The 279,017-nt window shown below is 48.3% G+C and overlaps 1 protein-coding gene across 2 annotated transcripts; it reads left to right on the plus strand.

The window, feature by feature from the left end:
- The first annotated feature begins 76,243 nt into the window (after positions 1–76,243).
- Positions 76,244–240,273, plus strand: LOC137347884 (aquaporin-2-like). Of its 2 annotated transcripts, none has more exons than XM_068012923.1 (4): positions 76,244–76,649; positions 79,353–79,514; positions 100,597–100,677; positions 237,269–237,456. In XM_068012923.1, exons 1-4 carry the CDS (start codon positions 76,278–76,280, stop codon positions 237,284–237,286), a joined length of 633 nt encoding a protein of 210 aa, XP_067869024.1. In that variant the 5' UTR covers positions 76,244–76,277; the 3' UTR covers positions 237,287–237,456. The 2 variants fall into 2 exon arrangements, with proteins under 2 accessions (XP_067869024.1, XP_067869023.1); XM_068012922.1 differs by lacking the exon at positions 237,269–237,456 and adding an exon at positions 239,662–240,273 and having other exon boundaries at positions 76,245–76,649.
- Positions 240,274–279,017: the final 38,744 nt, after the last annotated feature.

Here is a 279,017-nt window from a genome sequence, read left to right on the forward strand (position 1 = left end):
CATATCTGCTCTTCTATCTCCCTCTGATTGTTTGGCAGTTTGAATGCCCCTTTTTTGTTCCTTAGTTCAATCCATATGGCCTCATTTGATGAACCTTCCAACATCATCCCTCCTCACAGCTGTAATAGTTTTCTTGACCAAAATTGCCACTCCCCCTCCTTTCTTATCCCCCTCCCTATCGTGTCTGAAAACCCTGTAACCAGGAACATTGAGCTGCCATTCCTGTCCCTCCTTAAGCCATGCTTCTGTAAGAGCTTTGATATCATACTGCCACGTGTCTATCTGTACCCTCAGCTCATCTGCTTTATTTTCTATACTCCTTGCATTGAAATAGATACCCTTGAGCACTGCCAAACTCTTTTTTTTTTAATTTTCTAGCCTTTGTTTCCTCTGTCTTCCAGACTCATCCATTAATTTTCTGTCTTCCATTTTCATTTCTTATTTTGTCCTAACTGAGTATACCTTCAGGTCCCCATCCTCCTGCCAAACTAGTTTAAACCCTCCCCAACAGCACTTGCAAAACATCCCACAAGGAACTCAGTCCCCGCTCTGTCCGGCCTGTACAGGTCCCATCTCACACAGAGCCGGTCCCAATGTCCCAAGAATCTAAAGCCCTCCCTCCTGCACCATCTTTCCAGCCACACATTTATCTGTCTTATCCTTCTATTTCTATATTCACTTGCGCGTGGCACTGGGAATAATCCGGAGATGACTACTTTTGAGGTCCTGCTTACTAATTTCTTACCTAGCTCCCGACTGCAGGATCACAACCCTCTTTCTCCTATGTCGTTAGTTCCGATGTGGACCATAACTGCTGGCTGTTCACCTTCCCTCTTCAGGATGCTCTGCAGCCACACAGTGACATCCTTGACACTGGCACCAGAGAGGCAACACACCATCCTGGATTCACGTCTGCGGCCTCAGAAACACCTGTCTGTTACCCTGACCATTGAATTACCTATCAGTATGAATCTTCCAGTCTTCCCTGTATCCCCCCTGTGCAGCTGAGCCACACATGGTGCCATGGACTTGGCTCTGGCTGCACTCCCCAGGTGAAGCATCATTTTTTTTCAGTATTCAGAACTGAATACTTGTTGGAGAGTGAGATGCACTCAGGGGTCTCCTGCACTACCTTCCTGATTCTTTTTGACTGCCTGGTGGTCCCCCATTCCCTCTCTCTCTGCATTCTCTTAAGTTGTGGGGTGATCACATCTATAAACGTGCTATCCATGTAGCTCTCATCCTCATGAATGCACCGCAGTGTCGCCAACTGCCTCTCAAGTTCCAAATCCCCGAGCTCAAGCTGCCGCAGTTGACAACACCTAATATAGATACATAGAAAATAGGAGCAGGAGTAGGCCATTCGGCCCTTCGAGCCTGCTCTGCCATTCATTATTGTCATGGCTGATTATCCAACTCAGTAACCTTTTCCCGCTTTCCCCCCATATCCTTTGATCCCTTTCACCCCAAGAGCTATATCTAACTCCTCCTTGAAAACATAGTGTTTTGGCCTCAACCGCTTTCTGTGGGAGCGAATGCCACAGGCTCACCACTCTCTGGATGAAGAAATTTCTCCTCATCTCAGTCCTGAAAGGCTTACCCCGTATCCTTAGACTATGACCCCTGGTTCTGGACCCCTGATTCCTCTGGAATCAATTTTATGCCCTCCACCACCATTCCCATCCTGAGGGGGACCATAAAATTCAGCTCCCAGTTTCCATCTGAGTGCAGCCTTTGGAAGATGTTGGTCTTCAGCAGTCTGTTTTGAACAATAGTTCCTGTTACAAGGCTGAACTTCTCTCTCAGCAACAAACAGCCTATCTCTCAATGTCCTTAGTAATTGAGTTCAAGCTGAAGCCTGTCTTTATTTTATTCTTAAAGTAATATTCCCTTGCTGAGTGATTGAGCCTGTCAGTGCTGCTAAATCTGATATCTCATTAAATTTTCCTCAGGTACAGTCAGTGCTCAGACGAGCAGTTTGTTGGACTCTGCTGCGATAAGGAATGTGATGATTCAGTCCTTCACTCACCTGTGCCTTCAACACCTGTCTCCACCTTGGTACAAATTCACATTAGACTCTGCACTGGTGCCACTGTGTTACTTAAATGTCAGTTGTGACTCAATGAGTAGCATTCTTGTCTCTAAACTAGTAGGTCAAGGGCTCAAGTCCCAGTCCAGGGATTTATGCACATAATCTCAGTTGACAGTGCAGTGCAGCATTGAGGGAGTGCTGTATTGTTAGGAGTGGCTGTCCTTTCTAAAAGGCATTAAAAGTTTGTTTGGAGGATGTAAAAGATCCCATGTATGTTTTGGAAATAAAGCAAGAGAATTGAGGATTCTGAAGGTCTTGGCTGTCCTCAGAACCTGTGTCAGCAGTGTGGGTAAAAATGAGTGTGCATAAAGGTATGATAGAGGTCAGTTTCCTGGAACCAACTGTAAATTGCTGACTTCCGTCTGGCTTCTTTATCTGCAAATTGGTGAATTCACCGTGAATGTCACTGATGCATTTTGCAGTAGCAAACAGTCAATTGCAGCCCATTCAACTGGATGGTTCTCAGTAGGCATCGAAAATCATTTACATTTACCATAGAGTGGACCTTTAACCCTCATCTAACCTACCACAATCAGTTTTATGTTTAACCATCCCCCCATCCATCTGGTCAAAATTGCTTGAACACCTGGGTCAGAATGAGTGAAGGGAGGGTATCGTTCAGCTTACTTAATTGCCTGCATGACAACAACATCAGATATCATTACAGAAAACACATTAGATCATTGTCCCATCACATCTTTTATCCACAAATATTGGTTAGGATAATCAATCAGAATCCCATACGGATTAATGCATCAGATCGGGCGGCACAGTGGCGCAGTGGTTAGCACCGCAGCCTCACATCTCCAGGGACCCAGGTTCGATTCCGGGTACTGCCTGTGTGGAGTTTGCAAGTTCTCCCTGTGTCTGCGTGGGTTTTCTCCGGGTGCTCCGGTTTCCTCCCACAAGCCAAAAAGACTTGCAGGTTGATAGGTAAATTGGCCATTATAAATTGTCACTAGTATAGGTAGGTGGTAGGGAAATATAGGGACAGGTGGGGATGTTTGGTAGGAATATGGGATTAGTATAAATGGGTGGTTGATGTTCGGCACAGACTCGGTGGGCCGAAGGGCCTGTTTCAGTGCTGTATCTCTAATCTAATCTAATCTAATCGCAAAAGTCTCCTACCCATTGATATAGTCATCACAATTACATCAGATATTTGCATCTGAATACCATCCATATTCAGATCAACATGGGTTAAGAGCATAAATTCTTGTACATTAAAACCTTGCAGTGAATGACTGATCCCTATGACTCCTGCAGAGTCAGAGATGTGTAAGGCTTGTAGGACAGTGACATTGGAACCAGTGTCAACTAATAATGCCTGTTGTGATCACAGCAGTAATAAAGGCTGATTGTCACGTGTCCTCTCAAACCATACTATTGGATAGTTGTTGGGGTCAGCCCCGGTCATTGTGGGTCCGGACATGTCGATTCATCCTTGACCAGTATCATTGAAGGCGGGACTGATTGGTCCAGGGAGGTCACCTCCCCACCCCCCACCAACCGCCCCCTAGTTAATTGCTGAGCAGCCAATATTGCAATTAGTTTGTCCAATTTTTGATCTGTGAGGGATGGCCAAGGAGTTGGTGGGGAGGTGGGTGGTTGAACCTTGGGTCCTGGATTTCTGTTGCCCCTGGATAGAACAGATGCATTTCAGCAATCCCTCGCCCAGTGTCCCAGTTAAAATACCCTTCCTCAGCAAAGTGATTTCTGTTCCCTGGTCTGGCACCAGAGCCCTATTGTCTATCCTGATCCCTGCTCTGCCCACCAGCCCCCTTCGGATACAGACCCTTGTCCACTCCCCTCTGAGCCCAGAGGCTTGAATCACACTCCTGTCTTGTGCCTTCTAGATGGTGGATAGGCTTTTGTGGAGTCAGGAGGTGGGGGTACTCGCCTCAGGATTTCCGGCCTCTGACCTGCTCTTGTAGCCACAGTATTTATATGACTGATCCAGTTAAGTTTCTGGTCAATTGTAACCCCCAGGATGTTGCTGGTGGGGGAATTCAGCGATGGTAATGCTGCTGAATGTCAAGAGGAGATGGTTAGATTTGCTGTTGTTGGAGACAACATTGCCTGGCACTTATGTGATGTGAATGTTACTTACCAATTTTTAACCACAAGCCTTAATGTTGTCCAGGTCTTCCTGCATGCGGGCATGGACTGCTTCATTATCAGAGGAGTTGTGAATGGAACTCAACACTATGTAATCGTTGCGAACAGCCCTACTTCTGACCTTATGATGTAGGGAAGGTCATTGTTGAAGCAGCTGAAAATGGTTGGGCCGAGGGGACACTACCCTGAGGAACTCCTGCGGTGATGTACTGGGATTGTGATGTTTGGCCTCCAACCACCACAAGAATGTTCTTTTATGCTAGGTATAACTACAGCCAGTGGAGAATTTCCCAGATTCCCACCCACTTCAATTTTACTAAAACTCCTTGGTGCCACACTCATGCTGCTTTAATTCCAAGGGCAGTCACCATCAGCTCACCACTGAATTCAGACCATGTTTGGATCAAGGCTATAAAGAGGTCTGGAGCAGAGTTGTACTGACGGAAACCAAACTGAGCATTGGTGAGCAGGTTATTGGTAGGTGCCACTTGATAGCACTGTTCATGACCCCTTCCATCACTTTGCTGGTAATTGAGAGTAAACTGATGGGGAGGTAATTGGCTGAATTAGATTTTTGTCCTGCTTTTTTGTGGACATGACATACCTGTGCAATATTCCACATTGTCAGGTAGATGCCAGTGTTGTAACTGTACTGAAACAGCTTGGCTAGGGGTGTGGCTAGTTCTGGAAGGCATGTCTTCAACACAACAGCCGGAATGTTGTCAGGGCCCATTGACTTTGCTGTATCCAGAGTGCTCAGCCATTTTTTGATATCATGTGGAGTGAATCAAATTGGCTGAACTCTAGCGTTTAATTTACTGAGGACCTCAAGAGGAGGCTGAGATGCCTCAGGAAATGAGGGAGAGTACTCACAGGTTCACGTTTGCAGCAGTGGAGGTCCTGGTGGAGGAGGTCCAGAGGAGGAAGCTTGTCCTGAACCCGCAAGATATCACCTCGTCCTCCTGTCCCTCTCACCTGCGGCAGCTGCTGTTGCTCTGCCTGGCTTCATCTTGTTCTCCCATTCCTGCTGCAGACTTAGGGGGACACCCTAAGATGTCTATGACCATGAACTCCTTTTCTCCTGGTGGCTTATAAGGTAGAGCAACTCAGCACTTACTCTTTTAGATGAAGTCCTCAGAGAATTTCCAGAATAAATGTTGCTCAAGTGTTGGTCTTTCAGAGGTCCCCTTCACAGCTCCAACAGCAAGCGAACAAGAAGTGTTGGGTATCCCTTTAAGTCACGCCTGAAATCGATTAGAATGCCATGTTTACTCCTATTCAGCTGGTCGCTGTTCGGAGAGGGTGTCAGTTGAAGCACTAGCCACCAAAATGCTGTGCAGCCTCTTTGATCAACACTAAAAGACAACATACCTGGCAATCAGCAGGTTAATGAGCTTCCCAACGGCTGTTCAGCTCAAGACCCCATCTTGCCATCTAAGAAGCTCTTCAGCACCTAATTTGTTCAGTGTAAGTCGCCCCCCCCCCCCCCCCCCCCCCACCAAGTGTCCTTGTTTGCCTGGAATTAGATCTTTGAGTCATAGAGCTGGATTTTGTATGTGGGCCCGTGAGGCGGGGGTCAGAGGTGAGGGGGGCATGGTGTATCATGATGGGTGGCAGAGGAGCAGTGGGGCGGAGGGCCCGTTGCCTCCCCATCGCCAAGCCGATGATGGCCTTCCCACCCTGAGGCCAATTGGACTGCAAGACCACCCACCGCCGCCCCCCCCCCCCCCAGCCGCCCTCACCAGGGCCTTCCAGAGTGGCTCTGGCGATCCCACATCACTTACCAGAGGTCTGGAGTTCCACCACTGGGCCTGGTCCGAGGCTTCTGCAGTACTGGCAGTGGTCACCATTAATAAATTGCCCCCCTCCAAAAAAAACTGTTTTTCCGATCTCAGACTTTCCGCCCCGAACTTTACAAACTTTGACACTCAACCCCTTCCCACCATCCCTGCAACCAATAGGAAAAGTTTTCCCTGCTCCCTTCACGCTCTGAAAACTTCAATCTTCCCCCGTCCCCACCAGTGTTCAGCGTCGGAGATCCGAAGGTGCGGGAGTCCCTGCAACCGACCGGAATATCGGCATGGGATGGCTGTCAGGACGAGGTAAGTGATTATGCAATAATTAACATTTATTTACATATTTTAATTAAGGTTCCATCGCCAAGTAGCAGGGGCGGGGGGGTGCATCACGAGGCCTCTCCACCGCCGGTAATATGGGACTGGGCCTTCTTGGCATCGAGGCCAGTGGCGGGCCTCTCTCGGAGATATTTTCCGGGTCCCCCATGACCCCCGATGCTGGGGGGGCTGGAAGAATCCAGCCCCGTGTCTCAAATCCCCTACTCCTGGTACATGCTAAGATTATAGCACAGCGTAAATTCTTCAGAAGCTTTTCACTTCCTCTGAAGTCTTGAATACTCAAAACACAAAGCGAAGAAAAGATGCATTAATGAGAGTCAGCAACTGATGCAACAAATGTAAGAGTTAAATCAATCACCCCTAGTGCCTGAATTGCAGCGATCAACAAAATATCCAAGGTGATCCAGACTTGTTAAGGTTGCTAATCCTCCAGGATTGGTCTGGAGCAGAGTTGTCCTTCAAACAGCCCAGGGGCCAGGATCCAGCTCACCAAAGGTTTCCATCTGGCCCACGGATGTATTTCAGAGACGAGAACTTTTCCATTGTCTTCTTTTTCCAGGCTGACTTTTAAAAAAATGTCGCAAGTCAGTTTCACAGTTGACAGGTGCTGACACCGGGAACAGCAATTTCCCAACTTCAGACAGATTCAGGTTTTTCCGACTTTTCTTTTAAAAGACTGCCGGAAAATCTTGAGCCTGTTTGAAGTTGGGAAACCACTGTTCCCAATGTCAGCACAATTTTTTAAAAAAGCTGACCAATCACAAAGCTGCTGTGCTGAGCACTCCTGCTCCCTGCAACTGTCAGAGAGGGGGGGGGGAGGAGAGGGACAGAGGGACAGAGAGAGAGGGACAAAGAGTGAGAGGGGGATAGTGAGTGAGGGGGTGAAGAGAGAGAGAAAGTGGAGCAGAGAGAGAGAGAGGGGGGAGGGACAGAGAGAAAGGGGGACACAGAGAACGGGGATGACACCAGGGGGGGGATCAGAGACAGAGAGTCAGAGAGTGAGGGGGAGAGAGAGAAAGAGGGAGAAAGAGTGATCAAGATCACTCCTGACAGATGGGCAATAATCTGGAATACGCTGCATCATTACATGAAGTGTGCGGGCAAATATTGACTACTTTTCCACCCAAAAAATGCCAGGTATCTCACTAAATCACTGTCCAACAAGGTGAGAAGAAAGTAAGTTAATAAATTAATCTTCTCATTTAAAGCTTCTTCACAAAAATGCATATTTATTGTTATTTTGTTTAATAGTAAGATAAATGTTTAATGCTTTTATCTTTCTGAACTTATCTCACTGGCCCCCGATGTAAGACAAAAATTGTAATGTGGCCCCTGTCATGAGTTTCTTTGTGTTATCTTAAGCAACACAATGAGGTACGTGGATTCCAGTTCCTTGAAGATCTTTAGAAGGTTTATTGACAGCTCAACTCGTATATACAATACAGAGCAAGCTATATACAGAACCTCTGTCCAGGGAGTTACAGTGCAGAGTGACTATGGCTTCTTGTCATATGACTACATCCTGGTATAAAAACAAGAAATGCTGGAAATACTCAGCAGGTCTGGCAGCATCTGTGGAGAGAGAAGCAGAGTTAACGTTTCAGGTCAGTGACCCTTCTTCAGAACTGGTACTTAGAACTACATCCTGGTACTTAGCTCATTAGCATACTGAGTTCTGAAGGGGAGATCACTCTTAAGGCGATCATACAACAGCCCCTCATGTGGAAAGGTTGGGCAACCCCCGTCCGGAGTCTCCAGGAATTAAAGAGTTATCACTGCTGTGAGGAAACCAGAAGAAAATTCATCAGGGCAATAAAAAAAATATCATGTTTTTATTTTAATTTTCTTTCATCACTTCTTTACTAGTTACAATCAAGAACAAAGAACAGTACAGCACAGGAACAGGCCATTCGGCCCTCCAAGCCTGCGCCGATCTTGATGCCTGCCTAAACGAACACCTTCTGCACTTCCGGGGCCCATATCCCTCTATTCCCTTCCTATTCATGTATTTGTCAAGATGTCTCTTAAACGTCGCTATCGTATCTGCTTCCACCACATCCCCTGGCAGCAAGTTCCAGGCACTCACCACCCTCTGTGTAAAAAACTTGCCTCGCACTTCCCCTCTAAACTTTTCCCTTCGCACCTTAAACCTATGTCTCCTAGTAACTTTCCACACTGGGAAAAAGCTTCTGACTATCCACTCTGTCCATGCCACTCATAACTTTGTAAACCTCTATCATGTCGCCCCCCCACCTCCGTCATTCCAGTGAAAACAATCCGAGTTTATCCAACCTCCCCTCATAGCTAATGCCCTCCAGACCAGGCAACATCCTGGTAAACCTCCTCTGTACCCTCTCCAAAGCCTCCACGTCCTTCTGGTAGTGTGGCGACCAGAATTGCATGCAATATTCTAAGTGTGGCCAAGATTCATACAATCAGGTAATAAACAGTCCAGTCACTTTTCAATTGATGTGGCATTAGATAACCTTGTTAACATTTAGATGGTTCAAGGTAGACAATGTGTACAATTGTTAAATGTTAGATGGCTTTGATGGACTTCATTAACTGTTAACAACTTATCAATTATATTCTTTGTCATTTGCTTAGATGGAAGTCACAAGATGTAAAAGGCAGATCATGCTTGACCAACCTAATTAATTTTTTTTGATGAGTAACAGAGAAGGTTGATGAAGGGAATGCAGTGGATGTTGTCGATATGGATTTTAAGGAAGCCTTTGACCGAGTACCACATAAAAGTCTAGTTAACAAAATTGAGGCTTATGAAATAGGAGGGTCAATGTCAGCTTGGATAAAATATTGGCATAAGGATAGAAAAGAGTGAATCACGGTAAATGGTTGCTTTTCAGACTGAAGGATGGTAGCCAGTGGTGTTCCCCAAGGTTCAGTTCAGGTTTAGGACCATTGATTTTTAAAGGCTTTCGAAATTGGAATATAGAGTAAAATTTAAAAATTTGCCGGTGATACCAAACTTGGAGGTGTGGCAGACAGCAAGGAAGATGCCAATCGACTACAACAGGACTCAGACAGGCTAGCAAAATGAGCAGACAAGTGGCAGATGCAATTTAATACAGAGAAATGTGAGGTGATCCATTTTGGCAAAAGGGATAGGGAGAAGTAATATAGACTAAATGGCACAGTTGTAATGAGTGTGCAGGGACAGAGGGACCTAGGGATTCATGTGCATAGATCTTAAAGGTGGCTGGACATATTGAGAGAGTAGTTAACAAAACATACGGAATCTTGGACTTCATAAATCGAGGTATTGAGTACAAAAGCAATGAGGTTATGCTAAACCTTTATGCAGCTCTGGTTAGGCCACAACTAGAGTATTGTGGCCAGGTCTGGCCACCACACTTCAGGAAGGGTGTGAGGGTCCTTGAGAGGGTGCAGAGGAGATTTACCAGAATGGTTCCAGCGATGGAGGATTTTAGTTACAAGGTTAGGTTGGAGAAGCTGGGGTTGTTCTCCCTGGAGCAAAGGAGATTGAGGAAAGGAAAGTGGTGGGCACTTGAGGGAAATAAACTTACAGGGGTAGGGAGATAGCGAGCGGGAATCAGACTGATTCATTGCTCTGTGGAAAGCCCGCATGGGCTTGATGGGCCGAATGGCCTCCTGTGCTGTTATGACTCTATGGGCTGGATTTTGAGTAGAAGGCAGGGCTCCCAGCGCCAGGCCGAAAAGGCTGGGGGAACCCAATCTCTGCCTTTTAGCACTCCTCCACCCCCAGCCCAGAGAAATCCTTCCGTCTTTTTACATCAAAGAATCATGAACCGGGATCTTTGTCCCTTTAAATACGGGGATCCCACCTTCATGAGCTGCTGGCCAATTAGATGGTTGGCAGTTCAGCAGTGTCAGCAATGCCATCATTTATTAATTGATTCCTCATTGAGAGGTGTGGGAGAGGGGATTCAAAGTGCTATTATAAGCTAAATTCTATTTTTTGGAGACGGGGACCTTCAAAAATTTAAATCCAACTGAAGGGCTTGAAGCGCTTTAAAAATGGCAACACGCCTACGTTTAGTTTAGAGATACAGCACTGAAACAGGCCCTTCGGCCCACCGAGTCTGTGCCGACCATCAACCACCCATTTATACTAATACTACACTAATTCCATATTCCTACCACATCACCACCTGTCCCTATATTTCCCTACCACCTACCTATACTAGGGGCAATTTATAATGGCCAATTTACCTATCAACCTGCAAGTCTTTGGCATGTGGGAGGAAACCGGAGCACCCGGAGGAAACCCACGCAGACACAGGGAGAACTTGCAAACTCCACACAGGCAGTACCCAGAATTGAACCCGGGTCGCTGGAGCTGTGAGGCTGCGGTGCTAACCACTGCGCCACTGTGCCGCAACGGACCCATTGTCGAGGATGGAGAACCCGCCCCATCTATGTCATCAGGGGTAGGTGTTCCATGCACATTTCACACATGTGCTGCGCCGTTTTTGAAGCTTGCCGCCGAGATCAGTGGCAAGCTGAGAAAATCCAGAACACTGAGTCTATTCCCAATGGAGCAGTGAAGACTCAGAGAATATCAATGGAGGTTATGGAATTATTGAATGGTTTTACGGAAAGACTACTTGCTCAGATTCTGGAGCACGGGGAGTCTCCAGTAAAACTAGCCCTTGGAGACTCTACGGTGAAACTGTCCCAAGGAGAGTCTCCAGTAAAACTATCACTCGGAGACTCTCCAGTGAAACAGTCCCTCAGAGAATCTCCAGTGAAATTGTCCCTCGGAAAGTCTCCAGTGAAACTGTCCCTCGGTGGGTCTCCAGTGAAACTGTCCCTCGGAATGTCTACAGTGAAACAGTCCCTCGGAGGGTCTCCAGTGAAGCCGTCCCTCGGACGGTCTCCAGTGAAACTGTCCCTCGGAAAGTCTACAGTGAAACTGTCCCTCGGAAATTCTCCAGTGAAACTGTCCCTTGGAGGGTCTCCAATGAAACTGTCCCTTGGAGAGTCTCCAGTGAAACAGTACCACGGAGGGTCTCCAGTGAAGCTGTCCCTCGGAGGGTCTCCAGTGAAGCTGTCTCTCGGAGGGTCTCCAGTGAAACTGTCCCTCGGAAAGTCTACAGTGAAACTGTCCCTCGGAAAGTCTCCAGTGAAACTGTCCCTCGGAGGGTCTCCAGTGAAACTGTCCCTCGGAGGGTCTCCAGTGAAACTGTCCCTTGAGAGTCTCCAGTGAAACTGTCCCTCGAGAGTCTCCAGTGAAACCGCCCTCGGAGGGTCTCCAATGAAACAGTCCCTCGGAAAGTCGACAGTGAAACTGTCTCACGGAGATTCTCCACTGAAATTGTCCCTCGGAAAGTCTCCAGTGAAACTGTCCCTCGGAGGGTCTCCAGTGAAACTGTCCCTCGGAGAGTCTCCGGTGAAACTGTCCCTCGGAGGGTCTCCAGTGAAACTGTCCCTCGAGAGTCTCCAGTAAAACTGTCCCTCGAGAGTCTCCAGTGAGACTGTCTCTCGGAAAGTCTCCAGTGAAACTGTCCTTCGGAAGGTCTCCAGTGAAAATGTCCCTCGAAAAGACTCCAGTGAAACTATCTCTCGGAAAGTCTCCAGTGAAACTGTCCCTCAGATGGTCTCCAGTGAAACTGTCCCTTGTAAAGTCTCCAGCGAAACTGTCCCAAGGAAAGTCTCCAGTGAACTTGTCCCTCGGAGGGTCTCCAGTGAAACTGTTCCTCGGAAAGTCTGCAGTGAAACTGTAGCTCGGAGGGTCTGCAGTGAAACTCTCCCTCGGAGGGTCTCCAGTGAAACTGTCCCTCGGAAAGTCACCAGTGAAACTGTCCCTCGGAAAGTCGACAGTGAAACTGACTCTTGGAGAATCTCCAGTGAAATTGTTCGCCGGAGAGTCTCCAGTGAAACTGTCCCTCGGAAAGTCTCCAGTGAAACTGTCATTCAGAGAGTCTCCAGTGAAACTGTCTCTCGGAAACTCTTCAGTGAAACTGTCCCTCGGAGGGTCTCCAATGAAACTGTCCCTCGGAAAGTCTTCAGTGAAACTGTCCCTCGGAAAGTCTTCAGTGAAACTGTCCCTCAGAGGGTCTCCAGTGAAACTGACACTCGGAAAGTCTCCAGTGAAACTGTCCCTCGGAGGGTCTCCAGTGAAACAGTCCCTCAGAGGGTCCCCAGTGAAACTGTCCTTCGGAGGGTCTCCAGTGAAATTGTCCCTCGGAGGGTCTCCAGTGAAACTGTCCATCGGAGAATCTCCAGTGAAACTGTCCCTCGGAGGGTCTCCAATGAAACGGTCCCTCTGAGGGTCTCCAATCAAACTGTCGCTCGGAAACTCTCCAGTGGAACTGTCCCTTGGAAAGTCTAAAGTGAAACTGATGCTCGGAAAGTCTCCAGTGAAACTGTCTCTCGGAAAGTCTCGAATGAAACTGTCCCTCGGAAAGTCTCCAGTAAAACAGTCCCTCGGAGAATCACCAATGAAATTGTCCCTCGAAGGGTCTCCAGTGAAACTGTCGATTGAGAATGTCCAATGAAACTATCCCGCGAGAGTCTCCAGTAAAATGCCCTCGGAGGGTCTCCAATGAAACTGTCCCTCGGAAAGTCTACAGTGAAACTGTCTCTCGGAGATTCTCCAGTGAAATTGTCCCTCGGAGAGTCTCCAGTGAAACTGTCATTCGGAAAGTCTCCAGTGAAACTGTCCCTCGGAGAATCACCAATGAAATTGTCCCTCGAAGGATCTCCAGTGAAACTGTCCCTTGAGAATGTCCAGTGAAACTATCCCTCGAGAGTCTCCAGTAAAATGCCCTCGGAGGGTCTCCGGTGAAACTGTCGCTCGGAAAGTCTCCAGTGAAACTGTCAATCGGAGGGTCTCCAGTGAAACTGTCCCTCAGAGGGTCTCCAGTGAAACTGTCCCTTGGAAAGTCTCCTGTGAGACTGTCTCTCTGAAAGTCTCCAGTGAAACTGTCCCTTGGAAAGTCTCCTGTGAGACTGTCTCTCTGAAAGTCTCCAGTGAAAGTGTCCCTCAGAGGGTCTCCAGTGAAACTGTCCCTCAGAAAGTCTCCAGTGAAACAGTCTCTCGGAAAGTCTCTAGTGAAACTGTCCCTTGGAAAGTCTCCTGTGAGACTGTCTCTCTGAAAGTCTCCAGTGAAACTGTCCCTCGGAGGGTCTCCACTGAAACTGTCAATCGGAGGGTATCCACTGAAAATGTCCCTCGTAAAGTCTCCAGTGAAACTGTCATTCGGAGAGTCTCCAGTGAAAATGTCATTCGGAGACTCTCCAGTGAAACTGTCTCTCGGAAACTCTCCAGTGAAACTGTCCCTCGGTAAGGGTCCAGCAAAACTGTCCCAAGGAAAGTCTCCAATGAAACTGTCCCTCAGAAAGTCTCCAGTGAAACTGTCCCTCGGAGGGTCTCCAGTGAAACTGTCCCTCAGAACGTCTCGAGTGAAACTGTCCCTCGGAAAGTCTTCAGTGAAACTGTTCCTCGGAGGGTCTCCAGTGAAACTGTCCCTCGGAAAGTCTTCAGTGAAACTGTCCCTCGGAGGGTCTCCAGTGAAACTGTCCCTCAGACGGGCTCCAGTGAAACTGTCCCTCGTAAAGTCTCCAGTGAAACTGTCATTCGGAGAGTCTCCAGTGAAAATGTCCCTCGGAAAGACTCCAGTGAAACTGTCCCTCGGAGGGTCTCCAGTGAAACTGTCCCTCAAAAAGACTCCAGTGAAACTGTCTCTCGGAAAGTCTCCAGTGAAACTGTCCCTCAGAGGGTCTCTAATGAAACTGTCCCTCGGAAAGTCTCCAGTGAAACTGTCTCTCGGAGGGTCAACAGTGAAACTGTTCCTCGGAAAGTCTCCAGTGAAATTGTTCGCCGGAGAGTCTCCAGTGAAACTGTCCCTCGGAGGGTCTCCAATGAAACGGTCCCACTGAAAGTCTCCAGTGAAACTGTCCCCCTGAGGGTCTCCAGTGAAACTGTCCCTCGGAAAGTCTCCAGTGAAACTGTCCCTCGGAAAGTCTCCAGTGAAACTGTCCCTCGGAGAATCACCAATGAAATTGTCCCTCGAAGGGTCTCCAGTGAAACTGTCGATTGAGAATGTCCAATGAAACTATCCCTCGAGAGTCTCCAGTAAAATGCCCTCGGAGGGTCTCTAATGAAACTGTCCCTCGGAAAGTCTACAGTGAAACTGTCTCTCCGAGATTCTCCAGTGAAATTGTCCCTTGGAAAATCTCCAGTGAAACTGTCTCTCGGAGGGTCTCCAGTGAAACTGTCCCTTGGAAAGTCTCCAGTGAGACTGTCTCTCGGAAAGTCACCAGTGAAACTGTCCTTCGGAAGGTCTCCAGTGAAAATGTCCCTCGAAAAGTCTCCAGTGAAACTGTCCCTCAGATGGTCTCCAGTGAAACTGTCCCTTGTAAAGTCTCCAGCGAAACTGTCCCAAGGAAAGTCTCCAGTGAAACTGTCCCTCGGAGGGTCACCAGTGAAACTGTCCCTCGGAAAGACTCCAGAGAAACTGTCTCTCGGAAAGTCTCCAGTGAACCTGTCCCTCGGAGGGTCTCCAGTGAAACTGTTCCTCGGAAAGTCTACAGTGAAACTGTAGCTCGGAGGGTCTGCAGTGAAACTCTCCCTCGGAGGGTCTCCAGTGAAACTGTCCCTCGGAAAGTCTACAGTGAAACTGTCCCTCGGAGGGTCTCCAGTGAAACTGTCCCTCGGAAAGTCACCAGTGAAACTGTCATTCGGAGAGTCTCCAGTGAAACTGTCCCTCGGAAAGTCTCCAGTCAAACTGTCCCTCGGAGGGTCTTCAGTGAAACTGTCCCTCGGAGGGTCTCCAATGAAACTGTCCCTCGGAGAATCTCCAGTGAAACTGTCCCTCGGAGAGTCTCCAGTGAAAATGTCCCTCGGAGAATCTCCAGTGAAATTGTCCCAAGGAGAGTCTCCAGTACAACTATCCCTCGGAGACTCTCCAGTGAAACTGTCCCTCAGAGAGTCTCTAGTGAAACTGTGCCTCAACGGTGTCCAGTGAAATTGTCTCTCGTGGGTTTCCAATGAAACTGTCCCTCGGAAAGCCTCCAGTGAAACTGTCCATCGGAAAGTCCCCAGTGAAACTGTCCCTCGGAAAGTCTCCAGTTAAACTGTCATTCGGAGAGTCTCCAGTGAAACTGTCCCTCGGAAAGTCTCCAGTGAAACTGTCATTCAGAGAGTCTCCAGTGAAACTGTCCCTCGGAAAGTCTACAGTGAATCTGTCCCTCGGAGGTTCTCCAGTGAAACTGTCCCTTGGAAAGTCTCCAGTGAAACTGTCGCTCTGAAAGTCTCCAGTGAAACTGTCCCACGGAAAGTCTCCAGTGAAACTGTCCAACGGAAAGTCTCCAGTGAATCTGTCCCTTGGAGGGTCACCAGTGAAACTGTCCCTCGGAAAGTCTCCAGAGAAACTGTCACTCAGAAAGTCTCCAGTGAAACTGTCCCTCGGAGGATCTCCAGTGAAACTGTCCCACGGAAAGTCTCCAGTGAAACTGTCCCTCGGAGGGTCCGCAGTGAAACTGTCCCTCGGAGGGTCTCCAGTGAAACTGTCCCTCGGAAAGTCTACAGTGAAACTGTCCCTCGGAGGGTCTCCAGGGAAAGGTTCCCTCGGAAAGTCTCCAGTGAAACTGTCCCTTGGAGGGTCTCCAGTGAGACTGTCCCTCGGAGAATCTCCAGTGAAATTGTCCCAAGTAGAGTCTCCAGTAAAACTATCCCTCGGAGACTCTCCAGTGAAACTGTCCCTCAGAGAGTCTCCAGTGAAACTTTCCCTCAAGGCTGTCCAGTGAAATTGTCCCTCGTCGGTCTCCAATGAAACTGTCCCGAGGAAAGTCTCCAGTGAAACTGTCCATTGGAAAGTCTCCAATGAAACTGTCCCTCAGAAAGTCTCCAGTGAAACTGTCATTCGGAGAGTCTCCAGTGAAATTGTCCCTCGGAAAGTATCCAGTGAAACTGTCCCTCGGAGGGTCTCCAGTGAAACTGTCCCTCGGAAAGTCTACAGTGAAACTGTCCCTCGGAAAGTCGACAGTGAAACTGTCACTCGGAAAGTCTCCAGTGAAACTGTCCCTCGGAGGGTCTCCAGTGAAACTGTCCCTCGGAAAGTCGCCAGAGAAACTGTCTCTCGGAAAGTCTCCAGTGATACTGTCTCTCGGAAACTCTCCAGTGAAACTGTCCCTCAGAAAGTCTCCAGTGAAACTGTCATTCAGAGAGTCTCCAGTGAAACTGTCCCTCGGAAAGTCTCCAGTGAAACTGTCATTCGGAGAATCTCCAGTGGAACTGTCTCTCGGAAACTCTCCAGTGAAACTGTCCCTCGGAAGGTCTCCAGTGAAACTTTGCGTCGGAGGATCTCCAGTGAGACTGTCCCTCAAAAAGACTCCAGTGAAACTGTCTCTCGGAAAGTCGCCAGAGAAACTGTCTCTCGGAATGTCTCCAGTGATACTGTCTCTCGGAAACTCTCCAGTGAAACTGTCCCTCAGAAAGTCTCCAGTGAAACTGTCATTCAGAGAGTCTCCAGTGAAACTGTCCCTCGGAAAGCCTCCAGTGAAACTGTCATTCGGAGAATCTCCAGTGGAACTGTCTCTCGGAAACTCTCCAGTGAAACTGTCCCTCGGAAGGTCTCCAGTGAAACTGTCCCTCGGAAGGTCTCCAGTGAAACTTTGCGTCGGAGGATCTCCAGTGAAACTGTCCCTCAAAAAGACTCCAGTGAAACTGTCTCTCGGAAAGTCTCCAGTGAAACTGTCCCTCGGAGAGTCTGCAGTAAAATTGTCCCAAGGAGAGTCCCGAGTAAAACTATCCCTTGGAGACTCTCCAGTGAAACTGTTCCTTAGAGAGTCTCCAGTGAAACTGTGCCTCAAGCGTGTCCAGTGAAATTGTCTCTTGTGGCTCTCCAATGAAACTGTCCCTCGGAAAGTCTCCAGTGAAACTGTCCATTGGGAAGTCTCCAATGAAACTGTCCCTCGGAAAGTCTCCAGTGAAACTATCATTCGGAGAGTCTCCAGTGAAACTGTCCCTCGGAAAGTCTCCAGTCAAACTGTCCCTCGGAGGGTCTTCAGTGAAACTGTCCCTCGGAGGGTCTCCAATGAAACTGTCCCTCGGAGAATCTCCAGTGAAACTGTCCCTCGGAGAGTCTCCAGTGAAAATGTCCCTCGGAAAGTCTCCAGTGAAACTGTCATTCGGAGAATCTCCAGTGAAACTGTCTCTCGGAAACTCTCCAGTGAAACTGTCCCTCGGAGGGTCTCCAGTGAAACTGTCATTCAGAGAGTCTCCAGTGAAACTGTCCCTCGGAAAGACTCCAGTGAATCTGTCCCTTGGAGGGTCACTAGTGAAACTGTCTCTCGGAAAGTCTCCAGTGAAACTGTCCCTCGGAGGGTCTCCAGGGAAACGGTCCCTCGGAAATTCTCCAGTGAAACTGTCCCTCGGAGGGTCTCCAGTGAGACTGTCTCTCGGAGAATCTCCAGTGAAATTGTCCCAAGGAGAGTCTCCAGTAAAACTATCCCTCGGAGACTCTCCAGTGAAACTGTCCCTCAGAGAGTCTCCAGTGAAACTTTCCCTCAAGGCTGTCCAATGAAACCGTCCCGAGGAAAGTCTCCAGTGAAACTGTCCATTGGAAAGTCTCCAATGAAACTGTCCCTCGGAAAGTCTCCAGTGAATCAATCATTCGAAGAGTCTCCAGTGAAACTGTCCATCGGAAAGTCTCCAATGAAACTGTCCCTCAGAAAGTCTCCAGTGAAACTGTCATTCGGAGAGTCTCCAGTGAAATTGTCCCTCGGAGAGTCTCCAGTGAAACTGTCATTCAGAGAGCCTCCAGTGAAACTGTCATTCGGAGAGTCTCCAGTGAAACTGTCATTCGGAAAGTCTCCAGTGAAACTGTCCCTCGGAGAATCACCAATGAAATTGTCCCTCGAAGGGTCTCCAGTGAAACTGTCCCTTGAGAATGTCCAGTGAAACTATCCCTCGAGAGTCTCCAGTAAAATGCCCTCGGAGGGTCTCCGGTGAAACTGTCGCTCGGAAAGTCTCCAGTGAAACTGTCAATCGGAGGGTCTCCAGTGAAACTGTCCCTCGGAGGGTCTCCAGTGAAACTGTCCCTTGGAAAGTCTCCTGTGAGACTGTCTCTCTGAAAGTCTCCAGTGAAACTGTCCCTTGGAAAGTCTCCTGTGAGACTATCTCTCTGAAAGTCTCCAGTGAAAGTGTCCCTCAGAGGGTCTCCAGTGAAACTGCCCCTCAGAGAGTCTCCAGTGAAACAGTCTCTCGGAAAGTCTCTAGTGAAACTGTCCCTTGGAAAGTCTCCTGTGAGACTGTCTCTCTGAAAGTCTCCAGTGAAACTGTCCCTCGGAGGGTCTCCACTGAAACTGTCAATCGGAGGGTATCCACTGAAAATGTCCCTCGTAAAGTCTCCAGTGAAACTGTCATTCGGAGAGTCTCCAGTGAAAATGTCCCTCGGAAAGTCTCCAGTGAAACTGTCATTCGGAGAGTCTCCAGTGAAACTGTCTCTCGGAAACTCTCCAGTGAAACTGTCCCTCGGTAAGGGTCCAGCAAAACTGTCCCAAGGAAAGTCTCCAATGAAACTGTCCCTCAGAAAGTCTCCAGTGAAACTGTCCCTCGGAGGGTCTCCAGTGAACCTGTCCCTCAGAACGTCTCGAGTGAAACTGTCCCTCGGAAAGTCTTCAGTGAAACTGTTCCTCGGAGGGTCTCCAGTGAAACTGTCCCTCGGAAAGTCTTCAGTGAAACTGTCCCTCGGAGGGTCTCCAGTGAAACTGACACTCGGAAAGTCTCCAGTGAAACTGTCCCTCGGAGGGTCTCCAGTGAAACTGTCCCTCAGACGGGCTCCAGTGAAACTGTCCCTCGTAAAGTCTCCAGTGAAACTGTCATTCGGAGAGTCTCCAGTGAAAATGTCCCTCGGAAAGACTCCAGTGAAACTGTCCCTCGGAGGGTCTCCAGTGAAACCGTCCCTCGCAGGGTCTCCAGTGAAACTGTCCCTCAAAAAGACTCCAGTGAAACTGTCTCTCGGAAAGTCTCCAGTGAAACTGTCCCTCAGAGGGTCTCTAATGAAACTGTTCCTCGGAAAGTCTCCAGTAAAACAGTCCCTCGGAAAGTCTCCAGTGAAACTGTCTCTCGGAGGGTCAACAGTGAAACTGTTCCTCGGAAAGTCTCCAGTGAAATTGTTCGCCGGAGAGTCTCCAGTGAAACTGTCCCTCGGAGGGTCTCCAATGAATCGGTCCCACTGAAAGTCTCCAGTGAAACTGTCCCCCTGAGGGTCTCCAGTGAAACTGTCCCTCGGAAAGTCTCCAGTGAAACTGTCCCTCGGAAAGTCTCCAGTGAAACTGTCCCTCGGAGAATCACCAATGAAATTGTCCCTCGAAGGGTCTCCAGTGAAACTGTCGATTGAGAATGTCCAATGAAACTATCCTTCGAGAGTCTCCAGTAAAATGCCCTCGGAGGGTCTCTAATGAAACTATCCCTCGGAAAGTCTACAGTGAAACTGTCTCTCGGAGATTCTCCAGTGAAATTGTCCCTTGGAAAATCTCCAGTGAAACTGTCTCTCGGAGGGTCTCCAGTGAAACTGTCCCTTGGAAAGTCTCCAGTGAGACTGTCTCTCGGAAAGTCACCAGTGAAACTGTCCTTCGGAAGGTCTCCAGTGAAACTGTCCCTCGGAGAATCACCAATGAAATTGTCCTCGAAGGGTCTCCAGTGAAACTGTCCCTTGAGAATGTCCAGTGAAACTATCCCTCGAGAGTCTCCAGTAAAATGCCCTCGGAGGGTCTCCGGTGAAACTGTCGCTCGGAAAGTCTCCAGTGAAACTGTCAATCGGAGGGTCTCCAGTGAAACTGTCCCTCGGAGGGTCTCCAGTGAAACTGTCCCTTGGAAAGTCTCCTGTGAGACTGTCTCTCTGAAAGTCTCCAGTGAAACTGTCCCTTGGAAAGTCTCCTGTGAGACTATCTCTCTGAAAGTCTCCAGTGAAAGTGTCCCTCAGAGGGTCTCCAGTGAAACTGCCCCTCAGAGAGTCTCCAGTGAAACAGTCTCTCGGAAAGTCTCTAGTGAAACTGTCCCTTGGAAAGTCTCCTGTGAGACTGTCTCTCTGAAAGTCTCCAGTGAAACTGTCCCTCGGAGGGTCTCCACTGAAACTGTCAATCGGAGGGTATCCACTGAAAATGTCCCTCGTAAAGTCTCCAGTGAAACTGTCATTCGGAGAGTCTCCAGTGAAAATGTCCCTCGGAAAGTCTCCAGTGAAACTGTCATTCGGAGAGTCTCCAGTGAAACTGTCTCTCGGAAACTCTCCAGTGAAACTGTCCCTCGGTAAGGGTCCAGCAAAACTGTCCCAAGGAAAGTCTCCAATGAAACTGTCCCTCAGAAAGTCTCCAGTGAAACTGTCCCTCGGAGGGTCTCCAGTGAACCTGTCCCTCAGAACGTCTCGAGTGAAACTGTCCCTCGGAAAGTCTTCAGTGAAACTGTTCCTCGGAGGGTCTCCAGTGAAACTGTCCCTCGGAAAGTCTTCAGTGAAACTGTCCCTCGGAGGGTCTCCAGTGAAACTGACACTCGGAAAGTCTCCAGTGAAACTGTCCCTCGGAGGGTCTCCAGTGAAACTGTCCCTCAGACGGGCTCCAGTGAAACTGTCCCTCGTAAAGTCTCCAGTGAAACTGTCATTCGGAGAGTCTCCAGTGAAAATGTCCCTCGGAAAGACTCCAGTGAAACTGTCCCTCGGAGGGTCTCCAGTGAAACCGTCCCTCGCAGGGTCTCCAGTGAAACTGTCCCTCAAAAAGACTCCAGTGAAACTGTCTCTCGGAAAGTCTCCAGTGAAACTGTCCCTCAGAGGGTCTCTAATGAAACTGTTCCTCGGAAAGTCTCCAGTAAAACAGTCCCTCGGAAAGTCTCCAGTGAAACTGTCTCTCGGAGGGTCAACAGTGAAACTGTTCCTCGGAAAGTCTCCAGTGAAATTGTTCGCCGGAGAGTCTCCAGTGAAACTGTCCCTCGGAGGGTCTCCAATGAATCGGTCCCACTGAAAGTCTCCAGTGAAACTGTCCCCCTGAGGGTCTCCAGTGAAACTGTCCCTCGGAAAGTCTCCAGTGAAACTGTCCCTCGGAAAGTCTCCAGTGAAACTGTCCCTCGGAGAATCACCAATGAAATTGTCCCTCGAAGGGTCTCCAGTGAAACTGTCGATTGAGAATGTCCAATGAAACTATCCTTCGAGAGTCTCCAGTAAAATGCCCTCGGAGGGTCTCTAATGAAACTATCCCTCGGAAAGTCTACAGTGAAACTGTCTCTCGGAGATTCTCCAGTGAAATTGTCCCTTGGAAAATCTCCAGTGAAACTGTCTCTCGGAGGGTCTCCAGTGAAACTGTCCCTTGGAAAGTCTCCAGTGAGACTGTCTCTCGGAAAGTCACCAGTGAAACTGTCCTTCGGAAGGTCTCCAGTGAAAATGTCCCTCGAAAAGTCTCCAGTGAAACTGACCCTCAGATGGTCTCCAGTGAAACTGTCCCTTGTAAAGTCTCCAGCGAAACTGTCCCAAGGAAAGTCTCCAGTGAAACTGTCCCTCGGAGGGTCACCAGTGAAACCGTCCCTCGGAAAGACTCCAGAGAAACTGTCTCTCGGAAAGTCTCCAGTGAACCTGTCCCTCGGAGGATCTCCAGTGAAACTGTTCCTCGGAAAGTCTACAGTGAAACTGTAGCTCGGAGGGTCTGCAGTGAAACTCTCCCTCGGAGGGTCTCCAGTGAAACTGTCCCTCGGAAAGTCTACAGTGAAACTGTCCCTCGGAGGGTCTCCAGTGAAACTGTCCCTCGGAAAGTCACCAGTGAAACTGTCATTCGGAGAGTCTCCAGTGAAACTGTCCCTCGGAAAGTCTCCAGTCAAACTGTCCCTCGGAGGGTCTTCAGTGAAACTGTCCCTCGGAGGGTCTCCAATGAAACTGTCCCTCGGAGAATCTCCAGTGAAACTGTCCCTCGGAGAGTCTCCAGTGAAAATGTCCCTCGGAGAATCTCCAGTGAAATTGTCCCAAGGAGAGTCTCCAGTAAAACTATCCCTCGGAGACTCTCCAGTGAAACTGTCCCTCAGAGAGTCTCTAGTGAAACTGTGCCTCAACGGTGTCCAGTGAAATTGTCTCTCGTGGGTTTCCAATGAAACTGTCCCTCGGAAAGCCTCCAGTGAAACTGTCCATCGGAAAGTCCCCAGTGAAACTGTCCCTCGGAAAGTCTCCAGTTAAACTGTCATTCGGAGAGTCTCCAGTGAAACTGTCCATCGGAAAGTCTCCAGTGAAACTGTCATTCAGAGAGTCTCCAGTGAAACTGTCCCTCGGAAAGTCTACAGTGAATCTGTCCCTCGGAGGTTCTCCAGTGAAACTGTCCCTTGGAAAGTCTCCAGTGAAACTGTCGCTCTGAAAGTCTCCAGTGAAACTGTCCCACGGAAAGTCTCCAGTGAAACTGTCCCACGGAAAGTCTCCAGTGAATCTGTCCCTTGGAGGGTCACCAGTGAAACTGTCCCTCGGAAAGTCTCCAGAGAAACTGTCTCTCAGAAAGTCTCCAGTGAAACTGTCCCTCGGAGGATCTCCAGTGAAACTGTCCAACGGAAAGTCTCCAGTGAAACTGTCCCTCGGAGGGTCCGCAGTGAAACTGTCCCTCGGAGGGTCTCCAGTGAAACTGTCCCTCGGAAAGTCTACAGTGAAACTGTCCCTCGGAGGGTCTCCAGGGAAAGGTTCCCTCGGAAAGTCTCCAGTGAAACTGTCCCTTGGAGGGTCTCCAGTGAGACTGTCCCTCGGAGAATCTCCAGTGAAATTGTCCCAAGGAGAGTCTCCAGTAAAACTATCCCTCGGAGACTCTCCAGTGAAACTGTCCCTCAGAGAGTCTCCAGTGAAACTTTCCCTCAAGGCTGTCCAGTGAAATTGTCCCTCGTCGGTCTCCAATGAAACTGTCCCGAGGAAAATCTCCAGTGAAATTGTCCATTGCTAAGTCTCCAATGAAACTGTCCCTCGGAAAGTCTCCAGTGAATCTATCATTCGGAGAGTCTCCAGTGAAACTGTCCATTGGAAAGTCTCCTTTGAAACTGTCCCTCAGAAAGTCTCCAGTGAAACTGTCATTCGGAGAGTCTCCAGTGAAATTGTCCCTCGGAAAGTCTCCAGTGAAACTGTCCCTCGGAGGGTCTCCAGTGAAACTGTCCCTCGGAAAGTCTACAGTGAAACTATCCCTCGGAGAGTCGACAGTGAAACTGTCACTCGGAAAGTCTCCAGTGAAACTGTCCCTCGGAGGGTCTCCAGTGAAACTGTCCCTCGGAAAGTCGCCAGAGAAACTGTCTCTCGGAAAGTCTCCAGTGATACTGTCTCTCGGAAACTCTCCAGTGAAACTGTCCCTCAGAAAGTCTCCAGTGAAACTGTCCCTCAGAAAGTCTCCAGTGAAACTGTCATTCAGAGAGTCTCCAGTGAAACTGTCCCTTGGAAAGTCTCCAGTGAAACTGTCATTCAGAGAGTCTCCAGTGAAACTGTCATTCAGAGAGTCTCCAGTGAAACTGTCCCTCGGAAAGACTCCAGTGAATCTGTCCCTTGGAGGGTCACCAGTGAAACTGTCTCTCGGAAAGTCTCCAGTGAAACTGTCCCTCGGAGGGTCTCCAGGGAAACGGTCCCTCGGAAATTCTCCAGTGAAACTGTCCCTCGGAGGGTCTCCAGTGAGACTGTCTCTCGGAGAATCTCCAGTGAAATTGTCCCAAGGAGAGTCTCCAGTAAAACTATCCCTCGGAGACTCTCCAGTGAAACTGTCCCTCAGAGAGTCTCCAGTGAAACTTTCCCTCAAGGCTGTCCAATGAAACTGTCCCGAGGAAAGTCTCCAGTGAAACTGTCCATTGGAAAGTCTCCAATGAAACTGTCCCTCGGAAAGTCTCCAGTGAATCAATCATTCAGAGAGTCTCCAGTGAAACTGTCCATCGGAAGGTCTCCAATGAAACTGTCCCTCAGAAAGTCTCCAGTGAATCAATCATTCGGAGTGTCTCCAGTGAAATTGTCCCTCGGAAAGTCTCCAGTGAAACTGTCATTCAGAGAGCCTCCAGTGAAACTGTCATTCGGAGAGTCTCCAGTGAAACTGTCATTCGGAAAGTCTCCAGTGAAACTATCATTCGGAGAGTCTCCTGTAAAACTGCCCTCGGAGAATCACCAATGAAATTGTTCCTCGGAGGGTCTCCAGTGAAACTGTACCTTGAGAATCTCCAGTGAAACTGTCCCTCGAGAGTCTCCAGTAAAACTGCCCTCGGAAAGTCTACAGTGAAACTGTCCCTCACAGAATCTCCAGTGAAATTGTCCCTCGGAAAGTCTCCAGTGAAATTGTCCCTCGGTGGCTCTCCAGTGAAACTGTCCCTCGGAAAGTCTGCAGTGAAACTGTCCCTCGGAAAGTCTCCAGTGAAACTGTCCCTCGGAAAGTCTCCAGTGAAACTGTCCCTCGGAAACTCTCCAGTGAAACTGTCCCTCGGAAACTCTCCAGTGAAACTGTCCCTCGGAAGGTCTCCAGTGAAACTTTGCCTCGGAGGATCTCCAGTGAAATTGTCCCTCAGAAGGTCTCTAATGAAACTGTCCCTCGGAAAGTCTCCAGTAAAACAGTCCATCGGAAAGTCTCCAATGAAACATTCCTTCGGCGGGTCTCCAGTGAAATTGTCTCTCGGAGGGTCTCCAATGAAACTTTCATTCGGAGAATCTCCAGTGAAATTGTCCCAAGGAGAGTCCCGAGTAAAACTATCCCTCGGAGACTCTCCAGTGAAACTGTCCCTTGGAAAGTCTCCAGTGAAACTGTCCATTGGGAAGTCTCCAATGAAACTGTCCCTCGGAAAGTCTCCAGTGAAACTATCATTCGGAGAGTCTCCAGTGAAACTGTCCCTCGGAAAGTCTACAGTGAAACTGTCCCTCGGAAAGTCGACAGTGAAACTGTCACTCGGAAAGTCTCCAGTGAAACTGTCCCTCGGAGGGTCTCCAGTGAAACTGTCCCTCGGAAAGTCGCCAGAGAAACTGTCATTCAGAGAGTCTCCAGTGAAACTGTCCCTCGGAAAGTCTCCAGTGAAACTGTCATTCGGAGAGTCTCCAGTGAAACTGTCTCTCGGAAACTCTCCAGTGAAACTGTCCCTCGGAAGGTCTCCAGTGAAACTTTGCCTCGGAGGATCTCCAGTGAAACTGTCCCTCAAAAAGACTCCAGTGAAACTGTCTCTCGGAAAGTCTCCAGTGAAACTTTGCCTCGGCGGGTCTCCAGTGAAACTGTCCCTCGGAGAATCTCCAGTGAAACTGTCCCTCGGAGAGTCTGCAGTAAAACTGTCCCACGGAGAATCTCCAGTGAAATTGTCCCAAGGAGAGTCCCGAGTAAAACTATCCCTTGGAGACTCTCCAGTGAAACTGTCCCTTAGAGAGTCTCCAGTGAAACTGTGCCTCAAGCGTGTCCAGTGAAATTGTCTCTTGTGGCTCTCCAATGAAACTGTCCCTCGGAAAGTCTCTAGTCAAACTGTCCCTCGGAGGGTCTTCAGTGAAACTGTCCCTCGGAGGGTCTCCAATGAAACTGTCCCTCGGAGAATCTCCAGTGAAACTGTCCCTCGGAGAGTCTCCAGTGAAAATGTCCCTCGGAGAGTCTCCAGTGAAACTGTCCCTCGGAAAGTCTCCAGTGAATCTGTCCCTTGGAGGTTCACCAGTGAAACTGTCTCTCGGAAAGTCTCCAGTGAAACTGTCCCTCGGAGGGTCTCCAGGGAAACGGTCCCTCGGAAATTCTCCAGTGAAACTGTCCCTCGGAGGGTCTCCAGTGAGACTGTCCCTCGGAGAATCTCCAGTGAAATTGTCCCAAGGAGAGTCTCCAGTAAAACTATCCCTCGGAGACTCTCCAGTGAAACTGTCCCTCAGAGAGTCTCCAGTGAAACTTTCCCTCAAGGCTGTCCAATGAAACTGTCCCGAGGAAAGTCTCCAGTGAAACTGTCCATTGGAAAGTCTCCAATGAAACTGTCCCTCGGAAAGTCTCCAGTGAATCAATCATTCGGAGAGTCTCCAGTGAAACTGTCCATCGGAAAGTCTCCAATGAAACTGTCCCTCAGAAAGTCTCCAGTGAAACTGTCATTCCGAGAGTCTCCAGTGAAATTGTCCCTCGGAAGGTCTCCAGTGAAACTGTCATTCGGAGAGTCTCCAGTGAAACTGTCATTCGGAAAGTCTCCAGTGAAACTATCATTCGGAGAGTCTCCTGTAAAACTGCCCTCGGAGAATCACCAATGAAATTGTTCCTCGGAGGGTCTCCAGTGAAACTGTACCTTGAGAATCTCCAGTGAAACTGTCCCTCGAGAGTCTCCAGTAAAACTGCCCTCGGAAAGTCTACAGTGAAACTGTCTCTTGGAGATTCTCCAGTGAAATTGTCCCTCGGAAAGTCTCCAGTGAAACTGTCCCTCGGAAGGTCTCCAGTGAAACTTTGCCTCGGAGGATCTCCAGTGAAACTGTCCCTCAAAAAGACTCCAGTGAAACTGTCTCTCGGAAAGTCTCCAGTGAAATTGTCCCTCAGAGGGTCTCTAATGAAACTGTCCCTCGGAAAGTCTCCAGTAAAACAGTCCCTCGGAAAGTCTCCAATGAAACATTCCTTCGGCGGGTCTCCAGTGAAATTGTCTCTCGGAGGGTCTCCAATGAAACTTTCCTTCGGAGAATCTCCAGTGAAATTGTCCCAAGGAGAGTCCCGAGTAAAACTATCCCTCGGAGACTCTCCAGTGAAACTGTCCCTCAGAGAGTCTCCAGTGAAACTGTGCCTCAAGCGTGTCCAGTGAAATTGTCTCTTGTGGCTCTCCAGTGAAACTGTCCCTCGGAAAGTCTCCAGTGAAACTGTCCATTGGGAAGTCTCCAATGAAACTGTCCCTCGGAAAGTCTCCAATGAAACTGTCCCTCGGAAAGTCTCCAGTGAAACTGTCCCTCGGAAAGTCTCCAGTGAAACTATCATTCGGAGAGTCTCCAGTGAAACTGTCCTTCGGAAAGTCTCCAGTCAAACTGTCCCTCGGAGGGTCTTCAGTGAAACTGTCCCTCGGAGGGTCTTCAGTGAAACTGTCCCTCGAGGGTCTCCAATGAAACTGTCCCTCGGAGAATCTCCAGTGAAACTGTCCCTCGGAGAGTCTCCAGTGAAAATGTCCCTCGGAGAATCTCCAGTGAAATTGTCCCAAGGAGAGTCTCCAGTAAAACTATCCCTCGGAGACTCTCCAGTGAAACTGTCCCTCAGAGAGTCTCTAGTGAAACTGTGCCTCAACGGTGTCAAGTGAAATTGTCTCTCATGGGTTTTCAATGAAACTGTCCCTCGGAAAGCCTCCAGTGAAACTGTCCATCGGAAAGTCCCCAGTGAAACTGTCCCTCGGAAAGTCTCCAGTTAAACTGTCATTCGGAGAGTCTCCATGAAACTGTCCCTCGGAAGGTCTACAGTGAATCTGTCCCTCGGAGGTTCTCCAATGAAACTGTCCCTTGGAAAGTCTCCAGTGAAACTGTCCCTCTGAAAGTCTCCAGTGAAACTGTCACACGGAAAGTCTCCAGTGAAACTGTCCCACGGAAAGTCTCCAGTGAATCTGTCCCTTGGAGGGTCACCAGTGAAACTGTCCCTCGGAAAGTCTCCAGAGAAACTGTCTCTCGGAAAGTCTCCAGTGAAACTGTCCCTCCGAGGATCTCCAGTGAAACTGTCCCACGGAAAGTCTCCAGTGAAACTGTCCCTCGGAGGGTCCGCAGTGAAACTGTCCCTCGCAGGGTCTCCAGTGAAACTGTCCCTCGGAAAGTCTACAGTGAAACTGTCCCTCGGAGGGTCTCCATGGAAAAGTTCCCTCGGAAAGTCTCCAGTGAAACTGTCCCTCGGAGGGTCTCCAGTGAGACTGTCCCTCGGAGAATCTCCAGTGAAATTGTCCCAAGGAGAGTCTCCAGTAAAACTATCCCTCGTAGACTCTCCAGTGAAACTGTCCCTCAGAGAGTCTCCAGTGAAACCTTCCCTCAAGGCTGTCCAGTGAAATTGTCCCTCGTCGGTCTCCAATGAAACTGTCCCTCGGAAAGTCTCCAGTGAATCAATCATTCGGAGAGTCTCCAGTGAAACTGCCCATCGGAAAGTCTCCAATGAAACTGTCCCTCAGAAAGTCTCCAGTGAAACTGTCATTCCGAGAGTCTCCAGTGAAATTGTCCCTCGGAAAGTCTCCAGTGAAACTGTCATTCGGAGAGTCTCCAGTGAAACTGTCATTCGGAAAGTCTCCAGTGAAACTATCATTCGGAGAGTCTCCTGTAAAACTGCCCTCGGAGAATCACCAATGAAATTGTTCCTCGGAGGGTCTCCAGTGAAACTGTACCTTGAGAATCTCCAGTGAAACTGTCCATTGGAAAGTTTCCAATGAAACTGTCCCTCGGAAAGTCTCCAGTGAATCAATCATTCGGAGAGTCTCCAGTGAAACTGTCCATCGGAAAGTCTCCAATGAAACTGTCCCTCAGAAAGTCTCCAGTGAAACTGTCATTCCGAGAGTCTCCAGTGAAATTGTCCCTCGGAAGGTCTCCAGTGAAACTGTCATTCGGAGAGTCTCCAGTGAAACTGTCATTCGGAAAGTCTCCAGTGAAACTATCATTCGGAGAGTCTCCTGTAAAACTGCCCTCGGAGAATCACCAATGAAATTGTTCCTCGGAGGGTCTCCAGTGAAACTGTACCTTGAGAATCTCCAGTGAAACTGTCCCTCGAGAGTCTCCAGTAAAACTGCCCTCGGAAAGTCTACAGTGAAACTGTCTCTTGGAGATTCTCCAGTGAAATTGTCCCTCGGAAAGTCTCCAGTGAAACTGTCCCTCGGAAGGTCTCCAGTGAAACTTTGCCTCGGAGGATCTCCAGTGAAACTGTCCCTCAAAAAGACTCCAGTGAAACTGTCTCTCGGAAAGTCTCCAGTGAAATTGTCCCTCAGAGGGTCTCTAATGAAACTGTCCCTCGGAAAGTCTCCAGTAAAACAGTCCCTCGGAAAGTCTCCAATGAAACATTCCTTCGGCGGGTCTCCAGTGAAATTGTCTCTCGGAGGGTCTCCAATGAAACTTTCCTTCGGAGAATCTCCAGTGAAATTGTCCCAAGGAGAGTCCCGAGTAAAACTATCCCTCGGAGACTCTCCAGTGAAACTGTCCCTCAGAGAGTCTCCAGTGAAACTGTGCCTCAAGCGTGTCCAGTGAAATTGTCTCTTGTGGCTCTCCAGTGAAACTGTCCCTCGGAAAGTCTCCAATGAAACTGTCCATTGGGAAGTCTCCAGTGAAACTGTCCCTCGGAAAGTCTCCAGTGAAACTATCATTCGGAGAGTCTCCAGTGAAACTGTCCTTCGGAAAGTCTCCAGTCAAACTGTCCCTCGGAGGGTCTTCAGTGAAACTGTCCCTCGAGGGTCTCCAATGAAACTGTCCCTCGGAGAATCTCCAGTGAAACTGTCCCTCGGAGAGTCTCCAGTGAAAATGTCCCTCGGAGAATCTCCAGTGAAATTGTCCCAAGGAGAGTCTCCAGTAAAACTATCCCTCGGAGATTCTCCAGTGAAACTGTCTCTCAGAGAGTCTCTAGTGAAACTGTGCCTCAACGGTGTCAAGTGAAATTGTCTCTCATGGGTTTTCAATGAAACTGTCCCTCGGAAAGCCTCCAGTGAAACTGTCCATCGGAAAGTCCCCAGTGAAACTGTCCCTCGGAAAGTCTCCAGTTAAACTGTCATTCGGAGAGTCTCCATGAAACTGTCCCTCGGAAGGTCTACAGTGAATCTGTCCCTCGGAGGTTCTCCAATGAAACTGTCCCTTGGAAAGTCTCCAGTGAAACTGTCCCTCTGAAAGTCTCCAGTGAAACTGTCACACGGAAAGTCTCCAGTGAAACTGTCCCACGGAAAGTCTCCAGTGAATCTGTCCCTTGGAGGGTCACCAGTGAAACTGTCCCTCGGAAAGTCTCCAGAGAAACTGTCTCTCGGAAAGTCTCCAGTGAAACTGTCCCTCCGAGGATCTCCAGTGAAACTGTCCCACGGAAAGTCTCCAGTGAAACTGTCCCTCGGAGGGTCCGCAGTGAAACTGTCCCTCGCAGGGTCTCCAGTGAAACTGTCCCTCGGAAAGTCTACAGTGAAACTGTCCCTCGGAAAGTCTACAGTGAAACTGTCCCTCGGAGGGTCTCCATGGAAATGTTCCCTCGGAAAGTCTCCAGTGAAACTGTCCCTCGGAGGGTCCCCAGTGAGACTGTCCCTCGGAGAATCTCCAGTGAAATTGTCCCAAGGAGAGTCTCCAGTAAAACTATCCCTCGTAGACTCTCCAGTGAAACTGTCCCTCAGAGAGTCTCCAGTGAAACCTTCCCTCAAGGCTGTCCAGTGAAATTGTCCCTCGTCGGTCTCCAATGAAACTGTCCCTCGGAAAGTCTCCAGTGAATCAATCATTCGGAGAGTCTCCAGTGAAACTGCCCATCGGAAAGTCTCCAATGAAACTGTCCCTCAGAAAGTCTCCAGTGAAACTGTCATTCCGAGAGTCTCCAGTGAAATTGTCCCTCGGAAAGTCTCCAGTGAAACTGTCATTCGGAGAGTCTCCAGTGAAACTGTCATTCGGAAAGTCTCCAGTGAAACTATCATTCGGAGAGTCTCCTGTAAAACTGCCCTCGGAGAATCACCAATGAAATTGTTCCTCGGAGGGTCTCCAGTGAAACTGTACCTTGAGAATCTCCAGTGAAACTGTCCCTCGAGAGTCTCTAGTAAAACTGCCCTCGGAAAGTCTACAGTGAAACTGTCTCTTGGAGATTCTCCAGTGAAATTGTCCCTCGGAAAGTCTCCAGTGAAACTGTCCCTCGGAAGGTCTCCAGTGAAACTTTGCCTCGGAGGATCTCCAGTGAAACTGTCCCTCAAAAAGACTCCAGTGAAACTGTCTCTCGGAAAGTCTCCAGTGAAATTGTCCCTCAGAGGGTCTCTAATGAAACTGTCCCTCGGAAAGTCTCCAGTAAAACAGTCCCTCGGAAAGTCTCCAATGAAACATTCCTTCGGAGGGTCTCCAGTGAAATTGTCTCTCGGAGGGTCTCCAATGAAACTTTCCTTCGGAGAATCTCCAGTGAAATTGTCCCAAGGAGAGTCCCGAGTAAAACTATCCCTCGGAGACTCTCCAGTGAAACTGTCCCTCAGAGAGTCTCCAGTGAAACTGTGCCTCAAGCGTGTCCAGTGAAATTGTCTCTTGTGGCTCTCCAGTGAAACTGTCCCTCGGAAAGTCTCCAGTGAAACTGTCCATTGGGAAGTCTCCAATGAAACTGTCCCTCGGAAAGTCTCCAATGAAACTGTCCCTCGGAAAGTCTCCAGTGAAACTGTCCCTCGGAAAGTCTCCAGTGAAACTATCATTCGGAGAGTCTCCAGTGAAACTGTCCTTCGGAAAGTCTCCAGTCAAACTGTCCCTCGGAGGGTCTTCAGTGAAACTGTCCCTCGGAGGGTCTCCAATGAAACTGTCCCTCGGAGAATCTCCAGTGAAACTGTCCCTCGGAGAGTCTCCAGTGAAAATGTCCCTCGGAGAATCTCCAGTGAAATGGTCCCAAGGAGAGTCTCCAGTAAAACTATCCCTCGGAGACTCTCCAGTGAATCTGTCCCTCAGAGAGTCTCTAGTAAAACTGCCCTCGGAAAGTCTACAGTGAAACTGTCTCTTGGAGATTCTCCAGTGAAATTGTCCCTCGGAAAGTCTCCAGTGAAACTGTCCCTCGGAAGGTCTCCAGTGAAACTTTGCCTCGGAGGATCTCCAGTGAAACTGTCCCTCAAAAAGACTCCAGTGAAACTGTCTCTCGGAAAGTCTCCAGTGAAATTGTCCCTCAGAGGGTCTCTAATGAAACTGTCCCTCGGAAAGTCTCCAGTAAAACAGTCCCTCGGAAAGTCTCCAATGAAACATTCCTTCGGCGGGTCTCCAGTGAAATTGTCTCTCGGAGGGTCTCCAATGAAACTTTCCTTCGGAGAATCTCCAGTGAAATTGTCCCAAGGAGAGTCCCGAGTAAAACTATCCCTCGGAGACTCTCCAGTGAAACTGTCCCTCAGAGAGTCTCCAGTGAAACTGTGCCTCAAGCGTGTCCAGTGAAATTGTCTCTTGTGGCTCTCCAGTGAAACTGTCCCTCGGAAAGTCTCCAGTGAAACTGTCCATTGGGAAGTCTCCAATGAAACTGTCCCTCGGAAAGTCTCCAATGAAACTGTCCCTCGGAAAGTCTCCAGTGAAACTGTCCCTCGGAAAGTCTCCAGTGAAACTATCATTCGGAGAGTCTCCAGTGAAACTGTCCTTCGGAAAGTCTCCAGTCAAACTGTCCCTCGGAGGGTCTTCAGTGAAACTGTCCCTCGGAGGGTCTCCAATGAAACTGTCCCTCGGAGAATCTCCAGTGAAACTGTCCCTCGGAGAGTCTCCAGTGAAAATGTCCCTCGGAGAATCTCCAGTGAAATTGTCCCAAGGAGAGTCTCCAGTAAAACTATCCCTCGGAGACTCTCCAGTGAAACTGTCCCTCAGAGAGTCTCTAGTGAAACTGTGCCTCAACGGTGTCAAGTGAAATTGTCTCTCATGGGTTTTCAATGAAACTGTCCCTCGGAAAGCCTCCAGTGAAACTGTCCATCGGAAAGTCCCCAGTGAAACTGTCCCTCGGAAAGTCTCCAGTTAAACTGTCATTCGGAGAGTCTCCATGAAACTGTCCCTCGGAAGGTCTACAGTGAATCTGTCCCTCGGAGGTTCTCCAGTGAAACTGTCCCTTGGAAAGTCTCCAGTGAAACTGTCCCTCTGAAAGTCTCCAGTGAAACTGTCACACGGAAAGTCTCCAGTGAAACTGTCCCACGGAAAGTCTCCAGTGAATCTGTCCCTTGGAGGGTCACCAGTGAAACTGTCCCTCGGAAAGTCTCCAGAGAAACTGTCTCTCGGAAAGTCTCCAGTGAAACTGTCCCTCCGAGGATCTCCAGTGAAACTGTCCCACGGAAAGTCTCCAGTGAAACTGTCCCTCGGAGGGTCCGCAGTGAAACTGTCCCTCGCAGGGTCTCCAGTGAAACTGTCCCTCGGAAAGTCTACAGTGAAACTGTCCCTCGGAGGGTCTCCATGGAAAAGTTCCCTCGGAAAGTCTCCAGTGAAACTGTCCCTCGGAGGGTCTCCAGTGAGACTGTCCCTCGGAGAATCTCCAGTGAAATTGTCCCAAGGAGAGTCTCCAGTAAAACTATCCCTCGGAGACTCTCCAGTGAAACTGTCCCTCAGAGAGTCTCCAGTGAAACTTTCCCTCAAGGCTGTCCAGTGAAATTGTCCCTCGTCGGTCTCCAATGAAAATGTCCCGAGGAAAGTCTCCAGTGAAACTGTCCATTGGAAAGTCTCCAATGAAACTGTCCCTCGGAAAGTCTCCAGTGAATCTATCATTCGGAGAGTCTGCAGTGAAACTGTCATTCGGAGACGCTCCAGTGAAACTGTCCCTCAGAGAGTCTCAAGTGAAACTGTGCCTCAACGGTGTCCAGTGAAATTGTCTCTCATGGGTTTCCAATGAAACTGTCCCTCGGAAAGCCTCCAGTGAAACTGTCCATCGGAAAGTCCCCAGTGAAACTGTCCCTCGGAAAGTCTCCAGTGAAACTGTCATTCAGAGAGTCTCCAGTGAAACTGTCCCTCGGAAAGTCTACAGTGAATCTGTCCCTCGGAGGTTCTCCAGTGAAACTGTCCCTTGGAAAGTCTCCAGTGAAACTGTCCCTCTGAAAGTCTCCAGTGAAACTGTCCCACGGAAAGTCTCCAGTGAAACTGTCCCACGGAAAGTCTCCAGTGAATCTGTCCCTTGGAGGGTCACCAGTGAAACTGTCCCTCGGAAAGTCTCCAGAGAAACTGTCTCTCGGAAAGTCTCCAGTGAAACTGTCCCTCCGAGGATCTCCAGTGAAACTGTCCCACGGAAAATCTCCAGTGAAACTGTCCCTCGGAGGGTCCGCAGTGAAACTGTCCCTCGCAGGTTCTCCAGTGAAACTGTCCCTCGGAAAGTCTACAGTGAAACTGTCCCTCGGAGGGTCTCCATGGAAAAGTTCCCTCGGAAAGTCTCCAGTGAAACTGTCCCTCGGAGGGTCTCCAGTGAGACTGTCCCTCGGAGAATCTCCAGTGAAATTGTCCCAAGGAGAGTCTCCAGTAAAACTATCCCTCGGAGAGTCTCCAGTGAAACTTTCCCTCAAGGCTGTCCAGTGAAATTGTCCCTCGTCGGTCTCCAATGAAACTGTCCCGATTGAAGTCTCCAGTGAAACTGTCCATTGGAAAGTCTCCAATGAAACTGTCCCTCGCAAAGTCTCCAGTGAATCTATCATTCGGAGAGTCTCCAGTGAAACTGTCCATTGGAAAATCTCCAATGAAACTGTCCCTCAGAAAGTCTCCAGTGAAACTGTCATTCGGAGAGTCTCCAGTGAAACTGTCCCTCGGAAAATCTCCAGTGAAATTGTCCCTCGGTGGCTCTCCAGTGAAACTGTCCCTCGGAGGGTCTCCAGTGAAACTGTCCCTCGGAAAGTCTACAGTGAAACTGTCCCTCGGAAAGTCGACAGTGAAACTGTCACTCGGAAAGTCTCCAGTGAAACTGTCCCTCGGAGGGTCTCCAGTGAAACTGTCCCTCGGAAAGTCGCAAGAGAAACTGTCTCTCGGAAAGTCTCCAGTGATACTGTCATTCAGAGAGTCTCCAGTGAAACTGTCCCTCGGAAAGTCTCCAGTGAAACTGTTATTCGGAGAGTCTCCAGTGAAACTGTCTCTCGGAAACTCTCCAGTGAAACTGTCCCTCGGAAGGTCTCCAGTGAAACTTTGCCTCGGAGGATCTCCAGTGAAACTGTCCCTCAAAATGACTCCAGTGAAACTGTCTCTCGGAAAGTCTCCAGTGAAACTTTGCCTCGGCGGGTCTCCAGTGAAACTGTCCCTCGGAGAATCTCCAGTGAAACAGTCCCTCGGAGAGTCTGCAGTAAAACTGTCCCACGGAGAATCTCCAGTGAAATTGTCCCAAGGAGAGTCCCGAGTAAAACTATCCCTTGGAGACTCTCCAGTGAAACTGTCCCTTAGAGAGTCTCCAGTGAAACTGTGCCTCAAGCGTTTCCAGTGAAATTGTCTCTTGTGGCTCTCCAATGAAACTGTCCCTCGGAAAGTCTCCAGTGAAACTGTCCATTGGGAAGTCTCCAATGAAACTGTCCCTCGGAAAGTCTCCAGTGAAACTATCATTCGGAGAGTCTCCAGTGAAACTGTCCCTCGGAAAGTCTCCAGTCAAACTGTCCCTCGGAGGGTCTTCAGTGAAACTGTCCCTCGGAGGGTCTCCAATGAAACTGTCCCTCGGAGAATCTCCAGTGAAACGGTCCCTCGGAGAGTCTCCAGTGAAAATGTCCCTCGGAGAGTCTCCAGTGAAACTGTCCCTCGGAAAGTCTCCAGTGAAACTGTCATTCGGAGAATCTCCAGTGAAACTGTCTCTCGGAAACTCTCCAGTGAAACTGTCCCTCGGAGGGTCTCCAGTGAAACTGTCATTCAGAGAGTCTCCAGTGAAACTGTCCCTCGGAAAGTCTCCAGTGAATCTGTCCCTTGGAGGGTCACCAGTGAAACTGTCTCTCGGAAAGTCTCCAGTGAAACTGTCCCTCGGAGGGTCTCCAGGGAAACGGTCCCTCGGAAATTCTCCAGTGAAACTGTCCCTCGGAGGGTCTCCAGTGAGACTGTCTCTCGGAGAATCTCCAGTGAAATTGTCCCAAGGAGAGTCTCCAGTAAAACTATCCCTCGGAGACTCTCCAGTGAAACTGTCCCTCAGAGAGTCTCCAGTGAAACTTTCCCTCAAGGCTGTCCAATGAAACTGTCCCGAGGAATGTCTCCAGTGAAACTGTCCATTGGAAAGTCTCCAATGAAACTGTCCCTCGGAAAGTCTCCAGTGAATCAATCATTCGGAGAGTCTCCAGTGAAACTGTCCATCGGAAAGTCTCCAATGAAACTGTCCCTCAGAAAGTCTCCAATGAAACTGTCCCTCAGAAAGTCTCCAGTGAAACTGTCATTCAGAGAGCCTCCAGTGAAACTGTCATTCGGAGAGTCTCCAGTGAAATTGTCCCTCGGAAAGTCTCCAGTGAAACTGTCATTCAGAGAGCCTCCAGGGAAACTGTCATTCGGAGAGTCTCCAGTGAAACTGTCATTCGGAAAGTCTCCAGTGAAACTATCATTCGGAGAGTCTCCTGTAAAACTGCCCTCGGAGAATCACCAATGAAATTGTTCCTCGGAGGGTCTCCAGTGAAACTGTACCTTGAGAATCTCCAGTGAAACTGTCCCTCGAGAGTCTCCAGTAAAACTGCCCTCGGAAAGTCTACAGTGAAACTGTCTCTTGGAGATTCTCCAGTGAAATTGTCCCTCGGAAAGTCTCCAGTGAAACTGTCCCTCACAGAATCTCCAGTGAAATTGTCCCTCGGAAAGTCTCCAGTGAAATTGTCCCTCGGTGGCTCTCCAGTGAAACTGTCCCTCGGAAAGTCGAAAGTGAAACTGTCCCTCGGAGGGTCTCCAGTGAAACTGTCCCTCGGAAAGTCTACAGTGAAACTGTCCCTCGGAAAGTCGACAGTGAAACTGTCTCTCGGAGAGTCTCCAGTGAAACTGTCCCTCGGAGGGTCTCAAGTGAAACTGTCCCTCGGAAATTCTCCAGTGAAACTGTCCCTCGGAGGGTCTCCAGTGAAACTGTCCCTCGGAAAGTCGCCAGAGAAACTGTCATTCGGAGAGTCTCCAGTGAAACTGTCTCTCGGAAACTCTCCAGTGAAACTGTCCCTCGGAAGGTCTCCAGTGAAACTTTGCCTCGGAGGATCTCCAGTGAAACTGTCCCTCAAAAAGACTCCAGTGAAACTGTCTCTCGGAAAGTCTCCAGTGAAATTGTCCCTCAGAGGGTCTCTAATGAAACTGTCCCTCGGAAAGTCTCCAGTAAAACAGTCCCTCGGAAAGTCTCCAATGAAACATTCCTTCGGCGGGTCTCCAGTGAAATTGTCTCTCGGAGGGTCTCCAATGAAACCTTCCTTCGGAGAATCTCCAGTGAAATTGTCCCAAGGAGAGTCCCGAGTAAAACTATCACTCGGAGACTCTCCAGTGAAACTGTCCCTTAGAGAGTCTCCAGTGAAACTGTGCCTCAAGCGTGTCCAGTGAAATTGTCTCTTGTGGCTCTCCAGTGAAACTGTCTCTCGGAAACTCTCCAGTGAAACTGTCCCTCGGAGGGTCTCCAGTGAAACTGTCATTCAGAGAGTCTCCAGTGAAACTGTCCCTCGGAAAGTCTCCAGTGAATCTGTCCCTTGGAGGGTCACCAGTGAAACTGTCTCTCGGAAAGTCTCCAGTGAAACTGTCCCTCGGAGGGTCTCCAGGGAAACGGTCCCTCGGAAATTCTCCAGTGAAACTGTCCCTCGGAGGGTCTCCAGTGAGACTGTCTCTCGGAGAATCTCCAGTGAAATTGTCCCAAGGAGAGTCTCCAGTAAAACTATCCCTCGGAGACTCTCCAGTGAAACTGTCCCTCAGAGAGTCTCCAGTGAAACTTTCCCTCAAGGCTGTCCAATGAAACTGTCCCGAGGAATGTCTCCAGTGAAACTGTCCATTGGAAAGTCTCCAATGAAACTGTCCCTCGGAAAGTCTCCAGTGAATCAATCATTCGGAGAGTCTCCAGTGAAACTGTCCATCGGAAAGTCTCCAATGAAACTGTCCCTCAGAAAGTCTCCAATGAAACTGTCCCTCAGAAAGTCTCCAGTGAAACTGTCATTCAGAGAGCCTCCAGTGAAACTGTCATTCGGAGAGTCTCCAGTGAAATTGTCCCTCGGAAAGTCTCCAGTGAAACTGTCATTCAGAGAGCCTCCAGGGAAACTGTCATTCGGAGAGTCTCCAGTGAAACTGTCATTCGGAAAGTCTCCAGTGAAACTATCATTCGGAGAGTCTCCTGTAAAACTGCCCTCGGAGAATCACCAATGAAATTGTTCCTCGGAGGGTCTCCAGTGAAACTGTACCTTGAGAATCTCCAGTGAAACTGTCCCTCGAGAGTCTCCAGTAAAACTGCCCTCGGAAAGTCTACAGTGAAACTGTCTCTTGGAGATTCTCCAGTGAAATTGTCCCTCGGAAAGTCTCCAGTGAAACTGTCCCTCACAGAATCTCCAGTGAAATTGTCCCTCGGAAAGTCTCCAGTGAAATTGTCCCTCGGTGGCTCTCCAGTGAAACTGTCCCTCGGAAAGTCGAAAGTGAAACTGTCCCTCGGAGGGTCTCCAGTGAAACTGTCCCTCGGAAAGTCTACAGTGAAACTGTCCCTCGGAAAGTCGACAGTGAAACTGTCTCTCGGAGAGTCTCCAGTGAAACTGTCCCTCGGAGGGTCTCAAGTGAAACTGTCCCTCGGAAATTCTCCAGTGAAACTGTCCCTCGGAGGGTCTCCAGTGAAACTGTCCCTCGGAAAGTCGCCAGAGAAACTGTCATTCGGAGAGTCTCCAGTGAAACTGTCTCTCGGAAACTCTCCAGTGAAACTGTCCCTCGGAAGGTCTCCAGTGAAACTTTGCCTCGGAGGATCTCCAGTGAAACTGTCCCTCAAAAAGACTCCAGTGAAACTGTCTCTCGGAAAGTCTCCAGTGAAATTGTCCCTCAGAGGGTCTCTAATGAAACTGTCCCTCGGAAAGTCTCCAGTAAAACAGTCCCTCGGAAAGTCTCCAATGAAACATTCCTTCGGCGGGTCTCCAGTGAAATTGTCTCTCGGAGGGTCTCCAATGAAACTTTCCTTCGGAGAATCTCCAGTGAAATTGTCCCAAGGAGAGTCCCGAGTAAAACTATCACTCGGAGACTCTCCAGTGAAACTGTCCCTTAGAGAGTCTCCAGTGAAACTGTGCCTCAAGCGTGTCCAGTGAAATTGTCTCTTGTGGCTCTCCAGTGAAACTGTCCCTCGGAAAGTCTCCAGTGAAACTGTCCATTGGGAAGTCTCCAGTGAAACTGTCCCTCGGAAAGTCTCCAGTGAAACTATCATTCGGAGAGTCTCCAGTGAAACTGTCCCTCGGAAAGTCTCCAGTCAAACTGTCCCTCGGAGGGTCTTCAGTGAAACTGTCCCTCGGAGGGTCTCCAATGAAACTGTCCCTCGGAGAATCTCCAGTGAAACTGTCCCTCGGAGAGTCTCCAGTGAAAATGTCCCTCGGAGAATCTCCAGTGAAATTGTCCCAAGGAGAGTCTCCAGTAAAACTATCCCTCGGAGACTCTCCAGTGAAACTGTCCCTCAGAGAGTCTCTAGTGAAACTGTGCCTCAACGGTGTCCAGTGAAATTGTCTCTCATGGGTTTCCAATGAAACTGTCCCTCGGAAAGCCTCCAGTGAAACTGTCCATCGGAAAGTCCCCAGTGAAACTGTCCCTCGGAAAGTCTCCAGTTAAACTGTCATTCGGAGAGTCTCCAGTGAAACTGTCCCTCGGAAAGTCTCCAGTGAAACTGTCATTCAGAGAGTCTCCAGTGAAACTGTCCCTCGGAAAGTCTACAGTGAAACTGTCCCTCGGAGGTTCTCCAGTGAAACTGTCCCTTGGAAAGTCTCCAGTGAAACTGTCCCTCTGAAAGACTCCAGTGAAACTGTCCCACGGAAAGTCTCCAGTGAAACTGTCCCACGGAAAGTCTCCAGTGAATCTGTCCCTTGGAGGGTCACCAGTGAAACTGTCCCTCGGAAAGTCTCCAGAGAAACTGTCTCTCGGAAAGTCTCCAGTGAAACTGTCCCTCGGAGGATCTCCAGTGAAACTGTCCCACGGAAAGTCTCCAGTGAAACTGTCCCTCGGAGGGTCCGCAGTGAAACTGTCCCTCGGAGGGTCTCCAGTGAAACTGTCCCTCGGAAAGTCTACAGTGAATCTGTCCCTCGGAGGGTCTCCATGGAAAAGTTCCCTCGGAAAGTCTCCAGTGAAACTGTCCCTCGGAGGGTCTCCAGTGAGACTGTCCCTCGGAGAATCTCCAGTGAAATTGTCCCAAGGAGAGTCTCCAGGAAAACTATCCCTCGGAGACTCTCCAGTGAAACTGTCCCTCAGAGAGTCTCCAGTGAAACTTTCCCTCAAGGCTGTCCAGTGAAATTGCCCCTCGTCGGTCTCCAATGAAACTGTCCCGAGGAAAGTCTCCAGTGAAACTGTCCATTGGAAAGTCTCCAATGAAACTGTCCCTCGGAAAGTCTCCAGTGAATCTATCATTCGGAGAGTCTCTAGTGAAACTGTCATTCGGAGAGTCTCCAGTGAAATTGTCCCTCGGAAAGTCTCCAGTGAAATTGTCCCTCGGTGGCTCTCCAGTGAAACTGTCCCTCGGAGGGTCTCCAGTGAAACTGTCCCTCGGAAAGTCTACAGTGAAACTGTCCCTCAGAAAGTCGACAGTGAAACTGTCACTCGGAAAGTCTCCAGTGAAACTGTCCCTCGGAGGGTCTCCAGTGAAACTGTCACTCGGAAAGTCGCCAGAGAAACTGTCTCTCGGAAAGTCTCCAGTGATACTGTCATTCGGAGAGTCTCCAGTGAAACTGTCTCTCGGAAACTCTCCAGTGAAACTGTCCCTCGGAAGGTCTCCAGTGAAACTTTGCCTCGGAGGATCTCCAGTGAAACTGTCCCTCAAAAAGACTCCAGTGAAACTGTCTCTCGGAAAGTCTCCAGTGAAACTTTGCCTCGGCGGGTCTCCAGTGAAACTGTCCCTCGGAGAATCTCCAGTGAAACTGTCCCTCGGAGAGTCTGCAGTAAAACTGTCCCACGGAGAATCTCCAGTGAAATTGTCCCAAGGAGAGTCCCGAGTAAAACTATCCCTTGGAGACTCTCCAGTGAAACTGTCCCTTCGAGAGTCTCCAGTGAAACTGTGCCTCAAGCGTGTCCAGTGAAATTGTCTCTTGTGGCTCTCCAATGAAACTGTTCCTCGGAAAGTCTCTAGTGAAACTGTCCATTGGGAAGTCTCCAATGAAACTGGCCCTCGGAAAGTCTCCAGTGAAACTATCATTCGGAGAGTCTCCAGTGAAACTGTCCCTCGGAAAGTCTCCAGTCAAACTGTCCCTCGGAGGGTCTTCAGTGAAACTGACCCTCGGAGGGTCTCCAATGAAACTGTCCCTCGGAGAATCTCCAGTGAAACTGTCCCTCGGAGAGTCTCCAGTGAAAATGTCCCTCGGAGAGTCTCCAGTGAAACTGTCCCTCGGAAAGTCTCCAGTGAAACTGTCATTCGGAGAATCTCCAGTGAAACTGTCTCTCGGAAACTCTCCAGTGAAACTGTCCCTCGGAGGGTCTCCAGGGAAACGGTCCCTCGGAAATTCTCCAGTGAAACTGTCCCTCAGAGGGTCTCCAGTGAGACTGTCTCTCGGAGAATCTCCAGTGAAATTGTCCCAAGGAGAGTCTCCAGTAAAACTATCCCTCGGAGACTCTCCAGTGAAACTGTCCCTCAGAGAGTCTCCAGTGAAACTTTCCCTCAAGGCTGTCCAATGAAACTGTCCCGAGGAAAGTCTCCAGTGAAACTGTCCATTGGAAAGTCTCCAATGAAACTGTCCCTCGGAAAGTCTCCAGTGAATCAATCATTCGGAGAGTCTCCAGTGAAACTGTCCATCGGAAAGTCTCCAATGAAACTGTCCCTCAGAAAGTCTCCAGTGAAACTGTCATTCGGAGAGTCTCCAGTGAAATTGTCCCTCGGAAAGTCTCCAGTGAAACTGTCATTCAGAGAGCCTCCAGTGAAACTGTCATTCGGAGAGTCTCCAGTGAAACTGTCATTCGGAGAGTCTCCAGTGAAACTGTCATTCGGAAAGTCTCCAGTGAAACTGTCATTCGGAGAGTCTCCTGTAAAACTGCCCTCGGAGAATCACCAATGAAATTGTTCCTCGGAGGGTCTCCAGTGAAACTGTACCTTGAGAATCTCCAGTGAAACTGTCCCTCGAGAGCCTCCAGTAAAACTGCCCTCGGAAAGTCTACAGTGAAACTGTCTCTCGGAGATTCTCCAGTGAAATTGTCCCTCGGAAAGTCTCCAGTCAAACTGTCCCTCGGAGGGTCTTCAGTGAAACTGACCCTCGGAGGGTCTCCAATGAAACTGTCCCTCGGAGAATCTCCAGTGAAACTGTCCCTCGGAGAGTCTCCAGTGAAAATGTCCCTCGGAGAGTCTCCAGTGAAAATGTCCCTCGGAGAGTCTCCAGTGAAACTGTCCCTCGGAAAGTCTCCAGTGAAACTGTCATTCGGAGAATCTCCAGTGAAACTGTCTCTCGGAAACTCTCCAGTGAAACTGTCCCTCGGAGGGTCTCCAGGGAAACGGTCCCTCGGAAATTCTCCAGTGAAACTGTCCCTCAGAGGGTCTCCAGTGAGACTGTCTCTCGGAGAATCTCCAGTGAAATTGTCCCAAGGAGAGTCTCCAGTAAAACTATCCCTCGGAGACTCTCCAGTGAAACTGTCCCTCAGAGAGTCTCCAGTGAAACTTTCCCTCAAGGCTGTCCAATGAAATTGTCCCGAGGAAAGTCTCCAGTGAAACTGTCCATTGGAAAGTCTCCAATGAAACTGTCCCTCGGAAAGTCTCCAGTGAATCAATCATTCGGAGAGTCTCCAGTGAAACTGTCCATCGGAAAGTCTCCAATGAAACTGTCCCTCAGAAAGTCTCCAGTGAAACTGTCATTCGGAGAGTCTCCAGTGAAATTGTCCCTCGGAAAGTCTCCAGTGAAACTGTCATTCAGAGAGCCTCCAGTGAAACTGTCATTCGGAGAGTCTCCAGTGAAACTGTCATTCGGAAAGTCTCCAGTGAAACTGTCATTCGGAGAGTCTCCTGTAAAACTGCCCTCGGAGAATCACCAATGAAATTGTTCCTCGGAGGGTCTCCAGTGAAACTGTACCTTGAGAATCTCCAGTGAAACTGTCCCTCGAGAGCCTCCAGTAAAACTGCCCTCGGAAAGTCTACAGTGAAACTGTCTCTCGGAGATTCTCCAGTGAAATTGTCCCTCGGAAAGTCTCCAGTGAAACTGTCCCTCACAGAATCTCCAGTGAAATTGTCCCTCGGAAAGTCTCCAGTGAAATTGTCCCTCGGTGGCTCTCCAGTGAAACTGTCCCTCGGAAAGTCTACAGTGAAACTGTCCCTCGGAAAGTCGAAAGTGAAACTGTCCCTCGGAGGGTCTCCAGTGAAACTGTCCCTCGGAAAGTCTACAGTGAAACTGTCCCTCGGAAAGTCGACAGTGAAACTGTCTCTCGGAAAGTCTCCAGTGAAACTGTCCCTCGGAGGGTCTCAAGTGAAACTGTCCCTCGGAAATTCTCCAGTGAAACTGTCCCTCGGAGGGTCTCCAGTGAAACTGTCCCTCGGAAAGTCGCCAGAGAAACTGTCTCTCGGAAAGTCTCCAGTGATACTGTCATTCGGAGAGTCTCCAGTGAAAGTGTCTCTCGGAAACTCTCCAGTGAAACTGTCCCTCGGAAAGTCTACAGTGAAACTGTCCCTCGGAGGTTCTCCAGTGAAACTGTCCCTTGGAAAGTCTCCAGTGAAACTGTCCCTCTGAAAGTCTCCAGTGAAACTGTCCCACGGAAAGTCTCCAGTGAAACTGTCCCACGGAAAGTCTCCAGTGAAACTGTCCCACGGAAAGTCTCTAGTGAATCTGTCCCTTGGAGGGTCACCAGTGAAACTGTCCCTCGGAAAGTCTCCAGAGAAACTGTCTCTCGGAAAGTCTCCAGTGAAACTGTCCATCGGAGGATCTCCAGTGAAACTGTCCCACGGAAAGTCTCCAGTGAAACTGTCCCTCGGAGGGTCCGCAGTGAAACTGTCCCTCGGAGTGTCTCCAGTGAAACTGTCCCTCGGAAAGTCTACAGTGAAACTGTCCCTCGGAAAGTCTACAGTGAAACTGTCCCTCGGAGGCTCTCCATGGAAAAGTTCCCTCGGAAAGCCTCCAGTGAAACAGTCCCTAGGAGGGTCTCCAGTGAGACTGTCCCTCGGAGAATCTCCAGTGAAATTGTCCCAAGGAGAGTCTCCAGTAAAACTATCCCTCGGAGACTCTCCAGTGAAACTGTCCCTCAGAGAGTCTCCAGTGAAACTTTCCCTCAGGGCTGTCCAGTGAAATTGTCCCTCGTCGGTCTCCAATGAAACTGTCCCGAGGAAAGTCTCCAGTGAAACTGTCCATTGGAAAGTCTCCAGTGAAACTGTCCCTCGGAAAGTCTCCAGTGAATATATCATTCGGAGAGTCTCCAGTGAAACTGTCCATTGGAAAGTCTCCAATGAAACTGTCCCTCAGAAAGTCTCCAGTGAAACTGTCATTCGGAGAGTCTCCAGTGAAATTGTCCCTCGGTGGCTCTCCAGTGAAACTGTCCCTCGGAGGGTCTTCAGTGAAACTGTCCCTCGGAAAGTCTACAGTGAAACTGTCCCTCGGAAAGTCGACAGTGAAACTGTCACTCGGAAAGTCTCCAGTGAAACTGTCCCTCGGAGGGTCTCCAGTGAAACTGTCCCTCGGAAAGTCGCCAGAGAAACTGTCACTCGGAAAGTCTCCAGTGAAATTGTCCCTCGGTGGCTCTCCAGTGAAACTGTCCCTCGGAGGGTCTCCAGTGAAACTGTCCCTCGGAAAGTCTACAGTGAAACTGTCCCTCGGAAAGTCGACAGTGAAACTGTCACTCGGAAAGTCTCCAGTGAAACTGTCCCTCGGAGGGTCTCCAGTGAAACTGTCCCTCGGAGGGTCTCCAGTGAAACTGTCCCTCGGAGAGTCTCCAGTGAAAATGTCCCTCGGAGAATCTCCAGTGAAATTGTCCCACGGATAGTCTCCGAGGGATAGTTTTACTGGAGACTCTCCTTGGGACAATTTCACTGGAGACTCTCCGAGGGACAGTTTCACTGGAGACTCTCCGAGGGACAGTTTCACTGGAGATTCTCCGAGGGTCAGTTTCATTGGAGACCCTCCGAGGGACAGTTTCACTGAAGACCCTCCGAGGGACAGTTTGACTGGAGACTTTCCGAGGGACAGTTTCACTGGAGACTCTCCGAATGATAGTTTCACTGGAGACTTTCCGAGGGACAGTTTCATTGGAGACTTCCCAATGGACAGTTTCACTGGAGACTTTCCGAGGGACAGTTTCACTGGAGAGCCACAAGAGACAATCCAGTAAAACTATCCCTCGGAGACTCTCCAGTGAAACTGTCCCTCAGAGAGTCTCTAGTGAAACTGTGCCTCAATGGTGTCCAGTGAAATTGTCTCTCGTGGGTTTCCAATGAAACTGTCCCTCGGAAAGCCTCCAGTGAAACTGTCCATCGGAAAGTCCCCAGTGAAACTGTCCCTCGGAAAGTCTCAAGTTAAACTGTCATTCGGAGAGTCTCCAGTGAGACTGTCCCTCGGAAAGTCTACAGTGAAACTGTCCCTCGGAGGTTCTCCAGTGAAACTGTCCCTTGGAAAGTCTCCAGTGAAACTGTCCCTCTGAAAGTCTCCAGTGAAATTGTCCCTCGGAAAGTCTCCAGTGAAACTGTCCCTCGGAGGGTCTCCAGTGAAACTGTCCCTCGGAGAGTCTCCGGTGATACTGTCCCTCGGAAAGTCTCCAGTGAAACTGTCCCTCAGAGAGTCTCCAGTGAAACTGTCCCTCGGAGGGTCTCCAGTGAAACTGTCCCTCGGAGGGTCTCCATTGAAACTGTCCCTCGGAAAGTCTACAGTGAAACTGTCCCTCGGAATGTCTCCAGTGAAACTGTCCCTCGGAAAGTCTACAGTGAAACTGACGCTCGGAAAGTCTCCAGTGAAACTGTCTCTCGGAAAGTCTCCAGTGAAACTGTCATTCAGAGAATCTCCAGTGAAATTGTCCCTCGGGAAGTCTCCAGTGAAACTGTCCCTCGGAGGGTCACCAGTGAAACTGTCCCTCGGAGAGTCTCCAGTGAAACTGTCCCTCGGAGGTTCTCCATTGAAACTGTCCCTCGGAGAGTCTCCGATGATACTGTCCCTCGGAAAGTCTCCAGTGAAACTGTCCCTCGGAGAGTCTCCAGTGAAACTGTCCCTCGGAGGGTCTCCAGTGAAACTGTGCCTCGGAAAGTCTACAGTGAAACTGTCCCTCGGAAAGTCTACAGTGAAACTGTCCCTCGGAAAGTCTACAGTGAAACTTTCGCTCGGAGGGTCTCCAGTGAAACTGTCCCTTTGAAAGTCTCCAGTGAAACTGTCTCTCGGAAAGTCTCCAGAGAAACTGTTCCTCGGAGGGTCTCCAGTGAAACCGTCCCTCTGAAAGTCTCCAGTGAAACTGTCCCTCAGAAAGTCTACAGTGAAACTGTCCCTCGGAAAGTCTCCAGTGAAACTGTCCCTCGGAAAGTCTCCAGTGAAACTGTCCCTTGGAAAGTCTCCAGTGAAACTGTCTCTCTGAAAGTCTCCAGAGAAACTGTCTTTCGGAAAGTCTCCAGTGAAACTGTCCCAACGAAAGTCTCCAGTGAAACTGTCCCTCAGAAGGTCACCAGTGAAACTGTCCATCGGAAAGTCTCCAGAGAAACTGTCTTTCGGAAAGTCTCCAGTGAAACTGTCCCTCGGAAAGTCTCCAGTGAAACTGTCCCTCGGAAAGTCTCCAGTGAAACTGTCCCTCGGAGGGTCTCCAGTGACACTGTCCCTCGGAGGGTCTCCAGTGAAACTGTCCCTCGGAAAGTCTACAGTGAAACTGTCCCTCGGAAAGTCTACAGTGAAACTGTCCCTCGGAGGGTCTCCAGTGAAACTGTCCCTCGGAAAGTCTCCAGTGAAACTGTCCCTCGGAATGTCTACAGTGAAACTGACTCTTGGAGAATCTCCAGTGAAATTGTTCACCGGAGAGTCTCCAGTGAAACTGTCCCTCGAAGGGTCTCTAATGAATCTGTCCCTCAGAAAGTCTCCAGTGAAACTGTCCCTCGGAGGGTCTCCAGTGAAACTGTCCCTCGGAAAGTCTCCAGTGAAACTGTCCCTCGGAGGGTCTCCAGTGAAACTGAAGCTCGGAAAGTCTCCTGTGAAACTGTCTCTTGGAAAGTCTCCAGTGAAACTGTCCCTCAGAGGGTCTCCATTGAAACTGTCCCTCGGAGCGTCCCCAATGAAACTGCCCCTCGGAGCATCTCCAGTGAAATTGTCCCTCGGAGGGTCTCCAGTGAAACTGTCCTCAAGGAATCTTCTCTGAATCTGTCTTCGTAGAGAATCTGTTGTGGACTGGGTCTTGCATGAAACTGCAAAAGAAACACAAGAGGTAAGTTTGCTTTCGGCTGCACTGCACTGTTCACTCTGAATTCCTGGGTTGGCGAGCAATGGGACAGAGTATCACTGGGCTGACAGCAGATTCCAGATACCTCTCATCCACCAGTAACAAACTCAGCGACATTGGTTCATCACTCACCCACTGCAACAACTGGGACCCCAAAATTGAATTAGCTTTCTTTTATTTACCAAATCATCATGGAGCAATTCTTTGAGCAATGATTAATTCAACCCCAGATTAATTTAGGTAGTGGTTGTATTTCCTCAGGTGAAAAGTTAATAGTTAATCTGAAAACGTTTAAAGTCAGCTCATGAATATTTAATTTGGTTTGTCGTTTTGCCATGTGAGCTCATTATTGAAGTCATTTGGCTATTTATTAAACTTCAATTTTTCTCTGATTACTTCCCTGATTAAATTCGATCACAACTTATTTACTAATGTCTTAACTCCAACATATGTGCAATTCTGATAGCTTACATCATATTGAAACTAAATCATGCATTACTAGTCCTTCCAATGGCTTAAATAAGAGCCATGAGCAAAGATCTTTTGATAAGTCTGCCTTTTGCGTGATAGGAATATATTTATTTTGTACTTTATCCACTGCTGCTCTGTTAACCTATCACTAACCTTTCTGCCCAGTTAATTTCTATCAGGTGCCTTATCTCACTGTCCAGCATCCTCATCTTTGGCTTTGCATTATCCATTTCTATCCGCACATTGATCTTTTATCATAGTTGTTATTTTCCAAGCATTCTCCCACTTTGACACCAGTTATTTGCCTCATTTCATTTCTCAGAACTAAATCAAGCAAAGCTATTTCCTAAAATGAGAAGCAACCAGAAGCTCAGGGTCCTGCTTTTGGATTGAGCGGAGGTGTTCCGCAAAGCGGTCACCCAATCTGCGTTTGGTCTCCCCAATGTAGAGACGGCCGCATTGTGAGCAGTGAATACTAAATTGAAAGTGCAAGTAAATCGCTGCTTCACCTAAGAGGAGGATTTGGGGCCTTTGCTTCCAATTTCCACCCTTCTCTCACCTTTACATGGTCCCTCTCTGACACTTCCCTTCCCTTCCTCGATTTCTCTGAGTCCATTTCAGGGGATCAGCTGTCTACCAATATTCATTATAAGCCCACTGATTCCCATAGCTACCTTGTCTATGCTTCTTCACACCCTGCTTCCTGTAAGGACTCCATTCCATTCTCCCAATTTCTCCCTCTCCGACACATCTCCTCTGATGATACAACCTTCCATGACAATGCTTCTGATATGTCTTCCTTTTTCCTCAACCAAGGATTCCCCCCCACTGTGGTTGACAGGGCCCTTGACCATGTACGACCTATTTCCCACATTACTGCCCTCAACCCTTCCCCTCCCTCACCAAACCGGGAGAGGATTCCCCTTGTCCTCATGTTCCAGCCCACCAGCCTCCACATCCAAAGGATCATCCTCCGCCATTTCTGCCATGTCCAGTGTGATGCCACTATCAAACACATCTTCCCCTCCCCTCCCCTGTCAGCATTCCGAAGGGATTGTTCCTTCCACAACAGCCTGGTCCACTCCTCCATCACCCCACACCTGTTCCCCTTCCCATGGCACCTTCCCATGCAATCGCAGGGGGTGTAATACCTGCCCTTTTACCTCCTCTCTCCTCACTATCCAAGGCGCCAAGCACTCCTTCCAACTGAAGCAGTGATTTGCTTGTACTTCTTTCAATGTAGTATACTGTATTCGCTGCTCACAATGTGGTCTCCTCGACACTGGGGAGACCAAACACAGATTGGGTGACCACCTTGCAGAACACCTCCACTCAATCTGCAAGAATGACGCCGAGCTTCCGGTTGCTGGCCATTTTAATCACCACCCTGCTCTCACGCCGACAGTTCTGTCCTCAGCATGCTGCAGTGTTCCAGTGAAGCTCAATGCAAACTTGAGGAACAGCACCTCATCTTCTGCGCCTTCTGGACTCACCAATTCAACAATTTCAGAACATGACCTGGTCTCAAACTTGTTTTTCATGCTTTTGGTTTCGGACAGAGCAGTTCATTATACTACCATTAACACTGTCTCTGGGCAAATACTTTGTCTTTTACTACAACTATTACCACTCTCTTTTCCTTATGTTCCTTCACATCTTTGTCATTTAATCTCTCCCACCATCTGCCCTATGACAAACCTTCCCTTTTGTTCCTCTTCCCCCCTCCCACACCCCCATCTACCCCTTTTACTTGCTCAAAAGCTCTTTTCATGCTCGACAAGAGCTATCAGGTTCAGGTTCCCCTGCAAGTCCCATACCATCTGGACCTGGACATACATTGCTCATTGTTCCTTCATCGTCGCTGGATAGGGAAAGGGCTCACTGCATTATCTTGAAGTCTCTTTAGCTTTTGCATGTTAAGTGAGTTTCAATGTTCAGTTTGGTCAGTGGGAATTAAAGTTTCAGAAGGCTATGACAATCTTCAGCTGATGAGAAATTCAGCAGTGGACAAAGCAGATCTTTGTTACTCCAGCCTGGAAGAGGTGCTTGCCCAAGAAATACCACAGATGTGAAATAGCAGTGAAGGTTACCATGTAGCTTAGTCTGATTTTTGTGTTGCAATGACAGGACCAGCAAATCAGTGAAGAATAAATGTGGATTAGGGAATGTAGCAATATATCGCTTCTCACTGAGCAGCATGGGGAAAGGTTTTGAAAAGTGGATATTAGAATAGATACTTTGGAATTCGTTTAAGATTTGCTCATTAGAAACCTGGAGTTGGAGAAATGTAGGCCGGGATTTTATTTTGGGGTGGAGGCCCCGCCTACTGGCTTGAAAGTCGGGGCGGGTCCGCCTCCGCTGGGCCTGGGAGCCGCGCAGAGATTTTACATGGTCCAGGCCCTTAATTGGCCACGGGCGGGAATCACACCGCTCTGAGACAGGAAGTCCCACCTCCAGGAATTGCCGGCCAATCAGGGGTCCGACAGCTCCTCAATCCCAGCAGCACCACCGGCAGCAGTGGCCATTGCTAAGGCTGTACCCAGCTTCAGGAGCATCATGGATGCTGGCGCTGAAAAAGGTAAGTGGGGACAATTGGCTGGGCCCCGGCGAGAGGGTCGATCAGCAGGGCGGTGGAAGGTGCAGTCATGGGGGCAGCAGGAGCTGCTGACAGGGACCCTCTGTGGGCCTGATCAGGGCGCCACCCCACCTCGGGCCCAAAAGGAAGCTGCCTGGTATTGCTGGGCAGCCTCCACAGCTGGCAAAGTGCCCACCCACCGCTGGTAATATACCAGCAGCGGCGGGAGGCGGCCTTTAAGTGGCAATTAATTGTGTACTTATGGGCCTCAATTGGCCTGGGGCGGGTGGGCCGTTTGTCACCCCTCCCGCCTCTCATAAAATTTCAGCGGGGACAGGAAGGCGACGGGAATGGCACCCCCCCTCCACCTTCCACAAAGTTTTACACCCCCCCCCACCACCCACCGCCTCCAGCCCACTCCTGTGGGGGGTGTAAAATTCCAGCTGTAATGTGTTTGAATTTCCCAGTAGTATCATAAGGCGTCCCCACAAGTTACACAAGTCTTAGTGTCATAATTGTCAATAATGGTTATCACTGTATGCTTAATTTCTATGACGTTCTATAAATGGTCTTGAACCCTATTATTTAAAAGACTTCACACATAAACAAAATCCTGCAGGAATGTTCATGCAACTTCAAAAACCATCAGATACATTTACAACCCATCACACACTATCAACAACCTACACACAACTTCACAGACCTTAACAAACCTTCACAAATGTTAGCACATCATTCAAAGATTCACATAGCTTCAAAATCCTGCACACGCCTTCATAAATCTTCAAAAGCCTGAGGTGAAGTGAGGTGAGAATGAGTGCCCTTTACATCAGCACAGCATTTGACTGAGAGTGGCATCAAAGAGCCCTAGCAAAATCGAAATTAATGGGAATCCGGGGAAGATACTCCACTTGTTAGAGTCATACATAGCACAAAGGAAGATGGTTGTGGTTGTTGGAGGCCTATCACCTCAGCCCAAGGACATCACTGCAGGAGTTCCTCAGGTAGTGTCCTAGGCCCAACCATCTTCAGCTGCTTCGTCAAAGACCTTCCCTCCATCATAAGGTTAGAAGTGGAGATGTTCGCTGATGACTGCACAATGTTCAGCACTGTTAGGAAAATGTAGCTGGTCTGATTAGTAAGTTTGCGGACGACACAAAGGTTGGTGCAGTTGCGGATAGTGATGAGGATTGTCTGAGGATACAGCAGGATATAGATCGGTTGGAGACTTGGGCGGAGAAATGGCAGATGGAGTTTAATCCGGACAAATGTGAGGTAATGCATTTTGGAAGGTCTAATACAGGTGGGAAGTATACAGTAAATGGCAGAACCCTTAGGAGTATTGACAGGCAGAGAGATCTGGGCATACAGGTCCACAGATCACTGAAAGTAGCAACGCAGCTGGATAAGGTAGTCAAGAAGGCATACGGCATGCTTGCCTTCATCGGTCGGGACATTGAATATAAAAATTGGCAAGTCATGCTGCAGCTGTACAGAACCTTAGTTAGGCTGCACTTGGAATATTGCGTACAATTCTAGTCACCACACTACCAGAAGGATGTGGAGGCTTTGGAGAGTGTACAGAAGAGGTTTACCAGGATGTTGCCTGGTCTGGAGGGCATTAACTATGAGGAGAGGTTGGATAAACTCGGATTGTTTTCACTGGAACGACGGAGGTGGAGGGGCGACCTGATAAAGGTTTACAATGTTATGAGTGACATGGACAGAGTGGATAGTCAGAAGCTTTTTCCCAGGGTGGAAGAGTCAGTTACTAGGGGACATAGGTTCAAGGTGCAAGAGGCAAAGTTTAGAGGGGATGTGTGAGACAAGTTTTTTACACAGAGGGTGGTGAGTGCCTGGAACTTGCTGCCGGGGGAGGTGGTGGAAGCAGGTACGATAGTGACGTTTAAGAGGCATCTTGACAAATACATGAATAGGATGGGAATAGAGGGATACGGAACCCGGAAGTGCAGAACGTTTTAGTTTGGACAGATATCATGATTGGCGCAGGCTTGGAGGGCCGAATGGCCTGTTCCTGTGCTGTACTGTTCTTTGCTCTTTGTTCTTTTTTTATTCATGATTCCTCAGATACTGAAGCAGTCTGTGCCTACATGCAGCAAGAACTGGACAACATTCAGGCTTGGTCTGTTAAGTGGCAAGTAACATTCATGCCACACAAATGTGAGGCAATGACCATCTCAAACAAGAGAGAATCTAACCATCTCTCTGTGACATTCAATGGCATTACTATCACTGCATCACCCACCATCAAAAATTTGAGAATCACCACTGATCAGAAACTTAACTGAAGCAGCCACATAAATACTGTGGCTACAAGAGCAGGTCAGAGGCTGGGAATTCTGCAGTGTGTAATCACCTCTTGACTCCCCAAAGTCTGTCCACCATCAACAAGACCTAAGAGGAGTGTAATGTAATATTCTCCACTTGCTGGATGAGTGCAGCTCCAACAACACTTGAGAGGCTCAACACCATTCAGGACAAAGCAACCCGCCTGATCAGCACCCGATCCAACACCTTAAACATTCACTCGCTCCACTGCTGGTGTACAGTGGCAGCAGTGTGTACCATCTGCAAGATGAACTGCAGAAATTCACCAAGCCCCCTTAGACAGCACCGTCCAAACCCGCGACCTCTACCAGCTAGAAGGACAAGAGCAGCAGATGCATGGGAACACCACCACCTGCAAATTCCCTACTAAGTTATAGTCAAGGTTCAACAGTCAAAAAAAAGATAAAAAAGAAAAAATAACTAAAAATAAAAGTAAAATGGGGTGCCCGTCATGCTCTGAAATTATTGAATTTTTGTTAAATCCTTTGAATTGTTTCATCCAGCCCTGGTGATTTATTAACTTTCAAGGATGCTACTCCCATTAATACTTCCACTCTCCCTTTGTTTATCACATCCAATATTTCGCATCCCTCTTCCTTAACTACAATATCTGTACCATCTCCCCTCTTTTGTGAAGACAGAAGCCAAGTATTCATTAAGAACCATAACAACATCTTCCGCCACTACACAGAGGTTACCTTTTTGGTCTTTTATGGGCCCTACTTTTTCCTTAGTTATCCTCTTACTCTTAATGTATTGATTGTTGTGTGATTGCCTTTAAGAGTAATGTAACTTTGAAATCTTTGTATGCTAATGAGTACCAGGATGCAGTCATGTGACTACTCTCTCTGTAACTACTCTGTAACTGTAACACCAAGAGGCAAGTCCTGTAAGTGGTTAGCTCTACACTGTATATACTTGCTAGCTGTTAATAAACCTGTTTGAGATCTTCAATCAACTGAACTCCACGCATCTCATTTATGTTGCATCAGACAACATAAAAAGTTTCTCATTACATGGTGGCAGCTGTGGTGAGAAGACAGAATCCAAGATTGATGATCACGGGAAAACAGATTTAAAAACTACCTACAGCTAAAAGAGAGAAAGTTAAAAGAAACACTGTCCCAAACAGTGTAAAAAGCTCACCCTAGCCCTAGAAGACAGAGCTGAACGACAGGCTGAAGGTCAATCACTGTGAGTGGGTGAGTCAGTGTGCCGTAGGTACAGGAACCCCAGTTTAGAAAAAAGCTTTAAGGTGCTTGCCAAGTTGATTTTTTTTTTGAAAAGGCTCAGTAAAAGAAAAAAACAGGAAAACCCAATCCGTATCCCAGGCTGATCGATTGTTTTCAAAGGCTCCCCCATGCTGATCAGGTCTACACCATTACAGGAGGCACCTCACATCAGAAAGTGCGGAAATCCTCCATTCATGCAGCTCGCAGCTACAGCTATAAAAAGAAACACATTAAATTATTCGAACGCTGCAGAGCCTCCAGTCACTCAGCCAGAGTTTTTTAAAAGACTTATAAAACCACTCAAGCATGAAGAATTGCCTATTGAACAGCTGCATAAACAAAACCTAAAAAAGCTGCCTAGCACAGCTGTATAAACAAACAGACTAGAGTGCTGGAAACTATATAAACAGACAAGCTGCCCCTGTCAATTAAACCAGCCAGTCTAAAGAAGAGATATTTTTTAAAGGGAAGCAGTCCAGAGTCATAGAAACAGATACTTAAAGCAAAGTTAAAGCAAAGGAACAGCAGGAACATGGATATCAATGTCACAGCATGAACTGGAAAGTCTTGGCTATCCTATCCAAGTGAAAACTGTTCCAACAGAGAATGCAATTGTGCTTTACACACCAAGTAATTGTAGAACCAGAAAAGCAGGCCCAAAAAATAATGATAGCGATTGGAAATGAGGGATTGCACAGAATCAATACCTTAGGCTTACCTGACGAGAGACCCTGCAAAGATATGGAAAGTGCCAGAAGAGTGAATTCACTTCCTGATATTGACGTCCTACAGGCAACAACCACAGGAATCAATAGACCAGTTCATCAGTAGATGCCATAGTAAGGGCAACGAAAGTTGAGCTGTTGGACCGAATAATGGAGCTGGTAATTGTATTAACACCCATTGAAGCATTTCAGAAAGACCTCTTGGGGAAAAAGAAAGGTCACAGCATTGATGCACTGCTGGAAGGTGACAGGAAATACAAAGCCATTGCAGCTGGACAACAGCACCTGCAAGCACTTGGTGCAGCCAACAGTATCGGCACCATAACCAGGTCAAAAAAAGAGCAAGCAAGCTGTGTGGTAAGTGTGATTGGTCCCACTCTTGGTGAAGTTGTCCTGCATTTTGTGACCTGTGCAAGAGATGCAGTGCAAAAGGACACTGGGCTCACCTTTGCAGGAAATCTGGCTCCAAGGACGCGGCCAGAAGTCACGGCAGGACACAGGCAAACAGAAAACAGGGCAACAGCAGCAAAGATAGTGCCAGAGACCTGCATAAATGCAAGCCGATACATGAGGTCCATAGTGAAACAGACATGAGACAAGACCCAGAGAGAAGTAGTTCTTAGAAAGAAGATTAACAGGTGTTCCACATTGTGAACCTGACACATCACATTGATGATGTGCAACAACTGGAAGCTTTCACCACTATTAACATCATATGCTAAAGAAATCTGGCAAACATACATTCAAGGTCAATTATATAGAAACTTGGTTGGACCACGCCTGAAGTACTGTTAGCAGTTTTGGTCCCCTTAGGAAGGATATTATTGCCATAGAGAGAGTGCAACAAAGGTTTCCCAGGATGGCGGGACTGTCCTATGAAGAGAGAGTGGGGAAACTGGCTTGTATTCTCTAGAGTAAAGGTGATGGAGCAAAGATATGTTAATGGTGTGTTGAAAGACAAAGCATTAGAACAGAAAGGGTGTTAACGGACTGAAAATTGAACAGCCGCAAGTACAAACATGAAAAAAACAGTGAGTAAGCAGGTTATAAGCAAGTAAAGTGGGGGTGGGGGTGGGGTTATAAGCAAGTAAAGTGGGGGTCCGCTATTCTGTGACCTTGTCCTATCTACACCTTCTCCTTTGTTATCTCTTCCCCAACCCCTACTTTACTTGCTTATAACCTTTTACATTTCTAATACTTGCCAGTTCTGAAGAAGGGTCACTGGCCTGAAACGTTAACTCTGCTTCTCTCTCCACAGATGCTGCCAGACCTGCTGAGTATTTCCAGCATTTTTTGTTTTTATCCCCTACAAGAGGTCCTATCCCATTCTGGACTGCTACTACTCGACCTGTCCCTCCTACAACCAGACTTCTTTTCACAAGTTTGTGACCTTTTCCTTGGACTAATACCATCATCAGGCCCACTGTCTGAACTTACACTACATTTCTGGCCTTCCACATTTTCACTTCTGCCAATCTACAGGTCTGATATCCTGTCCCTTGTCTTGCACATTCAGCCAATGTTTGTATTTCCCTATGGCCTTTCCTGCCCTTCCTATAATTGTGGCCTCCCTCCATTCACTAGTTCCTTCTGGCATATATATCACTCTAGTCCCAACTTTCTGTAGTTGACCTTTGGGATAAATGGCCTTACTGGATCTTCACTATCACTTGGTCCACTCTCAGTTAGCCTGTTATCTGCCACAATCTGTTGCTCACAAAGATCTGACACATGTGCGTGCGAAGTACATGGTGCATCATCAGTGTTCATCATTTGTTCAGATTCTGTCAATATATAATCAATGCCAATAAACCACGGGGAATGTACTCGAACAGTTTGGTTGCCATGCTGTAAAATCACCATTTTACCATCAGTGCCTATAACTTTTTCCTGGGCCTTTCCATTCTTTCTGCCCTTCTCTTTTGTAATACACCATATTCCCAGTATCAGAATTCTTTTCTGATGGCCTGATCCGATAACTCAAAGCTCTCGTGATTTTTTCTGAAACCTCCACCTTAATAAATGTTCTTCTCCCTGCATGCATGGCATTTAAATGTTCCGCAAACATTGAACTAATTGTAGTTCCCTCTAAAGCCAGGGGATGATCCCACATTTCCAAAAGTATTTTTGGATTCCTGCCATAAACTAATTAATCTGGGCTGTAGCTCCCAACCATTTGAAGTGTGTTTTTCACATGTACTGCCCACACCAGAGCAGTAGTCAATTTACAACTTGAGTGGACGGCTAAAATTTTTCGAAGCATTTCGTCAATCACGGCACGATTTCTCTCACAAATCCCATTACTAAAAGGACTTTATGCTGCCGTGTGCATTGCTACAATATTTATATTTTCACACATACTCCGAAACTCACCATTGGCAAATTCTCCTCCATTGTCAGTTAGAAACCTAGCCAGTGTTCCTAGTCCTGTTTCTATCCACCTTTCCATTATCTTGTCCACTATTACTTTTTTTGTCTTTAGTATAAATTACCGTTGCCAGACTGAATCTAGTGGCCACGTCTATAAGGTGTAGATAATGGGAGACTCACTATAGGTCATGATGGCATCATCCTGTATATTTTACAGATACCGCATTTTCCACTGATATCTTCGATAAGTTTAGTGTAGTCATCATCTATTACTGCTGCACCTTTTAACAGAATCTTCAACCTATGACAAGATGGATGTGCAAACTGTCGATGTAGTTTTGAAATAATTTGCCTTTTCTCCTTTAAATCCCTACCCCTGGATGCCATGAATTCCTCTTTAACATCCTGCTTAGAGATTTAGGTCCCGCTAAAGGAATACAATAATGTCCTGACTGTGTAAACTGTAAAGCTACAGATTTCCCAAAGCTTACCATGTTGCATTTCCAATTTCAGCCGAGCCTTTTTCATAGACGGTTTACTTAACAGCAAAGGTATATCACTGGATATTACATCTGTACAAATAAAATGATTTACCCCTGCTATTTTACACGGAATTACCACTCTTTTTAGTGATTTCAATGTGTTGTCATCCCCAAACCTGAAACAGGTAGAACTGTCATATTCTTTGACTTTATTTCAGTCTTCCTTACTTCAAGAATCCATGTAACACCTTAACCAGTCCACTCAACATACTGTGCAGTTGAACGAATCAGCGACTAGGACACTCATTACTGGACTGAAGCTTCTCGTGACCAGTACAATTCCTTCTGATTGATCAGTAGCATCATCCTCGCCTTCCAAACCTTCCACGTCATGTGTCATCTCAAAAACCCTGTTATTCCTTTTTGAACAATGCAACGCATCGTGATACTTTGAGTCACATCGGAAACACTTGTTGACCACCCCTTGGTTATTTCTATGGATTATCCTTCTGCCATAATTGCCCAATTCCTGTCGTCTGTTATAGCTGGTAGTGTAGATGAACAGAGAGATCTTGGTGTCCAGGTACATAAATCCCTGAAAGTTGCTACCCAGGTTAATAGGGCTGTTAAGAAGGCATATGGTGTGTTAGCTTTTATTAGTAGGGGGATCGAATTTCGGAGCCACGAGGTCATGCTGCAGCTGTACAAAACTCTGGTGAGACCGCACCTGGAGTATTGCGTGCAGTTCTGGTCACCGCATTATAGGAAGGATGTGGAAGCTTTGGAAAGGGTGCAGAGGAGATTTACTAGGATGTTGCCTGGTATGGAGGGAAGGTCTTACGAGGAAAGGCTGAGGGACTTGAGGTTGTTTTCGTTGGAGAGAAGGAGGAGGAGAGGTGACTTAATAGAGACATATAAGATAATCAGAGGGTTAGATAGGGTGGATAGTGAGAGTCTTTTTCCTCGGATGGTGATGGCAAACACGAGGGGACATAGCTTTAAGTTGAGGGGTGATAGATATAGGACAGATGTTAGAGGTAGTTTCTTTACTCAGAGAGTAGTAGGGGCGTGGAACGCCCTGCCTGCAACAGTAGTAGACTCGCCAACTTTAAGGGCATTTAAGTGGTCATTGGATAGACATAGGGATGAAAATGGAATAGTGTAGGTCAGATGGTTTCACAGGTCGGCGCAACATCGAGGGCCGAAGGGCCTGTACTGCGCTGTAATGTTCTAATTTTAATTCTAAAAAGAATTGGCCTTTATAGCCACTCCAGGCGCTGCTCCACACAGCACTGACCACCTCCAGGCACTTACCCATTGTCTCTCGAGATAAGGAGGCCAAAGGGAGTTAGGACCCATGTGGGTACCCATAGCAGCACCTTTTATTTGGAGGAAATAAGTTGAGTCAGAGGAGAAGTTGTTCAATGTTCAAGTTCAGCCAGGCAGAGGAGGGTGGTGGTGGATGGGGACTGGTTGGGCCTCTGTTCAAAGAAGAAGCAGAGAGCCCTCAGACCATCCTGGTCAGGGATGGAGGTGTAGAGGGATTAGACATCCAAGGTGAATAGGAGATGGTTAGGGCTGGGACACTGGAAACTGTTAAAGTTGCAGAGGTCTTCGGAAGAGTTGCAGATGTAGGTGTGAAGACACTGAACAAGGGAGAACAGGCTGAAATGGCAGGTCTGCCAGGGAAGTCCTGTTTGTGAATTTTTGGGAAGGAGGTAGTGCGGGCTGTTCAGGGTTGGGGAACTATGAGGTTGGAAGCGGTGGAGGGAAGATCTCGGGAGGCGATGAGACCAGTGACATTCCTGGAAACAATGGCTTGATGTTCGGTGGTGGGGGTCATGATCCACGGGAGGGTAGGAGGAAGTATCTGAGAGTTGGCATTAGGCCTCTGTGAGGTAGATGTTGGTTCACCAGACAACAACAGCACCATCCTTGTCAGCAGTTTTGGTAACAATGTTAGGGTGGGACCTGAGAGAATGGAGTGCAGCAAATTCAGAGGGAGGTGAGTTAGAGTGAGTGAGGGGAGCAGAGAAACTGAAATGGCTGATGTCACACTGGCAATTCTCAATGGACAGATCTCAAGAGGATAAGAGGCCAGAGGGAGGGGTCCAGGTGGAGGGAAAATACTGAAGATGGGTAAAAGGGTCCACTGAGAGGGGGAAAGATTCCTGGCCAAAGAAGTGGGCATGGAGACGAAGGCAACTGAAGAAGAGCTCAGCTTCATGCCAAATTCAAAATTCATTCACGTGGGGACGCATGGTAATGAAGCTGAGTCCTTGCTGAGGACAGGTCGTTCAGATTCAGAGAGGAGAAGGTCAGAGAGTATCGTGAATACCTGGCAAGGGGTGAGATTGGAGAAATGATGCGGTTAGAGGGAAGTGAAAGGGAAAAGGGATCCAGAAGGGTATTGGTATCCATAAGGTGAGGAAGTTTGTGATCCTTGACACCCGAAAGGAAGGAAATAAATCTTTCGTTAAAGTGCTGGATAAGGTGAAGGATGAAGTGGAATTGTTTGAAAGAGAGTGAGTTAGTGCTGCTGAAGAGAGAAGTCAAGAGCATGCATGGGGCAGCAAATGGCATTGAAAGTGGATCTCGAGATGTGTCGACAGCAATGGTTTAAGGATTGCTGAATATCTTGGAAATATCTGTGATCATGGGTGGATCCAAAACATAATTGGCGGAATTTCAGTTGGGATCCATGTGGAATAAATCAGAGCCAGAGACAGTTGCTGAGGAAGGAGATGCGGCTGTGAAAGTGAATTTTGGGAGATACCTGACCAAACATGAGAAGGGAAACAGAAAGCGATGAAGAGGAACAAAGTAAAAGAGATAAGTGGACATCCCATCAGAGAGAAGAGCAGAAAGTGTTCAAGGTGGGCATTCCTGGAAGAGAAGTGGCAGTGAATTAAACACTAATGAGAGTGTTCACACACAGTGATTGTGAACGGTACACAGCACAAACAGAGTGCAAAGGTCAAATTCAGTGCAGAGGGGCTGTTTTTTTGCCTCCGATACTTGTAGTGGTTTGTATAAGCTTGAAGCAATAAGTATTTAAACTTATTGTCTAGTGTTTAGTGCTTAGTACAAGTTAGCGTGTTGAAAAATAAAAAAACTTACAACCAAGTAAAAAGTAAATATATGAATAATCTGGAGTAAGATATGGTGGAGCAGGTTATATATCCGGACTGCAGTATGTGGGAGTCTGTGGATAGCGAGACTGTCCCAAGTGAACACATCTACTTTCGATGTCTCTGTCTCGAATCTCTCCGGCTCAGAGTCATTGAGCTGGTGTGTGAGTTGGAGACACTCCGACACATAATGGAGGGGAACAATATCTGGAGACTTCGGTCACACCTCATAAAGAGGTGCACATTCAGAATGGAGCTGATGTGACCGATAGTGTAGTGAATAAGGGGAAGTAAACAACAAGGAGCTACAGAAACTGATTCTATCCAATAGGTACAATATACTTTCTACCTGTGAGGATAAGGATAAAGACTGTCAGAAGGACAGTCAGAATGCAGACCATGGCTCCTTGGAGCAGGAGAGTGTCTAAAGTGGGCAGCAGGAGGAGAAGTATAAATTGTAGTTGTAGGGGATTCAGTAATTAGGGAGACAGATAGAAACCTTTGTAAACAGGATCGAGGGACCTACATGGTATGTTGCCTACCTGGTGCCAGGGTGAGGGACCATCTTCACCCAGCTTGGATGGATATTGGAGAGGGAGGGGGAGGATCCAGTTGTTGTGAATTTTATTGGGACCAACAACATGGGGAAGAGTATAGGCAAGAGGTCCTGTTTGGAGAGTAAAAGGAACTAGGACCTGAATTAAAGAACAGGATCTCTAGGGTTACAATCGCAGGATTGTTACTCAAGCCATGTGCAGGTTGGTGTAGGGATAAGCAGATTAGGGAGGTGAACATGTGACTGAAAGAGTGAATTGGGAAAGAAAGGTTCCATTTCATTGGACACTGACTTCAGTGTTGGGACAGGAAGGAACTGTACCGCTGGGTGCCACCTGAACTGGGCAGGGACCAGGTCCTCACAGAATGGAAAAATAAGGCGGTCACAGGACTTTAAACAAGTGAGTGGGGGGAGAAGGCTAAGTAAAAAAGGTAAATCAATAATTGTTCAAAAGCAGATGAAAGGAAAGAGAGTAACAGTCAGAAATTGTGTTTTAGACCCTACAGATAGAGGGAAAACCAGAAGATGTAAATTGATTAAAACCAGGAGAGAAAAATAAGAAACATGTGAGTAAAATATTAGTGCTGAAGGACAGGTTAGCGTGTGTGTTCCAAATAAACATTCTTTATACAGACATATGCAACAAACTGAATGAATTGCAGGCGCAAATTCAACTTGGAGTCTGTGACAGGATAGACATTATGGAGACATTGCTGTAAGAAGTTCAGGGCTGGTAACTAAATGACCAGATGATAAGGTCTAGAGGAAAGATCGGGAAAATGAGAGAGGGAGGAGCAGCGTCAGTGATTAAAGATAAAATCACTTCAATGATAATAGAGGATATAATGAGAGGTAAACAGACAGTGGACACATCATGGGTAGAATTAAGAAATAGAAAAGGATTTTAAGACTGTAGTGGGAGTTGTGTACAGGCCCCCTGCTAGCAGCTGTGAAATCATGGATTATATAAATGCTGAGATTAGATAAGCATGTAACAAAAACAGATTGGATTTAATGGATGATTTTAATTTCCGTGTAGATTGGGATAAGCAGACTAGCACATGTCAGAAATGTGGTGAATTTCTTGAGTGTGTCTGGGATAGTTTTCTGCAGCAACGTGGCCTTCAGGCAACAAGGGAACAGGTCATATTAGATTTAATCATGGGTAATGAGCCAGATTTAATTAACAGCCTAACAGTGCATGAACATTTATCTCATTGTGATCATGACATGACCAAGTTCAACTTCGTGTTCGAAAGGAAGAAACGCAAAACAGTAACTAAGACTGTGAGTTTAGGTAAGGCTGACTTCAACGGGATGAGACAGAGACTGTCCACAAGAAACTGGGCAAATCTGTTAATGGGTAAAATGACAGAAGATCAGTGGGAGGTGCTCAAAAAAGAATTTAATGTGATGCAGAACCAGTTTAAACCACAAAGGGAGAAGAGCCAAAAAAAATCTATGCATGACTAAAGAGGTAAGAGACAGTGTAAAACTAAAAGAAAAATCATACAAAAATGCAAAAAATGGCACAAATCCTGGTGAATGGGAAAGATACAAAGAACAGCAAAGAGTGACAAAACAGATAGTGAGAGAGACAAAATGAGTGTGAAAAGAAACTTGTAAAAGATATTAAAATTAATGCAAAAATGATGCAATTATATTAGGAAAAAGATGGTGATCAGGAGTATTGTGGACCTCTTGAAAACCAATAATGGTAATATTGTCAATGAAAATATGGAAATGTTGAATAATTACTTTGTGTCAGTATTTACAATAGAGGAAGAGGTCAGCATGCTGAATATCCCACTGAAATTAATACTGAATCAGGGACTATGACTCACTAAAATTAACATAAACTAAAATAACAGTAATGAAGAAAGTAATGACAATAAAGAGGGGCAAATCCCCAGGACCAGATGGTTTCCATCCCAGGCTTTTAAAGGAAATCAGTGATGGCATTTCAGATACCCAAACTAAAATGCTTCAAAGTTCTCTTGATTCAGGAACAGTTCCTTTACATTGGAAAAATGCATATGACACTCCACTACTTCGGAAAGATGAGAGAGGACACCCAGGGAATTATACACTAATTAGCCTAACACATTGTTACAATCAAGTGAAGAAGGGGTCTAGGGCTCCCTCTCAGCATTTTCCTGGTTTGGCCGTAACAGGGTTTAACTTTTAAAAGAGTGTTTTTTTGCTTCCCCTCAGTGAGTCCTTGCTCACTGCTCTCTAATTGTAATTGCAAAGAAATCAACCAGACAGGTTTTCTCAGATTTAACCAAGAAAGGTGTAACTTTATTAATCTTAAAACTCTAATCCAGTTAAAACCACTAAAAATACATGACGTGACCACGACCACGACACAACCATCACCACGTGCATACGCGATAAACATACACAAACAGAGACAGAGGAGGAGAAAGAATTAAAGGGGAAAGATTTGAAGTAATAGATGGAGTTCAATTACTGGTTTTGGGTTGGATGTAAAGTCTTTGATTAAAGTTACATCTTGCAGTTCTCGTTAGGGCCCAGTGAACATTTTCAAACTTGTTTTGCTGGTATTCTGTCTTGAGGCTCAAGTTACTTCCGTGGGTCCCTGGAACTTCATGTGAGAGAGAGAGAGAGACAGAGAGAGGGAATGCTTCCTCCTTGAAGTTCAATTGCAGTCTCTCCCAAAAAACTGTTCTGTGAGCACAATTCAAAAAGCCCCAGGTTGGCCAGCAAGTTCGTCAAGTGACTAGCTCCCTGTTTGAAACAGCCTCTACTGCAAGGTTTGTGGATTCCTCCAAGCTTACCAGACACTCTCAGTGGGGGGGGGGGGGCGGGTGCGGGGGGGTGCGGTGGAATGCTGGCTCTTACACATTCAATAACTCTCAATGTCTTGCAGGTTGATAGGTAAATTGGCCATTGTAAATTGCCCCTAGTGTAGGTGGGTAGTAGGAGAATGGTGGGGATGTGGTAGGGAATATGAGATTAATGTAGGATTAGTATAAATGGGTGGTTGTTGGTCGGCACAGACTCGGTGGGCCGAAGGGCCTGTTTCAGTGCTCTACCTCTCTATGACAAAATTAATATATTTCCATCTGGCAGGTGTGGTTTCCATCACCACTTATTAATGTCTATAATTAAGAATAGGAATATAAATAAGAAAATTTTCAGCTCATCAGAGAGCCAGCATGGATTTGTAAAGGTTAGGTCATAGCTGACGAACCTGATTTAATTTTTTACAGAGGTGACTAAAGTAGTGGACAGGAGAATGTCTATGGATGTTATTTATATGGACTTCTAGAAGGCATTATATAAAGTCCCTTACAAGAGACTGTTAGCTAAGTTTGAAGCTCTTGCAATTGATGGCAAATTATTGACCTGGTTGGGAAATTGGGTGAGTGGCAGGAGGCAGAGAGGAGGGATAATGGGCTGGTACTCTCATTGGCAGGATGTAACAAGTGGTGTCCCACACAGGTCAGTGTCGGGGCCTCAACTTTTCACCGTATATATTAATGACTGAGATGATGGGATAGCCACAGATCCAAGTTTGCTGATGACACAAGAATAGGCAGCATTGTAAATAGAGTAAACTGAAGCATAAAATTACAAAGAGATACTGATAGATTAAGTGAATGGACAAAACTGAGGCAAAAGGACTTCAGTGTAGGCAAATATGAGGTCATCTACTTTGGAACGAAAAAGAATAGAACAGGGTGCATTCTAAATGGTGATAAGCTGGAAAATGGAGGGCCAAAGAGACTTGGGGTCCAGATAGATAGAGCATTAAAGTGTCAAGAACAGATATGGAAAATAATCAAAAAAGCTAATGGAATGCTGGCCTTTATATCCAGAGGACTAGAATACAAGGGGAGAGAAGTCATGCTTCAGCAAATCAAAGCCCTGTTAGACCACAGCTGGAGACTGAGCAGTTCTTGGCACCACACCTTAGGAAGGATATATTGGCCGTGGAGGGAGTGCAGTGTAAATTTACAAAGTGAGATTACACAAACTAGGGTTGTTATCCCTGAAATTTGGAAGGTTGTGGGGTGACTTAATCAAAATTTTCAAGATATTAAGGGGAACAGAAGGTAAATAGAGAGAAACTATTTCCACTATTTTGGGAGTCTAGGACTTGGAGGCATAGTTTAAAGATGAGAGGCAGAGCTTGCGGGAGTGAAACTAGGAAACACTTCTACACACGCAGGGTTGGAACTTGTGCTGGAGACAGGGCTCCCAGCACTGGGCCAAAAAGGTGGGGGAGTTCCACCCCTGCTTTTTCGTGCCTCCTCTGAAGCGATCCTCCAGTCGTTTCGATTAAATTAGAATTAGAATTAGAATGTTACAGCGCAGTACAGGCCCTTCGGCCCTCGATGTTGCGCCGACCTGTGAAACCATCTGACCTACACTATTCCATTTTCATCCATATGTCTATCCAATGACCACTTAAATGCCCTTAAAGTTGGCGAGTGTACTCCTGTTGCAGGCAGGGCGTTCCACGCCCCTACTACTCTCTGAGTAAAGAAACTACCTCTGACATCTGTCCTATATCTATCACCCCTCAACTTAAAGCTATGTCCCCTCGTGTTTGCCATCACCATCCGAGGAAAAAGACTCTCACTATCCACCCTATCTAACCCTCTGATTATCTTATATGTCTCTATTAAGTCACCTCTCCTCCTCCTTCTCTCCAACGAAAACAACCTCAAGTCAAAAAAAAAAACTGACCGAGTGCGAGCCGGTGGCGCGGGGACGGGGCCAGGGGTAGGAGAGCGGGGAGCCGAGAGCCTAGACAGGCCGAGCGGCGGGGCCTGGCGGCAAAGAATAAATTCTTTGAGGAAGTGACAAAGTTGATTGATGAGGGAAGGGCTGTCGATGTCATATACATGGACTTCAGTAAGGCGTTTGATAAGGTTCCCCATGGCAGGCTGATGGAGAAAGTGAAGGCGCATGGGGTCCAAGGTGTACTAGCTAGATGGATAAAGAACTGGCTGGGCAACAGGAGATAGAGAGTAGCAGTAGAAGGGAGTTTCTCAAAATGGAGACGTGTGACCAGTGGTGTTCCACAGAGATCCGTGCTGGGACCACTGTTGTTTGTGATATACATTAATGATTTGGAGGAAAGTATAGGTGGACTGATTAGCAAGTTTGCAGACGACACTAAGATTGGTGGAGTAGCAGATAGTGAAGGGGACAGTCAGAGAATACAGCAGAATATAGATAGATTGGAGAGTTGGGCAGAGAAATGGCAGATGGAGTTCAATCAGGGCAACTGCGAGGTGATGCATTTTGGAAGATCCAATTCAAGAGTGAACTATACAGTAAATGGAAAAGTCCTGGGGAAAATTGATGTCCAGAGAGATTTGGGTGTTCAGGTCCACTGTTCCCTGAAGGTGGCAACGCAGGTAAATAGAGTGGTCAAGAAGGCATACGGCATGCTTTCCTTCATCGGACGGGGTGTTGAGTATAAGAGTTGGCAGGTCATGTTACAGTTGTATAGGACTTTGGTTCGGCCACATTTGGAATACTGCGTGCAGTTCTGGTCGCCACATTACCAAAAGGATGTGGATGCTTTGGAGAGGGTGCAGAGGAGGTTCACCAGGATGTTGCCTGGTATGGAGGGCGCTAGCTATGAAGAGAGGTTGAGTAGATTAGGATTATTTTCATTAGAAAGACGGAGGTTGAGGGGGGACCTGATTGAGGTGTACAAAATCATGAGAGGTATAGACAGGGTGGATAGCAAGCGGCTTTTTCCCAGAGTGGGGGATTCAATTACTAGAGGACACGAGTTCAAAGTGAAAGGGGAAACGTTTAGGGGGGATATGCGTGGAAAGTTCTTTACGCAGAGGGTGCCTGGAACGCGTTGCCAGCCGAGGTGGTAGATGCGGGCACGATGGCGTCTTTTAAGATGTATCTAGACAGATACATGAATGGGCAGGAAGAAAAGAGATACAGACCCTTAGAAAATAGGCGACATGTTTAGATAGAGGATCTGGATCGGCGCAGGCTTGGAGGGCCGAAGGGCCTGTTCCTGTGCTGTAATTTTCTTTGTTCTTTGTTCCCTCAGCCTTTTCTCGTAAGACCTTCCCTCCATACCAGGCAACATCCTAGTAAATCTCCTCTGCACCTTTTCCAAAGCTTCCACATCCTTCCTATAATGCGGTGACCAGAACTGCACGCAATACTCCAAGTGCGGTCTCACCAGAGTTTTGTACAGCTGCAGCATGACCTCGTGGCTCCGAAACTCGATCCCCCTACTAATAAAAGCTAACACACCATATGCCTTCTTAACAGCCCTATTAACCTGGGTAGCAACCTTCAGGGATTTATGTACCTGGACACCAAGATCTCTCTGTTCATCTACACTACCAAGAATCTTCCCATTAGCCCAGTACTCTGCATTCCTGTTACTCCTTCCAAAGTGAATCACCTCACACTTTTCCGCATTAAACTCCATTTGCCATCTCTCAGCCCAGCTCTACAGCCTATCTATGTCCCTCTGTACCCTACAGCATCCTTCGGCACTATCCACAACTCCACCGACCTTAGTGTCATCAGCAAATTTACTAACCCACCCTTCTACACCCTCTTCCAGGTCATTTATAAAAATGACAAACAGCAGTGGCCCCAAAACAGATCCTTGCGGTACACCACTAGTAACTAAACTCCAGGATGAACATTTGCCATCAACCACCACCCTCTGTCTTCTTTCAGCTAGCCAATTTCTGATCCAAAGCTCTAAATCACCTTCAACCCCATACTTCCGTATTTTCTGCAATAGCCTACCGTGGGGAAGCTTATCAAACACCTTACTGAAATCCATATACACCACATCCACTGCTTTACCCTCATCCACCTGTTTGGTCACCTTCTCGAAAAACTCAATAAGGTTTGTGAGGCACGACCTCCCCTTCACAAAACCGTGCTGACTATCGCTAATGAATTTATTCTTTTCAAGATGATTATAAATCCTGTCTCTTATAACCTTTTCCAACATTTTACCCACAACCGAAGTAAGGCTCACAGGTCTATAATTACCAGGGCTGTCTCTACCCCCTTCTTGAACAAGGGGACAACATTTGCTATCCTCCAGTCTTCCGGCACTATTCCTGTCGACAATGACGACATAAAGATCAAGGACAAAGGCTCTGCAATCTCCTCCCTAGCTTCCCAGAGAATCCTGGGATAAATCCCATCTGGCCCAGGGGAATTATCTATTTTCACACTTTCCAAAATTGCTAACACCTCCTCCTTGTGAACTTCAATTCCATTTAGCCTTGTAGCCTGAATCTCAGTATTCTCCTCGACAACATTTTCTTTCTCTACTGTAAATACTAACGCAAAATATTAATTTAACGCTTCCCCTATCTCCTCTGATTCCACACACAACTTCCCACTACTATCCTTGATTGGCCCTAATCTAACTCTAGTCATTCTTTTATTCCTGATATACCTATAGAAAGCCTTAGGGTTTTCCCTGATCCTATCCTAAACGTTTTAGGAGGCGGGATTCCTGTCTCTTTAAAGACTGCAAAGGGATGGGGTCCCACCTCCAAGAGCTGCCAGCCAATCAGAGGGCTGGCAGCTCAGCAGTACCACTGGGAGAGGTGGCCAGTACCGGTACTGCAGAGGCCTCAGACCCAGGCACAGCAGTGGAACCCCGGAACAGAGGACAGTGACATGGGGTCATCGAGGTCAGTTGGGAAGGCCCTGGTGAGGAGTGGGTTTGGGGGGGGTGGTCGTTCAGTCCAGGGGATAGGGGCTCCCGAGGGGTAAAGTTGTTCCCGGTGGGGGTATTCCATGGACCACAAATTGCCCACAGAGGTGGGAACCACCCCCACCGAAGCCCATAGGGAGGGCGCCTCATTTTACAAGGCCCCCCACACCCGCCACTGGTAAAATCCCAGCAGCGGCGGGACCAGCCCCTTAATTGGCCATTAAAAGGCCACTTAAGGGTCTCAATTGGCCTTTGGGCGGAAAGACCATTGCCGGCCTATCCCGCCACCAGGAGGATCGTTGGGCAACAGGAAGGTGATGGGCTGTCCCCTCCCACTGCCGCAACCCCCCCCCCACCCCCGCCACCTGTCACGATACTCCATATCCCTCTGCCTCCAATCCCGCATCAGGGGGGCGAGGCCGTAAAATCGAAGCCAAAGAATGGTAGAAGATTGGAAATATCTTCTGCAATCAGCAGTTAAATGCAAGATCAATTGTTCATTTTAAATCTGATATTGGTAGATTTTTATTATCCAACGGTATTAAGGGATATGAGGCAAAGGCGAGTTTATGGAGTTACGTCGCAGATCAGCCATGATCTCATTGAATTGCAGACCAGGCTCGAGGGGCTGAATGGCCTTTTCCTGTTCCAATGTTCTGCTTTGGAGCAGCCTGTTCTGTCACTAATTACACTCCAAATGGTTTATAATTTTGAAACTTCTCTGTTCATGTAAGAAAACTGCAATTTTTCAGCTGACCTTCCACAACAATAAGCTTTCATTCCTACAATTGGGTTTCGAGAATCCTCACTGCCCTTTTCCATGGTTCCATTATCCTTCCTGTAATCAGGTGTTCACAACAGCTTCAATACTGGAATAGTTTTACATAAATCAACACAAACTCTTTGCTTTTAGATTCAAGATCTGCTGCATCAACTTAGAATGTAATTTCCTTTTTTGAAGCCTTTACTTCCTGCACTCCCACTTTTACTGATCCCTGTATTTCTACCTGGTTTGCTGTGTTCCTTTGCTGTTAAGAAGCTGACCATGTCGGCTGTACCTCCTTTCAATTATCTTTTCCACAAAATGCACAACTTCACATTTACCTGCATTGCATTTAATCTGCCACTTCTCACCCCATCATGATGCACATGATGATATATCAGGAATAAAAGAATGACTAGAGATAGGTTAGGGCCAATCAAGGATAGTAGTGTGAAGTTGTGTGTGGAATTGGAGGAGATAGGGGAAGTGTTAAATGAATATTTTTCATCAGTATTTACAGTAGAGAAAGAAAATGTTGTCGAGGAGAATACTGAGATACAGACTACTAGGCTAGATGGGATTGAGGTTCACAAGGAGGAGGTGTTAGCAATTTTGGAAAGTGTGAAAATAGATAAGTCCCCTGGGCCAGATGGGATTTATCCTAGGATTCTCTGGAAAGCTAGGGAGGAGATTGCAGAGCCTTTGTCCTTGATTTTTATGTCGTCATTGTCGACAAGAATAGACTGGAGGATAGCAAATGTTGTCCCCTTGTTCAAGAAGGGGAGTAGAGACAGCTCTGGTAATTATAGACCTGTGAGCCTTACTTCGGTTGTGGGTAAAATGTTGGAAAAGGTTATAAGAGACAGGATTTATAATCATCTTGAAAAGAATAAGTTCATTAGAGATAGTCAGCACGGTTTTGTGAAGGGTAGGTCGTGCCTCACAAACCTTATTGAGTTTTTTGACAAGGTGACCAAACAGGTGGATGAGGGTAAAGCCGTGGATGTGGTCTATATGGATTTCAGTAAGGCGTTTGATAAGGTTCCCCACGGTAGGCTATTGCAGAAAATACAGAAGTATGGGATTGAAGGTGAATTAGTGCTTTGGATCAGAAATTGGCTAGCTGAAAGAAGACAGAGGGTGATGGTTGATGGTAAATGTTCATCCTGGAGTCTCGTTTCTAGTGGTGTACCGCAAGGATCTGTTTTGGGGCCACTGCTGTTTGTCATTTTTATAAATGACCTGGATGAGGGTGTAGAAGGGTGGGTTAGTAAATTTGCGGATGACATGAAGGTTGGTGGAGTTGTGGATAGTGCCGAAGGATGTTGTAGGTTGCAGAGGGACATAGATAGGTTGCAGAGCTGGGCTGAGAGATGGCAAATGGAGTTTAATGTGGAAAAGTGTGAGGTGATTCACTTCGGAAGGAGTAACAGGAATGCAGAATACTGGGCTAATGGGAAGATTCTTGGTAGTGTAGATGAGCAGAGAGATCTTGGTGTCCAGGTACATAAATCCCTGAAAGTTGCCACCCAGGTTAATAGAGCTGTTAAGAAGGCATATGGTGTGTTAGCTTTTATTAGTAGGGGGATCGAGTTTAGGAGTCACGAGGTCATGCTGCAGCTGTACAAAACTCTGGTGCGGCCGCACCTGGAGTATTGCGTGCAGTTCTGGTCACCGCATTATAGGAAGGATGTGGAAGCTTTGGAAAAGGTGCAGAGGAGATTTACTAGGATGTTGCCTGGTATGGAGGGAAGGTCTTACGAGGAAAGGTTGAGGGACTTGAGGTTGTTTTCGTTGGAGAGAAGGAGGAGGAGAGGTGACTTAATAGAGACATATAAGATAATCAGAGGGTTGGACAGGGTGGATAGTGAGAGCCTTTTTCCTCGGATGGTGATGGCAAACACGAGGGGACATAGCTTTAAGTTGAGGGGTGATAGATATAGGACAGATGTCAGAGGTAGTTTCTTTACACAGAGAGTAGTAGGGGCGTGGAACGCCCTGCCTGCAACAGTAGTAGACTCGCCAACTTTAAGGGCATTTAAGTGGTCATTGGATAGACATATGGATGAAAATGGAATAGTGTAGGTCAGATGGTTTCACAGGTCGGCGCAACATCGAGGGCTGAAGGGCCTGTACTGCGCTGTAACGTTCTATAAATCTATTCTACATTGCAACAACCTTCTCACTCTCCGGTAACCCACTCACTCTGTTAACACACTCACTCCTTTAACACACTCACTACGTTACAGTCATAGAGTTATAGAGTCACACAGCACAGGCCCTTCGGCCCATGGTGTCTGTCCCGGCCATCAAGCACCTACCTATTCTAATCCCATTTGCCAGCACTTGGCCCATAGCCTTGTATGCTATGGTGTTTCGAGTGCTCATCTAAATACCTCTTAAATGTTGTGAGGGTTCCTGCCTCTACCACCTCTTCAGACAGTGTGTTCCAGATTCCAACCACCCTCTGGGCAAAAACATTTTTCCTCAAATTCCCTCTAAACTTCCTGCCCCTGACCTTAAATCAATGCCCCTTGGTTATTGACCCCTCCACTAAGGGAAAAAGTTTCTTCCTATCTAGCTTAATCACATCTTTCCTGTAGTGCGGCGACCAAAACTGCACACAGTACTCCAAATGCGGCCTAACCAACATTATTTACAATTGTAACATGACGTCCCAACTCTTGTACTCAATGCCTCGGCCGATGAAGGCAAGCATACCATACGCCTTCTTCACCACCCTGTCTACCTGTGTTGCCACTTTCAGGGAACTATGTACTTGCACCCCAAGGTCTCTCTGCTCAACAACACTCCCAGGGCCCTGCCATTCACTGTATATGTCCTGCCCTGGTTTAACTTCCCAAAATGCATTACTTCACACTTGTCTGCGTTAAATTCCATTTGCCGCTCCCTTGCTCACATTCCCAGTTGATCTATATCCTGTTGTAACCTTAGACAACCTTCATCACTGTCCACTATACCACCAATTTTGATGTCATCTGCAAACTTACTATCATGCCCCTTACATTCGGCCATTTAGTACTGAGATGAGGAGAAATTTCTTTACTCAGAGGGCAGTAAATCTTTGGAATTCTCTGCCCCAAAGGGCTGCGAAAGCTCAGTCATTGAGTATGTTCAAGACAAAGATCAAAAGATCTTTGGATACTAAAGGAATCAAGCGATATGGGGATAGTGCAGGAAGGTGGAGTTGAGGTAGAAGATCAACATCATCTTAGAGAATGATTTTATGTTCACTTGCCCAGTCTGCTAATCTTCCCCCTCCATCAACCTGCCCCTCCATTAACCTGCCCCCTCCATTAACCAGCCCCTCTATTGACCTGCCCCCTCCATTAACCTGCCCCCTCTATTAACCAGCCCCTCCATTAACCTGCTCCTTCCAGTAACCTGCCCCCTCTATTAATCAGCCCCCTCTATTAATCAGCCCCTCCATTAACCTGCCCCTCATTAATCAGCCCCTCCATTAACCAGCCCCATTAACCTGCCCCTCATTGACCAGCCCCTCCATTAACCAGCCCCTCCATTAACCTGCCCCTCCATTAACCTGCCCCTCATTGACCAGCCCTTCCATTAACCAGCCCCTCTATTAACCTGCCCCTCTATTAACCTGCCCCTCCATTAACCTGCCCCACATTAACCTGTCTCTCCATTAACCAGCCCCTCCATTAACCTGCCTCTCCATTAACCAGCCCCTCCATCGACCTGCCCCTCCATCGACCAGCCCCTCCATTAAACTGCCCCTCCATTAACCAGCCCCTCCATTCACCAGCCGCTCCATTAACCTACTCATTCCACTTGCTCACTTTGTTAACCTGCTGCGATTTCTTTATTCTTCCCCAGTTTCCATGCCCCTAATTTTGTTTGATAAGAAAATGTCATCTTGTGTCAATAACGAAATCAGTTATATAAACAAAAGAAGCCCCTAAATGGGCATTGTGGTTTTTGAACCCACATCCACCAATTGAAAAGCGCCCATAACCTGTTCTCTTCTATCTGTCCCTAATATTTCTGTCGGTATGTTGCCTTGAATTGCATAGCATCGATCCCCTGCCTGTGCTGAACAGACTGATCTCCACAGGCTACTGTCTGGGACAATAACATTAGCCTCAGCTTTGTTGGGAAGATTCGGACAGGGTTTCTGCTCCCAAAGATTATATCTTTGTCATCTTGAGAAATACATGAATAGGAAGGGAATAGAGGGATATGGGCCCCGGAAGTGCAGAAGGTGTTAGTTTAGGCAGGCATCAAGATCGGCGCAGGCTTGGAGGGCCGAATGGCCTGTTCCTGTGCTGGACTGTTCTTTGTTCTTTGCTCTTTGATGCCTCTGGTATTGAATGTCCAGCTGATGCTTGTTCTCTGCACTCAGACATGGAGAAGCAGCTCTTTGATAAGCTCTGTACCCCAGCTAGTGACAGTTCCTTATCCCAACTAGTGACAGCTCCTTACCCAAGCTAGTAGCAGCTCCTTACCCCCAGCTAGTGACAGCACTGCACCCCAGTTAGTGACAGCTCCTTACCCCAGCTAGTGACAGCTCCTTACCCCAGTTAGTGACAGCTCTGTACCACAGCTAGTGACAGCTCTGCACCCCAGATAGTAGCAGCTCCTTACCCCCAGCTAGTGACAGTTCTGCACCCCAGCTAGTGACAGCTCCTTACCCCAGTTAGTCACAGCTCCTTACCCCAGCTAGTGACAGCTCTGCACCCCGGCTAGTGACAGCTCTGCACCCCGGCGAGTGACAGCTCCTTACCCCCAGCTAGTGAGAGCTCCTTACTCCCAGCTAGTGTCAGCTCTGCACCCCAGCTCGTGACAGCTCTGCACCCCAGCTCGTGACAGCTCTGCACCCCAGCTAGTGTCAGCTCTGCACACCAGCTAGTAGCAGCTCCTTACCCCCAGCTAGTGACAGCTCTGCACCCCAGCTAGTGACTGCTCTGCACCCCAGCTAGTGACAGCACCGTACCCCAGCTAGTGACAGCTCCTTACCCCAGCTAGTGACTGCTCTGCACCCCAGCTAGTAGCAGCTCCTTACCCCCAGCTCGTGACAGCTCCGCACCCCAGCTAGTGACAGCTCTGCACACCAGCTAGTAGCAGCTCCTTACCCCCATCTAGTAGCAGCTCCTTACCCCCAGCTAGTGACAGCTCCGCACCCCAGCTAGTGACAGCACTGTACCCCAGCTAGTGACAGCACTGCACCCCAGCTAGTGACAGCACTGCACCCCAGCTAGTGACAGGTCCTTTCCCCAGCTAGTGACAGCTCTGCACACTAGCTAGTGACAGTTCCTTACCCCAGCTAGTGACAGCACTCCACCCCAGCTAGTGGCAGCTCTCCACCCCAGCTAGTGACAGCTCCGCACCCCAGTTAGTGACAGCTCCTTACCCCAGCTCGTGACAGCTCACCACCCCAGCTAGTGACAGCTCTGCACACCAGCTAGTGACAGCTCTGCACTCCAGCTAGTGACAGCTCTGTACCCCAGCTAGTGACAGCTCCTTTCCCCAGCTAGTGACAGCTCTGCACATCAGCTAGTGACAGCTCTGCACTTCAGCTAGTGACAGCTCTGCACACCAGCTAGTGACAGCTCTGCACTCCAGCTAGTGACAGCTCCTTTCCCCAGCTAGTGACAGCTCTGTACACCAGCTAGTGACAGCTCCTTACCCCAGCTAGTGACAGCTCTTTTCCCCAGCTAGTGACAGCTCTGTACCCCAGCTAGTGACAGCTCTGTACCCCAGCTAGTGACAGCTCCTTTCCCCAGCTAGTGACAGCTCCTTTCCCCAGTTAGTGACAGCTCCTTTCCCCAGCTAGTGACAGCTCTGTACCCCAGCTAGTGACAGCTCCTTTCCCCAGTTAGTGACAGCTCTGTACCCCAGCTAGTGACAGCTCCTTTCCCCAGCTAGTGACAGCTCCTTTCCCCAGCTAGTGACAGCTCTGTACACCAGCTAGTGACAGCTCCTTACCCCAGCTAGTGACAGCTCCTTTCCCCAGCTAGTGACAGCTCTGTACCCCAGCTAGTGACAGCTCCTTTCCCCAGCTAGTGACAGCTCCTTTCCCCAGCTAGTGACAGTTCCTTACCCCAGCTAGTGACAGCACCTGTCCCCAGCTCGTGACAGCTCCTTTCCCCAGCTAGTGACAGTTCCTTACCCCAGCTAGTGATAGCTCCTTTCCCCAGCTAGTGACAGTTCCTTACCCCAGCTAGTGACAGCACCTGTCCCCAGCTAGTGACACTCTGTACCCCAGATAGTTGCAGGGTCTGTTCCCCAGCTAGTGACAGGGTCTGTACCTTAGATAATGACTGGTTCTGCAAGGGAACAGACAGAAAACTTTCAAATGAAATGTGGAAAATCCAGTATCTGCAGGTTCACCGTATTGAATGTGTTATCAGAAATTGTACAAAATAGAGTAGAAAATGAAAGAAATAGGACAGTGAGTACCATTGCAATCCAATGGAAAAATACCAAAAAGTGTTTGTTGGAGTCCTTGAAACACTGACCTTTAGATTGCCCTCCTGGAGGTTGGTCTCCGGCTGCCAGCTACAAGTAGCCGACACTGCTGCTCCTTCCTAATCTCTGCCCATTCCCAGCTCCGAGATGAAGCAGCTAAAGGAGGAACTGCAGAGCGAGTCATTCTGGAGAGCTCTGACTGCTGAATTCCTGGGCACTGCAGTCTTTGTATTCTCCAGTCTGAGTTGTGCCCTGTGCTGGGCTGGGGAGAGCCCAGGCACGGTGCAGGTGGCTCTGGGCTTTGGTCTGGGACTGACTGCCGTCTCTGTGTTCACACAAGGAGTGAGTGGGGGTCAGCTCAACCCTGCTGTCAGCCTAGCCCTGCTCCTCAGTCTGCGCCTCAGCCCGCTCCGGGCGCTGCTCTACATGGCCATGCAAAGCCTGGGGGCGATCGCAGCCTGTGCCCTGCTGTACGTGGTCGCACCGCAGGACATCCGCGGAGATCTGGGACTCAACAAGGTAAGTGAGCAGCGGGAGAGGGAGAAGTTTCTTCCCAACTAGTGACAGCTCTCAATCCCAACCAGAGACAAGCTCTGCAAAAGAGGAGGCAGAAACTGGTGATAACAATAGCATTTCTGACCAGGCTCCGGGAGATGATTTGACTGCTGAACAAGGTGCTGAGTTCTTTCAACAAATTGGGGTGATTAGTATTCAGAATCAGAGAGCAGGGAAGGGAGGAAAAGAAGGGAGGAGGGAGGGAGAGTAGGAGGGAGGTCGAGGGGACAGAGGGAGGGAGAGCAGGGGATGGTGCGAGAGAGAGGGACCTGTTTTAACTACTAAATACCAAGTTCAGACTGTGGGATGTGTTGCAGTTAAAAAAATCATAGAATTATAAAATGATACAGTGCCCAATGAGGCCATTCACCCATTGAGCCTATGCTGGCTCTTTGCTCAAGCTATCTAATTAACAAAGTCCCTGTTCTTTCCCTATAGCCCTGTAAATGGTTCCCTTCATGTATTTATCCAATTCTCTTTTGAATCTGTTCCACTGCCCTTTCAGAACATGCATTCCTGATAACTCCTGTCACCTCTGGTTCTTTTGCCAATCACCTTAAATCTGTGTCCTCTGTTTACTGACTCTTCTGCCACTGGTAGAAATTCTCCCTATTTATTCTAATTTGTTCATGATTTTGAACATCTCACTAAATCTCCTTTTAACCTTCTCTAAGGAGAATAACCCTGGCTTCTCCAATCTCTCCACATCACTGAAATCCCTCATTCCAAACACCATTCTAATAAATCTCTCCTGGACCCTCTCCATGGCCTTGACATCCTTCCTAAAGTCTGGTGCCCAGAATTGAACACAATATTCCAGCTAAGAGTTAAGCATTGTTTCATAAAGATTATGCTTTTATTCCTCTATTAATAAAGCCAAGGATCCCATATGCTTTTTGAACTTGTCCTGCCAACTTCAAAGATTTGTGTACATACATCCCACATCTCTCTGTTCCTGCTCCTTCTTTCAGATATTATTAATATCCTGGAAAGGGGGAAGCCCCCTGCAGGAATGTTGTGAAAATTCATACAATTGCTTGTCATACAGTCATAGAGTCATCGAGTCATTATGGCACAGAAAGAGGCCATTCAGCCAATTGAGTCCAATTGGTCTGAATCACAGATGGAAAAACCCAAACACCAAACCTGTAGCCTGATCATCCCCATCCCCACCATCACACCCCCCCCCCACACCCAGCATCAGGATTGTCCCCCCCAGGTTTGTTCTCCCCAGGATTATTTCCCCCAGGATTGTTGCCCCCCAGGATTGCCCGCCCCAGGAATTTGCCCGCAAGAATTTCCCACTAGGATTGTTCCCCCCACCCCACCCCCAGGATTTCCCCCCTGCATTTTCCCAGCCACGATTTTCCTCTCCCAGGGTTGCTCCCTCCCAAGATTGTTTCCCCCAACCCAGATTGCTCCCTCAACTGGATTATTTCTCTCCAGGATTGTTTCCACACCAAGAATTGTTCCCCTGCTGGAATTTTCCTCTGCAGATTGTTTTCCCGCACTCTCCACTGGGTCGTTCACTGTTTCCCATGTTGATTCCCCCTCCCCGACCCCCCACCCCAAGATTGTAAAATTCCCCTGGATTATTTTACCCCCAGGATGTTTCCTGCAGGATTGTTCCCCATTGCAGCCGCCCTGGATTGTTTCCCCCTCCAGAATTATCCACTACCCTCCACTCCCAGAATCTTTCCCCTCCTAAGATTGCTTGCCCCATAATGCATTATTCCCGGCTTGGCTTTATACAGAAGCCACTTGATCTCCCAGCACACCTGATTGGAGAGCTGTGTGTGAGTGCTGCCCACCAATCAGATTTAGTGGATCCAGCCCTGCAGAGGTTCAGTTGTCAATTCAGGGAAATTGGGTCGACGGGGCAATCAGACATTCTATCTGATATCTGGCCACCAGTAAACTGAACACAATGGGCTCTGGTGGAAAATTCCATGAGAGGAAATGTGTCAGCGATATATATTGGACATGGGCTGTGGGAAGAGTTTAAATGGTGGGGAACAGTTCACAATAGGGAATATTGTGGAAGATTAAATAGGTATTTGCACTCACAATAACAGATAAATACCCCAATACCCAGCCACACTACCCCGTCTGCTCTGCCACTCTCTGCTTGGCATTTCTTGATGACAGTTTTTAAAAAGTTATTTACCCATGGGATGTGGGCATCACTGACAAGTTCAGCATTTATTGCCCATCTCACGTTGATGTTGAGGTAAGCTGCTTTCTTGAACCGCTGCAGTAATTGGGGCGTAGGTACACCCACAGTGCTGTTTGGAAGGGAGTTCCAGGATTCTGACCCAGCGACAGTAAAGGAATAGTGATATAGTTCCAAGTCAGGATGGTGTGTCACTTGGACGGGAACTTGCAGGTGGTGGTGTTCCCATGCATCTGCTGCTCTTGTCCTTCCAGGTGGTAGAGGTCGCGGGTTTGGAAGGTGCTGTCTAAGGAGCCTTGGTGAGAATCTGCAGTGCATGCCGGAGCTGGTACGGTGCAGGCATGATGCTAGAGGTTTGAGATTGTTCATCTGGAGCACCATGCAGCATAAAATCTACCATTGTTATTTACAAAAAATAGTTTGAAAGCTTCTGAAAGAATGAGAACTTTGTCTAATCTGTACACTTGTCTAATTCTGCCCAATTTACTTTACAGCCTTCACCAGGAGTTACAGAGACCCAGGCCCTGGGAGTAGAAATCATTGTCACCTTCCAGCTTGTCATGTGTGTATTCGCCATCTCAAACAAGGAAAGTAACTTTGAAGGGTCTGCACACATGGCCCTTGGAGCATCTGTGACCCTTGGACATTTAGTGGCAGTAAGAATAATACCATTTTATCCTTTTACTCTTGACACCAATTATTCAGTGTCACAGTAGATTTTTCTAAACCAGTTCTACAGTATTTACAATTCAAAAATCATGGCCCAGCAAAGCATGAGCAGAGAACGGTCCTAGGAAGAGTACGGCCCTGGGGAGAGTACGGTTTTGGGGACAGTACGGCCCTGGGGACAGTACGGCCCTGGGGAGAGTACGGCCTCGGGGAGAGTACGGCCCTGCGGAGAGTACGGCCTCGGGGAGAGTACGGCCCTGGAGACAGTACGGCCCTGGGGACAGTACGACCCTGGGGACAGTACGGCCTCGGGGAGAGTACGGCCCTGGGGAGAGTACGGCCCTGGAGACAGTACGGCCCTGGGGAGAGTACGGCCCTGGGGACAGTACGGCCCTGGGGACAGTACGGCCTCGGGGAGAGTACGGCCCTGGAGACAGTACGGCCCTGGGGAGAGTATGGCCTCGGGGAGAGTACGGCCCTGCGGAGAGTACGGCCTCGGGGAGAGTACGGCCCTGGAGACGGTACGGCCCTGGGGACAGTACGGCTCTGGGGACAGTACGACCCTGCGGAGAGTACGGCCCTGGGGACAGTACGGCCCTGGAGACAGTACGGCCCTGGAGACAGTACGGCCTCGGGGAGAGTACGGCCCTGGGGAGAGTACGGCCCTGCGGAGAGTACGGCCCTGCGGAGAGTACGGCCCTGGGGAGAGTACGGCCCTGGAGACAGTACGGCCCTGGAGACAGTACGGCCCTGGGGAAGAGTACAGCCCTGGGGAGAGTACGGCCTCGGGGGGAGTACGGCCTCGGGGAGACAGTACGGCCCTGGGGACAGTACGGCCTCGGGGAGAGTACGGCCTCGGGGAGAGTACGGCCTCAGCGGGAGTACGGCCCTGGAGACAGTACGGCCTCGGGGAGAGTACGGCCTCGGGGAGAGTACGGCCTCAGCGGGAGTACGGCCCTGGGGACAGTACGGCCTCGGGGAGAGTACGGCCTCGGGGAGAGTACGGCCTCAGCGGGAGTACGGCCCTGGAGACAGTACGGCACCTGGGGAGAGTACGGCCTTGGCGGGAGTACGGCCCTGGGGAGAGTACAGCCTCGGCGGGCGTACCGCCCTGGAGACAGTACGGCCCTGGAGAGAGTACGGCCTTGGCGGGAGTACGGCCTCGGCGGGAGCACGGCCTCAGGGAGAGTACAGCCCTGGGTGCAATGAGAAAGCTTTTTATATTGTCTGATGCAACATAAATGAGATGCAGGGAGTTCAGGTTGTTTGAAGATCTCAAACAGTTTTAAATAAACAACTAACAACTATATACAGTACAGAGCTAATTATTACAGGCCTTACCTCTTGGTGTTACAGTATCAGAGTGAGACTGGCATATAGTCACATGACTATGTCCAGGTACTTGGCTCATTAGCATACTAAGATCTTAAAGGTACATCACTCTAAAAGGCAATTACACAACATTCCCCTTCTTTCCAAAGATAAGTCCCATATGCTAAAAAGTAAAAAACACCCAAAATTAGGTAACATCAAAATTATTTACATATGGATGGAGACTATGAACTTTACAAAAATAGAGGCTCAAAATTCCATAGATCGTCTCTGTGGTTTGACAACTCTTGCTCGGGGAGTTTGCGTCTCATCTGTTGCTGTTCTTTCTGAAGTTTCTCCCTCTCTGCATTCAGTTTCTGTTGCTCTGCCTTCAGCCTGCTAACATACTCTGTTGCTTTTCTCAAGATGACCACTTTTGAGGCCTTGTCATTCTTGGAAAGTTCGAGCACCTCATCTCGAAGAGCCAGCAGACATTGCTTCAACTCATTCCTCCTCTGCCTCTTCAGGACATTGCGTGTCCATCACCTCTCCTCATCCTCCGTGTCTGAAGGCTTGCAGCTCAAAGTCGAGGGCTTGTTGGGGGAAGAGTACTTGGTCTCATGGCGGTACCTGTCCGTTCTGGCTCGTTATGGTGCTGGTGGTTCTCTAGAAGCAGAAGTGAAGGTGTAGCATAGTTGTGCTGTTGCTGGGCTTCCAGACAGCACCATTTGATGCTGCTCAGAGTCTGCGAGCGGATTCCAGTTCTTGGAGATTTACCCTTGGCAATGCTCTTCTGGTTAGTTATGAGGTTGAGGTCCTTACATGCTGGTAGTCCTGCCACTGCTGCTCCGCTCGTGTCTACTAGGTAAAACCTTTGTGGTTTCCATGCCCACTTGCCGTCTTTGCATTACATTGTTAATGTGCCACTGCAAGGGATGGGTGACCCATTGTATGCAAATAGTTTGGCAGTTGTCAGTTGTATCATTGATCTCCAATGACTCCGGTACATATCTTTGAGGATTCGGACTGGTAGGATATTTGCATTAGCGCCAGTGTCAATTTTGACCTTGAGTGTATGTTTGGCAGCTTTCTTTGCGCATGTGATGTTGATAGTGGCGAAAACTTCCAGTTGTTGGACTTCACCAAGTGATGTGTCAGGTTCACAATGTGGAATGCTTGCTTGTCTTCTGGCTGAAAATTACTTCTCTCTAGGTCTTGTCTCAGGTCTGTTTTGCTGTGGACCTCATGTATCCACTTACAATTATGCAGGTCTCTAGTGCTTTCTTTGCTGCTGTTGCCGTGTTGCTGTGCCTGTCTTCTGTTGGCTCGTGTCCTACCATGGCTTCTGGCTATGTCTTCGTAGCCAGAATTCTTGCATAGGTGGGCCCAGTGTCCCTCTGCACTGCACGCCTTGCACAAGTCACAAAATGCAGGGCAATTTGGCCGTGAGTGGGACCAAACACACTTATCACACAGCTTGCTTGCTCTTTTTGACCTGGTTATGGTGCCGATACTGTTGGCTGCGCCTAGTGCTGTTGTCCAGCTGCAATGGCTTTGTATTTCCTAACATCTTCCAGTGATGCATTGATGCAGTGACCTTTCGCTGTCCCCAAGAGATCTTTCTGAAATGCTTCAATCAGTTTTGATACAATCACCAGCTCCATTATTCAGTCTAACAGCTCAGCTTCTGAGAAGTCACATTTGTTGCCCTTACTATGGCATCTACTGACGAACTGGTTGATTGATTCCAGTGGCTATTGCCTGTAGGACATCAATTCCAGGCAGTGAATTTGAAAATTCACTCTTAACTGGAGCTGATATTCCAGCATTTTCCATATCTTAGTGGGATCATTTTGGTCCTCTTCATTTTGGTATTAATTCTGTGCAATCCCTCATTTCCAATTGCTATTATTTTTAGAGCTTGCTTTTCTGGTTCTACCATCACTTGGTTTGTGAAGCAGAACTGCATTCTCTATTTGAACAGTTGGAACTCAGATTGGATATCAATGGCTTTCCAGTTCATGTTGGGAAAATTGGAATCCATCTTTCTGCTGTTCTTTTGCTCTGAACTTGGTTTAAGACCTGGTTCTGTGATCTGTATTTGTTTCCCTTTTAAGAAACCCTCTTGGGTGATTTGATTGACAGCAGCAGCTTATCTGTTTGTCTAGCTTCCAGCACTGGAGTCTGTTTGTTTATACTGCTGTTCAAGAGGCAATTCTTAATGCTTGAGTGGTTTTATGAGTTTTTTTAAAACTCAGATTGAGTGACTGACGTTCTTCATAGTTGAATGATTTTGATGGGGTTTTGCTCTTTAGCTTCAGCTACGAGCTGCCTGAAAGAAGGAATCCCGTGCTTTTCACTGTCAGGCGCCTGCTATAATGGTGCAGACTTAATCAGCCTAAGAAAGGGATTGGGTCTTCCCAATATTTTTTACTCTCCCAGGGAGCCTTTGAGAGAAAAAGAACCTTCAGGAGGTATTTTTTGAAAGATGTTTTCCTGTGGTCTTCAAACTAAGATTTTTTTCTTCTCACCACAGCTGCCACCATGCAATGAGAAGCTTTTTATGTTGTCTGATGCAACATAAATGAGATGCGTGGAGTTCAGTTGCTGAATATCTAAAACAGGTTTATTAAACAGCTAACAACTATGTACAGTACAGAGCTACTTGTTACAGGACTTGCCTCTTGGTGTTACACTATCAGAGTGAGACTGGCAGGTAGTCACTTGACTACATCCTGGTACTTGGCTCATTAGCATACTAAGATCTTAAAGGGACACCATTCCTAAAGGCAATCACACAACACTGGATAGAGCACGGCCCTGGGCAGAGTATGGCCCTGGGTAGAGTAAGGCAGGGGAGGTGACATATCCAATCTCCATCAGTAGACCCTAGCTCTCACTGCCTGCTCAATGGCATTCAATTGTCCTTTTAATAGAGCCCATCCCATTTCCCTCCTTTACTCTCTGCAGCTTGCCTTTAACAATTAATCCCTGCCTGCAATTTAAGCTAAAGGATATAATTCTAAAGAGGGAGTACAAAAAGAGAAACTTCGGGGTATATGGGCACAAATCATTGAAGGTGGCAGGACAGATTGAGATAGCGGTTAATAAGGCATATAGGATCTGGACTTTATAAATAGAGGCATCGAGTACAAAAGCAAGGAAATTATGATAAACCTTTATAAAACTCTGGTTTGGCCTCAACTGGAATATTGTGTCCAATCAGGGCACCACACTTTAGGAAGGATGTGAAGGCTTTAGAGAAGGTGGAGAGGAAATTTACTAAAATGGTTCTGAGGTTGATAGACTTCAGTTACATGGATAAATTGGAGAAGCTGGGGTTGTTCCCTTTAGAGAAGAGAGTGTTGAGAAGAGATTTGATAGAGGTGTTTCAAATCATGAGGGGACTGGACAGAGTAGATAGAGAGAAACTGGCGGAAGGGTTGAGAACCAGAGGACACCAGTTTAAGGTGAATGACAAAAAAAACAAAGTGACTTGAGGAAGACCTTTTTTACCCAGAGAGTGGTTCGGATCTGAAATGCACTGCCCGAGAGTGTGGTGGAGGTAGATTCAATCGTGACATTCTAAAGGAAATTGAATAGGCATCTGAAAGGAAAGAAATTACAGGGCTGCTGGGAAAGGGCTGGGGAGTGGGTCTAACTAAATTGCTTTTGCAGAGAGGCGGCATAAACACGATGGGCTGAATGACCTCATAGAAACATAGAAAATAGGAGCAGGAGTAGGCCATTCGGCCCTTCGGGCCTGCTCTGCCATTCAAAAACGATCATGGCTGATAGTCTAATTCAGTACCCTGTTTCCACTTTCTCTCCATATCCCTTGATTCCTTTGGTATTAAGAAATATATCTATCTCCTTCTTGAATATATTTAATGGCTTGGCCTTCACTGTCATCTGCGATCGAGAATTCCACAGGTTCACCACCCTCTCAGTGAAGAAATTTCTCCTCATCTCGGTTCTAAATGGCATACCCTGTATCCTGAGACTGTGACCCCTGGTTCTGGACTCCCCAGCCATCGGGAACTTCCTCCCTGCATCTAGCCTGTCTAGTCCTGTTAGAATTTTGTAGGTTTCTATGAGATCCCCTCTCATTCTTCTAAACTCCAGTGGACATAGGCCTAGTCAACCCAACCTCTCCTCATACGTCAGTCCTGCCACCCCAGGAATCAGCCTAGTAAATCTTCTTTGCACTCCCTCCATGGCAAGAACAGCCTTCCTCAGATAAGGAAATCAAAACTGCACACAATACTTCAGATGTGGTCTCACCAAGGTGCTGTATAACTGCAGTAAGATATCCTTGCTCCTGTACTTAAATCCTCTTACAATGAAAGCCAACATACCATTCGCCTTCCTAACTGCTTGCTGCACCTGAATGCTTGCTTTCAGCGACTGGTGCACAAGGACACCCAGGTCTCATTGCAGCTCCCCCTTTCCCAATCTATCACCATTCATATAATAATCTGCCTTTCTGTTTTACAACCAAAGAGGATAACCTCACACTTATCCACGTTAAACTGCATCTGCCATGCATTTGCCCACTCACCCAACTTGTCCAAATCACATTGGAGCCTCTTTGCATCCTCCTCACAGCTCACATTCCCCCCCAGCTTTGTGTCATCTGCAAACTTGGAAATGTTACATTTAGTTCCCTCACCCAAGTCATTAATATATATTGTGAATAGCTGGGGCCCTGGCACTGATCCCTGCGATAACCCACTGGTCACTGCCTGCCACCCGAAAAAAGACCCGTTTATTCCTACTCTCTGTTTCCTGTCTGCCAACCAATTCTCAGTCAATGCCAGTATATTACCCCCAATCCCATGTGCTTTAATTTTGCATGTTAATCTCTAATGTGGAACCTTATCAAAAGCCTTCTGAGATTCCAAATACACCACATCCACTGGTTCTCACTTGTCTCTTCTACTAGTTACATCCTCAAAAAACTCCCGTAAATTTGTTAAGCATGATTTCCCTTTCGTAAACCCATGCTGACTTTGTCCAATCCCGTTTATGCTTTCCAGGTGTTCTGCTATCACATCCTTTATAATGACTCTAGCATTTTCCCCACTACTGATGTAAGGCTAACTGGTCTATAATTCCCTGCTTTTTTCACTCCCTCCTTTTTTAAATAATGGGGTTACATTTGACACCCTCCAATCTGTAGGAACTGCTCCAGAGTCTATAGAATTTTGGAAGATGACCACCAATGCATCCATTATTTCCAGGGCCACTTTCTTTAGTACTCTGGGATGTAGATTATCAGACCCTGGGGATTTGTCAGCCTTTAACCCCATTAATTTCCCTAGCACTATTTTTTTATTAATACGGATTTCTTTCAGTTGCTCCTCTCATTAGACCCTTGGTTCCCTAACATTTTTGGGAGGTTATTTGTTTCCTCCTTTGTGAAGACAGAACCAAAGTATGTGTTTAATTGTTCTGCCATTTCTTTGTTCCCCATTATAATTTCCCCCGTTTCTGACTGTAAGGGACCTACATTTGTCTTCACTAATCTTTTTCTCCACATATTTATAGAAGCTTTTACAGTCAGTTTACTCTCATACTTTATTTCCCCCGCTTAATCAACCTCTTTGCCCTCCTTTGCTGAATTCTAAACTGCTCCCAATCCTCAGACTTGCCACTTTTCTGGCTATTTTATACACCTCCTCTTTGAATCTAATACTGTCCCTAATTTCTTTTGTAAGCCACGGTTGAGCCACCTTTCCAGTTTTATTTTTCTGCCAGACATGAATGAATAATTGTTGTAATTCATGCACACGTTCTTTAAATATTATCCATTGCCTATCCACCATCAAGCCTTTTAGTAAAGTTCCCCAATCTACCATAGCCAACTCACGGTTCATACCTTCATAGTTTCCTTTATTTAGATTCAGGACCCTAGTTTTGAATTCAACTACTTCACTCTCCATCTTAATGAAGAATTCTATCATGTTATGGTCGCTCCTCCCCAAGGGACCGTGCACAACAAGATTGTTAATTAATCCTTTCTCATTGGACCATACTCAGTCTAGGATAGCCTGTTCTCTAGTTCGTTCCTCAATGTATTGGTCTAAAAAACCATCACATACACACTCCAGGAAATCCTCCTCCACAGTATTATTGCTAATTTGGTTTGACCAATCAAGATCTTCTTCTTCTTCTTTGGCCTCCTTGTCTCGAGAGACAAATGGGTAAGCGCCTGGAGGTGGTCAGTGGTTTGTGAAGCAGCGCCTGGAGAGGTTATAAAGGCCAATTCTAGAGTGACAGAGTCTTCCACAGGTGCTGCAGATAAAATTGGCTGTCGGGGCTGTTACACAGTTGGCTCTCCCCTTGCGCTTCTGTCTTTTTTCCTGCCAACTGCTAAGTCTCTTCGACTCGCTACACTTTAGCCCTGCCTTTATGGCTGCCCGCCAGCTCTGGCGATCGCTGGCAACTGACTCCCACAACTTATGATCAATGTCACAGGACTTCATGTCGCGTTTACAGACGTCTTTAAAGTGGAGACATGGACGGCCGGTGGGTCTGATACCAGTGATGAGTTCACTGTACAATGTGTCCTTGGGGATCCTGCCATCTTCCATGTGGCTCACATGGCCAAGCCATCTTAAGCACCGCTGGCTCAGTAGGGTGTATATGCTGGGGATGTTGGCTGCCTCGAGGACTTCTGTGTTGGAGATACGGTCCTGCCACCCGATGCCAAGGATTCTCCGGAGGCAGCGAAGATGGAATGAATTGAGACATCGCTCTTGGCTGACATACATTGTCCAGGCCTCGCTGCCGTAGAGCAAGGTACTGAGGACACAGGCTTGATACACTCGGACTTTTGTGTTCCGTTTCAGTGCGCCATTTTCCTACACCCTCTTGGCCAGTCTGGACATAGCAGTGGAAGCCTTTCCCATGCACATGTTGATTTCTGCATCCAGAAACAGGTTATTGGTGATAGTTGAGCCTAGGTAGGTGAACTCTTGAACCACTTCCAGAGCGTGGTCGCTGATATTGATGGATGGAGCATTTCTGACGTCCTGTCCCATGATGTTCGTTTTCTTGAGGCTGATGGTTAGGCCAAATTCGGTGCAGGCAGCCACAGTCCTGTCGATGAGTCTTTGCAGACACTGTTCAGTGTGAGATGTTAAAGCAGCATCGTCAGCAAAGAGGAGTTCCCTGATGAGGACATTCTGTACTTTGGTCTTCGCTCTTAGACGGGCAAGATTGAACAACCTGCCACCTGATCTTGTGTGGAGGAAAATTCCTTCTTCTGAAGTCTTGAACGCATGTGAGAGCAGCAGGGAGAAGAAGATCCCAAACAGTGTAGGTGCGAGAACACAGCCCTGTTTCACGCCACTCAGGATAGGAAAGGGGTCTGATGAGGCGCCGCTATGCTGAATTGTGCCTTTCATATTGTCATGGAATGAGGTGATGATACTTAGTAGCTTTGGTGGACATCCGATCTTTTCTAGTAGTCTGAAGAGACCACGTCTGCTGACGAGGTCAAAGGCTGTGGTGAGATCTGTTGTTCGCAGCATTTCTCCTGTAGCTGGCGAAGGGAGAACAGCATGTCAATGGTGGATCTCTCTGCTCGAAAGCCACACTGTGCCTCAGGGTAGACACGCTCAGCCAGCTTCTGGAGTCTGTTTAAATTGACTCGAGTGAAGACTTTCCCCACTATGCTGAGCAGGGAGGTTCCACGGTAGTTGTTGCAGTCACCGCGGTCACCCTTGTTCTTATAGAGGGTGATAATATTGGCATTGCACATGTCCTGTGGTACTGCTCCCTCATCCCAGTAAAGGCAAAGCATTTCATAGAGTGCTGAGAGTATAGCAGGCTTGGCACTCTTGATTATTTCAGGGGTAATGCCATCCTTCCCAGGGGCTTTTCCGCTGACTAGAGAATCAATGGCATCACTGAGTTCCGATTTTGTTGGCTGTACGTCCAGCTCATCCATGACTGGCAGAGACTGGGCTGCATTGAGGGCGGTCTCGGTGACAACATTTTCCCTGGAGTACAGTTCTAGGTAGTGCTCCACCCAGCGGTCCATTTGCTTGCGTTGGTCAGTGATTGTGTCCCCTGATTTAGATTTGAGGGGGACAATCTTCTTGATGGTTGGCCCGAAAGCTCTCTTAATGTCATCATACATTCCTCTGATATTTCCAGTGTCGGAGGCCAGCTGAATACGACTGCATATGTGTTGCCAATAGTCATTTGCGCAGTGCCTGGCTGTTCTTTGTGCAACGCTTCTGGCTGCTTTAAGTGCTACGGATGTTAACTCACTGGGGGCTTTCTTGTAGTTCAGCAGCTTAGCGGCTATGACAGGTTCCAGCTCTTCAAAATGAGATTGAAACCAGTCTGCATTCCGCTTCACACGTTTGCCATAGGTGATCATTGCTGAGTCATAGATGGCGTCTCTGATGTGGGCCCACTTGGTCTCTGCATCCCCTGTAGGAGTGTTTTGAAGGGCTTTTTCAAGTGAATTTAGAAATTTATGTAACAGCTGTGAATAAGAAATTCTGCGAGTGTTGATGCGCGGTCCGCCCTGCTGCTTGGAGTGTTGCAGCTTTTTTGGTTTGAGTCCAACCTTGCTGCACACCAGGGAGTGGTCTGTGTCGCAGTCCGCACTGTGGAAGCTGCGTGTGATTTGAACGCTGTTTATAGAGGCTCGCCTTGTGACGAGGAGGTCCAGCTCGTGCCAACGACATGATCTTGGGTGTCTCCAAGAAACCTGGTGACAGGGTTTAGTGTGAAAGAACGAGTTGGTGATGCAGAGGTTATAATAGGTACACAACTCAAGCAGTCTCTGTCCATTCTCATTCATCCTTCCAATGCCAGAGCGCCCAAGGCAGGAGGGCCATGAGTCATGGTCGGCCCCAACCCTGGCGTTAAAGTCCCCCAGCAGGAACAGATGTTCGGTATTGGGGATGCTACTAATGATATTATGGAGTTCCTCGTAGAACTGGTCTTTAACTTAAGGTGGGGAGCAGAGTGTTGGAGCGTAGATGCTGAGTAGGTGTACTGGACCAGAGGTGGTGAGCAGTCGGATGCTGAGCAAAGAGTTTCTGATGGCGAAGCCCACTCCATGCTGTCTTGGTTCTTCAGGATCCCTACCCTGCCAGAAGAAGGTGTAGTCTTGCTCTGCTAGAGATCCACTCGCGGAGAGGCGTGTCTCCTGAAGTGCTGCAATGTCCACATTGAGTCTACTGAGCTCGTTGTTAATGATGGCGGTCTTCCGAGAATCGTTGATTTGTGTAAGGTCTTCCGACAGGCCAGGGCACGTAGTTCTGACGTTCCAGCTTGCAAAGCGAAGGGCTGGTAACTTCTTTCCTTTTTTTGTCGTGCTGTTTGGTGCGGTGTTGCAGTCCACTTTTCGGGCAATGACCCTGAGCTCCAAGCACCCATTGAAGCAGGTGGACTGTGGCGGGACAGAACCTTACTGACCAGTTTGAGGCGGGCGGTAGCTGTCCAATGAGATGCGATGACCTCTCCCACCAACAAAGGCAATCTCTACGCCAATTGAGCTGGACTTATAACCCGTAACTGCTGCCTTCTGTGTTGTTTTGATCGCTGTGAGGCGACTATGGAGTGACCTCTCCATGGCGCATGCCTGGGTGGATGTATGGAGGTTGTGAGTTGCCTAAGCATCAAAACGCCCCTCTCGGCCTTTCTGGTGCGGTCCAAAGGAGTGCAGAGGATGACGTTTGGCACTGGTATGGCTGCAGGAACTGCCGGAAACATGCCAAAGGTGACACATGACCGCCTTCGGGGTTCCGCTCCGGATTTTCTGTTAGGATTTACTCCCTTAGCCTTGGTCTCTCCCAAGACGCCCACAAGGCAATGGGGTTGTTAGGGCCCCTGATCAGGGATAGGTGGATGCCGGTGGAGGAGGTGGGGGGGAAGGGAGTGCGGGGGGGGAGGGGTTGCGAGGGGGAGGGATGCGGTGGGAAGGGGTTGAGGAAAGGGGGTGCGAGGGGGAGCTGGGAAGGGTGCTGCAGTGGGGTAGGGGAGTGGGTGCAGGGGAAGGGGGTGCGAGGGGAAGATGGTGTGAGGGGGTGGGGGGAAGGGGGTGCAAGGGGGGTGAGCTGGGAGCGGGAGCGCGAGGGGAGAGCTGGGAAGGGGGAGCTGGGGGGGTGAAGGGGTGGAGGAAGGGGGTGCAGATAATAAAACATTTCAACAGCTCCCACCATTGTCCTCTAGCGATCTGAATGCTGGTGGGGTACCTTCATTAATTGGTTAGTAGTAATGCACTTAAGAAAGGACCTCATCAGGGTAATCGGGCTCTCGATGAACCTGGTCACTTCCGTCTGCATCGTCTTCGTCAACAACTGGATCGCGACCATGGCAAGCAGGCCAGCCCACAGCCTGCACGGCCTCCTCGTTATTGTTTGAATTTGTTCTTTCTTTCTGCATCTTGACGTTGGGGCTCAAGCGTAGCCTCCCTGTCGCAAGGAACAGAACTTCCCAATACACAGTGGCGCAGTGGTTAGCACCGCAGCCTCACAGCTCCAGGGACCCGGGTTCGATTCCGGGTACTGCCTGTGTGGAGTTTGCAAGTTCTCCCTGTGTCTGCGTGGGTTTTCTCCGGGTGCTCCGGTTTCCTCCCACAAGCCAAAAGACTTGCAGGTTAATAGGTAAATTGGCCATTATAAATTGTCACTAGTATAGGTAGGTGGTAGGGAAATATAGGGACAGGTGGGGATATTTGGTAGGAATATGGGATTAGTGTAGGATTAGTATAAATGGGTGTTTGATGTTCGGCACAGACTCGGTGGGCCGAAGGGCCTGTTTCAGTGCTGTATCTCTAATCTAAACTTTTTTCCAATGGACATTGTTCTCCCCGCAATGAGGAGAGTGGTGCTGCCGACGATGACACCGCTCCATGTTTATTTCGCAGACCAATCTATATGTAGGTTAAAATCACCCATGATTACAGTTGTACCCTTATTGCATGCCTCTCTAATTTCCTGCTTAATACCTCCTTCTCTGCTGTAACTATTCGATGATTCTAATCAGTGAAAAAGGCCTTGCTGGTTGCAAGTTGGTGACAAGCAGATCGTATTGAAGGAGCAATGTGTAAAGAAGTGACAGCTGGAATTCAGTGTCAGCATGTGTGAAGTCTTTTGGTAAATAAACAACAGCATTGATTATACTGTGAATGGAAGTTGGCTCGGGCTGATGGAAGAGCAGAGGGATTTTGTGGGGATAGGTTCACAAGGCATTAAAGACAGAATTTCATGTTGATCAGCCTTTACAAAAAGTTCCTTGGATTGTCGGTAATGAGTCTATTGAAAACTTTAACAAGTACTCAGTTCGAAACATAAGAAGATTTATGGCACAGAAGGAGACCATTCGGCACTCCGTGTCCATCGCGGCTGCAAAAGGGTTTTTAATGCAGTGAGAGTTTATGCCTCTATTACTCTCTCAGGCAGCGGTTTCCAGACCCTCACCATCCTCTGGGTGAAAATATTACTCCTCAACTACCCCCGATTCCTTCTACCAATTGTTTTAAATTCTGACAAAAGGTCACAGATCTGAAATGTTAACTCTGCTCCTCTCTCCACAGATGCTGCCTGACCTGCTGAGTATTTCCAGGACTTTTAATTTTTATTTCAGATTTCCAGCATCTGCAGTATTTTGCTTTTATTTTAGTGTTTTAAATCTATGTCCCTGGCTATTGTCCTTGCTGCTGAGGGAAATTGATCCTTCCTATCCACTCCATCTAGGCCCCTTATAAATTTATACACCTCAATCAACTCTCCCATCAGTCTCCTCTGTTCCAAAGAAAACAATCCCAGCCTGTCCACTCGTTCCTTATAACCAGAATTCTCAATTCCTGGCAACATCCTCGTAAATCTCTGTGCATGCTGTAGTTCAGTCACATCCCTCCTATAATGTGGCAACAAGAACTGTAAGCATACTCTAGCTGCAGGCTATTTTGTGTTTTATGCAGTTCTGGCATAACCTCCCTGTTCCTATACTCTGTGTCTTGGCCAATAAAGGAGATTGCCTTCTTAACCAACTTTTCTACCTGTACTGCTACCTCACGGATCTGTGGACATGCACTCCAAGGTCCCCCTGTTCCTCTACCCTTCTCAGAATCTGACCATTTATTGTATATTCCGTTGCCTTGTTTGTCACCCCCAAATGCATTACCTCACACTTCTCTGGATTGAATTCCATTTGCCATTTTTCTGCCCACCTGATAAGTCCATTGATATCTTCCTGCAGTCCACAGCTTTCTTCTTCAGTAATGATGATAATGGTAGAGTGAGGGGGCTCTGGGGGCTTGTGCCAAAATTGAGAGAGCTGTCCCACGGACTAGTCAAGCAACAGCCTGACGTATTCATACTCACCAAATCATGCCTTACAGTCAATGTCCCAGACACCACCATCACCATCCCTGGGTATGTCCTGTATAACCAGCAGGACAGACCCACCAGAGGTGGCGGCACAGTGATATACAGTTGGGAGGGAGTTGCCCTGGAATCCTCAACATTGACCCTGGACCCCATGAAGTCTCATGGCATCAGGTTAAACATGGGCAAGGAAACCTCCTGCTGATTACCACCTACCGCCATCCCTCAGCTGATGAATCAGTACTCCTCCATGTTGAAAACCACTTGGAAGTAGTACTGAGGGTGGCAAGGGCACAGAATGTACTCTGGGTAGGGGACTTCAATGTCCATCACCAAGAGTGACTCAGTAGCACCGCTACTGACTGAGTTGGCTGAGTCCTAAAGGACATAGTTGCTAGACTGGGTCTGCGGCAGATAGTGCGTGAACCAACAAGAGGGTAAATACCTACTTGACCTCATCCTTACCAATCTACCTGTCCATTATAGTATTGGTAAGAGTGATCACTGCAAAGTCCTCATGGAGACAAAGTCCTCTCTTCACAATGAGGATACCCTCCATCGTGTTATGTGGCACTACCACCGTGTTAAATGGAATAGACTGAAAACAGATTTAGCAGCTCAAAACTCGGCTGTGGGGCCATCAGCAGCAGAGTTGTATTCAACCACAATCTGTAACCTCATGGCCCGGCATATCCCTCACTCTACCATTACCATCAAGCCAGGGGATCAACCCTGGCTCGATGAGGAGTGTAGGACAGCATGACAGGAGCAGCATACTGAAAAAGGAGGTGCAAACCTGGTGAAGCTACACTGCAGGACTGCATAAATGCTAAACAGCAGAAGCAGCATGCTAGAGACAGAGCTAAGTAATCCCACGACCAACGGATCGGGTCAAAGCTCTGCAGTCCTGTCACATCCAGTTGTGAATGCTGGTGGGCAATTAAACAACTAACCGGAGGAGGAGGCTGCACAAACATCACCATCCTTTTTTTTATTCTTTCATGGGACATGAGCGTCATTGCAACGTCAGCATTTGTTGCCCATCCCTAATTGCCCTTGAGAAAGTGGTGGTGATCCACCTTCTTAAATCACTGCCGTCCATCACCACAGTGCTGTTAGGAAAGGAGTTCCAGGATTTTGACCCAGTGACAGTGAAGGAACAGTTATACAGTTCCAAATCAGGATGGTGTGTAACTTGGAGCGGAACTTGCAGGTAATGTAAATGTGTTGGAGGCAGTTCAAAGGAGGTTTACTAGATTGATATCTGGAATGAGCAGGTTGTCCAATGAGAAAAGGTTGGGCAGACAGGACTTGTTTTCACTAGAGTTTAGAAGAGTGAGGGGAGACTTGATTGAAGTTGATAAGATCCTGAACGGTCTTGACAAGGTGGATGTGGAGGGGATGTTTCCTCTTGTGGGTGAGTCCAGAACTAGGGGGCACTGTTTTAAAATTAGGGGTCACCCTTTTAGGACAGAGATGAAGAGAAATTTTTTCTCTCAGAGGGTTGTGCGACTTTGGAACTCTCTGCCTCAGGAGGTGATGGAGGCGGGGTCATTGAATATTTTTAAGGCGGAGGTAGATAGATTGTTAAATAAAAGCAAAATACTGCAGAGGCTGGAAATCTGAAACAAAAACAAGAAATGCTGGAAATACTCAGCAGGTCAGAAAGCATCTGTGGAGAGAGGAGCAGAGTTAATGTTTCAGGTCAGTGACCCTTCATCAGAACTCATCAGATAGATTCTTGTTAGGCAAAGGAATCAAAGGTTATCGGGGGTAGATGGGAGTGTGGAATTTGAAACACAAACAGATCAGCTATAATCTTATTGAATGGCAGAGCAGGCTCGAGGGGCTAATGGCCTACTTCTGCTCCTAATTCGTAAGTTCGCATGTTTGTATCATGGTGTTCCCATGTGCCTGCTGCCCTTGTCCTTCTAGGTGGTAGAGAACCCAGGTCTGGAAGCTGCTGTTAAAGGAGCCTTGGCAAGTTTCTCAATGATGGGGGCTCCAGCATGTCAGTGCAAAAAACAATGCTGAAGCGTTTGCAATAGCCTGCAACCAGAAGTGCCGAGTGGATGATACATGTTGGCCTCCTTCTGAGGTCCCCAGCATTACAGATGCCAGTCTTCAGCCATAAATAAAAACAGAATGTGTTAGAAATACTCAGCAGGTTTGGCAGCATCTGTGAAGAGAGAAACAGAGTTAACATTTTAGGTCCTTTCATCAGAACTGGCTGTAGTGCTAAAGACTTGCGCTCCATGACTAGACGTGCTGTTAGGCAAGCTGTTCCAGTATAGCTACAACACTGACATCTACCCAACAATGTGGAAAATTTCCCAGATATGTCCTGTGCACAAAAAGCAGGACAAATCTAATCCAACCAATTACTGCCCCATCAGTCTACTCTCAATCATCAGTAAAGTGCTGGAAAGTGTCGTCGACAGTGCTATCAAGAGCACTTACTCAGCAACAACCTGCTCACCGATACTCAGTTTGGGCTCCACCAGGGCCACTCAGCTCCAGACCTCATCAGAGCCTGGTGAGGTGAGGTGAGAGCGAGGGCCCTTGACATCAAGGCAGCATTTGACCGAGTATGGCATCAAGGAGCCCTAGCAAAACTGGAGTCAATGGGAATCAGGGGAAAATTCTCCAATGGATGGAGTCATACCTAGCACAAAGGAAGATGGTTGAAGAGGCCAATCATCTCAGCCTAAGGGCATCACTGCAGGAGTTCCTCAGGGTAGTGTCCTAGGTCTAAACAGCTTCAGCTGCTTCATCAATGACCTTCCCTCATAAAGGCAGAAGTGGGATGTTCCATGATGATTGCAAAGTGTTCAGTACCACGTACAACTCCTCAGATCATGAAGCAGTCCATGCCCCCATGCAGCAAGACCTGGACAACATTCAGGTTTGTGCATATGTGGCAAGTAACATTCCTGCCACACAAGTGCCAGGCAATGACCATCTCCAACAAGAGAGAATCTACCAACCTCTCCTTGACATTCAATGGCATTACTATTGCTGAATCCCCCACCATCAACATCCTGGGGGTTACCATTGACCAGAAACTGAACTGGACCAGCCACCTAAATACTGTGGCTACAAGAGCAGGGCAAAGGCTGGGAATTCTGTGGTGAGTAACTCAATTCCTGACCCCCCCCCCACCCACCCACCATCTACAAGGCACAAGTCAGGAGTGTGATGGAATAATCTCCACTTGCCTGGAAGAGCGCAGCTCCAACAACACTCAAGAAGCTCGACACCATCCAGGACAAAGCAGCCCACTTGATCAGCACCCCATCCGCCACCTTAAACATTCACTCTATCTACCACCAATGCACAGTGGCAGCTGTGTGTACCTTCTGCAAGATGCACTGCAGCAACTAACCAAGACCCCTTCGGCAGCACCTTCCAAACATGTGACCTCTACCACCTAGAAGGACAAGGGCAGCAGATGCATGGGAACACCACCACCTGCAAGTTCCCCTCCAAGTCATACACCATTCTGACTTGGAACTATATCACCGTTCCATCACTGTCGCTGGGTCAAAATCCTGGAACTCCCTTCCTAACAGCAATGTGGGTGTACCTACCCCACAAGGAGTGCAACGGTTCAAGAAAGCGGCTCACCACCGCCTTCTCAAGGGCAATTAGGGATGGGGAACAAATGCTGACTTGGCTAGTGATGCCCACATCCCATGAATGAAGAAAAAAGGAAATTTAGCCTTTGGAAAAGGTACAACACAGATTAACTAGGATGCTGCCTGATATAAGGAAATACAAACATAAAGAAAGACTTGAAAAAATGTGGCTTTTTCCAATAGAATAATACAGATTGTGGAGCAATGGGGTTTCGAGTTACGACAGGATGGGCCAGGGTAGATAGAAGTAGAATCTATTCCATAGTGTGGGTTAGGAATATGGAGATACAAGTAAATATACATTAACGTACATTTACATTAAATGTTAAAGATTTCGAGCAGATGGCATGTGAAACTTTTTCACATTTGAGACTTGTGAAAAGCATAGTCATAGAAATTTACAACACACAAGGAGGCCATTCGCTCTGCCATGCCTATGCTAGCTCTTTGAATAGCTTAACTACTTTCTAATCTCTTTTGAGCAAAATTATGCTGTGGTCAGCATTAGCTCAATGATCTCCTACTGTATCATTTAAATCACAGTCAGGATCATCTGGCTAACAGTGACCATAACACCATTCGGTTTAGAATAATTGGAAAGACACCAGAAAATATCACAGGTAAAAATGTTCAACTGGGGAAGCACTAATATCGATGATTTAAGAACGCCACTTGCCCTACTTCATTTCCCAGACTCAGATCCAACACTGCTTCCTTCGCTGTTGGACTGGAGACATATTGATCAAGAAGCTTTTCCTGTAGACAGATCAGAAATTGTTCTCTTTCCCTATTCCTTAGCCTTCTGTTTTTCTCAGTCTGTATTGGGTGAATTAAAGTCTCCTAATATTATGATTCTATGTTTGTTACAAGCCTTTAAAATCTTCCAATAAATTTGCTGATCCATCTCCTTCTTGATGTTTGGATTGCTATAAAACCGTGTGGGTTTTCGCCGGGTGCTCCAGTTTCCTCCCACAGCCAAAGTCTTGCAGGTGAGAGGTAAATTGGCCATTGCAAATTGCCCCTAGTGTAGGTAGGTGGTAGGGAATATGGGATTACTACAGGGTTAGTATAAATGAGTGGTTCTTGGTCGGCACAGACTCGGTGGGCCAATGGGCCTGTTTCAGTGCTGTATCTCTAAAAAAATAAAAATAAAAAATAAATAAATAAACACTCCCGACATGTAATGACTCCCCTTCTGTGCTTTAACTCAAGCCAAATAGATTTAGTTCTAGAATCACCTAATAAATCCTTTCTATTTAGAACCTTAACATTATCCTTAATCAATACTGACACACGCCCTCCTCTTTTTTCCTCTCTATTATTCCTAAATACTTGGTATCCAGAAATATAAAGAACCCATTCCTGGTCTTGTGAGAGTTTCAGGTTTTCTGTCTGTAACTTTATCAACATTCGATGTTAGATGGTGCAGTTGGATGAATGAAACATTGAAGGGATATTAGAAGACTGCAAGTGATTAGAATTATTTCCTCACATGCAGGGTGATTGCTAGTTGGACTAAATGTTCGGGTTTTTTTGGAATTGTTCCTCCCATGTATTTAGATGAACCCATTTCCTAGGATTAGTGTGATACAACTTTTGCCACAGAAAAGTCCATTTACTTGGTTGAGGTTTTGCCTTGTTACCAATTTTTGCCCTGCTCCTGGAACTATCGCCTTTTTAAATATACCTCCAAAGGAGACGGCAATTGTGATGTCTTTGGGACTTGAGTGAGGTTTAGCCACGTTTGGTATAAGATGAAACTTACAAAATTCTAACAGGAATGGACAGACTAGATACAGGAAGGATGTTCCCGATGGCGGGGGAGTCCAAGACCAGGGAGTCACAATCTAAGGATAAGGGGTAAGCCATTTAGGACTGAGATGAGTAGAGATGTCTTCTCCCAGAGAGTGGTGAACCTGTGGAATTCTCTACCACAGAAACCAGTTGAGGCCAAATCATTAAGTATATTCAAGAAAGAGATAGATATGGTTCTTAGGACTAAAGGGATCAAGGGATATGGGGAGAAAGCGGGAACAGGCCACTGAGTTTGGACGATCAGCCATGATCATATTAAATGGCAGTGCAGGCTCGAAGGGCTGAATGGCCTACTCCTGCTCCTATTTTCCATGTTTCTATGTTTCTATATGAGGCAAAAACAGAGAGATAAAGACTGCGGCAGTTGAACATAAAGGCTTTTTTTTCTGTCTGTTTTAATTTCACTTTGCTAGCATGTGTGTTCTACAGCAGCCTCTAGAGTATACAAAGCACAGAGCAATTGCAATTTCAAAACACTACAACACTACAGTACAGTGCCGGACTGAACATTGGGTTCAATAATTTCAGAGCATGACGGGCCTCCCATTTTACTTTTATTTTGTATTTTTTTCTTTTTTCTTTTTTCTTTTTTTTTGTGTGTTTATTTTATTTCATCTTGGTTTGTTCAGTTTGCTTACCCACTTTTTTTTTCATGTTTTCACTTGCTGCTGTTCAATTTTCAGTCCGTTAACACCCTATCTGTTCTAATGCTTTGTCTTTCAACACACCATTAACATATTGTTTGCCTTTGCTCCATGACCTTCTGGTCAGCTATTCTGTGGCCTTGTCCTATCTACACATCCTCCTTTGTTATCACTTGCCCCACCCCTGCTTTACTTGCTTAAGACCTTTCACATTTCTAATATTTGCCAGTTCTGATGAAAGGTCACTGACCTGAAACGTTAACTCTGCTTCTCTCTCCACAGATGCTGCCAGACCTGCTGAGTATTTCCAGCATTTCTTGTTTTTATCACAGTAATGGTATTCTGTGGATGTTACATTACCATGTTTATAATCAGAAAAACGAAGAGAGTGAGAGGGATCTCCTCAGACATGTCTGGCCCCCAGATTCCTCACAACACCACCTATCCCTTTGTATCTATGCACCCAGGTGGGTGTTTCTGAACTGCTCAACTCAGCAATGGATGAGAAAGTCAGTCACATCCATCTGCTGATTTAACCTGGAGCCCACCTCACCTAGAGCCCCACCCATCAACCACACCCAGACACAGCCCCACCCACACAGCCCTGCCCAATTTCCTGCCCCCTCACAGAGACAGCCCCACCCACACAGCCCCACCCAGAGACAGCCCCACCCAGAGACAGCCCCACCCACATCCCAGCCCAGACACAGCCCCACCCAGTTACACTCCCACCCAGTCACAGCCCCACCCACAACCCCGCCCAGTAACAGACCCACCCAGACCCAGACCCACCCACATCCCTGCCCAGACACAGCCCCACCCAGTTACAGTCCCACCCAGACACAGCCCCACCCACAACCCCACCCAGACACAGCCCCACCCAGACACAGCCCCACCCAGACAGCACTGCCCATATCTGCCCTGTCACAGACCCACACAGACACAGCCCCATCCACATCCCTGCCCAGACACAATCACGCCCAGTTCATTCCTGCCCAGCCACAGCCCCACCCAGTCAAATTTCTTCTTTACCTTCTCTGTTATAAAGAATTTACCTCTCTTTATTCTTTCCTCCCTCCAGAATTAAAACTCAATATTCTAATGACCGCCCAGTCAATGGTTTGTATGTTTTCTGCCTCTTTTGTGTCCCATGCTCCTAGTTATAAAAGCTTGGTTGGAAATGCCTGGATGTTTTCGGGCTTTGGTTCATTTGGAATAATAATGGAATATTATAGAATTTTACGGATTAGTGCTAAACCCCTTACACATTTCTTAGCTTGTACTGTTCCTCTCTGCTTGCAGATTGGATTTACTGGGTGCAGCATGAATCCTGCTCGATCCTTGGGACCAGCTGTTATTACAACGAATTTCAATCATCATTGGGTGAGTGAAGAATCCTCACCTCAGCTCATGGGCTTCATTTATCTCCTTTCTTTTTAAATGTGTGTCACTAAAACTGTCATTTGGCCATTAAACCAACACACCTGATGCGAAATATACTGTCCAGACTGTGGAGTGTGTCACAGGCTCCTCGCAAGGGGTTTGGGAGTTCTGATCGCTGGAGTTGGGAGGGTTCTGATCACTGGGGGTTTGGGGTTCTGATCACAGAGGGTTTGGGGGGTTTCTGATCACTGGGATTTGGGAGGGTTATGATCACTGGAGTTGGGAGGGTTCTGATCACTGAGGGTTTGGGGGGTTTCTGATCACTGGGGTTTGGGACGGTTATGATCACTGGAGTTGGGAGGGTTCTGATCAATGGGGGTTTGGGCGTTTCTGATCACTGGGGGTTTGGACGTTTCTGATCACTAGGGGTTTGGGCGTTTCTGATCACTGGGGGTTTGGACGTTTCTGATCACTGGGGGTTTGGACGTTTCTGATCACTAGGGGTTTGGACGTTTCTGATAACTAGGGGTTTGGGTGTTTCTGATCACTGGGGGTTTGGGTGTTTCTGATCACTGGGGGTTTGGGCGTTTCTGATCACTGGGGGTTTGGAGGTTTCTGATCACTGGGGTTTGGGCGTTTGTGATCACCGGGGGTTTGGGGGTTTCTGATCACTGGGGTTTGCGGGTTTCTGATCACTGGGGGTTTGGGGGTTTCTGAACACTGGGGGTTTAAGGTTTCTGATCACTGGGGTTTTGCGGGTTTCTGATTACTGGAGGTTTGGGTGTTTCTGATCACAAGGGGTTTGGGGGTTTCTGATCACTGCGATTTGGGCGTTTCTGATCACTGGGGGTTTGGGGGATTCTGATCACTGGAGTTTGGGGGTTTCTGATCACTGGAGGTTTGGGGGTTTCTGATGACTGGGGGTTTCTGATCACTGGGGTTTGGGGGTTTCTGATCACTGGGGGTTTGAGGGTTTCTGATCACTGGAGTTTGGGGGTTTATGATCACTGGGGATTTGAGGGTTTCTGATCACTGGAGTTTGGGGGTTTCTGATCACTGGGGCTTGAGGGTATCTGATCACTGGGGTTTTGGGGTGTCTGATCACTGGGGATTTGGTGGTTTCTGATCACTGGGAGCTTGGTGCTTTCTGATCACTGGGGTTTGAGGGTTTCTGATCACTGGGGTTTTGGGGTGTCTGATCACTGGGGGTTTGAGGGTTACTGCTCACTGGAAGTTTGCGGGTTTCTGATCACTGGGGGTTTGAGGGTTTCTGATCACTGGGGATTTGGGGGTTTCTGATCACTGGGGGTTTCGGGGTTTCTGATCACTGCAGTTTGGTGGTTTCTGATCACTGGGGTTTGGGGGTTTCTGATTACTGGGGAGTTGGAGGTTTTCGATCACTGGGGGTTTGGGGGATTCTTATCACTGGGGTTTGCGGGTTTCTGACGACTGGGGGTTTGGGGGTTTCTGATCACTGGGGTTTGAGTGTTTCTGTTCACTGGGGTTTGGGGGTTTCGGATCACTGGGGGTTTGGGGGTTTCTGATCACTGGTGGTTTGGGGGTTTCCGATCATTGGGGTTTGGGGGATTCTGATCACTGGGGGTTTGGTGGTTTATGATCACTGGGGTTTGATTGTTTCTGATCACTGCCGGTTTGGGGGTTTCTTATCACTGGGGTTTGGGGGTTTATGATCACTGGGGTTTGGGGGTTACTGATCACTGGGGGTTTGCAGGTTTCTGGTCACTGGAGGTTTGGGGGTTACTGATCACTGGTGTTTGTGGGTTTCTGATCAATGGTGTTTGTGGGTTTCTGATCACTATGGTTTGGGGGATTCTGATCACTGGGGGTTTCGTGGTTTCTGATCACTGGGGTTTGGGGGTTTCTGATCACTGGGGGTTTGAGGGTTACTGCTCACTGGGAGTTTGCGGGTTTCTGATCACTGGGGGTTTGAGGGTTTCTGATCACTGGGGATTTGGGGGTTTCTGATCACTGGGGGTTTCGGGGTTTCTGATCACTGCAGTTTGGTGGTTTCTGATCACTGGGGTTTGCGGGTTTCTGACGACTGGGGGTTTGGGGGTTTCTGATCACTGGGGTTTGAGTGTTTCTGTTCACTGGGGTTTGGGGGTTTCGGATCACTGGGGGTTTGGGGGTTTCTGATCACTGGGGGTTTGGAGGTTTTCGATCACTGGAGGTTTGGGGTTTTCTTATCACTGGGGTTTGCAGGTTTCTGATCACTGGAGGTTGGGGGGTTTCTGTTGACTGGGGGTTTGGGGTTTTCTGATCACTGGGTGTTTGGAGGTTTTCGATCACTGGGGGTTTGGGGGTTTCTGTTTACTGGGGGTTTGGGGGTTTCTGATCACTGGCGGTTTGGGGGTTTCTGATCACTGCGGGTTTGGGGGTTTCCGAACACTGGGGGTTTGGGGGTTTCTGATCACTGGGGTTTGGAGTTTTCCGATCACTGGGGTTTAGGGGTTTCTGATCACTGTGGTTTGGGGGTTTCCGATCATTGGGGTTTGGGGGATTCTGATCACTGGGGTTTGATTGTTTCTGATCACTGCCGGTTTGGGGGTTTCCTATCACTGGGGTTTGGGGGTTTATGATCACTGGGGTTTGGGGGTTACTGATCACTGGGGGTTTGCAGGTTTCTGGTCACTGGGGGTTTGGGGGTTACTGATCACTGGTGTTTGTGGGTTTCTGATCAATGGTGTTTGTGGGTTTCTGATCACTATGGTTTGGGGGTTTCTGATCACTGGGGGTTTCGTGGTTTCTGATCACTGGGGTTTGGGGGTTTCTGATCACTGGGGTTGGAGGGTTTCTGATCACTGGGTGTTTGGGTGTTTCTGATCACTGGTAGTTTGGGGGTTTCTGATCACTGGGGTTGGAGGGTTTCTGATCACTGGGTGTTTGAGTGTTTCTGATCACTGGTGGTTTGGGGGTTTCTGATCACTGGGAGTTTAGGGGTTTCTGATCACTGGGGGTTTGGGGGTTTCTGATCACTGGGGGTTTGGGGGTTTCTGATCAGTGGCGTTTGGGGTTTTCTGATCACTATGATTTGGGGGTTTCTGATCACTGGGGGTTTGGGGGTTTCCGATCACTGGGGGTTTGGGGGTCTTGATCAGTGGGGTTTGGGGGTTTCTGATCACTATGGTTTGGAGTTTTCTGATCACTGTGGGTTGGGGGTTTCTGATCACTGGGCGTTTGAGGGTTTCTGATCACTGGGGTTTGGGGGTTTCTGATCACTGGGGATCTGAGGGTTTCTGGTCACTGGGGTTTGGGGTTTTCTGATCACTGGAGTTTGCGGTTTTCAGATCACTAAGGTTTGGAGGTTTCTGATCACTGGGGTTTGGGGTTTTCTGATCACTGGAGGTTTGGGGTTTTCTGATCACTAAGGTTTGGAGGTTTCTGGTCACTGGGGTTTGGGGTTTTCTGATCACTGGGGATCTGAGGGTTTCTGGTCACTGGGGTTTGGGGTTTTCTGATCACTGGAGGTTTGGGGTTTTCTGATCACTAAGGTTTGGTGGTTTCTGATCACTGGGGTTTGGGGGTTTCTTATCAATGAGGTTTGGGGGTTTCTGATCAGTGGGGTTTGGAGGTTTCTGATCACTGGTTTTTGGGGTTTTTTTTGATCACTGGGGTTTGGAGGCTTCTGATCACTGGGGTTTGGGGGTTTCTTATCAATGAGGTTTGGGGGTTTCTGATCAGTGGGGTTTGGAGGTTTCTGATCACTGGTTTTTGGGGTTTTTTTTGATCACTGGGGTTTGGGGGTTTCTGTTCACTGGGATTTGGGGGATTCTGATCACAGGGGGTTTGGGAGTTTCTGATCACTGGTGGTTTGGGGGTTTCTGATCAATAAGGTTTGGGGGTCTCTGATCACTGGTGTTTGGAGGTTTCTGATCACTGGGGTTTGGGGGTTTTCTGATCAGTTGGGGTTTCGGAGTTTCGGATCACTGGGATTTGGGGCTTTCTGATTACTGGGTGTTTGGGAGTTTCTGATCACTGGGGGTTTGGAGGTTTTTGATCAGTGGGGGTTTGCAGGTTTATTATCACTGGGGGTTTGCGGGTTTCTGATGACTGGGGGTTTGGGGGTTTCTGATCACTGGGCGTTTGAGGGTTTCTGATCTCTGGGGTTTGGGGGTTTCTGATCACTGGTGCTTGTGGGTTTCTGATCACTGTGGTTTGGGGGTTTCTGATCACTGGTGTTTGGAGGTTTCTGATCACTGGGGGTTTGGTGGTTTCTGATCAGTGGGGTTTGGAGGTTTCTGATCACTGGGATTTGGGGGTTTCTGATCACAGGGGGTTTGGGGGTTTCTGATCACTGGGGTTTGGCGGTTTCTGATCACTGGTGGTTTGCGGGTTTCTGATCAATGCGTTTTGGGGGTCTCTGATCACTGGCGTTTGGATGTTTCTGATCACTGGTGTTTGGGGTTTTCTGATCACTGCAGGTTTGGGGGTTTCTGATCACTGGGGGTTTGGCGGTTACTGATCACTGGGGGCTTGCAGGTTTCTGATCACTGGGGGTTTGGGGGTTTCTGATCACGGGGGTTTGGAGGTTTCTGATAACTGAGGTTTGGGGGTTTCTGATCCCTGGGGTTTGCGGGTTTCTGATCACTGGGGGTTTGTGGGTTTCTGATCACTGGGGTTTGGGGGTTACTTATCACTGGGGTTTGGGGGTTACTTATCACGGGGGTTTGGGAGTTTCTGATCACTGGGGTTTGGGGGTTTCTGATCACTGGGGGTTTGGGGGTTTCTGATCACTGGGGTTTGGCGGTTTCTGATCACTGGGGTTTGGGGGTTTCTGATCACTGGGGCTGGAGGGTTTCTGATCACTGGGGGTTTGGGGGTTTCTGATCACTGGTGTTTGTGGGTTTCTGATCAATGGTGTTTGTGGGTTTCTGATCAATGGTGTTTGTGGGTTTCTGATCACTATGGTTTGGGGTTTCTGATCACTGGTGTTTGTGGGTTTCTGATCAATGGTGTTTGTGGGTTTCTGATCAATGGTGTTTGTGGGTTTCTGATCACTATGGTTTGATTGTTTCTGATCACTGCCGGTTTGGGGGTTTCTTATCACTGGGGTTTGGGGGTTTATGATCACTGGGGTTTGGGGGTTACTGATCACTGGGGGTTTGCAGGTTTCTGGTCACTGGGGGTTTGTGGGTTTCTGATCACTGGTGTGTGTGGGTTTCTGATCAATGGTGTTTGTGGGTTTCTGATCACTATGGTTTGGGGTTTCTGATCACTGTGGTTTGGGGGTCTCTGATCATCGTGGTTTGGGGGATTCTGATCACAGGGGGTTTCGTGGTTTCTGATGACTGGGGTTTGGGGGTTTCTGATCACTGGGGTTGGAGGGTTTCTGATCACTGGGGTTGGAGGGTTTCTGATCCTTGGGGGTTTGGGGGTTTCTGCTCACTGGTGGTTTGGGGGTTTCTGATCACTGGTGGTTTAGGAGTTTCTGATCACTGGGAGTTTGAGTGTTTCGGATCACTGGGGTTTGGGTGATTTCTGGTCACTTGGGTTTGGGGGTTTCTGATCACTGGCGGTTTGAGTGTTTCTGTTCACTGGTGTTTGGGGGTTTCGGATCCCTGGTGTTTGGGGGTTTCTGATCACTGGGTGTTTGAGGGTTTCTGATCACTGGGGTTTAGGGGTTTCTGATCACTGTGGTTTGGGGGTTTCCGATCATTGGGGTTTGGGGGATACTGATCACTGGGGGTTTGGTGGTTTATGATCACTGGGGTTTGATTGTTTCTGATCACTGCCGGTTTGGGGGTTTCTTATCACTGGGGTTTGGGGGTTTATGATCACTGGGGTTTGGGGGTTACTGATCACTGGGGGTTTGCAGGTTTCTGGTCACTGGGGGTTTGGGGGTTTCTGATCACTGGTGTTTGTGGGTTTCTGATCAATGGTGTTTGTGGGTTTCTGATCACTATGGTTTGGGGTTTCTGATCACTGGGGGTTTCGTGGTTTCTGATCACTGAGGTTTGGGGGTTTCTGATCACTGGGGTTGGAGGGTTTCTGATCACTGGGTGTTTAGGGGTTTCTGATCACTGGGGGTTTGGGGGTTTCTGATCACTGGGGGTTTGGGGGTTTCTGATCACTGGGAGTTTAGGGGTTTCTGATCACTGGGGGTTTGGGGGTTTCTGATCACTATGGTTTGGGGGATTCTGATCACTGGGGGTTTCGTGGTTTCTGATCACTGAGGTTTGGGGGTTTCTGATCACTGGGGTTGGAGGGTTTCTGATCACTGGGTGTTTAGGGGTTTCTGATCACTGGGGGTTTGGGGGTTTCTGATCACTGGGGGTTTGGGGGTTTCTGATCACTGGGAGTTTAGGGGTTTCTGATCACTGGGGGTTTGGGGGTTTCTGATCACTGGGGGTTTGGGGGTTTCTGATCAATGGCGTTTGGGGTTTTCTGATCACTGGGATTTGGGGGTTTCTGATCACTGGGGTTTGGGGGTTTCCGATCACTGGGGGTTTGGGGGTCTCTGATTAGTGGGGTTTGGGGGTTTCTAATCACTGGGATTTGGGGGTTTCTGATCACTGGGATTTGGGGGTTTCTGATCGCTGCGTGTTTGAGGGTTTCTGATCACTGGGGTTTGGGGGTTTCTGATCAGTGGGGTTTGGGGTTTTCTGATCACTGGGGTTTGGGGGTTTCTAATCGCTGGGTGTTTGGGGGTATCTGATCACTAAGGTTTGGAGGTTTCTGATCACTGGGGTTTGGGGTTTTCTGATCACTGGGGTTTGGGGGTTTCTGATCACTGGGGTTTGGAGGCTTCTGATCACTGGGGGTTTGGGGGTTTCTTATCAATGAGGTTTGGGGGTTTCTGATCAGTGGGGTTTGGAGGTTTCTGATCACTGGTTTTTGGGGGTTTTTTTGATCACTGGGGTTTGGGGGTTTCTGTTCACTGGGATTTGGGGGATTCTGATCAATGGGGTTTGGGGGTTTCTGATCAGTTGGGGTTTCGGAGTTTCGGATCACTGGGATTTGGGGCTTTCAGATTACTGGGTGTTTGGGAGTTTCTGATCACTGGGGGTTTGGAGGTTTTTGATCAGTGGGGGTTTGCAGGTTTATTATCACTGGGGGTTTGCGGGTTTCTGATCACTGGAGTTTGGGGGTTTCTGATCACTGGGGTTTGGGGGTTTCTGATCACTGGGTGTTTGAGGGTTTCTGATCACTGGAGTTTGGGGTTTTCTGATCACTGGGGTTTGGGGGTTTCTGATCACTGGGGTTTGGAGGCTTCTGATCACTGGGGGTTTGGGGGTTTCTTATCAATGAGGTTTGGGGTTTTCTGATCAGTGGGGTTTGGAGGTTTCTGATCACTGGTTTTTGGGGTTTTTTTTTATCACTGGGGTTTGGGGGTTTCAGTTCACTGGGATTTGGGGGATTCTGATCAATGGAGTTTGGGGGTTTCTGATCAGTTGGGGTTTCGGAGTTTCGGATCACTGGGATTTGGGGCTTTCAGATTACTGGGTGTTTGGGAGTTTCTGATCACTGGGGGTTTGGAGGTTTTTGATCAGTGGGGGTTTGCAGGTTTATTATCACTGGGGGTTTGCGGGTTTCTGATGACTGGGGGTTTGAGGGTTTCTGATCACTGGGCGTTTGAGGGTTTCTGTTCACTGGGATTTGGGGGTTTCTGATCACAGGGGGTTTGGGGGTTTCTGATCACTGGGGTTTGGAGGTTTCTGATCACTGGGGTTTGGGGTTTTCTGATCACTGTGTGTTTGAGGGTTTCTGTTCACTGGGATTTGGGGGTTTCTGATCACAGGGGGTTTGGGGGTTTCTGATCACTGGGGTTTGGCGGTTTCTGATCACTGGTGGTTTGCGGGTTTCTGATCAATGCGTTTTGGGGGTCTCTGATCACTGGCGTCTGGATGTTTCTGATCACTGGTGTTTGGGGTTTTCTGATCACTGCGGGTTTGGGGGTTTCTGATCACTGGGGGTTTGGCGATTACTGATCACTGGGGGCTTGCAGGTTTCTGATCACTGGGGGTTTGGAGGTTTCTGATAACTAAGGTTTGGGGGTTTCTGATCCCTGGGGTTTGCGGGTTTCTGATCACTGGGGGTTTGTGGGTTTCTGATCACTGGTGTTTGGGGGTTACTTATCACTGGGGTTTGGGGGTTACTTATCATGGGGGTTTGGAAGTTTCTGATCACTGGGGTTTGGGGGTTTCTGATCACTGGGGGTTTGCGGGTTTCTGATCACTGGGATTTGGGGGTTTCTTATCACAGGGGGTTTGGGAGTTTCTGATCACTGGGGTTTGGCGGTTTCTGATCACTGGGGTTTGGGGGTTTCTGATCACTGGGGTTGGAGGGTTTCTGATCCTTGGGGGTTTGGGGGTTTCTGCTCACTGGTGGTTTGGGGGTTTCTGATCACTGGGGGTTTAGGAGTTTCTGATCACTGGGAGTTTGGGGATTTCTGATCACTGGCGGTTTGAGTGTTTCGGATCACTGGGGTTTGGGGGTTTCTGATCACTTGGGTTTGGGGGTTTCTGATCACTGGAGGTTTGTGTGTTTCTGTTCACTGGGGTTTGGGGGTTTCGGATCCCTGGTGTTTGGGTGTTTCTGATCACTGGGGGTTTGAGGATTTCTGATCACTGAGGTTTGGGGGATTCTGAGCACTGGGTTTTGGGGGTTTATGATCACTGGGGGTTTGGGGGTTTCCGATCACTGGGGGTTTGGGGGTTTCTGATCACTGCGGGTTTGGGGGTTTCCGATCACTGGGGGTTTGGGGGTTTCTGATCACTGGGGTTTGGGGGTTTCTGATCACTGGGGATTTGAGGGTTTCTGATCACTGGGGTTTGGGGGTTTGTGATCACTGGGGTTTGGGGGTTACTGATCACTGGGGGTTTGCAGGTTTCTGATCACTGGGGGGTTGCGGGTTTCTGATCACTGAGGTTTGGGCGATTTTGATCACTGGGATTTGGAGGTTTCTAATCACTGAGCTTTGGGGGTTTCTGATCACTGGAGGTTTGGGGGTTTCTGATCACTAAGGTTTGGAGGTTTCTGATCACTGGGGTTTAGCGGTTTCTTATCACTGTGGTTTGGAGGTTTCTGATCAATGGGGGTTTGGGTGTTTCTGGTCAATGAGTTTTGGAGGTTTCTGATCACTGGTGTTTGGGGGTTTCTGATCACTGGGGGTTTGGGGTTTTCTGATTACTGGGGTTTGGGGGTTTCTGATCACTGGGATTTGGGGGTTTCTGGTCACTGGTGTTTGGGGGTTTCTGATTACTGGGGGTTTGGGGGTTTCTGATCACTGGTGTTTGGGGGTTTGTGATCACTGGGGGTTTGGGGGTTTCTGATCACTGGGGGTTTGCAGGTTTCTGATTACTGGGGTTTTGGGGGTTTCTGATCACTGAGGTTTGGGGCATTTCGATCACTGGGATTTGGAGGGTCTGATCACTGGGGTTTGGGGGTTTCTGATCACTGGAGGTTTGGGGGTTTCTGATCACTAAGGTTTGGAGGTTTCTGATCACTGGGGTTTAGCGGTTTCTTATCACTGTGGTTTGGAGGTTTCTGATCACTGGGGGTTTGGAGGTTTCCGATCACTGGGGTTTGGGGGTTTCTGATCACTGGGGTTTGGAGGCTTCTGATCACTGGGGGTTTGGGTGTTTCTGGTCAATGAGTTTTGGGGGTTTCTGATCAGTGGGGTTTTGAGGTTTCTGATCACTGGTGTTTGGGTTTTTTTTTGATCACTGGGGGTTTGGGGGTTTCAGATGTCTGTTGGTTTGGAGGTTTCTGATCACTGGGATTTGGGGGTTTCTGATCACTGGTGTTTGGGGGTTTCTGATCACTGGGGGTTTGGGGGTTTCTGATCACTGGGATTTGGGGGTTATCTGATTACTGGGTGTTTGGGAGTTTCTGATCACTGGGGTTTGGGGGTTTCTGATCACAGGGGGTTTGGAGGTTTCTGATCACTGTGGTTTGGAGGTTTCTGATCACTGTGGTTTGGGGATTTCTGATTACTGGGGATTTGGAGGTTTTCGTTCACTGGGGGTTTGGGAGTTTCTTATCACTGGGGTTTATGGGTTTCTGACGACTGGGGGTTTTGGGGTTTCTGATCACTGGGGTTTCGCGGTTTCTGATCACCGGCGGTTTGGGGGATTCTGATCACTTGGCTTTGTGGGTTTCTGTTCACTGGGGTTTGGGGGTTTCGGATCACTGGTGTTTGGGTGTTTCTGATCACTGGGAGTTTGGGGTTTCTGGTCAATGAGTTTTGGGGGTTTCTGATCAGTGGGGTTTTGAGGTTTCTGATCACTGGTGTTTCGGGGTTTCCGATCACTGGGGGTTTGGGGGTTTCTGATCAGTGGGGTTTGGGGGTTTGTGATCACTGGGGTTTGGGGGTTACTGATCACTGGGGGTTTGCAGGTTTCTGATCACTGGGGGGTTGCGGGTTTCTGATCACTGGGGTTTGGAGGTTTCTGATCACTGAGGTTTGGGCGATTTTGATCACTGGGATATGGAGGTTTCTATTCACTGAGCTTTGGGGGTTTCTGATCACTGGAGGTTTGGGGGTTTCTGATCACTAAGGTTTGGAGGTTTCTGATCACTGGGGTTTAGCGGTTTCTTATCACTGTGGTTTGGAGGTTTCTGATGACTGGGGGTTTAGAGGTTTCCAATCACTGGGGTTTGGGGGTTTCTGATCACTGGGGTTTGGAGGCTTCTGATCACTGGGGGTTTGGGTGTTTCTGGTCAATGAGTTTTGGGGGTTTCTGATCAGTGGGGTTTTGAGGTTTCTGATCACTGGTGTTTGGGGTTTTTTTTGATCACTGGGGTTTGGGGGTTTCTGATCAATGTGTGTTTGAGGGTTTCTGTTCACTGGGATTTGGGGGTTTCTGATCACAGGGGGTTTGGGAGTTTCTGATCACTGGGGTTTGGCGGTTTCTGATCACTGGGGTTTGGGGGTTTCTGATCACTGGGGTTGGAGGGTTTCTGATCCTTGGGGGTTTGGGTGTTTCTGCTCACTGGTGATTTGGGGGTTTCTGATCACTGGGGGTTTAGGAGTTTCTGATCACTGGGAGTTTGGGTATTTCTGATCACTGGGGGTTTGGTGATTTCTGAGCACTGGGTTTTGGGGGTTTATGATCACTGGGAGTTTGGAGGTTTCCGATCACTGGGGGTTTGGGGTTTTCTGATCACTGGGGTTTGGGGGTTTCTGATCACTGCGGGTTTGGGGGTTTCCGATCACTGGGGGTTTGGGGGTTTCTGCTCACTGGGGTTTGGGGGTTTCTGATCACTGGGGATTTGAGGGTTTCTGATCACTGGGGTTTGGGGGTTTGTGATCACTGGGGTTTGGGGGTTACTGATCACTGGGGGTTTGCAGGTTTCTGATCACTGGGGGGTTGCGGGTTTCTGATCACTGGGGTTTGGGCGATTTTGATCACTGGGATTTGGAGGTTTCTAATCACTGAGCTTTGGGGGTTTCTGATCACTGGGGTTTGGGGGTTTCTGATCACTGGAGGTTTGGGGGTTTCTGATCACTAAGGTTTGGAGGTTTCTGATCACTGAGGTTTGGGCGATTTTGATCACTGGGATTTGGAGGTTTCTAATCACTGAGCTTTGGGGGTTTCTGTTCACTGGGGTTTGGGGGTTTCTGATCACTGGAGGTTTGGGGGTTTCTGATAACTAAGGTTTGGAGGTTTCTGATCACTGGGGTTTAGCGGTTTCTTATCACTGTGGTTTGGAGGTTTCTGATCACTGGGGGTTTGGAGGTTTCCGATCACTGGGGTTTGGGGGTTTCTGATCACTGGGGTTTGGAGGCTTCTGATCACTGGGGGTTTGGGTGTTTCTGGTCAATGAGTTTTGGGGGTTTCTGATCAGTGGGGTTTTGAGGTTTCTGATCACTGGTGTTTGGGTTTTTTTTTGATCACTGGGGGTTTGGGGGTTTCAGATGTCTGTTGGTTTGGAGGTTTCTGATCACTGGGATTTGGGGGTTTCTGATCACTGGTGTTTGGGGGTTTCTGATCACTGTGGGTTTGGGGGTTTCTGATCACTGGGATTTGGGGGTTTCTGATTACTGGGTGTTTGGGAGTTTCTGATCACTGGGATTTGGGGGTTTCTGATCACTGGGGGTTTGGAGGTTTCTGATCACTGTGCTTTGGAGGTTTCTGATCACTGTGGTTTGGGGATTTCTGATTACTGGGGATTTCGAGGTTTTTGTTCACTGGGGGTTTGGGAATTTCTTATCACTGGGGTTTATGGGTTTCTGACGACTGGGGGTTTTGGGGTTTCTGATCACTGGGGTTTCGCGGTTTCTGATCACCGGCGGTTTGGGGGATTCTGATCACTTGGCTTTGTGGGTTTCTGTTCACTGGGGTTTGGGGGTTTCGGATCACTGGTGTTTGGGTGTTTCTGATCACTGGGAGTTTGGGGTTTCTGGTCAATGAGTCTTGGGGGTTTCTGATCAGTGGGGTTTTGAGGTTTCTGATCACTGGTGTTTGGGGGTTTCCGATCACTGGGGGTTTGGGGGTTTCTGATCAGTGGGGTTTGGGGGTTTGTGATCACTGGGGTTTGGGGGTTACTGATCACTGGGGGTTTGCAGGTTTCTGATCACTGGGGGGTTGCGGGTTTCTGATCACTGGGGTTTGGAGGTTTCTGATCACTGAGGTTTGGGCGATTTTGATCACTGGGATTTGGAGGTTTCTAATCACTGAGCTTTGGGGGTTTCTGATCACTGGAGGTTTGAGGGTTTCTGATCACTAAGGTTTGGAGGTTTCTGATCACTGGGGTTTAGCGGTTTGTTATCACTGTGGTTTGGAGGTTTCTGATGACTGGGGGTTTAGAGGTTTCCGATCACTGGGGTTTGGGGGTTTCTGATCACTGGGGTTTGGAGGCTTCTGATCACTGGGGGTTTGGGTGTTTCTGGTCAATGAGTTTTGGGGGTTTCTGATCAGTGGGGTTTTGAGGTTTCTGATCACTGGTGTTTGGGTTTTTTTTTGATCACTGGGGGTTTGAGGGTTTCTGATCAGTGGGGTTTGGAGGTTTCTGATCACTGGGGTTTGGGGGTTTCTGATCACTGTGTGTTTGAGGGTTTCTGTTCACTGGGATTTGGGGGTTTCTGATCACAGGGGGTTTGGGAGTTTCTGATCACTGGGGTTTGGCGGTTTCTGATCATTGGTGGTTTGGGGGTTTCTGATCAATGAGGTTTGGGGGTCTCTGATCACTGGGGTTTGGAGGTTTCTGATCACTGGTGTTTGGGGGTTTCTGATCACTGGGGGTTTGGGGGTTTCTGATCACTGGGATTTGGGGGTTTCTGATTACTGGGTGTTTGGGAGTTTCTGATCACTGGAGTTTGGGGGTTTCTGATCACTGGGGGTTTGGAGGTTTCGGATCACTGTGGATTTGAGGGTTTCTGATCACTGGTGCTTGAGGGTTTCTGATCACTGGGGGTTTGGGGGTTTCTGATCACTGGGGATTTGAGGGTTTCTGATCACTGGCGTTTGGGGTTTTCTGATTACTGAGGTTTGGGGGTTTCTGATCACTGGGGGTTTGGAGGTTTCTGATCACTGTGCTTTGGAGGTTTCTGATCACTGTGGTTTGGGGATTTCTGATTACTGGGGATTTGGAGGTTTTCATTCACTGGGGGTTTGGGAATTTCTTATCACTGGGGTTTATGGGTTTCTGACGACTGGGGGTTTTGGGGTTTCTGATCACTGGGGTTTCGCGATTTCTGATCACCGGCGGTTTGGGGGATTCTGATCACTTGGCTTTGTGGGTTTCTGTTCACTGGGGTTTGGGGGTTTCGGATCACTGGTGTTTGGGTGTTTCTGATCACTGGGAGTTTGGGGTTTCTGGTCAATGAGTCTTGGGGGTTTCTGATCAGTGGGGTTTTGAGGTTTCTGATCACTGGTGTTTGGGGGTTTCCGATCACTGGGGGTTTGGGGGTTTCTGATCAGTGGGGTTTGGGGGTTTGTGATCACTGGGGTTTGGGGGTTTCGGATCACTGGTGTTTGGGTGTTTTTGATCACTGGGAGTTTGGGGTTTCTGCTCACTGTGGGTTTGGGGGTTTCTGATCACTGGGGATTTGAGGGTTTCTGATCACCTGGGTTTGGGGTTTTCTGATTACTGGTGTTTGGGGGTTTCTGATCACTGGGCGTTTGAGGGTTTCTGATCACTGGGGTTTGGGGGTTTCTGATCACTGGGATTTGGGGGTTTCTGATCACTGGTGTTTATGAGTTTCTGATCACTGTGTTTTGGGGGTTTCTGATCACTGGTGTTTGGGGGTTTCATTTACTGGGGGTTTGGTGGTTTCTGATCACTTTCGTTTGAGGGTTTCTGATCACTGGGGGTTTGGGGGTTTCTGATCACTGGGGATTTGAGGGTTTCTGATCACTGGCGTTTGGGGTTTTCTGATTACTGAGGTTTGGGGGTTTCTGATCACTGGGGTTTGGAGGCTTCTGATCACTGGGGGTTTGGGTGTTTCTGGTCAATGAGTTTTGGGGGTTTCTGATCAGTGGGGTTTTGAGGTTTCTGATCACTGGTGTTTGGGGTTTTTTTTGATCACTGGGGGTTTGGGGGTTTCTGATCAGTGGGGTTTGGGGGTTTCTGATCACTGTGTGTTTGAGGGTTTCTGTTCACTGGGGTTTGGCGGTTTCTGATCACTGGTGGTTTGGGGGTTTCTGATCAATGAGGTTTGGGGGTCTCTGATCACTGGGGGTTTGGGGGTTTCTGATCACTGGGATTTGGGGGTTTCTGATTACTGGGTGTTTGGGAGTTTCTGATCACTGGAGTTTGGGGGTTTCTGATCACTGGGGGTTTGGAGGTTTCGGATCACTGTGATTTGGAGGTTTCTGATCACTGTGGATTGGGGATTTCTGATTACTGGGGATTTGGAGGTTTTCGTTCACTGGGGGTTTGGGAGTTTCTTATCACTGGGGTTTATGGGTTTCTGATGACTGGGGGTTTTGGGGTTTCTGATCACTGGGGTTTCACGGTTTCTGATCACCGGCGGTTTGGGGGATTCTGATCAGTGGGGTTTAGAGGTTTCTGATCACTGGGGTTTGGAGGTTTCTGATCACTGAGGTTTGGGCGATTTTGATCACTGGGATTTGGAGGTTTCTAATCACTGAGCTTTGGGGGTTTCTGATCACTGGAGGTTTGGGGGTTTCTGATCACTAAGGTTTGGAGGTTTCTGATCACTGGGGGTTTGGAGGTTTCTGATCACTGGGGTTTGGGGGTTTCTGATCACTGGGGTTTGGAGGCTTCTGATCACTGGTGTTTGGGTTTTTTTTTTGATCACTGGGGGTTTGGCGGTTTCTGATCAGTGGGGTTTGGAGGTTTCTGATCACTGGGGTTTGGGGGTTTCTGATCACTGTGTGTTTGAGGGTTTCTGTTCACTTGGATTTGGGGGTTTCTGATCACAGGGGGTTTGGGAGTTTCTGATCACTGGGGTTTGGTGGTTTCTGATCACTGGTGGTTTGGGGGTTTCTGATCAATGAGGTTTGAGGGTCTCTGATCACTGGGGTTTGGAGGTTTCTGATCACTGGTGTTTGGGGGTTTCTGATCACTGGGGGTTTGGGGGTTTCTGATCACTGGGATTTGGGGGTTTCTGATTACTGGGTGTTTGGGAGTTTCTGATCACTGGAGTTTGGAGGTTTCTGATCACTGGGGGTTTGGAGGTTTCGGATCACTGTGCTTTGGAGGTTTCTGATCACTGTGGATTGGGGATTTCTGATTACTGGGGATTTGAAGCTTTTCGTTCACTGGGGGTTTGGGAGTTTCTTATCACTGGGGTTTATGGGTTTCTGATGACTGGGGGTTTTGGGGTTTCTGATCACTGCGGTTTCGCGGCTTCTGATTACCAGCGGTTTGGGGGATTCTGATCACTTGGCTTTGTGGGTTTCTGTTCACTGGGGTTTGGGGGTTTCGGATCACTGGTGTTTGGGTGTTTTTGATCACTGGGGGTTTGGGGTTTCTGCTCACTGTGGGTTTGGGGGTTTCTGATCACTGGGGATTTGAGGGTTTCTGATCACTGGGGTTTGGGGTTTTCTGATTACTGGTGTTTCGGGGTTTCTGATCACTGGACATTTGAGGGTTTCTGATCACTGGGGTTTGGGGGTTTCTGATCACTGGGATTTGGGGGTTTCTGATCACTGGTGTTTATGAGTTTCTGATCACAGTGGTTTGGGGGTTTCTGATCACTGGTGTTTGGGGGTTTCTGATTACTGGGGGTTTGGTGGTTTCTGATCACTTTCGTTTGAGGGTTTCTGATCACTGGGGGTTTGGGGGTTTCTGATCACTGGGGATTTGAGGGTTTCTGATCACTGGGGTTTGGGGTTTTCTGATTACTGGGGTTTGGGGGTTTCTGATCACTGGGGTTTGGGGGTTTCTGATCACTGGGATTTGGGGGTTTCTGGTCACTGGTGTTTGGGGGTTTCTGATTACTGGGGTTTATGGGTTTCTGATGACTGGGGGTTTTGGGGTTTCTGATCACTGGGGTTTCGCGGTTTCTGATCACCAGCGGTTTGGGGGATTCTGATCACTTGGCTTTGTGGGTTTCTGTTCACTGGGGTTTGGGGGTTTCGGATCACTGGTGTTTGGGTGTTTTTGATCACTGGGAGTTTGGGGTTTCTGCTCACTGTGGGTTTGGGGGTTTCTGATCACTGGGGATTTGAGGGTTTCTGATCACTAAGGTTTGGAGGTTTCTGATCACTGGGGTTTAGCGGTTTGTTATCACTGTGGTTTGGAGGTTTCTGATGACTGGGGGTTTAGAGGTTTCCGATCACTGGGGTTTGGGGGTTTCTGATCACTGGGGTTTGGAGGCTTCTGATCACTGGGGGTTTGGGTGTTTCTGGTCAATGAGTTTTGGGGGTTTCTGATCAGTGGGGTTTTGAGGTTTCTGATCACTGGTGTTTGGGGTTTTTTTTGATCACTGGGGGTTTGGGGGTTTCTGATCAGTGGGGTTTGGAGGTTTCTGATCACTGGGGTTTGGGGGTTTCTGATCACTGGGGGTTTGAGGGTTTCTGTTCACTGGGATTTGGGGGTTTCTGATCACAGGGGGTTTGGGAGTTTCTGATCACTGGGGTTTGGTGGTTTCTGATAACTGGTGGTTTGGGGGTTTCTGATCAATGAGGTTTGGGGGTCTCTGATCACTGGGGTTTGGAGGTTTCTGATCACTGGTGTTTGGGGGTTTCTGATCACTGGGGGTTTGGGGGTTTCTGATCACTGGGATTTGGGGGTTTCTGATTACTGGGTGTTTGGGAGTTTCTGATCACTGGAGTTTGGGGGTTTCTGATCACTGGGGGTTTGGAGGTTTCGGATCACTGTGGTTTGGAGGTTTCTGATCACTGTGGATTGGGGATTTCTGATTACTGGGGATTTGGAGGTTTTCGTTCACTGGGGGTTTGGGTGTTTCTTATCACTGGGATTTATGGGTTTCTGATGACTGGGGGTTTTGGGGTTTCTGATTACTGAGGGTTTGGGGGTTTCTGATCACTGGTGTTTGGGGGTTTGTGATCACTGGGGGTTTGGGGGTTTCTGATCACTGGGGGTTTGCAGGTTTCTGATTATTGGGGTTTTGGTGGTTTCTGATCACTGGGGTTTGGAGGTTTCTGATCACTGAGGTTTGGGGCATTTTGATCACTGGGATTTGGAGGGTTCTGATCACTGAGGTTTGGGGACTTCTGATCACTGGGGTTTGGGGGTTTCTGATCACTGGAGGTTTGGGGGTATCTGATCACTAATGTTTGGAGATTTCTGATCACTGGGATTTGGAGGTTTCTGATCACTGGTGTTTGGGGGTTTGTGATCACTGTGGGTTTGGGGGTTTCTGATCACTGGGATTTGGGGGTTTCTGATTACTGGGTGTTTGGGAGTTTCTGATCACTGGGGTTTGGGGGTTTCTGATCACTGGGGGTTTGGAGGTTTCTGATCACTGTGCTTTGGAGGTTTCTGATCACTGTGGTTTGGGGATTTCTGATTACTGGGGATTTGGAGGTTTCTGATCACTGGTGTTTGGGGGTTTCTGATCACTGGGGGTTTGGGGGTTTCTGATCACTGGGATTTGGGGGTTTCTGATTACTGGGTGTTTGGGAGTTTCTGATCACTGGAGTTTGGGGGTTTCTGATCACTGGGGGTTTGGAGGTTTCGGATCACTGTGGTTTGGAGGTTTCTGATCACTGTGGATTGGGGATTTCTGATTACTGGGGATTTGGAGGTTTTCGTTCACTGGGGGTTTGGGTGTTTCTTATCACTGGGATTTATGGGTTTCTGATGACTGGGGGTTTTGGGGTTTCTGATTACTGAGGGTTTGGGGGTTTCTGATCACTGGTGTTTGGGGGTTTGTGATCACTGGGGGTTTGGGGGTTTCTGATCACTGGGGGTTTGCAGGTTTCTGATTATTGGGGTTTTGGTGGTTTCTGATCACTGGGGTTTGGAGGTTTCTGATCACTGAGGTTTGGGGCATTTTGATCACTGGGATTTGGAGGGTTCTGATCACTGAGGTTTGGGGACTTCTGATCACTGGGGTTTGGGGGTTTCTGATCACTGGAGGTTTGGGGGTATCTGATCACTAATGTTTGGAGATTTCTGATCACTGGGATTTGGAGGTTTCTGATCACTGGTGTTTGGGGGTTTGTGATCACTGTGGGTTTGGGGGTTTCTGATCACTGGGATTTGGGGGTTTCTGATTACTGGGTGTTTGGGAGTTTCTGATCACTGGGGTTTGGGGGTTTCTGATCACTGGGGGTTTGGAGGTTTCTGATCACTGTGCTTTGGAGGTTTCTGATCACTGTGGTTTGGGGATTTCTGATTACTGGGGATTTGGAGGTTTTCGTTCACTGGGGGTTTGGGAATTTCTTATCACTGGGGTTTATGGGTTTCTGACGACTGGGGGTTTTGGGGTTTCTGATCACTGGGGTTTCGCGGTTTCTGATCACCGGCGGTTTGGGGGATTCTGATCACTTGGCTTTGTGGGTTTCTGTTCACTGGGGTTTGGGGGTTTCGGATCACTGGTGTTTGGGTGTTTCTGATCACTGGGAGTTTGGGGTTTCTGGTCAATGAGTCTTGGGGGTTTCTGATCAGTGGGGTTTTGAGGTTTCTGATCACTGGTGTTTGGGGGTTTCCGATCACTGGGGGTTTGGGGGTTTCTGATCAGTGGGGTTTGGGGGTTTGTGATCACTGGGGTTTGGGGGTTACTGATCACTGGGGGTTTGCAGGTTTCTGATCACTGGGGGGTTGCGGGTTTCTGATCACTGGGGTTTGGAGGTTTCTGATCACTGAGGTTTGGGCGATTTTGATCACTGGGATTTGGAGGTTTCTAATCACTGAGCTTTGGGGGTTTCTGATCACTGGAGGTTTGAGGGTTTCTGATCACTAAGGTTTGGAGGTTTCTGATCACTGGGGTTTAGCGGTTTGTTATCACTGTGGTTTGGAGGTTTCTGATGACTGGGGGTTTAGAGGTTTCCGATCACTGGGGTTTGGGGGTTTCTGATCACTGGGGTTTGGAGGCTTCTGATCACTGGGGGTTTGGGTGTTTCTGGTCAATGAGTTTTGGGGGTTTCTGATCAGTGGGGTTTTGAGGTTTCTGATCACTGGTGTTTGGGGTTTTTTTTGATCACTGGGGGTTTGAGGATTTCTGATCAGTGGGGTTTGGAGGTTTCTGATCACTGGGGTTTGGGGGTTTCTGATCACTGTGTGTTTGAGGGTTTCTGTTCACTGGGATTTGGGGGTTTCTGATCACAGGGGGTTTGGGAGTTTCTGATCACTGGGGTTTGGCGGTTTCTGATCATTGGTGGTTTGGGGGTTTCTGATCAATGAGGTTTGGGGGTCTCTGATCACTGGGGTTTGGAGGTTTCTGATCACTGGTGTTTGGGGGTTTCTGATCACTGGGGGTTTGGGGGTTTCTGATCACTGGGATTTGGGGGTTTCTGATTACTGGGTGTTTGGGAGTTTCTGATCACTGGGGTTTGGGGGTTTCTGATCACTGGGGGTTTGGAGGTTTCGGATCACTGTGGATTTGAGGGTTTCTGATCACTGGTGCTTGAGGGTTTCTGATCACTGGGGGTTTGGGGGTTTCTGATCACTGGGGATTTGAGGGTTTCTGATCACTGGGGTTTGGAGGCTTCTGATCACTGGGGGTTTGGGTGTTTCTGGTCAATGAGTTTTGGGGGTTTCTGATCACTGGGGATTTGAGGGTTTCTGATCACTGGGGTTTGGGGTTTTCTGATTACTGGTGTTTGGGGGTTTCTGATCACTGGGCGTTTGAGGGTTTCTGATCACTGGGGTTTGGGGGTTTCTGATCACTGGGATTTGGGGGTTTCTGATCACTGGTGTTTATGAGTTTCTGATCACTGTGATTTGGGGGTTTCTGATCACTGGTGTTTGGGGGTTTCATTTACTGGGGGTTTGGTGGTTTCTGATCACTTTCGTTTGAGGGTTTCTGATCACTGGGGGTTTGGGGGTTTCTAATCACTGAGCTTTGGGGGTTTCTGATCACTAAGGTTTGGAGGTTTCTGATGACTGGGGGTTTAGAGGTTTCCGATCACTGGGGTTTGGGGGTTTCTGATCACTGGGGTTTGGAGGCTTCTGATCACTGGGGGTTTGGGGGTTTCTGGTCAATGAGTTTTGGGGGTTTCTGATCAGTGGGGTTTTGAGGTTTCTGATCACTGGTGTTTGGGGGTTTTTTTGATCACTGGGGGTTTGGGGGTTTCTGATCAGTGGTGTTTGGAGGTTTCTGATCACTGGGGTTTGGGGGTTTCTGATCAATGTGTGTTTGAGGGTTTCTGTTCACTGGGATTTGGGGGTTTCTGATCACAGGGGGTTTGGGAGTTTCTGATCACTGGGGTTTGGCGGTTTCTGATCACTGGGGTTTGGGGGTTTCTGATCACTGGGGTTGGAGGGTTTCTGATCCTTGGGGGTTTGGGTGTTTCTGCTCACTGGTGCTTTGGGGGTTTCTGATCACTGGGGGTTTAGGAGTTTCTGATCACTGGGAGTTTGGGTATTTCTGATCACTGGGGGTTTGGTGATTTCTGATCACTTGGGTTTGGGGGATTCTGATCACTGGCGGTTTGAGTGTTTCGGATCACTGGGGTTTGGGGGTTTCTGATCACTTGGGTTTGGGGGTTTCTGATCACTGGAGGTTTGAGTGTTTCTGTTCACTGGGGTTTGGGGGTTTCGGATCCCTGGTGTTTGGGTGTTTCTGATCACTGGGGGTTTGAGGATTTCTGATCACTGAGGTTTGGGGGATTCTGAGCACTGGGTTTTGGGGGCTTATGATCACTGGGGGTTTGGGGGTTTCCGATCACTGGGGGTTTGGGGTTTTCTGATCACTGGGGTTTGGGGTTTCTGATCACGGCGGGTTTGGGGGTTTCCGATCACTGGGGGTTTGGGGGTTTCTGCTCACTGGGGTTTGGGGGTTTCTGATCACTGGGGATTTGAGGGTTTCTGATCACTGGGGTTTGGGGGTTTGTGATCACTGGGGTTTGGGGGTTACTGATCACTGGGGGTTTGCAGGTTTCTGATCACTGGGGGGTTGCGGGTTTCTGATCACTGGGGTTTGGAGGTTTCTGATCACTGAGGTTTGGGTGATTTTGATCACTGGGATTTGGAGGTTTCTAATCACTGAGCTTTGGGGGTTTCTGATCACTGGGGTTTGGGGGTTTCTGATCACTGGAGGTTTGGGGGTTTCTGATCACTAAGGTTTGGAGGTTTCTGATCACTGGGGTTTAGCAGTTTCTTATCACTGTGGTTTGGAGGTTTCTGATCACTGGGGGTTTGGAGGTTTCCGATCACTGGGGTTTGGGGGTTTCTGATCACTGGGGTTTGGAGGCTTCTGATCACTGGGGGTTTGGGTGTTTCTGGTCAATGAGTTTTGGGGGTTTCTGATCAGTGGGGTTTTGAGGTTTCTGATCACTGGTGTTTGGGTTTTTTTTTGATCACTGGGGGTTTGGGGGTTTCAGATGTCTGTTGGTTTGGAGGTTTCTGATCACTGGGATTTGGGGGTTTCTGATCACTGGTGTTTGGGGGTTTCTGATCACTGTGGGTTTGGGGGTTTCTGATCACTGGGATTTGGGGGTCTCTGATTACTGGGTGTTTGGGAGTTTCTGATCACTGGGGTTTGGGGGTTTCTGATCACTGGGGGTTTGGAGGTTTCTGATCACTGGGGTTTGGGGGTTTCTGATTACTGGGGATTTGGAGGTTTTCGTTCACTGGGGGTTTGGGAATTTCTTATCACTGGGTTTTATGGGTTTCTGACGACTGGGGGTTTTGGGGTTTCTGATCACTGGGGTTTCGCGGTTTCTGATCACCGGCGGTTTGGGGGATTCTGATCACTTGGCTTTGTGGGTTTCTGTTCACTGGGGTTTGGGGGTTTCGGATCACTGGTGTTTGGGTGTTTCTGATCACTGGGAGTTTGGGGTTTCTGGTCAATGAGTCTTGGGGGTTTCTGATCAGTGGGGTTTTGAGGTTTCTGATCACTGGTGTTTGGGGGTTTCCGATCACTGGGGGTTTGGGGGTTTCTGATCAGTGGGGTTTGGGGGTTTGTGATCACTGGGGTTTGGGGGTTACTGATCACTGGGGGTTTGCAGGTTTCTGATCACTGGGGGGTTGCGGGTTTCTGATCACTGGGGTTTGGAGGTTTCTGATCACTGAGGTTTGGGCGATTTTGATCACTGGGATTTGGAGGTTTCTAATCACTGAGCTTTGGGGGTTTCTGATCACTGGAGGTTTGAGGGTTTCTGATCACTAAGGTTTGGAGGTTTCTGATCACTGGGGTTTAGTGGTTTGTTATCACTGTGGTTTGGAGGTTTCTGATGACTGGGGGTTTAGAGGTTTCCGATCACTGGGGTTTGGGGGTTTCTGATCACTGGGGTTTGGAGGCTTCTGATCACTGGGGGTTTGGGTGTTTCTGGTCAATGAGTTTTGGGGGTTTCTGATCAGTGGGGTTTTGAGGTTTCTGATCACTGGTGTTTGGGTTTTTTTTTGATCACTGGGGGTTTGGGGGTTTCTGATCAGTGGGGTTTGGAGGTTTCTGATCACTGGGGTTTGGGGGTTTCTGATCAATGTGTGTTTGAGGGTTTCTGTTCACTGGGATTTGGGGGTTTCTGATCACAGGGGGTTTGGGAGTTTCTGATCACTGGGGTTTGGCGGTTTCTGATCACTGGGGTTTGGGGGTTTCTGATCACTGGGGTTGGAGGGTTTCTGATCCTTGGGGGTTTGGGTGTTTCTGCTCACTGGTGCTTTGGGGGTTTCTGATCACTGGGGGTTTAGGAGTTTCTGATCACTGGGAGTTTGGGTATTTCTGATCACTGGGGGTTTGGTGATTTCTGATCACTTGGGTTTGGGGGATTCTGATCACTGGCGGTTTGAGTGTTTCGGATCACTGGGGTTTGGGGGTTTCTGATCACTTGGGTTTGGGGGTTTCTGATCACTGGAGGTTTGAGTGTTTCTGTTCACTGGGGTTTGGGGGTTTCGGATCCCTGGTGTTTGGGTGTTTCTGATCACTGGGGGTTTGAGGATTTCTGATCACTGAGGTTTGGGGGATTCTGAGCACTGGGTTTTGGGGGCTTATGATCACTGGGGGTTTGGGGGTTTCCGATCACTGGGGGTTTGGGGTTTTCTGATCACTGGGGTTTGGGGTTTCTGATCACGGCGGGTTTGGGGGTTTCCGATCAGTGGGGTTTGGGGGTTTCTGCTCACTGGGGTTTGGGGGTTTCTGATCACTGGGGATTTGAGGGTTTCTGATCACTGGGGTTTGGGGGTTTGTGATCACTGGGGTTTGGGGGTTACTGATCACTGGGGGTTTGCAGGTTTCTGATCACTGGGGGGTTGCGGGTTTCTGATCACTGGGGTTTGGAGGTTTCTGATCACTGAGGTTTGGGTGATTTTGATCACTGGGATTTGGAGGTTTCTAATCACTGAGCTTTGGGGGTTTCTGATCACTGGAGGTTTGAGGGTTTCTGATCACTAAGGTTTGGAGGTTTCTGATCACTGGGGTTTAGTGGTTTGTTATCACTGTGGTTTGGAGGTTTCTGATGACTGGGGGTTTAGAGGTTTCCGATCACTGGGGTTTGGGGGTTTCTGATCACTGGGGTTTGGAGGCTTCTGATCACTGGGGGTTTGGGTGTTTCTGGTCAATGAGTTTTGGGGGTTTCTGATCAGTGGGGTTTTGAGGTTTCTGATCACTGGTGTTTGGGTTTTTTTTTGATCACTGGGGGTTTGGGGGTTTCTGATCAGTGGGGTTTGGAGGTTTCTGATCACTGGGGTTTGGGGGTTTCTGATCAATGTGTGTTTGAGGGTTTCTGTTCACTGGGATTTGGGGGTTTCTGATCACAGGGGGTTTGGGAGTTTCTGATCACTGGGGTTTGGCGGTTTCTGATCACTGGGGTTTGGGGGTTTCTGATCACTGGGGTTGGAGGGTTTCTGATCCTTGGGGGTTTGGGTGTTTCTGCTCACTGGTGCTTTGGGGGTTTCTGATCACTGGGGGTTTAGGAGTTTCTGATCACTGGGAGTTTGGGTATTTCTGATCACTGGGGGTTTGGTGATTTCTGATCACTTGGGTTTGGGGGATTCTGATCACTGGCGGTTTGAGTGTTTCGGATCACTGGGGTTTGGGGGTTTCTGATCACTTGGGTTTGGGGGTTTCTGATCACTGGAGGTTTGAGTGTTTCTGTTCACTGGGGTTTGGGGGTTTCGGATCCCTGGTGTTTGGGTGTTTCTGATCACTGGGGGTTTGAGGATTTCTGATCACTGAGGTTTGGGGGATTCTGAGCACTGGGTTTTGGGGGCTTATGATCACTGGGGGTTTGGGGGTTTCCGATCACTGGGGGTTTGGGGTTTTCTGATCACTGGGGTTTGGGGTTTCTGATCACGGCGGGTTTGGGGGTTTCCGATCAGTGGGGTTTGGGGGTTTCTGCTCACTGGGGTTTGGGGGTTTCTGATCACTGGGGATTTGAGGGTTTCTGATCACTGGGGTTTGGGGGTTTGTGATCACTGGGGTTTGGGGGTTACTGATCACTGGGGGTTTGCAGGTTTCTGATCACTGGGGGGTTGCGGGTTTCTGATCACTGGGGTTTGGAGGTTTCTGATCACTGAGGTTTGGGTGATTTTGATCACTGGGATTTGGAGGTTTCTAATCACTGAGCTTTGGGGGTTTCTGATCACTGGGGTTTGGGGGTTTCTGATCACTGGAGGTTTGGGGGTTTCTGATCACTAAGGTTTGGAGGTTTCTGATCACTGGGGTTTAGCAGTTTCTTATCACTGTGGTTTGGAGGTTTCTGATCACTGGGGGTTTGGAGGTTTCCGATCACTGGGGTTTGGGGGTTTCTGATCACTGGGGTTTGGAGGCTTCTGATCACTGGGGGTTTGGGGGTTTCTGGTCAATGAGTTTTGGGGGTTTCTGATCAGTGGGGTTTTGAGGTTTCTGATCACTGGTGTTTGGGTTTTTTTTTGATCACTGGGGGTTTGGGGGTTTCTGATCAGTGGGGTTTGGGGGTTTCTGATCACTGTGTGTTTGAGGGTTTCTGTTCACTGGGGTTTGGCGGTTTCTGATCACTGGTGGTTTGGGGGTTTCTGATCAATGAGGTTTGGGGGTCTCTGATCACTGGGGGTTTGGGGGTTTCTGATCACTGGGATTTGGGGGTTTCTGATTACTGGGTGTTTGGGAGTTTCTGATCGCTGGAGGTTGGGGGTTTCTGATCACTGGGGGTTTGGAGGTTTCGGATCACTGTGATTTGGAGGTTTCTGATCACTGTGGATTGGGGATTTCTGATTACTGGGGATTTGGAGGTTTTCGTTCACTGGGGGTTTGGGAGTTTCTTATCGCTGGGGTTTATGGGTTTCTGATGACTGGGGGTTTTGGGGTTTCTGATCACTGGGGTTTCACGGTTTCTGATCACCGGCGGTTTGGGGGATTCTGATCAGTGGGGTTTAGAGGTTTCTGATCACTGGGGTTTGTGGGTTTCGGATCACTGGTGTTTGGGTGTTTTGATCACTGGGAGTTTGGGGTTTCTGCTCACTGTGGGTTTGGGGGTTTCTGATCACTGGGGATTTGAGGGTTTCTGATCACTGGGGTTTGGGGTTTTCTGATTAGTGGTGTTTGGGGGTTTCTGATCACTGGGCGTTTGAGGGTTTCTGATCACTGGGGTTTGGGGGTTTCTGATCACTGGGATTTGGGGGTTTCTGATCACTGGTGTTTATGAGTTTCTGATCACTGTGATTTGGGGGTTTCTGATCACTGGTGTTTGGGGGTTTCATTTACTGGGGGTTTGGTGGTTTCTGATCACTTTCGTTTGAGGGTTTCCGATCACTGGGGTTTGGGGGTTTCTGATCACTGGGGTTTGGAGGCTTCTGATCACTGGGGGTTTGGGGGTTTCTGGTCAATGAGTTTTGGGGGTTTCTGATCAGTGGGGTTTTGAGGTTTCTGATCACTGGTGTTTGGGTTTTTTTTTGATCACTGGGGGTTTGGGGGTTTCTGATCAGTGTGGTTTGGGGGTTTCTGATCACTGTGTGTTTGAGGGTTTCTGTTCACTGGGGTTTGGCGGTTTCTGATCACTGGTGGTTTGGGGGTTTCTGATCAATGAGGTTTGGGGGTCTCTGATCACTGGGGGTTTGGGGGTTTCTGATCACTGGGATTTGGGGGTTTCTGATTACTGGGTGTTTGGGAGTTTCTGATCGCTGGAGGTTGGGGGTTTCTGATCACTGGGGGTATGGAGGTTTCGGATCACTGTGATTTGGAGGTTTCTGATCACTGTGGATTGGGGATTTCTGATTACTGGGGATTTGGAGGTTTTCGTTCACTGGGGGTTTGGGAGTTTCTTATCGCTGGGGTTTATGGGTTTCTGATGACTGGGGGTTTTGGGGTTTCTGATCACTGGGGTTTCACGGTTTCTGATCACCGGCGGTTTGGGGGATTCTGATCAGTGGGGTTTAGAGGTTTCTGATCACTGGGGTTTGTGGGTTTCGGATCACTGGTGTTTGGGTGTTTTGATCACTGGGAGTTTGGGGTTTCTGCTCACTGTGGGTTTGGGGGTTTCTGATCACTGGGGATTTGAGGGTTTCTGATCACTGGGGTTTGGGGTTTTCTGATTACTGGTGTTTGGGGGTTTCTGATCACTGGGCGTTTGAGGGTTTCTGATCACTGGGGTTTGGGGGTTTCTGATCACTGGGATTTGGGGGTTTCTGATCACTGGTGTTTATGAGTTTCTGATCACTGTGATTTGGGGGTTTCTGATCACTGGTGTTTGGGGGTTTCATTTACTGGGGGTTTGGTGGTTTCTGATCACTTTCGTTTGAGGGTTTCTGATCACTGGGGGTTTGGGGGTTTCTAATCACTGAGCTTTGGGGGTTTCTGATCACTAAGGTTTGGAGGTTTCTGATGACTGGGGGTTTAGAGGTTTCCGATCACTGGGGTTTGGGGGTTTCTGATCACTGGGGTTTGGAGGCTTCTGATCACTGGGGGTTTGGGTGTTTCTGGTCAATGAGTTTTGGGGGTTTCTGATCAGTGGGGTTTTGAGGTTTCTGATCACTGGTGTTTGGGGTTTTTTTTGATCACTGGGGGTTTGGGGGTTTCTGATCAGTGGGGTTTGGAGGTTTCTGATCACTGGGGTTTGGGGGTTTCTGATCAATGTGTGTTTGAGGGTTTCTGTTCACTGGGATTTGGGGGTTTCTGATCACAGGGGGTTTGGGAGTTTCTGATCACTGGGGTTTGGCGGTTTCTGATCACTGGGGTTTGGGGGTTTCTGATCACTGGGGTTGGAGGGTTTCTGATCCTTGGGGGTTTGGGTGTTTCTGCTCACTGGTGCTTTGGGGGTTTCTGATCACTGGGGTTTCACGGTTTCTGATCACCGGCGGTTTGGGGGATTCTGATCACTTGGCTTTGTGGGTTTCTGTTCACTGGGGTTTGGGGGTTTCGGATCACTGGTGTTTGGGTGTTTTGATCACTGGGAGTTTGGGGTTTCTGCTCACTGTGGGTTTGGGGGTTTCTGATCACTGGGGATTTGAGGGTTTCTGATCACTGGGGTTTGGGGTTTTCTGATTACTGGTGTTTGGGGGTTTCTGATCACTGGGCGTTTGAGGGTTTCTGATCACTGGGGTTTGGGGGTTTCTGATCACTGGGATTTGGGGGTTTCTGATCACTGGTGTTTATGAGTTTCTGATCACTGTGATTTGGGGGTTTCTGATCACTGGTGTTTGGGGGTTTCATTTACTGGGGGTTTGGTGGTTTCTGATCACTTTCGTTTGAGGGTTTCTGATCACTGGGGGTTTGGGGGTTTCTAATCACTGAGCTTTGGGGGTTTCTGATCACTAAGGTTTGGAGGTTTCTGATGACTGGGGGTTTAGAGGTTTCCGATCACTGGGGTTTGGGGGTTTCTGATCACTGGGGTTTGGAGGCTTCTGATCACTGGGGGTTTGGGTGTTTCTGGTCAATGAGTTTTGGGGGTTTCTGATCAGTGGGGTTTTGAGGTTTCTGATCACTGGTGTTTGGGGTTTTTTTTGATCACTGGGGGTTTGGGGGTTTCTGATCAGTGGGGTTTGGAGGTTTCTGATCACTGGGGTTTGGGGGTTTCTGATCAATGTGTGTTTGAGGGTTTCTGTTCACTGGGATTTGGGGGTTTCTGATCACAGGGGGTTTGGGAGTTTCTGATCACTGGGGTTTGGCGGTTTCTGATCACTGGGGTTTGGGGGTTTCTGATCACTGGGGTTGGAGGGTTTCTGATCCTTGGGGGTTTGGGTGTTTCTGCTCACTGGTGCTTTGGGGGTTTCTGATCACTGGGGGTTTAGGAGTTTCTGATCACTGGGAGTTTGGGTATTTCTGATCACTGGGGGTTTGGTGATTTCTGATCACTTGGGTTTGGGGGATTCTGATCACTGGCGGTTTGAGTGTTTCGGATCACTGGGGTTTGGGGGTTTCTGATCACTTGGGTTTGGGGGTTTCTGATCACTGGAGGTTTGAGTGTTTCTGTTCACTGGGGTTTGGGGGTTTCGGATCCCTGGTGTTTGGGTGTTTCTGATCACTGGGGGTTTGAGGATTTCTGATCACTGAGGTTTGGGGGATTCTGAGCACTGGGTTTTGGGGGCTTATGATCACTGGGGGTTTGGGGGTTTCCGATCACTGGGGGTTTGGGGTTTTCTGATCACTGGGGTTTGGGGTTTCTGATCACGGCGGGTTTGGGGGTTTCCGATCAGTGGGGTTTGGGGGTTTCTGCTCACTGGGGTTTGGGGGTTTCTGATCACTGGGGATTTGAGGGTTTCTGATCACTGGGGTTTGGGGGTTTGTGATCACTGGGGTTTGGGGGTTACTGATCACTGGGGGTTTGCAGGTTTCTGATCACTGGGGGGTTGCGGGTTTCTGATCACTGGGGTTTGGAGGTTTCTGATCACTGAGGTTTGGGTGATTTTGATCACTGGGATTTGGAGGTTTCTAATCACTGAGCTTTGGGGGTTTCTGATCACTGGGGTTTGGGGGTTTCTGATCACTGGAGGTTTGGGGGTTTCTGATCACTAAGGTTTGGAGGTTTCTGATCACTGGGGTTTAGCAGTTTCTTATCACTGTGGTTTGGAGGTTTCTGATCACTGGGGGTTTGGAGGTTTCCGATCACTGGGGTTTGGGGGTTTCTGATCACTGGGGTTTGGAGGCTTCTGATCACTGGGGGTTTGGGTGTTTCTGGTCAATGAGTTTTGGGGGTTTCTGATCAGTGGGGTTTTGAGGTTTCTGATCACTGTTGTTTGGGTTTTTTTTGATCACTTGGGGTTTGGGGGTTTCTGATCAGTGGGGTTTGGGGGTTTCTGATCACTGTGTGTTTGAGGGTTTCTGTTCACTGGGGTTTGGCGGTTTCTGATCACTGGTGGTTTGGGGGTTTCTGATCAATGAGGTTTGGGGGTCTCTGATCACTGGGGGTTTGGGGGTTTCTGATCACTGGGATTTGGGGGTTTCTGATTACTGGGTGTTTGGGAGTTTCTGATCGCTGGAGGTCGGGGGTTTCTGATCACTGGGGGTTTGGAGGTTTCGGATCACTGTGATTTGGAGGTTTCTGATCACTGTGGATTGGGGATTTCTGATTACTGGGGATTTGGAGGTTTTCGTTCACTGGGGGTTTGGGAGTTTCTTATCGCTGGGGTTTATGGGTTTCTGATGACTGGGGGTTTTGGGGTTTCTGATCACTGGGGTTTCACGGTTTCTGATCACCGGCGGTTTGGGGGATTCTGATCACTTGGCTTTGTGGGTTTCTGTTCACTGGGGTTTGGGGGTTTCGGATCACTGGTGTTTGGGTGTTTTGATCACTGGGAGTTTGGGGTTTCTGCTCACTGTGGGTTTGGGGGTTTCTGATCACTGGGGATTTGAGGGTTTCTGATCACTGGGGTTTGGGGTTTTCTGATTACTGGTGTTTGGGGGTTTCTGATCACTGGGCGTTTGAGGGTTTCTGATCACTGGGGTTTGGGGGTTTCTGATCACTGGGATTTGGGGGTTTCTGATCACTGGTGTTTATGAGTTTCTGATCACTGTGATTTGGGGGTTTCTGATCACTGGTGTTTGGGGGTTTCATTTACTGGGGGTTTGGTGGTTTCTGATCACTTTCGTTTGAGGGTTTCTGATCACTGGGGGTTTGGGGGTTTCTAATCACTGAGCTTTGGGGGTTTCTGATCACTAAGGTTTGGAGGTTTCTGATGACTGGGGGTTTAGAGGTTTCCGATCACTGGGGTTTGGGGGTTTCTGATCACTGGGGTTTGGAGGCTTCTGATCACTGGGGGTTTGGGTGTTTCTGGTCAATGAGTTTTGGGGGTTTCTGATCAGTGGGGTTTTGAGGTTTCTGATCACTGGTGTTTGGGGTTTTTTTTGATCACTGGGGGTTTGGGGGTTTCTGATCAGTGGGGTTTGGAGGTTTCTGATCACTGGGGTTTGGGGGTTTCTGATCAATGTGTGTTTGAGGGTTTCTGTTCACTGGGATTTGGGGGTTTCTGATCACAGGGGGTTTGGGAGTTTCTGATCACTGGGGTTTGGCGGTTTCTGATCACTGGGGTTTGGGGGTTTCTGATCACTGGGGTTGGAGGGTTTCTGATCCTTGGGGGTTTGGGTGTTTCTGCTCACTGGTGCTTTGGGGGTTTCTGATCACTGGGGGTTTAGGAGTTTCTGATCACTGGGAGTTTGGGTATTTCTGATCACTGGGGGTTTGGTGATTTCTGATCACTTGGGTTTGGGGGATTCTGATCACTGGCGGTTTGAGTGTTTCGGATCACTGGGGTTTGGGGGTTTCTGTTCACTGGGGTTTGGGGGTTTCGGATCCCTGGTGTTTGGGTGTTTCTGATCACTGGGGGTTTGAGGATTTCTGATCACTGAGGTTTGGGGGATTCTGAGCACTGGGTTTTGGGGGCTTATGATCACTGGGGGTTTGGGGGTTTCCGATCACTGGGGGTTTGGGGTTTTCTGATCACTGGGGTTTGGGGTTTCTGATCACGGCGGGTTTGGGGGTTTCCGATCAGTGGGGTTTGGGGCTTTCTGCTCACTGGGGTTTGGGGGTTTCTGATCACTGGGGATTTGAGGGTTTCTGATCACTGGGGTTTGGGGGTTTGTGATCACTGGGGTTTGGGGGTTACTGATCACTGGGGGTTTGCAGGTTTCTGATCACTGGGGGGTTGCGGGTTTCTGATCAATGAGGTTTGGGGGTCTCTGATCACTGGGGTTTGGAGGTTTCTGATCACTGGTGTTTGGGAGTTTCTGATCACTGGGGTTTGGGGGTTTCTGATCACTGGGGGTTTGGAGGTTTCTGATCACTGGGAGTTTGGAGGTTTCTGATCACTGTGGTTTGGGGATTTCTGATTACTGGGGATTTGGAGGTTTTCGTTCACTGGGGGTTTGGGAATTTCCTATCACTGGGGTTTATGGATTTCTGACGACTGGGGGTTTTGGGGTTTCTGATCACTGGGGTTTCGCGGTTTCTGATCACCGGCGGTTTGGGGGATTCTGATCACTTGGCTTTGTGGGTTTCTGTTCACTGGGGTTTGGGGGTTTCGGATCACTGGTGTTTGGGTGTTTCTGATCACTGGGAGTTTGGGGTTTCTGGTCAATGAGTCTTGGGGGTTTCTGATCAGTGGGGTTTTGAGGTTTCTGATCACTGGTGTTTGGGGGTTTCCGATCACTGGGGGTTTGGGGGTTTCTGATCAGTGGGGTTTGGGGGTTTGTGATCACTGGGGTTTGGGGGTTACTGATCACTGGGGGTTTGCAGGTTTCTGATCACTGGGGGGTTGCGGGTTTCTGATCACTGGGGTTTGGAGGTTTCTGATCACTGAGGTTTGGGCGATTTTGATCACTGGGATTTGGAGGTTTCTAATCACTGAGCTTTGGGGGTTTCTGATCACTGGAGGTTTGAGGGTTTCTGATCACTAAGGTTTGGAGGTTTCTGATCACTGGGGTTTAGTGGTTTGTTATCACTGTGGTTTGGAGGTTTCTGATGACTGGGGGTTTAGAGGTTTCCGATCACTGGGGTTTGGGGGTTTCTGATCACTGGGGTTTGGAGGCTTCTGATCACTGGGGGTTTGGGTGTTTCTGGTCAATGAGTTTTGGGGGTTTCTGATCAGTGGGGTTTTGAGGTTTCTGATCACTGGTGTTGGGGTTTTTTTTGATCACTGGGGGTTTGGGGGTTTCTGATCAGTGGGGTTTGGAGGTTTCTGATCACTGGGGTTTGGGGGTTTCTGATCAATGTGTGTTTGAGGGTTTCTGTTCACTGGGATTTGGGGGTTTCTGATCACAGGGGGTTTGGGAGTTTCTGATCACTGGGGTTTGGCGGTTTCTGATCACTGGGGTTTGGGGGTTTCTGATCACTGGGGTTGGAGGGTTTCTGATCCTTGGGGGTTTGGGTGTTTCTGCTCACTGGTGCTTTGGGGGTTTCTGATCACTGGGGGTTTAGGAGTTTCTGATCACTGGGAGTTTGGGTATTTCTGATCACTGGGGGTTTGGTGATTTCTGATCACTTGGGTTTGGGGGATTCTGATCACTGGCGGTTTGAGTGTTTCGGATCACTGGGGTTTGGGGGTTTCTGATCACTTGGGTTTGGGGGTTTCTGATCACTGGAGGTTTGAGTGTTTCTGTTCACTGGGGTTTGGGGGTTTCGGATCCCTGGTGTTTGGGTGTTTCTGATCACTGGGGGTTTGAGGATTTCTGATCACTGAGGTTTGGGGGATTCTGAGCACTGGGTTTTGGGGGCTTATGATCACTGGGGGTTTGGGGGTTTCCGATCACTGGGGGTTTGGGGTTTTCTGATCACTGGGGTTTGGGGTTTCTGATCACGGCGGGTTTGGGGGTTTCCGATCAGTGGGGTTTGGGGGTTTCTGCTCACTGGGGTTTGGGGGTTTCTGATCACTGGGGATTTGAGGGTTTCTGATCACTGGGGTTTGGGGGTTTGTGATCACTGGGGTTTGGGGGTTACTGATCACTGGGGGTTTGCAGGTTTCTGATCACTGGGGGGTTGCGGGTTTCTGATCACTGGGGTTTGGAGGTTTCTGATCACTGAGGTTTGGGTGATTTTGATCACTGGGATTTGGAGGTTTCTAATCACTGAGCTTTGGGGGTTTCTGATCACTGGGGTTTGGGGGTTTCTGATCACTGGAGGTTTGGGGGTTTCTGATCACTAAGGTTTGGAGGTTTCTGATCACTGGGGTTTAGCAGTTTCTTATCGCTGTGGTTTGGAGGTTTCTGATCACTGGGGGTTTGGAGGTTTCCGATCACTGGGGTTTGGGGGTTTCTGATCACTGGGGTTTGGAGGCTTCTGATCACTGGGGGTTTGGGGGTTTCTGGTCAATGAGTTTTGGGGGTTTCTGATCAGTGGGGTTTTGAGGTTTCTGATCACTGGTGTTTGGGTTTTTTTTTGATCACTGGGGGTTTGGGGGTTTCTGATCAGTGGGGTTTGGGGGTTTCTGATCACTGTGTGTTTGAGGGTTTCTGTTCACTGGGGTTTGGCGGTTTCTGATCACTGGTGGTTTGGGGGTTTCTGATCAATGAGGTTTGGGGGTCTCTGATCACTGGGGGTTTGGGGGTTTCTGATCACTGGGATTTGGGGGTTTCTGATTACTGGGTGTTTGGGAGTTTCTGATCGCTGGAGGTTGGGGGTTTCTGATCACTGGGGGTTTGGAGGTTTCGGATCACTGTGATTTGGAGGTTTCTGATCACTGTGGATTGGGGATTTCTGATTACTGGGGATTTGGAGGTTTTCGTTCACTGGGGGTTTGGGAGTTTCTTATCGCTGGGGTTTATGGGTTTCTGATGACTGGGGGTTTTGGGGTTTCTGATCACTGGGGTTTCACGGTTTCTGATCACCGGCGGTTTGGGGGATTCTGATCAGTGGGGTTTAGAGGTTTCTGATCACTGGGGTTTGTGGGTTTCGGATCACTGGTGTTTGGGTGTTTTGATCACTGGGAGTTTGGGGTTTCTGCTCACTGTGGGTTTGGGGGTTTCTGATCACTGGGGATTTGAGGGTTTCTGATCACTGGGGTTTGGGGTTTTCTGATTACTGGTGTTTGGGGGTTTCTGATCACTGGGCGTTTGAGGGTTTCTGATCACTGGGGTTTGGGGGTTTCTGATCACTGGGATTTGGGGGTTTCTGATCACTGGTGTTTATGAGTTTCTGATCACTGTGATTTGGGGGTTTCTGATCACTGGTGTTTGGGGGTTTCATTTACTGGGGGTTTGGTGGTTTCTGATCACTTTCGTTTGAGGGTTTCCGATCACTGGGGTTTGGGGGTTTCTGATCACTGGGGTTTGGAGGCTTCTGATCACTGGGGGTTTGGGGGTTTCTGGTCAATGAGTTTTGGGGGTTTCTGATCAGTGGGGTTTTGAGGTTTCTGATCACTGGTGTTTGGGTTTTTTTTTGATCACTGGGGGTTTGGGGGTTTCTGATCAGTGGGGTTTGGGGGTTTCTGATCACTGTGTGTTTGAGGGTTTCTGTTCACTGGGGTTTGGCGGTTTCTGATCACTGGTGGTTTGGGGGTTTCTGATCAATGAGGTTTGGGGGTCTCTGATCACTGGGGGTTTGGGGGTTTCTGATCACTGGGATTTGGGGGTTTCTGATTACTGGGTGTTTGGGAGTTTCTGATCGCTGGAGGTTGGGGGTTTCTGATCACTGGGGGTATGGAGGTTTCGGATCACTGTGATTTGGAGGTTTCTGATCACTGTGGATTGGGGATTTCTGATTACTGGGGATTTGGAGGTTTTCGTTCACTGGGGGTTTGGGAGTTTCTTATCGCTGGGGTTTATGGGTTTCTGATGACTGGGGGTTTTGGGGTTTCTGATCACTGGGGTTTCACGGTTTCTGATCACCGGCGGTTTGGGGGATTCTGATCAGTGGGGTTTAGAGGTTTCTGATCACTGGGGTTTGTGGGTTTCGGATCACTGGTGTTTGGGTGTTTTGATCACTGGGAGTTTGGGGTTTCTGCTCACTGTGGGTTTGGGGGTTTCTGATCACTGGGGATTTGAGGGTTTCTGATCACTGGGGTTTGGGGTTTTCTGATTACTGGTGTTTGGGGGTTTCTGATCACTGGGCGTTTGAGGGTTTCTGATCACTGGGGTTTGGGGGTTTCTGATCACTGGGATTTGGGGGTTTCTGATCACTGGTGTTTATGAGTTTCTGATCACTGTGATTTGGGGGTTTCTGATCACTGGTGTTTGGGGGTTTCATTTACTGGGGGTTTGGTGGTTTCTGATCACTTTCGTTTGAGGGTTTCTGATCACTGGGGGTTTGGGGGTTTCTAATCACTGAGCTTTGGGGGTTTCTGATCACTAAGGTTTGGAGGTTTCTGATGACTGGGGGTTTAGAGGTTTCCGATCACTGGGGTTTGGGGGTTTCTGATCACTGGGGTTTGGAGGCTTCTGATCACTGGGGGTTTGGGTGTTTCTGGTCAATGAGTTTTGGGGGTTTCTGATCAGTGGGGTTTTGAGGTTTCTGATCACTGGTGTTTGGTGTTTTTTTTGATCACTGGTGGTTTGGGGGTTTCTGATCAGTGGGGTTTGGAGGTTTCTGATCACTGGGGTTTGGGGGTTTCTGATCAATGTGTGTTTGAGGGTTTCTGTTCACTGGGATTTGGGGGTTTCTGATCACAGGGGGTTTGGGAGTTTCTGATCACTGGGGTTTGGCGGTTTCTGATCACTGGGGTTTGGGGGTTTCTGATCACTGGGGTTGGAGGGTTTCTGATCCTTGGGGGTTTGGGTGTTTCTGCTCACTGGTGCTTTGGGGGTTTCTGATCACTGGGGGTTTAGGAGTTTCTGATCACTGGGAGTTTGGGTATTTCTGATCACTGGGGGTTTGGTGATTTCTGATCACTTGGGTTTGGGGGATTCTGATCACTGGCGGTTTGAGTGTTTCGGATCACTGGGGTTTGGGGGTTTCTGTTCACTGGGGTTTGGGGGTTTCGGATCCCTGGTGTTTGGGTGTTTCTGATCACTGGGGGTTTGAGGATTTCTGATCACTGAGGTTTGGGGGATTCTGAGCACTGGGTTTTGGGGGCTTATGATCACTGGGGGTTTGGGGGTTTCCGATCACTGGGGGTTTGGGGTTTTCTGATCACTGGGGTTTGGGGTTTCTGATCACGGCGGGTTTGGGGGTTTCCGATCAGTGGGGTTTGGGGCTTTCTGCTCACTGGGGTTTGGGGGTTTCTGATCACTGGGGATTTGAGGGTTTCTGATCACTGGGGTTTGGGGGTTTGTGATCACTGGGGTTTGGGGGTTACTGATCACTGGGGGTTTGCAGGTTTCTGATCACTGGGGGGTTGCGGGTTTCTGATCAATGAGGTTTGGGGGTCTCTGATCACTGGGGTTTGGAGGTTTCTGATCACTGGTGTTTGGGAGTTTCTGATCACTGGGGTTTGGGGGTTTCTGATCACTGGGGGTTTGGAGGTTTCTGATCACTGGGAGTTTGGAGGTTTCTGATCACTGTGGTTTGGGGATTTCTGATTACTGGGGATTTGGAGGTTTTCGTTCACTGGGGGTTTGGGAATTTCCTATCACTGGGGTTTATGGATTTCTGACGACTGGGGGTTTTGGGGTTTCTGATCACTGGGGTTTCGCGGTTTCTGATCACCGGCGGTTTGGGGGATTCTGATCACTTGGCTTTGTGGGTTTCTGTTCACTGGGGTTTGGGGGTTTCGGATCACTGGTGTTTGGGTGTTTCTGATCACTGGGAGTTTGGGGTTTCTGGTCAATGAGTCTTGGGGGTTTCTGATCAGTGGGGTTTTGAGGTTTCTGATCACTGGTGTTTGGGGGTTTCCGATCACTGGGGGTTTGGGGGTTTCTGATCAGTGGGGTTTGGGGGTTTGTGATCACTGGGGTTTGGGGGTTACTGATCACTGGGGGTTTGCAGGTTTCTGATCACTGGGGGGTTGCGGGTTTCTGATCACTGGGGTTTGGAGGTTTCTGATCACTGAGGTTTGGGCGATTTTGATCACTGGGATTTGGAGGTTTCTAATCACTGAGCTTTGGGGGTTTCTGATCACTGGAGGTTTGAGGGTTTCTGATCACTAAGGTTTGGAGGTTTCTGATCACTGGGGTTTAGTGGTTTGTTATCACTGTGGTTTGGAGGTTTCTGATGACTGGGGGTTTAGAGGTTTCCGATCACTGGGGTTTGGGGGTTTCTGATCACTGGGGTTTGGAGGCTTCTGATCACTGGGGGTTTGGGTGTTTCTGGTCAATGAGTTTTGGGGGTTTCTGATCAGTGGGGTTTTGAGGTTTCTGATCACTGGTGTTGGGGTTTTTTTTGATCACTGGGGGTTTGGGGGTTTCTGATCAGTGGGGTTTGGAGGTTTCTGATCACTGGGGTTTGGGGGTTTCTGATCAATGTGTGTTTGAGGGTTTCTGTTCACTGGGATTTGGGGGTTTCTGATCACAGGGGGTTTGGGAGTTTCTGATCACTGGGGTTTGGCGGTTTCTGATCACTGGGGTTTGGGGGTTTCTGATCACTGGGGTTGGAGGGTTTCTGATCCTTGGGGGTTTGGGTGTTTCTGCTCACTGGTGCTTTGGGGGTTTCTGATCACTGGGGGTTTAGGAGTTTCTGATCACTGGGAGTTTGGGTATTTCTGATCACTGGGGGTTTGGTGATTTCTGATCACTTGGGTTTGGGGGATTCTGATCACTGGCGGTTTGAGTGTTTCGGATCACTGGGGTTTGGGGGTTTCTGATCACTTGGGTTTGGGGGTTTCTGATCACTGGAGGTTTGAGTGTTTCTGTTCACTGGGGTTTGGGGGTTTCGGATCCCTGGTGTTTGGGTGTTTCTGATCACTGGGGGTTTGAGGATTTCTGATCACTGAGGTTTGGGGGATTCTGAGCACTGGGTTTTGGGGGCTTATGATCACTGGGGGTTTGGGGGTTTCCGATCACTGGGGGTTTGGGGTTTTCTGATCACTGGGGTTTGGGGTTTCTGATCACGGCGGGTTTGGGGGTTTCCGATCAGTGGGGTTTGGGGGTTTCTGCTCACTGGGGTTTGGGGGTTTCTGATCACTGGGGATTTGAGGGTTTCTGATCACTGGGGTTTGGGGGTTTGTGATCACTGGGGTTTGGGGGTTACTGATCACTGGGGGTTTGCAGGTTTCTGATCACTGGGGGGTTGCGGGTTTCTGATCACTGGGGTTTGGAGGTTTCTGATCACTGAGGTTTGGGTGATTTTGATCACTGGGATTTGGAGGTTTCTAATCACTGAGCTTTGGGGGTTTCTGATCACTGGGGTTTGGGGGTTTCTGATCACTGGAGGTTTGGGGGTTTCTGATCACTAAGGTTTGGAGGTTTCTGATCACTGGGGTTTAGCAGTTTCTTATCGCTGTGGTTTGGAGGTTTCTGATCACTGGGGGTTTGGAGGTTTCCGATCACTGGGGTTTGGGGGTTTCTGATCACTGGGGTTTGGAGGCTTCTGATCACTGGGGGTTTGGGTGTTTCTGGTCAATGAGTTTTGGGGGTTTCTGATCAGTGGGGTTTTGAGGTTTCTGATCACTGGTGTTTGGGTTTTTTTTTTATCACTGGGGGTTTGGGGGTTTCAGATGTCTGTTGGTTTGGAGGTTTCTGATCACTGGGATTTGGGGGTTTCTGATCACTGGTGTTTGGGGGTTTCTGATCACTGTGGGTTTGGGGGTTTCTGATCACTGGGATTTGGGGGTCTCTGATTACTGGGTGTTTGGGAGTTTCTGATCACTGGGGTTTGGGGGTTTCTGATCACTGGGGGTTTGGAGGTTTCTGATCACTGGGGTTTGGGGGTTTCTGATCACTGGGAGTTTGGAGGTTTCTGATCACTGTGGTTTGGGGATTTCTGATTACTGGGGATTTGGAGGTTTTCGTTCACTGGGGGTTTGGGAATTTCTTATCACTGGGGTTTATGGGTTTCTGACGACTGGGGGTTTTGGGGTTTCTGATCACTGGGGTTTCGCGGTTTCTGATCACCGGCGGTTTGGGGGATTCTGATCACTTGGCTTTGTGGGTTTCTGTTCACTGGGGTTTGGGGGTTTCGGATCACTGGTGTTTGGGTGTTTCTGATCACTGGGAGTTTGGGGTTTCTGGTCAATGAGTCTTGGGGGTTTCTGATCAGTGGGGTTTTGAGGTTTCTGATCACTGGTGTTTGGGGGTTTCCGATCACTGGGGGTTTGGGGGTTTCTGATCAGTGGGGTTTGGGGGTTTGTGATCACTGGGGTTTGGGGATTACTGATCACTGGGGGTTTGCAGGTTTCTGATCACTGGGGGGTTGCGGGTTTCTGATCACTGGGGTTTGGAGGTTTCTGATCACTGAGGTTTGGGCGATTTTGATCACTGGGATTTGGAGGTTTCTAATCACTGAGCTTTGGGGGTTTCTGATCACTGGAGGTTTGAGGGTTTCTGATCACTAAGGTTTGGAGGTTTCTGATCACTGGGGTTTAGTGGTTTGTTATCACTGTGGTTTGGAGGTTTCTGATGACTGGGGGTTTAGAGGTTTCCGATCACTGGGGTTTGGGGGTTTCTGATCACTGGGGTTTGGAGGCTTCTGATCACTGGGGGTTTGGGTGTTTCTGGTCAATGAGTTTTGGGGGTTTCTGATCAGTGGGGTTTTGAGGTTTCTGATCACTGGTGTTTGGGGTTTTTTTTGATCACTGGGGGTTTGGGGGTTTCTGATCAGTGGGGTTTGGAGGTTTCTGATCACTGGGGTTTGGGGGTTTCTGATCAATGTGTGTTTGAGGGTTTCTGTTCACTGGGATTTGGGGGTTTCTGATCACAGGGGGTTTGGGAGTTTCTGATCACTGGGGTTTGGCGGTTTCTGATCACTGGGGTTTGGGGGTTTCTGATCACTGGGGTTGGAGGGTTTCTGATCCTTGGGGGTTTGGGTGTTTCTGCTCACTGGTGCTTTGGGGGTTTCTGATCACTGGGGGTTTAGGAGTTTCTGATCACTGGGAGTTTGGGTATTTCTGATCACTGGGGGTTTGGTGATTTCTGATCACTTGGGTTTGGGGGATTCTGATCACTGGCGGTTTGAGTGTTTCGGATCACTGGGGTTTGGGGGTTTCTGATCACTTGGGTTTGGGGGTTTCTGATCACTGGAGGTTTGAGTGTTTCTGTTCACTGGGGTTTGGGGGTTTCGGATCCCTGGTGTTTGGGTGTTTCTGATCACTGGGGGTTTGAGGATTTCTGATCACTGAGGTTTGGGGGATTCTGAGCACTGGGTTTTGGGGGCTTATGATCACTGGGGGTTTGGGGGTTTCCGATCACTGGGGGTTTGGGGTTTTCTGATCACTGGGGTTTGGGGTTTCTGATCACGGCGGGTTTGGGGGTTTCCGATCAGTGGGGTTTGGGGGTTTCTGCTCACTGGGGTTTGGGGGTTTCTGATCACTGGGGATTTGAGGGTTTCTGATCACTGGGGTTTGGGGGTTTGTGATCACTGGGGTTTGGGGGTTACTGATCACTGGGGGTTTGCAGGTTTCTGATCACTGGGGGGTTGCGGGTTTCTGATCACTGGGGTTTGGAGGTTTCTGATCACTGAGGTTTGGGTGATTTTGATCACTGGGATTTGGAGGTTTCTAATCACTGAGCTTTGGGGGTTTCTGATCACTGGGGTTTGGGGGTTTCTGATCACTGGAGGTTTGGGGGTTTCTGATCACTAAGGTTTGGAGGTTTCTGGTCACTGGGGTTTAGCAGTTTCTTATCACTGTGGTTTGGAGGTTTCTGATCACTGGGGGTTTGGAGGTTTCCGATCACTGGGGTTTGGGGGTTTCTGATCACTGGGGTTTGGAGGCTTCTGATCACTGGGGGTTTGGGTGTTTCTGGTCAATGAGTTTTGGGGGTTTCTGATCAGTGGGGTTTTGAGGTTTCTGATCACTGGTGTTTGGGTTTTTTTTTGATCACTGGGGGTTTGGGGGTTTCAGATGTCTGTTGGTTTGGAGGTTTCTGATCACTGGGATTTGGGGGTTTCTGATCACTGGTGTTTGGGGGTTTCTGATCACTGTGGGTTTGGGGGTTTCTGATCACTGGGATTTGGGGGTCTCTGATTACTGGGTGTTTGGGAGTTTCTGATCACTGGGGTTTGGGGGTTTCTGATCACTGGGGGTTTGGAGGTTTCTGATCACTGGGGTTTGGGGGTTTCTGATCACTGGGAGTTTGGAGGTTTCTGATCACTGTGGTTTGTGGATTTCTGATTACTGGGGATTTGGAGGTTTTCGTTCACTGGGGGTTTGGGAATTTCTTATCACTGGGGTTTATGGGTTTCTGACGACTGGGGGTTTTGGGGTTTCTGATCACTGGGGTTTCGCGGTTTCTGATCACCGGCGGTTTGGGGGATTCTGATCACTTGGCTTTGTGGGTTTCTGTTCACTGGGGTTTGGGGGTTTCGGATCACTGGTGTTTGGGTGTTTCTGATCACTGGGAGTTTGGGGTTTCTGGTCAATGAGTCTTGGGGGTTTCTGATCAGTGGGGTTTTGAGGTTTCTGATCACTGGTGTTTGGGGGTTTCCGATCACTGGGGGTTTGGGGGTTTCTGATCAGTGGGGTTTGGGGGTTTGTGATCACTGGGGTTTGGGGGTTACTGATCACTGGGGGTTTGCAGGTTTCTGATCACTGGGGGGTTGCGGGTTTCTGATCACTGGGGTTTGGAGGTTTCTGATCACTGAGGTTTGGGCGATTTTGATCACTGGGATTTGGAGGTTTCTAATCACTGAGCTTTGGGGGTTTCTGATCACTGGAGGTTTGAGGGTTTCTGATCACTAAGGTTTGGAGGTTTCTGATCACTGGGGTTTAGTGGTTTGTTATCACTGTGGTTTGGAGGTTTCTGATGACTGGGGGTTTAGAGGTTTCTGATCACTGGGGTTTGGGGGTTTCTGATCACTGGGGTTTGGAGGCTTCTGATCACTGGGGGTTTGGGTGTTTCTGGTCAATGAGTTTTGGGGGTTTCTGATCAGTGGGGTTTTGAGGTTTCTGATCACTGGTGTTTGGGGTTTTTTTTGATCACTGGGGGTTTGGGGGTTTCTGATCAGTGGGGTTTGGAGGTTTCTGATCACTGGGGTTTGGGGGTTTCTGATCAATGTGTGTTTGAGGGTTTCTGTTCACTGGGATTTGGGGGTTTCTGATCACAGGGGGTTTGGGAGTTTCTGATCACTGGGGTTTGGCGGTTTCTGATCACTGGGGTTTGGGGGTTTCTGATCACTGGGGTTGGAGGGTTTCTGATCCTTGGGGGTTTGGGTGTTTCTGCTCACTGGTGCTTTGGGGGTTTCTGATCACTGGGGGTTTAGGAGTTTCTGATCACTGGGAGTTTGGGTATTTCTGATCACTGGGGGTTTGGTGATTTCTGATCACTTGGGTTTGGGGGATTCTGATCACTGGCGGTTTGAGTGTTTCGGATCACTGGGGTTTGGGGGTTTCTGATCACTTGGGTTTGGGGGTTTCTGATCACTGGAGGTTTGAGTGTTTCTGTTCACTGGGGTTTGGGGGTTTCGGATCCCTGGTGTTTGGGTGTTTCTGATCACTGGGGGTTTGAGGATTTCTGATCACTGAGGTTTGGGGGATTCTGAGCACTGGGTTTTGGGGGCTTATGATCACTGGGGGTTTGGGGGTTTCCGATCACTGGGGGTTTGGGGTTTTCTGATCACTGGGGTTTGGGGTTTCTGATCACGGCGGGTTTGGGGGTTTCCGATCAGTGGGGTTTGGGGGTTTCTGCTCACTGGGGTTTGGGTGTTTCTGATCACTGGGGATTTGAGGGTTTCTGATCACTGGGGTTTGGGGGTTTGTGATCACTGGGGTTTGGGGGTTACTGATCACTGGGGGTTTGCAGGTTTCTGATCACTGGGGGGTTGCGGGTTTCTGATCAATGAGGTTTGGGGGTCTCTGATCACTGGGGTTTGGAGGTTTCTGATCACTGGTGTTTGGGGGTTTCTGATCACTGGGGGTTTGGGGGTTTCTGATCACTGGGATTTGGGGGTTTCTGATTACTGGGTGTTTGGGAGTTTCTGATCACTGGAGTTTGGGGGTTTCTGATCACTGGGGGTTTGGAGGTTTCGGATCACTGTGATTTGGAGGTTTCTGATCACTGTGGATTGGGGATTTCTGATTACTGGGGATTTGGAGGTTTTCGTTCACTGGGGGTTTGGGAGTTTCTTATCACTGGGGTTTTTGGGTTTCTGACGACTGGGGGTTTTGGGGTTTCTGATCACTGTGGTTTCGCGGTTTCTGATGACTGGGGGTTTTGGGGTTTCTGACACTGGGGTTTCACGGTTTCTGATCACCGGCGGTTTGGGGGATTCTGATCACTTGGCTTTGTGGGTTTCTGTTCACTGGGGTTTGGGGGTTTCGGATCCCTGGTGTTTGGGTGTTTTTGATCACTGGGAGTTTGGGGTTTCTGCTCACTGTGGGTTTGGGGGTTTCTGATCCCTGGTGATTTGAGGGTTTCTGATCACTGGGGTTTGGGGTTTTCTGATTACTGGTGTTTGGGGGTTTCTGATCACTGGGCGTTTGAGGGTTTCTGATCACTGGGGTTTGGGGGTTTCTGATCACTGGGATTTGGGGGTTTCTGATCACTGGTGTGTATGAGTTTCTGATCACTGTGGTTTGGGGGTTTCTGATCACTGGTGTTTGGAGGTTTCATTTACTGGGGGTTTGGTGGTTTCTGATCACTTTCGTTTGAGGGTTTCTGATCACTGGGGGTTTGGGGGTTTCTGATCACTGGGGATTTGAGGGTTTCTGATCACTGGCGTTTGGGGTTTTCTGATTACTGAGGTTTGGGGGTTTCTGATCACTGGGGTTTGGAGGCTTCTGATCACTGGGGGTTTGGGTGTTTCTTGTCAATGAGTTTTGGGGGTTTCTGATCAGTGGGGTTTTGAGGTTTCTGATCACTGGTGTTTGGGGTTTTTTTTGATCACTGGGGGTTTGGGGGTTTCTGATCAGTGGGGTTTGGGGGTTTCTGATCACTGTGTGTTTGAGGGTTTCTGTTCACTGGGGTTTGGCGGTTTCTGATCACTGGTGGTTTGGGGGTTTCTGATCAATGAGGTTTGGGGGTCTCTGATCACTGGGGGTTTGGGGGTTTCTGATCACTGGGATTTGGGGGTCTCTGATCACTGGGGTTTGGAGGTTTCTGATCACTGGTGTTTGGGGGTTTCTGATCACTGGGGGTTTGGGGGTTTCTGATCACTGGGATTTGGGGGTTTCTGATTACTGGGTGTTTGGGAGTTTCTGATCACTGGAGTTTGGGGGTTTCTGATCACTGGGGGTTTGGAGGTTTCGGATCACTGTGATTTGGAGGTTTCTGATCACTGTGGATTGGGGATTTCTGATTACTGGGGATTTGGAGGTTTTCGTTCACTGGGGGTTTGGGAGTTTCTTATCACTGGGGTTTTTGGGTTTCTGACGACTGGGGGTTTTGGGGTTTCTGATCACTGGGGTTTCGCGGTTTCTGATGACTGGGGGTTTTGGGGTTTCTGATCACTGGGGTTTCACGGTTTCTGATCACCGGCGGTTTGGGGGATTCTGATCACTTGGCTTTGTGGGTTTCTGTTCACTGGGGTTTGGGGGTTTCGGATCACTGGTGTTTGGGTGTTTTTGATCACTGGGAGTTTGGGGTTTCTGCTCACTGTGGGTTTGGGGGTTTCTGATCACTGGGGATTTGAGGGTTTCTGATCACCTGGGTTTGGGGTTTTCTGATTACTGGTGTTTGGGGGTTTCTGATCACTGGGCGTTTGAGGGTTTCTGATCACTGGGGTTTGGGGGTTTCTGATCACTGGGATTTGGGGGTTTCTGATCACTGGTGTTTATGAGTTTCTGATCACTGTGGTTTGGGGGTTTCTGATCACTGGTGTTTGGGGGTTTCATTTACTGGGGGTTTGGTGGTTTCTGATCACTTTCGTTTGAGGGTTTCTGATCACTGGGGGTTTGGGGGTTTCTGATCACTGGGGATTTGAGGGTTTCTGATCACTGGCGTTTGGGGTTTTCTGATTACTGAGGTTTGGGGGTTTCTGATCACTGGGGTTTGGAGGCCTCTGATCACTGGGATTTGGGGGTTTCTGATTACTGGGTGTTTGGGAGTTTCTGATCACTGGAGTTTGGGGGTTTCTGATCACTGGGGGTTTGGAGGTTTCGGATCACTGTGATTTGGAGGTTTCTGATCACTGTGGATTGGGGATTTCTGATTACTGGGGATTTGGAGGTTTTCGTTCACTGGGGGTTTGGGAGTTTCTTATCACTGGGGTTTATGGGTTTCTGATGACTGGGGGTTTTGGGGTTTCTGATCACTGGGGTTTCACGGTTTCTGATCACCGGCGGTTTGGGGGATTCTGATCACTTGGCTTTGTGGGTTTCTGTTCACTGGGGTTTGGGGGTTTCGGATCACTGGTGTTTGGGTGTTTTGATCACTGGGAGTTTGGGGTTCCTGCTCACTGTGGGTTTGGGGGTTTCTGATCACTGGGGATTTGAGGTTTTCTGATCACTGGGGTTTGGGGTTTTCTGATTACTGGTGTTTGGGGGTTTCTGATCACTGGGCGTTTGAGGGTTTCTGATCACTGGGGTTTGGGGGTTTCTGATCACTGGGATTTGGGGGTTTCTGATCACTGGTGTTTATGAGTTTCTGATCACTGTGATTTGGGGGTTTCTGATCACTGGGGTTTGGGGTTTTCTGTTCACTGAGGTTTGGGGTTTCTGATCACCATGGTTTGGAGGTTTCTGATCACTGGGGGTTTGGAGTTTTCCAATCACTGGGGTTTGGGGGTTTCTGAACACTGCAGTTTGGAGGCATCTGATCACTGGGGGTTTGGGGGTCTCGGATCAATGAGTTTTGGGGGTTTCCGATCAGTGGGGTTTGGAGGTTTCTGATCACTGGTGTTTGGGGCTTTTTTTTATCACTGGGGGTTTGGGAGTTTCTGATCAGTGGGGTTTAGAGGTTTCTGATCAATGGGGTTTGGAGGTTTCTGATCACTGAGGTTTGGGCGATTTTGATCACTGGGATTTGGAGGTTTCTAATCACTGAGCTTTGGGGGTTTCTGATCACTGGAGGTTTGGGGATTTCTGATCACTACGGTTTGGAGGTTTCTGATCACTGGGGGTTTGGAGGTTTCTGATCACAGGGGGTTTGGGAGTTTCTGATCACTGGGGTTTGGTGGTTTCTGATCACTGGTGGTTTGGGGGTTTCTGATCAATGAGGTTTGAGGGTCTCCGATCACTGGGGTTTGGAGGTTTCTGATCACTGGTGTTTGGGGGTTTCTGATCACTGGGGGTTTGGGGGTTTCTGATCACTGGGATTTGGGGGTTTCTGATTACTGGGTGTTTGGGAGTTTCTGATCACTGGAGTTTGGAGGTTTCTGATCACTGGGGGTTTGGAGGTTTCGGATCACTGTGCTTTGGAGGTTTCTGATCACTGTGGATTGGGGATTTCTGATTACTGGGGATTTGAAGCTTTTCGTTCACTGGGGGTTTGGGAGTTTCTTATCACTGGGGTTTATGGGTTTCTGATGACTGGGGGTTTTGGGGTTTCTGATCACTGCGGTTTCGCGGCTTCTGATTACCAGCGGTTTGGGGGATTCTGATCACTTGGCTTTGTGGGTTTCTGTTCACTGGGGTTTGGGGGTTTCGGATCACTGGTGTTTGGGTGTTTTTGATCACTGGGGGTTTGGGGTTTCTGCTCACTGTGGGTTTGGGGGTTTCTGATCACTGGGGATTTGAGGGTTTCTGATCACTGGGGTTTGGGGTTTTCTGATTACTGGTGTTTCGGGGTTTCTGATCACTGGACATTTGAGGGTTTCTGATCACTGGGGTTTGGGGGTTTCTGATCACTGGGATTTGGGGGTTTCTGATCACTGGTGTTTATGAGTTTCTGATCACAGTGGTTTGGGGGTTTCTGAACACTGGTGTTTGGGGGTTTCTGATTACTGGGGGTTTGGTGGTTTCTGATCACTTTCGTTTGAGGGTTTCTGATCACTGGGGGTTTGGGGGTTTCTGATCACTGGGGATTTGAGGGTTTCTGATCACTGGGGTTTGGGGTTTTCTGATTACTGGGGTTTGGGGGTTTCTGATCACTGGGGTTTGGGGGTTTCTGATCACTGGGATTTGGGGGTTTCTGGTCACTGGTGTTTGGGGGTTTCTGATTACTGGGGTTTATGGGTTTCTGATGACTGGGGGTTTTGGGGTTTCTGATCACTGGGGTTTCGCGGTTTCTGATCACCAGCGGTTTGGGGGATTCTGATCACTTGGCTTTGTGGGTTTCTGTTCACTGGGGTTTGGGGGTTTCGGATCACTGGTGTTTGGGTGTTTTTGATCACTGGGAGTTTGGGGTTTCTGCTCACTGTGGGTTTGGGGGTTTCTGATCACTGGGGATTTGAGGGTTTCTGATCACTAAGGTTTGGAGGTTTCTGATCACTGGGGTTTAGCGGTTTGTTATCACTGTGGTTTGGAGGTTTCTGATGACTGGGGGTTTAGAGGTTTCCGATCACTGGGGTTTGGGGGTTTCTGATCACTGGGGTTTGGAGGCTTCTGATCACTGGGGGTTTGGGTGTTTCTGGTCAATGAGTTTTGGGGGTTTCTGATCAGTGGGGTTTTGAGGTTTCTGATCACTGGTGTTTGGGGTTTTTTTTGATCACTGGGGGTTTGGGGGTTTCTGATCAGTGGGGTTTGGAGGTTTCTGATCACTGGGGTTTGGGGGTTTCTGATCACTGTGGGTTTGAGGGTTTCTGTTCACTGGGATTTGGGGGTTTCTGATCACAGGGGGTTTGGGAGTTTCTGATCACTGGGGTTTGGTGGTTTCTGATCACTGGTGGTTTGGGGGTTTCTGATCAATGAGGTTTGGGGGTCTCTGATCACTGGGGTTTGGAGGTTTCTGATCACTGGTGTTTGGGGGTTTCTGATCACTGGGGGTTTGGGGGTTTCTGATCACTGGGATTTGGAGGTTTCTGATCACTGGGGTTTGGGGGTTTCTGATCACTGTGGGTTTGAGGGTTTCTGTTCACTGGGATTTGGGGGTTTCTGATCACAGGGGGTTTGGGAGTTTCTGATCACTGGGGTTTGGTGGTTTCTGATCACTGGTGGTTTGGGGGTTTCTGATCAATGAGGTTTGGGGGTCTCTGATCACTGGGGTTTGGAGGTTTCTGATCACTGGTGTTTGGGGGTTTCTGATCACTGGGGGTTTGGGGGTTTCTGATCACTGGGATTTGGGGGTTTCTGATTACTGGGTGTTTGGGAGTTTCTGATCACTGGAGTTTGGGGGTTTCTGATCACTGGGGGTTTGGAGGTTTCGGATCACTGTGGTTTGGAGGTTTCTGATCACTGTGGATTGGGGATTTCTGATTACTGGGGATTTGGAGGTTTTCGTTCACTGGGGGTTTGGGTGTTTCTTATCACTGGGATTTATGGGTTTCTGATGACTGGGGGTTTTGGGGTTTCTGATTACTGAGGGTTTGGGGGTTTCTGATCACTGGTGTTTGGGGGTTTGTGATCACTGGGGGTTTGGGGGTTTCTGATCACTGGGGGTTTGCAGGTTTCTGATTATTGGGGTTTTGGTGGTTTCTGATCACTGGGGTTTGGAGGTTTCTGATCACTGAGGTTTGGGGCATTTTGATCACTGGGATTTGGAGGGTTCTGATCACTGAGGTTTGGGGACTTCTGATCACTGGGGTTTGGGGGTTTCTGATCACTGGAGGTTTGGGGGTATCTGATCACTAATGTTTGGAGATTTCTGATCACTGGGATTTGGAGGTTTCTGATCACTGGTGTTTGGGGGTTTGTGATCACTGTGGGTTTGGGGGTTTCTGATCACTGGGATTTGGGGGTTTCTGATTACTGGGTGTTTGGGAGTTTCTGATCACTGGGGTTTGGGGGTTTCTGATCACTGGGGGTTTGGAGGTTTCTGATCACTGTGCTTTGGAGGTTTCTGATCACTGTGGTTTGGGGATTTCTGATTACTGGGGATTTGGAGGTTTTCGTTCACTGGGGGTTTGGGAATTTCTTATCACTGGGGTTTATGGGTTTCTGACGACTGGGGGTTTTGGGGTTTCTGATCACTGGGGTTTCGCGGTTTCTGATCACCGGCGGTTTGGGGGATTCTGATCACTTGGCTTTGTGGGTTTCTGTTCACTGGGGTTTGGGGGTTTCGGATCACTGGTGTTTGGGTGTTTCTGATCACTGGGAGTTTGGGGTTTCTGGTCAATGAGTCTTGGGGGTTTCTGATCAGTGGGGTTTTGAGGTTTCTGATCACTGGTGTTTGGGGGTTTCCGATCACTGGGGGTTTGGGGGTTTCTGATCAGTGGGGTTTGGGGGTTTGTGATCACTGGGGTTTGGGGGTTACTGATCACTGGGGGTTTGCAGGTTTCTGATCACTGGGGGGTTGCGGGTTTCTGATCACTGGGGTTTGGAGGTTTCTGATCACTGAGGTTTGGGCGATTTTGATCACTGGGATTTGGAGGTTTCTAATCACTGAGCTTTGGGGGTTTCTGATCACTGGAGGTTTGAGGGTTTCTGATCACTAAGGTTTGGAGGTTTCTGATCACTGGGGTTTAGCGGTTTGTTATCACTGTGGTTTGGAGGTTTCTGATGACTGGGGGTTTAGAGGTTTCCGATCACTGGGGTTTGGGGGTTTCTGATCACTGGGGTTTGGAGGCTTCTGATCACTGGGGGTTTGGGTGTTTCTGGTCAATGAGTTTTGGGGGTTTCTGATCAGTGGGGTTTTGAGGTTTCTGATCACTGGTGTTTGGGGTTTTTTTTGATCACTGGGGGTTTGAGGGTTTCTGATCAGTGGGGTTTGGAGGTTTCTGATCACTGGGGTTTGGGGGTTTCTGATCACTGTGTGATTGAGGGTTTCTGTTCACTGGGATTTGGGGGTTTCTGATCACAGGGGGTTTGGGAGTTTCTGATCACTGGGGTTTGGCGGTTTCTGATCATTGGTGGTTTGGGGGTTTCTGATCAATGAGGTTTGGGGGTCTCTGATCACTGGGGTTTGGAGGTTTCTGATCACTGGTGTTTGGGGGTTTCTGATCACTGGGGGTTTGGGGGTTTCTGATCACTGGGATTTGGGGGTTTCTGATTACTGGGTGTTTGGGAGTTTCTGATCAGTGGAGTTTGGGGGTTTCTGATCACTGGGGGTTTGGAGGTTTCGGATCACTGTGGATTTGAGGGTTTCTGATCACTGGTGCTTGAGGGTTTCTGATCACTGGGGGTTTGGGGGTTTCTGATCACTGGGGATTTGAGGGTTTCTGATCACTGGCGTTTGGGGTTTTCTGATTACTGAGGTTTGAGGGTTTCTGATCACTGGGGTTTGGAGGCTTCTGATCACTGGGGGTTTGGGTGTTTCTGGTCAATGAGTTTTGGGGGTTTCTGATCAGTGGGGTTTTGAGGTTTCTGATCACTGGTGTTTGGGTTTTTTTTTGATCACTGGGGGTTTGGGGGTTTCTGATCAGTGGGGTTTGGGGGTTTCTGATCACTGTGTGTTTGAGGGTTTCTGTTCACTGGGGTTTGGCGGTTTCTGATCACTGGTGGTTTGGGGGTTTCTGATCAATGAGGTTTGGGGGTCTCTGATCACTGGGGGTTTGGAGGTTTCTGATCACTGGGATTTGGGGGTTTCTGATTACTGGGTGTTTGGGAGTTTCTGATCGCTGGAGGTTGGGGGTTTCTGATCACTGGGGGTTTGGAGGTTTCGGATCACTGTGATTTGGAGGTTTCTGATCACTGTGGATTGGGGATTTCTGATTACTGGGGATTTGGAGGTTTTCGTTCACTGGGGGTTTGGGAGTTTCTTATCACTGGGGTTTATGGGTTTCTGATGACTGGGGGTTTTGGGGTTTCTGATCACTGGGGTTTCACGGTTTCTGATCACCGGCGGTTTGGGGGATTCTGATCACTTGGCTTTGTGGGTTTCTGTTCACTGGGGTTTGTGGGTTTCGGATCACTGGTGTTTGGGTGTTTTGATCACTGGGAGTTTGGGGTTTCTGCTCACTGTGGGTTTGGGGGTTTCTGATCACTGGGGATTTGAGGGTTTCTGATCACTGGGGTTTGGGGTTTTCTGATTACTGGTGTTTGGGGGTTTCTGATCACTGGGCGTTTGAGGGTTTCTGATCACTGGGGTTTGGGGGTTTCTGATCACTGGGATTTGGGGGTTTCTGATCACTGGTGTTTATGAGTTTCTGATCACTGTGATTTGGGGGTTTCTGATCACTGGTGTTTGGGGGTTTCATTTACTGGGGGTTTGGTGGTTTCTGATCACTTTCGTTTGAGGGTTTCTGATCACTGGGGGTTTGGGGGTTTCTAATCACTGAGCTTTGGGGGTTTCTGATCACTAAGGTTTGTAGGTTTCTGATCACTGGGGGTTTAGAGGTTTCCGATCACTGGGGTTTGGGGGTTTCTGATCACTGGGGTTTGGAGGCTTCTGATCACTGGGGGTTTGGGGGTTTCTGGTCAATGAGTTTTGGGGGTTTCTGATCAGTGGGGTATTGAGGTTTCTGATCACTGGTGTTTGGGGTTTTTTTTGATCACTGGGGGTTTGGGGGTTTCTGATCAGTGGGGTTTGGAGGTTTCTGATCACTGGGGTTTGGGGGTTTCTGATCAATGTGTGTTTGAGGGTTTCTGTTCACTGGGATTTGGGGGTTTCTGATCACAGGGGGTTTGGGAGTTTCTGATCACTGGGGTTTGGCGGTTTCTGATCACTGGGGTTTGGGGGTTTCTGACCACTGGGGTTGGAGGGTTTCTGATCCTTGGGGGTTTTGGTGTTTCTGCTCACTGGTGCTTTGGGGGTTTCTGATCACTGGGGGTTTGGGAGTTTCTGATCACTGGGAGTTTGGGTATTTCTGATCACTGGGGGTTTGGTGATTTCTGATCACTTGGGTTTGGGGGATTCTGATCACTGGCGGTTTGAGTGTTTCGGATCACTGGGGTTTGGGGGTTTCTGATCACTTGGGTTTGGGGGTTTCTGATCACTGGAGGTTTGAGTGTTTCTGTTCACTGGGGTTTGGGAGTTTCGGATCCCTGGTGTTTGGGTGTTTCTGATCACTGGGGGTTTGAGGATTTCTGATCACTGAGGTTTGGGGGATTCTGAGCACTGGGTTTTGGGGGCTTATGATCACTGGGGGTTTGGGGGTTTCCGATCACTGGGGGTTTGGGGTTTTCTGATCACTGGGGTTTGGGGTTCTGATCACGGCGGGTTTGGGGGTTTCCGATCACTGGGGGTTTGGGGGTTTCTGCTCACTGGGGTTTGGGGGTTTCTGATCACTGGGGATTTGAGGGTTTCTGATCACTGGGGTTTGGGGGTTTGTGATCACTGGGGTTTGGGGGTTACTGATCACTGGGGGTTTGCAGGTTTCTGATCACTGGGGGGTTGCGGGTTTCTGATCACTGGGGTTTGGAGGTTTCTGATCACTGAGGTTTGGGTGATTTTGATCACTGGGATTTGGAGGTTTCTAATCACTGAGCTTTGGGGGTTTCTGATCACTGGGGTTTGGGGGTTTCTGAACACTGGAGGTTTGGGGGTTTCTGATCACTGTGGTTTGGAGGTTTCTGATCACTGGGGGTTTGGAGGTTTCCGATCACTGGGGTTTGGGGGTTTCTGATCACTGGGGTTTGGAGGCTTCTGATCACTGGGGGTTTGGGTGTTTCTGGTCAATGAGTTTTGGGGGTTTCTGATCAGTGGGGTTTTGAGGTTTCTGATCACTGGTGTTTGGGGTTTTTTTTGATCACTGGGGGTTTGGGGGTTTCAGATGTCTGTTGGTTTGGAGGTTTCTGATCACTGGGATTTGGGGGTTTCTGATCACTGGTGTTTGGGGGTTTCTGATCACTGTGGGTTTGGGGGTTTCTGATCACTGGGATTTGGGGGTCTCTGATTACTGGGTGTTTGGGAGTTTCTGATCACTGGGGTTTGGGGGTTTCTGATCACTGGGGGTTTGGAGGTTTCTGATCACTGGGGTTTGGGGGTTTCTGATCACTGGGAGTTTGGAGGTTTCTGATCACTGTGGTTTGGGGATTTCTGATTACTGGGGATTTGGAGGTTTTCGTTCACTGGGGGTTTGGGAATTTCTTATCACTGGGGTTCATGGGTTTCTGACGACTGGGGGTTTTGGGGTTTCTGATCACTGGGGTTTCGCGGTTTCTGATCACCGGCGGTTTGGGGGATTCTGATCACTGGTGTTTGGGTGTTTCTGATCACTGGGAGTTTGGGGTTTCTGGTCAATGAGTCTTGGGGGTTTCTGATCAGTGGGGTTTTGAGGTTTCTGATCACTGGTGTTTGGGGGTTTCCGATCACTGGGGGTTTGGGGGTTTCTGATCAGTGGGGTTTGGGGGTTTGTGATCACTGGGGTTTGGGGGTTACTGATCACTGGGGGTTTGCAGGTTTCTGATCACTGGGGGGTTGCGGATTCTGATCACTGGGGTTTGGAGGTTTCTGATCACTGAGGTTTGGGTGATTTTGATCACTGGGATTTGGAGGTTTCTAATCACTGAGCTTTGGGGGTTTCTGATCACTGGAGGTTTGAGGGTTTCTGATCACTAAGGTTTTGAGGTTTCTGATCACTGGGGTTTAGTGGTTTGTTATCACTGTGGTTTGGAGGTTTCTGATGACTGGGGGTTTAGAGGTTTCCGATCACTGGGGTTTGGGGGTTTCTGATCACTGGGGTTTGGAGGCTTCTGATCACTGGGGGTTTGGGTGTTTCTGGTCAATGAGTTTTGGGGGTTTCTGATCAGTGGGGTTTTGAGGTTTCTGATCACTGGTGTTTGGGGTTTTTTTTTGATCACTGGGGGTTTGGGGGTTTCTGATCAGTGGGGTTTGGAGGTTTCTGATCACTGGGGTTTGGGGGTTTCTGATCAATGTGTGTTTGAGGGTTTCTGTTCACTGGGATTTGGGGGTTTCTGATCACAGGGGGTTTGGGAGTTTCTGATCACTGGGGTTTGGCGGTTTCTGATCACTGGGGTTTGGGGGTTTCTGATCACTGGGGTTGGAGGGTTTCTGATCCTTGTGGGTTTGGGTGTTTCTGCTCACTGGTGCTTTGGGGGTTTCTGATCACTGGGGGTTTAGGAGTTTCTGATCACTGGGAGTTTGGGTTTTTCTGATCACTGGGGGTTTGGTGATTTCTGATCACTTGGGATTGGGGGATTCTGATCACTGGCGGTTTGAGTGTTTCGGATCACTGGGGTTTGGGGGTTTCTGATCACTTGGGTTTGGGGGTTTCTGATCACTGGAGGTTTGAGTGTTTCTGTTCACTGGGGTTTGGGTGTTTCGGATCCCTGGTGTTTGGGTGTTTCTGATCACTGGGGGTTTGAGGATTTCTGATCACTGAGGTTTGGGGGATTCTGAGCACTGGGTTTTGGGGGCTTATGATCACTGGGGGTTTGGGGGTTTCCGATCACTGGGGGTTTGGGGTTTTCTGATCACTGGGGTTTGGGGTTTCTGATCACGGCGGGTTTGGGGGTTTCCGATCAGTGGGGTTTGGGGGTTTCTGCTCACTGGGGTTTGGGGGTTTCTGATCACTGGGGATTTGAGGGTTTCTGATCACTGGGGTTTGGGGGTTTGTGATCACTGGGGTTTGGGGGTTACTGATCACTGGGGGTTTGCAGGTTTCTGATCACTGGGGGGTTGCGGGTTTCTGATCACTGGGGTTTGGAGGTTTCTGATCACTGAGGTTTGGGTGATTTTGATCACTGGGATTTGGAGGTTTCTAATCACTGAGCTTTGGGGGTTTCTGATCACTGGGGTTTGGGGGTTTCTGATCACTGGAGGTTTGGGGGTTTCTGATCACTAAGGTTTGGAGGTTTCTGATCACTGGGGTTTAGCAGTTTCTTATCACTGTGGTTTGGAGGTTTCTGATCACTGGGGGTTTGGAGGTTTCCGATCACTGGGGTTTGGGGGTTTCTGATCACTGGGGTTTGGAGGCTTCTGATCACTGGGGGTTTGGGTGTTTCTGGTCAATGAGTTTTGGGGGTTTCTGATCAGTGGGGTTTTGAGGTTTCTGATCACTGGTGTTTGGGTTTTTTTTTGATCACTGGGGGTTTGGGGGTTTCAGATGTCTGTTGGTTTGGAGGTTTCTGATCACTGGGATTTGGGGGTTTCTGATCACTGGTGTTTGGGGGTTTCTGATCACTGTGGGTTTGGGGGTTTCTGATCACTGGGATTTGGGGGTCTCTGATTACTGGGTGTTTGGGAGTTTCTGATCACTGGGGTTTGGGGGTTTCTGATCACTGGGGGTTTGGAGGTTTCTGATCACTGGGGTTTGGGGGTTTCTGATCACTGGGAGTTTGGAGGTTTCTGATCACTGTGGTTTGGGGATTTCTGATTACTGGGGATTTGGAGGTTTTCGTTCACTGGGGGTTTGGGAATTTCTTATCACTGGGGTTTATGGGTTTCTGACGACTGGGGGTTTTGGGGTTTCTGATCACTGGGGTTTCGCGGTTTCTAATCACCGGCGGTTTGGGGGATTCTGATCACTGGGGATTTGAGGGTTTCTGATCACTGGCGTTTGGGGTTTTCTGATTACTGAGGTTTGGGGGTTTCTGATCACTGGGGGTTTGCAGGTTTCTGATCACTGGGGGGTTGCGGGTTTCTGATCACTGGGGTTTGGAGGTTTCTGATCACTGAGGTTTGTGTGATTTTGATCACTGGGATTTGGAGGTTTCTAATCACTGAGCTTTGGGGGTTTCTGATCACTGGGGTTTGGGGGTTTCTGATCACTGGAGGTTTGGGGGTTTCTGATCACTAAGGTTTGGAGGTTTCTGATCACTGGGGTTTAGCAGTTTCTTATCACTGTGGTTTGGAGGTTTCTGATCACTGGGGGTTTGGAGCTTTCCGATCACTGGGGTTTGGGGGTTTCTGATCACTGGGGTTTGGAGGCTTCTGATCACTGGGGGTTTGGGTGTTTCTGGTCAATGAGTTTTGGGGGTTTCTGATCAGTGGGGTTTTGAGGTTTCTGATCACTGGTGTTTGGGTTTTTTTTTGATCACTGGGGGTTTGGGGGTTTCAGATGTCTGTTGGTTTGGAGGTTTCTGATCACTGGGATTTGGGGGTTTCTGATCACTGGTGTTTGGGGGTTTCTGATCACTGTGGGTTTGGGGGTTTCTGATCACTGGGATTTGGGGGTCTCTGATTACTGGGTGTTTGGGAGTTTCTGATCACTGGGGTTTGGGGGTTTCTGATCACTGGGGGTTTGGAGGTTTCTGATCACTGGGGTTTGGGGGTTTCTGATCACTGGGAGTTTGGAGGTTTCTGATTACTGTGGTTTGGGGATTTCTGATTACTGGGGATTTGGAGGTTTTCGTTCACTGGGGGTTTGGGAATTTCTTATCACTGGGGTTTATGGGTTTCTGACGACTGGGGGTTTTGGGGTTTCTGATCACTGGGGTTTCGCGGTTTCTGATCACCGGCGGTTTGGGGGATTCTGATCACTTGGCTTTGTGGGTTTCTGTTCACTGGGGTTTGGGGGTTTCGGATCACTGGTGTTTGGGTGTTTCTGATCACTGGGAGTTTGGGGTTTCTGGTCAATGAGTCTTGGGGGTTTCTGATCAGTGGGGTTTTGAGGTTTCTGATCACTGGTGTTTGGGGGTTTCCGATCACTGGGGGTTTGGGGGTTTCTGATCAGTGGGGTTTGGGGGTTTGTGATCACTGGGGTTTGGGGGTTACTGATCACTGGGGGTTTGCAGGTTTCTGATCACTGGGGGGTTGCGGGTTTCTGATCACTGGGGTTTGGAGGTTTCTGATCACTGAGGTTTGGGCGATTTTGATCACTGGGATTTGGAGGTTTCTAATCACTGAGCTTTGGGGGTTTCTGATCACTGGAGGTTTGAGGGTTTCTGATCACTAAGGTTTGGAGGTTTCTGATCACTGGGGTTTAGCGGTTTGTTATCACTGTGGTTTGGAGGTTTCTGATGACTGGGGGTTTAGAGGTTTCCGATCACTGGGGTTTGGGGGTTTCTGATCACTGGGGTTTGGAGGCTTCTGATCACTGGGGGTTTGGGTGTTTCTGGTCAATGAGTTTTGGGGGTTTCTGATCAGTGGGGTTTTGAGGTTTCTGATCACTGGTGTTTGGGGTTTTTTTTGATCACTGGGGGTTTGAGGGTTTCTGATCAGTGGGGTTTGGAGGTTTCTGATCACTGGGGTTTGGGGGTTTCTGATCACTGTGTGTTTGAGGGTTTCTGTTCACTGGGATTTGGGGGTTTCTGATCACAGGGGGTTTGGGAGTTTCTGATCACTGGGGTTTGGCGGTTTCTGATCATTGGTGATTTGGGGGTTTCTGATCAATGAGGTTTGGGGGTCTCTGATCACTGGGGTTTGGAGGTTTCTGATCACTGGGGGGTTGCGGGTTTCTGATCACTGGGGGTTTGGGGGTTTCTGATCACTGGGATTTGGGGGTTTCTGATTACTGGGTGTTTGGGAGTTTCTGATCAGTGGAGTTTGGGGGTTTCTGATCACTGGGGGTTTGGAGGTTTCGGATCACTGTGGATTTGAGGGTTTCTGATCACTGGTGCTTGAGGGTTTCTGATCACTGGGGGTTTGGGGGTTTCTGATCACTGGGGATTTGAGGGTTTCTGATCACTGGCGTTTGGGGTTTTCTGATTACTGAGGTTTGGGGGTTTCTGATCACTGGGGTTTGGAGGCTTCTGATCACTGGGGGTTTGGGTGTTTCTGGTCAATGAGTTTTGGGGGTTTCTGATCAGTGGGGTTTTGAGGTTTCTGATCACTGGTGTTTGGGTTTTTTTTGATCACTGGGGGTTTGGGGGTTTCTGATCAGTGGGGTTTGGGGGTTTCTGATCACTGTGTGTTTGAGGGTTTCTGTTCACTGGGGTTTGGCGGTTTCTGATCACTGGTGGTTTGGGGGTTTCTGATCAATGAGGTTTGGGGGTCTCTGATCACTGGGGGTTTGGGGGTTTCTGATCACTGGGATTTGGGGGTTTCTGATTACTGGGTGTTTGGGAGTTTCTGATCGCTGGAGGTTGGGGGTTTCTGATCACTGGGGGTTTGGAGGTTTCGGATCACTGTGATTTGGAGGTTTCTGATCACTGTGGATTGGGGATTTCTGATTACTGGGGATTTGGAGGTTTTCGTTCACTGGGGGTTTGGGAGTTTCTTATCACTGGGGTTTATGGGTTTCTGATGACTGGGGGTTTTGGGGTTTCTGATCACTGGGGTTTCACGGTTTCTGATCACCGGCGGTTTGGGGGATTCTGATCACTTGGCTTTGTGGGTTTCTGTTCACTGGGGTTTGGGGGTTTCGGATCACTGGTGTTTGGGTGTTTTGATCACTGGGAGTTTGGGGTTTCTGCTCACTGTGGGTTTGGGGGTTTCTGATCACTGGGGATTTGAGGGTTTCTGATCACTGGGGTTTGGGGTTTTCTGATTACTGGTGTTTGGGGGTTTCTGATCACAGGGCGTTTGAGGGTTTCTGATCACTGGGGTTTGGGGGTTTCTGATCACTGGGATTTGGGGGTTTCTGATCACTGGTGTTTATGAGTTTCTGATCACTGTGATTTGGGGGTTTCTGATCACTGGTGTTTGGGGGTTTCATTTACTGGGGGTTTGGTGGTTTCTGATCACTTTCGTTTGAGGGTTTCTGATCACTGGGGGTTTGGGGGTTTCTAATCACTGAGCTTTGGGGGTTTCTGATCACTAAGGTTTGGAGGTTTCTGATCACTGGGGGGTTGCGGGTTTCTGATCACTGGGGTTTGGAGGTTTCTGATCACTGAGGTTTGGGCGATTTTGATCACTGGGATTTGGAGGTTTCTAATCACTGAGCTTTGGGGGTTTCTGATCACTGGAGGTTTGAGGGTTTCTGATCACTAAGGTTTGGAGGTTTCTGATCACTGGGGTTTAGTGGTTTGTTATCACTGTGGTTTGGAGGTTTCTGATGACTGGGGGTTTAGAGGTTTCCGATCACTGGGGTTTGGGGGTTTCTGATCACTGGGGTTTGGAGGCTTCTGATCACTGGGTGTTTGGGTGTTTCTGGTCAATGAGTTTTGGTGGTTTCTGATCAGTGGGGTTTTGAGGTTTCTGATCACTGGTGTTTGGGGTTTTTTTTGATCACTGGGGGTTTGGGGGTTTCTGATCAGTGGGGTTTGGAGGTTTCTGATCACTGGGGTTTGGGGGTTTCTGATCACTGGGGGTTTGAGGGTTTCTGTTCACTGGGATTTGGGGGTTTCTGATCACAGGGGGTTTGGGAGTTTCTGATCACTGGGGTTTGGCGGTTTCTGATCACTGGTGGTTTGGGGGTTTCTGATCAATGAGGTTTGGGGGTCTCTGATCACTGGGGTTTGGAGGTTTCTGATCACTGGTGTTTGGGGGTTTCTGATCACTGGGGGTTTGGGGGTTTCTGATCACTGGGATTTGGGGGTTTCTGATTACTGGGTGTTTGGGAGTTTCTGATCACTGGAGTTTGGGGGTTTCTGATCACTGGGGGTTTGGAGGTTTCGGATCACTGTGATTTGGAGGTTTCTGATCACTGTGGATTGGGGATTTCTGATTACTGGGGATTTGGAGGTTTTCGTTCACTGGGGGTTTGGGAGTTTCTTATCACTGGGGTTTTTGGGTTTCTGACGACTGGGGGTTTTGGGGTTTCTGATCACTGGGGTTTCGCGGTTTCTGATGACTGGGGGTTTTGGGGTTTCTGATCACTGGGGTTTCACGGTTTCTGATCACCGGCGGTTTGGGGGATTCTGATCACTTGGCTTTGTGGGTTTCTGTTCACTGGGGTTTGGGGGTTTCGGATCACTGGTGTTTGGGTGTTTTTGATCACTGGGAGTTTGGGGTTTCTGCTCACTGTGGGTTTGGGGGTTTCTGATCCCTGGGGATTTGAGGGTTTCTGATCACTGGGGTTTGGGGTTTTCTGATTACTGGTGTTTGGGGGTTTCTGATCACTGGGCGTTTGAGGGTTTCTGATCACTGGGGTTTGGGGGTTTCTGATCACTGGGATTTGGGGGTTTCTGATCACTGGTGTTTATGAGTTTCTGATCACTGTGGTTTGGGGGTTTCTGATCACTGGTGTTTGGGGGTTTCATTTACTGGGGGTTTGGTGGTTGCTGATCACTTTCGTTTGAGGGTTTCTGATCACTGGGGGTTTGGGGGTTTCTGATCACTGGGGATTTGAGGGTTTCTGATCACTGGCGTTTGGGGTTTTCTGATTACTGAGGTTTGGGGGTTTCTGATCACTGGGGTTTGGAGGCTTCTGATCACTGGGGGTTTGGGTGTTTCTGGTCAATGAGTTTTGGGGGTTTCTGATCAGTGGGGTTTTGAGGTTTCTGATCACTGGTGTTTGGGGTTTTTTTTGATCACTGGGGGTTTGGGGGTTTCTGATCAGTGGGGTTTGGGGGTTTCTGATCACTGTGTGTTTGAGGGTTTCTGTTCACTGGGGTTTGGCGGTTTCTGATCACTGGTGGTTTGGGGGTTTCTGATCAATGAGGTTTGGGGGTCTCTGATCACTGGGGGTTTGGGGGTTTCTGATCACTGGGATTTGGGGGTTTCTGATTACTGGGTGTTTGGGAGTTTCTGATCACTGGAGTTTGGGGGTTTCTGATCACTGGGGGTTTGGAGGTTTCGGATCACTGTGATTTGGAGGTTTCTGATCACTGTGGATTGGGGATTTCTGATTACTGGGGATTTGGAGGTTTTCGTTCACTGGGGGTTTGGGAGTTTCTTATCACTGGGGTTTATGGGTTTCTGATGACTGGGGGTTTTGGGGTTTCTGATCACTGGGGTTTGGGGGTTTCTGATCACTGGGGGTTTGGAGGTTTCTGATCACTGGGGTTTGGGGGTTTCTGATCACTGGGAGTTTGGAGGTTTCTGATCACTGTGGATTGGGGATTTCTGATTACTGGGGATTTGGAGGTTTTCGTTCACTGGGGGTTTGGGAGTTTCTTATCACTGGGGTTTTTGGGTTTCTGACGACTGGGGGTTTTGGGGTTTCTGATCACTGGGGTTTCGCGGTTTCTGATGACTGGGGGTTTTGGGGTTTCTGATCACTGGGGTTTCACGGTTTCTGATCACCGGCGGTTTGGGGGATTCTGATCACTTGGCTTTGTGGGTTTCTGTTCACTGGGGTTTGGGGGTTTCGGATCACTGGTGTTTGGGTGTTTTTGATCACTGGGAGTTTGGGGTTTCTGCTCACTGTGGGTTTGGGGGTTTCTGATCCCTGGGGATTTGAGGGTTTCTGATCACTGGGGTTTGGGGTTTTCTGATTACTGGTGTTTGGGGGTTTCTGATCACTGGGCGTTTGAGGGTTTCTGATCACTGGGGTTTGGGGGTTTCTGATCACTGGGATTTGGGGGTTTCTGATCACTGGTGTTTATGAGTTTCTGATCACTGTGGTTTGGGGGTTTCTGATCACTGGTGTTTGGGGGTTTCATTTACTGGGGGTTTGGTGGTTGCTGATCACTTTCGTTTGAGGGTTTCTGATCACTGGGGGTTTGGGGGTTTCTGATCACTGGGGATTTGAGGGTTTCTGATCACTGGCGTTTGGGGTTTTCTGATTACTGAGGTTTGGGGGTTTCTGATCACTGGGGTTTGGAGGCTTCTGATCACTGGGGGTTTGGGTGTTTCTGGTCAATGAGTTTTGGGGGTTTCTGATCAGTGGGGTTTTGAGGTTTCTGATCACTGGTGTTTGGGGGTTTTTTTGATCACTGGGGGTTTGGGGGTTTCTGATCAGTGGGGTTTGGGGGTTTCTGATCACTGTGTGTTTGAGGGTTTCTGTTCACTGGGGTTTGGCGGTTTCTGATCACTGGTGGTTTGGGGGTTTCTGATCAATGAGGTTTGGGGGTCTCTGATCACTGGGGGTTTGGGGGTTTCTGATCACTGGGATTTGGGGGTTTCTGATTACTGGGTGTTTGGGAGTTTCTGATCACTGGAGTTTGGGGGTTTCTGATCACTGGGGGTTTGGAGGTTTCGGATCACTGTGATTTGGAGGTTTCTGATCACTGTGGATTGGGGATTTCTGATTACTGGGGATTTGGAGGTTTTCGTTCACTGGGGGTTTGGGAGTTTCTTATCACTGGGGTTTATGGGTTTCTGATGACTGGGGGTTTTGGGGTTTCTGATCACTGGGGTTTCACGGTTTCTGATCACCGGCGGTTTGGGGGATTCTGATCACTTGGCTTTGTGGGTTTCTGTTCACTGGGGTTTGGGGGTTTCGGATCACTGGTGTTTGGAGGCTTCTGATCACTGGGTGTTTGGGTGTTTCTGGTCAATGAGTTTTGGTGATTTCTGATCAGTGGGGTTTTGAGGTTTCTGATCACTGGTGTTTGGGGTTTTTTTTGATCACTGGGGGTTTGGGGGTTTCTGATCAGTGGGGTTTGGAGGTTTCTGATCACTGGGGTTTGGGGGTTTCTGATCACTGGGGGTTTGAGGGTTTCTGTTCACTGGGATTTGGGGGTTTCTGATCACAGGGGGTTTGGGAGTTTCTGATCACTGGGGTTTGGCGGTTTCTGATCACTGGTGGTTTGGGGGTTTCTGATCAATGAGGTTTGGGGGTCTCTGATCACTGGGGTTTGGAGGTTTCTGATCACTGGTGTTTGGGGGTTTCTGATCACTGGGGGTTTGGGGGTTTCTGATCACTGGGATTTGGGGGTTTCTGATTACTGGGTGTTTGGGAGTTTCTGATCACTGGAGTTTGGGGGTTTCTGATCACTGGGGGTTTGGAGGTTTCGGATCACTGTGATTTGGAGGTTTCTGATCACTGTGGATTGGGGATTTCTGATTACTGGGGATTTGGAGGTTTTCGTTCACTGGGGGTTTGGGAGTTTCTTATCACTGGGGTTTATGGGTTTCTGACGACTGGGGGTTTTGGGGTTTCTGATCACTGGGGTTTCGCGGTTTCTGATGACTGGGGGTTTTGGGGTTTCTGATCACTGGGGTTTCACGGTTTCTGATCACCGGCGGTTTGGGGGATTCTGATCAGTGGGGTTTGTGGGTTTCTGTTCACTGGGGTTTGGGGGTTTCGGATCACTGGTGTTTGGGTGTTTTTGATCACTGGGAGTTTGGGGTTTCTGCTCACTGTGGGTTTGGGGGTTTCTGATCCCTGGGGATTTGAGGGTTTCTGATCACTGGGGTTTGGGGTTTTCTGATTACTGGTGTTTGGGGGTTTCTGATCACTGGGCGTTTGAGGGTTTCTGATCACTGGGGTTTGGGGGTTTCTGATCACTGGGATTTGGGGGTTTCTGATCACTGGTGTTTATGAGTTTCTGATCACTGTGGTTTGGGGGTTTCTGATCACTGGTGTTTGGGGGTTTCATTTACTGGGGGTTTGGTGGTTGCTGATCACTTTCGTTTGAGGGTTTCTGATCACTGGGGGTTTGGGGGTTTCTGATCACTGGGGATTTGAGGGTTTCTGATCACTGGCGTTTGGGGTTTTCTGATTACTGAGGTTTGGGGGTTTCTGATCACTGGGGTTTGGAGGCTTCTGATCACTGGGGGTTTGGGTGTTTCTGGTCAATGAGTTTTGGGGGTTTCTGATCAGTGGGGTTTTGAGGTTTCTGATCACTGGTGTTTGGGGTTTTTTTTGATCACTGGGGGTTTGGGGGTTTCTGATCAGTGGGGTTTGGGGGTTTCTGATCACTGTGTGTTTGAGGGTTTCTGTTCACTGGGGTTTGGCGGTTTCTGATCACTGGTGGTTTGGGGGTTTCTGATCAATGAGGTTTGGGGGTCTCTGATCACTGGGGGTTTGGGGGTTTCTGATCACTGGGATTTGGGGGTTTCTGATTACTGGGTGTTTGGGAGTTTCTGATCACTGGAGTTTGGGGGTTTCTGATCACTGGGGGTTTGGAGGTTTCGGATCACTGTGATTTGGAGGTTTCTGATCACTGTGGATTGGGGATTTCTGATTACTGGGGATTTGGAGGTTTTCGTTCACTGGGGGTTTGGGAGTTTCTTATCACTGGGGTTTATGGGTTTCTGATGACTGGGGGTTTTGGGGTTTCTGATCACTGGGGTTTCACGGTTTCTGATCACCGGCGGTTTGGGGGATTCTGATCACTTGGCTTTGTGGGTTTCTGTTCACTGGGGTTTGGGGGTTTCGGATCACTGGTGTTTGGGTGTTTTGATCACTGGGAGTTTGGGGTTCCTGCTCACTGTGGGTTTGGGGGTTTCTGATCACTGGGGATTTGAGGGTTTCTGATCACTGGGGTTTGGGGTTTTCTGATTACTGGTGTTTGGGGGTTTCTGATCACTGGGCGTTTGAGGGTTTCTGATCACTGGGGTTTGGGGGTTTCTGATCACTGGGATTTGGGGGTTTCTGATCACTGGTGTTTATGAGTTTCTGATCAATGTGATTTGGGGGTTTCTGATCACTGGGGTTTGGGGTTTTCTGTTCACTGAGGTTTGGGGGTTTCTGATCACCATGGTTTGGAGGTTTCTGATCACTGGGGGTTTGGAGTTTTCCCATCACTGGGGTTTGGGGGTTTCTGAACACTGCAGTTTGGAGGCATCTGATCACTGGGGGTTTGGGGGTCTCGGATCAATGAGTTTTGGGGGTTTCCGATCAGTGGGGTTTGGAGGTTTCTGATCACTGGTGTTTGGGGCTTTTTTTTATCACTGGGGGTTTGGGAGTTTCTGATCAGTGGGGTTTAGAGGTTTCTGATCACTGGGGTTTGGAGGTTTCTGATCACTGAGGTTTGGGCGATTTTGATCACTGGGATTTGGAGGTTTCTAATCACTGAGCTTTGGGGGTTTCTGATCACTGGAGGTTTGGGGGTTTCTGATCACTAAGGTTTGGAGGTTTCTGATCACTGGGGGTTTGGAGGTTTCTGATCACTGGGGTTTGGGGGTTTCTGATCACTGGGGTTTGGAGGCTTCTGATCACTGGTGTTTGGGTTTTTTTTTTGATCACTGGGGGTTTGGCGGTTTCTGATCAGTGGGGTTTGGAGGTTTCTGATCACTGGGGTTTGGGGGTTTCTGATCACTGTGTGTTTGAGGGTTTCTGTTCACTTGGATTTGGGGGTTTCTGATCACAGGGGGTTTGGGAGTTTCTGATCACTGGGGTTTGGTGGTTTCTGATCACTGGTGGTTTGGGGGTTTCTGATCAATGAGGTTTGAGGGTCTCTGATCACTGGGGTTTGGAGGTTTCTGATCACTGGTGTTTGGGGGTTTCTGATCACTGGGGGTTTGGGGGTTTCTGATCACTGGGATTTGGGGGTTTCTGATTACTGGGTGTTTGGGAGTTTCTGATCACTGGAGTTTGGAGGTTTCTGATCACTGGGGGTTTGGAGGTTTCGGATCACTGTGCTTTGGAGGTTTCTGATCACTGTGGATTGGGGATTTCTGATTACTGGGGATTTGAAGCTTTTCGTTCACTGGGGGTTTGGGAGTTTCTTATCACTGGGGTTTATGGGTTTCTGATGACTGGGGGTTTTGGGGTTTCTGATCACTGCGGTTTCGCGGCTTCTGATTACCAGCGGTTTGGGGGATTCTGATCACTTGGCTTTGTGGGTTTCTGTTCACTGGGGTTTGGGGGTTTCGGATCACTGGTGTTTGGGTGTTTTTGATCACTGGGGGTTTGGGGTTTCTGCTCACTGTGGGTTTGGGGGTTTCTGATCACTGGGGATTTGAGGGTTTCTGATCACTGGGGTTTGGGGTTTTCTGATTACTGGTGTTTCGGGGTTTCTGATCACTGGACATTTGAGGGTTTCTGATCACTGGGGTTTGGGGGTTTCTGATCACTGGGATTTGGGGGTTTCTGATCACTGGTGTTTATGAGTTTCTGATCACAGTGGTTTGGGGGTTTCTGATCACTGGTGTTTGGGGGTTTCTGATTACTGGGGTTTCGCGGTTTCTGATCACTTTCGTTTGAGGGTTTCTGATCACTGGGGGTTTGGGGGTTTCTGATCACTGGGGATTTGAGGGTTTCTGATCACTGGGGTTTGGGGTTTTCTGATTACTGGGGTTTGGGGGTTTCTGATCACTGGGGTTTGGGGGTTTCTGATCACTGGGATTTGGGGGTTTCTGGTCACTGGTGTTTGGGGGTTTCTGATTACTGGGGTTTATGGGTTTCTGATGACTGGGGGTTTTGAGGTTTCTGATCACTGGGGTTTCGCGGTTTCTGATCACCAGCGGTTTGGGGGATTCTGATCACTTGGCTTTGTGGGTTTCTGTTCACTGGGGTTTGGGGGTTTCGGATCACTGGTGTTTGGGTGTTTTTGATCACTGGGAGTTTGGGGTTTCTGCTCACTGTGGGTTTGGGGGTTTCTGATCACTGGGGATTTGAGGGTTTCTGATCACTAAGGTTTGGAGGTTTCTGATCACTGGGGTTTAGCGGTTTGTTATCACTGTGGTTTGGAGGTTTCTGATGACTGGGGGTTTAGAGGTTTCCGATCACTGGGGTTTGGGGGTTTCTGATCACTGGGGTTTGGAGGCTTCTGATCACTGGGGGTTTGGGTGTTTCTGGTCAATGAGTTTTGGGGGTTTCTGATCAGTGGGGTTTTGAGGTTTCTGATCACTGGTGTTTGGGGTTTTTTTTGATCACTGGGGGTTTGGGGGTTTCTGATCAGTGGGGTTTGGAGGTTTCTGATCACTGGGATTTGGGGGTTTCTGATCACTGTGGGTTTGAGGGTTTCTGTTCACTGGGATTTGGGGGTTTCTGATCACAGGGGGTTTGGGAGTTTCTGATCACTGGGGTTTGGTGGTTTCTGATCACTGGTGGTTTGGGGGTTTCTGATCAATGAGGTTTGGGGGTCTCTGATCACTGGGGTTTGGAGGTTTCTGATCACTGGTGTTTGGGGGTTTCTGATCACTGGGGGTTTGGGGGTTTCTGATCACTGGGATTTGGGGGTTTCTGATTACTGGGTGTTTGGGAGTTTCTGATCACTGGAGTTTGGGGGTTTCTGATCACTGGGGGTTTGGAGGTTTCGGATCACTGTGGTTTGGAGGTTTCTGATCACTGTGGATTGGGGATTTCTGATTACTGGGGATTTGGAGGTTTTCGTTCACTGGGGGTTTGGGTGTTTCTTATCACTGGGATTTATGGGTTTCTGATGACTGGGGGTTTTGGGGTTTCTGATTACTGAGGGTTTGGGGGTTTCTGATCACTGGTGTTTGGGGGTTTGTGATCACTGGGGGTTTGGGGGTTTCTGATCACTGGGGGTTTGCAGGTTTCTGATTATTGGGGTTTTGGTGGTTTCTGATCACTGGGGTTTGGAGGTTTCTGATCACTGAGGTTTGGGGCATTTTGATCACTGGGATTTGGAGGGTTCTGATCACTGAGGTTTGGGGACTTCTGATCACTGGGGTTTGGGGGTTTCTGATCACTGGAGGTTTGGGGGTATCTGATCACTAATGTTTGGAGATTTCTGATCACTGGGATTTGGAGGTTTCTGATCACTGGTGTTTGGGGGTTTGTGATCACTGTGGGTTTGGGGGTTTCTGATCACTGGGATTTGGGGGTTTCTGATTACTGGGTGTTTGGGAGTTTCTGATCACTGGGGTTTGGGGGTTTCTGATCACTGGGGGTTTGGAGGTTTCTGATCACTGTGCTTTGGAGGTTTCTGATCACTGTGGTTTGGGGATTTCTGATTACTGGGGATTTGGAGGTTTTCGTTCACTGGGGGTTTGGGAATTTCTTATCACTGGGGTTTATGGGTTTCTGACGACTGGGGGTTTTGGGGTTTCTGATCACTGGGGTTTCGCGGTTTCTGATCACCGGCGGTTTGGGGGATTCTGATCACTTGGCTTTGTGGGTTTCTGTTCACTGGGGTTTGGGGGTTTCGGATCACTGGTGTTTGGGTGTTTCTGATCACTGGGAGTTTGGGGTTTCTGGTCAATGAGTCTTGGGGGTTTCTGATCAGTGGGGTTTTGAGGTTTCTGATCACTGGTGTTTGGGGGTTTCCGATCACTGGGGGTTTGGGGGTTTCTGATCAGTGGGGTTTGGGGGTTTGTGATCACCATGGTTTGGAGGTTTCTGATCACTGGGGGTTTGGAGTTTTCCGATCACTGGGGTTTGGGGGTTTTTGATCACAGGTGGTTTGGAGGTTTCTGATCACTGGGGTTTGGAGGTTTCTGATCACTGAGGTTTGGGGGATTTTGATCACTGGGATTTGGAGGTTTCTGATCACTGAGGTTTGGGGGTTTCTGATCACTGGGGTTTGGGGTTTTCTGTTCACTGAGGTTTGGGGGTTTCTGATCACCATGGTTTGGAGGTTTCTGATCACTGGGGGTTTGGAGTTTTCCGATCACTGGGGTTTGGGGGTTTCTGAACACTGCAGTTTGGAGGCATCTGATCACTGGGGGTTTGGGGGTCTTGGATCAATGAGTTTTGGGGGTTTCCGATCAGTGGGGTTTGGAGGTTTCTGATCACTGGTGTTTGGGGCTTTTTTTTATCACTGGGGGTTTGGGAGTTTCTGATCAGTGGGGTTTAGAGGTTTCTGATCACTGGGGTTTGGAGGTTTCTGATCACTGAGGTTTGGGCGATTTTGATCACTGGGATTTGGAGGTTTTTATTCACTGAGCTTTGGGGGTTTCTGATCACTGGAGGTTTGGGGGTTTCTGATCACTAAGGTTTGGGGTTTTCTGTTCACTGAGGTTTGGGGGTTTCTGATCACCATGGTTTGGAGGTTTCTGATCACTGGGGGTTTGGAGGTTTCTGATCACTGGGGTTTGGGTGTTTCTGATAACTGGGGTTTGGTGGTTTCTGATGACTGGTGGTTTGGGGGTTTCTGATCAATGAGGTTTGAGGGTCTCTGATCACTGGGGTTTGGAGGTTTCTGATCACTGGTGTTTGGGGGTTTCTGATCACTGGGGGTTTGGGGGTTTCTGATCACTGGGATTTGGGGGTTTCTGATTACTGGGTGTTTGGGAGTTTCTGATCACTGGAGTTTGGGGGTTTCTGATCACTGGGGGTTTGGAGGTTTCGGATCACTGTGGATTGGGGATTTCTGATTACTGGGGATTTGAAGGTTTTCGTTCACTGGGGGTTTGGGAGTTTCTTATCACTGGGGTTTATGGGTTTCTGATGACTGGGGGTTTTGGGGTTTCTGATCACTGGGGTTTCGCGGCTTCTGATCACCAGCGGTTTGGGGGATTCTGATCACTTGGCTTTGTGGGTTTCTGTTCACTGGGGTTTGGGGGTTTCGGATCACTGGTGTTTGGGTGTTTTTGATCACTGGGGGTTTGGGGTTTCTGCTCACTGTGGGTTTGGGGGTTTCTGATCACTGGGGATTTGAGGGTTTCTGATCACTGGGGTTTGGGGTTTTCTGATTACTGGTGTTTGGGGGTTTCTGATCACTGGACATTTGAGGGTTTCTGATCACTGGGGTTTGGGGGTTTCTGATCACTGGGGTTTGGGGGTTTCTGATCACTGGGATTTGGGGTTTCTGATCACTGGTGTTTATGAGTTTCTGAATACTGTAATTTGGGGGTTTCTGATCACTGGTGTTTGGGGGTGTCTGATTACTGGGGGTTTGGTGGTTTCTGATCACTTTCGTTTGAGGGTTTCTGATCACTGGGGGTTTGGGGGTTTCTGATCACTGGGGATTTGATGGTTTCTGATCACTGGGGTTTGGGGTTTTCTGATTACTGGGGTTTGGGGGTTTCTGATCACTGGGGTTTGGGGGTTTCTGGTCACTGGTGTTTGGGGGTTTCTGATTACTGGGGTTTATGGTTTTCTGATGACTGGGGTTTCGCGGTTTCTGATCACCAGCGGTTTGGGGGTTTCTGATCACTTGGCTTTGTGGGTTTCTGTTCACTGGGGTTTGGGGGTTTCGGATCACTGGTGTTTGGGTGTTTTTGATCACTGGGAGTTTGGGGTTTCTGCTCACTGTGGGTTTGGGGGTTTCTGTTCACTGGGGATTTGAGGGTTTCTGATCACTGGGGTTTGGGGTTTTCTGATTACTGGTATTTGGGGGTTTCTGATCACTGGGCGTTTGAGGGTTTCTGATCACTGGGGTTTGGGGTTTTCTGATCAATGGTGTTTATGAGTTTCTGATCACTGTGGTTTGGGGGTTTCTGATCACTGGTGTTTGGGGGTTTCTGATCACTGGGGGTTTGGGGGTTTCTGATCACTGGGGTTTTGGGTTTTCTGATCACTTTCATTTGAGGGTGTCTGATCACTGGGGTTTGGGGGTTTCTGATCACTGGGATTTGGGGGTTTCTGGTCACTGGTGTTTGGAGGTTTCTGATTACTGGGGGTTTGGGGGTTTCTGATCACTGGTGTTTGGGGGTTTGTGATCACTGGGGGTTTGGGGGTTTCTGATCACTGGGGGTTTGCAGGTTTCTGATTACTGGGGTTTTGGGGGTTTCTGATCACTGGGGTTTGGAGGTTTCTGATCACTGAGGTTTGGGGGATTTTGATCACTGGGGTTTGGGGGTTTCTGATCACTGGAGGTTTGGGGGTATCTGATCACTAATGTTTGGAGATTTCTGATCACTGGGATTTGGAGGTTTCTGATCACTGAGGTTTGGGGGTTTGTGATCACTGGTGGTTTGGGGGTTACTGATCACTGGGGGTTTGCAGGTTTCTGATCACTGGGGGTTTGGGGGTTCCTGATCACTGGGGTTTGGGGGTTTCTGATCACTGAGGTTTGGGGGATTTTGATCACGGTGATTTGGAGGTTTCTGATCACTGAGGTTTGGGGGTTTCTGATCACTGAGGTTTGGGGGTTTCTGATCACCATGGTTTGGAGGTTTCTGATCACTGGGGGTTTGGAGTTTTCCGATCACTGGGGTTTGGGGGTTTCTGAACACTGCAGTTTGGAGGCATCTGATCACTGGGAGTTTGGGGGTCTCGGATCAATGTGTTTTGGGGGTTTCCGATCAGTGGGGTTTGGAGGCTTCTGATCACTGGGGGTTTGGGTGTTTCTGGTCAGTGGGGTTTAGAGGTTTCTGATCACTGGGGTTTGGAGGTTTCTGATCACTGAGGTTTGGGCGATTTTGATCACTGGGATTTGGAGGTTTCTAATCACTGAGCTTTGGGGGTTTCTGATCACTGGAGGTTTGGGGGTTTCTGATCACTAAGGTTTGGAGGTTTCTGATCACTGGGGTTTAGCGGTTTCTTATCACTGTGGTTTGGAGGTTTCTGATCACTGGGGGTTTGGAGCTTTCCGATCACTGGGGTTTGGGGGTTTCTGATCACTGGGGTTTGGAGGCTTCTGATCACTGGGTGTTTGGGTGTTTCTGGTCAATGAGTTTTGGGGGTTTCTGATCAGTGGGGTTTTGAGGTTTCTGATCACTGGTGTTTGGGGTTTTATTTTATCACTTGGGGTTTGGGTGTTTCTGTTCAGTGGGGTTTGGAGGTTTCTGATCACTGGGGTTTGGGGGTTTCTGATCACAGGGGGTTTGGGAGTTTCTGATCACTGGGGTTTGGTGGTTTCTGATCACTGGTGGTTTGGGGGTTTCTGATCAATGAGGTTTGGGGGTCTCTGATCACTGGGGTTTGGAGGTTTCTGATTACTGGTGTTTGGGGGTTTCTGATCACTGGGGGTTTGGGGGTTTCTGATCACTGGTATTTGGGGGTTTCTGATTACTGGGTGTTTGGGAGTTTCTGATCACTGGAGTTTGGGGGTTTCTGATCACTGGGGGTTTGGAGGTTTCGGATCACTGTGGTTTGGAGGTTTCTGATCACAGTGGATTGGGGATGTCTGATTACTGGGGATTTGGAGGTTTTCGTTCACTGGGGGTTTGGGAGTTTCTTATCACTGGGGTTTATGGGTTTCTGATGACTGGGGGTTTTGGGGTTTCTGATTACTGGGGGTTTGGGGGTTTCTGATCACTGGTGTTTGGGGGTTTGTGATCACTGGGGGTTTGGGGGTTTCTGATCACTGGGATTTGGGGGTTTCTGATCACTGGTGTTTATGAGTTTCTGATCACTGTGATTTGGGGGTTTCTGATCACTGGTGTTTGGGGGTTTCTGATTACTGGGGGTTTGGTGGTTTCTGATCACTTTCGTTTGAGGGTTTCTGATCACTGGGGGTTTGAGGGTTTCTGATCAATGGGGTTTGGGGTTTTCTGATTACTGGGGTTTGGGGGTTTCTGATCACTGGGATTTGGGGGTTTCTGGTCACTGGTGTTTGGGGGTTTCTGATTACTGGGGTTTATGGGTTTCTGATGACTGGGGGTTTTGGGGTTTCTGATCACTGGGGTTTCGCGGTTTCTGATCACCAGCGGTTTGGGGGATTCTGATCACTTGACTTTGTGGGTTTCTGTTCACTGGGGGTTGGGGGTTTCTGTTCACTGGGATTTGGGGGTTTCTGATCACAGGGGGTTTGGGAGTTTCTGATCACTGGGGTTTGGTGGTTTCTGATCACTGGTGGTTTGGGGGTTTCTGATCAATGAGGTTTGGGGGTCTCTGATCACTGGGGTTTGGAGGTTTCTGATCACTGGTGTTTGGGGGTTTCTGATCACTGGGGGTTTGGGGGTTTCTGATCACTGGTATTTGGGGGTTTCTGATTACTGGGTGTTTGGGAGTTTCTGATCACTGGAGTTTGGGGGTTTCTGATCACTGGGGGTTTGGAGGTTTCGGATCACTGTGGTTTGGAGGTTTCTGATCACTGTGGATTGGGGTTGTCTGATTACTGGGGATTTGGAGGTTTTCGTTCACTGGGGGTTTGGGAGTTTCTTATCACTGGGGTTTATGGGTTTCTGATGACTGGGGGTTTTGGGGTTTCTGATTACTGGGGGTTTGGGGGTTTCTGATCACTGGTGTTTGGGGGTTTGTGATCACTGGGGGTTTGGGGGTTTCTGATCACTGGGATTTGGGGGTTTCTGATCACTGGTGTTTATGAGTTTCTGATCACTGTGGTTTGGGGGTTTCTGATCACTGGTGTTTGGGGGTTTCTGATTACTGGGGGTTTGGTGGTTTCTGATCACTTTCGTTTGAGGGTTTCTGATCACTGGGGGTTTGGGGGTTTCTGATCACTGGGGATTTGAGGGTTTCTGATCAATGGGGTTTGGGGTTTTCTGATTACTGTGGTTTGGAGGTTTCTGATCACTTGGATTTGGGGGTTTCTGGTCACTGGTGTTTGGGGGTTTCTGATTACTGGGGTTTATGGGTTTCTGATGACTGGTGGTTTTGGGGTTTCTGATCACTGGGGTTTCGCGGTTTCTGATCACCAGCGGTTTGGGGGATTCTGATCACTTGACTTTGTGGGTTTCTGTTCACTGGGGGTTGGGGGTTTCGGATCACTGGTGTTGGGTGTTTTTGATCACTGGGAGTTTGGGGTTTCTGCTCACTGTGGGTTTGGGGGTTTCTGATCACTGGGGATTTGAGGGTTTCTGATCACTGGGCGTTTGAGGGTTTCTGATCACTGGGATTTGGGGGTTTCTGATCACTGGGATTTGGGGGTTTCTGATCAATGGTGTTTATGAGTTTCTGATCACTGGTGTTTGGGGGTTTCTGATCACTGGGGGTTTGGGGGTTTCTGATCACTGGGGATTTGAGGGTTTCTGGTCACTGGGGTTTGGGGTTTTCTGATAACTGGGGTTTGGGGGTTTCTGGTCAATGAGTTTTGGGGGTTTCTGATCACTGGTGTTTGGGGGTTTCTGATCACTGGGGGTTTGGGGTTTTCTGATTACTGGGGTTTGGGGGTTTCTGATCACTGGGCTTTGGGGGTTTCTGGTCACTGGAGTTTGGGGGTTTCTGATTACTGGGGGTTTGGGGGTTTCTGATCACTGGTGTTTGGGGGTTTGTGATCACTGGGGTTTTGGGGGTTTCTGATCACTGGGGGTTTGCAGGTTTCTGATTACTGGGGTTTTGGGGGTTTCTGATCACTGGGGTTTGGAGGTTTCTGATCACTGAGGTTTGGGGGATTTTGATCACTGGGATTTGGAGGGTTCTGATCACTGAGGTTTGGGGGTTTCTGATCACTGGGGTTTGGGGGTTTATGATCACTGGGGTTTGGGGGTTTCTGATCACTGGAGGTTTGGGGGTATCTGATCACTAATGTTTGGAGATTTCTGATCACTGGAATTTGGAGGTTTCTGATCACTGGGGTTTGGGGGTTTCTGATCACTGAGGTTTGGGGGATTTTGATCACTGGGATTTGGAGGTTTCTGATCACTGAGGTTTGGGGGTTTCTGATCACTGGGGTTTGGGGTTTTCTGTTCACTGAGGTTTGGGGGTTTCTGATCATCATGGTTTGGAGGTTTCTGATCACTGGGGGTTTGGAGTTTTCCGATCACTGGGGTTTGGGGGTTTCTGAACACTGGAGTTTGGAGGCATCTGATCACTGGGGGTTTGGGGGTCTCGGATCAATGTGTTTTGGGGGTTTCCGATCAGTGGGGTTTGGAGGCTTCTGATCACTGGGGGTTTGGGTGTTTCTGGTCAGTGGGGTTTAGAGGTTTCTGATCACTGGGGTTTGGAGGTTTCTGATCACTGAGGTTTGGGCCATTTTGATCACTGGGATTTGGAGGTTTCTAATCACTGAGCTTTGGGGGTTTCTGATCACTGGAGGTTTGGGGGTGTCTGATCACTAAGGTTTGGAGGTTTCTGATCACTGGGGTTTAGCGGTTTCTTATCACTGTGGTTTGGAGGTTTCTGATCACTGGGGGTTTGGAGGTTTCCGATCACTGGGGTTTGGGGGTTTCTGATCACTGGGGTTTGGAGGCTTCTGATCACTGGGGGTTTGGGTGTTTCTGGTCAATGAGTTTTGGGGGTTTCTGATCAGTGGGGTTTTGAGGTTTCTGATCACTGGTGTTTGGGGTTTTATTTGATCACTGGGGGTTTGGGGGTTTCTGATCAGTGGGGTTTGGAGGTTTCTGATCACTGGGATTTGGGGGTTTCTGATCACTGGGGGTTTGAGGGTTTCTGTTCACTGGGATTTGGGGGTTTCTGATCACAGGGGGTTTGGGAGTTTCTGATCACTGGGGTTTGGTGGTTTCTGATCACTGGTGGTTTGGGGGTTTCTGATCAATGAGGTTTGGGGGTCTCTGATCACTGGGGTTTGGAGGTTTCTGATCACTGGTGTTTGGGGGTTTCTGATCACTGGGGGTTTGGGGGTTTCTGATCACTGGGATTTGGGGGTTTCTGATTACTGGGTGTTTGGGAGTTTCTGATCACTGGAGTTTGGGGGTTTCTGATCACTGGGGGTTTGGAGGTTTCGGATCACTGTGGTTTGGAGGTTTCTGATCACTGTGGATTGGGGATTTCTGATTACTGGGGATTTGGAGGTTTTCGTTCACTGGGGGTTTGGGAGTTTCTTATCACTGGGGTTTATGGGTTTCTGATGACTGGGGGTTTTGGGGTTTCTGATTACTGGGGGTTTGGGGGTTTCTGATCACTGGTGTTTGGGGGTTTGTGATCACTGGGGGTTTGGGGGTTTCTGATCACTGGGATTTGGGGGTTTCTGATCACTGGTGTTTATGAGTTTCTGATCACTGTGGTTTGGGGGTTTCTGATCACTTGTGTTTGGGGGTTTCTGATTACTGGGGGTTTGGGGGTTTCTGATCACTGGGGATTTGAGGGTTTCTGATCAATGGGGTTTGGGGTTTTCTGATTACTGGGGTATGGGGGTTTCTGATCACTGGGATTTGGGGGTTTCTGGTCACTGGTGTTTGGGGGTTTCTGATTACTGGGGTTTATGGGTTTCTGATGACTGGGGGTTTTGGGGTTTCTGATCACTGGGGTTTCGCGGTTTCTGATCACCAGCGGTTTGGGGGATTCTGATCACTTGACTTTGTGGGTTTCTGCTCACTGTGGGTTTGGGGGTTTCTGATCCCTGGGGATTTGAGGGTTTCTGATCACTGGGGTTTGGGGTTTTCTGATTACTGGTGTTTGGGTGTTTCTGATCACTGGGCGTTTGAGTGTTTCTGATCACTGGGGTTTGGGGGTTTCTCATCACTGGGATTTGGGGGTTTCTGATCAATGGTGTTTATGAGTTTCTGATCACTGTGGTTTGGGGGTTTCTGATGACTGGTGTTTGGGGGTTTCTGATCACTGGGGGTTTGGGGGTTTCTGATCACTGGGGATTTGAGGGTTTCTGATCACTGGGATTTGGGGGTTTCTGATTACTGGGGTTTGGGGGTTTCTGATCACTGGGATTTGGGGGTTTCTGGTCACTGGTGTTTGGGGGTTTCTGATTACTTGGGGTTTGGGGGTTTGTGATCACTGGTGTTTGGGGGTTTGTGATCACTGGGGGTTTGGGGGTTTCTGATCACTGGGGGTTTGCAGGCTTCTGATTATTGGGGTTTTGGGGGTTTCTGATCACTGGGGTTTGGAGGTTTCTGATCACTGAGGTTTGGGGCATTTTGATCACTGGGATTTGGAGGGTTCTGATCACTGAGGTTTGGGGGTTTCTGATCACTGGGGTTTGGGGGTTTCTGATCACTGGAGGTTTGGGGGTATCTGACCACTAATGTTTGGAGATTTCTGATCACTGGGATTTGGAGGTTTCTGATCACTGGGGTTTGGGGGTTTGTGATCACTGGTGGTTTGGGGGTTACTGATCACTGGGGGTTTGGGGGTTTCTGATCACTGGGGTTTGGAGGTTTCTGATCACTGAGGTTTGGGGGATTTTGATCTCTGGGATTTGGAGGTTTCTGATCACTGAGGTTTGGGGGTTTCTGATCACTGGGGTTTGGGGTTTTCTGTTCACTGAGGTTTGGGGGTTTCTGATCACCATGGTTTGGAGGTTTCTGATCACTGGGGGTTTGGAGTTTTCCGATCACTGGGGTTCGGGGGTTTCTGAACACTGCAGTTTGGAGGCATCTGATCACTGGGGGTTTGGGGGTCTCGGATCAATGAGTTTTGGGGGTTTCTGATCAGTGGGGTTTGGAGGTTTCTGATCACTGGGGGTTTGGGGGTCTCGGATCAATGAGTTTTGGGGGTTTCTGATCAGTGGGGTTTAGAGGTTTCTGATCACTGGGGTTTGGAGGTTTCTGATCACTGAGGCTTGGGCGATTTTGATCACTGGGATTTGGAGGTTTCTAATCACTGAGCTTTGGGGGTTTCTGATCACTGGAGGTTTGGGGGTTTCTGATCACTGGGGTTTAGCGGTTTCTTATCACTGTGGTTTGGAGGTTTCTGATCAATGGGGGTTTGGGTGTTTCTGGTCAATGAGTTTTGGAGGTTTCTGATCACTGGTGTTTGGGGGTTTCTGATCACTGGGGGTTTGGGGTTTTCTGATTACTGGGGTTTGGGGGTTTCTGATCACTGGGATTTGGGGGTTTCTGGTCACTGGTGTTTGGGGGTTTCTGATTACTGGGGGTTTGGGGGTTTCTGATCACTGGTGTTTGGGGGTTTGTGATCACTGGGGGTTTGGGGGTTTCTGATCACTGGGGGTTTGCAGGTTTCTGATTACTGGGGTTTTGGGGGTTTCTGATCACTGAGGTTTGGGGCATTTCGATCACTGGGATTTGGAGGGTCTGATCACTGGGGTTTGGGGGTTTCTGTTCACTGAGGTTTGGGGGTTTCTGATCACCATGGTTTGGAGGTTTCTGATCACTGGGGGTTTGGAGTTTTCCGATCACTGGGGTTTGGGGGTTTCTGAACACTGCAGTTTGGAGGCATCTGATCACTGGGGGTTTGGGGGTTTCTGATCACTGGGGGTTTGCAGGTTTCTGATCACTGGGGGTTTGGGGGTTTCTGATCACTGGGGTTTGGGGGTTTGTGATCACTGGTGGTTTGGGGGTTACTGATCACTGGGGGTTTGCCGGTTTCTGATCACTGGGGGTTTGGGGGTTTCTGATCACTGGGGTTTGGAGGTTACTGATCACTGAGGTTTGGGGAATTTTGATCACTGGGATTTGGAGGTTTCTGATCACTGAGGTTTGGGGGTTTCTGATCACCATGGTTTGGAGGTTTCTGATTACTGGGGGTTTGGAGTTTTCCGATCACTGGGGTTTGGGGGTTTCTGAACACTGCAGTTTGGAGGCATCTGATCACTGGGGGTTTGGGGGTCTCGGATCAATGAGTTTTGGGGGTTTCCGATCAGTGGGGTTTGGAGGTTTCTGATCACTGGTGTTTGGGGCTTTTTTTATCAGTGGGGGTTTGGGAGCTTCTGATCAGTGGGGTTTAGAGGTTTCTGATCACTGGGGTTTGGAGGTTTCTGATCACTGAGGTTTGGGCGATTTTGATCACTGGGATTTGGAGGTTTCTAATCACTGAGCTTTGGGGGTTTCTGATCACTGGAGGTTTGGGGGTTTCTGATCACTAAGGTTTGGAGGTTTCTGATCACTGGGGTTTAGCGGTTTCTTATCACTGTGGTTTGGAGGTTTCTGATCACTGGGCGTTTGCCGGTTTCTGATCACTGGGGGTTTGGGGGTTTCTGATCACTGGGGTTTGGAGGTTACTGATCACTGAGGTTTGGGGAATTTTGATCACTGGGATTTGGAGGTTTCTGATCACTGAGGTTTGGGGGTTTCTGATCACCATGGTTTGGAGGTTTCTGATCACTGGGGGTTTGGAGTTTTCCGATCACTGGGGTTTGGGGGTTTCTGAACACTGCAGTTTGGAGGCATCTGATCACTGGGGATTTGGGGGTCTCGGATCAATGAATTTTGGGGGGTTCCGATCAGTGGGGTTTGGAGGTTTCTGATCACTGGTGTTTGGGGCTTTTTTTATCAGTGGGGGTTTGGGAGCTTCTGATCAATGGGGTTTAGAGGTTTCTGATCACTGGGGTTTGGAGGTTTCTGATCACTGGGGTTTGGGCGATTTTGATCACTGGGATTTGGAGGTTTCTAATCACTGAGCTTTGGGGGTTTCTGATCACTGGAGGTTTGGGGGTTTTTGATCACTAAGGTTTGGAGGTTTCTGATCACTGGGGTTTAGTGGTTTCTTATCACTGTGCTTTGGAGGTTTCTGATCACTGGGCGTTTGGAGGTTTCCGATCACTGGGGTTTGGGGGTTTCTGATCAGTGGGGTTTTGAGGTTTCTGATCACTGGTGTTTGGGGTTTTTTTTGATCACTGGGGTTTGGGGGTTTCTGATCAGTGGGGTTTGGAGGTTTCTGATCACTGGGGTTTGGGGGTTTCTGATCACTGTGTGTTTGAGGGTTTCTGTTCTCTGGGATTTGGGGGTTTCTGATCACAGGGGGTTTGGGAGTTTCTGATCACTGGGGTTTGGTGGTTTCTGATCACTGGTGGTTTGGGGGTTTCTGATCAATGAGGTTTGGGGGTCTCTGATCACTGGGGTTTGGAGGTTTCTGATCACTGAGGTTTGGGCGATTTTGATCACTGGGATTTGGAGGTTTCTAATCACTGAGCTTTGGGGGTTTCTGATCACTGGAGGTTTGGGGGTTTCTGATCACTAAGGTTTGGAGGTTTCTGATCACTGGGGTTTAGCGGTTTCTTATCACTGTGGTTTGGAGGTTTCTGATCACTGGGGGTTTGGAGGTTTCCGATCACTGAGGTTTGGGGGTTTCTGATCACTGGGGTTTGGAGGCTTCTGATCACTGGGGGTTTGGGTGTTTCTGGTCAATGAGTTTTGGGGGTTTCTGATCAGTGGTGTTTGGGGGTTTCTGATCACTGGGGGTTTGGGGGTTTCTGATCACTGGGGATTTGAGGGTTTCTGATCACTGGGGTTTGGGGTTTTCTGATTACTGGGGTTTGGGGGTTTCTGATCACTGGGATTTGGGGGTTTCTGGTCACTGGTGTTTGGGGGTTTCTGATTACTGGGGGTTTGGGGGTTTCTGATCACTGGTGTTTGGGGGTTTGTGATCACTGGGGGTTTGGGGGTTTCTGATCACTGGGGGTTTGCAGGTTTCTGATTACTGGGGTTTTGGGGGTTTCTGATCACTGGGGTTTGGAGGTTTCTGATCACTGAGGTTTGGGGCATTTGGATCACTGGGATTTGGAGGGTTCTGATCACTGAGGTTTGGGGGTTTCTGATCACTGGGGTTTGGGGGTTTCTGATCACTTGAGGTTTGGGGGTATCTGACCACTAATGTTTGGAGATTTCTGATCACTGGGATTTGGGGGTTTCTGATCACTGGGGTTTGGGGGTTTGTGATCACTGGTGGTTTGGGGGTTACTGATCACTGGGGGTTTGCAGGTTTCTGATCACTGGGGGTTTGGGGGTTTCTGATCACTGGGATTTGGAGGTTTCTGATCACTGAGGTTTGGGGGTTTCTGATCACTGGGGTTTGGGGTTTTCTGTTCACTGAGGTTTGGGGGTTTCTGATCACCATGGTTTGGAGGTTTCTGATCACTGGGGGTTTGGAGTTTTCCGATCACTGGGGTTTGGGGGTTTCTGAACACTGCAGTTTGGAGGCATCTGATCACTGGGGGTTTGGGGGTCTCGGATCAATGAGTTTTGGGGGTTTCCAATCAGTGGGGTTTGGAGGTTTCTGATCACTGGTGTTTGGGGCTTTTTTTATCAGTGGGGGTTTGGGAGCTTCTGATCAGTGGGGTTTAGAGGTTTCTGATCACTGGGGTTTGGAGGTTTCTGATCACTGAGGTTTGGGCGATTTTGATCACTGGGATTTGGAGGTTTCTAATCACTGAGCTTTGGGGGTTTCTGATCACTGGAGGTTTGGGGGTTTCTGATCACTAAGGTTTGGAGGTTTCTGATCACTGGGGTTTAGCGGTTTCTTATCACTGTGGTTTGGAGGTTTCTGATCACTGGGGGTTTGGAGGTTTCCGATCACTGGGGTTTGGGGGTTTCTGATCACTGGGGTTTGGAGGCTTCTGATCACTGGGGGTTTGGGTGTTTCTGGTCAATTAGTTTTGGGGGTTTCTGATCAGTGGGGTTTTGAGGTTTCTGATCACTGGTGTTTGGGGTTTTTTTTGATCACTGGGGGTTTGGGGGTTTCTGATCAGTGGGGTTTGGAGGTTTCTGATCACTGGGGTTTGGGGGTTTCTGATCACTGGGGTTTGGAGGTTTCTGATCAGTGGGGTTTGGAGGTTTCTGATCACTGGTGGTTTGGCAGTTTCTGATAACTGGGGTTTGGTGGTTTCTGATCACTGGTGGTTTGGGGGTTTCTGATCAATGTGGTTTGGGGGTCTCTGATTACTGGGGTTTGGAGGTTTCTGATCACTGAGGTTTGGGCGATTTTGATCACTGGGATTTGGAGGTTTCTAATCACTGAGCTTTGGGGGTTTCTGATCACTGGAGGTTTGGGGGTTTCTGATCACTAAGGTTTGGAGGTTTCTGATCACTGGGGGTTTGGAGGTTTCCGATCTCTGAGGTTTGGGGGTTTCTGATCACTGGGGTTTGGAGGCTTCTGATCACTGGGGATTTGGGTGTTTCTGGTCAATGAGTTTTGGGGGTTTCTGATCACTGGTGTTTGGGGGTTTCTGATCACTGGGATTTGGGGGTTTCTGGTCACTGGTGTTTGGGGGTTTCTGATTACTGGGGGTTTGGGGGTTTCTGATCACTGGTGTTTGGGGGTTTGTGATCACTGGGGGTTTGGGGGTTTCTGATCACTGGGGGTTTGCAGGTTTCTGATTACTGGGGTTTTGGGGGTTTCTGATCACTGGGGTTTGGAGGTTTCTGATCACTGAGGTTTGGGGCATTTTGATCACTGGGATTTGGAGGGTTCTGATCACTGAGGTTTGGGGGTTTCTGATCACTGGGGTTTGGGGGTTTCTGATCACTGGAGGTTTGGGGGTATCTGACCACTAATGTTTGGAGATTTCTGATCACTGGGATTTGGGGGTTTCTGATCACTGGGGTTTGGGTGTTTGTGATCACTGGTGGTTTGGGGGTTTCTGATCACTGGGGTTTGTGGGTTTCTGCTCACTGCGTGTTTGAGGGTTTCTGATCACTGGGGTTTGGGGTGTCTGATCACTGGCGGTTTGGGTTGTTTCTGATCACTTGGGTTTGGGGGTTTCTGATCACTGGCGGTTTGAGTGTTTCTGTTCACTGGGATTTGGGGGTTTCTGATCAGTTGGGTTTGAGGGTTTCAGATCACTGGCGGTTTGGGGGTTACTGACCACTTGGGTTTGGGGGTTTCTGATCACTGGCGGTTTGAGTGTTTCTGTTCACTTGGGTTTGCGGGTTTCGGATCAGTGGTGTTTGGGTGTTTCTGATCACTGGGGTTTGTGGGTTTCTGATCACTGGGGTTTGGGGTTTTCTGATCACGGGGGTTTGGTGGTTTCTGATCACTGGGCGTTTGGGTGTTTCTGATCACTGGGATTTGGGGGTTCCTGATCACTGGTGTTTGTCGGTTTCTGATCACTGTGGTTTGGGCGTTTCTGATCACTGGTGTTTGGGGGTTTCTGATCACTGGGGCTTTGGTGGTTTCTCATCACTGGGGTTTTGCAGGGTTCTGATCACTGGGGGTTTGGGGGTTTCTGATCATGGGGTTTGGGGGTTTCTGATCACTGAGGTTTGGGGGATTTTGATCACTGGGATTTGGGGGTTTCCGATCACTGGGGTTTGGGGGTTTCTGATCACTGGCGGTTTGGGCGTTTCTGATCACTTGGGTTTGGGGGTTTCAGATCGCTGGTGTTTGGGTGTTTCTGATCACTGGGGTTTGGGTGTTTCTGCTCACTTGTGGGTTGGGGGTTTCTGATCACTGGGGATTTGAGGGTTTCTGATCACTGGGGTTTGGGGTTTTCTGATCACTGGGGTTTGGGGGTTTCTGATCACTGGGCATTTGGGGGTTTCCGATCACTGGGATGTGGTGGTTTCTGATCACTGGTGTTTGTCAGTTTCTGATCACCGTGGTTTGGGGGTTTCTGATCAATGGGGTTTGGGGGTTTGTGATCACTGGGGGTTTGGGGGTTACTGATCACTGGGGATTTGCAGGTTTCCAATCCCTGGGGTTTGGAGGTTTCTGATCACTGAGGTTTGGGGGATTTTGATCACTGGGATTTGGAGGTTTCTGATCACTGAGGTTTGGGGGTTTCTGATCACTGGGGGTTTGGGGGTTTCTGATCACTAAGGTTTGGAGGTTTCTGATCACTGGGGTTTAGCGGCTTCTTATCACTGTGGTTTGGAGGTTTCTGATCACTGGTGTTTGGAGATTTCTGATCACTGGGGGTTTGGGGGTTTCTGATCAATGGGTTTTGGGGGTTTCTGATCAGTGGGGTTTGGAGGTTTCTGATCACTGGGGTTTGGGGGTTTCTGATCACTGGGGGTTTGGGGGTTTCTGATCACAGGGGTTTGGGAGTTTCTGATCACTGGGCTTTGGGGGTATCTGATCACTGGGGGTTTGGAGGTTTCTGATCACTGGGCTTTGGGTGTTTCTGATCACTGGGGTTTGTGGGTTTCTGCTCACTGGGTGTTTGAGGGTTTCTGATCACTGGGGGTTTGAGGATTTCTGATCACTGGGGATTTTGGAGTTTCTTCTCACTGTCTGTTTGAGGGTATCTGATTACTGGGTGTTGTGGGGGTTTATGCTAACTGGGGGTTTGGTGGTTTCTGATCACTGGGGTTTGGGGTGTCTGATCACTGGCGGTTTGGGTTGTTTCTGATCACTTGGGTTTGGGGGTTTCTGATCACTGGCGGTTTGAGTCTTTCTGTTCACTTGGGTTTGGGGGTTTCGGATCACTGGGGTTTGGGGTTTTCTGATCACTGTGGTTTGGGCGTTTCTGATCACTGGTGTTTGGGGGTTTCTGATCACTGGGGGTTTGGTGGTTTCTGATCACTGGGGGTTTGCAGGGTTCTGATCACTGGGGGTTTGCAGGGTTCTGATCATGGGGGTTGGGGGTTTCTGATCACTGAGGTTTGGGGGATTTTGATCACTGGGATTTGGAGGTTTCCGATCACTGGGGTTTGGGGGTTTCTGATCACTGGCGGTTTGGGCGTTTCTGATCACTTGGGTTTGGGGGTTTCGGATCGCTGGTGTTTGGGTGTTTCTGATCACTGGGGTTTGGGGGTTTCTGCTCACTTGTGGGTTGGGGGTTTCTGATCACTGGGGATTTGAGGGTTTCTGATCACTGGGGTTTGGGGTTTTCTGATCACTGGTGTTTGTCGGTTTCTGATCTCTGGGGGTTTGGTGGTTTCTGATCACTGGGGGTTTGCAGGGTTCTGATCACTGGGGTTTGGGCGTTTCTGATCACTGGTGTTTGGGGGTTTCTGATCTCTGGGGGTTTGGTGGTTTCTGATCACTGGGGGTTTGCAGGGTTCTGATCACTGGGGGTTTGGGGGTTTCTGATCATGGGGGTTGGGGGTTTCTGATCACTGAGGTTTGGGGGATTTTCATCACTGGGATTTGGAGGTTTCCGATCACTGGGGTTTGGGGGTTTCTGATCACTGGCGGTTTGGGCGTTTCTGATCACTTGGGTTTGGGGGTTACTGATCACTGGGGGTTTGCAGGGTTCTGATCACTGGGGGTTTGGGGGTTTCTGCTCATGGGGGTTGGGGGTTTCTGATCACTGAGGTTTGGGGGATTTTGATCACTGGGATTTGGAGGTTTCCGATCACTGGTGTTTGGGTGTTTCTGATCACTGGGGTTTGGGTGTTTCTGCTCACTAGTGTGTTGGGGGTTTCTGATCACTGGGGATTTGAGGGTTTCTGATCACTGGGGTTTGGGGTTTTCTGATCACTGGGGTTTGGGGGTTTCTGATCACTGGGCATTTGGGGGTTTCCGATCACTGGGATGTGGTGGTTTCTGATCACTGGTGTTTGTCAGTTTCTGATCACCGTGGTTTGGGGGTTTCTGATCAATGGGGTTTGGGGGTTTGTGATCACTGGGGGTTTGGGGGTTACAGATCACTGGGGGTTTGCAGGTTTCCAATCCCTGGGGTTTGGAGGTTTCTGATCACTGAGGTTTGGGGGATTTTGATCACTGGGATTTGGAGGTTTCAAATCTCTGAGGTTTGGGGGTTTCTGATCACTGGGGGTTTGGAGATTTCTGATCACTGGGGGTTTGGGGGTTTCTGATCAATGGGTTTTGGGGGTTTCTGATCAGTGGCGTTTGAAGGTTTCTGATCACTGGGGTTTGGGGGTTTCTGATCACTGGGGGTTTGGGGGTTTCTGATCACAGGGGTTTGGGAGTTTCTGATCACTGGGCTTTGGGAGTTTCTGATCAATGAGGTTTGGGGGTCTCTGATCACTGGGGTTTGGGGGTTTCAGATCACTGGGGGTTTGGGGGTTTCTGATCACTGGGGGTTTGGGGGTTTCTGATCACTGGGGTTTTGGGGGTTTCTGATCACTGGGCTTTGGGAGTTTCTGATCAATGAGGTTTGGGGGTCTCTGATTACTGGGGTTTGGGGGTTTCTGTTCACTGGCGGTTTGGGCATTTCTGATCACTTGGGTTTTGGGGGTTTCTGTTCACTGGGGATTGGGGGTTTCTGATCACTGGGGTTTGGGGCTTTGTGATCACTGGGTGTTTGGGGGTTACTGATCACTGGGGGTTTGCAGGTTTCTGATCACTGAGGGTTTGGGGGTTTCTGATCACTGGGGTTTGGAGATTTCTGATCACTGGGGGTTTGGGGGTTTCTGATCAATGGGTTTTGGGGGTTTCTGATCAGTGGGGTTTGGAGGTTTCTGATCACTGGGGTTTGGGGGTTTCTGAGCACTGGGGGTTTGGGGGTTTCTGATCACAGGGGTTTGGGAGTTTCTGATCACTGGGCTTTGGGGGTATCTGATCACTGGGGTTTGGAGGTTTCTGATCACTGGGGTTTGGGGGTTTCAGATCACTGGGGGTTTGGGTGTTTCTGATCACTGGGGGTTTGGGGGTTTCTGATCACTGGGATTTGGGGGTTTCTGATCACTGGGGGTTTGCAGGTTTCTGATCACTGGGGTTTGGAGTATTCTGATCACTGGGGTTTGGGGGTTTCTGTTCACTGGCGGTTTGAAAGTTTTCGAACACTGGGGGTTTGGGCGCTTCTTATCACTGGGGTTTGGCGGTTTCTGTTCACTGGGGATTGGGGGTTTCTGATCACTGGGGATTTGAGGGGTTCTGATCACTGGGGTTTGGGGTTTTCTGATCACTGGGGTTTGGGGGTTTCTGATCACTGGGCGTTTGGGGGTTTCTAATCACTGGGGGTTTGCAGGTTTCTGATCACTGGGGGTTTGGGGGTTTCTGATCACTGGGGTTTGGAGGTTTCTGATCACTGAGTTTTGGGGGATTTTGATCACTGGGATTTGGAGGTTTCTGATCACTGGGGTTTGGGGGTTTCTGATCACTGGGGTTTGGGGGTTTGTGATCACTGAAGGTTTGGGGGTATCTGATCACTAAGGTTTGGAGGTTTATGATCACTGGGGTTTAGCGGTTTCTGATCACTGTGGTTTGGAGGTTTCTGATCACTGGTGTTTGGGGGTTTCTGATCACTGGCGGTTTGGTGGTTTCTGAACACTGGGGTTTGAGGGTTTCTGATCACTGGGGTTTGGGGCTTTGTGATCACTGGGTGTTTGGGGGTTACTGATCACTGGGGGTTTGCAGGTTTCTGATCACTGGGGGTTTGGGGGTTTCTGATCACTGGGGTTTCGAGATTTCTGATCACTGAGGTTTGGGGGTTACTGATCACTGGGGGTTTGGAGGTTTCCGTTCACTGCGGGTTTGGGGGTTTCTGATCACTGGGGTTTGGAGGCTTCTGATCTCTTGGGGTTTGGAGGTTTCTGATCATTGAGTTTTGGGGGTTTCTGATCAGTGGGGTTTGGTGTTTTTTTTTATCACTGGGTGTTTGGCGGTTTCTGATCAGTGGAGTTTGGAGCTTTCTGATCACTGGGGTTTGGGGGTTTCTGATCACTGGGGGTTTGGGTGTTTCTGATCACTGGTATTTGGGGGTTTCTGATCACAGGGGGTTTCAGAGTTTCTGATCACTGTGGTTTGGCGGTTTCTGATCACTGGGGGTTTGGGGGTTTCTGATCAATGAGGTTGGGGGGTTTCTGATCACTAGGGGTTTGGGGGTTTCTGATCACTGGGTTTTGGGGGTTTCTGCTCACTGAGGGTTTGGGTGTTTCTGATCACTGGGGGTTTGGAGGTTTTTGATGACTACGGTTTTGGGGGGTTTCTGTTGACTGGGGGTTTTGGGGTTTCTGATCACTGGGGTTTGGGTGTTTCTGTTCACTGGGGTTTGTGGGTTTCTGCTCACTGGGGGTTTGGGGGTTTCTGATCACTGGGGTTTGGAGATTTCTGATCACTGGGGGTTTGGGGGTTTCTGATCAATGGGTTTTGAGGGTTTCTGATCAGTGGGGTTTGGAGGTTTCTGATCACTGGGGTTTGGGGGTTTCTGATCACTGGGGGTTTGGGGGTTTCTGATCACTGAGTTTGGGAGTTTCTGATCAATGAGGCTTGGGGGTCTCGGATCACTGGGGTTTGGAGGTTTCTGATCACTGGGGTTTGGGGGTTTCAGATCACTGGGGGTTTGGGTGTTTCTGATCACTGGGGGTTTGGGGGTTTCTGATCACTGGGATTTGGGGGTTTCTGATCATTGGGGGTTTGCAGGTTTCTGATCACTGGGGTTTGGAGGTTTCAGATCACAGGGGTTTGGGGGTTTCTGTTCACTGGCGGTTTGAAAGTTTTCGAACACTGGGGGTTTGGGGGTTTCTTATCACTGGGGTTTGCGGGTTTCAGATGTCTGTTGGTTTGGGGGTTTCTGATCACTGGGGTTTGGCGGTTTCTGTTCACTGAGGATTGGGGGTTTCTGATCACTGGGGATTTGAGGGGTTCTGATCACTGGGGTTTGGGGTTTTCTGATCACTGGGGTTTGGGGGTTTCTGATCACTGGGCGTTTGGGGGTTTCTGATCACTGGGGGTTTGCAGGTTTCTGATCACTGGGGGTTTGGGGGTTTCTGATCACTGGGGTTTGGAGGTTTCTGATCACTGAGTTTTGGGGGATTTTGATCACTGGGATTTGGAGGTTTCTGATCACTGGGGTTTGGGGGTTTCTGATCACAGGGGTTTGGCGGTTTGTGATCACTGAAGGTTTGGGGGTATCTGATCACTAAGGTTTGGAGGTTTATGATCACTGGGGTTTCGCGGTTTCTGATCACTGTGGTTTGGAGGTTTCTGATCACTGGCGGTTTGGTGGTTTCTGAACACTGGGGTTTGAGGGTTCTGATCACTGGTGCTTTGGGGGTTTCTGATCACTGGGGTTTGGGGCTTTGTGATCACTGGGTGTTTGGGGGTTACTGATCACTGGGGGTTTGCAGGTTTCTGATCACTGGGGGTTTGGGGGTTTCTGATCACTGGGGTTTCGAGATTTCTGATCACTGAGGTTTGGGTGTTACTGATCACTGGGGGTTTGGAGGTTTCCGTTCACTGGGGGTTTGGGGGTTTCTGATCACTGGGGTTTGGAGGCTTCTGATCTCTTGAGGTTTGGAGGTTTCTGATCATTGAGTTTTGGGGGTTTCTGATCAGTGGGGTTTGGTGTTTTTTTTGATCACTGGGTGTTTGGCGGTTTCTGATCAGTGGAGTTTGGAGCTTTCTGATCACTGGGGTTTGGGGGTTTCTGATCACTGGGGGTTTGGGTGTTTCTGATCACTGTGGTTTGGCGGTTTCTGATCACTTGGGGTTTCAGAGTTTCTGATCACTGTGGTTTGGCGGTTTCTGATCACTTGGGGTTTGGGGGTTTCTGATCAATGAGGTTGGGGGGTTTCTGATCACTGGGGGTTTGGGGGTTTCTGATCACTGGGTTTTGGGGGTTTCTGCTCACTGAGGGTTTGGGTGTTTCTGATCACTGGGGGTTTGGAGGTTTTTGATGACTACGGTTTTGGGGGGTTTCTGTTGACTGGGAGTTTTGGGGTTTCTGATCACTGGGGTTTGGGTGTTTCTGTTCACTGGGGTTTGTGGGTTTCTGCTCACTGGGGGTTTGGGGGTTTCTGATCACTGGCGGTTTGAGGATTTCTGATCACTGGGGATTTTGGGGTTTCTTATCACTGTGTGTTTGAGGGTATCTGATTACTGGGGGTTGGGGGGTTTATGTTGACTGGGGGTTTGGGGGTTTCTGATCACTGGGGTTTGGGGGTTTCTGATCACTGGCGATTTGGGGGTTACTGATCACTTGGGTTTGGGGGTTTCTGATCACTGGCAGTTTGAGTGTTTCTGTTCACTGGTGTTTGGGGGTTTCTGATCACTTGGGTTTGTGGGTTTCTGATCACTGGCAATTTGGGGGTTACTGATCACTTGGGTTTGGGGGTTTCTGATCACTGGCAGTTTGAGTGTTTCTGTTCACTGGTGTTTGGGGGTTTCTGATCACTTGGGTTTGTGGGTTTCTGATCACTGGCGATTTGGGGGTTTCTGATCACTGGGGTTTGGGGGTTTCTGATCACTGGGGTTTGGGTGTTTCTGTTCACTGGAGTTTGTGGGTTTCTGCTCACTGGGGGTTCGGGGGTTTCTGATCACTGGCGGTTTGAGGATTTCTGATCACTGGCGATTTGGGGGTTTCTGATCACTTGGGTTTGGGGGTTTCTGATCACGGGGGTTTGGGGGTTTCTGATTACTGGGGTTTGTGGGTTTCTGATCACTGGGGTTTGGGTGTTTCTGATCACTGGGGTTTGGGGTTTTCTGATCACGGGGGTTTGGGGGTTTCTGATCACTGGTGTTTGTCGGTTTCTGATCACTGAGGTTTGGGGGATTTTGATCACTGGGATTTGGAGGTTTCTGATCACTGAGGTTTGGGGGTTTCTGATCACTGGGGTTTGTGGGTTTCTGATCACTGGGGTTTGGGTGTTTCTGATCACTGGGGTTTGGGGTTTTCTGATCACGGGGGTTTGGGGGTTTCTGATCACTGGGCGTTTGGGTGTTTCTGATCACTGGGTTTTGGGGGTTACTGATCACTGGCGGTTTGGGTGGTTTCTGATCACTGGGGTTTGGGGGTTTCTGATCACTGAGGTTTGGGGGATTTTGATCACTGGGATTTGGAGGTTTCTGATCACTGGGGTTTGGGGGTTTCTGATCACTTGGGTTTGGGGGTTTCTGATCACGGGGGTTTGGGGGTTTCTGATCACTGGGGTTTGGGGGTTTCTGATCACTGAGGTTTGGGGGATTTTGATCACTGGGATTTGGAGGTTTCTGATCACTGGGGTTTGGGGGTTTCTGATCACTGGAGGTTTGGGGGTATCTGATCACTAATGTTTAGCGGTTTCTTATCACTGTGGTTTGGGGGTTTCTGATCACTGGCGGTTTGAGGATTTCTGATCACTGGGGATTTTGGGGTTTCTTATCACTGTGTGTTTGAGGGTATCTGATTACTGGGGGTTGGGGGGTTTATGTTGACTGGGGGTTTGGGGGTTTCTGATCACTTGGGTTTGGGGGTTTCTGATCACTGGCAGTTTGAGTGTTTCTGTTCACTGGTGTTTGGGGGTTTCTGATCACTTGGGTTTGTGGGTTTCTGATCACTGGCGATTTGGGGGTTACTGATCACTTGGGTTTGGGGGTTTCTGATCACTGGCAGTTTGAGTGTTTCTGTTCACTGGTGTTTGGGGGTTTCTGATCACTGGGGTTTGGGTGTTTCTGTTCACTGGAGTTTGTGGGTTTCTGCTCACTGGGGGTTCGGGGGTTTCTGATCACTGGCGGTTTGAGGATTTCTGATCACTGGCGATTTGGGGGTTTCTGATCACTGGGTTTTGGGGGTTTCTGATCACTGGCGGTTTAGGTGGTTTCTGATCACTGGGTTAGGGGGTTTCTGATCACTTGGGTTTGGGGGTTTCTGATCACGGGGGTTTGGGGGTTTCTGATCACTGGGGTTTGTGGGTTTCTGATCACTGGGGTTTGGGTGTTTCTGATCACTGGGGTTTGGGGTTTTCTGATCACGGGGGTTTGGGGTTTTCTGATCACGGGGGTTTGGGGGTTTCTGATCACTGGGCGTTTGGGTGTTTCTGATCACTGGGATTTGGGGGTTCCTGATCACTGATGTTTGTCGGTTTCTGATCACTGAGGTTTGGGGGATTTTGATCACTGGGATTTGGAGGTTTCTGATCACTGGACGTTTGGGGGTTTCTGATCACTGAGGGTTTGGGGGTTTCTGATCACTGGGGGTTTGGGGGTTTCTGATCACTGAGGTTTGGGGGATTTTGATCACTGGGATTTGGAGGTTTCTGATCACTGAGTTTTGGGGGTTTCTGATCACTGAGGGTTTGGGGGTTTCTGACCACTGGGGGTTTGGGGGTTTCTGATCACTGAGGTTTGGGGGATTTTGATCACTGGGATTTGGAGGTTTCTGATCACTGGGGTTTGGGGGTTTCTGATCACTGAGGTTTGGGGGATTTTGATCACTGGGATTTGGAGGTTTCTGATCACTGGACGTTTGGGGGTTTCTGATCACTGAGGTTTGGGGGATTTTGATCACTGGGATTTGGAGGTTTCTGATCACTGGGGTTTGGGGGTTTCTGATCACTGAGGTTTGGGGGATTTTGATCACTGGGATTTGGAGGTTTCTGATCACTGAGGTTTGGGGGTTTCTGATCACTGAGGGTTTGGGGGTTTCTGACCACTGGGGGTTTGGGGGTTTCTGATCACTGAGGTTTGGGGGATTTTGATCACTGGGATTTGGAGGTTTCTGATCACTGGACGTTTGGGGGTTTCTGATTACTGAGGTTTGGGGGATTTTGATCACTGGGATTTGGAGGTTTCTGATCACTGGGGTTTGGGGGTTTCTGATCACTGGAGGTTTGGGGGTATCTGATCACTAATGTTTAGCGGTTTCTTATCACTGTGGTTTGGGGGTTTCTGATCACTGGCGGTTTGGGTGTTTCTGATCACTTGGGTTTGGGGGTTTCTGATCACTAGTGGTTTGGGGGTTTCTGATCACTGGGGTTTGGGGGTTTCTGATCACTGGCGGTTTGGGGGTTTCTGATCACTGGGGGTTTTGGGTGTTTCTGATCACTTGTGGTTTGGGGGATTCTGATCACTGGGGGTTTTGGGTGTTTCTGATCACTTGTGGTTTGGGGGATTCTGATCACAGTGGTTGGAGGGTTTCTAATCATTGGGGTTTGGGGGATTCTGATCACTGGTGGTTGGGGTGTTTCTGATCACTGGGGGTTTGGGGGTTTCTTATCACTGAGGTTTTGGGGGTTTCTGTTCACTGGTGGTTGGGGAGTTTCTGATCACTGGGGGTTTGGGGATTTCTGATCACTGGGGGTTTGGGGGTTTTCTGATCACTGGGGGTTTGGGGGTTTCTGATCACTGAGGTTTGGGGGTCTCTGATCACTGGGGTTTGAGGGTTTCTGATCACTGGGGTTGGAGGTTTTCTGATCACTGAGGTTTGGGGGTCTCTGATCACTGGGGTTTGAGGGTTTCTGATCACTGGGGTTGGAGGTTTTCTGATCACTGAGGTTTGGGGGTTTCTGATCACTGGGGTTTGGCGGTTTCTGATCACTGGGGTTTGAGGGTTTCTGATCACTGGTGGTTTGGGGGTTTCTGATCACTGGGGTTTGGGGCTTTGTGATCACTGGGTGTTTGGGGGTTACTGATCACTGGGGGTTTGCATGTTTCTGATCACTGGGGGTTTGGGGGTTTCTGATCACTGGGGTTTTGAGATTTCTGATCACTGAGGTTTGGGGGTTACTGATCACTGAGGTTTGGGGAATTTTGATCACTGGGATTTGGAGGTTTCTGATCACTGGACGTTTGGGGGTTTCTGATCACTGAGGTTTGGGGGTTTCTGATCACTGAGGGTTTGGGGGTTTCTGATCACTGGGGGTTTGGGGGTTTCTGATCACTGAGGTTTGGGGGATTTTGATCACTGGGATTTGGAGCTTTCTGATCACTGAGGTTTGGGGGTTTCTGATCACTGAGGGTTTGGGGGTTTCTGACCACTGGGGGTTTGGGGGTTTCTGATCACTGAGATTTGGGGGATTTTGATCACTGGGATTTGGAGGTTTCTGATCACTGGACGTTTGGGGGTTTCTGATCACTGAGGTTTGGGGGATTTTGATCACTGGGATTTGGAGGTTTCTGATCACTGGGGTTTGGGGGTTTCTGATCACTGAGGTTTGGGGGATTTTGATCACTGGGATTTGGAGGTTTCTGATCACTGGGGTTTGGGGGTTTCTGATCACTGGAGGTTTGGGGGTTTCTGATCACTGGAGGTTTGGGGGTATCTGATCACTAATGTTTAGCGGTTTCTTATCACTGTGGTTTGGGGGTTTCTGATCACTGGCGGTTTGGGTGTTTCTGATCACTTGGGTTTGGGGGTTTCTGATCACTTGTGGTTTGGGGGTTTCTGATCACTGGGGTTTGGGGGTTTCTGATCACTGGCGGTTTGGGTGTTTCTGATCACTTGGGTTTGGGGGTTTCTGATCACTTGTGGTTTGGGGGTTTCTGATCACTGGGGGTTTTGGGGGTTTCTGATCACTTGTGGTTTGGGGGATTCTGATCACAGTGGTTGGAGGGTTTCTAATCATTGGGGTTTGGGGGATTCTGATCACTGGTGGTTGGGGTGTTTCTGATCACTGGGGGTTTGGGGGTTTCTTATCACTGAGGTTTTGGGGGTTTCTGTTCACTGGTGTTTGGGGAGTTTCTGATCACTGGGGGTTTGGGGATTTCTGATCACTGGGGGTTTGGGGGTTTTCTGATCACTGGGGTTTGGCGGTTTCTGATCACTGGGGTTTGAGGGTTTCTGATCACTGGGGTTGGAGCTTTTCTGATCACTGAGGTTTGGGGGTTTCTGATCACTGGGATTTGGCGGTTTCTGATCACTGGGGTTTGAGGGTTTCTGATCACTGGTGGTTTGGGGGTTTCTGATCACTGGGGTTTGGGGCTTTGTGATCACTGGGTGTTTGGGGGTTACTGATCACTGGGGGTTTGCATGTTTCTGATCACTGGGGGTTTGGGGGTTTCTGATCACTGGGGTTTTGAGATTTCTGATCACTGAGGTTTGGGGGTTACTGATCACTGAGGTTTGGGGGATTTTGATCACTGGGATTTGGAGGTTTCTGATCACTGGACGTTTGGGGGTTTCTGATCACTGAGGTTTGGGGGTTTCTGATCACTGAGGGTTTGGGGGTTTCTGATCACTGGGGGTTTGGGGGTTTCTGATCACTGAGGTTTGGGGGATTTTGATCTCTGGGATTTGGAGGTTTCTGATCACTGAGGTTTGGGGGTTTCTGATCACTGAGGGTTTGGGGGTTTCTGACCACTGGGGGTTTGGGGGTTTCTGATCACTGAGGTTTGGGGGATTTTGATCACTGGGATTTGGAGGTTTCTGATCACTGGACGTTTGGGGGTTTCTGATCACTGAGGTTTGGGGGATTTTGATCACTGAGGTTTGGGGGATTTTGATCACTGGGATTTGGAGGTTTCTGATCACTGGGGTTTGGGGGTTTCTGATCACTGGAGGTTTGGGGGTATCTGATCACTAATGTTTAGCGGTTTCTTATCACTGTGGTTTGGGGGTTTCTGATCACTGGCGGTTTGGGGGTTTCTGATCACGTGTGGTTTGGGGGTTTCTGATCACTGGGGTTTGGGGGTTTCTGATCACTGGCGGTTTGGGTGTTTCTGATCACTTGGGTTTGGGGGTTTCTGATCACTTGTGGTTTGGGGGTTTCTGATCACTGGGGGTTTTGGGGGTTTCTTATCACTTGTGGTTTGGGGGATTCTGATCACAGTGGTTGGAGGGTTTCTAATCATTGGGGTTTGGGGGATTCTGATCACTGGTGGTTTGGGGGTTTCTTATCACTGAGGTTTTGGGGGTTTCTGTTCACTGGTGTTTGAAGAGTTTCTGATCACTGGTGGTTTGGGGATTTCTGATCACTGGGGGTTTGGGGGTTTTCTGATCACTGGGGGTTTGGGGGTTTCTGATCACTGAGGTTTGGGGGTCTCTGATCACTGGGGTTTGGTGGTTTCTGATCACTGGGGTTTGAGGGTTTCTGATCACTGGGGTTGGAGGTTTTCTGATCACTGAGGTTTGGGGGTTTCTGATCACTGGGGTTTGGCGGTTTCTGATCACTGGGGTTTGAGGGTTTCTGATCACTGGTGGTTTGGGGGTTTCTGATCACTGGGGTTTGGGGCTTTGTGATCACTGGGTGTATGGGGGTTACTGATCACTGGGGGTTTGCATGTTTCTGATCACTGGGGGTTTGGGGGTTTCTGATCACTGGGGTTTTGAGATTTCTGATCACTGAGGTTTGGGGGTTACTGATCACTGGGGGTTTGGAGGTTTCCGTTCACTGCGGGTTTGGGGGTTTCTGATCACTGGGGTTTGGAGGCTTCTGATCTCTTGGGGTTTGGGGGTTTCTGATCATTGAGTTTTGGGGGTTTCTGATCAGTGGGGTTTGGTGTTTTTTTTGATCACTGGGGGTTTGGGGGTTTCTGATCAGTGGAGTTTGGAGCTTTCCGATCACTGGGGTTTGGGGGTTTCTGATCACTGGGGGTTTGGGTGTTTCTGATCACTGGTATTTGGGGGTTTCTGATCACAGGGGGTTTCAGAGTTTCTGATCACTGTGGTTTGGCGGTTTCTGATCACTGGGGGTTTGGGGGTTTCTGATCACTGGGGTTTGCGGGTTTCTGCTCACTGGGGGTTTGGGTGTTTCTGATCACTGGGGGTTTGGAGGTTTTTGATGACTACGGTTTTGGGGGGTTTCTGTTGACTGGGGGTTTTGGGGTTTCTGATCACTGGGGTTTGGGTGTTTCTGTTCACTGGGGTTTGTGGGTTTCTGCTCACTGGGGGTTTGGGGGTTTCTGATCACTGGCGGTTTGAGGATTTCTGATCACTGGGGATTTTGGGGTTTCTTATCACTGTGTGTTTGAGGGTATCTGATTACTGGGGGTTGGGGGGTATATGTTGACTGGGGGTTTGGGGGTTTCTGATCACTGGGGTTTGGGGGTTTCTGATCACTGGGGTTTGGGGCTTTGTGATCACTGGGTGTTTGGGGGTTACTGATCACTGGGGGTTTGCATGTTTCTGATCACTGGGGGTTTGGGGGTTTCTGATCACTGGGGTTTTGAGATTTCTGATCACTGAGGTTTGGGGGTTACTGATCACTGAGGTTTGGGGGATTTTGATCACTGGGATTTGGAGGTTTCTGATCACTGGACGTTTGGGGGTTTCTGATCACTGAGGTTTGGGGGTTTCTGATCACTGAGGGTTTGGGGGTTTCTGATCACTGGGGGTTTGGGGGTTTCTGATCACTGAGGTTTGGGGGATTTTGATCTCTGGGATTTGGAGGTTTCTGATCACTGAGGTTTGGGGGTTTCTGATCACTGAGGGTTTGGGGGTTTCTGACCACTGGGGGTTTGGGGGTTTCTGATCACTGAGGTTTGGGGGATTTTGATCACTGGGATTTGGAGGTTTCTGATCACTGGACGTTTGGGGGTTTCTGATCACTGAGGTTTGGGGGATTTTGATCACTGAGGTTTGGGGGATTTTGATCACTGGGATTTGGAGGTTTCTGATCACTGGGGTTTGGGGGTTTCTGATCACTGGAGGTTTGGGGGTATCTGATCACTAATGTTTAGCGGTTTCTTATCACTGTGGTTTGGGGGTTTCTGATCACTGGCGGTTTGGGGGTTTCTGATCACGTGTGGTTTGGGGGTTTCTGATCACTGGGGTTTGGGGGTTTCTGATCACTGGCGGTTTGGGTGTTTCTGATCACTTGGGTTTGGGGGTTTCTGATCACTTGTGGTTTGGGGGTTTCTGATCACTGGGGGTTTTGGGGGTTTCTTATCACTTGTGGTTTGGGGGATTCTGATCACAGTGGTTGGAGGGTTTCTAATCATTGGGGTTTGGGGGATTCTGATCACTGGTGGTTTGGGGGTTTCTTATCACTGAGGTTTTGGGGGTTTCTGTTCACTGGTGTTTGAAGAGTTTCTGATCACTGGTGGTTTGGGGATTTCTGATCACTGGGGGTTTGGGGGTTTTCTGATCACTGGGGGTTTGGGGGTTTCTGATCACTGAGGTTTGGGGGTCTCTGATCACTGGGGTTTGGTGGTTTCTGATCACTGGGGTTTGAGGGTTTCTGATCACTGGGGTTGGAGGTTTTCTGATCACTGAGGTTTGGGGGTTTCTGATCACTGGGGTTTGGCGGTTTCTGATCACTGGGGTTTGAGGGTTTCTGATCACTGGTGGTTTGGGGGTTTCTGATCACTGGGGTTTGGGGCTTTGTGATCACTGGGTGTATGGGGGTTACTGATCACTGGGGGTTTGCATGTTTCTGATCACTGGGGGTTTGGGGGTTTCTGATCACTGGGGTTTTGAGATTTCTGATCACTGAGGTTTGGGGGTTACTGATCACTGGGGGTTTGGAGGTTTCCGTTCACTGCGGGTTTGGGGGTTTCTGATCACTGGGGTTTGGAGGCTTCTGATCTCTTGGGGTTTGGGGGTTTCTGATCATTGAGTTTTGGGGGTTTCTGATCAGTGGGGTTTGGTGTTTTTTTTGATCACTGGGGGTTTGGGGGTTTCTGATCAGTGGAGTTTGGAGCTTTCCGATCACTGGGGTTTGGGGGTTTCTGATCACTGGGGGTTTGGGTGTTTCTGATCACTGGTATTTGGGGGTTTCTGATCACAGGGGGTTTCAGAGTTTCTGATCACTGTGGTTTGGCGGTTTCTGATCACTGGGGGTTTGGGGGTTTCTGATCACTGGGGTTTGCGGGTTTCTGCTCACTGGGGGTTTGGGTGTTTCTGATCACTGGGGGTTTGGAGGTTTTTGATGACTACGGTTTTGGGGGGTTTCTGTTGACTGGGGGTTTTGGGGTTTCTGATCACTGGGGTTTGGGTGTTTCTGTTCACTGGGGTTTGTGGGTTTCTGCTCACTGGGGGTTTGGGGGTTTCTGATCACTGGCGGTTTGAGGATTTCTGATCACTGGGGATTTTGGGGTTTCTTATCACTGTGTGTTTGAGGGTATCTGATTACTGGGGGTTGGGGGGTATATGTTGACTGGGGGTTTGGGGGTTTCTGATCACTGGGGTTTGGGGGTTTCTGATCACTGGCGGTTTGGGTGTTTCTGATCACTTGGGTTTGGGGGTTTCTGATCACTCTTGGTTTGGGGGTTTCTGCTCACTGGGGGTTCGGGGGTTTCTGATCACTGGCGGTTTGAGGATTTCTGATCACTGGCGATTTGGGGGTTTCTGATCACTGGGTTTTGGGGGTTTCTGATCACTGGCGGTTTGGGTGGTTTCTGATCACTAGGGGGTTAGGGGGTTTCTGATCACTTGGGTTTGGGGGTTTCTGATCACGGGGGTTTGGGGGTTTCTGATCACTGGGGTTTGTGGGTTTCTGATCACTGGGGTTTGTGGGTTTCTGATCACTTGGGTTTGGGGTTTTCTGATCACGGGGGTTTGGGGGTTTCTGATCACTGGGCGTTTGGGTGTTTCTGATCACTGGGATTTGGGGGTTCCATATCACTGGTGTTTGTCGGTTTCTGATCACTGAGGTTTGGGGGATTTTGATCACTGGGATTTGGAGGTTTCTGATCACTGGGGGTTTGGGGGTTTCTGATCACTGAGGTTTGGGGGATTTTGATCACTGGGATTTGGAGGTTTCTGATCACTGGGGTTTGGGGGTTTCTGATCACTGAGGTTTGGGGGTTTCTGATCACTGAGGGTTTGGGGGTTTCTGATCACTGGGGGTTTGGGGGTTTCTGATCACTGAGGTTTGGGGGATTTTGATCACTGGGATTTGGAGGTTTCTGATCACTGAGGTTTGGGGGTTTCTGATCACTGAGGGTTTGGGGGTTTCTGACCACTGGGGGTTTGGGGGTTTCTGATCACTGAGGTTTGGGGGATTTTGATCACTGGGATTTGGAGGTTTCTGATCACTGGACGTTTGGGGGTTTCTGATCACTGAGGTTTGGGGGATTTTGATCACTGGGATTTGGAGGTTTCTGATCACTGGGGTTTGGGGGTTTCTGATCACAGAGGTTTGGGGGATTTTGATCACTGGGATTTGGAGGTTTCTGATCACAGGGGTTTGGGGGTTTCTGATCACTGGAGGTTTGGGGGTATCTGATCACTAATGTTTAGCGGTTTCTTATCACTGTGGTTTGGGGGTTTCTGATCACTGGCGGTTTGGGTGTTTCTGATCACTTGGGTTTGGGGGTTTCTGATCACTTGTGGTTTGGGGGTTTCTGATCACTGGGGTTTGGGGGTTTCTGATCACTGGCGGTTTGGGTGTTTCTGATCACTTGGGTTTGGGGGTTTCTGATCACTTGTGGTTTGGGGGTTTCTGATCACTGGGGGTTTTGGGGGTTTCTTATCACTTGTGGTTTGGGGGATTCTGATCACAGTGGTTGGAGGGTTTCTAATCATTGGTGTTTGGGGGATTCTGATCACTGGTGGTTGGGGTGTTTCTGATCACTGGGGGTTTGGGGGTTTCTTATCACTGAGGTTCTGGGGGTTTCTGTTCACTGGTGTTTGGGGAGTTTCTGATCACTGGGGTTTGAGGGTTTCTGATCACTGGGGTTGGAGGTTTTCTGATCACTGAGGTTTGGGGGTTTCTGATCACTGGGGTTTGGCGGTTTCTGATCACTGGGGTTTGAGGGTTTCTGATCACTGGTGGTTTGGGGGTTTCTGATCACTGGGGTTTGGGGCTTTGTGATCACTGGGTGTTTGGGGGTTACTGATCACTGGGGGTTTGCATGTTTCTGATCACTGGGGGTTTGGGGGTTTCTGATCACTGGGGTTTTGAGGTTTCTGATCACTGAGGTTTGGGGGTTACTGATCACTGGGGGTTTGGAGGTTTCCGTTCACTGCGGGTTTGGGGGTTTCTGATCACTGGGGTTTGGAGGCTTCTGATCTCTTGGGGTTTGGGGGTTTCTGATCATTGAGTTTTGGGGGTTTCTGGTCAGTGGGGTTTGGTGTTTTTTTTGATCACTGGGGGTTTGGGGGTTTCTGATCAGTGGAGTTTGGAGCTTTCCGATCACTGGGGTTTGGGGGTTTCTGATCACTGGTGGTTTGGGTGTTTCTGATCACTGGTATTTGGGGGTTTCTGATCACAGGGGGTTTCAGAGTTTCTGATCACTGTGGTTTGGCGGTTTCTGATCACTGGGGGTTTGGGGGTTTCTGATCAATGAGGTTGGGGGGTTTCTGATCACTGGGGGTTTGGGGGTTTCTGATCACTGGTGTTTGCGGGTTTCTGCTCACTGGGGGTTTGGGTGTTTCTGATCACTGGGGGTTTGGAGGTTTTTGATGACTACGGTTTTGGGGGGTTTCTGTTGACTGGGGGTTTTGGGGTTTCTGATCACTGGGGTTTGGGTGTTTCTGTTCACTGGGGTTTGTGGGTTTCTGCTCACTGGGGGTTTGGGGGTTTCTGATCACTGGCGGTTTGAGGATTTCTGATCACTGGGGATTTTGGGGTTTCTTATCACTGTGTGTTTGAGGGTATCTGATTACTGGGGGTTGGGGGGTATATGTTGACTGGGGGTTTGGGGGTTTCTGATCACTAGGGTTTGGGGGTTTCTGATCACTGGCGGTTTGGGTGTTTCTGATCACTTGGGTTTGGGGGTTTCTGATCACTCTTGGTTTGGGGGTTTCTGCTCACTGGGGGTTCGGGGGTTTCTGATCACTGGCGGTTTGAGGATTTCTGATCACTGGCGATTTGGGGGTTTCTGATCACTGGGTTTTGGGGGTTTCTGATCACTGGCGGTTTGGGTGGTTTCTGATCACTAGGGGGTTAGGGGGTTTCTGATCACTTGGGTTTGGGGGTTTCTGATCACGGGGATTTGGGGGTTTCTGATCACTGGGGTTTGTGGGTTTCTGATCACTGGGGTTTGTGGGTTTCTGATCACTGGGGTTTGGGGTTTTCTGATCACGGGGGTTTGGGGGTTTCTGATCACTGAGGTTTGGGGGATTTTGATCACTGGGATTTGGAGGTTTCTGATCACTGGGGGTTTGGGGGTTTCTGATCACTGAGGTTTGGGGGATTTTGATCACTGGGATTTGGAGGTTTCTGATCACTGGGGTTTGGGGGTTTCTGATCACTGAGGTTTGGGGGATTTTGATCACTGGGATTTGGAGGTTTCTGATCACTGGAGGTTTGGAGGTTTCTGATCACTGTGGTTTGGGGGTTTCTGATCACTGGCGGTTTGGGTGTTTCTGATCACTTGGGTTTGGGGGTTTCTGATCACTGGGGTTTGGGGGTTTCTGATCACTGGCGGTTTGGGTGTTTCTGATCACTTGGGTTTGGGGGTTTCTGATCACTGGTGCTTTGGGGGTTTCTGATCACTGCAGGTTTTGGGGGTTTCTGATCACTTGCGGTTTGGGGGATTCTGATCACAGTGGTTGGAGGGTTTCTAATCATTGGGGTTTGGGGGATTCTGATCACTGGTGGTTGGGGTGTTTCTGTTCACTGGTGGTTGGGGTGTTTCTGATCACTGGGGGTTTGGGGATTTCTGATCACTGGGGGTTTGGGGTTTTCTGATCACTGGGGGTTTGGGGGTTTCTGATCACTGAGGTTTGGGGGTCTCTGATCACTGGGGTTTGAGTGTTTCTGATCACTGGGGTTGGAGGTTTTCTGATCACTGAGGTTTGGGGGTTTCTGATCACTGGGGTTTGGCGGTTTCTGATCACTGGGGTTTGAGGGTTTCTGATCACTGGTGGTTTGGGTGTTTCTGATCACTGGGGTTTGGGGCTTTGTGATCACTGGGTGTTTGGGGGTTACTGATCACTGGGGGTTTGCATGTTTCTGATCACTGGGGGTTTGGGGGTTTCTGGTCACTGGGGTTTTGAGATTTCTGATCACTGAGGTTTGGGGGTTACTGATCACTGGGGGTTTGGAGGTTTCCGTTCACTGGGGGTTTGGGGGTTTCTGATCACTGGGGTTTGGAGGCTTCTGATCTCTTGGGGTTTGGGGGTTTCTGATCATTGAGTTTTGGGGGTTTCTGATCAGTGGGGTTTGGTGTTTTTTTTGATCACTGGGGGTTTGGGGGTTTCTGATCAGTGGAGTTTGGAGCTTTCTGATCACTGGGGTTTGGGGGTTTCTGATCACTGGGGGTTTGGGTGTTTCTGATCACTGGTATTTGGGGGTTTCTGATCACAGGGGCTTTCAGAGTTTCTGATCACTGTGGTTTGGCGGTTTCTGATCACTGGGGGTTTGGGGGTTTCTGATCACTGGGGGTTTGGGGGTTTCTGATCACTGGGGTTTGCGGGTTTCTGCTCACTGGGGGTTTGGGTGTTTCTGATCACTGGGGGTTTGGAGGTTTTTGATGACTACGGTTTTGGGGGGTTTCTGTTGACTGGGGGTTTTGGGGTTTCTGATCACTGGGGTTTGGGTGTTTCTGTTCACTGGGGTTTGTGGGTTTCTGCTCACTGGGGGTTTGGGGGTTTCTGATCACTGGCGGTTTGAGGATTTCTGATCATGGGGATTTTGGGGTTTCTTATCACTGTGTGTTTGAGGGTATCTGATTACTGGGGGTTGGGGGGTATATGTTGACTGGGGGTTTGGGGGTTTCTGATCACTGGGGTTTGCGGGTTTCTGATCACTGGCGGTTTGGGTGTTTCTGATCACTTGGGTTTGGGGGTTTCTGATCACTCTTGGTTTGGGGGTTTCTGCTCACTGGGGGTTCGGGGGTTTCTGATCACTGGCGGTTTGAGGATTTCTGATCACTGGCGATTTGGGGGTTTCTGATCACTGGGTTTTGGGGGTTTCTGATCACTGGCGGTTTGGGTGGTTTCTGATCACTAGGGGGTTAGGGGGTTTCTGATCACTTGGGTTTGGGGGTTTCTGATCACGGGGGTTTGGGGGTTTCTGATCACTGGGGTTTGTGGGTTTCTGATCACTGGGGTTTGTGGGTTTCTGATCACTGGGGTTTGGGGTTTTCTGATCACGGGGGTTTGGGGGTTTCTGATCACTGGGGGTTTGGGGGTTTCTGATCACTGGGGTTTGCGGGTTTCTGCTCACTGGGGGTTTGGGTGTTTCTGATCACTGGGGGTTTGGAGGTTTTTGATGACTACGGTTTTGGGGGGTTTCTGTTGACTGGGGGTTTTGGGGTTTCTGATCACTGGGGTTTGGGTGTTTCTGTTCACTGGGGTTTGTGGGTTTCTGCTCACTGGGGGTTTGGGGGTTTCTGATCACTGGCGGTTTGAGGATTTCTGATCACTGGGGATTTTGGGGTTTCTTATCACTGTGTGTTTGAGGGTATCTGATTACTGGGGGTTGGGGGGTTTATGTTGACTGGGGGTTTGGGGGTTTCTGATCACTGGGGTTTGGGGGTTTCTGATCACTGGCGGTTTGGGTGTTTCTGATCACTTGGGTTTGGGGGTTTCTGATCACTCTAGGTTTGGGGGTTTCTGATCACTGGGAGTTTTGGGGGTTTCTGATCACTTGTAGTTTGGGGGATTCTGATCACTGGTGGTTGGGGTTTTCTGATCACTGGGGGTTTGGGGGTTTCTGATCACTGAGGTTTGGGGGTTTCTGATCACTGGGGTTTGGCGGTTTCTGATCACTGGGGTTTGAGGGTTTCTGATCACTGGGGTTGGAGGTTTTCTGATCACTGGGGTTTGAGGGTTTCTGATCACTGGGGTTTGGGGCTTTGTGATCACTGGGTGTTTGGGGGTTACTGATCACTGGGGGTTTGCATGTTTCTGATCACTGGGTGTTTGGGGGTTTCTGATCACTGGGGTTTTGAGATTTCTGATCACTGAGGTTTGGGGTTTACTGATCACTGGGGGCTTGGAGGTTTCCGTTCACTGGGGGTTTGGGGGTTTCTGATCACTGGGGTTTGGAGGCTTCTGATCTCTTGGGGTTTGGGGGTTTCTGATCATTGAGTTTTGGAGGTTTCTGATCAGTGGGGTTTGGTGTTTTTTTTGATCACTGGGTGTTTGGGGGTTTCTGATCAGTGGAGTTTGGAGCTTTCTGATCACTGGGGTTTGGGGGTTTCTGATCACTGGCAGTTTGAGTGTTTATGTTCACTGGTGTTTGGGGGTTTCTGATCACTTAGGTTTGTGGGTTTCTGATCACGGGCGATTTGGGGGTTACTGATCACTTGGGTTTGGGGGTTTCTGATCACTGGCGGTTTGAGTGTTTCTGTTCACTTGGGTTTGGGGGTTTCGGATCAGTGGTGTTTGGGGTTTTCTGATCACTGGGGTTTGTGGGTTTCTGATCACTGGGGTTTGGGGTTTTCTGATCACGGGGGTTTTGGGGTTTCTGATCACTGGGCGTTTGGGGGTTTCTGATCACTGGGATTTGGGGGTTCCTGATCACTGGTGTTTGTCGGTTTCTGATCACCGTGGTTTGGGTGTTTCTGATCACTGGTGTTTGGGGGTTTCTGATCACTGGGGGTTTGGTGGTTTCTGATCACTGGGGGTTTGCAGGTTTCTGATCACTGGGGGTTTGGGGGTTTCTGATCACTGAGGTTTGGGGGATTTTGATCACTGGGATTTGGAGGTTTCTGATCACTGGGGTTTGGGGGTTTCTGATCACTGGGATTTGGAGGTTTCTGATCACTGGGGTTTAGCGGTTTCTTATCACTGTGGATTGGAGATTTCTGATCACAGGGGGTTTGGAGGTTTCCGATCACTAGGGGTTTGGGGGTTTCTGATCACTGGGGTTTGGGGTTTCTGATCACAGGCGGTTTGTGTGTTTCTGATCACTTGGGTTTGGGGGTTTCTGATCACTGGTGGTTTGGGGGTTTCTGATCACTGGGCGTTTTGGGGGTTTCTGATCACTTGTGGTTTGGGGGATTCTGATCACAGGGGTTGGAGGGTTTCTAATCATTGGGGTTGGGGTATTTCTGATCACTGGGGGTTTGGGGGTTTCTTATCACTGAGGTTTTGGGGGTTTCTGTTCACTGGTGGTTGGGGTGTTTCTGATCACTGGGGGTTTGGGGGTTTCTTATCACTGAGGTTTTGGGGGTTTCTGTTCACTGGTGGTTGGGGTGTTTCTGATCACTGGGGGTTTGGGGGTTTCTGATCACTGGGGGTTTGGGGTTTTCTGATCACTGGGGGTTTGGGGGTTTCTGATCACTGGGGGTTTGGGGGTTTCTGATCACTGAGGTTTGGGGGTCTCTGATCACTGAGGTTTGGGGGTTTATGATCACTGGGGTTTGAGTGTTTCTGTTCACTGGGGTTGGAGGTTTTCTGATCACTGAGGTTTGGGGGTTTCTGATCACTGGGGTTTGAGGGTTTCTGATCACTGGGTGTTTGGGGGTTACTGATCACTGGGGGTTTGCAGGTTTCTGATCACTGGGGATTTGGGGGTTTCTGATCACTGGGGTTTCGAGATTTCTGATCACTGAAGTTTGGGGGTTACTGATCACTGGGGGTTTGGAGGTTTCCGTTCACTGGGGGTTTGGGGGTTTCTGATCACTGGGGTTTGGAGGCTTCTGATCTCTTGGGATTTGGGTGTTTCTGATCATTGAATTTTGGGGGTTTCTGATCAGTGGGGTTTGGTGTTTCTTTTGATCACTGGGGTTTGGGTGTTTCTGATCACTGGTATTTGGGGGTTTCTGATCACAGGGGGTTTCAGAGTTTCTGATCACTGTGGTTTGGCGGTTTCTGATCACCGGGGGTTTGGGGGTTTCTGATCAATGAGGTTGGGGGGTTTCTGATCACTGGGGGTTTGGGGGTTTCTGATCACTGGGGGTTTGGGGGTTTCTGCTCACTGGGGGTTTGGGTGTTTCTGATCACTGGGGGTTTGGAGGTTTTTGATGACTACGGTTTTGGGGGGTTTCTGTTGACTGGGGGTTTTGTGGTTTCTGATCACTGGGGTTTGGGTGTTTCTGTTCATTGGGGTTTGTGGGTTTCTGCTCACTGGGGGTTGTGGGGTTTCTGATCACTGGCGGTTTGAGGATTTCTGATCACTGGGGATTTTGGGGTTTCTTATCACTGTGTGTTTGAGGGTATCTGATTACTGGGGGTTGGGGGGTTTATGTTGACTGGGGGTTTGGGGGTTTCTGTTCACTGGTGTTTGGGGGTTTCTGATCACTTGGGTTTGGGGGTTTCTGATCACCGGCGATTTGGGGGTTACTGATCACTTGGGTTTGGGGGTTACTGATCACTGGCGGTTTGAGTGTTTCTGTTCACTTGGGTTTGGGGGTTTCGGATCACTGGGATTTGGGGGTTCCTGATCACTGGTATTTGGGGGTTTCTGATCACTGGGGGTTTGGTGGTTTCTGATCACTGGGGGTTTGGGGGTTTCTGATCACTGGGGTTTGAGTGTTTCTGATCACTGGGGTTGGAGGTTTTCTGATCACTGAGGTTTGGGGGTTTCTGATCACTGGGGTTTGGCGGTTTCTGATCACTGGGGTTTGAGGGTTTCTGATCACTGGTGGTTTGGGGGTTTCTGATCACTGGGGTTTGGGGCTTTGTGATCACTGGGTGTTTGGGGGTTACTGATCACTGGGGGTTTGCATGTTTCTGATCACTGGGGGTTTGGGGGTTTCTGGTCACTGGGGTTTTGAGATTTCTGATCACTGAGGTTTGGGGGTTACTGATCACTGGGGGTTTGGAGGTTTCCGTTCACTGGGGGTTTGGGGGTTTCTGATCACTGGGGTTTGGAGGCTTCTGATCTCTTGGGGTTTGGGGGTTTCTGATCATTGAGTTTTGGGGGTTTCTGATCAGTGGGGTTTGGTGTTTTTTTTGATCACTGGGGGTTTGGGGGTTTCTGATCAGTGGAGTTTGGAGCTTTCTGATCACTGGGGTTTGGGGGTTTCTGATCACTGGGGGTTTGGGTGTTTCTGATCACTGGTATTTGGGGGTTTCTGATCACAGGGGGTTTCAGAGTTTCTGATCACTGTGGTTTGGCGGTTTCTGATCACTGGGGGTTTGGGGGTTTCTGATCACTGGGGGTTTGGGGGTTTCTGATCACTGGGGTTTGCGGGTTTCTGCTCACTGGGGGTTTGGGTGTTTCTGATCACTGGGGGTTTGGAGGTTTTTGATGACTACGGTTTTGGGGGGTTTCTGTTGACTGGGGGTTTTGGGGTTTCTGATCACTGGGGTTTGGGTGTTTCTGTTCACTGGGGTTTGTGGGTTTCTGCTCACTGGGGGTTTGGGGGTTTCTGATCACTGGCGGTTTGAGGATTTCTGATCATGGGGATTTTGGGGTTTCTTATCACTGTGTGTTTGAGGGTATCTGATTACTGGGGGTTGGGGGGTATATGTTGACTGGGGGTTTGGGGGTTTCTGATCACTGGGGTTTGCTGGTTTCTGATCACTGGCGGTTTGGGTGTTTCTGATCACTTGGGTTTGGGGGTTTCTGATCACTCTTGGTTTGGGGGTTTCTGCTCACTGGGGGTTCGGGGGTTTCTGATCACTGGCGGTTTGAGGATTTCTGATCACTGGCGATTTGGGGGTTTCTGATCACTGGGTTTTGGGGGTTTCTGATCACTGGCGGTTTGGGTGGTTTCTGATCACTAGGGGGTTAGGGGGTTTCTGATCACTTGGGTTTGGGGGTTTCTGATCAGTGGAGTTTGGAGCTTTCTGATCACTGGGGTTTGGGGGTTTCTGATCACTGGCAGTTTGAGTGTTTCTGTTCACTGGTGTTTGTGGGTTTCTGATCACGGGCGATTTGGGGGTTACTGATCACTTGGGTTTGGGGGTTTCTGATCACTGGCGGTTTGAGTGTTTCTGTTCACTTGGGTTTGGGGGTTTCGGATCAGTGGTGTTTGGGGTTTTCTGATCACTGGGGTTTGTGGGTTTCTGATCACTGGGGTTTGGGGTTTTCTGATCACGGGGGTTTTGGGGTTTCTGATCACTGGGCGTTTGGGGGTTTCTGATCACTGGGATTTGGGGGTTCCTGATCACTGGTGTTTGTCGGTTTCTGATCACCGTGGTTTGGGTGTTTCTGATCACTGGTGTTTGGGGGTTTCTGATCACTGGGGGTTTGGTGGTTTCTGATCACTGGGGGTTTGCAGGTTTCTGATCACTGGGGGTTTGGGGGTTTCTGATCACTGAGGTTTGGGGGATTTTGATCACTGGGATTTGGAGGTTTCTGATCACTGGGGTTTGGGGGTTTCTGATCACTGGGATTTGGAGGTTTCTGATCACTGGGGTTTAGCGGTTTCTTATCACTGTGGATTGGAGATTTCTGATCACAGGGGGTTTGGAGGTTTCCGATCACTAGGGGTTTGGGGGTTTCTGATCACTGGGGTTTGGGGTTTCTGATCACAGGCGGTTTGTGTGTTTCTGATCACTTGGGTTTGGGGGTTTCTGATCACTGGTGGTTTGGGGGTTTCTGATCACTGGGCGTTTTGGGGGTTTCTGATCACTTGTGGTTTGGGGGATTCTGATCACAGGGGTTGGAGGGTTTCTAATCATTGGGGTTGGGGTATTTCTGATCACTGGGGGTTTGGGGGTTTCTTATCACTGAGGTTTTGGGGGTTTCTGTTCACTGGTGGTTGGGGTGTTTCTGATCACTGGGGGTTTGGGGGTTTCTTATCACTGAGGTTTTGGGGGTTTCTGTTCACTGGTGGTTGGGGTGTTTCTGATCACTGGGGGTTTGGGGGTTTCTGATCACTGGGGGTTTGGGGTTTTCTGATCACTGGGGGTTTGGGGGTTTCTGATCACTGGGGGTTTGGGGGTTTCTGATCACTGAGGTTTGGGGGTCTCTGATCACTGAGGTTTGGGGGTTTATGATCACTGGGGTTTGAGTGTTTCTGTTCACTGGGGTTGGAGGTTTTCTGATCACTGAGGTTTGGGGGTTTCTGATCACTGGGGTTTGAGGGTTTCTGATCACTGGGTGTTTGGGGGTTACTGATCACTGGGGGTTTGCAGGTTTCTGATCACTGGGGATTTGGGGGTTTCTGATCACTGGGGTTTCGAGATTTCTGATCACTGAAGTTTTGGGTTTACTGATCACTGGGGGTTTGGAGGTTTCCGTTCACTGGGGGTTTGGGGGTTTCTGATCACTGGGGTTTGGAGGCTTCTGATCTCTTGGGATTTGGGTGTTTCTGATCATTGAATTTTGGGGGTTTCTGATCAGTGGGGTTTGGTGTTTCTTTTGATCACTGGGGTTTGGGTGTTTCTGATCACTGGTATTTGGGGGTTTCTGATCACAGGGGGTTTCAGAGTTTCTGATCACTGTGGTTTGGCGGTTTCTGATCACCGGGGGTTTGGGGGTTTCTGATCAATGAGGTTGGGGGGTTTCTGATCACTGGGGGTTTGGGGGTTTCTGATCACTGGGGTTTGGGGGTTTCTGCTCACTGGGGGTTTGGGTGTTTCTGATCACTGGGGGTTTGGAGGTTTTTGATGACTACGGTTTTGGGGGGTTTCTGTTGACTGGGGGTTTTGTGGTTTCTGATCACTGGGGTTTGGGTGTTTCTGTTCATTGGGGTTTGTGGGTTTCTGCTCACTGGGGGTTGTGGGGTTTCTGATCACTGGCGGTTTGAGGATTTCTGATCACTGGGGATTTTGGGGTTTCTTATCACTGTGTGTTTGAGGGTATCTGATTACTGGGGGTTGGGGGGTTTATGTTGACTGGGGGTTCGGGGGTTTCTGTTCACTGGTGTTTGGGGGTTTCTGATCACTTGGGTTTGGGGGTTTCTGATCACCGGCGATTTGGGGGTTACTGATCACTTGGGTTTGGGGGTTTCTGATCACTGGCGGTTTGAGTGTTTCTGTTCACTTGGGTTTGGGGGTTTCGGATCACTGGGATTTGGGGGTTCCTGATCACTGGTGTTTGGGGGTTTCTGATCACTGGGGGTTTGGTGGTTTCTGATCACTGGGGGTTTGGGGGTTTCTGATCACTGAGGTTTGGGGGATTTTGATCACTGGGATTTGGGGGTTTCTGATCACTGGAGGTTTGGGGGTATCTGATCACTAATGTTTTGCGGTTTCTTATCACTGTGGTTTGGAGATTTCTGATCACAGGGGGTTTGGAGGTTTCCGAGCACTAGGGGTTTGGGGGTTTCTGATCACTGGGGTTTGGGGGTTTCTGATCACTGGCGGTTTGGGTGTTTCTGATCACTTGGGTTTGGGGGTTTCTGATCACTGGTGGTTTGGGGGTTTCTGATCACTGGGGGTTTTGGGTGTTTCTGATCACTTGGGTTTGGGGGATTCTGATCACAGGGGTTGGAGGGTTTCTAATCATTGCGGTTTGGGTGTTTCTGATCACTGGGGGTTTGGGGGTTTCTTATCACTGAGGTTTTGGGGGTTTCTGTTCACTGGGTGTTTGGGAGTTTCTGATCACTGAGGTTTGGGGGTTTATGATCACTGGGGTTTGAGTGTTTCTGATCACTGAGGTTTGGGGGTTTCTGATCACTGGGGTTGAGGGCTTCTGATCACTGGGGATTTAGGGGTTTCTGATCATGGGGGGTTTGGGGGTTTCTGATCACTAGTGTTGGAGGTTTTCTGATCACTGGGGGTTTGGGAGTTTCTGATCACTGAGGTTTGGGGGTTTCTGATCACTGGGGTTGAGGGCTTCTGATCACTGGGGTTTGGGGGTTTCTGATCACTGAGGTTTGGGAGTTTCTGATCACTGGGGGTTTGGGGGTTTCTGATCACTGGGGTTGGAGGGTTTCTGATCACTGGGGGTTTGGGGGTTTCTGATCACTGGGGATTGGGGGTTTCTGATCACTGTGGTTATGGATTTTGTGATCACTGGGAATTGGGGGTTACTGATCACTGGGGTTGGAGGGTTTCTGATCACTGGGGGTTTGGGGGTTTCTGATCACTGGGAATTGGGGGTTTCTGATCACTGGTGGTTTGCAGGTTTCTGATCACTGGGGGTTTTGGGGGTTTCTGATCACTGACGCTTGGGGGTTTCTGATCACTTGGGTTTGGGGGTTTCTGATCACTGGCGGTTTGGGGGTTTCTGATCACTTGGGTTTGGGGGTTTCTGATCACTGGCGGTTTGAGTGTTTCTGTTCACTTGCGTTTGCGGGTTTCGGATCACTGGGGTTTGGGGTTTTCTGATCACGGGGGTTTGGGGGTTTCTGATCACTGGGCGTTTGGGGGTTTATGATAACTGGGATTTGTAGGCTTCTGATCACTGGTGTTTCTCGGTTTCGGATCACTGTGGTTTGGGCGTGTCTGATCACTTGTGTTTGGGGGTTTCTGATCACTGGGGGTTTGGTGGTTTCTGATCACTGGGGTTTGAGGGTTTCTGATCACTGGGGGTTTGGAGTTTCTGATCACTGGGGGTTTGTGGGCTTGTTATCACTGGGGGTTTGGGAGTTACTGATCACTGGGGGTTTGGGGGCTTCTGATCACTGGGGTTTGAAGGTTTCTGATCACTGAGGCTTGGGGGATTTTGATCACTGGGATTTGGAGGTTTCTGATCACTGGGGTTTTGGGGGTTTCTGATCACTGGAGGGTTGGGGGTATCTGATCACTAAGGTTTAGCGGTTTCTTATCACTGTGGTTTGGAGATTTCTGATCACTGGGGTTTGAGGGTTTCTGATCACAGGTGGTATGGGGGTTTCTGATCACTGGGGTTTGGGGCTTTGTGATCACTGGGTGTTTGGGGGTTACTGATCACTGGGGGTTTGCAGGTTTCTGATCACTGGGGATTTGGGGGTTTCTGATCACTGGGGTTTCGAGATTTCTGATCACTGAGGTTTGGGGGTTACTGATCACTGGGGGTTTGGAGGTTTCCGTTCACTGGGGGTTTGGGGGTTTCTGATCACTGGGGTTTGGAGGCTTCTGATCTCTTGGGATTTGGGTGTTTCTGATCATTGAGTTTTGGGGGTTTCTGATCAGTGGGGTTTGGTGTTTCTTTTGATCACTGGGCGTTTGGGGGTTTCTGATCAGTGGAGTTTGGAGCTTTCTGATCACTGGGGTTTGGGTGTTTCTGATCACTGGTATTTGGGGGTTTCTGATCACAGGGGGTTTCAGAGTTTCTGATCACTGTGGTTTGGCGGTTTCTGATCACCGGGGGTTTGGGGGTTTCTGATCAATGAGGTTGGGGGGTTTCTGATCACTGGGGGTTTGGGGGTTTCTGATCACTGGGGTTTGGGGGTTTCTGATCACTGGGGGTTTGGAGGTTTTTGATGACTACGGTTTTGGGGGGTTTCTGTTGACTGGGGGTTTTGTGGTTTCTGATCACTGGGGTTTGGGTGTTTCTGTTCATTGGGGTTTGTGGGTTTCTGCTCACTGGGGGTTGTGGGGTTTCTGATCACTGGCGGTTTGAGGATTTCTGATCACTGGGGATTTTGGGGTTTCTTATCACTGTGTGTTTGAGGGTATCTGATTACTGGGGGTTGGGGGGTTTATGTTGACTGGGGGTTTGGGGGTTTCTGATCACTGGGGTTTGGGGGTTTCTGATCACTGGCGGTTTGGGTGGTTTCTGATCACTGGGGGTTAGGGGATTTCTGATCACTTGGGTTTGGGGGTTTCTGATCACTGGCGGTTTGAGTGTTTCTGTTTACTTGGGTTTGGGGGTTTCGGATCACTTGGATTTGGGGGTTCCTGATCACTGGTGTTTGGGGGTTTCTGATCACTGGGGGTTTGGTGGTTTCTGATCACTGGGGGTTTGGGGGTTTCTGATCACTGAGGTTTGGGGGATTTTGATCACTGGGATTTGGAGGTTTCTGATCACTGGGGTTTGGGGGTTTCTGATCACTGGAGGTTTGGGGCTCTCTGATCACTGGGGGTTTTGGAGGTTTCCGAGCACTAGGGGTTTGGGGGTTTCTGATCACTGGGGTTTGGGGGTTTCTTATCACTGTGGTTTGGAGATTTCTGATCACAGGGGGTTTGGAGGTTTCCGAGCACTAGGGGTTTGGGGGTTTCTGATCACTGGGGTTTGGGGGTTTCTGATCACTGGCGGTTTGGGTGTTTCTGATCACTTGGGTTTGGGGGTTTCTGATCACTGGTGGTTTGGGGGTTTCTGATCACTGGGGGTTTTGGGGGTTTCTGATCACTGGTGGTTTGGGGGATTCTGATCACAGGGGTTGGAGGGTTTCTAATCATTGCGGTTTGGGGGATTCTGATCACTGGTGGTTGGGGTGTTTCTGATCACTGGGGGTTTGGGGGTTTCTTATCACTGAGGTTTTGGGGGTTTCTGTTCACTGGTGGTTGGGGTGTTTCTGATCACTGGGGGTTTGGGGGTTTCTGATCACTGGGGGTTTGGGGTTTTCTGATCACTTGGGGTTTGGGAGTTTCTGATCACTGAGGTTTGGGGGTTTATGATCACTGGGGTTTGAGTGTTTCTGATCACTGAGGTTTGGGGGTTTCTGATCACTGGGGTTGAGGGCTTCTGATCACTGGGGTTTTAGGGGTTTCTGATCATGGGGGGTTTGGGGGTTTCTGATCACTGGTGTTGGAGGTTTTCTGATCACTGGGGGTTTGGGAGTTTCTGATCACTGAGGTTTGGCGGTTTCTGATCACTGGCGTTTGGGAGTTTCTGATTACTGAGGTTTGGGGGTTTCTGATCACTGGTTTTGAGGGCTTCTGATCACTGGGGGTTTAGGGGTTTCTGATCACGGGGGGTTTGGGGGTTTCTGATCACTGGGGTTTGGGGGTTTCTGATCACTGAGGTTTGGGAGTTTCTGATCACTGGGGGTTTGGGGGTTTCTGATCACTGGGAATTGGGGGTTTCTGATCAATGAGGTTTGGGAGTTTCTGATCACTGGGTTTTGGGGGTTTCTGATCACTGGTGGTTTGGGGGTTTCTGATCACTGGGGATTGGGGGTTTCTGATCAATGAGGTTTGGGAGTTTCTGATCACTGGGTTTTGGGTGTTTCTTATCACTGGGGTTGGAGGGTTTCTGATCACTGGGGTTTGGGGGTTTCTGATCACTGTGGTTATGGATTTTGTGATCACTGGGATTTGGGGGTTTGTGATCACTTTGATTTGAGGGTTTCTGATCACTGGTGGTTTGCAGGTTTCTGATCACTGGGGGTTTTGGGGGTTTCTGATCACTGACGCTTGGGGGTTTCTGATCACTTGGGTTGGGGGATTTCTAATCACTGGGGTTTGGGGGTTTCTGATCACTGGTGGTTGGGGTGTTTCCGATCACCGGCGGTTTGAGTGTTTCTGTTCACTTGGGTTTGCGGGTTTCGGATCACTGGGGTTTGGGGTTTTCTGATCACGGGGGTTTGGGGGTTTCTGATCACTGGGCGTTTGGGGTTTATGATAACTGGGATTTGTAGGCTTCTGATCACTGGTGTTTCTCGGTTTCGGATCACTGTGGTTTGGGCGTGTCTGATCACTTGTGTTTGGGGGTTTCTGATCACTGGGGGTTTGGTGGTTTCTGATCACTGGGGTTTGAGGGTTTCTGATCACTGGGGGTTTGGGGTTTCTGATCACTTGGGTTTGTGGGTTTGTTATCACTGGGGGTTTGGGAGTTACTGATCACTGGGGGTTTGGGGGCTTCTGATCACTGGGGTTTGGAGGTTTCTGATCACTGAGGCTTGGGGGATTTTGATCACTGGGTTTTGGAGGTTTCTGATCACTGGGGTTTTGGGGGTTTCTGATCACTGGAGGGTTGGGGGTATCTGATCACTAAGGTTTAGCGGTTTCTTATCACTGTGGTTTGGAGATTTCTGATCACTGGGGGTTTGGAGGTTTCCGATCACTTGGGGTTTGGGGGTTTCTGATCACTGGCGGTTTGGGTGTTTCTGATCACTTGGGTTTGGGGGTTTCTGATCACTTGGGTTTGGGGGTTTTTGATCACTGGCAGTTTGAGTGTTTCTGTTCACTGGGGTTGTGGGTTTCTGATCACTGGGATTTGGGGGGTTCTGATCACTGGGACTTGGGGGTTTCTGATCACTGGTGTTTGTCAGTTACTGATCATGGTGGTTTGGGGTTTTCTGATCACTGGTATTTGGGGATTTCTGATCACTGGGGTTTGAGGATTTCTCACCACTGTGGGTTTGGGGGTTTCTGATCACTGGGGTTTGGGGGTTTGTGATCACTGGGGGTTTGGGGGTTTCAGATCACTAGGATTTGGGGGTTCCTGATTACTCAGGTTTGGGGGTTTCTGACCAATGGAGGTTTGGAGGTTTCTGATCACTGGTATTTGGGGTTTTCTGATCACAGGGGGTTTCAGAGTTTCTGATCACTGTGGTTTGGCGGTTTCTGATCACTGGGGGTTTGGGGGTTTCTGATCACTGGGGTTTCGAGATTTCTGATCACTGAGGTTTGGGGGTTACTGATCACTGGGGGTTTGGAGGTTTCTGATCACTGGGGGTTTTGGGGGTTTCTGATCACTGACGCTTGGGGGTTTCTGATCACTTGGGTTGGGGGATTTCTAATCACTGGGGTTTGGGGGTTTCTGATCACTGGTGGTTGGGGTGTTTTCGATCACTTGGTGTTTGGGGGTTTCTGATCACTGGCGGTTTGGGGGTTTCTGATCACTTGGGTTTGGGGGTTTCTGATCACTGGCGGTTGGGGTGTTTCTGTTCACTTGGGTTTGCGGGTTTCGGATCACTGGGGTTTGGGGTTTTCTGATCACGGGGGTTTGGGGGTTTCTGATCACTGGGCGTTTGGGGTTTATGATAACTGGGATTTGTAGGCTTCTGATCACTGGTGTTTCTCGGTTTCAGATCACTGTGGTTTGGGCGTGTCTGATCACTGGTGTTTGGGGGTTTCTGATCACTGGGGGTTTGGTGGTTTCTGATCACTGGGGTTTGAGGGTTTCTGATCACTGGTGGTTGGGGTGTTTCCGATCACTTGGTGTTTGGGGGTTTCTGATCACTGGCGGTTTGAGTGTTTCTGTTCACTTGGGTTTGCGGGTTTCGGATCACTGGGGTTTGGGGTTTTCTGATCACGGGGGTTTGGGGGTTTCTGATCACTGGGCGTTTGGGGTTTATGATAACTGGGATTTGTAGGCTTCTGATCACTGGTGTTTCTCGGTTTCGGATCACTGTGGTTTGGGCGTGTCTGATCACTTGTGTTTGGGGGTTTCTGATCACTGGGGGTTTGGTGGTTTCTGATCACTGGGGTTTGAGGGTTTCTGATCACTGGGGGTTTGGGGTTTCTGATCACTTGGGTTTGTGGGTTTGTTATCACTGGGGGTTTGGGAGTTACTGATCACTGGGGGTTTGGGGGCTTCTGATCACTGGGGTTTGGAGGTTTCTGATCACTGAGGCTTGGGGGATTTTGATCACTGGGATTTGGAGGTTTCTGATCACTGGGGTTTTGGGGGTTTCTGATCACTGGAGGGTTGGGGGTATCTGATCACTAAGGTTTAGCGGTTTCTTATCACTGTGGTTTGGAGATTTCTGATCACTGGGGGTTTGGAGGTTTCCGATCACTTGGGGTTTGGGGGTTTCTGATCACTTGGGTTTGGGGGTTTCTGATCACTTGGGTTTGGGGGTTTTTGATCACTGGCGGTTTGAGTGTTTCTGTTCACTGGGGTTGTGGGTTTCTGATCACTGGGATTTGGGGGGTTCTGATCACTGGGACTTGGGGGTTTCTGATCACTGGTGTTTGTCAGTTACTGATCATGGTGGTTTGGGGTTTTCTGATCACTGGTGTTTGGGGATTTCTGATCACTGGGGTTTGAGGATTTCTCACCACTGTGGGTTTGGGGGTTTCTGATCACTGGGGTTTGGGGGTTTGTGATCACTGGGGGTTTGGGGGTTTCAGATCACTAGGATTTGGGGGTTCCTGATTACTCAGGTTTGGGGGTTTCTGACCAATGGAGGTTTGGAGGTTTCTGATCACTGGTATTTGGGGTTTTCTGATCACAGGGGGTTTCGGAGTTTCTGATCACTGTGGTTTGGCGGTTTCTGATCACTGGGGGTTTGGGGGTTACTGATTACTGGTGTTAGGCATCTGATCTCTTGGGGTTTGGAGGTTTCTGATCATTGAGTTTTGGGGGTTTCTGATCAGTGGGGTTTGGTGTTTTTTCTGATCACTGTGGTTTGGGGGTTTCTGATCACTGGGGGTTTGGGGGTTTCTGATCAATGAGGTTGGGGGGTTTCTGATCACTTTGGGTTTGGGGGTTTCTGATCACTGGGGTTTGGGGGTTTCTGCTCACTGGGGTTTGTGGGTTTCTGCTCACTGGGGGTTTGGGGGTTTCTGATCACTGGCGGTTTGAGGATTTCTGATCACTGGGGATTTTGGGGTTTCTTATCACTGTGTGTTTGAGGGTATCTGATTACTGGGGGTTGGTGGGTTTATGTTAACTGGGGGTTTGGGGGTTTCTAATCACTGGGGTTTGGGGGTTTCTGATCACTGGCGGTTTGGGTGGTTTCTGATCACTCGGGGTTAGGGGGTTTCTGATCACTTGGGTTTGGGGGTTTCTGATCACTGGCAGTTTGAGTGTTTCTGTTCACTGGTGTTTGGGAGTTTCGGATCAATGGTGTTTGTGGGTTTCTGGTCACTGGGGTTTGGGGTTTTCTGATCACGGGGTTTTGGGGGTTTCTGATTACTGGCGATTTGGGGGTTACTGATCACTTGGGTTTGGGGGTTTCTGATCACTGGCGGTTTGAGTGTTTCTGTTCACTTGGGTTTGGGAGTTTCGGATCAGTGGTGTTTGTGGGTTTCTGGTCACTGGGGTTTGGGGTTTTCTGATCACGGGGTTTTGGGGGTTTCTGATCACTGGGGTTTGTGGGTTTCTGATCACTGGGGTTTGGGGTTTTCTGATCACGGGGGTTTGGGGGTTTCTGATCACTGGGCGTTTGGGTGTTTCTGATCACGGGGATTTGGGGGTTCCTGATCACTGGTGTTTGTCGGTTTCTGATCACTGTGGTTTGGGTGTTTCTGATCACTGGTGTTTGGGGGTTTCTGATCACTGGGGGTTTGCAGGTTTCTGATCACTGGGGGTTTGGGGGTTTCTGATCACTGAGGTTTGGGGGATTTTGATCACTGGGATTTGGGGGTTTCTGATCACTGGGGGTTTGGGGGTTTCTGATCACTGAGGTTTGGGGGATTTTGATCACTGGGATTTGGAGGTTTCTGATCACTGGAGGTTTGGGGGTATCTGATCACTGAGGTTTGGGGGATTTTGATCACTGGGATTTGGAGGTTTCTGATCACTGGAGGTTTGGGGGTATCTGATCACTGAGGTTTGGGTGTTTCTGATCACTGGCGGTTTGGGTGTTTCTGATCACTGGAGGTTTGGGGGTATCTGATCACTGAGGTTTGGGTGATTCTGATCACTGGGGGTTTGGGGGTTTCTGATCACTGGGGGTTTTGGGGGTTTCTGATCACTTGTGGTTTGGGGGATTCTGATCACAGTGGTTGGAGGGTTTCTAATCATTGGGGTTTGGGGGATTCTGATCACTGGTGGTTGGGGTGTTTCTGATCACTGGGGGTTTGGGGGTTTCTGATCACTGGGGGTTTGGGGTTTTCAGATCACTGGGGGTTTGGGGGTTTCTTATCACTGAGGTTTTGGGGGTTTCTGTTCACTGGTGGTTGGGGTGTTTCTGATCACTGGGGGTTTGGGGGTTTCTGATCACTGGGGGTTTGGGGTTTTCAGATCACTGGGGGTTTGGGGTTTCTGATCACTGAGGTTTGGGGGTCTCTGATCACTGAGGTTTGGGGGTTTATGATCACTGGGGTTTGAGTGTTTCTGATCACTGGGGTTGGAGGTTTTCTGATAACTGAGGTTTGGGGGTTTCTGATCACTGGGGTTTGGCGGTTTCTGATCACTGGGGTTTGAGGGTTTCTGATCACTGGTGGTTTGGGGGTTTCTGATCACTGGGGTTTGGGGCTTTGTGATCACTGGGTGTTTGGGGGTTACTGATCACTGGGGGTTTGCATGTTTCTGATCACTGGGGGTTTGGGGGTTTCTGATCACTGGGGTTTTGAGATTTCTGATCACTGAGGTTTGGGGGTTACTGATCACTGGGGGTTTGGAGGTTTCCGTTCACTGGGGGTTTGGGGGTTTCTGATCACTGGGGTTTGGAGGCTTCTGATCTCTTGGGGTTTGGGGGTTTCTGATCATTGAGTTTTGGGGGTTTCTGATCAGTGGGGTTTGGTTTTTTTTTTGATCACTGGGGGTTTGGGGGTTTCTGATCAGTGGAGTTTGGAGCTTTCTGATCACTGGGGTTTGGGGGTTTCTGATCACTGGGGGTTTGGGTGTTTCTGATCACTGGTATTTGGGGGTTTCTGATCACAGGGGGTTTCAGAGTTTCTGATCACTGTGGTTTGGCGGTTTCTGATCACTGGGGGTTTGGGGGTTTCTGATCAATGAGGTTGGGGGGTTTCTGATCACTGGGGGTTTGGGGGTTTCTGATCACTGGGGTTTGCGGGTTTCTGCTCACTGGGGGTTTGGGTGTTTCTGATCACTGGGGGTTTGGAGGTTTTTGATGACTACGGTTTTGGGGGGTTTCTGTTGACTGGGGGTTTTGGGGTTTCTGATCACTGGGGTTTGGGTGTTTCTTATCACTGTGTGTTTGAGGGTATCTGATTACTGGGGGTTGGGGGGTTTATGTTGACTGGGGGTTTGGGGGTTTCTGATCACTGGGGTTTGGGGGTTTCTGATCACTGGGGTTTGGGTGTTTCTGATCACTTGGGTTTGGGGGTTTCTGCTCACTGGGGGTTTGGGGGTTTCTGATCACTGGCGGTTTGAGGATTTCTGATCACTGGGGATTTTGGGGTTTCTTATCACTGTGTGTTTGAGGGTATCTGATTACTGGGGGTTGGGGGGTTTATGTTGACTGGGGGTTTGGGGGTTTCTGATCACTGGCGGTTTGGGTGTTTCTGATCACTTGGGTTTGGGGGTTTCTGATCACTCTTGGTTAGGGGGTTTCTGATCACTGGGGGTTTTGGGGGTTTCTGATCACTAGTGGTTTGGGGGATTCTGATCACTGGTGGTTGGGGTGTTTCTGATCACTGGGGGTTGGGGGTTTCTTATCACTGAGGTTTTGGGGGTTTCTATTCACTGGTAGTTGGGGTGTTTCTGATCACTGGGGGTTTGGGGGTTTCTGATCACTGGGGTTTGGGGGTTTCTGATCACTGAGGTTTGGGGGATTTTGATCACTGGGATTTGGAGGTTTCTGATCACTGGGGGTTTGGGGGTTTCTGATCACTGAGGTTTGGGGGATTTTGATCACTGGGATTTGGAGGTTTCTGATCACTGGGGTTTGGGGATTTCTGATCACTGAGGTTTGGGGGATTTTGATCACTGGGATTTGGAGGTTTCTGATCACTGGAGGTTTGGGGGTATCTGATCACTAATGTTTAGCGGTTTCTTATCACTGTGGTTTGGAGATTTCTGATCACAGGGGGTTTGGAGGTTTCCGATCACTAGGGGTTTGGGGGTTTCTGATCACTGGGGTTTGGGTGTTTCTGATCACTGGCGGTTTGGGTGTTTCTGATCACTTGGGTTTGGGGGTTTCTGATCACTGGTGGTTTGGGGGTTTCTGATCACTGGGGGTTTGGGGTTTTCTGATCACTGGGTGTTTGGGGGTTTCTGATCACTTGTGGTTTGGGGGATTCTGATCACAGTGGTTGGAGGGTTTCTATTCATTGGGGTTTGGGGGATTCTGATCACTGGTGGTTGGGGTGTTTCTGATCACTGGGGGTTTGGGGGTTTCTGATTACTAGTGGTTTGGGGGATTCTGATCACAGTGGTTGGAGGGTTTCTATTCATTGGGGTTTGGGGGATTCTGATCACTTGGGTTTGGGGGTTTCTGATCACTGGTGGTTTGGGGGTTTCTGATCACTGGGGGTTTTGCGGGTTTCTGATCACTTGTGGTTTGGGGGATTCTGATCACAGTGGTTGGAGGGTTTCTATTCATTGGGGTTTGGGGGATTCTGATCACTGGTGGTTGGGGTGTTTCTGATCACTGGGGGTTTGGGGGTTTCTTATCACTGAGGTTTTGGGGGTTTCTGTTCACTGGTGGTTGGGGAGTTTCTGATCACTGGGGGTTTGGGGATTTCTGATCACTGGGGGTTTGGGGGTTTTCTGATCACTGGGGGTTTGGGGGTTTCTGATCACTGAGGTTTGGGGGTCTCTGATCACTGGGGTTTGAGGGTTTCTGATCACTGGGGTTGGAGGTTTTCTGATCACTGAGGTTTGGGGGTCTCTGATCACTGGGGTTTGAGGGTTTCTGATCACTGGGGTTGGAGGTTTTCTGATCACTGAGGTTTGGGGGTTTCTGATCACTGGGGTTTGGCGGTTTCTGATCACTGGGGTTTGAGGGTTTCTGATCACTGGTGGTTTGGGGGTTTCTGATCACTGGGGTTTGGGGCTTTGTGATCACTGGGTGTTTGGGGGTTACTGATCACTGGGGGTTTGCATGTTTCTGATCACTGGGGGTTTGGGGGTTTCTGATCACTGGGGTTTTGAGATTTCTGATCACTGAGGTTTGGGGGTTACTGATCACTGGGGGTTTGGAGGTTTCCGTTCACTGGGGGTTTGGGGGTTTCTGATCACTGGGGTTTGGAGGCTTCTGATCTCTTGGGGTTTGGGGGTTTCTGATCATTGAGTTTTGGGGGTTTCTGATCAGTGGGGTTTGGATTTTTTTTTGATCACTGGGGGTTTGGGGGTTTCTGATCAGTGGAGTTTGGAGCTTTCTGATCACTGGGGTTTGGGGGTTTCTGATCACTGGGGGTTTGGGTGTTTCTGATCACTGGTATTTGGGGGTTTCTGATCACAGGGGGTTTCAGAGTTTCTGATCACTGTGGTTTGGCGGTTTCTGATCACTGGGGGTTTGGGGGTTTCTGATCAATGAGGTTGGGGGGTTTCTGATCACTGGGGGTTTGGGGGTTTCTGATCACTGGGGTTTGCGGGTTTCTGCTCACTGGGGGTTTGGGTGTTTCTGATCACTGGGGGTTTGGAGGTTTTTGATGACTACGGTTTTGGGGGGTTTCTGTTGACTGGGGGTTTTGGGGTTTCTGATCACTGGGGTTTGGGTGTTTCTTATCACTGTGTGTTTGAGGGTATCTGATTACTGGGGGTTGGGGGGTTTATGTTGACTGGGGGTTTGGGGGTTTCTGATCACTGGGGTTTGGGGGTTTCTGATCACTGGCGGTTTGGGTGTTTCTGATCACTTGGGTTTGGGGGTTTCTGCTCACTGGGGGTTTGGGGGTTTCTGATCATGGCGGTTTGAGGATTTCTGATCACTGGGGATTTTGGGGTTTCTTATCACTGTGTGTTTGAGGGTATCTGATTACTGGGGGTTGGGGGTTTATGTTGACTGGGGGTTTGGGGGTTTCTGATCACTGGCGGTTTGGGTGTTTCTGATCACTTGGGTTTGGGGGTTTCTGATCACTCTTGGTTTGGGGGTTTCTGATCACTGGGGGTTTTGGGGGTTTCTGATCACTTGTAGTTTGGGGGATTCTGATCACTGGTGGTTGGGGTGTTTCTGATCACTGGGGGTTGGGGGTTTCTTATCACTGAGGTTTTGGGGGTTTCTATTCACTGGTAGTTGGGGTGTTTCTGATCACTGGGGTTTTGGGGGTTTCTGATCACTGGGGTTTGGGGGTTTCTGATCACTGAGGTTTGGGGGATTTTGATCACTGGGATTTGGAGGTTTCTGATCACTGGGGGTTTGGGGGTTTCTGATCACTGAGGTTTGGGGGATTTTGATCACTGGGATTTGGAGGTTTCTGATCACTGGGGTTTGGGGGTTTCTGATCACTGAGGTTTGGGGGATTTTGATCACTGGGATTTGGAGGTTTCTGATCACTGGAGGTTTGGGGGTATCTGATCACTAATGTTTAGCGGTTTCTTATCACTGTGGTTTGGAGATTTCTGATCACAGGGGGTTTGGAGGTTTCCGATCACTAGGGGTTTGGGGGTTTCTGATCACTGGGGTTTGGGTGTTTCTGATCACTGGCGGTTTGGGTGTTTCTGATCACTTGGGTTTGGGGGTTTCTGATCACTGGTGGTTTGGGGGTTTCTGATCACTGGGGGTTTGGGGTTTTCTGATCACTGGGTGTTTGGGGGTTTCTGATCACTTGTGGTTTGGGGGATTCTGATCACAGTGGTTGGAGGGTTTCTATTCATTGGGGTTTGGGGGATTCTGATCACTGGTGGTTGGGGTGTTTCTGATCACTGGGGGTTTGGGGGTTTCTGATCACTAGTGGTTTGGGGGATTCTGATCACAGTGGTTGGAGGGTTTCTATTCATTGGGGTTTGGGGGATTCTGATCACTTGGGTTTGGGGGTTTCTGATCACTGGTGGTTTGGGGGTTTCTGATCACTGGGGGTTTTGCGGGTTTCTGATCACTTGTGGTTTGGGGGATTCTGATCACAGTGGTTGGAGGGTTTCTATTCATTGGGGTTTGGGGGATTCTGATCACTGGTGGTTGGGGTGTTTCTGATCACTGGGGGTTTGGGGGTTTCTTATCACTGAGGTTTTGGGGGTTTCTGTTCACTGGTGGTTGGGGTGTTTCTGATCACTGGGGGTTTGGGGGTTTCTGATCACTGGGGGTTTGGGGTTTTCTGATCACTGGGGGTTTGGGGGTTTCTGATCACTGAGGTTTGGGGGTCTCTGATCACTGAGGTTTGGGGGTTTATGATCACTGGGGTTTGAGTGTTTCTGATCACTGGGGTTGGAGGTTTTCTGATCACTGAGGTTTGGGGGTTTCTGATCACTGGGGTTTGGCGGTTTCTGATCACTGGGGTTTGAGGGTTTCTGATCACTGGTGGTTTGGGGGTTTCTGATCACTGGGGTTTGGGGCTTTGTGATCACTGGGTGTTTGGGGGTTACTGATCACTGGGGGTTTGCATGTTTCTGATCACTGGGGGTTTGGGGGTTTCTGATCACTGGGGTTTTGAGATTTCTGATCACTGAGGTTTGGGGGTTACTGATCACTGGGGGTTTGGAGGTTTCCGTTCACTGGGGGTTTGGGGGTTTCTGATCACTGGGGTTTGGAGGCTTCTGATCTCTTGGGGTTTGGGGGTTTCTGATCATTGAGTTTTGGGGGTTTCTGATCAGTGGGGTTTGGTGTTTTTTTTGATCACTGGGGGTTTGGGGGTTTCTGATCAGTGGAGTTTGGAGCTTTCTGATCACTGGGGTTTGGGGGTTTCTGATCACTGGGGGTTTGGGTGTTTCTGATCACTGGTATTTGGGGGTTTCTGATCACAGGGGGTTTCAGAGTTTCTGATCACTGTGGTTTGGCGGTTTCTGATCACTGGGGGTTTGGGGGTTTCTGATCAATGAGGTTGGGGGGTTTCTGATCACTGGGGGTTTGGGGGTTTCTGATCACTGGGGTTTGCGGGTTTCTGCTCACTGGGGGTTTGGGTGTTTCTGATCACTGGGGGTTTGGAGGTTTTTGATGACTACGGTTTTGGGGGGTTTCTGTTGACTGGGGGTTTTGGGGTTTCTGATCACTGGGGTTTGGGTGTTTCTGTTCACTGGGGTTTGTGGGTTTCTGCTCACTGGCGGTTTGAGGATTTCTGATCACTGGGGATTTTGGGGTTTCTTATCACTGTGTGTTTGAGGGTATCTGATTACTGAGGGTTGGGGGGTTTATGTTGACTGGGGGTTTGGGGGTTTCTGATCACTGGGGTTTGGGGGTTTCTGATCACTGGCGGTTTGGGTGTTTCTGATCACTTGTGTTTGGGGGTTTCTGATCACTTGTGATTTGGGGGATTCTGATCACAGGGGTTGGAGGGTTTCTAATCATTGGGGTTTGGGGGATTCTGATCACTGGTGGTTGGGGTGTATCTGATCACTGGGGGTTTGGGGGTTTCTGATCACTGGGGGTTTGGGGTTTTCTGATCACTGGGGGTTTGGGGGGTTCTGATAACTGAGGTTTGGGGGTCTCTGATCACTGAGGTTTGGGGGTTTCTGATCACTGTGGTTTGGCGGTTTCTGATCACTGGGGTTGGAGGTTTTCTGATCACTGAGGTTTGGGGGTTTCTGATCACTGGGGTTTGGCGGTTTCTGATCACTGGGGTTTGAGGGTTTCTGATCACTGGTGGTTTGGGGGTTTCTGATCACTGGGGTTTGGGGCTTAGTGATCACTGGGTGTTTGGGGGTTACTGATCACTGGGGGTTTGCATGTTTCTGATCACTGGGGTTTGGGGGTTTCTGATCACTGGCAGTTTGAGTGTTTCTGTTCACTGGTGTTTGGGGGTTTCTGATCACTTGGGTTTGTGGGTTTCTGATCTCTGGCGGTTTGAGTGTTTCTGTTCACTTCGGTTTGGGGGTTTCGGATCAGTGGTGTTTGGGTGTTTCTGATCACTGGGGTTTGTGGGTTTCTTATCACTGGGGTTTGGGGTTTTTTGATCACGGGGGTTTGGGGGTTTCTGATCACTGGGGGTTTGGTGGTTTCTGATCACTGGACGTTTGGGGGTTTCTGATCACTGGGGGTTTGGTGGTTTCTGATCACTGGACGTTTGGGGGTTTCTGATCACTGAGGTTTGGGGGATTTTGATCACTGGGATTTGGAGGTTTCTGATCACTGGGGGTTTGGGGGTTTCTGATCACTGAGGTTTGGGGGATTTTGATCACTGGGATTTGGAGGTTTCTGATCACTGGGGGTTTGGGGGTTTCTGATCACTGAGGTTTGGGGGATTTTGATCACTGGAGGTTTGGAGGTTTCTGATCACTGGGGGTTTGGTGGTTGCTGATCACTGAGGTTTGGGGGTTTCTGATCATTGGCGTTTGAGGGTTTCTGATCACTGGGGTTTGCAGGTTTCTGATCACTGGGGGTATGCAGGTTTCAGATCACTGGGGTTTGTGCGTTTCTGATCACTCGGGGTTTGGTGGTTTCTGATCACTTGCGTTTGGGGATTTCTGATCACTGGGGTTTGGGAGTTTCTGATCACTGAGGTTTGGGGGTTTCTGATCACTGGAGTTTGAGTGTTTCTGATCACTGGGGGGTTTGGGGGTTTCTGATCACTGAGGTTTGGGGGTTTCTGATCACTGGGTTGGAAGGTTTCTGATCACTGAGGTTTCGGGGTTTCTGATCACTGGGGGGTTTGGGGGTTTCTGATCACTGAGGTTTGGGGGTTTCTGATCACTGGGTTGGAAGGTTTCTGATCACTGAGGTTTCGGGGTTTCTGATCACTGCAGTTTGAGTGTTTCTGATCACTGGGGATTTGAGGGTTTCTGATCACTGGGGGTTTGGGGGTTTCTGATCACTGAGTTTTGGGGGATTCTGATCACTGGTGTTGGAGGGTTTCTGATCACTGGGGGTTGGGGGTTTCTGATCACTGGGGGTTTGAGTGTTTCTGTTCACTGAGGTTTGGAGGTTTCTGATCACTGGGGGTTTGGGGGTTTCTGATCACTGGGGGTTTGGGGGTTTCTGATCACAGGGGGTTTGGGGGTTTCTGATCACTGGGGTTTGGGGGTTTATGATCACTGGAGGTTTGGGTGTTTCTGATCACTGGGATTTGGAGTATTCTGATCACTGGGGTTTGGGGGTTTCTGAGCACTGGGGGTTTGGGGGTTTCTGAGCACTGGGGGTTTGGGGGTTTCTGATCACTGGGGGTTTGGGGGTTTCTGATCACAGGGGGTTTGGGGGTTTCTGATCACTGGGATTTGGTGGTTTCTGATCACTGGGGTTTGGGGGTTTCTGATCACTGGGGGTTTGGGGGTTTCTGATTACTGGGATTTGCGGGTTTCTGATCACTGGGATTTGGAGGATTCTGATCACTGGGATTTGGGGTTTCTGATCACTGGGATTTGGAGGTTTCTGATCACTGGGATTTGGAGGTTTCTGATCACTGGAGTTTGGGGGTTCCTGATCACTGGGGGTTTGGGGGTTTCTGACCACTGGAGTTTGGGGCTTTCTGATCACTCAGGTTTGGGGTTTTCTGATCACTGGAGGTTTGCAGGTTTCTTATCACTGGGGATTGGAGGATTCTGATCACAGGAGCTTTAGAGGTTTATGATCACTGGTGGTTTGGAGGTTTCTGATCATTGGGGGTTTGGAGGTTTCTGACCACTGGAGTTTGGGGGTTTCTGATCACTGGGGGTTTGGGGGTTTCTGATCACAGGGCGTTTGGGGGTTTCTGATCACTGGGATTTGGTGGTTTCTGATCACTGGGGTTTGGGGGTTTCTGATCACTGGGGGTTTGGGGGTTTCTGATTACTGGGATTTGTGGGTTTCTGATCACTGGGATTTGGAGGATTCTGATCACTGGGATTTGGGGTTTCTGATCACTGGGATTTGGAGGTTTCTGATCACTGGGATTTGGAGGTTTCTGATCACTGGAGTTTGGGGGTTTCTGATCACTGGGGGTTTGGGGGTTTCTGACCACTGGAGTTTGGGGGTTTCTGATCACTCAGGTTTGGGGTTTTCTGATCACTGGAGGTTTGGAGGTTTCTTATCACTGGGGATTGGAGGATTCTGATCACAGGAGCTTTAGAGGTTTATGATCACTGGTGGTTTGGAGGTTTCTGATCATTGGGGGTTTGGAGGTTTCTGATCACTGGGGGTTTGGAGGTTTCTCATCACTGGAGGTTTGGAGGTTTCTGATCACTGGGGGTTTGGAGGTTGCTGATCACTGAGGTTTGGGGGTTTCTGATCACTGGGGGTTTGGGGGTTTCTGATCACTGGGGGTTTGGAGGTTGCTGATCACTGAGGTTTGGGGGTTTCTGATCACTGGGGGTTTGGGGGTTTCTGATCACTGGGGGTTTGGGGGTTTCTGATCACTGGGGGTTTGGAGGTTGCTGATCACTGAGGTTTGGGGGTTTCTGATCACTGGGGGTTTGGGGGTTTCTGATCACTGGTGTTTGGGGGTTTCTGATCACTGGGGTTGAGGGTTTTGATCACTGGGGTTTTGGGGCTTTCTGATCACTGAGTTTTGGGGGTTTCTGATCACTGGGGGTTTGAGTGTTTCTGTTCACTGAGGTTTGGAGGTTTCTGATCACTGGAGTTTGAGTGTTTCTGATCACTGGGGGTTTGGGGGTTTCTGATCTCTGGGTTTGGAGGGTTTCTGATCACTGGGGGTTTGGGGGTTTCTGATCACTGGGGGTTTGGGGGTTTCTGATCACCGGTGGTTTGAGGGTTTCTGATCACTGAGGGTTGGGGGTTTCTGATCACTGGGGGTTTGGGGGTTTCTGATCACTGGGGGTTTGGGGGTTTCTGATCACCGGTGGTTTGGGGGTTACTGATCACTGGGGTTTGGGGTTTTCTGATCACTGGTGGTTTGGGTGTTTCTGATCACTGGGGTTTTGGGGGTTTCTGATCACTGGGGTTTGGGGGTTTCTGATCACTGGGGATTTGGGGGTTTCTGATCACTGGGGTTTGGGGGTTTCTGATCACTGGGGTTTGGGGGTTTCTGATGACTGGGGGTTTGGGGGTTTGTGATGACTGGGTGTTTGGGGGTTTCTGATCACTGGGGGTTTGAGGGTTTCTGATCACTGGGGGTTTGGGGGTTTCTGATCACTGAGGTTTAGGGGTTTCTGATCACTGGAGTTTGAGTGTTTCTGAACACTGGGGGTTTGGGGGTTTCTGATCACTGAGGTTTGGGGGTTTCTGATCACTGGGGGTTTGGGGGTTTCTGATCACTGGGGGTTTGAGGGTTTCTGATCACTGGGGGTTTGGAGGTTTCTGATCACTGAGGTTTGGGGGTTTCTGATCACTGAGGTTTGGGGGTTTCTGATCACTGGGTTTGGAGGGTTTCTGATCACTGAGGTTTCGGGGTTTCTGATCACTGGCGTTTGAGTGTTTCTGATCACTGGGGTTGGAGGGTTTCTGATCACTGAGGGTTGGGGGTTTCTGATCACTGGGGGTTTGGGGGTTTCTGACACCGGTGGTTTGGGGGTTACTGATCACTGGGGTTTGGGGGTTTCTGATCACTGAGGTTTGAGGGTTTCTGATCACTGGGGGTTTGGGGGTTTCTGATCACTGGGGGTTTGGGGGTTTCTGATCACTGAGGTTTAGGGGTTTCTGATCACTGGAGTTTGAGTGTTTCTGAACACTGGGGGTTTGGGGGTTTCTGATCACTGAGGTTTGGGGGTTTCTGATCACTGGGGGTTTGGGGGTTTCTGATCACTGGGGGTTTGAGGGTTTCTGATCACTGGGGGTTTGGGGGTTTCTGATCACTGAGGTTTGGGGGTTTCTGATCACTGAGGTTTGGGGGTTTCTGATCACTGGGTTTGGAGGGTTTCTGATCACTGAGGTTTCGGGGTTTCTGATCACTGGCGTTTGAGTGTTTCTGATCACTGGGGTTGGAGGGTTTCTGATCACTGAGGGTTGGGGGTTTCTGATCACTGGGGGTTTGGGGGTTTCTGACACCGGTGGTTTGGGGGTTACTGATCACTGGGGTTTGGGGGTTTCTGATCACTGAGGTTTGAGGGTTTCTGATCACTGGGGGTTTGGGGGTTTCTGATCACTGGTGGTTTGGGGTTTTCTGATCACTGGGTGTTTGAGGGTTTCTGATCACTGGGGGTTTGGTGGTTTCTGAGCACTGGGGTTTGGGGGTTTCTGATCACTGGGGGTTTGGGGGTTTCTAATCACTGGGGTTTGAGGGTATCTGATCACTTGGGTTTGGGGATCTGATCACTGAGGGTTTAAGGGTTGTTATCACTGGGCTTTGGGGGTTCTGATCACTGGGGTTTTAGAGGTTCTGATCACTGGGATTTGGGGGTTCTGATCACTGGCGATTGGCCCTTTGTTCATGACATTGGCATCTCTTTATCCAGTTGTTTCCAATCATTAACATTACAGAGAGAGTGATGCTGCTCACTGTATATGGGAGCTGTAAAAATACCTGCTGTTAATTTTGAGAAGTGTTGGTTTGGTGAGTTGCTGCAGTGTGTCTTGTAGATGGTACACACTGCTGCCAGTGTGTGTCGGTGGTGGAGGGAGCGAATGTTTGTGGATGGGGTGCCAATCAAGCAGGCTGCTTTGTCCTGGATGGTGTCGAGTTTTTGAGTGTTGTTGGAGCTGCACCCATCCAGGAAAGTGGGGAGGGTTCCATCACACTCCTGACTTGTGCCTTGTAGATGGTAGACAGGCTTTCGGGAGTGAGGAGGTGAGTTACTCCCTGCAGGATTCCTAGCCTCTGACCTGCTCTTGTAGCCACGGTATTTATAATTTATGATCAAAGACCAACATCTACAGGCAGGATCCAACATCAAGCATACATCAAGAGTGAGAGACTGATGTAAAGATCAAACACAACATGTAGAGGCTGAAACTAACATCAAGGGGCAGAGAGAAAGTTCTACTGTCAGAAACCAACATGAGTGGATGGAAACCAACATCAAGGGTCACAGACCAACATCAAGGGACAGAGTCTAACATTTAGTGCCAGAAACCAATATGTATCAGAGGATGAAACAGCAACAATAAGGACCAGAGACCAACATAAACATTCAGAGAGTAGAACAGAATGTCAAAGTCCAACATCAAGAGGTGGAAACCAAATTAAACAGTGGTAGATCAACATCGAGGATCAGAAACCAATATCAAGATTGAGAGATCAACATCTAGTGTCAAGGACCAACATAATGAATCAGAGACCAAGATAAAGAAACAGGGAGCAACATTCGGTCTCAAAGATGAACATGAAGGTTCAGAAACCAATATCTAGGGACAGAAACTAATATCAACAGTCAGAGACAAACATAAAGTGTGACACCGATCAATATATAGGATCCAATACAAATATCAAGGATCAGAAACCAACATCTATGGTCAAGGAGGAACATCTAGGATCAGAGACAAACATATCAGGACAGAGACCAACACAAGAGGTGAAAGACAAGTCAGAAATCAACACTAAAGTACAGGGACCAATATCTAGGAGCAGAGGACAAAATAAAATGTCATGGATCCACATTAAGGGTCAGAGACCAACATAAAGGGGCAGAAACTTATATTTAAGCTCAGAGGTAAAGGGTGACACAGATCAACATATAGAACCATAGAATGGTTACAGCACAGAAGGCAATTCAGCCCATCGGGTCCATGCTGGTTCTCTGTAAGAACAACTCAGTTAGTTCCACTCCTCAGCCTTTTCTTCATAGCCCTGTAAATATTTCCTTTTCGAGTAATTATCCAATTCCCTTTTGAAATCCAGGATTGAATCTGCCTCCATCACACTCTCAGGCCACGCACTTCAGATCCTAACCACTCACTGTGTCGATAAAACTTTCCAATATCGCCTTTGGTTCTTTTGCCATTCACCTTAAATCGGTGTCCTCTGGTTCACGACACTTCCACCAATGGGAACACTTTTTCCCTATCTACACTGTCCAGACCCTTCATGATTTTGAACACTTCTATCAAACCTCCTCTTAATCTTCCCTTCTCCAAGGAGAACAGTACCAGCCTCTCCAACCTATTCACGTAACCAACATCTCTCATCCCTGGAATCATTCTCATAAATCTTTTCTGCACCCTCTCTAATGGCTTCACATCCTTCCTAAAGTGCAGTGCCCAGAATTGGACACAATACCCAAGTTGCGACCGAGCCAGTATTTTATAAAGGTTCATCATAATTTCTTTGTTTTTGTACTCTATGCCTCTATTTACAAAGTCCAGGATCCTATATGTCTCATTAACCGCTTTCTCACCCTGCCATGCCACCTTCATCAATCTGTACACATATACCCCCAGATCCCTCTGCTCCTATACTTTAGTATTGTATCCTTTATTTTATATTGACTTTGTAGCAGTTAGGTACAACTGAGTGGCTTAGAGATGGGCAATAAATGCTGGCCTGGCCAGTGACGCCCACATGCCATGAATGAATAAAAAAAAATATTACCTCTCCTCGATCTTCCTACTAAAATATATCATTTCACACTACTCTGCATTAAATTTCATCTGTCATGTGTCTGCCCATTCCACCAGCCTGATGTCCTGTTGAACATATGAACATACGAATTAGAAGCAGGAGTAGGTCACTGGGCTACTTGAGCCTGTTCCACCATTCAACAAGATCATGGCTGCTCTGATTGTAACCTCAACTCCACTCTCCCACCTACCCCTGATAACCTCCCACCCCCTTGCTTATCAAGAATCTATCTACCTCTGCCTTAAAAATGTTCAAAGGCTTTGCTTCTAACACCTTTTGAGGAAGAGAATTCCAAAGGCTCACGACCCTCAGAGGAAAAATTCTCCTCAGCTCTGTCTTAAATGGGTGACCCCTTATTTTTAAACAATGACCTCTAGTTCTAGATTCTCCCACAAGGGGAAACATCCTTTCCACATCCACTCTATCATGACTCCTCAGGATCTTATATGTTTCAATCAAGTCGCCTCTTACTCTTCTAAAGTCCAGCAAATACAAGCCTAGCCTGTCCAACCTTCCTTATAAGACAACCTGCCCATTTGTCCAGTAAACGTTCTCTGAACTGCTTCCAATGTATTTAATCCCTTCCTTAAATAAGGAGATCAATACTGTACACAGTACTCCAGATGTGGTCTCACCAATGCCCTGTATAACCTCTCTACATTAGTTTTCAATTCCCCTTGCAATAAATGATAACATTCTATTAGCTTTCCTAATTACTTGCTGTACCTGCATACTAACCTTTTTCAATTCATGCACGAGGACACCCAGATCCCTCTGCATCTCAGAGCTCTGCAATCTCTCACCATTTAGATAATATGCTTCTTTTTTATTCTTCTTGCCAAAATGGTCAATTTCACACTTTCCCACATTATACTCCACTGTATACATTCCTCCAGTCTGCAAAACAATCGTTCACAATTACTTTCTGTTCCCTGTCACTCAGTCAATTTCCTATCCATGTTGCTACTGTCCCTTTTATTCCATGGGCTTCAACTTTGTTGACAAGCCTGTTATGTCACACTTTATCAAACGCCTTTTGGAAGTCCACATACACCACATCAACCACATTACCCTCATCAGCCCTCTCTGTTACCTCATTAAAAAACTCAATCAAGTTAGTTGAACACAATTTGGCCTTAACAAATCCTTAATTAATACACATTTGTCAAAGTGACAGTCAGTTTTGTCCCAGATTATCATTTCTGAAAGCTTTCCCACCACTGAATTTAAACTGACAGGCCTGTAGTTGCTTTTTTGAGCAAGGGTGTCATATTTGAAATTCTCCAGTCCTCTGGCACCAGACCACTATCTAAGGAGGATTGGAAGATTATGGCCAGTGCCTCTGCAATTTCCACCCTTACTTCCCTCAGTATCCCACATCTGATGTGGTCCTGATGACTTATCAACTTTAAGTACAGACAGCCTTTCTACTACCTCCTCTTCATCAATTTTTAGCCCATCCAGTGTCGCAACTTCCTCCTCTTTCACTATGACTTTGGCAGCATCTTCTTTCTTGGTAAAGACAGATGTAAAGTATTCATTTAGTACCATGCATCTGCCTCCATGGGTAAATCCACTTTTAGGTCCCTAATTGGCTCAAATTTTTTATATTCGTTCGGGGGATGCAGGCGGCACTGGCTAGGCCAGCATTTATTGCCCATCCCTAATTGCCCTTGATAAGGTGGTAGTGAGCTGCCTTCTTGAACTGTTGCAGTCCTTGGGGTGTAGGTACTGTTAGGAGGGGAGTTCCAGGACTTCGATACAGCGACAGTGAAGCAATAGTTCCAAGTCAGAATGGTGTGTAGCTTGAATTGGACCTTGCGGGTGGTGGTGTTCCCATGCATCTGCTCCTCCTTTTACCACTGTTATACTATTTACATGCCTGTAGGAGACTTTTGGATTCCCTTTCATATTAGCTGCCAGTCTCTTCACGTACTCTCTCTTTGTTTCTCTTATTTCTATTTTCACTTCCCCGCTGAACTTTATATTCAACCTGGTTCTCCATTGTATTATCAACCTGACATCTGGCAAGAGCACCCTTTTTCTGCTTCATCTTACTCTCTATCTCTTTTGTCATCCAGAGAGCTCTGGCTTTGTTTGTCCTACCTTTCCCCCTCAGGATATGGGATCAGAAACCTACATCAAGGATTAGAAACCAACATGCACAGTCAGAATGCAATATCTAGAGGTAGAGAGCAACTTCAAAGGGCAGAGACTAATGTAAGAGTTCAGAGACTAACATCAAGGGAGAGAGACTGACACCAAGGGTCAGCGACAAAGATCAAGGATCGGAAACTAATATCAAGAGATGGAGATCAACAAAAAAGGGACAGGGATCAACACCTAGGGGCAGAGACTAATGCAAAAAGTCAAATAACAACATAATAAAGCAGAGATCAATATCTAAGTTCAGAGAACAAAATCATGGGTCAAAGACCAACATAATGGGTGAGACCAATCTAAAGTTTAAGAGACCAACATAAAGCTTCTGAGAGCGACATAAAGGGTCAGAGACCGACATCTAGTGCAGGAGGTCTAGTATTAGGCCAGACCTTACAAGAAACGACACCACCTTGTGATAGAAACCAAGATGCATTTGTAAGAGGCCAATCCAAACACAGACATGTCCATGAGATAGACAAGTATGTGAGTAACAAAGGGAGCTCTGATGGTTAGCAAGCTTTTCACACAGTAACAATTGCCCACCAGATGGACTCAGTTACTCAGCAGCAAGCAATCACCATCATTAACATCATTTGCCCAGAGAAAACTGGTCAGCACAAATTATGACTCAAGATCGAAACAGGGGCAAGTGCAAATTTTTGCCACTGAGAATACTGAAGAACATGTACCTGGCAAGATGGGAAGCCATGGTACAACCTACAAATACAAGGCTTACTGCCTACAACAGTACCCCAATCAAATGCATGGGAGCACTAAAGTTGGAATGTAGGTATGGAAACTCTTTGTGGTCACAGAAAACATTCTACATTGTCGATACGAATGGTCCAGCAGTTGCAGGGCTACCAGCATGTAGTGAGCTTCTAATTGTGATAATCCATGAAATCAGCAGTGCGCCAAGGACTGACGTCCAAAATACATCTGATCCTACTGAATCCATCCAAGATTAGTCTACCCGGATCATTTTGATACAATGGGAAGTTTCAAAGGAGTAGCCACTCTACACGTGTGGGATGACGCCATTCCTTCGATAGATCCACCAAAGAAATGTTGCGTCCATATCAAGGACAAACCCAAAGCCGAGCTGGATAGTATGGAGAAGCAAGGAATTATTATGCGCCTTCAGCTGTACATGGATTGGTGCAGCACCATAGCAGCGGTGATTAAAAAAAGACGGCAACATCAGGGTACCTTGACGCTAGAAAGCTGAACCGGGCATTAAAAAAAAGTCCTCATAAAATCCCCACCTAGGAAGAACTGAATCCAAAGTTTGGAAGAGCTAGATTCTTTTCTAAGCTTGATGCAAAGCATGGATACTGGTCGGTCTATCTCTCTGAAAGTTCACAGGAGTTAATGACTTTCAGGACTCCATTTGGGCGATATTGACTTTTGCACCTACCCTTTGGTTTATCAGTAAGCCGGGATTTATTTCGACAATGAATGGATCATATCATGGAGAATGTTCCAGGGTGTGTCTGTGTTGCTGACGATATAGCAGTGATGAGCAGCACAAAGGAGGAGCATGACAAGAAACTGCACATCCTAATGCAAACTGCCAGAAAGGAAGACCTTGTATTCAGCAGCAAGAAGTGTGCCATTGACATGAATCACATCAACTTTTTCAGCTCAATTTTCACAGATGCAGGCATAAGACTGGTTCCCAGCAAGGTAGAGGATATGCAGTTCATGCCAAGTCCACAAGCCAAGGAAGACTTACGGAGATGTTTTGGTCTATTTAATTTTCTAGCTCCCTACATCTCAAACTTTTCAGAGAAGTCCTCATCTCTATGGGGATTCTTTTAAAAAGGATAGACCTTATCTGTGGCACAAAGACCATCGGCATGTATTTGACTTACTGAAGCAATCACTGTTGGTGAGACGTGTTTACCGTATTATGACATGAATAAGGATACCATTCTCGAAGTGGATGCTTTGCTGAAAGGTTTGGGAGCATGTTTGCTGCAAGAGGGTCATCCAATTGCTTTTGGATCAAAGAGCTTCTCGACCACACAGGCAAGTTATTCCAACATAGGAAGGCAAACATTAGCTCTGGTATTCGGAATCACCAAGTTTCACACTTATCTTTTTGGCAAGCATTTCATAGTCAAGACGGATCACCTGTGTGCCACCTTGACTACAGTGGCTATTAATAAAAGTGCAAGGATATGACTGCAAGGTCAGATATAAGCCTGAGAATCCTACGGTGACCTCTGACCACCCTTAGCAGACTACCCAATTCCAGAAAGTGTGAAGACATTCCAGGTTGATGGAGTCGACATAGAACTGGAAGGTTTATACCAGATAGATTTGATGCCGTTCGGACAAAGGAAGCATGAGGGACTACAGGAAGAAGCTACCAAAGACTCAGTTTTAACGGAGCTATGGCAACTCATTGTCAAAGGATTGCCTGACACAATACAAGAAGTTCCTGCAGGATACAGCCGGAAAGCACGTCAGGAGGTAGAATTTTAGAAAGAGCACGGGAAGCATGGCAGAGGCACAGCGACAGACACATCAGGACAGAGGGGTTTAAAAAGAGTGCGGGAAGCACCGGCAGAGACACAGCGACAGAGACCTTTCCACATCTCCAACAGCATAGCACGCGATTGGAAAGAAAAATTGAAGTGTGACATCATAGGGAAGCAGGTAGGTGTTTGGCTGGGTGAGACTTCGGAGCTTCAAACAGCACAGGAGGGGAGTATCTGGTGGGTATTTTCTTACTTATTTTCTTTTTTCTGCTGATTTTTATTTTTCTCAAACATTTAAGTCTATCTACCAAGTAAAAGCTCAAATACCAGTAGTCAGTCGGTGGTTTCCTGTTTGTTCATTCTATTTATAACCATTTTATTATGTTTATTTAACTTCCAATCTAGAATACACAATGCACAATGCAATTGCAATTTCAAAACACTACAATGTAAATATTGTTCAAAACTGTTCTCTTTCATCATGCACATAGTTTATCTTTTGTGTATTTCCATTTTAGGAAAGGTTGATGTTGTGATATCACTTTAACAGTCAGAGTACTTCACACATCAGCACAGGAAGTGACTTCAAACAACACCTGATAGTTCAGTTGGAGTTGTGTTAGTTATCAAGTCACATGTGTATTATAGAGCTCTCTTGTAAACCTGTTACTTAATAATAAAGAACCCACTTTTTAATCACCACTTAGTTCAAGACTGTTTGGTACCTTATTGCTGAAGAAAACAATAATACAACAGTGAGTAACAGGGGTGGCCTGAAAGGGGCGAGTGTATAAAGAGCGGGTGTATAACAGGCAGATGTATATAACAGGCAAATGTATAAATGGCGGGGGTGTAACTGGTGGGTCTTTAATGGGTGGGTGTATATAATGGGTGACCGATTTGATACAGAATTATTTTGTGCTACGGTATCATCTGATTTCAACTGAATGAGGACCACTTAGAGGAATTTATTAACAGGCATGGCCTGTTCCTGTGCTGTACCTTTCTTTGTTCTTTGTTATTTCAACCCAGGTAATCTAACTACTGTAAATCTCCCACCATGATGTTGGGGGTGATCTTGTGTAAACCCGACCCAGCTTCTTTGTGTGGTTAGAAGCAGTAAGAAGCAAAAGGCTGTGTGTGTTGGATTGGTTCCTGTTTTTGATGCAAAACCACCAATGTCTCATAGTTGCACCACTGTCTCCAATAGCAACGTGTTTTGTCTGTTTGATGGCTCAGCCATTTTGGATGCAACAAATCCCTCTGTGAGCAGTCGTCAATGGGTAGGTACAGGAGATTATCAAATACCCAGTGTCCGTCACTGGACCAACAATATGATCAGCACCTCAAACAAACTTCTGCATTTTTCCTGATCAACATAATAGCAAACCAGGCCTTGATGTTGGAAAAAGTATAACTCTGGTCTCCAATTTTGAATTTACTTTCACATAGTGAAATGGAAATGAATCTGGTGCTGTATTCAGGGTGAGGCAGCACAGACTGATAATTGCTTCTTGGCCCTCAGCTGGGTGATTGGAGAGACTGGCCATCGCTGGTCAGGGCTCACAGGCAGCTCTCCCAATGGGTGACTGTAGTTTCGGGGCATGTGGCTCATTGACTGATGGGGCAATTTTAACCAAAATTGCCAGGCGTGAACCCCATGGGATGGAGTGGAACGGAGGTTTAACCCCCACCTGCACTATATTACTCAATATTACTCAATCGACTTCAATGGATATAAAACCTGGAATCCTGGGAGGTGACAGACAGGCAGACCAGACAGACTCGACAGACAGACTCGACAGACCAACTGACTGATCAAGCACAAACAAGCAGTGGAATGGTCAGTCTCAGGGCCATGATGGGGTTGGTTGAGTAGTGCAGGTAGCAGCAGGCCCAAGGTGAGGCCTGGAGGAGCCGAGCCCTCCAGTCTCTCCAGCTCCCTGGCCTCTCCAGTTCTCTCCAGTCTCTCCAGCTCCCTCCAGCCCCCTCCAGTCTCTCCAGCTCCCTGGCCTCTCCAGCCCCCTCCAGCCTCTCCAGTCTCTCCGGCTCCCTGGCCTCTCCAGCCCCCTCCAGCCTCTCCAGTCTCTCCGGCTCCCTGGCCTCTCTAGCCCCCTCCAGCCTCTCCAGCTCCCTGGCCTCTCCAGCCTCTCCAGCCCCTCCAGCCTCTCCAGTCTCTCCAGCTCCCTGGCCTCTCCAGCCTCTCCAGTCTCTCCAGCTCCCTGGCCTCTCCAGCCTCTCCAGTCTCTCCAGCTCCCTGGCCTCTCTGGCCTCTCTCCAGCCTCTCTGGCCTCTCCAGTCTCTCCAGCTCTCTGGCCTCTCCAGCCTCTCCAGCTCCCTGGCCTCTCCAGCCTCTCCGGCCTCTCCAGCCCGACAGAAAACCTGAAAAATAAATGTCAAACTTAACTCTGAGCCTCTTTTGGCCCAGGATCCAACTCCAGGTGTGACCTCCTCGGGGGCCGACACTGTCTGACTCTGTCCTTGAAGGGGAACCAATGCTGCCCCTGATGTCCTCCTTGGACTCGATCTGCTTTTTAAAGTCACACTCCACTTCCTTCCTGCAGGTGTCCTCCTCACCTGCTAAAAGGTCAGGTTAATATGGGGTCATGCTCGGAGGAAGTGGGATTCATTGGGGTAACTGCCCCCCTCCTTATTTTAATTGTCTCCCCACTTAGTTTTCATTCGGCTAAAACTGGGGACTCTGTGCCCCGATTTCTTCAGTATCCTAAGGGGTGAACCAGTTTAAAATCACCTCATTGAGACGGACCTTTTACTGAACAATTCAACATCTGCAGCTCTGTACACAGAACATTCCTCACCTTGGGATGTTTCATTTTATGTTTTTTCATGTACTGGCTCAGAGCACGGGCTGCATCTTTGGAACTTAAATTATATTGTTGTATCATTGCAGATTTTCTGGGTGGGGCCCATGCTCGGAGGAGTCTTGGCTGCAATTGTGTCCAACTTACTGTTGATGCCAAAGAGGATTAGGTGCAGAGACTGTCTGAACTCCTTGAAGAATGATCACAAGGTTGAAATCAATGCAGAGCCACAGCCCTAAACACAAAGATTGTTCGAGAAAAACAGAGATAATGTCTCAGGTCACTGAGACCCTGTTATTCCCACACACTTTGTTTTTCTCTCCACAGAGGCTGCCTGTCTTGCTGACGATTTCCAGCATTTTCTGGTTTTAAGACAAAGATTGTCAGTGCAGCTGCTAGGCTCCAGCCCTATTGTGTGCCTGGAAATACACTGCATGATAGCAGTGCCATATATACACCTTAACACCTTTTTGATGTTATTATGTTGTTAAAATCAGTCATGTTTGTAAATAAAAATCAGGTGTTTGATTGTCTATGTAATGCACTTCTATTTAAATTGTATTTGAGTAAATGATGTTTCTGTTACTGTGTTTAGCAAATGCAGAAAGGCAGAGATACACTGTGATAACATTCTGATACTTCACTGTAACATGTAATGAAATAAACTCGAGATCACAGGAGTCCAGTTGTGTCAATAATCTTAACATTCAACCAGGATTTGATCAGAGCAGTCAGTTCACCAGTGACTAAAATAACCAAGCAAACACGTTTGGTTGCACACTGATCCAATATCTCAGTGAATGAAGCACAGGAGAAAAGATCCAGTGTCATTCTCACAGGTTAGCAACGTCACACCAAGCAACAGCACAGCCCATACTCCAAGAATTTCACAGGGATATACGGCACAGAAACAGGCCCTTTGGTGTTTATGCTCCACTCGAGCCTCCTGCCATCTTTCTTCATCTAAATCTATCATAATCCGCGATGCTGAGGAGGTCGTGGATAGCATGTTTAGTGAATTGGTCACACCGCAGATTAGGAATGCTGAGGGAGAAAGGGAATGGGTGACCAAAAGGCAGAGAAAGAGCAGGAAGGCAGCGCAGGAGTCCCCTGCGGTCATCTCCCTCCAAAACAAGTATACCGTTTTGGATACTGTTGAGGGAGATGGCTCACCAGGGGAAGGCAGCAGTCGCCACGTTCATGGCACCGTGGCTGGCTCTGCTGTTCGGAAGGGCGGGAAAAAGAGTGGAAGGGCTATAGTCATAGGGGATTCGATTGTAAGGGGAGTAGATAGGCGGTTCTGTGGTCGAAAACGAGACTCCCGAATGGTATGTTTCCTCCCAGGTGCACAGGTCAGGGATGTCTCAGATCGGCTGCAGAACATTCTGAAGGGGGAGGGTGAACAGCCAGTTGTCATTGTGCACATAGGCACCAATGATATAGGTAAAAAACGGGATGAGGTCTTACAAGCAGAGTTTAGGGAGTTAGGAGCCAAGTTAAAAAGTAGGACCTCAGAGGTAGTAATCTCAGGATTGCTACCAGTGCCACGTGATAGTCAGAGTAGAAATGAAAGAATAGTCAGGATGAATGCGTGGCTTGAGAGATGGTGCAGGAAGGAGGGGTTCAGATTTTTGGGACATTGGGACCGGTTCTGGGGGAGGTGGGACTATTACAAATTGGACGGTCTACACCTGGGCTGGACTGGAACCAATGTCCTAGGGGGTGCTTTTGCTAACGCTGTTGGGGAGGGTTTAAACTAATGTGGCAGGGGGATGGGAAACAAATGAGGAGGTCAGTTGACAGTAAGGAGGTAGTAACTAAAGCCTGTAAGGAACTAGATAATGAAGTCAGCGTGACTAAGGGGAAGAGTAGACAGGGAGCAGATGATGAACGCAAAGGGACTGGTGGTCTGAGGTGCATTTGTTTTAATGCAAGAAGTGTAGTAGGTAAGGCAGATGAACTTAGGGCTTGGATTAGTACCTGGGAGTATGATGTTATTGCTATTACTGAGACTTGGTTGAGGGAAGGGCATGATTGGCAACTAAATATCCCAGGATATCGATGCTTCAGGCGGGATAGAGAGGGACGTAAAAGGGGTGGAGGAGTTGCATTACTGGTCAAAGAGGATATCACAGCTGTTCTGAAGGAGGGCACTATGGAGGACTCGAGCAGTGAGGCAATATGGGCAGAACTCAGAAATAGGAAGGGTGCGGTAACAATGTTGGGACTGTACTACAGGCCTCCCAACAGCGAGCGTGAGATAGAGGTACAAATATGTAAACAGATTATGGAAAGATGTAGGAGCAACAGGGTGGTGGTGATAGGAGATTTTAATTTTCCCAACATTGACTGGGATTCACTTAGTGTTAGAGGTCTAGATGGAGCAGAATTTGTAAGGAGCATCCAGGAGGGTTTTCTAGAGCAGTATGTAAATAGTCCAACTTGGGAAGGGGCCATACTGGACCTGGTGTTAGGGAATGAGCCCGGCCAGGTGGTTGAAGTTTCAGTAGGGGACTACTTTGGGAATAGTGATCACAATTCCGTCAGCTTTAAAATACTCATGGACAAAGACGAGAGTGGTCCCAAAGGAAGAGTGCTAAATTGGGGAAAGGCCAACTATACCAAAATTCAGCAGGAGCTGGGGAATGTAGATTGGGAGCAGCTGTTTGAAGGTAAATCCACATGTGATATGTGGGAGGCTTTTAAAGAGAGGTTGATTAGCGTGCAGGAGAGACATGTTCCTGTGAAAATGAGGGATAGAAATGGCAAGATTAGGGAACCATGGATGACAGGTGAAATTGTGAGACTAGCTAAGAGGAAAAAGGAAGCATACATAAGGTCTAGGCGGCTGAAGAAAGACGAAGCTTTGAAAGAATATCGGGAATGTAGGACCAATCTGAAACGAGGAATTAAGAGGGCTAAAAGGGGTCATGAAATATCTTTAGCAAATAGGGTTAAGGAGAATCCCAAAGCCTTCTATTATTTATTTTTTTATTATTTATTTAGAGATACAGCACTGAAACAGGCCCTTCGGCCCACCGAGTCTGTGCCGACCATCAACCACCCGTTTACACTAATCCTATACTAATTCCATATTCCTACCACATCCCCACCTGTCCCTATATTTCCCTACCACCTACCTATACTAGGGGCAATTTATAATGGCCAATTTACCTATCAACCTGCAAGTCTTTGGCATGTGGGAGGAAACCGAAGCACCCGGAGGAAACCCACGCAGACACAGGGAGAACTTGCAAATTCCACACAGGCAGTACCCGGAATTGAACCCGGGTCGCTGGAGCTATGAGGCTGCGGTGCTAACCACTGCGCCACTGTGCCGCCCCGATATATATTCATATATAAGGAGCAAGAGGGTAACTAGAGAAAGGGTTGGCCCACTGACGGACAAAGGAGGAAAGTTATGCATGGAGTCAGAGAAAATGGGTGAGATTCTAAACGAGTACTTTGCATCGGTATTCACCGAGGAGAGGGACATGAAGGATGTTGAGGTTAGGAACAGATGTTTGATTACTCTAGGTCAAGTCGGCATAAGGAGGGAGGAAGTGTTGGGTATTCTAAAAGGCATTAAGTTGGACAAGTCCCCAGGTCCAGATGGGATCTATCCCAGGTTACTGAGGGAAGCGAGAGAGGAAATAGCTGGGGCCTTAACAGATATCTTTGCAGCATCCTTAAACACGGGTGAGGTCCCGGAGGACTGGAGAATTGCTAATGTTGTCCCCTTGTTTAAGAAGGGTAGCAGGGATAATCCAGGTAATTGTAGACCGGTGAGCCTGACGTCAGTGGTAGGGAAGCTGCTGGAGAAGATACTGAGGGATAGGATCTATTCCCATTTGGAAGAAAATGGGCTGATCAGTGATAGGCAACATGGTTTTGTGCAGGGAAGGTCATGTCTTACCAACTTAATAGAATTCTTTGAGGAAGTGACAAAGTTGATTGATGAAGGGCTGTAGATGTCATATACATGGACTTCAGTAAGGCGTTTGATAAGGTTCCCCATGGTAGGCTGATGGAGAAAGTGAAGGCGCATGGGGTCCAAGGTGTACTAGGTAGATGGATAAAGAACTGGCTGGGCAACAGGAGACAGAGAGTAGCAGTGGAAGGGAGTTTCTCAAAATGGAGACGTGTGACCAGTGGTGTTCCACAGGGATTTGTGCTGGGACCACTGTTGTTTGTGATATACATCAATGATTTGGAGGAAAGTATAGGTGGTCTGATTAGCAAGTTTGCAGACGACACTAAGATTGGTGGAGTAGCAGATAGTGAAGGGGACTGTCAGAGAATACAGCAGAATATAGATAGATTGGAGAGTTGGGCAGAGAAATGGCAGATGGAGTTCAATCAGGGCAAATGCGAGGTGATGCACTTTGGAAGATCCAATTCAAGAATGAACTATACAGTAAATGGAAAAGTCCTGGGGAAAATTGATGTACAGAGAGATTTGGGTGTTCAGGTCCATTGTTCCCTGAAGGTGGCAACGCAGGTCAATAGAGTGGTCAAGAAGGCATACTGCATGCTTTCCTTCATCGGACGGGGTATTGAGTACAAGGGTTGGCAGGTCATGTTACAGTTGTATAGGACTTTGGTTCGGCCACATTTGGAATACTGCGTGCAGTTCTGGTCGCCACATTACCAAAAGGATGTGGATGCTTTGGAGAGGGTGCAGAGGAGGTTCACCAGGATGTTGCCTGGTATGGAGGGCGCTAGCTATGAAGAGAGGTTGAGTAGATTAGGATTATTTTCATTAGAAAGACGGAGGTTGAGGGGGGACCTGATTGAGGTGTACAAAATCATGAGAGGTACAGACAGTGTGGATAGCAAGAAGCTTTTTCCCAGAGTGGGGGATTCAATTACTAGAGGACACGAGTTCAAAGTGAAAGGGGAAACGTTTAGGGGGGATATGCGTGGAAAGTTCTTTACGCAGAGGGTGGTGGGTGCCTGGAACGCTTTGCCAGTGGAGGTGGTAGATGCGGGCACGATAGCGTCTTTTAAGATGTATCTAGACAGATACATGAATGGGCAGGAAGTAAAGAGACACAGACCCTTAGAAAATAGGCGACATGTTTAGATAGAGGATCTGGATCGGCGCAGGCTTGGAGGGCCGAAGGGCCTGTTCCTGTGCTGTAATTTTCTTTGTTCTTTGTTCTTTGTATAATAACCCTCTATTCCTTCTCCTTCATCTGTTTGTCTAGTTTCCCCTTAAATATATCATAGAGTGATACAACACTGAAACAGGCCCTTCGGCCCAAAGAGTCTGTGCCGACCATCAACCACCCATTTACACTAATCCTACATTAATCCCATTTTCCCTCTCACATCCCCACCTTCCCTCCATTGTCCTACCCCCTACCTACACTAGCGGCATATACAATGGCCAATTTACCTATCAACCTGCAAGTCTTTGGCTGTGGGAGGAAACCAGAGCACCCGGAGGAAACCCACACAGTCACAGGGAGAACTTGCAAACTCCGCACAGGCAGTACCCACAACCGAACCTGGATCGCTGGAGCTGTGGTACTAGCCACTGCTCTACCCTATATCGATACTATTCCCTTCAACTACTCCCTGTGGTAGTGAGTTCCACATCCTCCTCCCTCTCTGGGTAAAGAAGATTCTTTTGAATTTTCTACTGGATTCCTTGGTGACCATCTTATATTGAAGGTCTCTAGTTATGCTCTTCCCCACAAGAGGAAACATTCTCTCTATCCACTCTCACAAAACCTTTTACAATTTTAAAGGCCTCTGTTCGGTCACCTCTCAGCCTTCCAATTTCAAGAGAAGAGAGACCCAGCCTGTTCATCCTTTCCAGATAGTTTGGTATCATGCTTGTAAACCTTTTTTTGCACCTACTCCTGTTTCTCTATCTTTTTTTATTATTCATTCATGGGATGTGAGCATCATTGGCCAGGCCAGCATTTATTGCCCATCCCTAATTGCCCTTAAGAAGGTGGTGGTGGGCTGCCTTCTTGAACCGCTGCAGTCCTTGGGGTAGGTACACCCAAAGTGCTGTTCGGGAGGGAGTTCCAGGATTTTGACCCAGTGACAGTGAAGGAATGGCGATATAGTTCCAAGTCAGGATGGTGTGTGGCTTGGAGGGGAACTTGCAGGTGGTGGTATTCCCATGCATCTGCTGTCCTTCTCCTTCTAGGTGGTCGAGGTCACGGGTTTGGAAGGTGCTATCGAAGGAGCCTTGCTACATTGTTGCAGTGTATCTTGTAGATTGCATACACTGGGCGTCAGTGGTGGAGGGAATGAATGTTGAAGGTGTTGGATGGTGTGCCAATCAAGTGAGCTGCTTTGTCCTGGATGGTGTTGAGCTTCTTGACTGTTGTTGGAGCTGCATCCATCCAGCCAAGTGGAGAGTATTCCATCACACCCCTGATTTCTGCCTTGTAGATGGTGGATAGGCTCTAGGGAGTCAGGAGGTGAGTTACTCCCTGCAGGATTCCTAGTCTCTGACCTGCTCTTGTAGCCATGGTATTTATATGGCTACCCAGTTCAGATTCTGGTCAACAGTAGCCCCTAGGATGTTGTTAGTGGGGGATTCAGCGATGGTAATGCCATTGAATGTTAAGGAGAGATGCTTAGATTCTCTCTTGTTGGAGATGGTCATTGCCTGGCACTTGTGTGTTGCGAATGTTACTTGTCACGTATCAGCCCAAGCCTGGATATTGTCCAGGTCTTGCTGCATCTCTACACGGACTGCTTCAGTATCTGAGGAGTCGCGAAGGGTGTTTGAATACTCACTTGCTATGATCATAACAAGCACCAATCAGACAGGTTTTCTTGAGTTAACAAAGAAAGAGGTTAACTTTATTGTACTGTTATGCCTAATACGCACTTACTCTTAAAGAATCCACAGAAGCTGATTGGTGAAAGGTATATCAATATTTTATTCACACACTAAATCATCAAGTACAAGCTCTCACTATTTGTACAGTATACTGCCCGCCAAGACACAAGGTGATCAGTCTCGGACTTGCGGCTGCTCTTCTGTTCTCTGAGCCCCTGGCTCAGTGTATCTTCTCGAGTGTTCTTCCCCGGGGTTCTCATACCTTCCCTGGTTTCAGTCAGGGGTTAAATCTTGTTTCCAAGATCCTCCCCTCTTACTTATACGGGTCTGGTATAATGACATAATGATAATTCCTTATTTGGCTCAGTGAGAACCTGGTTCATTTCTTTACAGTTTCCCCATTGTCTAGTGTGAGTCTAATCGTATCTCGTGTCCATAGCGACACCTTTATCTGGTACGTGCAAGGACACTGAGTCTGCTAGCATCTTTGCTGTTCCCCCGTCTACCCAATCCCCCTATGTTTCGACACACTGTGTAATTATGTATAACTAGCCCTTTGTTTCAACTAAGTTTTTATATGTTTTTACTGTATGTGTTTTTACTGGGTCTACAGTACCAAAACCTTACTAATAAAAATAATAAACTATGTGCCAAGTTTCACCCACACACACACACACACCCTAGAGGTTTACACTCACACAAATAGGTTACAGAGTGGGGAAAAATAGATTGGTTAAGTTAGAGTCCATAGAAAAAAAGGGGTATACTGTCTGTGGTGTTTGGTGATTTGGCTGGCTTCTAGCTGAATTTGGTGGTCCTGAGGCTTTTAGTTTGAAGAGGTAGATGACTGATTCAGTTGGTCTCTTGGAGACAGCGATGCAGGTGATTTTAGCCGGAGTGTGCAAAGATGGTCAGTTAAGAGGCAGAGTTCGAAGCTTGTAAGCTGAAATGGAGAGAGAGCGAGAAGGACTCCCACTTAGGTCTGCACGTGTCAGAGTCCAGATGATTCTCCTGTCTCTGCTGCAGGGAAAACACCAGCTTAAAAACTACAGATAGGGAGGAGCTTGTCACATGACAGTCACTCAGTGATTCAAACATCGCAGTTTGTGTATTTCTCTCTTGCTAAAAAAAACAGGTGGTTCCCTTAAACTTCCTGGGTCTTGGTTCTTGCTGGGAAATGATCAGACATTTCGTCTCCACTTCACAAGCTTTACAATGTTGGATACAGTGTTACAAATTAGGTGATCATCTTAAACTGCCAGAAAAGTCATCCTTCTCGTTCTTTTTTTTAAATGTCTTTTTAAAAAATTATAAATTCAGATCTCCAGTCAGTGGATTAAAGAAAATTTATCATTCAACAAAGCACATTGGCGTAACACTCACACTTATCTATGCTGAAATTCATTTGCCAATTATATGTCCATTCTGCAGGTTTATTAATAGATTCATGTAATTTGTTGCAGTCCTCCTCAGAATTATTTCTTCCTTCCAAGTTGGTGTTGTTCACAAACTTAGAAATTGTGCTTTTGATTCCAAAGTCTAATTCAGTAATATAAATTGTGAAGCACTGATCCTTGTGGACTCCCACTTCTCACTTTCTGTCTCTCTGAATAGCTATCCTTTACCCCTGCTCTCTGCTTTCTGTCTTGTAGCCAGATAACTTTCCATTCTGCTACTTGTCCCTGATTCTACATTGTTTGACCTTATTTATTAGTCTACTGTGTGGTACCTAATCAACGCATTTTTGGAAATCTAGATATATTACATCTACTGCATTACCCTTGTCTACTCCCTGTGTTTCCTCTTCAAGGAATTGAATGAGGTTGGTCAAGCAAGACTTTCCCTCTTGAAATCCATGATGACTATTAATTATTATATTTTTGGTTTTTAGACATTTTTCTATTTTCTCCTTTAGTAACAATTCCATTATCTATCCTACCATCAATATTAAGTTGATTGGTCTATAATTCCTTAGACATGTTCTATCTCCCTTCTTAAATATAGGTATAATGTTGGCCATCCACCAGTCCTCCAACACGACACCTTTTTCCAATAAATTGTATAATATGTCCTACAACATGGTAAGGATGTATCCAAACCACTGATAAACGCACGAGGTGAGCACAGCTCCCAGCCAGACTGATCACAGCTCCCAGCCAGACTGAGCAGAGCTCCCAGCCAGACTGAGCACATTTCAACAGTGACTACGCTCCATTGGCTGTAAAACACTGTGAGACGGTGGCCGTGTATCTTTCTTTGTATCTGCCCTGATATCCCCCTATGTGTTTTGGTGTAAAATTTTGTTTGATAATACTTCTGTGAATTGCCTTGAGACATTTTACTATGTTCTATATAATTACAAGTTGTTTTATTGTAGTTTTTGTGGTTAGGTTGAAGAGAGGGAATATCAGCGCTGGAGATCATTCCACTGGTCCTTATGCACTGACACTGGGAAAAGGAGAGGGAACGTCACTAATCAGCCATTGACCTGGAATAGTCACTGTTATAATGTAGAAATGTAGCAGCCAATTTATGTACAGCAAACTCCCACAGACAGCAATATGATAATGATCAAATAATGTGTTTTTGTGTGATGTTGATTGAGGGATAAATATTGATCAGATCACCAGGGAAACTCCCCTGCTCCTCGTTGAAATGGTGCCATGGGATCTTCTACATCTATCTGACAGGGCAGACAGAAACTTGGTTTAACAACTCATCCAAAAGATAGCACATCCAACAGTGCAGCACTCCCTCAGTATTGTACTGGAGTGTCACCCTGATAGTTTGTGTGCAAGTCTCTGGAGTGGGCAACCCTCTGACTCAGAGGCGAGAGTGATACTGAGTTACCATTGACACACAGAGGGAGCATCAGCCAGGGTCCCTTCCCCAGCACTACCTATTAACCCTGGGATTGAGAGAGGGAACATCAGTCAGGGCTCCTACTCCTGGTCCCTGTCCACTAACATGGGATTAAGAAATGGAACATTAGCTCGCATCCCTGCTCCTGATCACCACCCATTAGCCTGGGATTGATAGGGAGAACACACCGTGTTCCCTCTCCTGATTCTATCTACTGACCCTGGGACTCAGAGAGGGAGCATCAGCCTCAATACATGCACCTGACCTGAGATTGAGAGAATGAGAACAACAGACAACATTCCTGCTCTGCTCCTTCCCCAGTGACCTGGGATAGAGAGAGGCAACATCTGCCTGAGCTCCTGCTCCTGATCCCTAGCTACTGACCTGGGATTGAGAGAGGGATCTTCAGCCAGTGTCCCCACCTCTGGTCCATACTCACTAAGGTGGGATAGACAAAGAGAACATTCGCCTGGATCCCAGTTTTTGATCCCTACCCACTGAACTGGGATAAAGCGAGAGAGCATCAGCCTGGCTTTCTGTTCCTGATGCATCAGTCAGATTCCCTGCTCCCGATCCCTACCCATTGACCCTGGGATAGAGTGAAGGTATATCAGTGACTTAGCTGTACTTCTTTCAGTTTAGTATACTGTATTCTCTGCTAATGATATGGTCTCTTCTACACTGGGGAAAGAAAACACTGATTGGGTGATTGCTTTGCAAATATCTCTGTTCAGTCCACAAGCATGAACCTGAGCTTCTGATCCTGTCATTTTAATTCTCCATCCAATCCCACTCTGACCTCTCTGTCCTTGGTCTCCAATACTATTTCAATGAAGTTCAATGGAAGCTCAAGAAACATCTCCTCATCTTTCCATTAGGCACTTTAGGCCTTCCAGACTCAACATTGAGTTCAATAATTTCAGATTATAACCACTATTCACATTTCCTCAGATGCCAGCTGTTGGTGGTGGTTCTGCTGTTGCCATTTACACTTGCTCTGGCCCCATCTTCCATTTCTTTATTTGTCCATTACATCCCCTTTTGCCTTGCTCTGTCATCCCTTTTGTCATTTAATTTCTTCTGCATTCGACCCTATCACAGACCTTCCCTTTTAGTCTTTCCTCCGCTCCCCTCTTTCCTTGCCTCTGTATTTTCTTAAAACCTGTTACATCGCTAACTTTTTCCAGTTCTGACGAAAGGTCATCAACCTGAAACTTTATCTGTTTCTCTCTCCACAGATGCTGCCTAACCTGCTGAGTATTTCTGGCACTTGCTGTTTCGATTTCTAGCATCAGCAGTATTTGGCTTTTGTAATGAGGGTATATCAAGCATGTTCCATTCTCCTCATCATTACCCATTAACATGGGATCAAGAGAGGGAACAGCAGCTGCATGCGCCCCTCCTAACCCCTACCCACTGACCCTGGGACAGAGAGAGGTCATTTCAGGCAGGTTCCTTGTTCGTAATTGCTACCCACTGACCTGGAATAGGGTGAAGGAATATCAACCTTGTTCTGAAGAGGGGTCACTGACCTGAAACGTTAACTCTGCTTCTCTCTCCACAGATGCTGCCAGACCTGCTGAGTATTTCCAGCGTTTCTTGTTTTTATTCTAGTTTGTGTAATCTCTCCTCATAATTTAACCTTTGGAGTCCAGGTATCATTCTGATAAACATATGCTACACTCAGTGAAAGGCCAATCTATCCTTGCTAAGGTATGGTGCCCCAAACTGTTTACAATAAGCCAGCTGTGGTCTAATCAGGGCTTAGTATAGCTGAAGCATGACTTCTACCCATCTGTATTCTCGTCCTCTTGCTATAAAGACCAGCATTCTATTCGCCTTTTTAATCAATTTCTGTACCTGTTCATGACATTTTAATGATCTGTGTACCTGGGCCCCCCAGTTCTCTTTGGATCTCCACTGTTTCTAACTATTCACCATTTAAAATGTACCCTATTCTATCTTTTTTAGGCCCAAAGTGAATGACCTCACAATTGTCGACATTGAAATCCATTTGCCACAGTTTTGTCAATACTGTTATGACAGAGCTTCCATTTTTTGCTAAATTTTTGAGGACTTGTATTTAAATTGTGGAAATGGATTCATTTTTTTGGAGGCTGAAGATTTCATAGTTACTGGACATTTTGTTCAAGTTCGCCATGGGGACACTGGACATGTCGATGATGAAAACAGCCTTTTTCTGGAAATCATGTGATTTAAGATAAATAAACAACAGGAACCTAGGACTATGGGGAGATGTTTACAGAGATGTGACAAGGCAAGATATATAAGGGTCAGGGGGGTTTTGACCTGCTTTTTGGAGTTTCACTTTTGGAGAGATTGTTTTTGCTTTTGCTTTGGTCAGAGTGGGGTGTGGACAGTGTTAAAAAAAACAGTTGGAGAAAACTTGCCATGGGAGCAAACCCCAACTCAGCTTGTTCCATCTCTTTGAAAAAGCCTGACAGCTTTTCAATCTCTTTAAGAAGCCCTGAGAAGCATGTGTAAGAAACAAACTGAAACCATTGCCTCATTTCTCCTGAAAGGCCTGCCAAACTGATCCTCAACATCACCTGAAAAGAACTGTTCTAGGAAGATCCCAGTGACAGCTGTCTACGCATAATTGGGCAAATTGTAATAGGGCAAAAATCTCTTTATTTTTCAGTTAACCGGTGTGAGGGGCTAAGGTAAAAGGGAACTTTCTTATTTCAATCTGTGTGTTAATGCTTTTCTTTGTTACTGGTTATGTCTTGTCTTATAATAAACTGATAATTTTGTTGTTTATTAAAGAAGCCTGGTTGGTGTATTTTATTCTTGGATAAAAATAGAGTATATGATTGACTGTATCGGTAACTGGGTAAACATTTAAATATATGTTGTGACCTGTGGAGAAGTGGAACTAGAAAAGACAGTGCACTCCTCCTGCCTTGGTCATCACAATATCTTTGTAATTTTATGCTTACATCCACACTGCTTACAATGCGGCCTTTCTTTTTGTCACTGGCAAACTTGGTTTTCTAGGGTGGTGCAGTGGTTAACACCGCAGCCTCACAAATCCGGCGACCCGGGTTTGGTTCTGGGTACTGCCTGTGCGGAGTTTGCAAGTTCTCTCTGTAACCGCGTGGGTTTCCTCCGGGTGCTCCGGTTTCCTCCCACATGCCAAAGAATTGCGGGTTGATAGGTAAATTGGCCATTGTAAATAAATTGCCCCTAGTGTAGGTAGGTGGAAGGAGAATTGAGGGAAGGTGGGGATGTGAGAGGTGAAAAATGGGATTAATGTAGGATTAGTATAAATGGGTGGTTCATGGTCGGCACACAATCGGTGGGCGAAGGGCCTGTTTCGGTGCTGTATCTCTCAATGACTCTATCCCATCATCTAAGTCATTAATAAATACAATGAATAGTTGAGGCCCCAACACAGATCCTTGCGGGACACCACTAGGCACATCCTGCCAATGGGAATACCTGCCCATTATCCTTACTCTCTGTCTCCTGCCACTCAACCAATATCCTAAACAGGCTCAGTACTTTGCCTTCAATTCCATAAGCTTCAACTTAAGCTGATAGTCTCTTATGAGGGACCTTATCAAATGTCTTCTGGAAGTCGTAGACATTTCCCTGTTTAATAATTTCATCACCTCTTCAATCAGTTAAAAGCACTGTCTATGGAGGAGTTGAGGAAAATGGCTGAGCAGTGTGGGATCACTGTACATGGCAAGGCTAGAAAGTCTGAACACCTAAAGCTAGTGGCCAACCATTTTTCCCTTGAATCTGAAGAAGCAGAAGCAGGGTTAGAAGTAGACCCAGACAGGGTATTGCTAGCAAAGGTACAATTGGAACAAAAGAAACTTGAATTAGAGGGAAACGAGAGAGAGAGAGGCAGGAGAGGGAGAAAGAGAGAGCCTTCCAAAAGGAACGTGAAGAGAATGAAAGGCAGGAGAGAGAGAGAAAGAAAGAATATTCTGAAAAGAATGCGAAGAAAGAGAGTTGAGGCAGCTTGGGTTAACTAGGGGACGACAGAGTAACCACAATGAAAGCATGGCCAATATGGAGGAGCGTAATTCAGGGCTGGGCACAAAATTGCTAAAAACTCACTCAACTAATTCCAGAATTCAATGAGGAAGATGTGGAAGCGTTGTTCGAGTCTTTTGAGAAACTGGCAAGGCAGCTAAAATGGCCAGCTGAGACCTGGTCTCTTTTACTGCAAAGCAAGCTAACCAGAAAAGCCCATGAGGTTTATTCCTTGTTGCCAGATGAGAGTTCATCAAATTATGAACTGACCAAAAATGCTATCCTACATATGAATTAGTACCTGAAGCCTATCGCCAAAAGTTTAGAACGCTCAAAAAGCAAGCTAATCAAACCTATCTGGAGTTTGAAAGAAGTAAGTAGCTGGTTTTTGACCAGTGGCTGAGTGCTTTAAAAATACAGTTCAGCTATGAGACTCACAGAGAAGTAATTCTGTTAGGGGAATTTAAAAACTCTCCCCATTCTCAATAAAGACCCATGTAGAGGAGCAGCAAGTTCAGGGAGCCCAGCAAGCAGCCGTTCTGGCCGATGGATTTGCTTAGGTTTATAAGTCAATTTCCCAGGGGAGAACCTTTCTTAATCACCCCCACAAATCCGAAAAGGACAAAGGGTGAGAAGGTGATGTGCGCCCAGGTACTCCTGGAAGAGAAAGGAAAGCAGGAGACACAGGGGGCCCTCCTCCAGCCAAATAGGAAGGTGCTGTAAGCAGGAGTGAGAACCAAGACCTGTGTGCTTCCATTGTAATAAGGCAGGGCATTTAAAAGCTGACAGCTGGAAACTAAAGGGGAAACCGGTATGGTTAATCAGGGCACACCTGCTCAGTGAAGACGAGGGCCTGTGGAAAACACCGAATCAGCTGTGGCTTTAACTGCAGTAAGAGTGCAACCCAGGAAGCTTACTATGGCCAGTGCAGGAAAAGTTAATAGGTTTCCTGAAGGCTATCAGGGTTTTGTGTTTGAAGGGAAAGTAACCTCATACCCCTCGAGTGGGGCAAGCAAGCCCATAGTAATTCTCAGGGACACAGGGGCCACTAGATCCCTTTTACTGGGAATAGGTCTAACCTTTCCCCCAGAGAGTGCAGTGAACACCAGAATGGTGGTGAATGGTATTGGAGGGCAGTGTATACCTGTACCTGTACACTGGGTGCACCTGGAGTGCAACCTAATTTCGGGACCGGTGACCATAGGGATTGTCCCTAGTTTGCCTGTGAACGGGGCTGACCTGCTCCTAGGTAATGATCTGGCGGGGGTGAAGGTGGTAGTGAAAGAAAGACCACAGGAGGTCAGAGAGACAGGGCTGTGGCAGGAGACAGACCCCTGCAGTTCCCCTGAATGTGTAGTGGATCAGGCCATGATCAAACCAGCTCCCCCAGAGGAGACTGCATTAGCACTGCAGGCAGGTGACCAGGTCTGTCTGTCTGAGACTTTCTTTGGAAAGCTAGGAGACCCAGGGAATGAATTAAATGGATTTTCCCTAGCTGAAGCTCACTGAGCTGACCGAGTATTGCGAGAGTTAGCACAGGCTCAAAGTGAAGCAGAGGGAGTCCCTGATTGCTACTATTTAAAGAATGAGATACTGATAAGGAAATTGAGTTCTCCTCATGGACCTGAGGGCAAGACGTGGACAGTAGTTCACCAGTTAGTGGTGCTGCAGAGGTAGTTTTAGTTTTAGAGATACAGCACTGAAACAGGCCCTTCGGCCCACCGAGTCTGTGCCGACCATCAACCACCCATTTATACTAATCCTACACTAATCCCATATTCCTACCACATCCCCACCTGTCCCTATATTTCCCTACCACCTACCTATACTAGGTGGAGAGAAATATTAAGAAGGGCTCACGAGACTACAGTGGCTGTACAAGCCAGTATACGAAAGACCAAAGCCCGCATAAAACAGCAGTTTGACTGGCCAAAGCTCCACAAAGATGTGGTGGAGTACTGCAGGAGTTACCACATGTGCTAGGTTGAGGGGAAACCCCAACCTGCAGTGAAACCTGCACCCCTAAGTCCTGTACTGGTGTGAGAAAGAGCCTCCAGCAGAGGGCTAGTAAACTGTAAGGGATCCCCACTGAGAACAAAAGGGGACAGGCAGGCACACAGCTGGCAAAAGTTTAGAAAGAGAAGAGGAAAAAGTGCCCAAGAGGTTAAAGGAAGTCTGGGAAGGATCCCGGATGAAAACCCCTCTGTCTGGTCAACCGCATCCCCCTATGTAAATGCAGAGTCTAGAAGCACCCCACCAAAGTTGCTAACAGCATTTACAGGAACCTGCAGAGACAAAGAGAGATCTCTAGGAGGCACAGAAACCATGAGGGTGATGTCTCACCTAGTTGAAGTGTCACAGGAGAGTGGTGTCAAGTCTGCACAAATACCTGCAAGTAGGGGTGTCCCAGGGAACAAAGGGGAGAGGAACAAAGAATCCTCCCCTACATTCAGAGGAAAAGGGAACCACCCATCCCCTAAAGTCAAAAGTATTTGCATGACTCAGAGAGTTCAAGATAGACCCGCCCACTACCACCTCTCCTGAGAAACTAAGGGGGGAAATTAAAACAGCCCTGGCATTCAGAAAAGACCATTTTTTAAATAAGCTTTAAGATTGGTGAATAAATGGAAATGAATGAGAGAAATGCATGGCATTTAGAGTCATAGAGTCGTACAGCATAGAAACAGGCCCTTCGGCCCACCGCGTCCATGCCGACCATAATGCCTATCTATACTAATTCCACCTGCCTGCATTAATTCCATATCCCTCTATGCCTTGCTCATTCAAGTACCTGTCCAGATGCCTCTTAAATGTTGCTACTGTTCCTGCCTCCACCACCTCTTCAGGCAGCTCATTCCAGTGAAAAATTTAACCCTTTGATCCCTTTAAACCTCCTCCCTCTCACTTTAAATCTATGCCCTCTAGTTTTAGTCACCCCTACCATGGGAAACAGACTCCGGCTATCTACCCTATCTATGCCTCTCATTATTTTATATACCTCTATCATGTCCCCTCTCAGCCTCCTTCGCTCCAGGGAAAACCGACCCCGCCTATCCAATCTCTCTTTATATCTCAAGCCCTCCAAACCAGGCAACATCCTGGTGAATCTTTTCTGCACCCTCTCTAACTTAATCACATCTTTCCTGTAGTGCGGCGACCAGAACTGCACACAGTACTCCAAATGCGGCCTAACCAAAGTTATGTACAACTGTAACATGACGTCCCAACTCTTGTACTTAATGCCTCGGCCGATGAAGGCAAACATGCCATACGCCTTCTTCACCACCCTGTCTACCTGTGTTGCCACTTTCAGGGAACTATGTACTTGCACCCCAAGGTCTCTCTGCTCATCAACACTCCCCAGGGCCCTGCCATTCACTGTATATGTCCTGCCCTGGTTTAACTTCCCAAAATGCATTACTTCACACTTGCCTGCGTTAAATTCCATTTGCCAATCCCTTGCCCACTTTCCCAGTTGATCTATATCCTGTTGTAACCTGAGACAACCTTCTTCACTGTCCACTATACCACCAATTTTGGTGTCATCTGCAAACTTACATTCACATCCAAGTCATTAATATATATGACAGACAACAGAGGGCCCAGCACTGATCCCTGCGGCACACCACTGGTCACCGGCCTCCAATCTGAAAAACAACCCTCCACTACCACCCTCTGCCTGCTATCACCAAGCCAATTTTGTATCCAATTTGCTAGCTCATCTTGGATCCCATGTGTTCGAACCTTCTGGACCAACCTACCATGCGGGACCTTGTCAAAGGCCTTGCTAAAGTCCATGTAGACAACGTCCATTGCCCTGACCTCGTCAATCCTCTTGGTCACCTCCTCAAAAAACTCAAATTCGTGAGACATGATTTCCGACACACAAAGTCATGCTGACTATCCCTAATCAGACCATGCCTTTCCAAATGCATATAAATCCTGTCTCTCAGAATCCCTTCCAATAACTTTCCCACCACTGATGTAAGGCTCACCGGCCTGTAGTTCCCTGGCTTATCCCTGCTGTCCTTCTTAAATAAAGGCACAACATTAGCTATCCTCCAGTCTTCTGGTACCTCACCTGTGGCTAACGATGATACAAAAGTCTCTGCCAGGGCCCCAGCAATCTCCTCCCTTGCTTCCCATAACATCCTAGGATACACCTGGTCAGGCCCTGGGGATTTATCTACCTTAATGCGCTTCAAAACCTCCAACACCTCCTCCTTTGTAATGTTGATATGCTCCAGGATATCAGTGTTCCCTCCCTTGAACTCACTAACTTCCATGACCTTCTCCACGGTAAATACGGATGAGAAATATTCATTTAAGACCTTGCCCATTTCCCGTGGCTCCACACATAGATTTCCACATTGATCCTTAAGGGATCTACTCTCTCCCTAGCTACCCTTTTACTCTTAATATACTTCTAGAATCTTTTAGGATTCTCCTTTATCTTATCTGCCAGGGAAATCTCATGGCCCCTTTTCGCCCTCATAATTTCCTTCTAAAGTGAAGTCCTACATCCCCTATACTCCTCGAGGGACTCGCTTGATCCCAACTGCCTATACCTGACATATGCCCCTTCTTTGTCCTGACCAGATGCTCAATATCCCTCGTCAACCAAAGTTCCCTAAACTTGCCAGCCTTGCCCTTCCATCTAACAGGAACATGCCAGCCCTGTACTCTTCCTAGCTCACTTTTAAAAGCTTCCCACTTGCCAGACGTCCCTTTACTTGTAAACAGCTTCTTTCTGTATCTCATATTTCTCTCAAACCCTGTAATGAAATGCACCGTTTTTCTTCAAATTGCATTTCATTCCCCCGGGTGTGGAGGTGTCAGGCAACACCCCACTCCCACCACCCCCCACCACACCACCTGCCAAGAATGAGGAAAATTAATTTCACCACATGTACATTGATTTTAAACTGCTGATGGTGAAGAAAGAACTTGCTTTAAAAAACAATTGGAGACTTTGACTGGAGAGAGACATTAGCATATCAACGGACAAGTACTTCAAAGGACAAAGGAGCTATTCCCTGCTCCAATTTAATCCACAATGGACTTTTGATTACCAGACATTGAAGCATTCCAGGTTAATTACTAAGATGGCCGAATACACAAACAGACGTAGTCAGGTCAGTTTAGTCACATTTGAACTCAGAAGGCTGTTTTCTCCTGGACTGTGAACATCTCTCCTGTCTGCTCTCATCTCACTCTCACCAGCTTCGGAAATCCAAGAGAGAAAAGCCTCCTATAGTGAACAAGATTTAAGAAGAATACTGGGCTTCAATGAAAATCAAGACTACCTATAATCAAGAACTCTATGGTGAGCTGGAGACACAGAAACAGTAACAAGAAACCCCCTTTTAGAGACCACCTCAAACCTCTCCATTTTATTTTTCTTCTGCCCTTTACTGTGTCTATTTGCATGTGTGCATTGCGTGTGTATGCTACTGTGGACGCGTCGTATATCCATAGGTGTTAACTGTATTAGAGTTTAAGTTTAAGGTTTAATAAATTTCACTTTTCTTCTTTAAACCTAAAGAAAACCTGTGTGCTCATTTCTTTGCCTTATAATTGGAAAGGTGTGAACAAGGATTCGCAAAGGGGGAGCTCAAAACACAGTGTGTTTAAAAACAAAATTCTGTTACGATAAGACCAGGTGAAGACAGTAAAAGACCCCTAGACACCTTTCTCACCTGGTTGTAACAACACCTTTTAGCTATTCCTTTACCTGTGCTGCCTAAAGCACAATTTCTGACTGTTACTCAACTCTCTTCCTTTTTGTTTGTTTTCAAACTATCATCTATATTACCTTTCCACCTGAACCCTGCACCACCACCACCCCCCCCCATCCCCCCACCCCCAACTTACACTAAAGGCCTTGTGACCACCCTATTTATCCCTTCTGCAAGGACCTTGGTCCCAGCCCAGTTCCAGTGGACCCGTCCCAGCAGTACAGATTCCTTCCTGTCCCAGTACTGGTGCCAGTATCCCATGAAATGGAATCCCTCATTCCCACACCACTCCTTCAGACAAATGTTCACCTCCCTAATCTGCTTATCCCTCTGACAATTTTCACATGGCTTGAGTAATAACCCTTGAGATCCTGTTCTTTAATTTATTTCCTAGTTCCTTTTACTCTCCAAACAGGATCTCTTGCCTGCCCTTCCCTATGTTGTTGGTCCCAATATGGATCACAATGTCTGGATCCTCCATCTCCCTCTCCAATATCCTTCCAAGCCAGTTCGATGTGTCCCTCACCCTGGCACCAGGAAGGCAACAAACCATGTTGGACTCACGATGCTGCTTATAGTGGATGCTATCTACCGCCTTAATTATTGTATTTGTTACAACTACCACATTATACTTCTCCTCCTGCTCATCCTTCCCACTTTAGACAACCTGTTACTCCAAGGAGCGATTTTTTGCATTCTGACTCTCCTCCTGACAGTCTTCATCGACTATAGGATGTGTTCCATCAGGATCGTCTCACTGTCCATAAACTCCCACATACTGCAGTCCAGACACACATCCTGATCTGTCATATCTTTGTCTAGATAATTTCGATTATTTATATCTATTTTTTGTTTGTTGTAAGTTTTTTTTAGACTACTATCTAAATTTACCTGACATAGACAAAAAGAAAAAAAAATACTCACCAATCAGCTCCTTCCCTTGTGCTGACATCACTTCAGGTGTTTTTATCCTTTTTCCCTGATGCTTGTGTTCCTGTATCAGCCACCAGATGCTAAAACCACACAAAATGGTATAAAGATACTTGGCATATACATATACATATACATATACCTCGGCTTCTGCTGCTCCCTCCCTCTTGATTGTGATGTGAGTCTGACATCACTTTGTTGATTTCTCCTGTGTTCAATTTGCTCTCATTCCTTTATATATCCAGCCTCCGATCTCCTGATGTGCTTATAGTCCTTACCCAATAATCTCGGGATTGAGAGAATGAATGACAGCCAATATTCCTGTTCCAACCCTTTGGCCTGGGTTTCAGCGAGGGAACATCACTGGATTCTGTGCTCCGGGATCCTACTCAATGACCTGATAGAGAGATCACAGCCAGTGTCACTGCTTCTGATCATCATCATTGACCACGGAGAGAGAGGGGTCACATCAGCCAGGGACCCTGATGCTGGTCGCTATCCAATGACAAAGAAATAGGAACGGGAGGAGGCCATTTATCCCCATTGAGCTTGTTCTGCCCGCCATTCAATGAGATCATGATTGATCTGTGACCCAACTCCATACTTTTGCCCCATTTCTCTTAACAAAAAACTATGAATCTCAGTTTTAAAACTAACAACTGACCCTGCATCAACTGCCCTTTGCAGAACAGAGTTCCAACAGTCCATCACTCTTTGTGTGCAAAAGTGTTTCTTAATTTCATGAAAGATCTGGCTCTAATATTTAAACTATGCCCCCAACTCCTCGACTCTGCAACCAGTGGAAATAGTTTCTATCGATTTCCCCTATCTATTCCGCTTAATATCTTGAAAACAGCAATCAAATCACCTCTTAACCTTTTACATTCCAGGGAATGGAATGATAGTTTGTGTAATTTCTCCTCATAATTTTAATCTCCAAACAGAGATCCGAAGACACAGGACTCCTGAACCACCAGCCGGAATATCGGAATATTTAAATTAAGGCTCCACCTCCGAGCAGCAGGGGGGCTGCCCTGAGGCCTCGCCACCGCCAGTAAAATGAGGTGGGGCCTTCCTGGTGCCAAGGCCCATGACGGGCCTCTCCTGGAAGTATTTTCCGGGTTCCCCTTGCCACAAGTAAAATCCTTTTGTTTCTTTTCTTGTCCCATTACCATATATTTTTCCTTGCACCATCATCCCTTTTGTCATTTCATTTCTCCTGCCTTCCACCCTATCACAGATCTTCCCTTTTGTTCTATCCTCCCCTTCCCCCTTTCCCTTGCCTCTGTACTTGCTTTAAATTTATCACACCTCAAACGTTTTACAATTCTGGTGAAAGGTCATTGACCTGAAACATTAACTCTGTTTCTCTACAGATGTTGTCAGCTTTTATTTTTAATTTCCAGCGTTGCAGTATTTTGTTTTTGTACAGTGGTAAAGGATAGTTGTGTCCCAGCTCACTGGAGGGTGAGGTCGCAGACAATTTCTGCTACAGGGGATTCAGATGAGAACCTGGATGGAGCAGCATACAGAAGCGTGCTGATGGGCATGCACATTGAGATGCTGGGTGCATTGGCTGGTCTGACGGACAGCCTGTAACTGTCAAGGAGCATGGAGGACTCCAGCTCCAAACTGGAAGACAGCATTGCACACAGCTTGCCATCTCCGCAGCCTCTACTCATCTCCCTGTTGTCCTGCGGATCCAGACGTATTGCCACTGCTGCTCCCATATACCTGTTGCAGCCTTTGTGTGGACAGGTCACCTACTCCTCTGCCCTTTCTGTAAGGATGAAGCAACACTCTCTGCCAATTCCAGCAACTCACCAAAACACCTCCAAAAACAGCCCAGAGGACTTCCAGACAATTTGCAATAGAAGTTCTTAAAAATTACCTTACCTGCAAGTTGGATACCTGGTCCTTTATAAATAACATTATTGCAAACCCCATTTTGCAGCTCAGCACCTGCTTATTGTAGATTTAACCTGTGTGGACCAAATTTGGCATTCTGGCATTGCATCAGCCAGCTGTGTAACATCAGGATAGTGTTCCTTCCCAGGCTTCCAGCACACACTGGGGATGCTCTTCTCAAGAAGGTGCAATGTGTGGTCCAACCTGGAAACAGGTGCTGGCATAGCGCCCCTCCACCAGGAGGGTGCAACACCTCGATAGTTTGCAATTCACCCCCATTATCTGGTCATTATCATTTTGCTGATTGTTTGCTGTGTGCAAATTAGCAAATTCCTGCAACAGTGACTACACTTGAAAAGTAAATAAATGTAAATCTATCTTTCTTTTTAATAATGCCTGTAAAGAACAAAGAACAGTACAGCACAGGAACAGGCCATTCGGCCCTCCAAGCCTGCGCCAATCCTGATGCCTGTCTAAACTAAAACCTTCTGCACTTCCAGGGACCGTATCCCTCTATTCCCATCCTATTCATGTATTTGTCAAGATGCCTCTTAAACGTCGCTATCGTACCTGCTTCCACCACCTCCCCCGGCAGCAAGTTCCAGGCACTCACCACTCTCTGTGTAAAGAACTTGCCTCGCACATCCCCTCTAAACTTTGCCCCTTGCACCTTAAACCTATGTCCCCTAGTAACTGACTCTTCCACCCTGGGAAAAAGCTTCTGACTATCCACTCTGTCCACGCCACTCATAACTTTGTAAACCTTTATCATGTCGCCCCTCCACCTCCGTCGTTCCAGTGAAAACAATCCGAGTTTATCCAACCTCTCCTCATAGCTAATACCCTCCAGACCAGGCAACATCCTGGTAAACCTCTTCTGTACTCTCTCCAAAGCCTCCACGTCTTTCTGGTAGTGTGGCGACCGGAATTGTACGCAATATTCCAAAATAAAACCAATCCTGGTGTGATCAATCTCCCAGCAATGTCCTTCTATTTAGAAACAGGTAAATTCAGAATTGTGTACTTTTAACAATCAACAATAGTGTAACTAATACTCTAACACAATCTTAACAGTTAAAGATATTAAAGCCATGGGGAGCACTTTACAGCCAATGAAGTACTTTTTAAAGAGTAGTTTCTGTTGTAATGTAGGGAACAATGCACACAGCAAGTGCCCACAAACAGCTAAGTGATAATGACCTGGTAACTTGTTTTAATGATGTTGGTTGAGGGATAAGTGTTGACCAAGACTCCCCTAATCTTCTTCAATACTATTACATCCACCTGAAGGACCTAACTGGCCTTGGTTTAATCCAAAGAATGGCACATCTGAGATTGCAACACTGGAATGCCAGCCAAGATTTTGTGCTTAAATCTCGGGAATTAAGAGGAGAGGCTTAAGATACTGGGGACCAAATTTTATTCTTGTGATGGGGATCCCAGAGGCGGGCCGGAAGGTGGGGGGACACCCCACCTCGGCCCTCTGTCAGACCCCCAAAACCATTCCACGGCAGCTCTGCAGTACCGAAAGCACCACTGGGAGCAGTGGCCACTGCCGGTACTGCAGGAGGCCCTGCAGATTCGAAGAAGAAGGAGATCCCGGGACAGGTGAGTGGGGCTGGGGTTGCCTGGGCCATTCAGGCAGACCCCGGTGAAGGGATGGAGAGAGGGTGGTTGGTGAGGGGCAGGAATGGGGTGGAGTGTCTTCCTGGGGAAAAGGGCAGCAATTGCTGCCAGGAAGCCCTCTGTGGGTCCTGGATTGCCCCCAAATGAGGGAACCCTGGACACTGCTAGAAGGCCACCTGGTTTTACCTGGCAGCTTCTCCCACCAGCAGTGGGCCCCTCTTCCTCCCTCAAAATTGAAGTGGAGGTAGGAAGAGGCATTCACTCCCTCATACACACACAAGAGACTGATAGCGAGGAAAAAGAGGTAAGTGGTTGTAAGTGGGGTACATTTCTGGGGGTCATGGTAAACCTGTTGAATTTTCTCAGAAGACAAGTTCTCATTTGTTGCAGGCCTGTGGTGTTTGTAGATTTCCCTCTTGGTTGAAAGTTCAGTTGAAGACAGTGGATCACCTCTAATTCACTGCTGCATAAGTAAAGACGTAGAATTCTTGCTGGATTTCTCCAGGCCCTTAGCTGGAAACAGGCTTCCTGGATGCTTCTTTCTGTGTCTCTCTCTTTCTCTCTCTAGGGCTGCCTTTTTAATGTAAAAATTTGTTACATCTCGCAACTACTGAGAGACAGGGATTTTCTTCCTCTGTAGTGACTGACAATGGCCCAGGGCGTGGTTACTTCACACCTCCTTTTTTCAGAAGAATTGATTCAATTCAGGAATGTTTCAGGATGGGTTTAGGGTGGGTGCAATTAACACCTCTTAGCTTTGAAGGTGTTCGTTGTTCTAAACAGACTGTGTGGCAATGTTCAAATACACATGCTGCCATTTTTGCAGCATTGTCCATTTTCTTGAAAAGGTAAAGTCAGTTTTATAACTTTTCAGTTTTAGTCCATAATATTTCATCATCGCATTTCTCATAAATGTGATAAAATTAAAAGGTATATACAATTGAGATATGAGAAACTAAAAAAAATAAATTATAATTAGAGCTTTGTTGGAGCTTTGATGAAAACAGCTCAAGAGAAAAGTGGATGTGATGAGAGAAATAGGAAAGTGGATAAAGAAAAGGATGACAAGGAGAGAAAAAAGGAATCAAAAATAAGAGATGAGAGGAAAAGGGGAGTAAATAAAAATGAGAGAGAGAATGAAAGGACATTGAAAAAAGAAAAGCACTTCAGAGAAAATTTGGGGAAAGAAAAGGTGAGATAGAAAATAGTCTCAGAGAGGAAAAGGTAAATGGAAAATGAAAAGAATGGGACATTGAATAAAATAAATAACATCCGTGAAGAGAGTAAAAGGCGGGAAGCAGAGGAAGAGAAACAGTGAATTTGATCGAGGGATAAATATTGACCAGAACATCCGGGAGAACTCGCTTGCTCTTTTTCAACTCCTGCCTTGGGATCTTTTCTGTCAGCTGAAGAGGGCAGATGTTGTAGTGTTTTGAAATTGCAATTGCATTGTGTATTCTAGAGGCTGCTGTAGAACACACATGCTAGTAAAGAGAAAGTGAAACTACAACAGAATAAAGAAGTCTTCATGTTCAGCAGCCTGCAGTCATTGTCTCTCTGTCTTTGCCTCACATTTTATACTAAATTCAGCTAAACCTCACTCCAGTTCAGAGGACATCACAATGGCGATGTGGTAAACAGAAAAAGGATGGAAAAAAACAGAAACATTGCTTTCAGGTAGGAAAATTTTGGAAGGTTTTTGTCTACTTGTACAGAAATCAAAACACAAATTATCGAAGGCTGTCTCTCTAATCACCTAAGACAAAAAGCACTCGAGAAAGACAGAAAGCTGCTGGAGTTATCAAGATCACTATCACTCTCAGAGTCCAGAGCTACTGAAGTTGAGGCTGTTAAGAGTAACTACCACACTTCAAGTTCAACTCCTGTGAACACTATTCAACATTCATGTGCCAGGAAACCACCTGCAAAGCAACAACAGCCGTCTCATAGAGTTGCGACCTGTCCAAAGATTGTTTCCACTATGGCGGTGCTAACTGACATCAGACAGAGTGTCCTGCTAATAGTAAACAATGTAAAGCCTGTGGAAAACCCAACTACTTTGCTCATGTTTGTCACTCGTCAGTAAAAGCAACCATGAAGACCAATACCAACAAAAGGGTGTTATGTATGCATAGCAAAAAGAGCAAGAGAATGTAGCCAAAGTAGAGGCAGATGACCCTGAACATACTTTTGATCTCTCTCGCAGACACAACAAACAGCCACGTGTGACAGTGACCGTTGGCTGCTCGGACGTAGATGCTCTCAGACACAGGAGCACCTGTCAATGTCACAAAACATTCAACAAACTGTAGGATTGCTTCATTCTCTGCAAACCAGCAAATACAAAAATTTTCCCTTATAATAGTGGCAAACCACTGAAAATCATCGGAACTTTGAAAATGCCAGTGTCATTCAAAGACACTGGAACAAATGTTGTATTCTATGTTGTATCTGGAGAATGTGATATGCTTATCAGTTTCCACACAGTAACAGATCTGCACGTGATTGCAATAACATACGCAAACCTTTGCATAACAAAAACATATTCAAGCTGTTTGCTGATCACTTCACTGGTCTCGGATAGCTGAAAGGTGTCACATGCAAGCTACATGTCGACCCTAATATGCCCCCAGCTGCATATCAACGGCGATGAATATCATTTCATGTCAGGAAACAGACAGAGAAGGAACTTCATCACCTACTAGACTTTGGCATTATTGAGAAAGTTGGGGATGAGCCTACGTCTTGGGTCTCACCCATACAATTCATCAAGAAACCCAAGAACCAGATTAGAATTTGCATTGATAAGCGATCACCAAACAAAACTATACAACGAGAAAGACACTTAAAACTGACAATCGATGATGTTATAGAGAAAGTAAATGGTGCTAAACACTTCGCTAAACTTGGCCTCAATGCAGCCTATCATCAAAAATCTTACTGTATTCTCTATTCACATCGGACTTTTCTGATACAAGAGGCTCAACTTTGGAGTCAGTTCAGCTGCTGAGGTATTTCAGACTTTGATCCAATCTGTACTTCAAGGATTTGAAGGCAGGCTGAACATCAGTGATGACATTCTCATCTAGAGCCACACCGACAGTGAACTCAAAACACACCTACATGCACACCTACAACATCTTAGAGAATGTAACCTCACCTTGAACAAAGACAAGTGCTTATTTAATGAAAGCAGAATTGAATTCTTTGGTCATGAGTTCAGTGGTGAAGGAGTTTCACCAGATCCACAGAAAGTTGAAATCATTGCAAATCCTACAAATGTACAGGAACTCTGGAGTCTGCTAGGACTCATTGCATACTGCAGGCGTTTCATTCCTGAGCTCGCTACTCTATCTGCTCCCCTATGCGATCTGACAAAAGAGACCACCAAATGGGAATGGACTAAATCACACAAACAGGTGGGACACCAGATCAAATGATGTTTGTCAGCAAGTTACACAAGTGCCTTTCTCGACCCTGAGAAAACAACCCAGCTAGTTGTGGATACAAGCCTGTTTGGCTTAGGTGCAGTTCTCATACAGAAAGGCACAACATAGAGTCATAGAGTTATACAGCACAGAAACAGGCCCTTCGGCCCATCGTGTCTGTGCTGGCCATCAAGCACCTAACTATTCGAATCCTATTTTCCAGCACTTGGCCCGTAGCCTTGTATGCTATGGCGTTTCAAGTGCTCATCTAAATACTTCTTAAATGTTGTGATGGTTCCTGCTTTACAGTCATTCACACCCTATCTGTACTAACAATTTTTGTCTTTCAACACACCATTAACACCTTTGTTCCATGGTCTTCTGGTCAGCTATTCCGAGACCTTGTCCTATCAACACCTTCTCCTTTGTTATCTCTTGCCCCACCCTTGCTTTACTTGCTTCAAACCTTTTACATTTCTAATATTTGCCAGTTCTGAAGAAGGATCTCTGATTTGAAATGTTAACTCTGCTTCTCTCTGCACAGATGCTGCCAGACCTGCTGATTATTTCCAGCATTTCTTGTTTTTATTCCATCATTCTATAACCTCCTTACTCTCCTATTCTATACCTCGGCTAATAAAGGAAGGTATTCCATATGCCTTCCTAACCATCTTATCTACCTGTGTGGCTGCCTTCATTGATCTATGGACAAGTACACCAAGGTCCCTCTGACCTTCTGTACTTCCTAGGGTCCTACCATCCATTGAGAAGTGAAGACACTTCTCAAGATTAAATTCCATTTGCCACTGCTCTGCCCATCTTACCAGCCCATCTATATCGTCCTGTAATCTAAGGCTTTCCTCCTCACTATTTATGACACCACCAATTTTCGTGTCACCTGCAAACTTACTGATCATACCTCCTATACACATGTCTAAATCATTAATGTACACTACACACAGCAAGGGTCCCAGCACCAGTCCCTGCGGTACACCACTGGTCACAGGCTTCTAATCACAAAAACAACCCTTGACCATCACCCTCTGTCTCCTGCCACTAAGCCAATTTTGGATCCAATTTGCCAAATTACCCTGGATCCCATGGGCTTTTACCTTCTTAACCAATATCCATCCGGGACCTTATCAAAAGGCTTACTGAAGTCCATGTAAACTACATCAACTGCTTTACCCTCATCTGTACATCTAGTCATCTCTTCGAAAAATTCAATTGCATTTGTTAGACATGATCTCCCCCTGACAAAGCCAGGCAGAACTATCCTTGGTTAATCCCTGCCTCTCCAAGTAGAGATTAATCCTGTCCCTCAGAACTTTTTTCAATAGTTTCCCTACCACTGATGTTAGACTCACCAGCCTGTAATTACCTGGTTTATCCCTACTACCCTTCTTGAATAATGGTACCACATTCGCTGTCCTCCAGTCCTCTGGTACCTCTCCTGTGGCCAGAGAGGATTTGAAAATTTGTGTCAGAGCCCCTGCTATCTCCTCTCTTGCCTCACATAACAGCCTAGGATACATCTCATCTGGGCCTGGGGATTCGTCCACTTTTAAGCCCATTAAAACCGCTAATATCTCCTCCTTTTCAATGCTAATTTGTTCGAGTACATCACAATCCCCCTCCCTGATCTCTACACCTACATCGTCCTTCTCCATAGTGATTTAAGGTAGTTATGGAAAAGGACAAAGATGGACCGGAGATAAAGGTACTGAATTAGGGGAAGGCCGATTTCAATATGATAAAACAGGATATGGCCAAAGTGGACTGGGAGCAGCTACTTGTTGGAAAGTCTACATCAGACCAGTGGGAGTCATTCAAAAAGGAAATAGTGAGAGTTCAGGGCCAACATCCATAAAAAGCTCCACATACACATTGCCACTTTGGTCCCTAATGGGCCCTACTCTTTCCCTGGTTATCCTCTTGCCCTTAATACACTTATAAAACTCCTTAGGATTTTCCTTTATCTTGCCCGACAATGTTTTTTCATGCCTCCTCTTCGCTCTCCTAATTACTTTTTAAAGTACCCCCTTACTCTTTCTATACTCCTCTAGGGCCTCCGCTGTTTTCAGTCCTCTGAATCTGCCATAAGCCTCCTTTTTTTTCCTTATCCAATCCTCTATATCCCTTGACATCCAGGGTTCCCTGGACTTATTGGTCCTACCCTTCACCTTTACGGGAACATGTTGGCCCTGAACTCTCACTATTTCATTTTTGAATGACTCCCACTGGTCTGATGTAGACTTCCCAACAAGTAGCTGCTCCCAGTCCACTTTGGCCAGATCCTGTTTTATCATATTGAAATCGGCCTTCCCCTAATTCAGTACCTTTATTTCTGGTCCATCTTTGTCCTTCTCCATAACTACCTTAAATCTTACAGAGTTATGGTCACTATCCGCGAAATGCTCCCCCACTGACACTTCTACCACTTGTCCAGCTTCATTCCCTAGGATTATGTCCAGTACTGCCCCTTCTCTTGCAGGACTTTCTACGTGCTAGCTCAAAAAGCTCTCCTGTATGCATTTTAAGAATTCTGCCCCCTTTAACCATTTTGCACTAAGACTATCCCAGTTAATATTGGGAAAGTTGAAATCCCCTACTAATATTACCCTATTATTTTTACACCTTTTATTTAGATTTTAGATTTAGATTTAGATTTAGATATACAGCACTGAAACAGGCCCTTCGGCCCACCGAGTCTGTGCCGACCATTAACCACCCATTTATACTAATCCTACACTAATCCCATATTCCTACCACATCCTCACCTGTCCCTATATTCCCCTCCCACCTACACTAGTGGCAATTTATAATGGCCAATTTACCCATCAACCTGCAAGTCTTTTGGCAGTGGGAGGAAACCGGAGCACCCGGAGGAAACCCACGCAGACACAGGGAGAACTTGCAAACTCCACACAGACAGTACCCAGAATCGAACCCGGGTCGCTGGAGCTGTGAGGCTGCGGTGCTAACCACTGTGCCACCCTCTCTGAGATTTGCCTACATATCTGCTCCTCTGTCTCTCCCTGACTGTTTGGAGGCCTGTAATACACTCTCAGTCAAGTGATTGCCCCTTTTTGTTTATAAGTTCTACCCAAATGGCCTCATTTGAGGAACCTTCTAAGATTTCATCCCTCCTTACTGCAGTAATTGACTCCTTGATCAACAGTGCAATGCCACCTCCTCTTTTACACCGCCCCCCCCACCCCAACCCCCGCCACCACCCACCCCCCGCACCCCCCACCCCCACCCCCCCCCCCCACACCCGCCGTCACGCCTGAACATTCTGTACCCTGGAATATTGAGCTGCCAGTCCTGCCCCTCCCTCAACCATGTCTCTGTGATAGCAATATCATATTTCCTGCAGAGCAACGTTATTTGCAAACAGAGAGAGAAGCGCTCTCAATCACATGGGGTATCTTACACTTTAATCTCTACTTTTATGGAAGCGAATTTCAAGTTATAACTAATCCTAGACCACTAGTGACTTTGTTCAACAATCCACATTGCAAACCACCCATTTGAATAGGACGTTAGATGCTCAAACTACAAGAGTACGAGTTCCACGTTGAGTATCAGCCAGGCAAGCTCAAACCAGGGGATTATCTTTCACGACATTCGTTGCCAACAGTCAGTCCAACTAGTCGTGAGAAAAAGGTTGCTGAACAACATCTTATGTAATCCTAAATGTGGTGCCAAAGTCACTAAAACTAGCCAACATCAAAGCAGCAACAAAACAAGATGAGGCTTTGCAACTGTGTATGGAGGCTTTAGGATCACGAAACTGGAAAAATGTGATGGAGAAAGTGTCTACAAGCAAAATTGTTCACACACTACAAGGTCTTCACAACGTTCGAATTGAGCTCACTGTTACAACCACATCTGACCTTGTATTATGCAACAACTGTATTGTCAGTACACACTCATTGTTGTCAATATAGTGCATGAAGGACACCAGGGAATTGTCAAGACCAAACAACTCCTTAGGGAAAAAGTTCCCAGGAATTGACTGCGTGGTAGAGCACAAAATTCATCAGTATTTTCTATATCAAGCAACCACAATGTCAAATCTTCATGATCCTCTCGAGATGTCTGAACTACCTCCAGGACCATGGATTGAAGTTAGTATTGATTTCACAGATTTGCCCTCAGGTGAACACCTGTTTGTCACTGACAACTACAGTAGATTCCCAATCGTGAAATTAGTTAGTCAACTTCAATGAAATCAGTTATCCCAAAACTTGACCAGATCTTTGCTTTGTTTGGAATCCCTCAAATGGTAAGAATTGACAATGGACCCCCATTCAACAGCGATGAGTTCAATAAATTCACAAACTACCTCGGGTTCACTCATAAGAAAATCACACCTCGTTGGCCAAGAGCTAATGGAGAAGTCGAGAGATTTATGCAAACCTTGAAAAAAGTGATACATACAGCTACAGCTGAGAACAAGTCATGGAAGCAAGAGCTATCTCACTTTCTTCGTAATTACAGAGTGACATCTCACTCGACTACTGGAAAACCTCCAGCTACATTCATCTTTGTACATCCTCTGCACACACATCTACCTGAGCTACCCTGTGGAGATAATGATCAATATGTAAGTGAATGCGATCGAGATTAGAAGGATTGATTGAAGGTAAATGCAGAGTGAAACATGAAATTTAGATCTACACCGCTTAAACCAGAAGATAAAGTGCTTGTGAAATGTGATGATCATGTTGTAAAACAAACAACCCCTCATGACATCCAAACATTTGTTGTGACCAACACAAAAGGATCAATGATCACTGCTAAGTGTGATTGACAAATCATCAGAAGAAACATGTCATTCTTCAAAGCACTGAAAACCTCACTCGCAAGCATTGAATCCAATTCCGACATCGACACCTCAGATGAAGAACAAGTCAAATGAGACCACATCTGATGTCAGACAATATCCTACTCGTGAGAGAAAACACCCACCATACTTAAGTAAGAATGTTATGAAATTAACTATTCATTTATCGTTTACATTTTTAGACACAAACCATTGAAACATGCTGTCTTTCATTTACTAAGAATGGAGGGATGTCATGGAGTCAGAGTAACATTGTAGTATCTTGAAATTGCAATTGCATTGTGCATTATGTACTGTCGAGGCGACTGTAGAACACAAATGGTAGCAAAGGGAAAGTGAAACTAAAACAGAATAAAGAAGAAGCCTTTATGTTCACAGCAGCCTGAAATCTCTGTCTCGCATTTAAACAAACCTGCTAAGCCTCACTCCAGTCCTGAGAGACATCATATCCGCCATGGAACCTGACGCTGTAATGCTATACCCTGAGTCTGTCAGAGGGGGTGAAGTGCCATAGCGGCACTTCGCCCTGACGCGATGGCATGATCATTTACATCTGTTAAATACTATTTAGCATTCATTTGAATATCATTCATTGTGATCTTACCAGGCATTTGCAATCTTGTGTTGGACGTATGGCACTCACATACCTTCAGTTTCGCGTCTTTAAAAAGCTGGAGCCAACAAGGCAAAAGTCCTCTGTGCCTCAAGTGGGGAAGTAACTTTACTGGTGTTAAGTAGGCGAAGTGGCAGAACTGTGCAAGTAGTTTGCCTGTAAAGGTGGGGATGGGGGGAGAACTCGGCAAGTGGATTGTTTATGGTGGGGGGAAATCTCTGCAATGGATGGTTTATGGGGGCCAGGAGAACTTGGAAAGTAGATTGTTTATGTTGGAGGGGGAGAACTCTGCAAGTGATTTGTCTATGAAGTGGGGGGAGCCCAAATGGGCTGCTTGCAGAGAACAATTTTTTTTTAAACAACCCAGAGGTGAAGCCTCGGGGAGATATTGATGAAAGCACACTAGTGCAAATGCAGGGCTTGCATGCAGGTGCAGCAAACAATTAGGAAGGCAAACAGTATGTTAGCCTTTATCACAAGAGGATTTGAGTACAAGAGCAAAGAAGTCTTGCTTCAATTGTATAGAGCATTGGTGAGGCTGCACCTGGAATATTGTGTGCAGTTCTAGTCCCCTTGCCTGAGGAAGGATATACTTGCCATAGAGGGAGTGCAGCGGAGGTTCTGCAGACTGATTCCTGGGATGGTGGGACTGTTCTACAAGGAGAGATGGAGGAGACTGGGCCTGTATTCTCTGGAGTTTCGAAGAATGAGAGGCGATCTCATAGAGACGTACAAATATTTTTAAGGGGTAGACAGGATAGATGCAGAAAGGCTGTTTCCCCTGGTTGTGGGGTCTAGAACCAGGGAACATAATCTCAGAATAAAGGGCAAGCCATTTTGGACTGAGATGAGGAGGAACTTCTTCACTCAGAGGCTGCTGAATCTTTGGAATTCTCTGCCCCAGAGGGTGGTGGAAGCTCAGTCACGGAGTAAGTTCAAGACAGAGATTGATGGATTTCTAGTTGCAAATGACATCAAGCGATTGGAATAGTGCGGGAATATGGCGTTCAGGTAGACGATCAGCCACGATCTAGAATTGCGGAGCAGGCTCGAAGGGCTGAATGGCCTACTGCTGCTCCTATGTTCCTATGTAAAGGCAGCCTTTAAAGATGGCGCCAGCACCTGCTCCAGCATCAGGTGACACTATGAACGGTGTCGCCATTGCCGTCTGGCCACATGATTGGGGGACGGCCACCATCATTATGTTAAATGGTTGCCTGCCGCCTAATCGCTGCAGTGCAGCCGCTGACATCACAGGCAGGACCACCGCCATTTTGCACACGTGCCAACAGCAGCAGAGGCAGGATAAGAAAATTCAGCTCATGGCATTAAACTCCTTTAGCTGATCAGCGATGTCCCTTTTTTGCTGAAAGCTAGTGTAGTCTAACACTTCTGTGTTTTCCAGTTTCATCGCAGATGGTTCAATCTGAGAGTTCTCAGTCTCTGCCACTTCCTCCAGTTCTTCAAAAGTAACACTACCTTGAACCTCCTTTTTTGCCATTTGACATATATTTACTGGATGACAACGTTCACAGTCATAGTATCTTTACAACATATTCACGTGACACATCCTTTGATTTTCTGAGTTCATCCTAATTTTCCTCTTAATGAAGTAAAGTCTGCAGAACCAAGCTTTCAATGGTTCCCCGGGCAAAGGCAACAAAACTAACAGGCAGCTCACCACCACCTTCTCAAGGGCAATTAGGGAGGGGCAATAAATGCTGGCCTAGCCAGCGATGCCACATAGAGATACAGCACTGAAACAGGCCTTTTGGCCCACCGAGTCTGTGCCAACCAACAACCACCCATTTATACTAATCCTACATTAATCCCATATTCCCTACCACATCCCCACAATTCTCCTACCACCTACTTACACTAGGGGAAATTTGCAATGGCTAATTTACCTATCAACCTACAAGTCTTTGGCTGTGGGAGGAAACCGGAGCACCCGGCAGCAACCCACACGGTCACAGGGAGAACTTGCAAACTCCGCAGTACCCAGAATCGAACCCGGGTCCCTGAAGCTGTGAGGCTGCAGTGCTAACCACTGCGCCATTGTGTCACCCTAACATCCCATGAACAAACAAAAAAAAAACACCTTTTCTCCAGGCTGCAAACTGTGTTCCTTAATTGTTCTATCACTTGGGTTTTCGTCACTTGCTGAGAAATCTTGAGATGTTTTCTGGCCGTCTCACGAGCTTTGTGAGTTTCTCTTGAACCTGACATGATCTAAGAGGATAGTTTCCTCCTCAATGAGTTTAAGGGGACCCCCTAACCTCATGCCCATGGACTAATTTGATGGAAAATAAATGAAATGATATCCCCTTATCCTAGGTAGGTGGTAGGGAATATGGGATTACTGTAGGGTTAGTATAAATGGGTGGTTGTTGGTCAGCACAGACTCGGTGAGCCGAAGGGCCTGTTTCAGTGCTGTATCTCTAAATAAAAAATAAAATAAAATAACCATAAGGATTCTCAAAACAATAGACCTTTACTGTGCTTTTTAGAAGTTTGGTGATGGCTTTCCAAAGCACCTTGTTACTGTGGGTGATAAGTGGACAATTTGAAGTGTTTCACTCCCAAATTACTCATGACCTCTTGAAATACTCTTGACATGAAATTTAATCCCTGGTCTGACTGAATTGCTTTGGGCAATCTATATTTAGTGAAAAATTGAATTAACCCTTCAATCACAACTTCCGCTGTGATCTTTCTCAAAGGTACTGCCTCTGGAAACCTAGTGGACAAATCCATGATGGTTAGGAGAAACCTGTGACCTGACTTAGTTGTGGATAAGGGTCCAGCACAATCCACAAGGACCCTACTAAAGGGTTTGTCAAAAGCAGGTATCGGTATTAACGGAGCTGACGTAATCAAAGGCTGCGGTTTCCCAACTACCTGTCATGTGTGGCAAATTTTGCAAAATTCAACCACATCTTTGTGCAATCCTGGCCAATAAAAATGCTGTTTTATCCTGGCCTGAGTCTTTTGAACACCCACGAGGCCTGTCACTGGGCTCTCATGTGCAATTCTCAAAATCTCACTGCGGTATCCCAAGGCAACAACAACCTGATGAACTACAGCCCAATCCTTATCAGTGCGTCTCCGGGGAGGTCTCCACATTCTCATTAGAATGCCATTCTTAACATAATAGCACTCAGGGACCATTTCAGCTTCTGCCTCAGAACATGCTGTTGAGCCAAACATCTTAATTCATTGAAAACTGTTGACGTGACATCGGCCATCTCAATTTCTCCGCTCCCCTCGCTCACTCTAACCTGTCTCCCTCCGAACTTGCCGCACTCCGTTCTCTCAGGTCTAACCCCAACATTGCGATCAAACCTGTTGACGAGGGTGGTGCTGTTGTTATCTGGCGCACCTTGCAGAGGCTGAGCACCAACTCTCAGACAGTTCTGCCCACTTCCCCCGGACCATGACCCCACCACCGAACATCAAGCAACTGTCCACAGGACTGTCACTGATCTCATCTGCTCTGGAGATCTTCCGGCTACAGCTTCCAACCTCATAGTCCCAAAACCCCAGACAGCCCGCTTCTACCTCCTTCCCAAAATCCACAACAGGACTGTCCTGGTAGACACATCGTTTCAGCTGTTCCTGCCCCACTGAACTTATTTCTTCTTATCTTGATTCTGTCTTTTCTCCCCTGGTCCAGTCTCTTCCCACCTACATCCGTGACTCTTTGGACTTATTAAGTCATTTTGACAATTTCCAGTTTCCTGGCCCTAACCACTCCTCTTCACTATGGACATCCAATCTCTCTACACCTCCATCCCCCTCTAGGACGGTTTGAGTGCTCTCCACTTCTTCCTTTAACAGAGGCCTAATCGGTCCCCATCCACCACCACCCTCCTCTGCCTGACTGAACTTGTTCTCACATTGAACAATTTCTCCTTCCACTCCACTCACTTCTTTTAAATAAAAGGTGTTGCTATGGGTACCCACAAGGGTCCTAGTTATGTCTGTCTTTTTGTGGGATATGTCAAACATTTCTTGTTCCACTTCTACTCAGACCCCCTCCCTCACCTCTTTTTCCGGTACATTGATTACAGCATCGGTGCAGTTTCCTGCTCCCGTCCCAAACTGGAAAACTTCTTCAACTTAGCTTCCAAATTCCACCCTTCTCTCATCTTCACATGGTCAGTCTCTGACACTTCCCTTTCCTTCCTCAACTTCTGTCTTCATCTCTGGGGATAGGCTGTCTACTAATATTCATTATAAGCAGTACAGATTCCTTCCTGTCGAATGTGGAGACCAGAAGTGCACATAGTACACCAAGTGCGTGCATTCAAGCCCCACTCCAGAGCTTGAGCATAAAATTTAGGCTCACGTTAACACTCGGAGTACTGCACTGTCGAAGGGACCAATCCTCAAATGAGATGTCAAACCAAGGCCCCACCTGCCTTTCCATGTTGACACAAAAGAATCTACAGCACTACTTGAACATGAGGGGTAATCTCCAACCAACCCTCCCCTCCTGGAGTAACATTTATCCCTCATAAATCAGGCTGGCAGACCATCTCATCACCATCATGATGCTGCCTGTGGTGCTTCACTGCATGCAAATTGGGCACCATGCCTCACACAAAAATGACCACACTTAAAAAGCAGTGAGGACTGTAAAGCAATTTGGAACATCTGAGACTGCGAAAGATAATGTAAGTTGTTCTTTCTTAAACGACTCAGCAGCCAACCAGAGTATAGAAGCTCAACCCCTTTTGGATCTTGCCTCTGGGTTTTTCAGACTCATTTTAAACACCTGTGTAATACATGCAGCACCTCAGATGAAGTGTGGAGCCCAGCCCCAACACCATTTTAAGTTGGGAGTTTTCATCCTCAACCCCAAGAAACAGCCATCTTCTCAATTTGTTATGTATATTTGCATCACAGTTGTCCCTAACTGACTGGATAGTGCTGAAAATTCCAAAGGCTTTTGTGGAAGAGGAACTCAAGAGTTCTCCCAGTACCATGGACATTTCTCTCGCAAAATATCATTTATCAAATAGATTAAGGGCATATTTATTTATAACGTATTCTGCAGAGCTTTAGAAAATTATGACCAACACATATGCAATTTCCTAACCTATCTACACCTCTGGTGTAGAAACCATCAAGTCCTGGAGATGTGGCCAACTTAAGTCTTATTATTTTCTCCATTACCATTTAAAAAAATATTAAATCCAGTAAATTTTTCGCCACGACGGACCTGCCCCCAGCTCAGGGCATGTAGCCTAATTGCAGCACTGACTGGTCAGCAAATTCAGTACAAAAAAAAGAGGAACTGGAGACATTTCTGGTTTATTTGGTGTCATCAGCAATCACTACTGCTGCCAGATGCACAGCAGACGATGGTTAATGCCCAAACAGGCTGCAACAGTACAGTATGTACTGTAGTGTTACAGAAGCTATGTTAGATGAAGTAGTAGTCAGATTCTAGTTCAACTGAAGACTATTTTGTGGGTAAAAAGCAGCTGAAACAGGCAATATCTATCAGACAACTACTCTAAGGCTGTAACTGTCACAAAATAACCATGGATAAGCTCTAACCTTGATGGATTAGTTTATCTTTATAAAAGTTGTTACAACGGTTTTATTTTTGTATAAATCTTAGAATTGTGTGTCTTAAAAAACTGAGAAAAAAAAGGATTTTCAGTGGACATGGACACCAGCAAATAGCTGAAACTTTTGGACGCTGACTTTGAATACAAGAATAGGAAAAGCAAACAGTTTCAAGAAAGCCAGCCAGGGGGTTTCGACCTCCTCAGAGCAACACTTTGAATGACAGGGGAGACGCTGTGCCTGGTCGTGTGATCAGCTCAGGCAGGTTGACCTTTTTTGGACCCTTTTGAAAACCAGCAAGTTGAACAAAGAGCAGGCATTTGAAATTTTGAAACTTAGACCTGATCTGCCTGGAGACTAGAGGAAAAAGACAATTCTGTAAAGGAAACTTGCATCTCTGGGAAAGAAACCCTGTATTTGAAAGGTGGCAGATTCCTATGGCCTCTGTTTCTGAAGACTTCCGGCATCCAGTGTGGTCCCTGGTGCCTCCTGTGATTTGGAAAATCCTGGAATCTGAAGAAAGCTTTTACTGCTATACTGCTATGAGTCCTAAGCAGACCTGTTGCTACACCCCTGAAGAAAGACCTATGTGACACCTGCTGTGGCCAAATTGCCTTGAACGCCTACCCATCACGGACTGTTCATCAACCTCGCCTGGAGAGACTTCGAGTAGCATCCGACTATTCGACTCTGGGACACCTCACCCAACCGAAGAATTTCCTACCAGTATGTGACAAACTGAATAATTTTATTATTCCTTCTATTCCTAACAAACAGCTATAAAACCAAAACCCTCTTTTCCCGGTTAACCATTTTTTGCATGTGTGGGTGCATGAGGACTAGGGAAATAAGGAGCTTTCGGTATTTAGATTTCTCTCATTAGTGGTTTAGACTTTATTTATTAGAAAAAATTAATATGTTGTTTAAAGAAACCTGGTTGGTGTGATTTATTCTGGGGAACAAAGAAGAGTCTAATTGGCTATTCTTTGGTCGGTGGGAAAATTCATTGATAGCTGTGATCTATGGAGAAGTGGGACTGAATTAATAGTGCATTCCTCCCGCCTTGGTTGTAACAAAATAAATAGATAA

Source organism: Heterodontus francisci, chromosome 33, assembly GCF_036365525.1.
Source record: "Heterodontus francisci isolate sHetFra1 chromosome 33, sHetFra1.hap1, whole genome shotgun sequence".
NCBI classification, from domain to species: Eukaryota; Metazoa; Chordata; class Chondrichthyes; order Heterodontiformes; family Heterodontidae; genus Heterodontus; species Heterodontus francisci.

Coding starts and splice junctions, on each gene's coding strand:
- LOC137347884 (XM_068012922.1), top strand. CDS start 76,278: ATGAAGCAGCTAAAGGAGGAACTGCAGAGCGAGTCATTCTGGAGAGCT. Junction 76,650..79,352: donor GAGATCTGGGACTCAACAAG/GTAAGTGAGCAG, acceptor TTTACTTTACAG/CCTTCACCAGGAGTTACAGA. Junction 79,515..100,596: donor CCCTTGGACATTTAGTGGCA/GTAAGAATAATA, acceptor CTCTGCTTGCAG/ATTGGATTTACTGGGTGCAG.